This window comes from Hylobates moloch, unplaced genomic scaffold (genome assembly GCF_009828535.3).
Source record: "Hylobates moloch isolate HMO894 unplaced genomic scaffold, HMol_V3 SCAFFOLD_6, whole genome shotgun sequence".
Lineage (NCBI taxonomy): Eukaryota > Metazoa > Chordata > Mammalia > Primates > Hylobatidae > Hylobates > Hylobates moloch.
Window position 1 is genome coordinate 117,218,929 of NW_026652281.1, and position 288,358 is coordinate 117,507,286.

At 44.0% G+C, this 288,358-nt stretch overlaps 5 protein-coding genes, 1 long non-coding RNA gene and 1 pseudogene across 29 annotated transcripts in view; 3 read left to right on the plus strand and 4 right to left on the minus strand.

Moving 5' to 3' along the window:
* Positions 1–368: 368 nt before the first annotated feature.
* CYSTM1 (cysteine rich transmembrane module containing 1) lies at positions 369–86,029 on the plus strand. 5 transcript variants are annotated; one of them, XR_009213815.1, is made up of 6 exons: positions 369–1,686; positions 6,624–6,688; positions 9,352–9,468; positions 14,714–14,936; positions 36,214–36,420; positions 70,903–71,083. XR_009213815.1 is itself a non-coding variant. In XM_058439904.1 (3 exons), the coding sequence occupies exons 1-3, from the start codon at positions 26,867–26,869 to the stop codon at positions 85,658–85,660; spliced, it is 363 nt and encodes a 120-aa protein (XP_058295887.1). In that variant the 5' UTR covers positions 26,834–26,866; the 3' UTR covers positions 85,661–86,029. The 5 variants fall into 5 exon arrangements, 2 of the variants coding, with proteins under 2 accessions (XP_058295887.1, XP_058295886.1); XR_009213814.1 differs by lacking the exons at positions 369–1,686; positions 6,624–6,688 and having other exon boundaries at positions 9,256–9,468; XR_009213816.1 differs by lacking the exons at positions 369–1,686; positions 6,624–6,688; positions 9,352–9,468; positions 14,714–14,936 and adding an exon at positions 17,684–17,967.
* A 1,236-nt stretch (positions 86,030–87,265) lies between these two features.
* On the minus strand, positions 87,266–146,554 carry PFDN1 (prefoldin subunit 1). Of its 2 annotated transcripts, XM_058439906.1 has the most exons (5): positions 146,466–146,554; positions 143,832–143,998; positions 124,252–124,336; positions 121,334–121,406; positions 88,177–88,259 (listed from the first exon to the last, which is right to left on the minus strand). In XM_058439906.1, exons 1-5 carry the CDS (start codon positions 146,496–146,498, stop codon positions 88,228–88,230), a joined length of 390 nt encoding a protein of 129 aa, XP_058295889.1. In that variant the 5' UTR covers positions 146,499–146,554; the 3' UTR covers positions 88,177–88,227. The 2 variants fall into 2 exon arrangements, with proteins under 2 accessions (XP_032013957.1, XP_058295889.1); XM_032158066.2 differs by lacking the exon at positions 121,334–121,406 and having other exon boundaries at positions 87,266–88,259.
* A 28,883-nt stretch (positions 146,555–175,437) lies between these two features.
* Positions 175,438–189,766, minus strand: HBEGF (heparin binding EGF like growth factor). Its single transcript, XM_032158072.2, has 6 exons — positions 189,449–189,766; positions 189,077–189,250; positions 185,492–185,669; positions 178,473–178,628; positions 177,260–177,350; positions 175,438–176,882 (listed from the first exon to the last, which is right to left on the minus strand). The coding sequence occupies exons 1-5, from the start codon at positions 189,492–189,494 to the stop codon at positions 177,278–177,280; spliced, it is 627 nt and encodes a 208-aa protein (XP_032013963.1). The 5' UTR covers positions 189,495–189,766; the 3' UTR covers positions 175,438–176,882; positions 177,260–177,277.
* A 13,543-nt stretch (positions 189,767–203,309) lies between these two features.
* On the plus strand, positions 203,310–218,320 carry SLC4A9 (solute carrier family 4 member 9). Of its 4 annotated transcripts, none has more exons than XM_032158073.2 (22): positions 203,310–203,582; positions 203,858–204,090; positions 204,372–204,485; positions 204,924–204,979; positions 205,133–205,290; positions 205,561–205,648; positions 206,021–206,175; positions 206,546–206,662; positions 206,835–207,009; positions 207,163–207,296; positions 207,468–207,730; positions 208,625–208,683; positions 208,939–209,127; positions 209,257–209,370; positions 210,521–210,682; positions 210,820–210,998; positions 211,687–211,759; positions 214,174–214,242; positions 214,530–214,703; positions 215,322–215,477; positions 215,842–215,940; positions 217,847–218,320. In XM_032158073.2, the coding sequence occupies exons 1-21, from the start codon at positions 203,353–203,355 to the stop codon at positions 215,893–215,895; spliced, it is 2,952 nt and encodes a 983-aa protein (XP_032013964.1). In that variant the 5' UTR covers positions 203,310–203,352; the 3' UTR covers positions 215,896–215,940; positions 217,847–218,320. The 4 variants fall into 4 exon arrangements, with proteins under 4 accessions (XP_032013964.1, XP_032013965.1, XP_032013966.1 ...); XM_032158074.2 differs by having other exon boundaries at positions 203,930–204,090; positions 217,904–218,320; XM_032158075.2 differs by having other exon boundaries at positions 203,930–204,090; positions 206,868–207,009; positions 208,625–208,674; positions 217,904–218,320.
* On the minus strand, positions 213,974–246,648 carry LOC131383648 (uncharacterized). Its single transcript, XR_009213824.1, has 2 exons — positions 245,903–246,648; positions 213,974–214,834 (listed from the first exon to the last, which is right to left on the minus strand). It is a non-coding gene; the product is annotated as an uncharacterized LOC131383648 (long non-coding RNA).
* LOC116472152 (U4 spliceosomal RNA) lies at positions 241,804–241,925 on the minus strand (annotated as a pseudogene).
* Positions 246,462–288,358, plus strand: part of ANKHD1 (ankyrin repeat and KH domain containing 1) — a 140,987-nt gene continuing 99,090 nt past the window's right edge. For 10 of the 16 annotated variants that reach the window (XM_032158080.2, XM_032158082.2, XM_032158084.2 and 7 more), the window contains exons 1-5: positions 246,636–247,042; positions 279,219–279,372; positions 281,628–281,784; positions 283,284–283,431; positions 284,157–284,304. In XM_032158080.2, coding sequence (XP_032013971.1) covers positions 246,758–247,042; positions 279,219–279,372; positions 281,628–281,784; positions 283,284–283,431; positions 284,157–284,304 — 892 coding nt within the window. In that variant the 5' untranslated portion in view covers positions 246,636–246,757. The other 6 variants (XM_032158077.2, XM_032158087.1, XM_058439907.1 and 3 more) reach the window with 5 other exon arrangements.

Genomic DNA, 288,358 nt, shown 5'->3' on the forward strand with positions numbered 1-288,358 from the left:
GGGTGTGGTGGCTCATGCCTGTAATCCCAGCTACTCGGGAGGCTGAGGCAGGAGAAGCGCTTGAACCCGGGAGGTGGAGGCTGCAGTGAGCTGGGACAGCGCTGCTGCACTCCAGCTTGGGCGACAGAGTGAGACTCCGTCTCAAAAAAAAAAAAAAAAAAAAAAGCCAGGCGCAGTGGCTCACGCCTGTAATCCCAGCACTTTGGGAGGCTGAGGTGGGTGGATCACGAGGTCAGGAGATGAAGATCATCCTGGCTAACACGGTGAAACCCTGTCTCTACTAAAAATACAAAAAATTAGCCGGGCGAGGTGGCGGGCGCCTGTAGTCCCAGCTACTAGGGAGGCTGAGGCGGGAGAATGGCGTGAACCCAGGAGGCGGAGCTTGCAGTGAGCCGATAACGCGCCACTGCACTCCAGCCTGGGCAACAGTGCAAGACTCCGTCTCAAAAAAAAAAAAAGTGAGGCAGGCACAGGTCTTCCTTTGAAAGGCTGTGCAGCCTCGTGGTCAAGGCCTGGGATCTGCAGTGTGTGAGGTGTGGCCCCAAATTAGTTCTGGGATCCTTGGACACAGTCTTCAGCATCACCCACTTTTTAAAAGAAATGTCACAGGCATGGTTACACATTCCCACTGTAAAAAAAAATTGCACAATACAATGAAAAGCTGAAGCTCCCCACCTTGACCACACTCACCCTTCCTCAGGTACCTACTGTTGTTAGTTTGTGTTGTTGTGTAGTTAGTGTCAATGTGTACACTGACCTCGTTCAATTGTATTTATATTCGAGTGTGTACATATGAAAATGTATAAGCTCACGCCTATAATCCCAGCACTTTGGGAGCCTGAGGCTGGCAGATCACCTGAGGTCGGGAGTTCAAGACCAGCCTGACCAACATGGAGAAACCCCATCTCTACTAAAAATACAATATTAGCCGGGCGTGGTGGCGCATGCCTGTAATACCAGCTACTCGGGAGGCTGAGGCAGGAGAATCACTTGAACCCGGGAGGTGGAGGTTACGATGAGCTGAGATTGTGCCATTGCACTCCAGCCTGGGCAACAAGAGTGCAACTCTGTCTCAAAAAAAGGAAAAGAAAATGTATAATTTGGTGTTACTTTGTGGGCCTCAGTTTTCTAATCTGAAAATTGGGATGACAAAAATAGTAAACTGTAGAGTTCCTGAGAAGGTTGCCTGAGATAATTAGTGTGCTGTGTTTAGCACTGCACTTGGCACACAGTGTCTATTACTGTTGTCATCATTACCATCTTTATTGTCATTATCACTGGGCCCCAGACCTAATTCTGACGTCTGAATAGACGTCCTTCACAACGTCTACTCCCCCTTCTCCCTCCTTCCTCCTAACGGACTGATAAAAACCTGTGTTCCCTAATGCCTTTGTTTTTTGAAGAAGCTATAAAGAGCATCTGGTGTTTTCTGCATGTTCTCCCCCTTCCTTCCAGGTCCCTCACTCCATCCCCTTCTCTTCCCTCCCATATTTGACCTAGATGCAACCACTCACCCCACTGCAGAGAAAGAGAACCTTCCCATTCTCAGCCAGAGAAAGACGTCTGTGGCCTGAATGGTGCTGCTGGACCCACAGTGTCTCTACACAAAGGCTGTCCCTAGGTAGGGGTAGAGCTAGTGGCTGAAGGGGATGAGGAGAACTCTGAAAGAGGCCTCCTGTGGAGCAGGTAAGCATCAGAGCACCCTAGGGTGCAGCCAAGGGCAAGTCATCCCACCTTTCTGAGCCTCAGCTTCCTCACCTGTACAATGTGGCTACTAAAAATAGCTACTGCATTCAATTGCTATAAGGATGGCATAGTGCCTGAAAAGGGACCTGGCATTGAGAAAGCCCCTAACAAATAGTAGTTATTATTATATTGTAAAACAAAATGTCATGTTTATTTAGCATTTTAAGTTTGCAAAGGAAATTACCAACATCTTTCCTTTTTCAAAAAGAAACAAAAGGAGCTAGTCTTTCCACCATGGGGAAGAAAGTTTGGTTTTGATTTATAAGTCTCAGAAGAAAGGTAGATGACTTTACCTGGGCCTCTGTGGAAGCATCCAGATGCCACTTCCTGGAGCTGTTGCTGGTCCCTCTGTATTACCTGTGTTTTGCCATATTTTAAAATTATGTATATACATAGGCATATATTTGCTGAACAATTTGCAGATAAGTTGTAGACACTTTGACACTTTACCTCTAAAACTTTAACATATACCACCTAAGAATGTATGGACATGTGATAAGCATATATCATCACACCTAAGAAAGTTGACAATAATTCCCAAATGTCATCTAATGCTCATCCATTTGCAAACTATCCCAGTTAAAAAAAAAAAGCCTTTTATAGTTTTTTTTATCCATTAGTTGTATTTCTAAACTTTTGATTTTGAAATAATTATAGATTCATAGGAAGTTGCAAAAATAATAGTCTCCTGTACCCTTCTTCCAGTGTCCCCCAGTGGTGACATCTTATTACTTAAAAGTAATTTTAGTTTTTGCCGTTGAAGGTAATGGTAAAAACCGCAATTACTTTTGCACCAACCTAATACATAGCTTCAGTACAGTATCAAAACCAGGAAATTGACATTGTTGGTACATTACTATCAACTACAGACATTATTTCATTTTCACCTGCATTCATTTACGTGTGTGTGTGTGTGTATATATATATCTGTGCTTTTATCCCATGTGTAGATTCATGTAACTACCACCACAACCAAGATAGATAACTGTTACATCACCACAGAAGAACTCACTAGTGACACTTCTTTGCATTCACATCCACTCCCACTTCATTCCTCCTTGTCCCTCTTTCTATCCCCTGGCAACCATGAATGTGTTCTCCCATCTCTGTCATTTTGTCATTTTGAGATCGTTATATACAGGAAATCACATAGTTATCTAACATTTTTTCTTCTTTTTTCCTTTTTTTTTTTTTTTGAGACGGAGTCTTGCTCTGTCGCCAGGCTGGAGTGCAGTGGTGCAATCTTGGCTCACTGCAACCCCCGCCTCCCGGGTTCAAGCAATTCTCCTGCCTCAGCCTCCCGAGTAGCTGGGATTACAGGTGCGCACCACCATGCCCAGCTATTTTTTGTATTTGTAGTAGAGATGGGGTTTCACTATGTTGGCCAGGATGGTCTCAATCTCTTGACCTTGTGATCCGCCTGCCTCGGTCTGTATCTAACATTTTTATATTGAATTTTTCCACCGAGAATAACACCCTCAAGGTCCCTTGAAGTTGTTGCACACATTACCAATAGTTCCTTCTTTTTATATGGCTGTACCACAGTTTATACATTTACCAGTTGAAACACATTTGAATTGTTTCCAGTTGTTGGACAATTATAAAGTCACCATAAACATTTGTGTACAGGTTTTTGTGTGAACAGAAGTATCATTTCACTGTGGGAAAATACCTACAAGTGGGATTGCTGGGTTGTATGGTAAGGGCATATTTATGAGAAATAGCCAAACTCTTGCAAATTGACTGTACAAATTTTGCATTCCCACCAGCAGTGTGAAAGCTGCAGTTTCTCTGCATCTCTGCCAGCACTGGATATTACCGCTTTTGTTTTTGTGTTTAGGATTTTAGCCCTGCCCCCCTATAGGTGTGTAATGGTACCCCACATAATTTTTTTTTTTTTGGCAGCATTTCACTCTGTCGCACAGGCTGGAGTGCAGTGGCACAATCTTGGCTCACTGCAACCTCCACCTCCTGGGTTCAGGCGATTCTCCTGCCTCAGCCTCTTAAATAGCTGGGACTACAGGTGTGTGCCACCATGCCTGGCTAATTTTTGTATTTTTAGTAGACTGGGTTTTACCATGTTGGCCAGGCCGGTCTCACCCACATGACTTTTAAAACATAAATAAGACCAAGTCATAACCCTCTTTTTTTTTTTTTTTTTTTTTTTTTTTGAGACAAGGTTTTGCTCTGTTGCCCAGGCTGGAGTGCAGTGGTGTGATCATAGCTCACTGCAGCCTCAACCTCCTGGGCTCAAGTAATCCTCCCGCCTCAGCCTCTCAGCCTCACAAGTAGCTGGGACTACAGGTGCACACTGCCACACCCAGCTAATTTTGGGGTTTTGGGCTTGTATTTTTTTAAAGATGGGGTTTCACCATGCTGCCCAGGTGTGTCTCAATCTCCTGAGCTCAAGCAATTTGCCCACCTCAGCCTCTCAAAGTGCTGGGACTACAGGCATGAGCCACTGTGCCCAGCCTATAACCTTTCCTAAATACTTTGAGTGGCTTTCCATCACACTCAGAATAAAATTCAAACTCAGAGGGCCTGCCAGGCTGCCTCTCCCGATCTCTTATGCCTCTGCCCCTCACTCTGCTCCAGCCACAGTGACTTCCTTGTTTCTCTAATGCCCTAAGCTTGTTCCTCCCTCAAGCCTTTCACCTGTGGTTCCCTCCACCTGGAATGTTCTTGCCCTGGGTATACACATGGCTCATTTCCTCATTTGGTTCTGTCTAATGTCAGCTCCTCAGAGGCCTTCCCTGGTGGTCAAAATGAGCCCCATCCCTGCGCTCACCCTCGGTTCCCTTATCCTGTTTTATTTTCTTCATAGCACTTATCTCTCCTTGATATAATATTATATCAATTGTTGACTTGCGTCCTGTCTGTCTCCCTATAAGGACAGGGCTTGGTTTTTGGATGACTATCTCCAGTGCTTAACACAGTGCTTGGCATACAGGAGGCAATAATATTTGTGGAACGAATGTGTATGGGAAACCTCTTGTAACCCTCCTGTCATCCTTTGGCCACCTTTTACTCGGCCATCACTGTGGCAACCAGCTTGGAGCAGGTAAACGCACCAAGGCTCAGCTGCTCCACACGGCTCTGCTCTTGGCTTCTGCTGGGGCTTTTCTCTGGACTCCAGTACTGCAAACTGGACGTCTGAGGACGTTAACCGCTTGGGAGTAACCCTAGGCCCTTGACGGCTGGGGTTGGTGGCTATGTGCTTTCTTCTTTGACATTCAGTGGACAACTAGGAGGTGCACTCTACACTGCTCCTCATTACATCCCAGCTGGGTCAAGCCCCAGCTGCCCACAGTGGTGACCAGCTCTATAACACACCATGGCACTGGCTTTCCCTTGTTCCTACTTCATTCTCCCCAGTCCCCTATTCCTGCTCCCTGGGATCATGTCCTGAATTAACTTGCAAGCATGCTCTTTCTCTGCTTTCTCTACCTGTAAGGAGGTAGCAGGGATAGAGAAGAGCCCAGGTTACATTAGAACAATATATGAAACTTACAGACTAGTAGGAGAGACCAATACAACAAAATTTAAATAACTACAGGTAAAGAGATGGACTTTTCAACAGATGGTGTTGGAATAACTGAATATCCATATGGAATGCAATGCATCTCAATCCTTACTTCATACCATACTCAAAATAAATCAAAGAACTATTAAAAAAAAAAAACTATAAAACTTCTGGAAGAAAGAAATTCTGCCAGGCGCCGTGGCTCACGCCTGTAATCCCAGCACTTTGGGAGGCTGACGTAGGTGGATCACGAGGTCAGCAGTTCGAGACCAGCATGACCAACGTGGTGGAACCCCGTCTCTACTAAAAATACAAAAACAATTAGCTGGGCATGGTGGCGGGCGCCTGTAATCCCAGTGACCTGGGAGGCTGAGGCAGCAGAATTGCTTGAAACTGGAAGGCGGAGGTTGCAGTGAGCCGAGATTGTGCCACTGCACTCTAGCCTGGCAATAAGAGCAAAACTCCATCTCAAAAAAGAAAAAAAAAAAAGAAAGAAAGAAGAAATTCTTCATGACCGTGGGGTAGGCAGAGATCATAGAAAGAACTTACTATAAAAGGAGGAAAAAGACAGAATTAAAAAGATAAATAGGTAAGTCATACACTAGGAGAAGGTTTTGTAATACATATTTTTGACAAAAGATTTCTATCTGGAACATATAAAGAAGTCTTATAACTCAATAATAAGACCTCAACCAAAATAAAATATGGGCAAAAAAAATTTGACAAATACCTCAAAAAGAAGATATACAAACATCCAATAAACACACATGAAAAGTTGCTCAACATTATTAGCCATTAGGGAAATGTAAATTAAAATCACAATGAGATAACATCACACACTCATTGGAATGGCTAAACTTTAAGAGAATTGGTAATAACGTGTTGGTGATGATGTGGAACAACTGGAACTCTCATATATTGCTGGCAGGAGTGTGAACTGGAACAATCACTTGGAAAAAAGTTTGGTGGTGTCTTATAAAGTTAAACATATACTTACCAATGCCCAGCAATCTCCATTATAGGTATGGTTTGGATGTGATTTGTCTGTGTCAAAACTCATGTTGAAGTTTGCTTGCCAGTTCTGTCCACTGGGGAGGTAGGGCCTAGTGGGAGGTGCTTGGATCATAGGGGTGAATCCCTTATGAATAGGTTGGTGCTGTTGTCCTAGTAGAGTGTTTTGTTGTTGTTGTTGTTGTTGTTGTTGTTGTTGTTCTCAAGAGACTGGATCAATTCTCAAGGAATGTATTAGTTCCTGAGCAAGGGGTTGTAATAAAGCAAGGTTTCTCCTCCTGTTTGATCTCTCTTTGCATACGTCTGCTTCCCCTTTAACCTTTTCTGCCATGTTTTGACCCAGCACAAAAGCCCTCGCCAGAAGCCGAGTGGATGCCACGCCACTTGAACTTCCCAGTCTGCAGAACTGTGAGCTACACCTTTTTATAAATTACCCATCTCACGTATTCTGTTACAACACCACCAAATGGACTAAGACAAGTATTTATCCAAAGGAAATAAAAATGTATGTCTGCACAAAGATTAGTACATGAAAAATGTCAGAGCAGCTTTATTCATAATAGCCGAAAACTGGAAATAGCCCAAGTATCCATCAACAGGTGAACAGATAAATTGTGGTATATTCGTACAACGGCTTACTACTCAGTAATAAAAAGGAACAAAGTAGTGATAAGTGCTACAACATGAATAAAACTCGAAAACTTTATACTGAGTGAAGGACGCCAGATAGAAGCATACATAGCATATTATTACATTTAAATGAAGTTCTAGAACAAACAAAACTATTTTGATTGGCTGGCCTTGAAAAGGTGGCATTTGAGCAAGATCTGGATGTCAAGAGGGAGCCAGCTATGGCAAGATTGAGGGGGAGCATTCCAGGCAAACAGCACTACAGGAACAGGATCAGGAAAGAGCTTGTTGAGCTTGGGAACAGTGAGCAGGCCACCGTGACTGGGTGAAGTAGGTGGGGCAGAGAATGGTGGGGGACAGGGTGGAGAAGTGGATGGGAGCCAGATCATGCCGAGCCTTATCAGCCCTGATAAAGTTTTGGAATTTGATATGAATAAAATGCAAATCCCTCACAGTTTCCTGGGGCGGAAACACATAAGCAAATAAAGGTAATTCAGGGTCATGGGTGATATACTTGGGGAGTGTACAGGGAAAGAGGAGTAGTAGGCAGTTTTACCTAGGGACATCTGAGAAGGCTTCCCAGAGGAGGTGACATTTCGGCTGAGACTGGAAGAGTAGTAGAAGAGGGGAAAGGGCATTCTGGTGGAGGGTACTGTGCCTACAGAAGCTCAGAGACATGTAGCCTCAGGGAACATTCAGAGACCTCAGTATAATATAAGCCTAGTTGGAGTGTTCCCAACTAGGAGAGGGAGTGGCAGGAGATCTGAGGCTGAAGATAGAGGCTTTGAATGCTTTGTCAGACTTGATCCTGCAGGGAATGGGAAACCCCTGCAGAATTTATAGTCAGGAAGTATCAGGGCCAGGTTGACACTTCAGATGAAGACCTCCAGATTGGCAGGCAGAGAGCAAGGCCACTGGTTCTAGTGTGAGATAATGGGGGACTGGGCCTGGGACTGAGCAGGGGTAGGCAGGGCAGGGAGTGGAGCCAAACTCTGCTAAGCAGTGACTGGGACTCTCCCGATTGAGGCAAAGCTCTCCAGAGCGTGAGGCCCCAGAGGGCCATAAATACTAACTTTCATGTGCATCCGCTCCCTTGGAGGGCTTGTCACACCTGAAGTCTCCTAGACCCTGGCTCCCAGGGATTCAGAAGCGATAGGTCTAGGATGAAGCCCAGGAATCTGCAGACATAAAAAGTGACACTCTCCACTCTGATGTGGGTGGACTCCATACCTTCCAGGCTGGGGAGGAGAGAGGGCAGGACAAGCACAATCTCATCTGGACTGTGGCTGAAGCAGCTCAGAGAATCGAAGGTAGCATCTAAAATAAGGACCTAGATGCACTGGGAGCAAAGGTAGTGTGTGTCTCCATTGCTGCAGCTAAAGAATTGCAGTAGACTGGCCCTGGTCATCATACAGAAAAATGACTCCTGACCACCAGTCCAAGGAGCCACAGAAATAAGCCATGGGGCCATGATTGGAACATAGATCTGCCTTTTAACCTGTACCTTCTCCTAGGGTGCAGACAGGGAGGCGGGAAGGGGATTACTGGAGGCTGCAGTAAACTAGAGAACAAGCTCTGTGCAAAGGAAGCCTCTCTTACCATTCAGCATCTCAATGAATTAACCCTCACAACAGCTCTATGTGGTTGATCCTATTATTATTCCCGTTTTATAGATGGGGAAACTGAGACTCAAAAAGGTTGAGTAAGTAGTGCTGGGTCCCAAGGTGAGGACACAGGGGAACCATGGCTGGAACACAGGCCTCTGGACACTCTGAATCATAGCGTTGCCCTGTGTCCCCTTCAGTGGGAAAAGTCACTTCATCTCTTAATCTTAAACGATCTTCCAAGCAAGAGGAGGGGAGAGGAGGAGTATAAGCTTTCTTTGTCCCATCTTTTTCAGAAGTTATCTAAGTCCTTCCTGTGTCTTCCAAAGATACAGTACCAGGACCTAGAAAGACTGAGATTTAGAGCCTCATGGTGCAAACTCAATTGTAGGGTCCTAGCCAGGAGTACTTGACTGGATCTTCTAAGAATCTCACAACAGTGCCACATGCCTCAGCTTTATCCAAGCAACAGAAGGAGGTGGTGGAGGTGGTGGTGGCAGCAGCAGCAGCAGCAGCAGCAGCAGTGGCAGCAAATCTGTCCCCAGTGCACTACAGTACTGTTTTGCTATGATGAAATACACATAGCATATGGCTATAAAGTTACTATCTTGAGAGTGGATAGAAATGGGATTTTTCATGTGCCAGATTTCACTTCCCTTTCTGAAACAATTCTTGTAGTAAACAGAGGTTTTCTGATCTTGCTAAGATCAAGAGGATGGGAATTCCTTTACACTTTTAAAGTAAGACCATTGTCTTGTAGAGTTTCAGTCTGTTGATAGTGCAAATGTTTTTTAAACATGGATGCTATTCTGTGTTCCTCCCTCTTTCCTCCCAAAGGCTACGACACGAAGAGGAGCTGCCAACACCAGATGACCAACTCCTTTCCAGTTACGGACCATCCCGGTGACGAGACCTCCATATGTTGTCTGATGGCCGCAGTTCCTTGGCAAACGGGTAGGGAAAAGGAAAGTTTTGTTGAGTGTGGGAGGCCATAGGGTGGAGGAGGCCAGGAAGGACCAGAAAGCACACAGAATGTGACTTTAAGGAGGAGAATTATTTTGAACCATGTCTTGTGTGCTGACAGCATAATGATCATTATTAGGGCCTCAGATGTAACATGAAGCCCGCCCTGAAGTTAAATTTTCCTTTTCAGAGAAGCGTGGCCTGTCAGCCCAGCATCAGATGGTTCCATGCCGACCTCCTCCATGGCTGGGGGTTGGAGTGCCCCAGCTGCTGCCTCCCTGGTAGCTTTCATTAAAGGACTTTGCTTTTTTGGTAAATAAGGGCCCCATTTTTCTACCTTAGTCTTTGAAAATTAACCTGAGAAACACTTATTGTAAGTACCACAGATGTATTTGCAGTTTTCTACACACATTTAGTTTCTGGAGTTTTTTGGGTTTTTTTTGTTTGTTTGTTTGTTTTTTGAGATAGAGTTGCCCAGGCTGGAGTGCAGTGGCATGATCTTGGCTTGAATCACTTGAATCTTGGCAGCCTCCACCTCCCAGTTTCAAGTGATTCTCCTGCCTCAGTCTCCCGAGTAGCTGGCATTACAGTTGTGTACCACCACGTCCAGCTAATTTTTTGTATTTTCAGTAGAGATGGGGTTTCACCATGGTGGCCAGGCTGGTCTTGAACTCCTGACCTCAAATGATCGACTGCCTTGAACTCCCAAAGTGCTGGGATTACAGGCATGAGCCACTGTGCTCGGCTGGCCAACTAGTTTCAAGGTTGCTATCTGGAATCCTACCTCCTCAGTCACCCTCCTGGTCACAGCACGACCTCTAACAGAGGGGCAGATCTGTGGCCTTAGTTGTGCCCAGACAAATTTGGTTTGGCTTTCATGGTATTTTGAAATTGGTTTTCAAGTCAAAATCCTGTTTGCTGGCTTCTCTTGAAAAATCAGAAAACTTGGCCACACTGAGTTATATTCCTGAGTGTCAAGTGGCTGGATCTGAATGAGTAGTGCTCCCTTTGCACACAGCATGTTATCTGATATGCCTCAGTCCCTCCCACTTCCCACCATCCCCCGCATCCACACCCCAAGAGAAAATATGAGCTAAAAGGCAGATATAGATATAGGTGTTCCGGTCTTGACCCTACCACTCATTTCCTGTGGCTCCTTGAACAAGTGTCTACATCTCTTAAGAAGAAGAGAATAATGAGATGATGTATGCAGAGCACTGGCAGAAAGCCTAGCATAGAGGAATCTGAGGATTCGCCATGCATGCTTCCTGGTATACAGTACTAGTTCTTGTCAATGGCACAGAGACTTGAAGACTGTATATAAATGGACACATCTACTATCATGTAAGCTTCATATACACAAGGACTTTAAAAAATCTGTTTTGCTTATTTCTACATCCCTAGGGCCTAGTGCAGTCCCTGGCACATGGTAGGCCGTAGGCCCTCAGTAAATGTGTTGAATGAATATGTGGATTTATTATTTCCCTGACTTATTTTCTTATGTCATGTGATAAGTCATCAGTCCATTTTAAAAATATAAATGCAAATAGACTTAGAGGCTGATTATTTCTAATTTATATGTGTTGAATTTATTTTCTTAATTACTGAAAAGATTAAAAAGCAGGAGGATGCTTCATAGTTGACAGAACTTCATTGCCATAGTCATTTGACTCACAGCCTGGGAGAAAAATGTATTCTTCTTCTAGGTTGATTTTCTAAGATCACTATCAGAAGGCCAGGCTACTTCAGGAATCAGTGCTTCAAGTCAAAATTAAAAACACATGCATTTATGTGCTACCTCTTGAGAACGCAAGTTGCTGTACAAACACATTTAAAGCATGAAGTGCTCCCTGATGCCCTTTCCTCAGAAGTAGTACTTCCAGAAAGAAGAGTGCATTTAGGTAAAACCAATGGCAGGTTCTATGCGATGATGTCAACACGGCTCAACCTCTGAGTGCCAGAATTTGCTTCTCATTAGATACAACTTTTCTGAAAACACAAGAGAAGGTAAGTTGATTTCCAAGTGAATTCAAGCCTAGTGGAGTATTATATTACAGAAGCTTTCAATAGGAGGAGCTTTCAGGAGGCTTGTGGTTTCAGTATTGGTAGCCTGTAGGGGTCAGTTGTGTTTTTTGTTTGCTCAGCATCCATTCCTCCTACTTCTGCTAACTGAACTTGAATTTTCCTTGGGAAGCCATTCTTCCACACTTTCAACTGTGGGATTTGGGGGAGGCTGAGTTCACCCCCAGCTCCAGAAGAGAACATGGAACCATGGCTGGTTACATCCCCTGGCCACGGCCACACATTCAAGAGAAAAGCAAGTTACCAACTAAGCTCCTGACCGGGCGCGGTAACTCACGCCTGTAATCCCACCACTTTGGGAGGCCGAGACAGGTGGATCACTTGAGGTTGGGAGTTCAAGTCTAGCCTGGCTAACATGGTGAAACCCTGTCTTTACTAAAAATACAAAAAAATTAGCCGGGCGTGGTGGGGTACACCTGTAATCCCAGCTACTTGGGAGGCTGAGGCAGGAGAATTGCTTGAACCCAGGAGGCAGAAGTTGTAGTGAGCCAATATCATGCCACTGCACTCCAGCCTGCATTACAGAACGAGACTCTGCCTCAAATAAATAAACAAATAAATAAATAAAAACTTAAAAAATAAAAACTAAGCTCCATTCTAGAGCTTTTCTTAGTATTATTAGGAAAGAGAAAGCCTTTTGTCTGCTGAGACTTTTCACTGTGAGAATGAAATTCTGACACCATCAGAGGGATTATCTGAGAATGAAGACATGCAAAGAAAAGAGCTGAGAAAGAGAGAAAGAGGGGAGAATCCTGTGACAGTATTTGAATGCCTGGATCCAGCTATACCTGAAAATCAGATTCATCCCTGGATTTTTGGCTTCATGAGCCAATACATTATCTCTCCCTCTTTCTTTAAGCTGATTTGAATAGTGCTTCAGCACTTGCAGTGGAGAAATTCCTGACAAGCAAATTGGAATTTGAAAACATAGATCAGAAAAAGAAGAGCCAGAAGGGCTGGGTGCAGTGGCTCATGCCTGTAATCCCAGCACTTTGAGAGGTTGAGGTGGGTAGATCACTTGAGCTCAGGAGTTCAAGACCAGCCTGGGCAACATGGCGAAACCTGTCTCTACAAAAAAACAAAACAAAACAAAACAAAAAACACACACACACACAAATTAGCTGGGTGCGGTGGTGTGCACCTGTAGTCCCAGCTACTCGGGGGAGGAGAAATTGAAATGAACCAGAGGCCAAGTCTCAGTGAACTTCTCCAGTGCTTTAAACCTCTCTATACTTGACTGAGGGAGAATTCTGATAGTATTTGCGATTGAGCCTGGGAGCTCCACAGTTATATTGTTCAATTGGTGCAGACTTTCATTCAATAGAGTTACTGAGGGCCTGTGCATGCCATGTGCCAGCAAGTGGACAGGCTTTCTCATTTTCAGGAGGAGTTGCTTCTAGTCCCTGGTCAGCCCTTCTTTACCCTTTGGGACTACACCATTGCCTTGTGGCCCAGCCTGAATACTGCTGCCAAGTGATTCTTCCCAAACACTGCATTCCATTCTCATTTCCCACTTCAAGGAACTTCAGTGGTTCCCTAAGTTTTCATATTGAATCTATTCTCATCTGCTCAGTCCTTAATAAAACTAATAATAATAATAAAAACTGAGTTTAAGGCACTTACAATGGGCCAGGCATCATGCTTACATTTCATAGGTTGCTCAGTTCATCTTCAAAATGACACTATAAAGCGGATATCAATCTTATTCCTATATTTTTTGGACGAGGAAACCAATGCACAGAAAGATTAATTAACTCACTTAAAGTCACATGGTCAATATGTGGTGATGGAGTCCAAATGCAATCCTGTCCCTCTAGATCCAGACTCCATGCTCCTCCCAGAAGATTGTACTGTCTCAAAAGCTCTCCCACAGTCTGCTCCATCTCTATCTTATTTCCCACAACTCCCCAGTTTCCACAGCTCAGTTAGGCTGGTCTTACAGCTATGCCCACCATTATCTAATTTCATTGTCTTTGCTTTTTTTGTTTAATCATGCATCCATTCATTCAACAAAGCATGGCTAATCTTACACTATGCTGATAATTTCATTATTATCTTTGCTCATTCATTCATTCATTCATTCATTCATTCATCTAGCCAGTAAATATTTACTGAGCCCCTGCCCCAGGTGCTCAGATCACTGCCCTGACCCAGAATGCTCTCTTCACCTACCACCTCTCTAAATCTTATCTTTTTTTTGTTTTTGTTTTTCTGTGACAGAGTCTCACTCTGTTGCCCAGGCTGGAGTGCAGTGGCACAATCTTGGCTCACGGCAACCTCTGCCTCCTGGGTTCAGGCGATTCTTCTGCCTCAGCCTCCTGAGCAGCTGGGATTACAGGCATGCGCCATGACGCCTGGCTACTTTTTGTACTTTTAGTAGAGATGGGGTTTCACCATGTTGGCTAGGCTGGTCTCGAACTCCTGACCTCAAGTGATCCACCTGCCTCGGCCTCCCAAAGTGCTGGGATTACAGGCGTGAGCCACCGTGCCTGGCCAATCCTATCTTTCAAGGCTCTGCTCCAGACCCTTCCTTCCATGTATCCCACCTTAGCCAATGCAGCTGGCATGGCCCCTCTTTCCGTGAACGCTGCAGGCATGGAAGGACATGACATAGTTTAGCATTCAATTTCACAGCAGCCTGGCAAGGTCTCACACTGTCTTATCTTCCCATCAGAAATCGGATGCCTGACCAAGCCAGGGCACATGCTCCTTCTGTATCCATCAGTCTTGAGTGTACATTAGGCATCCAAGAAACATTCTTTCATCCAATTGTTCAGAGAACAAATGTGGTCTAATAAAAATACAATGGTTTAAAAATGGCCCTTTAAAAAATATTATGAATCTAGGTTCTCTTTCTTTGCCCTGGAATTCACCTAAAGTTTATGATAGTCTTGTGAGGTAGGTATTATTATCTCTATTTTACAGATAAGGCAGAGACTCAAAGAAGGTGAGTAACTTGGCCAAGTTCACAAAATGGATAAATCTCAGAACACATGCTGCCAACGACTGCACCACGTTGCCTCCACAGTCCTTGGACAGTTCTCCCGAATGAACAAATATTGAAAATTTATTGTAACTTCTGTGACTAATGGACTTTCACAGCAAATATGCTTGGCCAGGACCTTGTACCCTGACATTTTTCTTTTATTTCCAGGAATGGAAACCCACACTGCTGTTGTGAAGAAACCTGATGAAACTCTAGCAACTTCTACATCTGGCCTGCTGCTTAATCCTGAGACCTGAGGTCAAAATCATAGAAAAGAGCCACGTGAGATGCATTCCCTGGCCTCATCTCTGTTCTTGGATGCTGTCAGCAACACTCCCTGAGTTTTTACCCACATAATAACACTTTCCTCAGCATGGATGTGGAGGTGGGGGTGAGGAATGTTCTATTTTTCCTTCAATGGTTACGCCCTCACCCTACCAACTCAGTAAAAGTGGAGTGGTCAGGGACCTTACTGAGAATGTGTCCTAGCATCTTTTCTTCCCCAGCACAGCCTCCATATGACCCAGCTGCCATGAGAAGCTTGCCTGCCTTCTAAGGGAATTACTCCTGCCTTCCACTCCATCCTCACCTTGCCCTGCCCAGATTAGAGGCACAGAGGCATGTACCACAGGCCTGAAAAACCGTCCAGCCAAAAAGCCTGACTGTCTTGATGAGTCCTATCAGGGTGTAGTTATGGACGTGCCTGTTTCTGCTCTTCCCTCTGCATTAGTGCTCTGCAAAGGGTGGCTCTTACCCTCAGATGGTCCAAAGATAGTTTGGGGTGTGCATGGATGACCTTCACTCTTCAGAGGCGAACAGACAATGGTGCTCTTCTCCAACAGCCTCTGAAGGACACCACCTACTACCTGGTTCTGAGATGTTTGCTGCCCCAGAGTCTCCCACCTGCTTCTTCCTCCCCCTCAGTCCTCCCTTTTATAGCCTCTCAGCCTCCCTTCTCTTAATGCTCTTAGCACCCTTTCCTGGGTCTCTATTTACCCTGCCCTCCCTTCCAGCAACCCCTACCCAAACCACTGCGTACTTCTACTCTCTTTCCAATCCCTCCTCCCTTCCCAGCACTTTCGCCCTCCATTGAATCCCTCAAGCCTCATTCTAGCCCAACTCCTCCCCTCACCCTCTATCCCTGCCCTCCTCAGATCTGCCAAACACCTCAGGCCTGGCTGCCTCTGTCCTGTTCCTACCAACCTCCTGACCATGCTTCTGTGCTCCTTGGGACCTGGGCTCACATTTTCAATCTCTTCTCTCCTATTAGTACAGCTCTGTCTAGAGCCATGATTCTTCTCTACCTTTCACAGCTGTCTTCTTTCCCACTTACATGAGTTTCTTTTTTTAAGTATGAAAATAAAAAAGTGCCACTTAAACACAATGATTAAGTCATAATAAACAGTACAAGTTGTACTTGAATGTGAGACATATCACCCATACACGTTTGATCTTCAAGGACCACATCTCAATCTGCCCATGGCCCACTGCCTGACACTAAAAGATGCTCACGAGAAGTTGACTATAAACTAACTTCTTGGTCTAAGATCCTACACTCTGAGAGGGAAGGTTTCAATACATATGAAACCTTCTTGGCAGTGCAGGGATGAAGACAGTAAAACTGAAATGAAAGTCAGCAAGTAGTGAAGGTGTGAAATAGGCAGTGACTCTCACACTGAGACCTCCAGGGGATGTTAAATTGTCATTTCGAAGCTGATGGTCTATCTGGGAAGCCTAGAGAATAACAAAAGTTGTAGGCATATATTAGAGTGGTGCAAAAGTAATTGCTGTTTTTGCCATTTTAAAAAAAATGGCCATAAAAAAAAAAGAGGCTATAATTAAAAAACCACAATTACTTTTGCACCAACCTAATAGCAAGCAAGGGGAGGAATCTGGAGAGAAAATCAATTTCTAAAATGAAAAATAAAAATTTTTTTGCAAGTAGGACTTGCAAGCTCGTTCTAGACCTTGCTCTGGGAGCTTTTCGGTAACGTCTCTTCCTGTTGGAATAGAAGAAGAAAACCTTCAGGACAGAAGGTTCTGTCCCCCTTCCCCCTCCTGATGTGAATGAAGTCTCATTACACTCTATAAAGTACTGGCGGGACTACTTGTTGCAAGGTTTATGGGGAAAAGTAGCCAGAGAGCAATCCAGTTATCAGCCTCAGCCCCATTCCTCTCGGGTACAGCTCGGGAAGTAAGCCCCCAAACCTAGTTGGGTCTGGACCAACAAGACACGAGGAGGTAGCAGCTCACAGCCGACCCCTCATGCCACGCACTGAGCAGGGTCCCGCATGGACGCTGATCTTGCCTCCCAAGGCGCCTGAACTAGTGGAGTTGGGGTATCAGGTGGAGTCTCGGAGAACCAATCCAACCTGAGGGGGACGCCTGTGGGAGTTCCAAGTATCCAGCGCAGCTGGGAGGCCCACGTTGGGAAGTCAGAGGCCGATCTCGCGTCCCTACGGCGCCGACTGCAACAGAGCGCTTCCGGCGGCGCTTGGAGGCCGAGCAGTTGGGGGCGGGGCTCGTGCTGTGACGCCAGCCTCGCCTCGCCCCGCCCCGCGCGCGTTGCCAGGGTGATCAGGTGACTCCCGGTGCGCGGCGCTGGGGGCGGTCGTGACGTCAGACGCCCGGCTGCTCCTTACTTGCTCTGACAGGTGCGGCAAGTCTACTGCGGGCTGGTCCGGGCTCCTTAGGTCCAGACCCGATCGTTATCCAGTCGGTTCGTGGAGAGGAGAGGTGAGGTGCGGCAGACCTGGCCCGACCCAGCTGGGACCAGGGCGGGGATCAGGCGCGGATAGGGCGCGTCCCGGGATGTGCGCGTCCCCGGGCTCCCCGGGGAGCGCCCTGAGACCTGCCGGGCACCCGGGCTGGCCGGGCTCAGGCAGGGGTTCGCGCAGCCCCTGGGGAGGGGCAGGGAGGCAGGGAAGCGGCTGCCGCCAGCTGGATCCCTCCCGGCGCCCCGCGGCTACTCTGGGGCTTCTGGTCGCCGCGCCAGGCGTCCCGGCGGTGGACTCACAGAGTCTCCGCGTCGCTGCGGTTCTCGTCTCACAAGGAGTCGGCGGGCTCGGAGCGGGGCTCGCCACACCCCGTCCCGGGGGACGTCCGCGGGAGGCTTCTGGATTTCCTCGCCTTGGGCTGCGATTTCTGAGGCGCTGCTCTGCGTATTCCGAGCTGGGCCAGCCGGGGGCAGGGGGCAGGGGGCAGGTCGCGAGTCCCGCGGGTGGGAGCGGAGTGGAAGTAACTAGTGACTGGAAGTAACTAGGGAACGCGAAGCTGGCGCTCGGAGGCCGGGGTGTTCAGAGAAGGCGTTGCGGGGGAAAGGAATCCGGCTGCTGTTGAGAGCCGTGGATTGGGATCTGAGCGGACCTGTTGGAGGAAGTGAAATCTGAGCGGGATTCTGACGGGTGGAAACTAATCTCCCGGTAGCAGTGGAGGTTGCAGCGGGGAGAGAAGGAGGGGAGGACCCCTGGGGAAGGAGACCATGAGGAAAAACGATTTGGGGACTGACTGGACCGTCTGCTGGGCTGTTTTTGGGGAAAAAAAGTTAGGAGAATTAGGTTAGGAAGGATTAGGAAAGAACCCTTGAGTGCCCACCTGAGAGGCACTGTGTGCTGTGGGGAGCCATTGAAACGTTGGCTAGATGGGGGTAGGGGGAACACTGAGGAAGTTGGTGTGAGGGGAACACTGAGGAAACTGGTGTGACATTCCGGCAAAAAGGTGACAACACTCTTCTCCGATGGGATTCCTCAAACCCTGCTTATGAAATACTTGTAACTGACAAGGGTAGGGGCTCAGGCAGCCAGGTGCCTTTTCCAGCCGTTGTTGGCAAATTTTTAGAAATTTAACAAAAAATAATTGTACATATTTATAGATTTATACAGTATGATACATGTAAACTTTGTGGAGTAACCATGTTAGCAGATTTTTTTTTAATTCCTTTTTATGAAAGAAAGGACCCACCCAAGGGCAGCTCATTTTCGAGTATCTCATTTGACTGGATTTAATGACTGGTTGAGAGCTATGCCCCCCTCAGTATGCAGCAAGATTATAGCGTCCACACTTTGCCCTTCAGAGTTTTCAGTGTCTTGCAAACACCTCGTATCCCCCTAGGGTGAAATCCAAACCCCAAATGACTGGTAAGAGATTTAATAGGGGGAAGTTATTAAAGGAAAACCAGCATCCAAAACATTCATATGGGGCACTGGGTTAGCTGAAAGGAGTCCCATACTATTTGTTGATTGTAGATCAAAGATCTCTAGTCCTGGCCTGGCGCGGTGGCTCACGCCTGTAATCCCAGCACTTTGGGAGGCCGAGGTGGGCGGATCACGAGGTCAGGAGATCGAGACCATCCTGACTAACACGGTGAAACCCCGTCTCTACTAAAAATACAAAAAATAAGCCGGGCGTGGTGGCGGGCGCCTGTAGTCCCAGCTACGCGGGAGGCTGAGGCAGGAGAATGGCGTGAACCCGGGAGGTGGAGCTTGCAGTGAGCGGAGGCTGAGCCACTGCACTCCAGCCTGGGCGACAGAGCGAGACTCCATCTCAAAAAAAAAAAAAAAAAAAAAAAAAAAAAAAAAAAAAAACTCTAGTCCTTTCCTACCAGCTTTGAGTTTCTCAGTTTAAGGCTGCGTAAGTGTTAGTTGGCTATTTTGTCTTAATTTCCTGAGCAACAGGAAAAATATATTTTGGTTATATGAAGAGGAATGCTTTGGTAATTTATGATTTTTCCCAGCCCTGAAATTTATTGGTGCTATGACCAAAAAATACACAGCTGTCTATTTTATTTTATTTATTTGTTTATTTTTGAGACAGAGTCTTGCTCTGTTGCCCAGGCTGGAGTGCAATGTCGAGATCTTGGCTCACTGCAACCTTTGCCTCCTGGGTTCAAGAGCTGTCTATTTTATATTGAAACTTACCAACATCTGTTTTCTAGGAGGTAGTGAAATTTATTTTGTATTTCTTTGACTCCAGAAAACAGAATTGGACCTCCAGGGGTCCTGTACAGTGAAAGGCAGGTTTGGGAATTGTGAAGGAAGGTGGCCGCAGCTGGTTTGTGCGTAAATATAGAAACCAGTGCAACACTCAAAGCAGGGCAAATCCAGGGTGAGACCTGGGGAAATGGGACTTCCAGTCAAATCAGTGAAGTCATTCTCTGTAAAAGAAGCCCCAAAATGTGTAAAAGGCCAGAGTAGTTTTTTCCCCGTGTTCCTGTTGAGTGGTAGAGATTATGATAGTGATTTTTAAGGGGCTTTGCAGGAGCCTGTTAATATTAAGAATCGCTGGAAATCAGATGTCTTGGCCTCATTAAAAAATTTAGAAAAGTAACTATTTTCCAGATCTCTTTGATACTATTTGAAGTGGCCAACTAATTATGGTTCCTTTGGAAAGAAACAGTCCACCCCCTCCTTTCCCAAACAAAATAACTATGTGCTGTCAGGGCAGTTAAGTAGGCCAAAAGTTTTTGGAAATTTTCTGCTTTCATTCACCCCAGCCACCCCCACAAGTTTTCTCATTGATAGAGAACTTAAGACTTTACTGTCAGGAAAAAAATGTTAGTGTGTTTCCCTAAATACAAGCTATAATAAACAACAGGGCTGGCCTTTAATAGAAATGCTCTTTCTTAAGGGGAACTGGGCTGAGGTGAAAGGCAAGGCTGGGGTATGGGCTGGAGCATTTTGAGCTCACCTTTTGTCAACTAAGGCCTTGAGCAGGGCACTCCTTTCTTGGCATGGAAACTTTCTTTGACCTTGAATGCTGGTCAGTACCTCCTCACAGAGGTACCGAGGAGAATTAATGAGAGGCTTATATGAAATTTGAGCTCCTCCAAAGCAGAATATTTTAATTCTTGGATGAATGGTATATTTTGATATGTGATAAAAGTTTTTTAAAAGAGTTTGACGTTCTAAATTTTTGGAAAAGCCTTATTCAAGGCCTTCTTCTTCTTCTTCTTCTTCTTCTTCTTCTTTTTTTTTCCCAGAAACAGGGCTTGCTATGTTGCCCAGGTTGGTCTCTAACTCCTGGGTTCAAGTGATCCTCCCACCTCAACGCTGTGAGTAGCTGGGACTACAGGCAACCATGCCTGGCTATCTAAGGCCTTTTTGCTGATTTGGTTTTTAAAATTTTTTTGAGACAGGGTCTGGCTCTGTTGCCTGGGCTGGAGTGCAGTGGTGTGATCTCAGCTTACTGCAACCTCTGCCTCCTGGGCTCAAGCCATCCTCCCGACTCAGTCTCCTGAGTAGCTGGGACTACAGGCCTGCACCACCACACCTAGCTAATTTTTTGTGTTTTTTGTAGAGATGGAGTTTTGCCATGTTGCCCAGGCTCCGCTCAAACTCCTAGGCTCAAGCGATCTGCCTGCCTCAGCCTCCCAAAGTGCTGAGATTACAGGCATGAGCCACCATGCCTGGACTTTTTGCTGGTTTTTTGTTTGGTTTGGTTTGTTTTTTTCCTGGTGCTTTATGGGCTTGGTTACTAATCAGCCTGTAATCGAGATCTGAGGCCTGGTGCTGTAATCCTAGCACTTTGGGAGGCTGAGGCAAGAGGATCGCTTGAGCCCAGGAGTTCAAGACCAGCCTGAGCAATACAGGGAGACCCCATTGCTACAAAAAATTTTTAAAAATTAGCTGGGCATGTGGTATGTGCCTGTAATCCTAGCTACTCAGGAGGCTGAGGTGGGAGGATCGCTGGAGCCCAGGAGTTTGAGGCTGCGATGAACTATGATCATGCCACCACACTCCAGCCTGGAAGACAGAATGAGACCTTGTTGCTTAAAAAAAAAAAAATGGCTGGGCACGGTCGCCCACACCTGTAATCTCAGCACTTTGGGAGGCCGAGGTGGGTGGATTGCTTGAGGCCAGGAGTTCGAGACCAGCCTGGCCAACATGGTGAAACCCTGTCTCTACTAAAATTACAAAAACTAGCTGAACATGGTGGCATACGCCTGTAATCCCAGCTAAGTCGGGAGGCTGAGGCACAAGAATTGCTTGAACCCAGGAGGCAGAGGTTGCAATGAGCCAAGATCGTACCACTGCACTCCAGCCTGGGAGACAGAGGGAGACTCTGTCTCAAAAATAAAAATCTGGAAGCCTGAGGCTAACTAAATTCCTGCTTTTATTTCATATATCAATAGTAAAGCTCGGATTGTTCACTCTCTTTTTTTTTCTTTCTTTTCTTTTTCTTTTGAGACAGAGTCTTGCTCTGTCTCCTCTGTCTCCCAGGCCAGAGTGCAAAGGCACGATCTCAGCTCACTGCAACCTCTGCCTCCCAGGTTCAAACGATTCTCCTGCCTCGGTCTCCTGAGTAGGTGGGACTATAGGTATGCACTACCACGCCCGGCTAACTTTTTGTATTTTTAGTAGAGACGGGGGTTTCACCACATTGGCCAGGCTGGTCTCGAACTCCTGACCTCAGGTGATCCACCCACCTCAGCCTCCCAAAGTGCTGGGATTACAGACGTGAGTCATCGTGCCCAGCCTCACTCTCTTTTTTCTTTTATCCTCTGTTAACCTGGTCTTGGCTTTTTTTGGAGTGCCTGGAGTAAACCGGTAACAGAAGGCTATGGGACTGGCAGCCTATGACCCTGGAGTAAACCAGTAACAGAAGACTATGGGACTGGCAGCCTATGACCCAGCATCTTTTTTAACAGCAAGAGTATTATCAGAAAGTGTGACAGCCCTCAAAGGAGTTAGCTATTAAGCTGGTCAGAGACAAAAGGGAATAAGATTCCTCGCTAAATTGGATGAGGAGTGAAATGGTCATCTTTTAAAATTTCCCTCACCTGTGTCAGACCACCAGTCCTGTCACTCAATCTAGTAGGATTCAAGTGCTTGCTGATGTGCCCAGGGACACTACGTACTGAACTACAACATCCATCTTTTAGACTTCTGACATTTGTTGGCCAGGTCAAGCTCTCTGTCATGAGGGAAATTCTGACAGAAAAGGCTTTCTGTTTTCTGTAGGCTTAGCCGAGTGCCATGTTTCAGGCTTCCAAGCTCCTCATGCTTGGCCAAGGCTACTAATTGGCTTGGCTATAAAATGGAAGTCAGCAATTAAACAGCAGTAGTATAAAGCAAGGGAATTGAACATAAGCTGACCCTCCCACTTTACAACCAAAAAGGTTCACACCATTTTGGGCACTACACAAAGGAATCTTCAAAAGGAAGTGAGCTTGGAATGATTCCTTTATAGCTTTTAGAAGATGTATGTGGAATATTATTATTGATTTAGTCCTCAAAGCCAGATCTTGGAAACTGGGTAGGTCCTCACATCTAAAGCAAAGGAGACAAATGGTTTGAATCCAGTCTCCGTGGGCAGCAAGCTTGTGGTATGACTTTGCCAAAACAACAGATGATTTATATTTTTCTAAACTCTTTTCATTAAATGGTTTAAGGGAGAATATTGATGGTCATGGTGTGAGAAGGGTTTGATCTACCTGAATTTACTCACTGAAGAGTAAATGCCTTATTCAGAGGTGCCTATCACTAGTTTCCTGATTATTTGTACTAAAGAATCATTAGCCAGTCTCAAGAGCACTGGCTCAGAAAACATCATAACTGAAAACTAGCTAGGCATGCTTCTTATTCAGAGAAAAGTAGGGATGGGAAACAGTTGAACTACAAAGACATTTAGGGAGAGGAAGACCTGGGAAATGGTGCTAGACTTCTGCCACGTTAAACATTTAATGCTGCACGCAGTACTTTACCGGTCAGCTTTCAGTTGCAGAATCTTAGGCAGAATCAGTTGGGGAGAAAGTGTGTGAAGAGGGGGACATTTGTAAGAATGTGGCTATTCTGTGAGCCCTTATTGCTAAGTCGAATACTTAGTGCTTTCCTGCTGCCACTAGCTTCCTGGACACTCCAGACTTTGCCCTTCCGCCTCTTCCCTACTAACAGCCTTTCCTCCCCAACACCACCCTCTCTAAAGCCAATCTAATCTTTGATCACAGTTTCTGCACCCTTCTGGCTCTGCTAACTTTGTTGAACTAATTTTTGGTGGCCTTTAATGTCTGGTGGTGGCTGTGTGAGAAACTAGTGAGGGATAATTGTATTTATTTACTGATTATTATTTTGCTTTAGGGACAATCTGCCAGACTGGAGTGCATGGCATGATCATAGCTCAGTGCAGGCTCAAACTCCTGGGCTCAAATGATCTTCCCACCTCAGTCTCCTGAGTAGCTAGGACTACAGGCACATGCCACTGTGCCTGGTTAATTTTTTATTTATATTTCGTAGAGATGGGGGTCTCACTATGTTGCCCAGGCTGGTCTCAAACTCCTGAGCTCAAGCAATCCTGCTGCATGAGCCACTGCACCTGCAAGAGCCACGGGGGCCACTGCCACTGCAAGATAGCAGGACCCCCGTCTGTATTTTTTGCTATGTTGACTAGGCCATTCTTAAAGTCCTAGCCTCAAGGGATCCTCCTGCCTTAGCTTCCGAAAGTGCTGGGATCACAGGCGTGTGACACCACCTTCAGCCGGGTAGTTTTATTTAAAGGGAGGGTCTTGAAAGTGGAAACCCTAGTGTTTTCCACACTTCATTTGTGTTCCCCTGCATGATTTTTGTCTTATCTTTATGTCATCTGTACTGTTGTTTAACATTTTTCTTAAAGTCAACCCATTTTTTAAAACCCTAAAATTTGTTTAAAAGGGAAACGATATCATTGCCTTAAACTGATAACTACTATATCACCTGTCACAAATAGAAGGTATAAATTATTGAAGTTGTTTGTCCATGTTCCCCAAGTTCCACATATCCCACCTGGGGCAATACGCCTTTACCCAAAGATATGACTCACTAATAGTGAGTTTTTCAGGCAGCAGTAGATGGGTGGTAGGATGGTTTGGAGTAGGCAGGCCTTCAGAGAGGGCCCCTTGAAGCCTATCTTTTCCTAAAACTTGTGTGGCTCTACGATACTAGGAAGGCCACAGAATGAAGAATCTAGGAGGTAACAAGAGGTAAATGCAATGTGAAACCACTGATGTTTTGATCTGAAGTTTGCCAAAAAGAGGCCTGAGTGGTGGTGAGGCTGTATACTATATTAAATTCTAGGCCCTCTGCCAGGGGTGTGGCTTCATTGATGCTGTGTTACATTGTTCTTTCTGTGCCAGTGTGCTCTTAGAAAACTCAGATGCTCCTGGGAAACGCAGATCTTTCTTGGGGGGCAGGAGGGATGCTATTTTTTTTTTTAACTCATCAATAACCCAAACTACTTTGAGTTCCTTTCACATATAGAGAACTGTTTGTGGATGTTGCTAATGATAGAAATTGAAGTTAACATCTAGAATTTTTTTCCCCCAATCTTCATTGTCCGTAAAGCCTATTCCTTTAAGAATCCTATGCAAACAGAAGAAAGCGGGAGGGTGAGCTGCCCTGGGTGGTATGGTCTCTTAGGGTGCAGCACATGATAGGCACGAGTGGTACTTCCTGGTTTGATGTGAAATTCACTGTTGTCCATTAAGAGCCACCCCGCAGTGCTGACTGAGCTGCTGCTCCCTCAGAGGGTCAGGAGAGCGTGCTTTCATGATGGAGCAAAGCCAGGCTGGCTTGGTATTCATCAGGAACCAGGAGCGCTTAGTTAAATTGCCAGCACGTTAAGCTGTAGGGGCCTCTTTCTAAACCATCAAGATTTCAACTTTCCCACAAAGCCTAATCTAATACTCTGGGAGGAAGCAGGCAGAGCCTGTCTTTCAGGGGCTGGGCTGGCAGGGGACCTGGCCTGGGAAGTGGCCTTATCAGGCTTGTTGGGAGGGATGGACCTGTCCCTTTCTAGTGTATCCTCTCAACTTGGCAGGGGGCAGAGTTCTTCCCTTTTCTCTCTCTCCATGCCCTAACCTCTCCTTTCAATTCCCCAACTCACTTTCTGTGTTCACAGCTTTCTTCCCTTTTCCTTTCCCTTCTGTTCAATGCTGCCCTCTCTTTTGAGCCTCTCTCTTGCTAGGCCCCATTTTCTCTCCATTCTCACTTTGAGGGTTGACTATTTGAAGTTCCAATTATAATGCTGTCCTATATGTCCCAGTGACTAGATGTAATTCAGAGATCCCTACCCTATTTTTCTGAGGAGAAGCCAATCTTCATTTCTCTACTGGCTTTCAGATAGCAGTGTTGGTGGGGTACTGACCAGAGTCCCTGAACTGAGTGGTTGGGTGAGGCTGGATGTGCTCCTCCCCCATATGGGGGTCCCAGCAGTATGGGGAAGGTATTATAATCAGGGTTTGCTGACAATGCCAGGATCCATTAGACAAGGGGCTGAGGCTCACCTGTGGAGACCCTTCCATAAGCTGAATGCAGAGGGGAGTACTGCATCCAGGCAGTCCTCTGGCTTTTGCAGAGGACCATACATGATGAATGAAGGCTGGAGAAGGAGCCCTTGGGTGAGGTTGGCCTGGAACCCACAGGACTATTTGCAACTGTGGATCCTGCCCTGAAGCTGGGTTTTCCCAGGTGGCAACTGGACCAAATTGTCTTCCCATGTGGTTAGATGGATTGTTGGAAGCATCTAGGAGCATGGCTTTCCTGCTCAATGAGTTAAAAAATTGATTATTTTCTTGTAAAAGCCATGTGGCTACTTTACCTAAAGATGATTAGCAAGGGTTTTAACTTTCATTGTTAAATATAACATATGTATAAAAAAGTATGTATAATATAAATGTACAGTTTAATCAATAATTGTATTCATTAGTGTAACTGTGTGATCTATTCAGGTTTAGAAATAGAAGTTTATTTTTAAACCCAAATGGTGTAATAGAATGCACTGTGTTGCAATTTGCTTTTTTCCCACCATGTTGGTGCTTTTTCATATCAGCACAGGTAGTTCTAACTTATTCTTCTGAAGGATCATATAGCAGCAGTTCCATGGATTGGAAATACCATGGTTTATTTAACCATCCCATATTGATGAACATTATATTTAATATATATGCATGTGTATAAAGTTGGTTTTTTTTTTTTTTGGCATACCGGCTGGCACTAGTATATACCTGTAAGATAAATTCCTAAAGGTAGAATTGCTCGTTCAAAGGATAGGGTGTTTTTATTTATTTATTTGGGGTTTTACTTAAAAATATGTCTTTACTGAAGAGTTTATAAGAAAAAAGGATAGACCCACTGTAAAAAGAAAAGCTGTCCCCTCTAAACATTAGGGAGGAATGGGACACCAATACCTGGTGGCTAAGGATAGGTCATTTTAGTTGTTGATATTTTCAGGTAGTAATGTCTTTTTTCCCAGGAATGTTTATAAATGTTATATCTTACAGAGCACCAAGCCCTGAATCCAACCAGAGGTTCTTTACAGAAAGCTTTAGGGAGAAAGATTTTAGCAGATGATATGTTATCCTCTGTTGAAGGGAACTTCTCTGGATTCCCTCAGAAAGTCTGTAAGTCTGGAAGAATGCTAAAATGTACCTACGAAGTTTAATATTGGAGGGAGACAAGATTGACTATAGTCACATTTTCAAATAATTCTGAACTGTGGATAATTAATGTAGGTATGGTATGACTTTTCAGAATTTGCGGTTCCTAATCTATCAGGACAAGTTGAGAATACTTACATCTTTGTGTTATATTAATGTTGGGGATAGCGGCTTAAAGCAATTATCTGAATGGCATTAGCAAACTACATTACTAAATAGTTTGTAGATTTTTAGCTTCATATGAACGCAGTTATAAAAGCAGTGTGTGGTTTTTATATCAAATATTTTTTGTGAGAAAGGAAAATAAGATAGTCTCTGAACCTCTTCATCACACTAGGCCAGGGCCTTCAGAGATAGATGATCCATTGTTAGTTTTTGCCTTCCATGTGCACTTTGATGCCCTTGTTCAGTGAAAGGTCCCATATCTGAGCCGTGTGTCATTTTGTACTCCACAGAGGGGCTATTCTGAAGCCACAGCCAAAATGTTGATACAAAGGATATGTTCTAATACTTATTCATTCATTGACTATATGAGAATAGCTCAGGGCCTGGTAAAACTCTGTGGCAAACAAGAGATATTGAATGAGGTAGGGGATGGCTAATGATATTTGGGAGGTTGAGGCCAGAATCAGTATTTGGACAATAATGGAGTAATACTGCAGGTTGTCTTCCTCCAGTCTGTCCCTAAAAGAAGAACAATTTAGGAAATGGCAATACCCAGCAATGTGTTTAAAATGCTGAGCAAGTCGTAAAAAGAAATATCTTGTCCATGTCATGCTAACTATCAGAGGTCTCCTGGTGTTGCACTGTTACTGGGAGCACTGCTACCATCTTTAAAAATGTAAATCCCTGCTATTGCTATCCCCCTGGGGCTCCTGTGTTAAAGTTTCCATATCAGGAGCAAGTTCTTCCTAGGAGAAGGCCTACAGTTCTGGAATGCCTATTGTTGTGATTTTGGCCTTGGGTTTAAGATTTGAGACCATCATTTCTTACCTCTGCTCACTGTACATTCACAAGTATGTGTGGTATGGCTCTCCCAATTGGGGAGTCATTTGGGCTTCTACTTGTACTTCAGTTTTAGTAACTTGTGTAACACTTTGAGGTAACTGCCTTCTGGACCTCCCAAAGTAAGTTTTGTCTATTCTGTCAAACTACCTTCACCATATCCTTAAAATTTGGAAAACTTCCAGCATATTCCATCTGATGCAATAGCAGACAAGTGGAAATGATAATTTTATTTGTATTAATAGCAGTACTGAAGGGGAGGAGCAAGCCAGCTATAGTTCTTTACCTCTTATCCCCAGCTCTAGGCCTGATTTGTAGTAGGTACTTAATACATGAGAAATAAGTGAATTATTAAGTTTGTCAATAGTATTCAACAAACATAAAGTTACATGAATCATTTTAAAAGAAATAAAGAATAACGATAGAAAAGGAAGATGCAGCAAACCTAGAAGTCTGCCCTTAGCAAGGCTGTTTATGAGCTGACCCTTTGGCCTCATCCCGTGAAGTGTGCTTCAGCCATTAGAACCTAGTCAGTTCCTCAAATGTGCTCTGCTTTTTCTCTGAAACATCTCACAGATTGTTGCCTCTGCAGAGTATGAAATTTGGAGTAATACGAATTTCTGTTTATGCTTAGTCATGTGATCATCACTTCTCTTAGAATCTTTCTGTGACTTCCCTGAGCAATTAGTTGTCTCTACTTTGAGCTTACAGTACGCTCTGCTTTTTCTATCTTAGCTTGGTTTTGTGATTGCTGATGTTATTGTCTGTCTCTCTCATACCCTGAATAGGAACTGTCTCTTGCTTACCATTATCTCAGCAGCGCCTGGAACCCAGTAGTACTGGGTTATAGTTGATGCTCCTATAAGTATTTATGGATGAACAAATGACTGAGTGAATGGAATAAACTAATATGTCATTGCCAAAATTTGATGAAAACTCTAAACCAGAGATGATACGGCAGCATAAAACTCAGTAATTCTAGGCCAGGTGTGGTGGCTTACACCTGTAATCCCAGCACTTTGGGAGGCTGAGGTGGGCAGATTGCCTGAGGTCAGGAGTTCAAGACCAGCCTGGCCAACATGGTGAAACCCCATCTCTACTAAAAATACAAAAATTAGCCAGGCATGGTGGTGCACGCCTGTAATCCCAGCTGCCCTGGAGGCTGAGGCAGGAGAATTGCTTGAACCTGGAAGGCAGAGGTTGTAGTGAGCCAAGATGGCGCCACTGCCCTCCAGCCTGGGCGACAAAGTGAAACTCTATCTCAAACAAACAAACAAACAAACAAACACCTCAGTAATTCTAAAGCTTTTTTTTTTTTTTACCTGAACAAACCGCACCCAAAATTATAGATGTGAGAGTCAAGACATATTGAGGGACTTAGAATGTAAAGTGGTCTATTTACAAAGGTCTTGTTAAAAAAACAGCTAATGGGGAGTTAAAAAAAAAAAAAGACACTGAGGTCTCTAGGGTAAGATCTGCTCTCATAGTTTTTGTTTGTTTGTTTTGTTTTGTTTTTGAGATAAGGTCTTGCACGGTCTTCCAGGTTTGAGTGCCGTGGTGTGATCACGGCTCACCTCAGCTTCAATCTCCCAGGCTCAAGTGATTCTCCTACCTCAGTCTCCCCCAAGTAGCTGGGACTACAGATGTATGCCACCACACCCAGCTATTTTTCCTATTTTTTATAGAGACAAGGTCTCACTATGTTGTCCACACTGGTCTCAAACTCCTAGGCTCAAGCAATCCACCTGCCTTTGTCTCCCAAAGTGCCGGGATTACAGGTGTGAACCATTGTGCCTGGCCCTGCTCTCATGTTTTTAAACTTTAATTTTATAAGTTACCAAGAAAGATAAATTGAAGGACATAAGGATAAGAATGACTTTAGGCTTTGATAATAAGAAGGGTTCCAAGATAGAGAAGTCTGTATGTAACCAAAAGAATTTGGTTTTTTACCCTAAGTCTGGTACCCAACCAAGTGACTTTTTGGTTTGAAGCAGAAAGAAAACATTTGAAGACCTTAGAGAACCAAAGTGTCTTGTGAAAAAAAAAATTGCAACTACAAAAATCACCTTAAAAAGCAGTGAAGAGCAGATTTTGAGTAGATCGTTAACAAGAGGAAGATAAGTAATGAGAAGGCAAATTGGTATATCAGAAGTGAATAGGAGGTTTAAAGTGGCATTTTAAAAAATATTTGTTAATTTTAATTTTTTTTTTTTTTTTTTTTTTTTTTTAGAGACAGGGTCTTTCTTGTTCTGTTGCCTAGACTAAAGTGTAGTGTCATGATCATAGCTCACTGTAGCTCAAACTCCTGGAGTGAAGTGATCCTCCCACCTCAGCCTCACAAGCAGCTAGGACTATGTATACCACCACAGCTTGTTAATTTTTTTGCAGGGGGAAGGGGAGAGGATAGACACAAGGTTTCACTATGTTACCCTAACCAGGCTGGTCTTGAACTCCTGGCCTCAAGTGATTCCCCTGCCTCAGCCTCCCAAGTCACTGGCATTATAAGCATGAGCCCTGAGCCCAGCTAAAGTGGCATTCTAGCTATTAAAAATGGCAGGCAGCATGGATATATATCTGAAAGCACTAAGAAAACTTAATCTTTTTCTGACTGTATAGGTTCTCTTGAAATTTTCAGAAATGCAGATGAGTATAAATAACAAAAATTGCCCACAATTCCAGCATCCAAGGAAAACCACAATAAATATATTTTTTCTAGCAAAATATCTGCTGTTACTGTACAACTTACAATAAAGTTTGAAAATCTTAATGTACAACTCAATACATTTATATGTATTCATGTAAACATGACTCAGCTCAAGATACAGAACATTTCCATCATTCCTGAAGGTTCCCTTGTATCTTCCCCTCAATATTCATAAATTTGTTTTGGTATCTTTCTTTTCAGTATCCACAGATTTGTTTTGGCTGTTCTTGTACCTCATATAAATGGAATCACAGAATGATATAGTTTGGATATTTGTCCTCTCCAGATCTCATGTTGGGATGTGATCCCCAATTTTGGAGGTGGGTTTGTGGGAGGTGTTTGGGTCATAGGGGTGTATCCTTCATGAATGGCTTGGTGTCCTCTTTATGGTAATGAGTGAGTTCTCTATTACTCAAGTGATATCTGGTTGTTTAAAAGAGTCTGGGACCTCCCCCCACTCTCTTGCCCCCTCTCTCATCATGTGATATGCCTGCTTCACCCTTTGTCTTCCACCATGATTGTAAGCTACCTGAGAGCCTCACCAGACACAGATGCCAGCGCTATGCTTCTTGTACAGTCAGCAGAACCATGAGCCAAAATAAACCTCTTTTATTTATAAATTACCCAGCCTCAGATAGTCCTTTATAGCAACACAAAACAGACTAAGTAAAGTATTATTGAAGTCTGTTGAGTCTGCCTTCTTTTGCTCACACGTTGTGTCTGGGATTCATCCATGTTGTTTCACGTAATAATAGTTCTTTTACTTATTGTTTTGGGGTCATTTTCTACTGTATAAATATATAATAATTTATCTGTTCTGCTGTTGAACATTTGGATAGCTTTCAGTTTGGGACTATTATAAATAAAGCTGCTTTGAACATTCTTGTATAAGTCTTTTGGTGGACTTACACACTTGTTTCACTTCAATATATATATATCTAAGAATAGAGCTTCTGGATCATAACGTAAATACTGCGAAAGTCATGAATATTTGGTATACTTTCTTCTAAAAGCTTGATTGGTTTAGCTTTTGTATAGGTCTATGATATGTTGTGATTTTTTTTCTGTGATATATTGTGGATTTTTTTTTATGTATGAGCATGGAGATCAAGGGTCATTTCTCCTGAAACAAGGATATCCAATTAATCCAGCACTATTTATTGGAAAGACTACCTTTTCTTTTCTGAATTACAGTGGTGCCTGTCTGTTAAATTAGGAGAAATTACTGTATGGATGTGTTTTAGGACTCTTTATTCTGCTCTATTGATCTATTTTTCAGTATTTATTTTAAAGAAAGTTGAGACATGCTGAATACATAACTTTTAAATTTTTCTTACACAGTATTACATCATACTTCAAAAGCATAAATTTAAAACAACTGCAAAAAAAACCTTTGGTTTTTTTCTTGGACATTTTCTTTCCTTGGACATTTAGGTTGTTTTTTTCCTTCCTCTGGTTTTTTTTTTTTATCTGTTTTTTATATTGGAGGCCTTCCTCCAATGTCTGATAATCTTTGTACATTCATTTATGTATGAGGCAGTAAATAGTCCATTAGAAGTTCAGTGTGCGTAGGCTTTACTGTGGAGTGATTGGGTGAGTCATTTCTTTGGTGTCTCCTCAATTATTAGTATCTGTCATTTTTTTTCCATTGGGACTGTTCAGTTTTCCAGAGGAAAATTTTCCACTCTGCTGTCTGCAGAGTCAGTGCCAGTCCATCTAGCAGGTGTCTTGTAATTTAAAAAATAACAACATTGAAAAATATTGTTTTTTTTCCCTCCATCTCTACTTTGATGAGGTCTTATCTCCACTCACCACTTTCCCAAAGAATAGTTTCTGCCCTTCTCATTGTGTGGTTGAATGACTGCTAATACCGTGACTCTGAGTATGTCTTGAATGAGATCGTGGGATAGCAGTGTTCAGTGCAGTCTATTAATGGATCTTGACTGCAGCACTATTTTAGCCGTCCCTTTTAGAGCTCTGATTTGTCTTTAATGCTACAATTTATACTGTTTGCATTTGATCTGTAGTGAAACACTTCACTAGAGTAGGGTTTATATTTTACCTGACCAAATTTATAAGGGAAAGCAGTCATGTTACAAAGTTCAGTATCATGCCTTAAATTTAAAGCTCTTTTGTGTTTTGGTTATGTAAAGTGGTTTGTACTATACTGTGTCAGTGTTAGTTAATCTTTTTTGCTTTGCTTTGCTTCTTTACCAGCTTGGGAACAATGGATTCCCACTGGATGAAGTCCTGGTTTTCAAATGCCAGCTCTAGGATCTCTCATCCAGCAGAGATGCTCTTTCTGTGACTTCTGCTGTTCTCTCACTGGGATTTTTTTCTTGTTTAGAGGAAACTGAAAATAGATCCAGATTTTTATTCCTTCAAGATGACTGTCTATATTGGGAACAAAGCAAAAGAGTGTATGCGTGGAAGGAGGTCATGGTAGCTGGAGCACCTTTGTAGTTTATGCTTTGTATAAATGCCTCTGTGAATAACTCATGGGATTTTTCCCTTCTAGACCTTACATGTTTTTTTCCTCAGGCAGTTGGAGAAAGATACATACCAAAAATGAGAGGGAAACATGATGAGGGGTAAGTGGGGAGGATGCATACACTTGGAAGAGAGCTTTGAGGTTCTCAGGGAGAGAACTGCACAGGATAATGAGGAATAGATGCAAACAAATGGATCAAGAGAAGTCATGAAACATTGAGGTCTGAAGTTGTAGTTCTATACTCTGTTCTTTTTTCTCCTCACTGTCCATTGTTTTTAGATGAACAATGTCTTCAAAGAAATATAGGTCCAGACTTTGCTAGGGTGAGAATGATCTACATGGTCTTGTTGAACTGATCAAGTTAAACTGCAGTTTTAATGAAGTTAGGTTACACACACTGAATTTCAGGACAGAAGTAGTTATGATAACTGTATTGTACTTCTGTGATTTAAAAATAAATAATGGAATGGCCATATGGGGATTAACGAGGCTGATTTCTGTGTTAACCAGGGCTCACTAGGCTTTCTACAGCCTTCCTGGTAGGAGAGAGGAAACAAAATGCATTTGCTTTTGTCCAAATTCATATGATAATTGTAGTGTTAATCACCATGAACCTTTGTATTAGGGTTCCTAGGTCAGGGTGTGTTGCCAGTTGCAGACCAGAGCGCAGAGAAGGGAAAGAACTCTACTTTTTTCCTGAGTCCCTTTCAGGCCCTGGAAAAATAAGATGGTGTCAAAAATGGGAGGCAATACAGATGTGGTTGAAATAGAGACCCTCAAGCCATTTGATCCCATAACATAGAGTTTCAATTTACAATAAACTCCTTCAAATGACACTCTCTCGATCAGCACCTCCTTCTACTAGGTTTAAGCCCCTACTCCTACCCAGCAGTCTGTTTACCACATTTTCTAAAAATCATTTTCCTTATGTTTGTTTCAACCAGTTGCCCAAGGGTAGGGTTTGAGGCATATTGATCTCTATACCCCACTACTTAGCCCAGTGTCAAGAAAGCACTTAATAAATGTATGTTTGTGAATGTCACCCAGAAGGGTTCATTACCTTACCTTACCATTGGTTTCCAGGACTGGAAACTCTATAGAGGTAGTTTAGGTTAGGCCAGGCTTTAGTCTTTGATTTATGAGCTGTTATAAAGTCATCTGGAATCCCATTTCTTTCCTTTTTTCTGCTCTGCCTTTCTGAATGGCCCACTTAATCTTAAAACTGGCTCCTTCTCAGGGCTGCAGATTGGCTGTCAGCAATTTTGTAGGCCATGTCTTCCCTAGACTTTGTGTATACCTTTGTACAGGGGAAGGGAAAGTTCGGTGGGAGTGTGTTAAGAGAGTCCGAGGTTTTTACTGATTGAACCACTTCAGAACCAGTCCCAGTGGCCAGGGAGTGCCATTTGCATCTGGGTAAAGTCCTGAGTTCCTTGAATCATTCATGATGAAAAAGTGGAGAGAGTGACCCTGATTGGCTTAGATAGACTGGGTTCACCCTGGAGCTGGATGGGATGAGATTTCCCTGAAGCACATGAACTACAGGAAGAATGAGCAGAGATCTACCTGGGAACTTGACTACTGTTAGGAGGGGAGAATATGGATGTTGTGTGGGCAACCATCAAAGTCCACTGCTACTGTAATCCAGATTTTCTAGGGAACCTAGACTATTTATAACTATTCTATCCTTCATATAATAAAGTCACTTGGGAATTTATTGATTGCCTGTTATGGAAAAGAATTAATAGTAAAATTATTACATTTTGAATCTGAGACTCTTCCCTACTATTTGGTTGGGGATAGAAGACACTCAAATAGGTAAAAAGTTAACTATCCATGTAAGATATGGGTAACAGTACAAGGCAGCAGTATGACAGATGATATGTTGTTTAAGTGAGTCATCCATAGAGTTTATACTTTGCATTCCCCAGTAATTGTTTGTTTGTTTGTTTTTGAGATGGAGTCTCGCTTTGTTGCCCAGGCTGGAGTGCAGTGGCACGATCTCAGCTCATTGCAACCTCTGCCTCCCAAGTTCAAGCAGTTCTCCTGCCTCAGCCTCCTGAGTAGCTGGGGCTATAAGCACATGCCACCATGCCCGGCTAATTTTTTGTATTTTTAGTAGAGACGGGGTTTCACCATGTTAGCTAGGATGGTCTTAATCTCAACGTGATCCACCTGCCACAGCCTCCCAAAGTGCTGGGATTACAGGCATGAGCCACCACACCTGGCCATTTGTTTTTAATCTGAAAGTCACCGTGCCAGGCACTGTGGAGCTTAAAGAGATAATAGAAACAAGACGCTGGCCCTGAAAACTTCAAGCCCAATCAAGAGAATGATTAACAGGCTTGGGGGCGGGGAAGCGTGGCCTCCCTCACAGAAGCAAACCACAGAGGACAGGGTCCTATAAACACAAATAAGTGTTCCTGGTGAGCCCTCCAGAGTCTCAGGGGCCTGGATGGGCAGAGGAGACGCTTGGCATTCTCTATAGACAGCGCTGTCCAACTGCTCAGAGCAGCGGGTCTGGGGAGAACAACCAGATCACCCCAATCCCCAGAGCAATGGTGATGGTTACAAACTTTGGTTGGTCATTGCTGCTTGTTAGAAGGCCCCACTGTGGCCCAGCCCTGTTGATTGGAGGGTTTCTAGTAGTGGATCAGCGTCCACTGATAAGACTCATAGTGCTGTTAGAACACTTTCTTAAAGCTATCCAATCACATTTATGGACATTTCAGAGGAATTAAAAAACAATATCTTGCTATTCATTTAACACATTTATTTAGGGGACTGCAGTGCTCTAGGGACATGGTGGTGATCCAAAACTTACTTGATGTCTACTGTCACAGCCTACAGTCTAGTGGAGGAAATAGACAAAAGGCAAATAAATATATAACATAATTGCCAATTGTAGTGATGGTGAGAAGGAAACAAAATGGGCAGAGCTAGAGATTTGCACAAGGCTTGATACACCTTGAAGGTATTTTGTAAATGATCTTATGGGTTAGGATTTTATTCCTGATGATTTCCACAGTTAAATATAAATAATTTTCATTCTTTTTGTCTCTTAGGTGCACTTTACAGGTCCCTGATGAATCAAGAGAACCCTCCACCATATCCGGGCCCTGGTCCAACGGCCCCATACCCACCTTATCCACCACAACCAATGGGTCCAGGACCTATTGGGGGACCCTACCCACCTCCTCAAGGGTACCCCTACCAAGGATACCCACAGTACGGCTGGCAGGGTGGACCTCAGGAGCCTCCTAAAACGACAGGTGTGTGTCTTTGAATATATGGGTGTGCAGTCCCGTGTCACCAAAGGAAATGTTTGCATGTTTTCTTTGGCAGAGAAGAAACTCTTTCCAGCCTTTGCAACTTGTGCTTGCTGTCCCCAGAGCTTGATGATGGCTTACGGTGAATTCTCACTCCTGAGAAGAGGCCCAAGTCAGCTCTGCCTACTACATTCACACCTCTTGCCCCTCTGGGGCTGATGACTTCCTGGCCCACATGTTTTCTGAGGGCTACCCTCTAGAGCACTTGGGGGTGGGGAAGGAATTAGCAGTTGGGTCTTTGCTCTGCAGCCAGCTTTGTATTTTAGGTTTAGTAATTAGCCTCTTGAGTTTATCTGTCAGCTTATTGACCCTCAAGTCATCCTCTTGCCCCTGCTACTGGGGTTTTTCTTACTAAATGTTTTCATAATTCTATTTAACCTGCCAGTTGAGTTTTCAGGAGGCTCTTGAGTCCTTCTTGTGTGCTATAGAACAGTGTTACTCAAAGTTCAGTCTGTAGACAAATGCCGGTCAATGAACAGTGAACAGTTATGGCCTATATTATATGTACAGAAGTGAGAGTAAACATTTAGAAACTTTTAGAGCAATTTGGTATTGCTGTGACATCCAAGCACGTAATCTTGCATTTTACAAAAACTATCAGTCTGAAAGATTAAAAATAAAACATCTTGAGGAGCACTGTGCTAGATGTCTTGGTCACTATTTTATAGCCCTTTGGTTGGCACAATAGCTGCTCTCTTATTAGCCCTTTCAGCTTTTTTTTTTTTTTTTTTTTTGAGACGGAGTCTCACTCTGTTGCCCAGGCTGGAGTGCAGTGGCGCGATCTCTGCTCACTGCAAGCTGCGCCTCCTGGGTTCACGCCATTCTCCTGCCTCAGCCTCCCGAGTAACTAGGACTACAGGTGCCCGCCACCATGCCCAGCTAATTTTTTTGTATTTTTAGCAGAAAAATATGTATGGGAAATGAGAGAATACAAACACAAAAGACCTTCTTGCCCTAGAGCAGTGGTTCTCAACTGCAGATTTTGCCCTCCAGAGGACATTCAAGCAACGTCATCTTAAAGACATTTTTATTTGTCACAAATTGTGTGAAGAGGTACCACTGGCATCTATTGGGGTGAGGCTGGGAACACTGCTAAACATCCTACAATGCACAGGACAGTCTCCCATGACAAAGAATTATCTGGGTTAAATGTCAATAGCATCAAAAATATCTCCCTAGAATAATTTACAATCTATGGCAAAACTCTGTACTCCAATGAGGCACCTAAAATTTAAGACGGCCATTCAAAAATTTATTATGGCCAGGCACAGTGGCTCACGCCTGTAATCCCAGCACTTTGGGAGGCCAAGGCGGGCAGATCACCTGAGGTCAGGAGTTCAAGACCAGCCTGGCCAACATGGTGAAACCCCGTCTCTACAAAAAATACAAAAACTAGCCAGGCGTGGTGGTACGTGTCTATAGTCCCAGCTACTCAGGAGGCTGAGGCAGGAGAATGGCTTGAACCTGGGAGGCAGACGTTGCTGTGAGCCGAGGTCACACCATGCACTCTAGCCTGGCGACAGAGTGAGACTCCATCTCAAAAAAAAAAAAAAAAGTGCTTATTGTGTGTCACATGGTCTCCTAAGTGCTTTATATACATTAACATTTAATCCTTGCAAAAATCCTATGAAGTTATTCCCATTTTATAGTGATGTAATAGAGGTACAAAGTTAGAGTAATGACTTGCCCAAGGTCACCTAGCTAGAAGGGGCACTTTCCAGATTAGAATCCTGATAGCTTGGCCTCAAAATCTGTACCTATAATTATTACTGTACTGTTGTTCCTCTCCTGCCTTCTCTGAGCTGACTCACATTCATCTGAATTTAGTGCCTTATGCTTCCTCTTAGAGATTTTCCTGTCATTTAGTTCTTTACTAATCAAAAGTAATAACAGCATTGATGGCTAATTTTATTCTAGGACTTGATGATTCTCTAGAATAAGAATTTTGCATTCATGGAAAAGATTATACTTTTATAGTGGCAAAGCTTTTACTCTGTTAAGATTGAATAGAATATTTGAATACCTTTAAAGAATTTAATTTATCTGGAAGGAAGCTTTTGCAATCCAAGATTGTGTTCTGTTGTAACAGTTTTTATAATGCATGCTCAGAAGAGGGCAGGAAGTATAACCAGTGTAATCAGAGTAGTTGATTCAGGCCTGTGACATCAGAGAAACATTTTCGGAAAATAAACCTCAGCTTCTGGGTTTTCTGCTTCGAAATAAGGTAACCCTATGATGAATAAAAGAAAGCAGAAAAGACTACATATGGTATGATTCCATTTATGTGAAATTCAGAAACAGACAAAAAGTATGTATGATGCCAGAGATCAAAATAATGGTTACTCCTGGCTGTGGAGTTGGGAAACTAGAGTGGGACTGGTTATTCATTGGGTTGGGAACAAAGGAACTTTATGGGGTTTTAGGAATGTTCTGTATCTTAATCTTGATATAAACATTCTTCAAGATAGATAGTTATGACTTGTGTACTTTGCTGTACGTTATATGTCAGCAGAGAAAGATAGCCCAGCATTTGAGTTATCTGGTAGACTCAGCCCAATGCCTGCCTGGTGTTAGGTCTTTTACCTATAGCCCTCATGGTCTTCCTGTCCATTTCTAGGCCAATATTGTTTATAGTGACTCTCTAACTAGCATTTGATGAGTTTAGAACTTTATTGAGTTCGTTTAGAATAAGTGCTTCCTAGGTTCAGTGGACTTTGTCCACTGTTCATGCAGAAAATACAGATTTGGTCATCTTTCTTACCTTTCATATAATTTAAGTATTGATGTCAGCCTTTTTGATGAAAAATAATTTCTTAATTCTTTTTAGAGTTAAAAGGCTCCTTATTTCAGTGTTACCAATCATGATTGATTTCACAAATGCAGTTGAAAGCTGTTTAATATCCTTTCCTATGGATATACCCAGGAATTTCTTTCTCTGTCATTAGCTTGTGAATTATTAACTGCCCAGATCCTTTCTGCACCCAAACATAGCAGGTAGTGCCAAATGGTCAAATTTTGTCACCTGGGGTCCATATTCTGTGAATGGGATTCGGAAGAATGTAGCCTCACTGAGTGATGAACCCTTTAGGGACCCATTTTATTCCTTGCTCTGGTATTGCTTATGGGATTCCCAGTCAGAATTATGTGTTCTCATGCTGTGTGTCTGAGCTCTATACTGAAATTTAAGCTTTTTCTTTCTAGCTGAATGATTTTAGATTTATCTACTACTGTAGATACTCTCTCCACTCAACTTCAAGTGTGTGGCATATTATGTTAATGGATACATAGGTAGAAATGGTTTCTTTTTCAAAGGAGGGAGGATCTCCTTTATCCTTAATTGGTGTCTGGTAATTAGTTAGGGCTTAATAAAGGTGTGATGAACGGATGAGCAGGGTCGTGTAGATGGCTAACCTAAGCAGAACCTTCCTTGGTCATCTGTTTGTGATTTAGAATTCATGTGTCAGAGATTGTAGCAAAAAAACCCACCTTTTGTTTTTTTAAGAAGCCAACCTTTTGGAAGCCATGTGATTGGAAGCAGCAAGTGCTTGTAGGAATTAGGTCTCCCAGAAGAGCATACCTGCAGATTATGTCAAGGATCTCCTGGGTGGTTTTTAAGAATAACAACTAGTATTTGTTGAGCACCATGCTTGGTGTTAGCTTTATATAATCTTCACAACAACCCCATAGTATCAGTCCCATGTTATAGAAGTGGAATCTGAGACTCAGAAAGGTTGTGTTTCAGTTATCTGTTGTATAACATATCACCCCCAACTCACTGGCTTAAAACAATGATTTATTATTTCTCATGATTCTCCGAGTTGGCTGGGAGGCTCTTCTTGCTTTTTGTGATCTTTCGTGGGGTCACTCTTGTTACTTAATTCAGCTGTCAGCCTGGCTGGATGTAGGCTATCCAAGATGACCTCACTGACATGAGTAGGGTCTTGGTTTGCCTCCATGAGGCCTGTCTCAGCACATAGTCTGTCATCATTGGGTGGTCTAGCTTAAGCTGCTTTACATGACAACTAGCTTCCAATAGGGTGAAAGTGGAAGCTGCCAGGATTTTGGGCTAGGCCCAGAACTGGCACAGCATCACTTACCCCTTATTCCAGTATTCAAAACAAGTCTCAAGGCCAGCCACTTTCAACAGGAGGGTGAACAGATGTCACCTCCCTCCTCCCCCTCTTTTTTTGGTATATTTGACATGTAATTCATGTACCATACAATTTACCCATTTAAAGTTGTACAATCCAATGGTTTTCAGTATATCAACAGTTTTTCAACCATCACCACTATCATAATTCCAGAACATTTTCTTTTATTATTATACTTTAAGTTCTAGGATACGTGTGCAGAATGTGCAGGTTTGTTACATAGGTATGCATGTGCCATGGTGGTTTGCTGCACCCGTCATCTACATTAGGTATTTCTCCTAATGCTATCCCTCCCCAGCCCCCCACCCCCGACAGGCCCTAGTGTGTGATGTTCCCCTCCCTGTGTCCATGTGTTCTCTTTGTTCAACTCCCACTTATGAGTAAGAACATGTTCCTGTGTTAGTTTGTTGAGAATGGTGGTTTCCAGCTTCATCCATGTCCCTGCAAAGGACATGAACTCATCCTTTTTTATGGCTGCATAGTATTCCATGGTGTATATGTACCACATTTTCTTTATCCAGTCTATCATTGATGGGCATTTGGGTTGGTTCCAAGTTTTTGCTATTGTGAATAATGCTGCAATAAACATACCTGTGCATGTGTCTTTTTTTTTTTTTTTTTTTTTTTTTGAGACGGAGTCTCACTCTTTCACCCAGGCTGGAGTGCAGTGCGTGATCTCGGCTCACTGCAGGCTCCGCCCCCCGGGGTTCACGCCATTCTCCTGCCGCAGCCTCCCATGTAGCTGGGACTACAGGCGCCCGCCACCTCGCCCGGCTAATTTTTTGTATTTTTAGTAGAGACGGGGTTTCACCGTGTTAGCCAGGATGGTCTCAATCTCCTGACCTCGTGATCTGCCCGCCTCGGCCTCCCAAAGTGCTGGGATTACAGGCGTGAGCCACCGCGCCCGGCCGCATGTGTCTTTATAGCAGAATGATTTATAATCCTTTGGGTATATACCCAGTAATGCGATTGCTGGGTCAAATGGTATTTCTGGTTCTAGATCCTTGAGGAATCGCCACACTGTCTTCCACAATGGTTAAACTAATTTACACTCCCACCAGCAGTGTAAAAGCGTTCCTATTTCTCCACATCCTCTCCGGCATCTGTTGTTTCCTGACTTTTTATTGTTTTTGTTTTGTGTTTTTTGAGATGGAGTCTCGCACTGTCGCCCAGGCTGGAGTGCAGCGGCGCGATCTTGACTCACTGCAACCTCCACCTCCAGGGTTCAAGCGATTCTCCTGCCTCAGCCCCCTGAGTAGCTGGGATTACAGGCATGTGCCACCATGGCTGTAATTTTTGTATTTTTAGTAGAGATGGGGTTTCATCATATTGGTCAGGCTGGTGTTGAATTCCTGACCTAGTGATCTGCCCACCTCGGCCTCCCAAAGTGCTGGGATTACATGCGTGAGCCACGGTGCCCAGCCATTTCCTGACTTTTTAATGATCACCGTTCTAACTGGTGTGAGATGGTATCTCATTGTGGTTTTGATTTGCATTTCTCTAATGACCAGTGATGATGAACTTTTTTTCATATGTTTTTGGCTGCATAAATGTCTTCTTTTGAGAAGTGTCTGTTCATATTCTTTGCCCACTTTTTGATGGGGTTGTTTTTTTCTCATAAATTTGTTTAATTAAGTTCCTTGTAGATTCTGGATATTAGCCCTTTGTCAGATGGATAGATTGCAAAAATTTTCTCCCATTTGTAGGTTGCCTGTTCACTCTGATGATAGTTTCTTTTGCTGTGCAGAAGCTCTTTAGTTTAATTAGATCCCGTTTGTCAATGTTGGCTTTTGTTGCCATTGCTTTTGGTGTTTTAGCCATGAAGTCTTTGCCTATGCCTATGTCCTGAATGGTATTGCCTAGGTTTTCTTCTAGGGTTTTTATGGTTTTAGGTCTTACGTTTAAGTCTTTAATCCATATTGAGTTAATTTTTGTATAAGGTATAAGGAAGGGGTCCAGCTTCAGTTTTCTGCACATGGCTAGCTAGTTTTCCCAACACCATTTATCAAATAGGGAATCCTTTCCCCATTTCTTGTTTTTGTCAGGTTTGTCAAAGATCAGATGGTTATAGATGTGTGGTGTTATTTCTGAGGCCTCTGTTCTGTTCCATTGGTCTATATACAGAACATTTTCATCACCCCAAAAAGAAACCCTTTAGCAATCTCTCCCCATTTCCTTCCACTCTTCCCTACCCACCCCACTTTTTTTTTTTTTTTTTTGAGACGGAGTCTCACTCTGTTGCCCAGGCTGGAGTGCGGTGGCACAATCTCGGCTCACTGCAAGCTCTGCCTCCCGGATTCACGCCATTCTCCTGCCTCAGCTTCCCGAATAGCTGGGACTACAGACGCCTGCCACCATGCTCAGCTAATTTTTTTTATTTTTAGTGGAGACGGGGTTTCACCGTGTTAGCCAGGATGGTCTTGATCCCCTGACCTCATGATCAGCCCACCTCAGCCTCTCAGAGTGCTGGGATTACAGGCGTGAGCCACCGTGCCCGGCCTGTTCCCCACCATTAATCTACTCTGTCTCTATAGATTTGTCTGTTCTAGACATTTTGTATAAATGGAACCATACAATATTTGGTCTTTTGTTACTGGCTTCTTTCACTTAGCTTGATATTTCCAGGGTTCATCTATGTTGTAGCATGTATCAATACTTTATTCCTTCCTATTGCCAAATAATATTCCATTGTGGATATACCACATTTTAGTTATCCTTTCATTGGTCGATGGGCATTTAGGTTGTTTCTACTTTCTGGCTATTAGCAATAATGAATAATGGCTGTTATAAACATTTGTATTAAATAGACTCCATCCTGGAGGAATGGCATGTGAATACAGGGTGAGAGGAATTGGTGACCATCTGTGCAAACAGTCCACCACATTCTGCCCTTTGCTCTCAACAATTCACATCCCCCTCATATGCAAAATATATCCACCCCTTTCCACCACCACTAGATGTCTCATCCAATAATTACATCAGCTTAAAATCCAGAATATTATCATCTAGGTAGTCTATATGTAGGTAAGGCCTCTAACCTGCCATACTGGTCCATATACCCTAACTTTGTTCATGTTGCTTCCTTTACTTCTCACCTCTCATTCCCACTCTGCCACAACCTACCCTACACATCTCTGGAGATCAAAAGAAAATATCTCTTCTTCCTTGAAGCTTTTGCTTACCTATACTATACCTCCAGTAGAATTTACCACTCCTATTTGCTTCAACTGCACCCTATACAGACTTCTTTCAGAGCCCTTCTTCTTGCTCCAGATTCAATAGTGTCTACCTTATGTACAGTCCATTTTAGCTTTTTTATGTCTGAATTCAATCAACCTTGCTCTTAGTGTTTAGGCTCTCACCGTTTGTTTTGGTCAAGACTCTTAAGGCTGCAAGTGATAGAACCCTAGCCTTAGATATTAACCAGCAACGGAGGTTCACCAGACATCTGAGTAAAGAAAGCCTCCAAGATAAAAAATGGTGATCCAAACAGAAAAAAGGGATTCTGAGGGAACAAACATTGCAGGGAGAAGAAAACCCTCCTACCAGAAAGTGGGGGAATCCTCTAATACTCTTTATTTTATTTTATTTTATTTGATGGAGTCTTGCTCTGTCACCCAGGCTGGAGTGCAGTGGTGCAATCTTGGGTCACTGCAACCTCCGCCTCCCAGGTTCAAGTGATTCTCCTGTCTCAGCCTCCCGAGTAGCTGGGATTACAGGCATACGCCACCATGCCCAGCTAATTTTTGTATTTTTAGTAGAGACAGAATTCCACTGTATTGGCCACGCTGGTCTCAAACTCCTGACCTCAGGTGATTCACCCGCCTCGGCCCCCTAAAGTGCAGGGATTACAAGCATGAGTCACTGCGCCTGGCCCACTAATATTCTTAAGATATACTGAAGATAAATCTTATTGAAATAAGAGCAGTGGTGCTGTATAAAATGAACTCTGGAAACAAAAGCACTTAGCCAAGAAGAATGTGAAACTGATCTCACCCTAAGGACTAGATCCAAAAGGTCCATTTGGCAGCCAGATCTTGCCAGAGCAGAATTTAAGGCATTTGCCATAGGTGGAAGGTTGATGTATGTTTTGGTTATCTATTGTTACATCACAAACCACCCCCAATCTTAGAGGTTCCATAATTTGGACAGGGCTTGAGAGGAAAGATTGATTGCTCCTTGTTGGCATCTACTGAGGCTGGAACATAGATAACAATAAGCAATTTGCTGGGTTGGGTTTGTACACTTTCTACTGTCCAATATGATCCATAAACTTTCTTCTTGGCTTTGTATTATGTCCAAAAGGGTACTCTTGGGTTGACTGACACTTGCAAAACAGAGAAAGAAGCCATTTGGTTTGGCCAGTGCTTTAGAAGGGAGAAAGGGGTGGGAGCATGATGGCCAGCTGCTGGGAGGGGTCAGGAGGTACCTACATGCTAGTATTTCTGTGTGCATTCCAAACCAGTGTTGGGTTTCTCCACTTTTACTGGCTTTGTTTGATCTCATTGTCCTTGAAGATTTGATTAACTTCAACCCTATTCTGTCAGCTGTTTCAGTTCCAATGGAACCTTGTAATTCTGGTTCATTATAACAAGAAATTATCTCAAATCCAAAAAGAAAAAAAAATCACGTCTAGCATTTCAGCTGACATGGTTGAAACAGCTTGGGGTTAGTTGTCTCTGTCCCTCTGCGTGGTCTCTCAGTGCTGCTATCACAGCATGAGAGTTTCAGAGTAGGTGGGTTTTTTCCATGTTACAATGCAAGAATGGAATCTGCCAGGCCTTCCTGCACATGTAACCCTGAACATAAAATAAAAGCCTTAAAAAAGAAATGAAACAAAAAACTCTTGATTTAGCTTCTAATTTTGAAACAATTTCAGACTTAGAAAAACATTGCAAAGATAAAACAAATGGTTCTGTATACCTTTCATCCCGATTTCCCCAAACCTTACATAGCCACAATACAATGATCCATCAGGCTTTTTCACCCCCTTGGCTCAGTAGTCACACAGTGTCACATCCATCACACTCTTGGTCAAAGCAACATGAAGTCTATCTAGCCTAGTTTCAAGGGGAGGAAAATAGACTTCATTCCTTGTTGGGAGAGTGGTAAGTCACATTGCAAAAAGGCATATGGGTTGGGAGATTTTTGGAAACATTACCACAAGTTTCAATGGTGACAGGTGAATTCCTGTTCACTGAAACATTCTAAATAACAGAACTATTTCTAGATTCTAATAAATATGCCATAGTATCATAACTGTTTAAAGTGAAAAATTAAACACTATAACTAGGCTTATATCAGAATATAGGTGATCTGTCATTTTAAGGATACTCCTGTGAATTGGTTAGAAAGTCATGGAAGAAGGGGGTTTTTTATTTTATCACCAAGTTGAAATGACTTCCACTCAGATACCTTGAATCATCAGAAGTGGAAGAGTCCTCACATGATCATCTGGGTTAGTTATTACCCTCTGACCTTATAGCAAACATCAGTAGGCAATTACAGCTCCTTTCACTAAGCGTGAATATGGCTTCAGCATACCCCAGCATTCTAGACAGGAACCATGAATAGATTTGAATCGTTAGGTGTAAGACGAACCCATTTACCATTCCTTGCTAGGTTAACCCCCTCTTTTTAGAGACATTTAAACTGAAGCCCAGGGAATGGCTTAGTGACTTCCCAGGGTCAATGAGTTTTAACTAGAATATAAGTTTCCTGCCAGGCGCAGTGGCTCATGCCTGTAGTCCCAGCACTTTGGGAGGCTGAGACAGGAGGATCGCTTGAGGCCAGGAGTTCGACACCAGCCTAGGCACTGTACTAAGACACCACACATCTCCACAAATAATAAAATAAAATTATCCAGGTGTGATAGTGCATGCCTGTAGTCCTAGCTACTCAGGAGGCTGAGGCAGGAGGATCACCTGAGTCCAGGAGTTCCAGGCTACAGTGAACTAGGATTGAGCCACTGCACTCCAGCGTGGGCAACGGAGCAAGACCCTATCTCTCAACAACAACAAAACATCTCCTGATCCCAGGCTAAGTGCATTTCTTCATTATGCCCTGCTGCTGTGATCCAGCACAGATTCCACAGAAATTCTCAAACACCACCAAAGGAAAATATTTCCAGCCTTTTCCCTTCCTTATCTGCACCCCCCACCCCTAAAACACACAAAAACAAAACAAAAAACCACCTAAAAGTTATAGCAGAACACCAGTTTCCTGGTAGACAGAGGTAAAGTGGAGTGCAATAAAGCTGGATTCAAATCTCATTAACACTAGGACCTGAGCAAATTATTTTACCTCCCTGATCTTTGAGTGTGCCCTGCCTCCCCTTGTATGCTTCTCAAAGACAAGAGTTTTTTTCTTCTTTCACCTCTGCTTCCACTGCATCTTCAACAGTGTTGAGCACGTGTGTGTGTGTGTGTGTCTGTATGTGTGTATGTGTATGTGTATATGCTCAGTAAATATGTGTTAGATGAATGCAAATACTACCATTTCAAAGGGTGGTTGTCAGTTCATGTTCAGTGTCTGGTCCCCTTGTCACTTTCCCTTAGAGACCCTTCCCTTGCTATTTAACTTCCATAAGTCCAGATATTGGGGTTTTATTTATGTTCTTCTGGGGTAGGACTGTGATATCTGGCAACATTCAGATTTAAAATGAAATAAGTTCTACTTCAGCACAGTCCATTGGGAAGCCCCCATGGAGCTCAAAAGCCTCATGGGCCTTTGAACAAGATTTCTAAGCCTGTATGTTGAGAACTACCCAGTGACCCTGGTTCTTTGTGATTTGAAGACATGAAAAGGGAGTGCATCTTCAGGGTTACCCTTTTGGGCCCACCGGGCCATTGGCCAGCCAGCAGAATGTTATGAGAGGCCTCTATATTCCACGGTCAGAGATTGTGGGCGAGGTGATAGAATGGCATATTTCTCCTGCACACTCTTCTTGGTGTCTCATGCTGCTTTCATTAGTCAGTGTGAGGAAAGAGGAGGAAGGAAATTTAACGGTCTGGCATCTCTGACTAATTGGCTCTAAGTATGGAATTACTGCCTGGCTTGTTTGAGCCTTTTATACTTTCTTTCATCAGAAACTCCAATCAGGAATTTTCATTGCCCTGGAAAGCCTTTCCAGCATAGACCATTCCAGTGCCTTCTTTCTTTGCCAGGTATCAGACGACAGAATGTCCCAACAAGGACACTGCTTAGTGCCACCAAAAGCCACATTGGCTTAGAATCTAGGTAGAGTTTTTCCAGTTCCCTGAGCTTCTGCTTTCTTGTCTGTAGAGCTGGGATTACAGGATTGTGATAAAGAATAAATAAAGTAATGCATCTTTACAGTTTATGGCACCTTGATGAGCAGTGAGGAAGTTAGTACCCTCCCCTGGCCCACACAAATTTTCTGAATTTTTGCTTAGGGATGGATAGGGGTGGGGAAGACAAAGCTCTCTGGAAAGCAGGGAAAGCCAGTTGCTGAGGGTCACTCCTGATCTATCCCCACTGGCCTGAAGAAACTGGGACAGCTCCAGAGTCATCTCTCATCTGCAATCATGACCATATAATTGATCCCCTCCTCCTGTTCATGCCCTCTGCTGTCTTATTCTCAGAGCCCCCTAATAGCTTTCCATTTCACTGGAGTGAAAGCTAGAATCCTTGCAGCAACTAGCAAGTCCCTTTGTGATGGGGCTGCTGCCATCTCTCTGACTCCTGCCACTTTGCCCCTGTGCCCTCTGCTCCACCTTCCCTCCCTTCCTCACCAGGCACATTCCAACTCTAGGGACTTTGCCCTTGCCGTGCCCTTCCCTCAGACATCCACAGCTTACAGTCTCACGTTCTTTTGAGTCTTGTTCAGCTGCCGCCTAGTCAGAAAGGCCTTCCAATCACCTCCCCCTCCCCCACCCCATATAATTGTAGCGCCCCCACTGGCACTCTCTCTCCCTGTTCTTCTGCCTGTTTTCCTTGCCTGACATACTGTGTTTACTTGTTCATTGGCTGCCTTTCTCTTCCCACTGGAGTATAAGCTCCTTGAAGGCAGAGATTTTTCAATGTTATATTCACTACTGAATTTTAAATATTTCTTGAATAGTTGAATGTCCCCTTCTCCCAATCTCCTCGGGCTGCACAGGGTATCCTGTGAGGGATTTCTCCTTCTGGCCTTACCTTGGGTTCCTTTTCCTCCTCTTCTCATCTGTACAGAATCCTGGGAGTATTGAGCTGCTGCTTCCTGAGTTGCTGACATGTGTCAGGCCTTGTGCTGAGCACTGTTCGTTTGTTTGTTTGTTTTTGAGACAGGATCTTGCTCTGTCACCCAGGCTGGAGAATAGTGGCATAAACAAGGTTCACTGCAGCCTTGACTTCTTGGGCTCAAGTGATTCTCCCATCTCAGCCTCCCAAGTAGCTGGGACCACAGGCATGTGCCATTGTACCTAGCTAATTTAAAAAATTTTTTTTGTAGAGACGGGGTCTCACCAAACACTGCCCTGGTTGGTCTTGAGCTCCTGGACTCAAGTGATCTGCCCGCCTCAGACTCCCTAAGTGCTGGGATTACAGGCGTGTGCCACCACGGCTGTCTCAGTTTATCTTCTAAACTGAGGATAATCCATTTAACTTTCCCCCTTCCTTTCACATCTCTGAGCACATATCCTGGGACATTCATTTGAATCTTCCAATGCCCAAATGGTGTTTTCATGGAATGCCTTGGAAAAGTTTCACATAGACAGGGCCAGCATCTTTTAAGACTTTAGCTGGGTCTGTCAGAGGCTTGAGAAGCTTGTGGTTTCTGACCCAGCAAGTGGGTCTGGACACATGTATACCTTTTGCTATGAGAAGAGAGAGAGAGAGCTCTGGTGGCCACAGAACCGTCTTCTCTGGCCCCTCAACTAGAAGACAGGCTGCTTATGGGGTCCTTCAGAAATTCCTGGCTCTTGAAAAGAGCTCAAACATCAGCTATCTCGAGGGCTTCCCTTTCCCCTACCCCAGAGAGGGCACTGGACTTACAACTTGCTGATCCTCGGTTTGGAGGGAAACTACCCCTCCTTACTTATTGCAGTGTTCTGTTGGCCTACATTTGGCGTAGACGATTTGCCACTGTACTAGGCTTTCCTGTGATAGGTCAAAGGTTTCAGATTACTTGAGGGTAAAGAGGTCCTAGTGGGAGTAATTGCCTTACCTGACCCTTGGATGTGCCAAAGTAGGAACTTAACGTACAACTCAAGGATTTAAATATTTTTTCTCCCCGCTTAATGATTTTCTGTTTTTCTTAAAGACCAGCATTCCAAAAAACTTAGGGGCCTTTCATGGTCTGGCCCTGCTACCAGGTTCAGTTTCAGTTTCTCAGCATCATCAGGCTCCCTCCTTCCACATGGCTTTTGCAAATGCCACTTCCTCTGTATGGCTTGGGAAATTCTTTGCTCCTCTCTTGGCTTAGTATAGGTAACCCCTATTAATCATTCACATCTGAGTGGTACTCCTCACCTCCCAGTCTGGATCAGATTTCTGTCCTTCATAGTACTATCTTGATTTGTAATTTTATAGTCTTGACTCTAGTTAAAGAATTAAGGTCTTCTCCAGGCAATAACAAATGCTGGAGAGGTTGTGGAGAAAAGGGAACCCTTATATACTGTTGGTGGGAATGTAAATTAGTACAACTACTATAGGGAACAATTTGGAGGTTCCTCAAAAAACTAAAAATAGAGGTACTCTGTGATCCAGCAATCTGACTGCTGAGTATTTACCCAAAAGGAAGGAAATCAGTATATCAAAGAGATACCTGCACTCTCATGTTTGTTGCAGCTTTGTTCACAATAGCTAAAATCTGGAAACAACCTACATGCCCATCAGCAGATGACTGGATTTAAAAAAATGTGGTATTCACAGTGGAGTACTATTCAGTCATAAAAAAGAATGAGATCATTTGCAACAACATGGATGGAACTGGAGGACATTATGCTATGTGAAATAAGCCAGGCACAAAGACAAACATTGCATGTTCTCACTTATTTGTGGGATCTAAAAATCAGAACAGTTGAACTCATGGAGATAGACAGTAGGATGGTAACCAGAGGCTGGCAAGGGTAGTAGAGGGAGGTGGGAATGGTTAATGGATACAAAAGAATAGTTAGAAAGAATGAAAGAGTCTGGTATTTGCTAGCACAACAGAGCGACTATAGTCAATAATAATTTTATTGTACATTTAAAAATAACTAAAAGAGTATAATTTGATTGTTTGTACCACAAAGGATAAATACCTGAGGGAAAGGATACCTCATTCGCTATGATGTGATTATTATGCATTACATGCCTGTATCAAAACATCTCATGTACCCCATAAATATATACACCTACTATGTACCCACAAAAATTAAAATAATATTTTTAAAGAATTAAGGTCTTCTTGGTCGGGTGTGGTGGCTCACGCCTGTAATCCCAGCACTTTGGGAGGCCGAGGCAGGCAGATCACTAGGTCAGGAGATTGAGACCATCCTGGCTAACACAGTGAAACCCTGTCTCTACTAAAAATACAAAAAATTAGCCGGGCGTGGTGGCGGGCGCCTGTAGTCCCAGCTACTAGGGAGGCTGAGGCAGGAGAATGATGTGAACCCAGGAGGCGGAGGTTGCAGTGAGCCGAGATCACGCCACTGCACTCCAGCCTGGGTGACAGAGCGAGACTCCATCTCAAAAAAAAAAGAATTAAGGTCTTCTCTACTATCTGAAAGGTCCATGATAGGAAACCTTGTCTAATTTAACCATTCGCCAGTAACTACTTGTCACGTGATTCAAGATGAAGAAGAGTTTAAAGATATGCAGGAGAGAGGACAGAAGGGGACTGGAATAAGCTTTTTTAAGTGGTTAAACTCTGGGCTTGATTTTGTAGAAAAGACTGCTTGTACTTTCTTTTTTTTTTTTTTTTTTTGAGATGGATTCTTGCTCTGTCGCTCAGGCTGGAGTGCAATGGTGTGATCTCAGCTCACTGCAACCTCTGCCTCCTGGGTTCAAGCGATTATCCTGCCTGAGCCTTCCGAGTAGCTGGGATTACAGGCGCACACCATCATGCCTGGCTAATTTTTTTTTTTTGATACGGAGTCTTTCTCTGTTGCCCAGGCTAGAGTGCAGTGGTGTGATCTCGGCTCACTGCAACCTCCGCCTCCCAGGTTCAAGCGATTCTCCTGCCTCAGCCTCCCGAATAGCTGGGACTACAGGTGCCTGTCACCACGCCCAGCTAATTTTTGTATTTTTAGTAAAGGCGGGGTTTCACCATATTGACCAGACTGCTCTCAAACTCCTGACCTTGTGATCCACCTGCCTTGGCCTCCCAAAGTGCTAGGATTACAGGCGTGAGCCACCGCGCCCAGTAACTTTGTATTTTTAGTAGAGACAGGTTTCACCATGTTGGCCAGGCTGGTCTCAAACTCCTGACCTCAGGTGATCTGCCCACCTCGGCCTCCCAAAGTACTGGGATTACAGGCGTGAGCCACCATGCCCGGCTGTTTGCACTTTTTTTTTCCTTTCTTACCTTACTGATTTGTTGGGACCTGAGCAGAATATTCATTATGTAGCAGGGGGTTGGAGCACTGTTATAATACCAGCAGTCACAGGTGTCTGAATAATCAGAATGGAGAGATGTAGTTTTGGGGCATTCTTGCCTCCACTGAGTTCTGGCCTTCACTCTTTTTCTGGTCCTTAAACATAGTAATAATGCTCATAAAAATTTTTTTAATTATCATAATTCACACACCCTACTTTCTCAAATCATTTTCATGGTCTTATTTCCTAGTCAGTTCTTGTTTATACACACATGTCATTTGTACCTGGCTACCACTATAATGTAGATACCATTGCGTATTTTGGTCCTCCACCCCACCCACTTTTGTCATAAGCAACTTTTCTATAGGTTAAAGTTTCTCAGCCTCAGTGCTATTAACACTTGGGCCAGATGATTTTTTGTTGTGGGGGCTGTCCTGTGTATTGTAGGATGCTCAGCAGCATCCCTAGCCTCTACCATTAAATACCAGTAGTAGCAATCACCTCAGTTATAACAACTGAAAATGTCTCTAGACATTACCAAATGTTCCCTAGGGGCCAACATCACCCCTCCTTTGAGAACCACTGCCATAGAGTCTTAATTTAAGAAAATTTATTTTTCTTCTTCTTTTTTTTGAGATAGGGTCTTGCTCTGTTGCCCAGGCTGGAGTGCAGTGGTGCAACTTCGGCTCACTCCAACCTCTGCCTCGCAAGCCTCAAATAATCCCACCTTAGCCACCTGAGTAGCTGGGACCACAGGTATGCACCACGATGCCCAGCTAATTTTTGTATTTTTTATAGAGACAGGGTCTCGCTCTGATACACAGGCTGGTCTTGAGTTCCTGGGCTCAAACCATCTACCCGCCTCGGCCTCCAAAAGTGCTGGGATTACAGGCATGAGCCACTGCGCCTGGCCTTAATTAAAATTTTAAGTGAGCCATTGCTTTTGAACCCAGCGAAGGAAGAGGTCTTCCTAATAAGCTTCATGAGCAGCTGAAAAATACATGACTTTTTCTGGTGGCCTGCTGAGGGAGGTGTTTTTGGGAATTTGGAACTATAAAGAACTCTCTCCTGACTGAACAGGCTGTGTTTCTGAGCCTCTCTGCAGTCTGGGGCTAGAGAATCTGGATGTTTGGTAACAATTTCTAGATTAAAACCATCAGAACCAGAAGAGTTTGGGGCCAGTGGTTTAAGTTTTTAAGTATTAATTATTAAATAATAAATACTAGCCAAATAATAGAACCAGTATTTGTCTAGTAGTTACTATGTGTCAAGCACTTTTGAATATTAGCTCATCTAGTCTTAAGAACAACCCTACAAGGTAGGTCTTCTTATCTCCATCATATAGATGAAGAAACTGAGGCATGGAAAGTCTAACTTGTTCATGGCCACAGAGCTAAGAAGTGATGGAGCTGAGATTCAAACCTAGCAATCTGATTCCAGAGGCTATGCTCCTCAGCAACTACCACTATTTTCTGAGCACCTACTGAAATCCCTGATACTGGGCTGAGAGCATTGTAAACATGGCTTCCAAGTTTTACAACAGCTCTTCAGGGTAGTGGTATCTCAAATTTTACATCTGTGGAACCAGGGTCTTAGAGAAGCTGTAATAACATCTTGTCTATGATCCCCCAGATCTCTGACCCAGAACCTGACATACTTCCATGTATCATGTGGCCTCCCATGCATGAGTAAAAATTGTTTTATAACCTACTCTTGCCTTTTCCCCTGGAACCTCATACAACAAATACCTGTTAAATCCCTTCAGTGGCCAGGTGCAGTGGCTCACGCCTGTAATCTTAGCACTTTGGGAGGCCAAGGTGGGTGGATCACTTGAGGTCAGGAATTCAAGACCAGCCTGGCCAACATAGTGAAACCCTGTCTCTACCAAAAATACAAAAACTAGCCAGGCATGGTGGCACACACCTGTAATCCCAGCTACTGGGGAGACTGAGGCAGGAGAATTGCTTAGACCTGGGAGGTGGAGGTTGCAGTGAGCCAAGATGTCGCCTTGCACTCCAGCCTGTGTGAGAGAGTGATACCCTGCCACACACACACACACACACACACAAAAATAAATCCCTTCAGTAAGTTAGTGCCAGTCACTAAATAAATATTACCATTTCTAATTAGATTTTATTTAGGTGCTTTGTATACATTATCGTATTGAATCCATATAGCAGTCCTAGTGGTATCCCATTTTAGAGATGAGGAGACTGAGATTCAGAGGGATGACATAACTAAGCTCTGTTTAAATAGTAACTAGCTGAGCTATGAATTGAACCCAGGTCTGTCTAGTTTCAAATTTGTATTCTTAACTACAGTCATGCGCCACCGCATAAGGATGTCTTCGTCAACAACAAGCCATGTAAATGACGGTGGTCCCATAAGATTATAATGGAGCTGGAAAATTTCTATCCCTAGTGATGTCTTGGCCATCATGATATCGTCATAAAGTGATGTGTTACTCACATGTTTGTGGTGATGCTGGTGTAAACGAACCTACTGCGCTGCCAGCTGTATAAAAGCATGGCACATACAATTATGTATGGTACATAATACTTGATAATAAATGACTGTGTTACTGGCTTATGTGGTTTGGCGTGCAGTGGCAGGATCACAGCTCACTGCAGCCCTGACTTCCCTGGGCTCAGGTGATCCTCCCGCCTCAGCCTCCTAAGCAGCTAGGACTACAGGTGCATGCCACCACACTCAGCTAATTTTTGTATGAGCCACCATGCCCAGTCAGGAGTACACTCTAAAATATCAATTTAAAGTATAGTAAATATATAAACTAAGGCCAGGCACAATGGCTCACACCTGTAATCCCAGCACTTTGGGAGGCCAAAGTGAGTGGATTGCTTGAGCCCAGGAGTTTGAGACCAGCCTGGGCAATATGGCGAAATTCCATCTCTACAAAAAAATAGAAAAACAGCCAGGCGTGGTGATATATGCCTGTAATCCCAGCTACTAGAGAGGCTGAGGTGAGAGAATCACTTGAGCCCAGGGAGGTCAATTCTGCAGTGAGCCATGATCATGCTACTGCACTCCAGCCTGGACAACAGAGTGAGACTCTGTCTCAAAAACAAAACAAAAGTATACACACATATATAAATAAATATATAAATAAATAAATAAATAAATAAATAAATAAATAAATAAATAAGAGACAGAGAGAGAACTCCTATTTATTTGTTTTAAGTTAACCGTAAAACAGCCTCAGGCAGGTCCTTCAGGAGACATTCCAGAAGAAGTCATTAGAGATGAGAGCTCCACGTATGTTGTTACCCCTGAAGACCTCCAGTGGGACAAGATGTGGAAGTGGAAGACAGTGATGTTAGTGATCCTGACCTTCTGTAGACGTAGGCTAATGTATGGGTTTGTGTCTCAGTTTTTAACAAAAAAGTTTAAAAAGTAAAAAATAAATAAATTTTAAAAATAGAAAAAGCTTATAGAATAAGGGTATAAAGAAAAAACAGTTTTGTATAGCTGTATAATTTATTTATGTTTTAAGCAAAGTGTTGGTAAAGAGTCAAAAAGTTTAAATTTTTTTTCAAAGTTACAGTAAGCTAAGGTTAGTTATTGAAGAAAGAAATGTGTTTTATAAATTTAGTATAGCCTAAGTGTATGGCATATAGTATAAGTGTTCAGTATATATGAAGTCTGCAGTAGGGTATAATAATGTCCTAGGCTTTCACATTCACTCTCACTGACTCATCTAGAGCAACTTCCAGGCCTGTAGGCTCCATTCATGGTAAGTGCTCTATATATGTATACCAGTTTTTATCTTTTGTACCACATTTTTACTGTACCTTTTCTATGTTTAGACACATAGATGCTTACCATTGTTTAAAATTGCCTACAGTATTCAATATAGCAACATGCTGTACACATTTGTAGCCTAGGAGCAATAGGTGATACTGTATATCCTAGGTGTACAGTAGGCTATACCACCTAGGTTTGTGTAAGTACACTATGATGTTCACGCAATGACAAAAATGCCTAACAATGCATTTCTCAGAACATATCTCCATCATTGAGAGATGCATGACTGTATTGTACTGTTTTGTATTCTGTCAGGGAATACCCTTAAAATACTTCCAACTTAACTATGGCACACATTGTTAGCAGTGGTAAAGGAGGAGGAGTCTGTGGGTAAGATGGTTTTTCTCTGGTGGTACTCAGTTGCAACTCTCTTCACAAAAGCAGATGAGAATGGTTTTTAGTGAGTGTACTGGGGACTTAGCACCATCTTAGGCTCTCATTCCTTCTGACTTAGGTCCTTAACTTGACAGACCTACTCGGTCAGGCCCAGCACTTCAATGATGGTCTCCCTAATGACTGCACCAGCACCAGGTCTCATGGATCTGTGTGTCATGTGATGATGACAGTGTGGTCATGACACTAAGGGACTGTAGACTCTTAAAGATGCCCTTGGATTTTTCCATCTTCTTGGAGATAGAGACAATCTGTTTTGGTCAAGTACTTTATGTAGAACATTCTATTTTGCCTTTTTAAAAGCCTCGGTTTGCCTAGCACTCAGAGGTAATGGAGTGAGGAAAGACAACTGCTCTTTGCAGATCCAATTTATTCAGCTGGCTGATGGGATGTGCTCTGTGCTTGAGGGCTGAGAGCAGGCTAGGTTGGCCAGATCTGGCTGGCCTGGGGAAACAAGGTATTTTGAAGTCTGCTGCTTCCAGACCAGATGGCCTTGCTTCATTGTTCTTAGGCCCCTTTCACCCAGGTGCAGCCTGGGTTTTCTGCTTTGATACTACTTTTACCCAGTCTTAAAAACATGACACACATATTCCTATTACCTCTTGCATAGCTTTCTTCAGTTAGGTTATTATAAACAATGAGGACATTGGTTTGGTGGGCAAGGAAAAGAAGACTACTTTGGGTGAAACGCTAGTAAGGGAAATTGGAAGGCACAGGTGGGATAGAGTAGGGCAGTCTTAGAAGGATTGGAGCTAACCAGGCATTGTCGGGACCTCCCTATGTCAGCTGCACTCTGCAGAGCAAGTCCAGTGCTGCAGGTCATTGGTGTGGGGACCATCCGGGGTGACAGGGATCTTCCCCTAGGATATATGCTTCCCAGTAGTAATGAGCCATTCCTGTACAGAAAGAGCCCAGGCTCCAGGGCCTGTGCATAGGGTGGTATGTCTCTTACCACACCAGCTGCCTGTGTGGCACAGTGCCGGTAGGCACCTAGTGCAATCTTCCCAGTGGTCAGTGTGGTTAGCCACAGGGGAAACTTGAGAAGGAACATCTTGAAAACTGACAGCTTTTTTTCATTCTCTAAAGATTCCCATAGATTTTCATGGAAGTCACTCTCAGGAGAACTGTCTATACTAGTAGAATTTGGTGCCTTTTAAAAAATCAATTATAGTCTGCTTATATTGTGGCTCCTCAGAGCCACAGAGTTGAGATGCTCTAAAAATCAGGACATGACATAGAATTATTATAATTAAAATGCTGAAAATGAAGATAGCAAGGATTGGTATCTTTATCACTGGATGAGAACTTAGTACAGCAGACGGTAACACAAGTGTGAGGACCAAGTCCAGAGCGATCAGTGGTCCAGAACAGCTGGTTTCTTCCAAACCCCTACTTAGTTCAGCCCTGATAATAGGCCACAGTTCCTGTTCCTGGGTTATACCCTGGCTCTCACACAGAGAAACCTGGCCACTTTTTAGAAAATCACTGTTTAAATTACAGAAATACTTTTCCTTTGACAAAGTAAATAATATGCATAATTTATTTGCATATTATTTACTTTGCATTATTAATGCATAACTGCTACCCAGAGATAGCAGTTAACATTTTGGTATAAATGTTGTGATATAGCCCTTTTTGAAATTCTTCTGGTGTGTTAGTCTCTGTCCAGAGCATGTATTTGCAGCTAATATAATGCTACATAAAAGTGTTGTTAGTATGTTGGTGTAGGGTGGGAAATAAAAAAAAAATAGTGTTGTTGAGTGTGTTGTTTTGTGTGTGTATATTTTTAACTTTAAAAAGTCTGTATAGGTGGGGCACAATGACTCACACCTGTAATCCCAACACTGTGGGAGGTCAAGGTGGGTGGATCACTTGAGCCCAGGAGCTTGAGACTAGCCTGGGCAATGTAGCAAAACCCTGTCCCTACAAAAAATACAAAAAATTATCTGGGCATGATGGCACATGCCTGTAGTCCCAGCTATTTGGGAGACTGAGGCCAGAGAATCACTTGAGCCCAGGAGGTCAAGGCTGCAGTGAGCTGAGATCACTCCACTGCACTCTAGCTTGGGTAACAAAATGAGACCCTGTCTCAAAAAAAAAAAGTTTGTATAACCTTATATAGTCTGTATATCCTCGGCTGTATCTCAGTCTCTTAGAATATGCAAGTCTTAAGGAGTGATTATCAGCTTTCGCCAAGGTCTCCATTTCAAATGTTAGTATCACACAGTTGACATCATGCTGGGTTTTTTACCCACAGAGAGGTTAAAGGACTTACATTTTACATAAATTGATTAAGCCAGGTATGTTACACATACTCTCTGAATCCAGTGAACCTGTATCTGTAAGAGCTAGACCTTTGGGGTACAGAGCTGAAGAGGACCCAGCTTCTCCCCTGTGAGCTGAACTGGCAGTTTGGTGGGGGATGGGGGTCCATGGAGACAGACCCTTTGAACAGATCATCGCAGTGTTTGAGTAACCTGCCCTGGTCTTCTGCCGTTCTAGGCTTACCCTGGCTCTCTGAGGGAGTGGGTTCCTTCTCCAGGAAATAATTTACTTTCCTATCAACTCCTGTCGAAAATCTTATCAGCTTGTACCAGGAAGCTTGCTGCTTGTATGCTATCAGGGCTGCAATGCTTTTGGTCTCGAGAGGCTAATACTGCTCCCTTCCTTTTCTCTCCCTGCTCAGTGGCCTTTTCCTCATTTGATCAAGGGTGCCTTGTGTAGCCAGGCTGGAATCCTGATTGGAAAAGGTAGCATACTCTTAAGGTTGCCCTGACCCATCCTCAGGGCTTTCTGAAGCAAGGGGAGGAAGTAGAGCCCTCTCCCTCTACCACACACACACACACACACACACACACACACACACACACACACAGCACACGTGTTCTTGTTCTGGGGGTTGTACCTGAGCTTTCTCTTGAGGTTCTAGTCATCAGGCCCTTTCCCCAGGAACACACTTGCTTAAAGACTATAACTTGGGAACAGCTTAGAAAAGATTTTGATGATTTTCAATTGCATTTTCCTTAAGGAAAAAAAAAATCTCCATTAGGCTTTTTTCTTTCTTTTTAAAGTAGTACCTTGGTTTCCTCTGAGCTTTTCCATTTACCCTTGAAATGAGTCCATTTGCTAGCCTGGGATACCTTTTCAGCCTGGAGAATTTGAGAGAGAGAGAGACAGTGCAAGATTATATTGTGAGTTCTTAATGGGTAAAAGTGATTTTTTGCTTTTGGAGAGAATGTATATCATGGGTAGTTTGTTTGTGAAGGATTAATATTCCTCTCTCCTCCTCCTGAGCCTCCAAAAAAGACCTTTCCAAGTACCTCAAGCAGCTAGTGGGTAACCATGAACTCCCCAGGGCTGTGGACAAGATGTCCTAGGGCTGCAGATTTGAAGCCTCTGTGAAAAAGTGTATCCTGTGGCTACTAGGCCCACTCCCCCTGGCCTAGCTGGACTCAGGACCCTAAGCTCCCTTTGCTTGCTTGATTCTCTTCCAAGATCTTCTCTCACGTAGATTATTCCCTTTGGAATAAAGTGATGGCTCTGATATCAAGGACTGCCCTCAGCCCCTTTCTAGAAAATTCAGAGTATGCCAAGATCTCTTCTGAAGGGGTTGACTTGACAGAAGTGGAGTGACTCCCTTTCTTAAGAACTTGAGAGCAATTGGGTCTCATATTTTTCCTTATCAGTGCTTTGCAGTTGCTTCAGAGTGTCTCCAGCTAAGCCCATATCTGTAGTTTCTTTATAAGACAGGCTTTTCCAACTGAGGTTAGAAGTGCAAGACAGGTTATTTGTCCATTCACTCATTCATTTAGTGTCTCCTGTGTGCCAGGTCTACTGAGTGCCCTGTGGTAGGCTGTGAGCATAGAGTGATAAGTCGCATTGCAGTCCTCAACATTTTCATCCAGATAAAATTAGGAGCTGAGGGTCCCCAGGGTTTATCTTGGAGGTCAAAAGGAATTGCTAAATAGGACCATTTCCATTTCCCTGTTCAATCATGGGAGAAAAGTGGTGACGGTGGGAGTTGGTAGAAGGGTTCTTGGTGATAGCCCGCTCCAGCTAGCTGATATGGTCAGTGTGGTAATAAAGATGGCTGTGGTTGTGAATATCATTAGGAGGCAGTACCCCTGGCCCTCCTGGATTATCAATTTAGAGCCTAGCATCCACAGGGAGTTGGACTAAGGCAGTACCTTAGATAAGTAGACACCTCTTTTTTTCCTATTTCCATGTCTCTTGTTCATTTTTCAAAAAGACTCCAATTCATTGTGTAAAATGCAACTGTCTGTAGGGTGTACCAGTTCTATGTAATGCCCATGTTGCTTCCAGGTGTCTTAGCAATTGGGAAGCCCTGACTTCTGTCCTTCAGGTCTCTGTCTTGGGAGCAATAGTAGCAGCTAGAGTATACAGAACACCCGCTGTATACTAGGCACTGGCCTATGTGGATTAACTCACCAAGTTCTTGAAGAACCCAATAAGGGAATAGGTGCTAATCTCATCCCTGTTTTACAGGCAAGGAAACTAAAGCTGGAAGAGGCTGTCACACCCTCAAGGTGGCACTGAGGTTGGACCCTAGGGTGTCCCAACTCTAGCACTGCCTTTCTTTGCTTTTGCCCTGTGTTCCTTGGTGGGCTGCGAGGCCCAAGGGATTTGGTCTGCTTGTGCTGTGATATGGACAGATGGTGACAGCAGCATTGCAAACACACTATCCAGGAGGGTACCCTAAGTCGAGTGTGCTATATACTAGGCTTTTGGAGTTTGCTGAGAGTCCTTCTGCTCTATCTCTTAGTTCTCCAAATTGGTAGTGCTGTAAATAAAACCACCAATTTGGCAGCTGAACTCTACTGCATGGGGTGAAATCAGATGCCCTCTGGCCTTCCTGGCATATTTTTGGAGGGTCCCTACATACCTGCTCCATCTACAAGGCCAACCTTAGTTTTCCACCTTATGGTTTTCTTGGCAAGAGGCTGGTCATGATTGTGGAGACTTTTAAACCTGGCTTCAGTGACAAGCTGGCCAGCCCTGATAGAGTTCACCATGGAAGGGAGTTGTTTCCCTAAACTCTGGCCCTGTCTTCCAGGGCCAGAGTCCTAGTCACAGTCGTACAAGCCAGGCCACCACTTCTGTCTCCTTTTCTCTGCTGGTGAAGTCTCTAGCCTCACATTTGCCAAATAATCACATCTCAGTGGGTAAAGTGGGGATTTTCAGGACCATTTGCCCTTGATTCTGGGTGGATGTCAGCTTGTGTTACAAAACAGCAGGAATTGTGGTGGATAATTTGGCATAGCCCAGGCACCCCGCACAGTTCTTTGCAAATCTACAAGGAATGGCCTTTGTTTCTCTGAAATAGTGGGCAGTGTGCTGCAGGTAGTAGAGGGGAGGGGTGGGGGACAGTCCTTACAAGTGAGGGTTGCCCCCGAATCACCTTCTCACCACATTCATTGAGAATGGTCATCCTGTCCCATCTCTGACCTCGGAACTCACTGTGTACCAGCCTCTAAACTGAGGTGCATTCAGGAGAAAACACTACCATTTTTACTGTCATAAAATTAAGCCTGGCAGTAGAAAAAGAAAACAACCTGGGGTGCTTTGCATAAATATATCTCCTGGAGCTATTAATCAGTAACACAGGAATCTGGTACCTTTAGAAGCCAGTTATGGTCTGTATACCTAAGATAAAACACGTTTTATGTTCAGTAAAAATGATATGGCAGTGTTTACCTTCTTAGAAAATGCAGCAAGTACTATTTGAATGAGACTCCTAGGCCAGCACTCAATGTGAATCAGGCTAACATTGATGATAACAGAGTAGTCTGTGCCTGCCTGTGCCTGGACACTAATTGGAAAAACCCAGCAGCTACCTCCTTGGTGATCTCTGCCCATTTGGGCAAGTTCCAAAGAGCCAGCTCCACTCAAAGTAACCTCTCTATTTTTTTTTCTGTAACCCAGTGCCTGAAAACCAGGAGGAAATAATTTCCCTAATTTCTATTTAGCCTTCTAAAATCATGGCAGTAGTTGTCTTATATTCAAGGGCCACTGACATTGGGGGTTTTTGGTTTCTGAGTCATTTTCTATCTCTGTTTCATTCTTACCTTTTCTCTCCTTGCTTTGTTTCTATGCTTCCCTGGTTTCAAGCATCATTCTTGCTGCTCAGCAGGGTATGAAATAACAGTTCATGCATTAATCACCCTAACCACGGTTCCATCCTGAGGGCAAGGGACTGTCAGGCCATGATGGCCCTATCAGTCAGAAGCCAGGGCTATTAGGGCTGGCTGTGGCAGCCAGGGCCCATCTAAGATGATGCCCATTTCTTGGTGAGCCACTCACTAGCTATCGTTTACTTAATTTTCTTCTAGCAGTGCAAGAAGAGAGAAATGAGGAGAGGGCGGTAATAAGATTAACATTTCTCTCACCTTAACTCATTGAAAGGATCTGTCATGATTTTGTTCCAATTGTGTTTATTATTGGTCTTTCCCAGTTTGGCATGTGGCTGTGAGCTTCCTGAGATGGGTCTTTGTCTTCTTTTCAAGTGGTCTGTGAGCTGCCTGAGTCAGGGATGATGTCTTTTATTTCTGGACTCCTCTGCAGGGTTGGCTGTGTCAGGAAAATGCAAAGTGAGCATGTGAGGTGGGAAGGAGACTGAGCTAAGTGTCAGCAACAGCAGCTTCTTTCTCCTTCAGCACATTTGCTGGATGTGAGATATAGTTGGAGCAGTCCAGAAGAGTCTTCAAGCAGGAGGGCAGGCGGGCACACAGGCAGGCAGAGTGGACTTACTGTTTTCTGACCATGAGGTGTCTCTGGCTGGCTGGAGTCCAGGCTGGCCCCAGGGGCCTGCAGGATTGATTCACGCTACCAAACCAAAGAGAACTGAAGCTGCTGCTGGGACAGAACGTCCTGAGCCACCAACATATAGAGTTTTGCCTACTGCGAAGCTCAGCTCTGGTGTCTTTTTCCCCAAGTGTTGAAGTGTCCTGGAATTCTCATGTATAAACAGAGGATTAAAGAATGCAAGTTTCTTAGCTATCTAGGAGGCTGAAGCAGAAGGATCACTTCAGTCTAGGAGTTCGAGGTTACCATGAGCTATGATTGCACCACTGCACTCCAGCCTGGGTGACACAGCAAGACCCTGTCTCTTAAAAAAAGAAAAAAATAATGCAGGTTTTTATGTGTGTGATAAAATTCTCATAAAATTTGCCATTTTAACCATTTTTAATGTACAATTCATTGGCATTAAGTACATTCACATTGTTGTGCAACCATCACCACCACTCATCTCCAAAACTCTTTTCATCTTCCCAAACTGAAACTGTGTCCCCGTTGAACAACAACTCACCATTTTCTCCTACCTCCAGCCCCTGGCAACGACCTATGAATTTGACTACAATGAGTACCTCATATAAGTGGAATCATACAGTATTTGTCCTTCTGGACTGGCTTATTTCACTTAGCACAATGTCCTCAAGATTCATCCATGCTGTAGCGTGTGTCAGGATTTCCTTCCTTTTTTAGGCTGAATAATATTCATTGTATATTTATACCACATTTCGTTTATCCACTGACACTTGGGTTGCTTCCACCTTTTGACTATGTTTCTAAATACTGCTGCTGCGAACATGGGTGTACAAATATCTGTTCAAGTCCCTACTTTCAATTCATTTGGGTAAGAGTTTAAAGCACAAGGAGCAAGATGTCTTTGAAGATCAGTTTCTGATGAATCACCGTTCTCTGCTGAGCAAAAGTCAGCTTTACTCACCATCTAATTTTAGACTCCAGCATAACTACCACTGGACACTCATAATATCTGACTTCATTTTGATATTTGATAGGCTTTCACAACATTTTATAATTCCAGTTTGATATATCCCCTTTCATTGACCACATTTCAGCTGGCCACTTCCTTATGATTGTGGGGGCACCCTTGTCACTTGTTGGTGGGCACTGGACTAGGCAGTGCGCCTTACTACAGCCAGCTTGCTCTAGTGGCGTGGGCTCTTCATGACTTTGACCCTTCTCTTTCCTGACCCTAGTTGAGCTGGTCTTTTGGCCTTGTCCCCAGACCTGGCTCTTAGGACTTGAAACCATGAGCCTGCTGATGACTAAGACTGTTGAAGCCACTTGTCTTCCCCTCATGGCAGCTTTGTGCAAGCATAGTATTATCCCCCATGTCTTCCAGTTTTTGTAATCTGCTTTTGTTTCATCTAATTCTTATACAACATTTAGAATTATTGGAATTACATATGTGTAACTTCCTAGGAAAGTATATTTCTGAAATGCCTTGGCACAGGACCGGTTTTCCCCATACCAGCTAAGGACACACTTGGGTGATAATTGGCTTCCTTGAGCCAGTGTCCATCTATATTTGCCAGGCCATTTAGGAAGTAGAGATGGCTGATTGTGAAACTCTTGTCTTAATGGGCATGTGATTATTCTCTGTGTTAATTTCTTCCTAGCAATTCTCTAGATTCACAAATGAGCCAACTGAAACTACTGCATAACTAAAAATACTGAGATCAGTCCCAGTGTACTGCTAAACTTTGAACTCATGACGTCTTGAGGACCTAGACTGTGGGCCATGTGGCTTTTGTGAGTGAGGCAGGGACTGCCCACTGTAGCCATCTGCCCCTGCCTAGAAGGATGTTGGTGCTGCTCATAGTTCCCAGCCAGCCTTCCCTCCCTGTGTCTCAGGCCCTGTAGGGGCAGCATGTAGAGAAAGGCTGTACCCTGCACTTTAGGAACTTAGAGTCTAGTTAGGGAATATGGAAACACTGACAATAAGCCAGCCACTTCTGAGACAGTCCTATGTTCTTTGTTCTATTCTAATAACAGAAGTATAAAGGAAAACATCACCGGCATACAAAATAAAAGTCTCCTATTCTTACCCCCAAAACTCTGTTCTTCTGGACACTGTACATGTCCTGGCCTGTAGTCTGCCTTTTTCATCTAAATACTCACCTTGAGCCCATCTCTGCCTCAGTGCTATATTCTTCTTAAGGACTGCTTGATATTTCTAAGGCTGTTTTTGAATGATTGCAGTTACAGTGTGCTGGCAGGAATTCAGAGCCAGAAAGACCCTTAATGGCATAGGTCAGGAAGACCTCTTGGAGGAACCACCTAGAGCTCCCAGGTTCTGGGTAGGATCCAGTGTGATGCTGCAAAGGAGAAGGAGGAGGAGGAGGAGGACATCCTCTGCTACTTTTCTCTCCTGCTCTTCTCAGGGCTGATGGTGCCTTCTCCTGCTCTGGCACATGGCCCCTGGGGCAGGGAGTGGGAAGGATCAAACAATATTTTGTTGTCAAGGCATTTTCATCTTTGGGACCTTACTGTAGACACGACTGTCAACCCTGCTTTTTATAGATGTTGATACTGAGGTTTGGAAAGGTGAAGGGGACATCCCAAGTCATGGGCAAAACCAGGAAGAGGAGGGAATGTCAGCTGGGTCTGAGCTGGGATGAGCTGACAAAAAGGATCAGTACATGCTTAGTACTGTGGCTGCCATTTCATTACCCTGGTGGTTACCTTATTTTCCGGATGCTGGAGGACAAAGGCAGGAGTTTGCCAGACAGCAGATCAGAGGCTTCCCAGAAGAACAGAGATCTATGTGGGGTGTGGATAAGAGCTCTTCACACAGTAACCCAGCTTTCAGCTGGGTCCCTGGCCTACACCCTGAGAGGGGCCGGCTCATGAATCACGTAGCTATTTCTGGAGCTGATATGAGGCAAGGGGGCACTTTGCTGCACTGGGGTAGGCAAGCCATTCTTCTGGCAGGGAGAGAAGAACAAAGAGGTTGTTCAAAGGGTATGCAGCCAGTTCCTGGAGGGTGGCTGGTGTCTATGCTCACTAGTTGTTCCAGGGTGAGCCAGCTATATACAGATTGACCCCCAAAGGCTGAGGGAGCTGAGAGGCTGACACATCCAGTTTCTCAGAAAGAAACATTTAATAGGGACTTAAGAACAGAAGCAATGTCTCAGGTGGAGACAGAGTGGATCCCTGTACATACTCTCCAGAAAGTATTATTTAAATAGCAAGCTTTTAGGGTAAAGACATGTATAGCTGGTCATGCCTCAGAGTTTATTTTTTTGTTTGTTTGTTTTTTTGAGATGGAGTTTCGTTCTTGTTGCCCAGGCTGGAGTGCAGTGGTGAAATCTCGGCTCACCGCAACCTCTGCCTCCTGGGTTCAAGCGATTCTCCTGCCTCAGCCTCCCAAGTAGGTGGGATTACAGGCATGCGCCACCACACCCAGCTAATTTTGTATTTTTAGTAGAGATGGGGTTTCTCCATGTTGGTCAGGCTGGTCTTGAACTCCTGACCTCAGGTGATCCACCTGCCTCGGCCTCCCAAAGTGCTGGGATTACATACGTGAGCCACCATGCCCAGCTGCCACAGACTTTCTTACAAAACTCTGGGAAGATTAGACAAACATCTTCACTAGAGGTTATTTATGCAATAGGCATTGTTTCTTTTTTTCTTTTATTTTTGGAGACAGGGTCTGGCTCTGTTGCTTGGGCTGGAATGTGATGGTGTGATCATGACTCACTGCAGCCTCAAACTCCTGGGCTCAAGCAATCCTCCTGCTTCAGCCTCCTGAATAGCTGGGACTACAGGCATGAGCCACCACACTCAGCTACTTAAAAAATGTTTTGTAGAGATGGAGTCTCACTTTATTGCCCAGGCCAGTCTTGAACTCGTTAATTCAAGGGATCCTCCCGCCTCAGCCTCCCAAAGCACTGGGATTACAGGTGTGAGCCATCATGCCCAGCCTGGCATTGTGTTTTTATAAGGAGTTGTCTATGCTATGGGAATACATCAGTCATCGTGGTTTCACTTCAAGATGATGTCATACTAGGCACAGTGGTTCATGCCTGTAATCCCAGCACTTTGGGAAACCAAGCAGGAGGATGGCTTGAGGCCAGGAGTTGAAGACCAGCATGGGCAACATAGCAAGACCCTGTCTCTACAAAAAATTTTAAAAATTAGCCAGGTGTGGTGACATGCACCTGTTGTCCTAGCTACTTGGGAAGCAGAGGTTAAAGCATTGCTTGAGCCCAGAAGTTTGACGCTGAAGTGAGTTATGATCATGCTACTGCACTTCAGCCTGGGTAATAGAGCAAGACTCTGTCTCTAAAAAATAAAAATAAAAAAGATGGTGTCATTCTTGCCATGCAACAAACTGTTTTCCTACATAGGTGTCACTGCCCATTCAGGATCAGTGGAAGGCTAGGACTGGCAGGTGGTGTAGGCAGATACAGGTGAATCCCACTGTGGGGATTCCTGCTGGGGTGACCACAGTGCCTGAGGTGTTTAGGCCTTCAATCAGTGGGAGGAGGTTGGGGAAAGGGTTGTTACCAGGCATGGGCCTGGGCCTGGCAGTCAGGATACAGGAGGTGTCTGTGGCCCCTGGACTCCAGCCTCTGGCAGCCATCCTGATTGTTCTCATGTTCCATATGTTTCTCTTCTGTCCCAGGCTCAGTATACAAACTCCACATCCTCTGACTTGGAAGCTGCCCAGCCCTGAGCTCTGCCTGGGCTTCCTAGTCATACTTCCCAAAGATGTGACCGGTTTCCCTGACTCTGAACCTTGGCTCTGATGTCATGTAGTTAGTTGAGGCCAAAGGAAAAGTGATGGGGGGGACTGTTCATGTGTGTGTGTGAGCTGGAGTGAAGGAAGGTGTGCCTAGGCAGGGCCTTTGGTTCCTGGCAGTCCCCTCCCCAACATTCTTGTATTTTCCTGCCGTGAATCTACTGAAGATAGAGATCCGGCTCTGTTCTGCTCTTCCTCTTCTCTGAGTGGCTTTGGGCATATCCATCCCTTGCACTGGAACTCCGTTACCTCCTCTCTACAGCGAGGGGCTAAGATCTTGCAGGCCCCTTGCTCTTAGAATAGCCTGTGACTCTGACTCCCAGCCTCCTGTTTATTTCTGAGGCTTCTTCCCAGAGTGGATAAACACCTCCTCTTCTTTCTCCCTGTCTACAAGAGGCTCACTTTTGGTCAGGGGAGGGGTCTGCCTGAAAGGTCATAGGCATTTGAATAATAGTAATAACATCAGTGAGCATTTACTGAATGCTTTCCAATGTGCGAAGCACTGTGCCCAGCACTTTACATGCAAAATCTCTTCATTTTCCCAGCAACCCTATGATGGGGTATAGATTACTAATATTATTCTTGTTTTATAGCAGAAGAAACTGAGGGTTGGAGAGGTTATTACCTGTCCAAGGTTACATGGCCAGTGAGTAGATGACCCTATATTTAAATTCAACTTGATATTTTATTAAAATTCCTATTCTGGGCTGGGCACGTTAGCTCACATCTATAATCCCAGCACTTTGGGAGGCCAAGGTAGGCAGATCACTTGAGGTCAGGAGTTCGAGACCAGCCTGGCAAACATGGTGAAACCCCGTCTCTATAAAAAAAAAATATATATATATATATATATAAATTAGCCAGATGTGGTGGTGCATGCCTGTAATCCCAGCTACTTGGGAGGCTGAGGCAGGATAATCGCTTGAACCTGGGAGGCAGAGGGTGCAGTGAGCCGAGATTGCACCCTTGTACTCCAGCCCAGGCAACAAGAGTGAAACACTGTCTCAAAAAAAAAAATGTGGAGGGGATATTTCCAGGACACAGGAAAGGATGAGCCCAGTGACAGTATTGCTGATGCTGAGAGAAGGCCAAGGGGTGGGGTGGGCACTACCAAGGGTCAGCTGAGTAGACGCTGAAGTTCCTGACAAGGGTCCTGGTGCTGCTGAGGTCACTGACTGGCAGAGGTGGAGAGCAGCAGTGTGGGAGTCAAGAATGGAGGGGCTCTGCTGAGGCAGTGAGAGGAGAAAGCGGAGTATGATGGATGTTCACACTCACTGGGGTGAGGGGAGCCAGGGGGCTGGTTAGAGAACTGGAGGTGGCCCCTGGAGCATCATAGAATCCTCAAGGCTGTGCATAGGCAGAGACCAATGGCGCCTGCTCCCTCGATGCTGTCTTCCCCAGAACCTGGCTCAGGTGGGCTCCTGAGTACCTTCCCGAACTCCAAGAGAAGAGGCTGGGGTTGATTTGCTAAATTCTGAAGTACTACCACCTGGTGTGAAGGGCCAGGGGTTGCAAAAGAAGCCTTAATGAGCTGTTTGGGACCTGGCCTGGCCAGGGGGGAGAGGGTTAAAAGGGGCTCAGCCCCAGGAATTGCAGCAGTGTAGGGGTCCTCTCTGGTTTGAGCTCCTTGGAGGGGGAGTTGTGATTTGATAGCATCCCCTACTTGCCAGGTTTGCCCAGCAGAAGTCCTGGTGCTAGCCTAGAGCTCAGAGGCTGCAGGGCCTGAGAAAAGACAGAATTGGATTTAAGGCATATTCGATAGGTGGAACTATGGGTTAGGAGGTGCCAGGTCAGGCTATAAGAGGACCATGGTTGTGGGGAGTTGGACCATGTGAGGTGTCTAGGTAACAGTGACTTAGGGAGGCAGCCGAGGACTGAGGATGGGGCCACTGGGGCTAGGAGCCCAGATTGGTCAGTGCCCACTGCCCCTAAAGCCCCTGGAACTATCTTAGAGCAGTTGAAATAGATGCTTGAAGAGATCCAAGGCATTCTAAAACTAGCTAGGCCCCACCCTCCTACCATGAGGACCCCCAGGAGCAGCTTTGAGTGTGGCATTGGAATCAGACAAGCCTGGATTTGAGAAAAATGTAAAAGCAAAGTGAAAACCTCCACCTCTGTACACACCCTGACCTTTAAGTTCTTGTATACTTTCAGAAATGTGTGTGTGTGTATTTGTGTGTATATCCTTCTCATTGTACAAATAAAATAGATGCACTGCTCTAGACCTTGCTTTCATCCCTTAAATTATTGGCCATGTGGAAGAACCACCTGGTTCTTTTAGTAGTAGTCTATTATGTGGTGTGCTTTAATTTACCCAGCTGGACTCAGCTGATAGACATTAAGGCTAGTTTGGGGTTATTCTGATGCAGCAACAACCATACTTTACATAGATCCCTGAACGCTGGGACAATTATTTCTGCAGGATAAATTCCAGATACAAATTTTCTGTGTTGCAGTTGTTGTCTCTCCCCTTCTCCCTAAATTCTCCTTCAAAGAGATTCTGTCCATTCCCACTCCTGCTAACAGTGTATGAGAGTTATAAAATGATGATAGTAATACAGAGCTGTTGGGAGGATTAAATGAAATCACATGTAAAGATTTCTGCCGGTGCCTGCCATATCAGGCTGCAGGGGTGGGGCTCAGGGCAAGGGTTGCACTGAGAATTGGATCACTTTGGACAAGCAACAAATAAAGTACTGGGTTGGGTTTCCGGGTCAGCTTGGAGAAAGAGAGGTGGCAGGAACAGTGGTCTGGTAGCTGCTGAGTACCTGATGTGTGCCAGACACCGAAGCAGGGAAAGGGCAGTGAACCGGATCAGCTTGGCCCCTGCCCTGCCCTTGTGGAGCTAACAATCTAGACAGAACCAGTCTCTGCAGAGTGTGGTAAGTTCTACCAGGATGCTGCCACTCCGAGTCCCCTCTGACTGGGTCTCTCTCTCCCCTGCCCGCCCTGCACCCCCTTCAACAGTGTACGTGATAGAACGGGAAAGGAAGATGGACAGCGGGTGTCAGGCAGTCCTGGCTGCTTGTTGGGCTGCTCTCTGCTGCTGCTGTCTCCTGGACAACTTGAACTGAGCAGCTAAGATCCAAGTATTTCCCTACAGCCCTGCTACCTCCTGTTACTGGAATAAACAACTACTGTTGCACAATTTCCATTTTCTTCTTTCTTTGAAAATAACTCACAGATTTTTAAATTTTAGCACCTTTCATAGGTGCGAAATGGTATCTCACTAATTTGCCTTCCCTGATTACTAGTGACCTTGAACATAAACATATAAGTTTTGGGCAGTTTGTACATATCTTGTGAATTGCTTATACATATTCTTAGCCTGTCTTTTCTGTTGGTTTGTCTTACTGATTTGTAGAGAATTTCTGTATATTCTATCCACTAATATTTGTCTGTTTTATAGGTGTGCAAATATCTTCTTCCTATCTGACTCTCTCTTTTTTTTTTTTTTTTTTTTGGGAATGGAGTCTTGCTCTGTTACCCAGGCTGGAATGCAGTGGTGTGATCTCATCTCACTACAACCTTTACCTCCTGGGTTCAAGCAATTCTTGTGCCTCAGCCTCCCAAGTAGCTGGGATTACAGGCACGCGCCACCATACCCTGCTAACTTTTGTATTTTTTTTAATAGAGACAGGGTTTTGCCCTGTTTTCCAGGCTGGTCTTGAACTCCTGAACTCAAGCGATCCACCTGAGATCCAAAGTGCTGGGATTGCAGGTGTGAGCCACCATACCTGACCTCTCTTAATCTTTTTATAGTGTATTTTCTAGTATGAGAAATTTTAGAAGTCATGTTTACCATCTTTCCCTTGTGCTTTGTATGGTTTAGTCTTTGAAAACTCATTTTCTATTCCAAGCTCATAAAAATAAGTCTATATTTTCTTCTAAAAATGTTTCAGATATAGTCGTTAGTCCACCTGATTGATTGATTGATTGATTGATTGATTTTTTTTTTTTTTGAGACCTAGTTTCACTCTTGTTGCCCAGGCTGGAGTGCAATGGCATGATCTTGGCTCACTGCAACCTCCGCCTCCCTGGTTCAAGCGATTCTCCTGCTTCAGCCTCCCAGGTAGCTGGGATTACAGGCATATGCCACCACACCCAGCTAATTTTATATTTTTATTTTATTTTTTGAAATGAGGTATTGCTCTGTCACCCAAGCTGGAGTGCAGTGGCATGGTCTCGGCTCACTGCAGCCTCTGCCTCCTGGGTTCAAGTGATTCTCTTGCCTCAGCCTCCTGAGTAGCTGGAACTACAGGCATGCACCACCATGCCCAGCTAATTTTTGTATTTTTAGTAGAGACAGGGGTTTCACCATGTTGGTCAGGATGGTCTCGAACTCCTGACCTCAGGTGATCCATCCATCTCAGCCTCCCAAAGTGCTGGGATTACAGGCATGAGCCACTGCACCTGGCCCTGAATTTATTTTTTATCATGGTGTAGGATAAGATTCTAGTTTTCTTTTTCCATCTTGGTAGTTCCAGCTCCATGTATTAATTAGATAATCCTGTTACCAAGCAAAAGGGGCTCACTACCTGATGTGCTAGAAGCCAATTCCATGACACTGGGTTTTTGAGAAAATAAATGCTTTTATTGTAAGTTGATTAACAAGGAGACAGGATTCCAGCTCAAATCTGTCTCCCTGTCCTGGCTTTAAGGCAGTAATTTTATTAGAAAAGGTTAGAGGGGTGGATTCCAGGATGAGAGGTGGTTGGTGGAAGGAAAGAAGAGGTTTGGAAAGTCCTGGGGCATGTACAATAATCTCTTCATGCTACCTCTTGGATCCTATGTGCAAATTCAGGGGAGGGGTTAGTATGAAACACGCAGTGAAAATTCAGGCTGTGACATCATCAGCAGGCTCATTCTGTCCAAACGCCAGCTGGCCATATTAGTTCTAACAGATTTCAGCCAGTTCTTTTGCCTCATAAGCAGAGGGGTTTCAGTGTTTCAGCAAGTTGTTTCTTGTCTGCCATCTTGTAAACTCTGTTAAGGATTGGTGTCTTTAATCTTTGGGGCACAGTTTCAATCCTTTCCCTATTAATTTGAGATGAGATTTGTCATATACCACGTTCCCATATACGAATTAGAATATGAGCTAGAATCAGGAATCTGGTGGATGTGTACCCTCCTTCCACCAGCACATGCATAAACACATACCTCTTATTCTTTTTCGTAATTTTCTTGGCTTTCTCGGACTTTTACTGTTTCATCTACATTTTAGAATGTGTGTTAGTTTCTACAGAAAACCATGTTTGGCTTTGATTGGAACAGCATGTGATTTATCAAGTAATTGGTGAAAGAGTTGACATATTTACAATATTGTCTTCCCACCATGAACAAGTAATCGCTCAATTTATTTTTGTCTTCTTTTTATGTCCTTTAAGTGTTAAAATTTTCTTCACATAGTTCTCGCATATTTTTATTGGTTTTTAAAATTAGATTTTTCCCCTAGGTATATTATAATTTTAATGTTACTGTGAATAGATTACTTTTTAAAAATGTTACATTTATTACTTGGTGGAAATAATTTATTCATTCCATTGGGATCACACATTAGAAAACCTTAGCCCATCTTTGTCACATCATTACCTTGGGGGCAGTTCAGCTGTGAGGGGAGCAGTTCTTCAGTCTGTCCTATGCATGCTCCAGGGAAACCACCCGGGTTCTACAGAGACAATCGTGGATTCCGTAAACGTAGCTCCAGAGTGTCAGGTGACAGACCACACAGAACAAACCCCCAATCCCTGCTTTTCCAGGGCTTATACTCTAGGGAGGGAACCAGACATTAAATAAACCCACAGGTAATAATTGACATCATACTTCCCTGTGAAGAGAAGAGACATAATGCCATGAAAACATACAAAAGGGGAACAATCTGGCACAGTCCAAGAAGGCTTCCCCAAGGCAGTGAAGTGAGCTAATATCTGAAAGATGTATAGATGTCAATAGGCAAAAGTGTAGGAATAGCAGGTGCCAAGGCCCAATGGCAGGAAAGATGGTGGCTCATTTGATAAAGTGGAAAAGGAAATTGGTGTCATAGGCAGCAAGGGGACATTAGGAGCAGTTGAGAAACAGACAGGAATAAGATGGGGGTTCATAGCCCAAGTTAAGGATTTTGGTATTTGTCTTGTGAGTAATGGGAAGCTGTTGAAGGATATTAAGCAAAGGGATGATATCACATTTGCATTTTTAAGAGATCCTTTTGGCTTCTGTGTAGAGAGTGGTTTGGAAGGGGGCACAGGTACACATGGTGATTATGGAGAGAAATGAATGCATTTGAGATATTGGGAAGTAAAATCAACAGGACTTGGTGATGGATTGGATATGGACATTGAGGAAGAAGGTAAGAGTCAAGGATGACTTCTGGGTTTCTGACTGGAACTGGGTGCCTGGTGGTGGTGTTTACAGAGGTTGGGAACAAGAGAAAGGAATCATGGCTGGTTGAGAGGGAGAACAAACTGAGTTAGTTTGAGGTTTCAAAGTATCTATGAGACATTCAAGTGGAGATGTCAGGTAAGCAATTGTATATAAACCTGAAGCTTGGAGGAGAGGTTGGGCTAGAGATGTCAATGTGGAGAGCCTTGGCATGTTGATGATCATTGAAACTGTGGCCGTGAGTAAGATCAACTTGGATGGAAATATGGCGGGAAAAGGAAAGATGGCAGTGTAGGGCTGAGCTTTAAGGAATTCTGGATGGATCTGCAAAGGAGTCAGAGAGAGAAAGCTAGAAGAATGGGATGTCCTGAGAGCTGAGTGAAGATGTATTGGGAAGAGAGGAGTGATTAGTAACATCACATGTTGCTGAGAGATTAGGTAAGGTGAGAACACAAAAGTGTCTACACTGTTTTCACTGAGGAGGTGGACTTTTCTCCAGTTCTTGTTCTGCGAAGGAAATCAACAGAAGGAAAGACAAGACTGCTTGGAACTAGAAGACAGGGCTCCTCAGGCCTGGAGAAAGGCAGACATTTGTGTAAGCATGGAACAGGTGAGCTCAAAGGTGCAAAGAACTAGCTGAGGCAGGAAGGCTAGGAACCCCCGCTAAACTGGACAGAAGCATGCTAACAAAACATTAAATTCCAAAAAGGTTAGACACCAAGTAAGGGAGTCAGGCTAATGTCACTCAGCTTTGAGACTGAACAGAGGAGACATTGTTCCTCAAGAAGACTATGTCCTCTGTGGTAGCTGCTGGAGGGTCCAGCACATAGATAACCAAGCAGATGACCATCCATGCCCTGGGGAGGTCCTTCTGAACAGTAGCAACAGTCTAGATCTTTCATGACCACCATTACAGATTTTGCTAATATACATCTTTTGAAAGGAAACTCTACATGCAACTCCAGTCTGGAAAATAGATACTATAGAATTGCTGTGGTTGAGGCAAGGAGGAACCATCCCCTACTTTTTATGAAAGCTCAGGGGCCTGAGGAATACATTTGAAAGGCCCTGGTCTTTGGGATTTTGCAGTGCATTTGGCCACGGGAGATTTGGGATGGTTAGGGTTTGCCCTGGAATGTCATTCTGGGATACTGCCTTGCGAGCAAAATCATCGGTGTGTTAACTGCTGGTGTATTCTATGAGGATCTGTGGACACTTTATTGCTGAGAAGTATTCCATTGCATTAGAGGTACCACAGTTACTCATTCACCTGTTGAAGGACCATTTGGGTTGTTTCTACCTCTGGGTGATTATGAATCCATCTGCTATAAACATTGATGTTCAGGTTTTTGTGTGAACCTAAGTTTTCATTTCTCTAAGCTGAATACCCAAGAGTGGAATTTCTGGATCATATGATAGGCTTAAGAAACTGCTATTCTTTTCCAAAGTGGCTTTGGCATCGTGCATTCCTATCAGTAATGAATGAGAGTTCCGTGGCTCTGCATCTTTGCCAGTACTTGATATTGTCAGCAATTTTTATTTTAGCCATTCTGATTGTATGTAGTGGCATCTCATTGTGGTTTTGTGTTTTCCTAATAGTTAGTGATGAAGTCCTGTGCATATTTGCTCTCCGTATATCCTCTTTGGTGAAGTGTTTTTTCAAGTCTTTTATCCACTTTCAAATTGGGTTGTTTTCTTACTGTGGACTTTTGAGAGTTGTTATATATTTTAGATACAAGTCCTCTGTTGGCTGTGATTTGCACATATTTTCTCTGCATCTGTAGCCTATCTTTTCATCCCCTTAACAGTGTCTTCCATGGAGCAAAAGTTTTCATTGTGATGAAGTCCAGTTTATCAATTTTTTATTTTATTTTATCACGTTTTTGGTGTCAGTCTAAGGACTCTTTGTCTCACCCCAGGTCATGAAGATGCTTTTCTATGTTTTCTTCAAAATATTTTACAGTTTTATGTTTTTCATTGAGATCTATAATCCATTTGGTGTTAGTTTTTGTATAAAATATGAGGTTTAAAATAGCTGAGGGTTTTTATGAGGTGTTTTGCATACCATACCAATATTTTTCAAAATGCTTTCTCCAATGAATTGCCTTTGCTTATGTGTCAAACCAGTTAGCCATGTTCATGTGGGTCTATTATTGTCTTCTTCATTCCATTCCTTTGATCTATGTGTCTGTTTGCCAATACCATTAACCAGTGATCTTGACTACTATAGCTTTATGTTAAATCTTTATTTTAGTCATTTTAGTTCTCCTTCCTTTCCATACATTTTAGAATTTGTTTATCTTTATCTATTAAAAACTCTTGTTGGGATTTTTATTGAAATTACATTAAATCTATAGATCATCATGGGGCTTAATGGGTATTTAAGTGGGATTGGTTGCTCACCCTTACATGCCATAACCTTTAATGATGGCAGGCAGCCTGCCCATTCATTTGCTGGGTTGTAATTATTCCACAGTTAAAGTCCCTAGTGTATGATTACATTGGTGTCTTTGGAAGTTGGCAGTAAATGAGGTATACTATTCATTAACTTGGGTAGGAACAGCCATTACAAGATGGCCAGTATGTTGAGGGACTTGTGGGCCGGGTTATGCTCTGAGTCATATCAGCCACCATCATTCACAACCGTGGTCTTCCTGTGCCTCACTTCTGAGCAGGTCATGAGCAAGATCACACACTGTTTGCCGCCATTGGAAAATCCTCCCTCTCTCGAGGTCTTTACGCCGTCATCACGGGGTCATAGAACTGTCATGTACTAGGCATGATTAGGTTTTTTCTCTAGATTTTCCTTAATTTCTTTTGCCTGGTATATCAGCCTCATTCATATTTTTTTTTTTTTTTTTTTTGAGATGGAGTCTTGCCCTTGCCCAGGCAGGAGTTCAGTGGCGCAATCTCGGCTCACTGCAACCTCCACCTCCTGGGTTCAAGCGATTCTCCTGCCTCAGCCTCCTAAGTAGCTGGGATTACAGGCGCCCGCCACCATGCCTGGCTAATTTTTGTACTTTTTAGTAGAGATGGGGTCTCGACATGTTGGCCAGGCTGTTCTTGATCTCCTGACCTCAGGTGATCCGCCGGCCTCGGCCTCTCAAAGTGCTGGAATTACAGGCTTGAGCCACCATGCCCAGCCAGCCTCATTCATAATTATTCCTCCAAAAGCTGCATTACGGATATGTTCATGATATATGTCATGATATAATGAACTGCTTCCTCCTCCTACTGTAGTAATGTCACCCATGACATTGGGTCTTCAGCACCAGAAAAACTTTTCTTTTTTTTTTTTGAGATGGAGTCTTGCTCTGTCGCCCGGGCTGGAGTGCAGTGGTGCGATCTTGGCTCACTGCAAGCTCCGCCTCCTGGGTTCACGCCATTCTCCTGCCTTAGCCTCCTGAGTAGTTGGGACTACAGGCGCCCGCCACCACGTCCAGCTAATTTTTTGTATTTTCAGTAGAGACGGGATTTCACCATGTTAGCCAGGATGGTCTCGATCTTCTGACCTCATGATCCGCCCACCTCAGCCTCCCAAAGTGCTGGGATTACAGGCGTGAGCCACCGCACCCAGCCCAGAAAAACATTTTGTCCTCTTCTCAAGTGTATTTTGGGGCTTCTCATACTTGTCAGCCCCTTCCTCCCCTTTGATCTTGACAGTGACATCTTCCCCAGCTCACACCGTGGTCCTTTGGTCTATCTGAGGCAGTGGCATTACAAGACTCTAGCAGAAGAGTGGGTGCTGAGGAACTGCTTATGTACTCATCCTGTCCCGAGTACTCTGCCCCATTACTGCCCTTCAGTCCCCCACCAAATCTGGCTGGTGTCAAGATCAAAGTAAAACTGCTGTCTACTCTAAGCCAAATACAAAACAGTTTGTTTCTAAGGCTTGTCTTCCCCTCAGGGTGTGGAAGATTGCTTGCTAAAGTCTTGTGTAACAGAAAAGAGGATATTGCCTCCATAAACTATTTGAGATTCCCTTTTTTATTTCCTTCTCTCACCAGTATGAGAGAGATATAATGAACTGCTTCCTCCTCCTACTGTAGTAACGTCACCCATGATATTGGGTCTTCAGCACCAGAAAAACTTGGTTTTCTCCTCAGGTTTACAAAAAAAAAGTGAATTATTTAAGTCTGACTTAAATTATTATCTGTATGTCTTTCATCTTTTATAAACTCATCTGGATAGAACCCATCCTGTCCACAACAAGCTGTTGAGCCCCAGAGTCACCTTGTGGCATTTCTGTGGATGTGCACATCCCTGCAGTCTTGTGGCTTGGATTGCTCACTGTATGATGTTTTGCAAGACGAAGCTTTGTACATGCAACCTGGACCAGCAAACAGGAATGAACGTGCTGCACCAGCACGGCAGGCACCTCGGTTCTTTAGCAGTGCTGTAAACATAGACAATGGCCTAGAAAATTATGAAAAATAGCATTTGAAACGTACTATATGATCTCACTATTTAAGAAACCCCACGATGAAACTTTCCTCTCTGTAAATTGAGAGCTTGTTATTTTTGACCTGTCTTAATGATATTAACTTTGTTCTCATTACAACATTTCCCTGTGTTATCTAAGGCAGTAGCTGTACAACTCTGTCTTCCTTCCCATCCTGTAGAAGAGGAAGCAGAGGCTCAGAGAGGTCAAGTGTCTTACTTGAAATCATCCAGCTCTGGAAGAACAGAGCCAGGACCTCGGCTCAGGTCTGCCCAACTCCCAAGTTGGTGGCGGGAACATGGGGAAAGTGGGCGCTGGTTTTAACCTCTTCTTTTGTTGGTCATAGTTTTTTAAAAGCTCTTATTTTCTCTATTTTATTTAAATGGGGTGATAACCTTCCTGTAGAGTAACATGGTCTTTACTGGAAAATACCAAGCACTTCTGGATCTCCAGCCACTTGCCTGGGAATTGTCAGCATCCAGCACTGGAATTGAGTTACACTTGAGGGAGGCTGACACGCACCCAGGCGTCCCCTCACACATGCCTTGCTCAGGCTCCTCAGCAGCCACTCCTTTTCCCGCACCCTCATGTGGAAGGTGGAGGTGTGGCGGGTGGAGGCTGAGGGGCATTCACTCGGATGTTGTGACTGTGGACAGAATTCACTCCATATCTCAATTGACTGTTGGACCAGGTCGTTCTGAGGCGATGGGCCCTGACTCTCCTTGGGACACTCTGAACAAGGAGAAATCTAGATCTGGACCTTACACACAGATCTTGGATTTAGAAGGAGAACTGGGGCACAGAGAATAGGGAGGCCTTTCATTCCCTTGATGCATAGCCACATTTCAGGTCACATGCAGCCCAAGATGCTGTCTGATTTGAAGCGAGCCTGATCTTGTGCAGTGAGCACTGGGCCAGAAGGCAGGAAGGTGTGGTGACAGGCCAGGACCTGCCTCTAATTCACTATGTGACCTCAGTCAACTTATTTCCCTTCTTTGAGCTCAGCATCCTCTTCTTACCAAAAAATGACTGGCCGAGGTGGTCCCCAAGGCAGTTCTGACTGTAGTCCTGGCATCTGAGAAGTTCTCAATTGTCTCAGTATCTACAGTCAACCCTGTCCTGGTAGCCTAGCAGCTCTTGCCCAAGGATGAGACCACAAGCAATGCTGGCAGTGCAGCCTTGTCAGGCTGGCCCAGCGTGTCCGGATCTACTAGATAGATTTTGTTTTTATCCAAAAATTGTGTTACTGGGGGCCTACTGTTCACAGGACTGATTGGGGGTGAATGAGATGACTCATTCACCTGGGGTCCCCTAGGCTTCATCAGCTTCTCATAGGGCTTGGTCTTGGCCCTGGGATAGCTGCTTGGTTTTGTCCAGGGGCAGCCTCCCTCCCAGGATGCCACTTCAGGATGGTGGCAAATGCACTTCTGAAGACCTATGAGCAAGGACCCATCCACAGCTCAGCAAGCCCTCACCCTTTCCAGACCAATCCATGTAAACGCTCGCACCTGTCCGGAGAGCAATGGCAGCCTGAATGCTTGATGGGTTGGGCTGCAGTCAGGTGAGACACAGGTTGGTGGGTGAGTTGGTTGGCCAGCTCCTGGTCTACTTCACCTTGGAGTGGGTATCTTGGGACTCAGCTTCACAGAAAAGCTAGGCCAGAGCTGAAGCTGCAGGAAAAGGAGGCAGGAAGAGTAGGGCAGGAAGAGAGCCTCGGGAAGCCCAGGGAAGGCTCTGAGCTTAGTAGGCAAAGGCAGCTGCTGTTGTGGAGCCTGGGCCAAGGCTGTGCTGATTCTGTCAGCTCCATGTCCGCCTCCCTGTAGAAGAAGGGGAAAATGGAAGAGGTTCCTAACTTCTCCTATCTTACCCTTCAAACAGTCTGATGAAAACTACAGACCCTTGATTGCCTCTGCCCAGATATCCCCTGGAAGGACAGAAGCTGGGCTGGTCCCTCTGCTGTTCCTGGTCATCCTTCGCCCTATTACTCTCCCACTCAGCACATGGACCTGGTACTCACTGGCCTTGAACAGAGGCACAGTGGCATTGCCTTTAGGACATTTTGTTCTCATCGGTGTAGCCCCTTTGCACTGGGTAGTAAACGATGCCACTGCAGTTGCACATCCAAGGAAAGCTGAACTGAAACCATAGCAAGTTGAATCTTCTCTCTCTCTCTCTCCGCCCCTGTAGGAGCCGTCTCATGGCTGTCTTGAGGTTTTTACTTATTTGGAAAATGCTTAAAGATTTTCCCCTCCCTTCCTACCTCTGCATCTGGGCAGTAAAAGGGCTATTGTGGATCCTCTGAAACCTCCCGGGAGGCTGGTTGGCCTCCTTCTGTCAGTCTAGATGCCCAACGTGGGGCAAGGGCAGTTGAGCAGACTACAGGTCCTCCTGCCCCTGGCAAAGCCATCATCTCCCCTGGTGGCACTTTTTGGAAGGTGTGGTGACTGACTGTAGTTGTCTTAGCAGTTGAGGGCCAGCCCTGGGTGCCCATCACTGGTCTGGGTGATAAGGGGCCACGGTGCTGCTTTCTCACTCCAGGAGCAAGAAGGCTGCGGGCATCAGAACCCTCTGGGAGGCTCCGGTCTTTCTGTTTGCTTTTCCTGCCTAGCTCTCTTGGGTTGGGACTGGTACAGACACTTGCAAAAACAAGAAGGACCTAATAAGGCTCAATTAACATATCAAGGCACTCGATTAATCATTTACAAAGTCCCAGCCATGCAGGTGAAGGTTCCAGATGCCAGAATAGGGCTGACTGAGAATTGGAGCCTTCACCTGAGAAGGCCTATACTCACATTTCCTGCAGGTCATCCCTGCCCTGACCTCTATGGGAACTGGAGCCCCACTTGCCCATTGCCTACCCGGAACCAGGTTTCTGAGTAGCCCATGTGAATATCACCTCTGGGACTGTACAATACAGTAGTCCTAGATCCTGGGACCAAGGGGACTACTGGTTGGTGTGTCTGGTGGCCAAGGTTGCAGTGGGCACTGGTGGCCCTGGAGAAGACCCCAGGGCTTGTTGGACAGGCCTGGCATCGTCCATCTATCTTTTCTGCTTCCAGCTTGAAGGCAAGAAGGTGGGAGGTGCCCCTGCCAGAAGCTGCTCATCTCTTCCCAAAGCTGCTGTGCACCTGAGACCCAGGGCTTCCTGGGCCTTTCTGACCTAGCCTGGGCTCCTGGGCCACATCTGTGTGCTCACGCACCTCTCCCTGCACGTTCCCCACCCCACACTTGTGTTTGCATCCATGTGGCAAAGCTCTGGGTGCCTGCCCCTCTGCAGGCCCCACATCAGACTGGGGCTGAGAATACTGAGGGTTGGTTCAAACGGCTGACTGCGGGCAAGAGAGGCAAGCCAGTGCGGGGTCCCCTGGACCTGACCCCCACTCCACCTGTAGTCCCCTGGGAATAGTCCCTGCTTCTCTGGGGCCGGTTGAATAGGGTGGTCTGAGACACTAGATAGTGAATGGGGGATGAGCCTTTTGGCGCTGATGCTTATGAAAGGAAGCCAATCCTTAAGACCCTGCCCCCGTCAGGAGCTGGAACCCAGCCCTGGTCCCTAGACTGGCCACAGGGGGGGCACTTGATCTCCAAGAAGCAGCTCAATCTGAGCAGCCACAGCAGGCACCAGAACCTCTTGCCAGGTTGGGCACTGACTGCTACCAACGTGCCTGGAAAGGTGGTGCCTGTTACCATCCCAGCCCCCCCACTGCTCTTTTAACCCCTCTCCCTTTTTTCCTTCTTTTTAAAAAGGTTTATATTTTTAAATAGCATTCTATTTACAGAAGTTGAGAGAAGAGTTGCCGAGATGGTAGTTTCTGTAAACGGTTTAACATCTTACGTAACCATAGTTCTGCCAGCTTTTTGTCTTCTGCTTGGCTGTAGAGGAGGCAGTTGCCAGGATGGGCCATCTCTGGTTGTGGAACACCTGGGTTGGGGCCACCTCTGCCACAGCTCCTGCTGGGTGACTCGCACTGCCAGCTAAGCCTCAGTGCACAGGGGGCCCCGGGCTTCAAGTACTGAGTGGCCCAGGACCTAGGCAGCATGGGTCCTGGATAGTGCACGAGTTCTCAGGCAGAGTCCCCCACTGGGAAGTGGGGAGCGACGGGGATGGTAGCAGAGCAGAATGCCAGGAACGGTGAGGCCCTGGGGTGGGTGGGGATCCTGGGGCTGAGACTAGGCTGTGAAGCTCAGTGCACCCTCTGGAGATGCAGTACCCTGAACCCTGCATCTAGAAGAAGCAGTTGTAAAATTTCTGGGCCCCACCGCAGGTGCTCTGAAGAACTATGAGGCCTGCCTTAGGGGTTTCCCCTGCGCTAGTCATCCCTGCTTTGGGCGACTGAAGCAAGGAAAACGCAGGTCACTCCCACCTCCAGACCCACGCTACTCCCCATTGCCCATCCTCCCGACAGCCCGGGAGCAGAGATTCTGTCCTCAGCTAAAGGTGAAAAGGTCCTAAGGCTTTTGGGAAACTTGGTGCTCCAGGAAATAAGTGACTCGGGTTTCTAAGTTATGTGTGGGCACTCAACGCCCCTGTCATGGCTGTCACAGCCCCCTGGTTTGAAGTCCTCCATTTTGTAGCTGCTGTTTCTAACCTCTGTCAGCACGCCTGGGAGTAACGAGCTCAAAGTCCCTAGTTCCCCACGTTTCCAAGTATGTTATGTGAAAGCACCGGCAAGGACGAACCTGATTAAACTGGAGGAAAAAGGTGGAGCAAGCAAGACTAGGACATTTTTGTTTCCCCAGCTAAGCTGCCGCGGTTCAGGGGCTCTGACAGGTGAGAAAGGCATGGCCACTGCCTCAGCTCTGTCTCTGGAGGCTGGGGAGAAGCGGAAGCAGTGAGGAGACTGACTGATGTCCTGATGCCCACGCCCGACACGGCGGTCATGAAGACTGAGTGGCCCCATGTCCAGAAAGCCTTCAGCAAAGGGCCTGGCACTTGTGAATACCTCAGAGCCTGTGAGGCCCCTCCCACTGCAGCCAGCCTCCAGCTGAGTCTCTGGCCTGAAGCCCAGGGATGGCCTGCACATGAATCAAGCAGGCTATTTCCAGAGCTGGCAGGGGAGGGGGCTTTCTGTCCCAGGGGCAGGCAAGCCAATCCTGTGACAGGGAGAGCACAGGGAAGGGGTTATTCAAGGGGATCTGCATGCGATTGTATTCCGGTTTCCCTGTCCAGAGCTGCCCATGCAGGATCCCGGGGTGGGCAGGCCATCCAGGCAGATGGAAGGGACACTCTGCCTGGGGCTTTCCTGCTGCAGTGACCCCAGGGCCTGGGGTGGCCAGGCTTCAGTGGGTGGGGTAGGCTCTGGCTGGATGTGAGAGACGACTTTGCTGTAGCCCCAGTCACCTCTGTTCTCTTTCTGATCCCTTTTCTATCCCAGTTGGGTCTGAGCAAGCCTGGCTTGCCAGAGGCTTTAGAGCCATAAAGCCCTGGGTTCAGATCCTGCCCTTGCCTCTGCCTCGTCGCATGTGCTTGAACAAGAGACCTAAGCTCTCTAAGCCTCGAATTCCTTGCCTGTGAAGTGGGAATGATGGTAGTATCCACCTCAGGGTTGCTGTGAAGACGAAATCAGGTACTTGACCTTAGGAGGCCTCAGAATAAATGAGCCATTCATCCTCTCCCTCTGAGCAGGCTTTCCTGGTGAAGGGCATCTAGACCCAGACCTGTGCTGCTGAGTGGAGCCAAATGAAAGTGGACTGAGATTAAACCTGTGCCACAGGAGAAGGAAAAGGAACATGTCCGTGCAGTAGAGGGCAGCTGATACAATGGGAGGTCCTGGAAAATCTCCCTACTAACCCACTCGGCGTGCCCTGTAATAGCGATGACACCAGGCTCCAGAGAGAGGCACTGCCAAGAGAGGGGTCTAAGAACAGATACAAAAAACACAAGAAAACTGAAAGAAAACCCCTAAAGGACTGGCTTAATTGATAAGATTCATGCATTCATGAACTTTGGAAAAGTGAAATGCTTACTGCTTATGAGTTTGATGACAGTGGTTGTTCTGAGATTTTAAGTGGCCACAGATTGACTAGCAGCCATTTAAAATATGTCCTTATGGGAAGAGAAGCTAATGCCACAAATCAGCTGACAAGTAGTTGGGGTCCTTCTTGACCTATGGACTTGTTTAGCACTCAGATCTCTTGATAGAGCACTTAGCCATGACAGGGCTCAGGCTTCCAACTCCATTTGGAGGAAAAGTGAGCGTGCTAGGCTCAGGAAGACACCACAGAGGCTCCAGCCACCCCGTCCCACTCAGCCAGGTTTTCATCCCTGCCTTCCTTCATCGTTTAAGTCAAGGTATAGAGGTTGAGGGCACATTGTGAAATTGTGTATTGCCCAGGAATGAAAAACCAGGGCTCTTGATTATTCTTTGAGGGTTTAAAGCCCCCCTTTAAAAGGAGATTTTAATTCCCTTTCCTCTGTTATTCTTGGGTGATGGGTCAGCTGTATCCCAAGAAATGACCCCCAGTTCCCCTGCAGGGGGGACGACATGCTACCTGGTTTACAAACCAAGTAGGGTTGGCCAACTCTGGTTGCCTTGGCATGGGACCATTCTGCGAGTTCTCTAGTACTTGTCCCTGTGAGGGTGAGGGCGTCTTGGGTCTGGAGTGGCAGGAGGGAGAAAGCAGCTGAGCTGAGCCACCCTCCTTCCATTCAGCAGCAGCAATGGCAGGAGCATGGTTTCACCAGTCTGCTCAATAACTTTCCCCTGCTGTAGCCTTCCCGTGGTCCTGGGAGGCTAACTTTGCAGGGCCTGGGGTTTGCACCAGCCCATTCTCACCTTCTTCCCTCTTCTCCCTCCAGTGTATGTGGTAGAAGACCAAAGAAGAGATGAGCTGGGACCATCCACCTGCCTCACAGCCTGCTGGACTGCTCTCTGTTGCTGCTGTCTCTGGGACATGCTCACCTGACCAGCCCAGCCGCCCTGTCCTGCCAGCTCTGCTGCCACTTCTGACAGGTGTGCCTGCCCCCATCTCTTCTGATTGCTGTAACAAATGACTAGCTTTGCACAGACACCTCTACCTTCAGCACTATGGGATTCTAGATTAGTGGGGGTTGCTACTGTTTAATTCAGTGACTTGATCTTTTTAATGTCCAAAATCCATTTCTTATTGATCTTTAAAGATGTGCTAAATGACTTTTTTGGCCAAAGGCTTAGTTGTGAAAAATATTTATAATTTTTAAATTATACATTCAAGATAGTGGCCAAATGTAACACACCATGGAATGATTTCTCTGCTAACAGCCTGTATGTTTCAATAAATTTGTCCAAAGCTCAACTGTCTGTCTGTCTAAATGATTCCAGGTCTAAGCTAAGCTACCTGGAGTCTGTGCTTGTCTCCTGGACTCTGTTACCATGTCTAACTACTCATCTGCTCACTGAGGCTTATAAAATGTAGGTATCTCAGCTAGTGGCCACCATCCAATATATGACCAGCAGCCAATCTTTATATTCTGGTGGTGATGCAAACAGTGAGGGTGCTACAAGGAAGGCCAGTTCTGAGGCCAGGTGTCCTCCAGCTGGGTCATGGGCTCCTGGCCAAGCTACTCGCCCCCTAGTCCCACTCAGAGATAGGCTCAGGGAGGAGCATTTGCCACCACATCTTGCACCTGCCTTTACCCAGAGCCTAGGAAAGGGCCTTTTGGTAACCAGGGGCTGCCCCCTGGAGTGGCTTCCAGGCCTGCTCCCTGGAAACCCAGGAACCTACAATTACATGGGGCCAGACAAGAGGTTTTCCTTTTTTTTTTTTTTTTTTTTTGAGATGGAGTTTCACTCTTGTTGCCCAGGCTGGAGTACAATGGCGCGATCTCAGCTCACCACAACCTCCCCCTCCTGGGTTCAAGCAATTCTGTCTCAGCCTCCCGAGTAGCTGGGATTACAGGCATGTACCACCAGGCCTGGCTAATTTTGTATTTTTAGTAGAGACAGGGTTTCTCCATGTTGGTCAGGCTGGTCGCGAACTCCCAACCTCAGTTGATCTGCCCACCTCAGCCTCCCAAAATGCTGGGATTACAGGCGTGAGCCACCGCTCCCAGCCGAAGTTTTCCCTTCTGGCTGTCCCCTCTCACCCCTCACCCCAGCTAGTCAGCCGTGCCACTCATCTCATATTTGGCCACACGGTGGCGCCAGGCTGCCATAGCAGCAAGTCCGATTTTCCTCCATCAGCTGGCCCGCCCAGCCCAGCCAGCCCAAGAAGCTGCAGCTGACAGCTCCCTGCCTTCCCTCCGAAGCAGTGGATGTGCTGATAAATGTTTGTTTACCAGTGCTCTCTTTAAAAAAAAAAAAAAAAAAAAAAGCCATGTTTTGTAGCATGTCCTATGTCTTATTTCTGTGATGTACGTGTTCCCACCATGCCATGGCTGATTTCAAGTTACCAATGTGATGTCACTGACTGGAGCTGGGAAGGGCAGCACAGGACCTGCCATCATGTGGGATTTCTACCACCCAGACACAACAGAACCAACCTCACAGGTCACAGCCAGTGCGCAGATAGAGCACAGATCGTGGTCAAATGTAGTAATTAGGGATGCATTTTGAATATTTATTGTCCTTGTTTTTAACATAATTTGCAAATTTACATAATTATAATGGCTGTGTTTAACAACTAGCTTGCAACAAAATTCTTGAAAATTGAATAATTGGCCCACCTGGGCTGGGATGAGCCAGCTGGATCACACCGTTGCCCCCTCAGCCTCTAGGAGGCCTCAGGATTACGGCTTCCATCTTACGATATTGGCCAAAAGGAGACAGTGTTGGAGGTGCTGCTGACTGTTGAACTTCCTTTTGGAATGTATGGGAGAAGGCAGGGAAAGGAATCTTTAGGCAGACTGCCATCCAGGGACTGCTATTCTGTTCACTGAGATTCAGCTCTGAACGTCTGTTCTTTTTTCCTCTTCTACTACATGCAGGCCCGGAAGCTGAGGGTTAGTCAAAGGTACAGGAAGGGAAAAGAGAAGAGGGCAAGGCCCATCCCCCAAGAAAGGAAGGGCACTGATGCAGAGGGAGCAGGAGCTGAGGTGGAGACGGCCACTGCCTCTCTCACCCTCTGTTCCATCCCTCTGCTCAAGAAAACCAGGCTTAGCAGAGTGGGACAGATGCTTTTTATTGGTCTGGCTGGCGTGCCTAGTGGAAAGCTCAGGCAGAGCTTCCTATCCTGCCCTGGCTCCCATCTTCCCTCTCCTGGGAGTTCATCACACACCCTGAGAGGGAAGAGTGTCCTGGGCAGAGGTGGCAGGCAAAGCCAGGGTAAAAACTCCAGGGCTGGGAAGCAAATGGGGCTCAGGGTGATGCAGAAAATGTGATGTTGCCAGGCCACCCAAATAAAGCATCCATCGGGGCAGAGGAGAAGCTGTTTCCCTGCAGAGACTCCTCTGCCCCCACCAGGAATGGGAGGGGCAGGAGGAAGAGCTTCCCAGAGAGGCTCCCTACTGGGCCCTTCGTGCCATCAGCATCTCCCGGATGTTGTCCTCAGCTTCCTTAACGCTTCGCTCCAGGTAGGACTTTTTCTGCTGCAATATGAGAGACAAAGGTTAGGACCAGAGTGAATGGGCCGGGCTGGAAGACACAGCTTTGACACCCAATGGTTATGGCTTTTCCTTTGTGACGACGGGTGACTTCCAGGAGTATACTGCGAGCCAGGTAGACACACCTACCCACAGTGCTCCCCCAACCTCCGAACCCTGGGTGATCATGGGCAGGCAGCAGGGAGGAGATAGCTTTGGTAGAAGCAAAAGTGCTCTGTGGAAGACAGGCAGTAGCACTCCTCCCCCAGAAGGAAGCAGACTCTAAAAAACAGGCGTCTCAGTACATGAAGTTATCCCAGACAGACAAAGGCCAGGAAATTCCAGGACAAAGCTCCTGTCCGTAACAGACTATCTCCTCTCAAGGTTTTCCATGGCCTGGGCCAGGCGCCTGTAGCCACTGCAGCTATAAAATGGACAGTGCACGCTCTGCCCTGTCCAGCAGGAATATGGGCTGCTGTGAGGGCTGTGGGGCTGTCTCACATCGCACCAAGTGGGTGAGTCAGGAGGCAATCTGCTTTTCTAATGAGACTGCTGCCTGCCAGGAATCTGGGACACTGACACACTGAGGAAAGCGGACCTTTTGGAGGCTTACCTTCTACCCCATCTGGGTCCTAAATTTAAAATCTCGGCTTAGACAAAGAACTTTCACTACTTTCAGGAGCCAGGATCTCAAAGATTAGTCAAAGGAAACGATGTCTGTACATTATTTGCCCTGTGCTCACCCCAGAAGTATGGTGGTTTTACCAGTGGTCCTTGCCCTGAGGACATAGTTGTGGCTGTATTCCCAGTTAACAGACATGAAATGAAGCCTCCCTTTTTGAGGAATACTATTCATGTCCTGAGGGAATACTCAAAATTATCACCTCCCAAGGCACATGGGACCGAGCCACACTGGAACCAGTAATGCAGTCACCAGGCAGCCCAGGCCCTTCTCTCACCTCAACCCCCTTCACCCAAGCACCTGTTGATTCTGTTCCACCCACTAAAGTGCCTACAGGACTCAGGGAAGCAGGGAGAGGTTAGGGCAGAGGACAAGTGAGCTCTCTGTCCAATTAATTAGTTGTTTGTTTGTATGTTTTATTTATTTTTGAGACAAGGTCTCAGCTCAGAGTGCAATGGTGCAATCACGGCTCACTGTAGCCTCTACCTCCCACCTCAGCCCAAGTAGCTGGGACTCTAGGTGCACTGGGACTATAGGTGTGCACCACCATGCCCAGCTTTTTTTTTTTTTTTTGTAGAAATGAGAAACTTCAATTTTTTATTTTTTGTATTGCCCAGGCTGATCTCAAACTCCTGGACCCAAGCGATCCTCCCTCCTCGGTCTCTCAAAGTGCTGGCATTACAGGCATGAGCCACCATGCTTAGCTATTTATTAAATGATACATATAGAGGCTTTTTCCTACAGAAGCCAAATGTGGCATACACAAATCTTTATCAGTTCTTCCGTGAACCTCTGATTCCTGTCTGTCCTCTCCTTGCTTCAAATTTCCTTAAGGCTAGAAAGAACCCTCTTTACTCATCTCCCATCTGTCTAAGTTGCACAGAATTCCTTGTGATACAACAGGAGCTCCATAAAAACTCATGGTGCCCAGACACAATGGCTCATGCCTATAATCTCAGCACTTTGGGAGGCCAAGGCGGGCAGATCACCTGAGGCCAGGAGTTTAAGACCAGCCTGGCCAACATGGCAAAACCCTGTCTCTACAAAAAATTAGACGGGTGTGGTGGCGGGCACCTGTAATCCCAGCTACTCAGGGGCTGAGGCAGGAGAATCACTTGAACCTGGGAGGCAGAGGCTGCAGTGAGCCAAGACCGTGCCATCACACTCCAGCCTGGGCAACAAGAGCAAAACTCCAACTCATGGTGACCATGATAACCATTCAATCCAATGCCTGCAAATGCATACTGTTGCTAAGGAATTTTAATTACATTGCTAAACCAAATACAGTCCTATCACTGTGATATCAGAGTGGGAACTTAAACTTCCTTTGATAAACAACTCTTTTTTTTTTTTTTTTTTGAGACGGAATCTCGCACTGTTGCCCAGGCTGGAGTGCTATGGCGCCATCTTGGCTCACTGCAACCTCTGCCTCCTGGGTTCACACGATTCTCCTGCCTTAGCCTCCCAAGTAGTTGGGATTACAGGCACACACCACCAAGCCAGCTAATTTTTTGTATTTTTAGTAGAGATGGGGTTTCACTATGTTAGCCAAGCTGGTCTCAAACTCCTGACCTCGTGATCTGCCCGCCTCGGCCTCCCAAAGTGTTGGGATTACAGGTGTGAGCCACCGTGCCAGGCCGATAAACAACTCTTAGACTTTTAACTGTGGTGAGCTGAAAAAAGGCAAATACTAGTAAGCCCTGACACACACTAAAGAATGTATGTCCACTGGGTGTCACACAGAGGGGAGCAATAGCTCGGTGCCATACGCCACGTGGGCACCCTGTGGACCTCATGTGAATGCAGGGGAAAGGCGAGCGGAATAAGCCCGCTTCTCCTCCTACAAAAGTCAGCCAGGGCCCAGGGACTCTGGTCTGTTGCATTCAATCTCTGCCAACTTGCTGCCACAGCTGGCAAAACCATAAACTTGGAACATCAGCAAGAGCTCTTCTGCCCTCCCACCCAGGCTCCCCAGCCAAACTCAGGCTGTACCTCTCAGCTTTAAAAATTCCTTCTTTGTAAAACCTCTGTCTTCTAACGCTTTGATGAATTTTACCACTGCATATCCTAAAGTCTTCAGGTTTCCAAACGATGATGCAAATTAACATATCTATCTATCTATATTTTTGTTTTGTTTCTAGAAATGAGGTCTTGTTATATTGCCCAGGCTGGCCTCAAACTCCTGGGCTCAAGCAATTCTCTTGCCTTAGAGGCATGTGCCACGGTACTGCCTTCATCTTTAAATTTTTAATTAGTTTAAATAAACGTAATAGACATTTCTTAAAAAAAAAAAAAAATTCCAATAGGACAGGACATCCCTAACATAGTGGACCTTTCTAACTGTATTTCAATAATTCCTGTCTCAGTCCCCAAGCATATTTAAGCCCAGAAGACTCTCATCATAATCAAACCCAGAACAAGGCACCTGTTGTGGGTTGAACTGAATTTGACAAAAAGATATGCTGAAGTTCTAATCTCTGGTTGGAAAGAGGATCTTTGCAGATGTAACTAAGTTAAGATGAGATCACATTGCATTAGGGTGGGCCCTGAATCCAATCATTAGTGTCCAAACAAGGCGCTGTGAAGACCAATTCGTGGTGGTTTCAAATACAAGTAGAAAACCAAGTAGAAAACCAACACAATACCTGAAATGAGGGATGCCCCCAGACATCAATTCTACCACAATTATTTGGGGATAAATACGATCCTAGCTTACAAAGTTTTAAGGGCAGTTACCCAGGCCTCTGCAATTCAGTGTGGTCAGAGGCGTGGCAGGATTGGTCCTGTGAGTGCAGAAGAACCTTGGGAGGCCTCTGTCTCCACGGGTGTCTTAGTCTGTTTGTGTTGCTCTAAAGGAATATCTGAGGCTGGGTAATTTATGAAGAAAAGAGGTTTCTTTGGCCCACAGGTCTGCGGGCTATACAAGCATAGTGCAGCATCTGCTTCTGGAGAGTTTCTGGCTGCTTGCACTCGTGGTGGAAGGTGAAGGGGAGCCGCCTGTACAGAAATCATGTGGCCAGAGAGGAAACGAGAGAGAGGAGGTGCCAGGCTCTTTTCAACAGCCAGTCAGTGAAGAAACGAAGCGTGAGAACTCACTCCCATGAGATTGGCACCAAGCCATACACAAGAAACCCGCCCCCACAATCCAAACATCTCCCACCAGGCCCCACCTTCAACACTGGGGATCAAATTTTTTTGTGGGGGTTGGGGGGGTCTGGGGGTACCAAATTTCAACATGAGACCTGCCAGGGGGTCAAAGAAACCCTATGCACACCACAGCAGGGACATCCTTCATTTCCAGTGCGGTGCTGTGCTCTTGGGTAAGGGCACTAACCCCATTTAAAGGGCTCTGCCCTCATGACCTACTCGTCTCCCAAATGGCCACACCTCCTAACACCATCACCTCAGGAGTTAGGATTTCAACGAAGACTTTAGGGAGAAACAACTATTCACACCACAGTACTTTTCAACTTCCAAGAAGCCCTGCATGCATGGTCTTGGTTTCAGCTAAATCTCCGACCTCACCTCCAACAACTCTTCCCCCTCACTCCTTCAGCTCCAGTCACACGGGCCTCCCGTGCTGCTCCTCCAATCCACCAGGTATGTTCCTGCCTGGCCTTTGCCCTTTGCTGTGCTCTCCGTGTAGAAGTTCTCTTCCCCAGATATTCACATTACTCGTCCCCTCACTTCCTTCAGGCCTTTCTCAAATGTTACCTTATCTGCGAGGCGTTCTTGAGTACATGCTGCCCAATACTCCCTATTCTCCTCACCTTGACTCTTCTCCAGAGCTCTTTCCACCACAGGAAGCAGAAACTGTCTGACTTCCCTTATGAGAAGGAAAGGTCCACAAGGGCAGGACTTTGTTCTGTCACCTCATACAGTCCTACTGTCTAGAAGAATGGCTGGCACATAATAGGAATTTGATGTTTGTTGAATAAAGTGCTTTAGTGTGGGAAATGACGCCTTACTGATGTACACACACTTTTTAGTTTTCCCTCCCAACTTGAATAATCAAGAAACGCCCAACAGAAGAAGCAAAGGCAGAAACTGACCATTTTCCTTCATGGTGGTTTTCAGCTTTCAGCATTGCCCTCTTACCCCTGCCCCTGGATATACACAGATTTAAAACTCCAACCTATCACTACAAACAATGTCAAGTATTTGAGGTAATGAATATGTTAACTAGCTTGATTTAATTATTCTACATTTTTTTTTTTTTTTTTTTGAAGCAGGGTCTTGCTCTGTTGTCCAAGGTAGAGTGCAATGGCACGATCTAGGCTCACTGCAAACTCCGCCTCCCGGGTTTAAGCAATTCTCCCATCTCAGCCTCCTGAGTAGCTTAGGATTACAGGTGAGTACCACCACACCCAGCTAATTTTTCTATCTTTAGTAGAGAAGGGGTTTCACCATGTTGGCCAGGCTGGTCTTGAACTCCTGGCCTCAAATGATCCACCTGCCTCAGCCTCCCAAAGTGCTGGGATTACAGGTGTGAACTACTGTACCCAGCCCATATTATATTTATAAATCATAACATCTTTACCCCATAAATTTATACAATTATGAATTATTGATTTATAATAAAATAAATAAATAACAAAACTCAAACGTTACAGATCCCAGTGGGGGCTTTGATCTGGCCTTGCTTCCACAAACAGAACAGGCCCTAACAGGCCTTTATGCTTTATCAGGTCAACTTGCAAAACTAAAAAACAAACCACCCCAATTTCCCATGTCCTGGACTCTGAAATCCTTGAGGAACTGCTCTATCCGATGTCAGCCTCAGGGCTGCTAGGAGCGACATTTGAAATCCACACTTACTACCAGCAATCCTGGGAGGGCATCTGCTGATCTCACTGCAGCATCTTTCTGTCTTGCTTGCTGAGCAACTTCCCTCAGAATGCTTTCACCAGGAAAGTCTCTAGTGGCATCAAACCACAAAGCTCTGGGTGCAGTGACATTCTTGTGGGCCCTCGTTGTGATGACAAACTCTGAGATTTCCTGTGGGGCTCAGCATGGCCAGGGAAATGACATTGTTGGAGTTATTGCTCATCGGCCTGAGGTTCTTTTTTCCAGGAGTCAGACTGAGGGGCTGGTGTTTCATTCTCATCCTCTTACCAAGGAAAGAGGCTCCAGTCCCTAGAACTTTTCTGATATGACACAATCTCTCAAGTAGACTCCTGAGGTAATACATCTTGTGACGCTATCACTACAGACTTTTTTCTTTTCTTAGGAACTTTGTCTCCAGCTCTCCTTCTCTAAATTAGTTTTTTGTTTTTTTTTTTCTTCCTTCCTTCTTTCTTTCTTTCTTTCTTTCTTTCTTTCTTTCTCTTTCTTTCTTTCTTTCTTTCCTGTTTGTCCTGCCTTGGGGTATAGAAAAGAGTTTTCTCCTCTCTGTCCCTCTATTTTCCCATTTGTAAGATGAGGATTTGGGCAATACCAGTGCATCCCTCCACCCCCACCACACTCCCATTTCTACTTTAGCCACACGACACTTTCTTCAAATGAACTCTTGCCTTAAAGACTAAACAAACAAAACAGGTTAAATGGAGCTCAGAGGAGAGGGTAGACATACTATGGATGTGTACAGATATGTACTTTTATCTGCATAAAAATAGCCCTGCTGGCTCATCTCCTGCCCTCCAATCCAGGCTTCAGAGGCAACAGACAAGGCAGACTTAGGTTCCCCTCTGTTCCTGATATTCTGTGAGAGGTGAGTCCTCAGAGACCCTCTGCTGGGAGTCACGGTTTCTGCTGGGAGTGTGACCTGCCTTGGTCACATACTTCTCTCTTGTGTAAAATCCACAGCTTCCAGCTCCTGGAGACCACCACCAACTTCAAGCTCTACTATTAATCAAAAAAACTGAAGGCAATGGCCATCTTTTCGCTGTCTCTACCATGACTTCCACATTAAAAACCCAAAGCCTCACTAATTCTCATGTTCGCTCACTGGCAGATCTGTAAAATGGTCAGAGGGCACCAACTGCCCACAATGGGGATGTTTGGCAAGAGGCCAAGAACTCACTGAGGGCTGAAGAGGCATGTCTTGACGGAGGACAAGGTTGGAAGAAGGCAGGGGAAACAAGACAAAAACAGAAAAAAAGGCAACAAGGGACACAATCAGAGAAGTCAGGATGGAAAATGGGACAGCATGGCCATGGCTGCAGCAGGCAGGGGCGGGGCAGAGCCCTGAGGGCACATGTGCCCTGAGCCGCCAGCCTGGATGGGTGAGGAGCGCCAACAGAGGCAGGCAAAACCCCACACCTGAGAGGCAGGTCTAAGCGGTCCATGGATATGCCCACTTGTAAACTCATCTGGGTGCATCCACTTCACCAGAGGACACAGCTAGGCGATATGGTAACCACTGAGCTACACCGCTGGGAGACAAATCAAAGAAAGATAAAGCAATTTTAGGCATGGAGCAGGAGAATAAAGAGAAATCTCGGAAGGAGTTACTGTCCCTGCATCTTCTAGATACTACTTTAGAAATATCCTTCAGAAAAGAAAGAAAAGAAAAGACCCTTCAGAGGTCTTTCTGCTGAAGGACAGGGACAAAAGACTTGCTTCAGCTAAGCGCTGACCTGTTTTCCTCCCAGGTGTGCTTTTACCTGCCGACAGACTGACACTGCTACTATATGGGGTCAGACTCCCAAACCCCACCTACGATCACATGCTGGCTAGCAACCCCAACTCAGTCTGCCAAGACGAACCCCTACACCACTCAAGCACTTTACAGCAGATATACACAAGGGGAAAAAATTCTTCTTCAAACAACAGTGTTTAACTGCTCGGTCCCCCTGAGGTTTAGCTGAGGTCTACCTACTGCTGCCCTCCCTAACACATCAGCTTCATGTGAGTCCCAGAGAAAGCCCAGCCTACCAGATAACCTGGGAAAGACCAGATAGAAAGCTCAGAGTGAAGCCCAGAGCCAAGAGCAGCAACTGTCTCAATGCAATATGGTGCTGATCAAGCCTCAACCAAAGAATCACTACTATCTGCAGGCACCAGGTGTAAAAGGGATGATGACAAGCCAGCAGATCATGTCAAGCGATGGGCAGCTGAAGTGGGTGGGGACTTTTGGTTTAGAGAAGATTAAGGGAATAAGGAATCTATCACTTCCTTAACTATAGAAAGCAATGGCTCTCCAAGTGCAGTCCTCTCCCAGCAGCATCAGGATCACCTACAAACTTATTAGAAGGGCATATTCTTATGCCCCGACCCAGACCCACTGAATCAGAAACCCTGGGGATGGAGTCCGGCAATCTGTGTTTTCACAAGCCCTCCAGGGTGGCTGTGACCCACACTGAAGTTTGAGACTCAAACTTTTTGTTCTAAATCAGGAGTCAGCAAACTTTTTCTATAAAGGGCCAGATAACAAATATTTCAGGCTTTCACTGTGGGGTTATCTCTTACAACTACTCAGCTCTGCCACTGTAGCACAAAAGTAGTCAGACAATGTGCAAACAAATGGGTGTGGTGCAGATGAATGGGCACGGCTGTGTTTCAAAAGCACAGAAACAGGCAGTGGGCTGGACGGGGCAGGCAGTGGTTTGCCAGTGTCTGTTCCTTAAAAAGATGGAGCTTTAAAAGGTAGGACTGAGTCCAGCAGTTAGAGATTTTTAACTTTCACTGAAAGCTGCCTAATAAAAGCCTACATTTCCATCCGTCCATCCTTCCATCCATTCATTCAGCTCACTGCCAAACCATTTCCCCTCCTTTATCCTTCACAAACCCTGGTCCCTGAAGTTCATGGCATCATGCTTAACCACTGGACTCCCCTCTCCTTGTTGCTTCAATCTTGCAGTATCCTGGGCACTATCCCTCATCATCGGTGGCTCCCTGTCTCCCTCTCCACCACTGCTGTACCATTCAAGGTGACTTCAACAAGAATGTAGATGACCCACCCAATACCACAGCCTCCTCTCTCCTCACAATTTTACGGTTACCCCACCTCAGCCACCCAGTCCATGGTCATGCCCTAGGTCTTGTCAACACTAGAAGCTGCACACCTCTGAAGTGTTCATTTTACCACCACTACCTCATATTCTTCCAGGTCACTTCTGATACTCTCGCTCCAGCATTTCTTCAACCTCGTCACGCAACAAGTTGTTCATTATCCATTATGCTTCCATGGACTTTTCCCTTCCTACCCAGCTTTGCTTATATAGTCCATCATTTATATTTATTCTCCTTATATATACCCTTTCACCTATGTCCCTCTCTCCCTCTGTTGCACTTACCTGGGAAAATGCCAACCCAGATTAAATTCAACCATCTACCCACTCCATGCTTCACCCTGAGTGGCTGAATGTTGCTGGAGGAAAATGCTAAACTGTGCTGAATGGTCTCACCTTAAATTCAGAGCCATGAATCCCAAATGGGCACTATGGAAATTTTATTAAACTTCCTTTGTTTTCATTGTCTGCTCTCCAAAATAACTATTTCATGCTTGGTCTTGTCTCCTCAAATCGCCTATTCTCCCTCCTCTCCTCAGCTGAGAAAATAAATCTGATGAGAACTCTATCCTCCCGCTACCAAATCTACTAATCGGCCTACACCTGTATGTATAGTCTCTTCTTTCTCTACTGTTAAAATTGATAGCATCCCTGTACTGTTTTTTTAAAGGAATCAAAATACAACCCCGCACTTTGGAAGGCCGAGGAGGGACGATCACTTGAGGGAAGGAGTCTGAGACCAGCTGGCCCTTGGGCTGTAATTTACAGAACCCTGGCTGAGAATATCACCCACCTATTAGTGAGACCCTGTATCTATAGCGAGACCCCATCTCTACAAAAATAAAAAAATCAGCTGGGCGTGGTGGTGCATGTCTGTAGCCCCAGCTACTCAGAAGGCTAAGGCAGGAGGATCACTTGAGTCCAGGAGGTTGAGACTGCATGCAGTGAGCCGTGATCATGCCACTGCACTCAAGCCTGGGTGACAGAGCAAGGCCCTGTCTCAAAACAAAACAAAAACACATACACGACCCTTCCACTTAGACAATGATTTCATCCCCACATACCTTCTCAGAAACTTCACTCTTACCGTTAACCTTCCTTTCTTCTTCATCTTCTATTTCTTACTCTGCAAGATCCTTCTTGGTGAGGCAAATCATTAAAAAACCCTTTCTTTACCTCTCAGTCCCCTGTAAGTACTGCCTTTTTTCTGCAAAACTTCTTGAATCAGTTTTCTGAGGCAGCTGCCTCCCCTGTCTTCCCTCCTATCTGCTCCTCAGACCTCTCCAATCACACTTCTACCTCCTCTAATGAATTGGCAATGATTCAAGTCCAATGATCTCTACGGGTGCTTCTCTGTCATCTTACTCAACCTCTCAACAGTGTTCAACACAGTTCTTGGAACACTTTCTCCTTCTAGCTTTCATGACACCACACTTCTATTCTCTTCCGACATAACTGGCTACTCTTTCTAAGTTCTCCTTTGCTGACTACCCCTCCTCTGCTCAGCTTCCGAATGCTGCATTTCCCAAGAAGCTGTCCTGGAACTCCTCCTCTTCTCCCCATCTGCACTCCCTCTTAGAAACTCTCATCTCGGCCAGGTGTGGTGGCTCACGCCTGTAATCCCAGCACTTTGGGAAGCTGAGGTATGAGAATCGCTTGAACCCAGGAGGCAGACGTTGCAGTGAGCTGAGATCAAGCCACTGTACTCCAGCGTGGGTGACAGAGCAAGACTCCGTCTCAAACAACAACAACAAAACCAATACTCTCATCTCACAGCTTTAAACATTATATGACTCCTAATTTGTATCTCCAACCCTATCTCCCCTTAATTCCAGATTTAACATATCCAATTATTTATAAAACATATTTTCTTGGATGTCAAACCCAGACTTTAATATGTTTAAAACAAACACAACTGATTTATAGTCACCTCCACCCCTACCCCTCCCTGACTTCCCCATCTCAATGAATGGCACTCACCCAACTGCTCAATGTAAAAAACAAAAAATGACAAAAAAAAAAAAAAAAGCTATGTTTTTCAAGAATGACCCTACATGGCACATCCCTGATTTTTTTCTTTTCCTCAATCCCCACGCCTTCCATCCAATCCATCGGCAAATCTTATTAGCTTACTTCCAAATACATTCCCAAACTCTACTCTTCTTTCTATCTAGCACCACTGCCCCCGTCCTAGTCCAAGCCTCCATCATCTCTTGCCTGGAGGTGTGTCGTGGACACTCTCACACTGAATCAAGTTAGCCTCTGCTCAAAAAGCCTCTAATGGGCCGGGCGTGGTGGCTCACACCTGTAGTCCCTACACTTTGGGAGGTCGAGGCAGGTGGATCACCTGAGGTCAGGAGTTTGAGACCAGCCTGGACAACATGATGAAACCCCGTCTCTACTAAAAATAAAAAAAATTAGCTAGGCATGGTGGCACGCCTGTAATCCCAGCTACTCAGGAGGCTGAGGCAGGAGAATCACTTGAGCCCGGGAGGTGGAGGTTGCAGTGAGCCGAGATCATGCCACTGCACTCCAGCCTGGGCAACAAGAGCAAAACTCCATCTCAAAAAAAAAAAAAAAAAAAAAAAAAAAGCCTCTAATGGTTTCACCTCACACTTAGAAAACAAACCAGACTCTTTAACCGAGGTAATCAGGCTCCACATGGCCTCATTCCTGCCAACCCCTCCACTTCATTACTACTCTGTCCCCCTTTCACTTGCTTAAACAGCTCCAGCAGACTTATTTCTGTCTTAAGACAAGAATATCTCTCTGTGTAATATTTCTCTGTGACCTCCACCTGGAATGTTCTTCCTTGAGATACTTTTATGTGGCTGTCTGCTTCTTTTCATTCACATTCTAGCTGAAATTTCACTTTTTCAGAAAGCTCTTCCCCAATTATTCAACTAAAGGAGGTCTCCAGTAACTCTCTAAAACATCACCCTTACTACGTGATGGTTTCTTGTTTCTTTATTGTCTGTATCTCAGTGTAAGCTCCAAAGAGTAGGGATCATGTCTGATTTGATTAATGCTATAACCCTAGCACCAAGAACTGGCACATAATTCATCTAACCAACAGGTATTGGGCACTCAGCACTCCAAAGAGCACCAACAGTAGAGCAGCGAACAAAGCACACACTTATCCCTGGAGATTATACTGTTGCAGGCCACACAGACATTTAGCTACCATTGTAATAAGGGATCTGAGGGAAACCATGGTCTTCAATGGGGGAAACATCTGATGGAATCAAGGAACTCACAGAGGGACTTAAGAACTCAGCTCTGAAGGATGAGCAGGAATTAACAACAGGAGAGGTGAGAGTGAGGAGAGAGTAATTCCAGATAAATGGAGCCCGGCAAGTTGGGAGAATTGAATGTCAACCAGGGAGACTGAAGCACAGAGAAAGAAAGGGTGAGAATACAGAGAAGAGGCTGGTGAGGCTGAGTCGGATCATGTGGGGTCTTAAGCCACATTAAAGTTTTGGAATTTGTCTTGAAGGCAATGGAATGCCACTGGGTTTTAAGCAGGAGAGCAAAAGTCAAATTTCCATTAAAAACAATCTCACTCAGCTGAAGCATAGAGCATGAATGAGAACAGAGCTTCCCAAAAATGTCCTATGAATCATGAATGGGTAACAGATGTGCCCAAGATACTGATCCCTCAGTCCCTGGAGTGGCTGGGTGGTCCAGGGCAGCCAAAACCCCCCTGGGCAGTTGCCTCCAGCTCTGAGCACCTTTGTCCGGTTACCCCAGTGAATTGTGCAAATACAATTTTCTGAGAGCTGTACTGTAAAAAAAAAAAAAGCACTGGATTAGAGAATGCACGCGTGAACGTTGCAAACCTATTAGGAGGCCACTGCAATCGTCTTGGAAAGAGATGACAGTATCTTAGTGGTGACAATGGAGATGAAGAAGAGCAGGTAGATTTTTTAAATATTCAGGAGGAAAATCAACAAGAGGACTTCACCACTCCCTTCATCATAACCTTCATTAGATGTCAGAAGCTGGGGAGGAGGATGTCAGGAATGACTCCCAGGATGCCCAGTTGGGGCTTGCACACTGGCTCGAGGGTGCTGCCTTTCACTGCAAGAAGAAATGCAGGAGGAGGACCTGGTTTGGAAGGGAAGATTCTGAGCTTTGTTTTGGACATAGTAGGTTTAAGGTACCTGTGAGACATCCAAATGAGATGTGAAAAACTAGATTGGCTCTGGAGTTCATGGAAGAAATCTGGGCTAGGGATATAATTTTGCATAGAGGTGGTACTTGAAGTCGTGAGAATGGATGAAATTCCTAGGGAAAGAACATACAATAAGAGGACTTAGCCTTGAAGAAATTCAACATTTTAAGACTGGAATGAAAAGGAGGAACCAGTAAATAATACTAAAAAGGAGGGAAATGTGTGTCATAGAAACCAAAAGGAGAGTAGTTCAGGAAAAAGAATGAGGTCACTAAAAATCATTGGATATGTTCAAATAGGAAGAGTGACAACACGTCAGAAATGGTTGGCGGCTAGAAAGGGGAGCGCTACATCAAGTGGCCTGTAGGATATCTTGCAACTTTAAAAAGTTGAGACCTAACCCTAACTCCATGAAGGAAAACTAGCAGACATTTTAACTGTTACAGATGAGCCTCAAGAACATGTAATGCAGTGTCAGGACAAATAATGTTAACTCCTATCTTCAATGAGACATTGGGTTTTGTGTAGGTCCAACACAAGGGTTGTAGAAGCATCACTACAATTATGCCCAAAGAAACGATTACAGTTTCCCAATATACATTACTTTTCTTCTGTTTTGCCAACATCAAAAAGTCAAGTGCTCTTCAATAAGACAGACTAGAGGAACTGTTAAAACTCTACAAGTCTTCCAAATGAGCAAAAACAACAACAAAAAACAGTAAGTCCCAATATTTCAGTTCGTCTTTAGTTTGTCCCAGTCTTACAGGAGCAAGAGGATAAAATCCAGTGTTTACAGTGGAGTTTGGCCTGTAGGCATGGTAAAGGAGTAGGTGAATAAGGGTGTGCCTGCTAAGAGAGGAAGTAAAGGTGACACCTTGCATTCTTGGAAGTGGAGGTGTAATTGACGCAACTGTGGGGGTAAGATTAACATGCAGGTATGTGTGGCTAGAGCCTAAAGTCAATCCTGATCCTGCTCTCTGCTCCAAGCAATTCCTATTTTCTTTCAGCTCCAGAATTCCTATTTTCTTTCAAGTCAACAGCAACAAAGACAACCCAATTTTAAAATGAGCAAAGGATTTGTACAGATATTTCCTCAAAGAAGACATATTACTGGCCAAAAATAACATGAAAAGCTGTTCAACATTATTATCATTACAAAAATGCAAATTTAAAAAATCACAATGATAGACTATACCAACTAGGATGGCTATGACAAAAAACCGGCCAGATGCAGTGTTGCACACCTGTAATCCCAGCACTTTGGAAGCCAACATGGGAGGATCACTTGAGCTCAGGAGTTGGAAACCAGCCTGGGCAACATGGCGAGACCTCCGTCTCTACTAAAAATATAAAAACAAAAAATAAAAGAAAATAAAATAAAAAACAGAAAATAATAAGTGTTGACAAAATGTGGAGAAACTGGAACCCTCATATATTGCTGGTGATTTAAAATGGGGCAGCTGCTACAGAAAAGTTTGGCAGGTACTTCAGTTAAAACATAAAATTACCATATGAGCCAGGTATTCCACTCTGACATACAAACAAAAACTTTTAAATGTTCATAACAACATTATTTACAACAGCCAAAAAGTGGAAACAACCTAAATGTCCATCAACTGATAAATGGATAAACAAAATGTGGTATATCCATACAACGGAATATTATTCAGACATAAAAAGGAGAGAAGTACTGATACATGCTATAACATGAATGAACCTTGAGACATTAAGCTAAGTGAAAGAAGCCAGACACAGAAAGCCACATACTAGATGATCTATTTATAAACATCCAAAACAGGCAAATCTGCAGAGACAGATAGAAAACAGATTCATGGTTGCCAGGTACTGAGGGAATGGGCAGTCTCACTGCTTAATAGGTAAGTTTCTTTTGGGGGCAATAAAAATGTTCTAGAATTAGACAGTGGTGATGATTATACAACATTGTGAATTTTATGTTATGTGAATTTTACCTCACTTTAAAAATATATATATATCTCCTTTTATTCTCAAAATGCTGCACCACAAGGGGAGAAGACAGGACACTGGCCAGGCACAGTGGCTCATGCCTGTAATTCCAGCACTTTGGGAGGCTGAGGCAGGCAGATCACTTGAGGTCAGGAGCTGGAGACCAGCCTGGCCAACATGGTGAAACCCTGTCTCCACTAAAAATACAAAAATTAGCTGGACCTGATGGTGCATGACTGTAATCCCAGCTACTCAGGAGGCTAAGGCAGGTGAATCACTTGAACCCAGGAGATGGAGGTTGCAATGAACCACGATCACACCACTGCACTCCAGCCTGGATGACACAGTAAGACTCCATCTCAAAAAAAAAAAAAAAAAAAAAAAAGAAAGGATATTTTAAAAAAAGACAGGACATTAAATCTGTGTCTGAAAACAGGCATGGCAAGTAATGATTTTCACCAGCACATCAGTCTGTACTCCACCCAAAAATTTACACATACAAACTGGTTGGGGTAAAATAAACTGCCATATTAATTGTTAAAAATTAACTTTAATGCTATAAGCAAAAGCACTAAGCATTTAATGAGTTAATAAGGTACTGTAGTAGAGCCAATGGACAAACAAGAGTAAACTTCTATGTGATCACATCACTACTTTCCAATCGAGTAACATATTTATACAACTAAAAAAATAGAGATACGGCAACCGGAAACCCATAAAAGGACCTGGAGACAGTGAAAACAAGCAAGAGCTCAAAGCCACGGCAGGCACAGCTGCATGACTCATAGGCACCTCCTCGGCTGATTTGTATGGGTCAGCAGAGGGCAGAACTGGAGGACCACAAATATACTCCAATATCAAAGGGCTATTTATAAAGCTTTCCAAAAACCTTGGCTGTCTTTTCACTAAGAAAGAGAAAAGGAAATTCATAGTTACACCTGTCAATATCACCCAAGAAAATGCTGTCCTCCAACTCAAAGTTAAACTTCTAGGTAAGACAAGCAACCCAGGATCTTTGCTCATAGCTCTGGGTGTTCTGAGGGGTATTGAGAGGTCAGGTCCACAACACCCAGTGACACTTCTCCAACCAGGGTGATGCAGGGCTCAGACCATGATGAAATCACTCTACAGAACAAACGTCACAGCCGCCCAGCTGCCACTTGTCCCCAACTCCACACCCACTAAGTTACCATAGAACTGGGGTAAACAGAGAGAATTTAATATGCTAATAGCTCTGATCTAATAGCTGACATAACACCAATTACATTTTTAATGACACTGGAGTAATAAAAGAGCCCTTGGCATACTTCTCTTTGCAAACATGACTCAAAGGGTGGTTTTCCTTTTGCCCTTTCTTCAATTTCCAGATGCCAGGCCACTTAAAACCACTTATCTCTTTACTCAGAGCTGGTATTCAGGGGGTTATCATTTTATAAGAAAAGGACCACAAATTTTAGAAGGCCTACCTACTCAGAGTATCCAACTACAGCATAAGGAATCCCCATTTCTTTCAGAGTAAAAGTGAATGGTAAAGGGTTTGGAGTCCAGAACCTGGAATCCCAGGTTACCACTCTGATGTCCCTCTCTTTCCCTGACTGATTCTGGTTCTGGCTCCATGAAGAACATGTGATCTCCATTTCTAAATCATGGGCAGAAGCCACCAAGTTCATGAGATGGCTTCACACAGAATCCATGGCTATTAGAAAATAAGAGCAGCAGATCGAACTGACCTGCTGGCACTCAACAGTTGAGTCCACTGACCAGCCCTACCAATGGCAATGTTTGTGCTTCATATGGAATGAAAAAAACAAGTTGTTGAAAGATATAAACAACACGGTGTTACCTATTGAATACAGGATGTATATCAAACGTGGAATGAAAAGATACGGACCAAATCCTTGATAGCTGTTGCTTCTGGTGAATGGAAATGAGACTGGGGAAGGTGTGGGAGGAAACACAGACGACCTCAATTTCATTAGCATCATTTGTGTAAAAAAAAAAAAACAAAGGCCGGGTGCGGTGGCTCACGCTTGTAATCCCAGCACTTTGGGAGGCCGAGGCGGGCGGATCACGAGGTCAGGAGATCGAGACCACGGTGAAACCCCGTCTCTACTAAAAAATACAAAAAATTAGCCGGGCGTAGTGGCAGGCGCCTGTAGTCCCAGCTACTCGGAGAGGCTGAGGCAGGAGAATGGCGTGAACCCAGGAGGCGGAGCTTGCAGTGAGCCGAGATTGCACCACTGCACTCCAGCCTGGGCGACAGAGCGAGACTCCATCTCAAAAAAAAAAAAAAAACCAAAAAGGTAAATATTACAAAATGCTACCATTTGTTAATTCTGAATGATAAATGCACAGGTGTTTGTTAATTAGCTTTCATACATTATTTTCCAAATTAAAAAAAAACACCTTTTATCTTATAAGTACTTGGTGGCAATATGCTCAATCAATAAACAGCTGATAAGCATCCACCAGAGGCAAATAATAAAATCCCGCATTAAGTATTTACTGTGTCAGGCACAGTACTAAGTGATCTGTATTATGTTACAAGGCAGGTACTTTTCATAAGGGATAAATGTTTATCCTCACCTCCAGCTTTAATTAGTTATAGTCCTGGCCTCCACCATCTAGTCCAGGGAAGACTAGTGGCTTTTCTGATGGGCTTGTTTGGAAGAAGAAACAAAGGGGCTCAGCCCCTTCTGCTCTGCCAGAAGCTGCTTGCTTGCAGAAGGTTCTTATAAGTTTAACAGACAGGCTCTGCCTGCCTCTGCAGAGAAAGACCTGTGGTTGTCCCACATTTATAGAGATTTGTAGGGTAAGTTCATCTATCTGTATGCCTAAATCTGGATCAATATTAAAAACCCATGACTGCTGCATACCCAAGCCACAAGCTTCAACCTAATCTTTATTAATATTAAAGGTAAAATATATAAAAAGATGGAATTTTTATATCCATTTGTCTTTCAATTGGTTCCACTCTTGGGCCGGAAATAAAAGTTACTTATTGTCTCCCTCCATCCTAACACTTGCTTTTGCCATTTTACTGACGAGTGTATTTAGGCTTAAAAACACTGTATTAGTCCATTTTTGCATTACTATAAAGGAATACCTAATACTGGGTAATTTATAAAGAAAAGAAGTTTAATTGGCTCACGGTTCCACAGGCTGTACAGGCATAGCCCCAACATCTGCTCAGTGTCTGGTGAGGGCCTCAGGAGGCTTACAATTATGGTAGAAGGAGCCGGGCATGGTGGCTCATGCCTGTAATCCCAGCACTTTGGGAGGCTAAGGTGGGCAGATCACGAGGTCAGGAGATCGAGACCATCCTGACTAACACAGTGAAAACCCATCTCTACTAAAAATACAAAAAATTAGCCGGGTGTGGTGGCGGGCGCCTGTAGTCCCAGCTACTCAGGAGGCTGAGGCAGGAGAATGGCGTGAACCCGGGAGGCGGAGCTTGCAGTGAGCCGAGATTGCGCCACTGCACTCCAGCCTCCGGGTCAGAGTGAGACTCTGTCTCAAAGAAAAAAAAAAAAAATCATGGTAGAAGGTGATGGGGAGCCAGCACGTCACATGGTGAAAGCAAGGCAAAAGAGAGTGAGTGGGAGGTTCCAGACATTTAAACAACCAGATTTTGAGTGAACTGAACTGAGAACTCACTCATCACCAAAGGGATTGTGCTATGCCATTCATGAGGGATCTGCCCTCATGATCCAATCACCTCCCACCAGACCCCACCTCCAACACTGGGGATTGATCACATTTCAACAGGAGATTTGGAGGACACAAACATCCAAACCATACCAAACACTAAGTATGTCATTTATCCAAGATGATATTAAGTGGCAGTCAGGGTTCAAATTCATATTCATCTAATTCCAGAGTTCATATTCTTAATTACTATGCCAAGGCATTATGCTATGCATATCAGAGCAAAGACAAGCAGGATCTTTTACTTGCTAACAATCTTAAAGATGAACTTAAAAAATATTCTAAGGGTTGAAGCTTTTTGAGATTTGAATCTCACAGAGGGGACTAGGCATGGTGGGTCATGCCTGTAATCCCAACACTTTGGGAGGCTGAAGTGGGAGGACTGCTCAAGGCCAAGTTTGAGACCAGCCTGGGCAACATAGGGAGACCCTGTCTTTACCAAAAAAAAAAAAAAAATTAATTATCTGAGCATGGTAGCCTGCGCCTATAGTCTCAGCTACTGAGGAGACTGAAGTAAGGAGGAACACCTGAGCCCAGGAGTTCCAGGCTGCACTGGGCTATGATCACGCCACTGCACTCCAGCCTGGGTGACGAAGCAAAAGCTCATCTCCAAAAAATAAAATAAAATTTAAAATTCATTTTAAAGAGGGTAGCAATGTGTGTGTACATAATATGTGAGTATATACAGGGAACAGTAAAGGTGTTAACATAAAATCTTCTTAGGGACTTTTTAACCTTCAAAACTAATTCAAAACTCGCAGGCATCTTTGCTTCTGCCCATGTTAGTACCCACCTCCCTCAAATTTTACTCAAGATTCCACAGATCCATGGCAGACTTTTTACCTGCTATACTTTAAAAGGACTGTGTTCAGGCATCCCCTCCCTGCAGTGTTGTCCACATACAGAGCACTTGCGACTCAGGTCTAACAGAACTGACCACTTCTGCTGCCAGCCTCTGCTTGGACAGCCCATGAAAAAGCAGTTCCCTTATCACTAAGGGAGTTGAGAGCAACCCTTCAGCCTGGCCCCGTATCAGCAGAGGGTTGCCCATGTAGGTATTCACTCGGTTATTTGGACTCAAAATGGACGCTGTCCACACCTCTGTGGTCCTGCTGCAGTGACCCAGGGCTCAGTCCACGAACCCTGTCCCTTCTCCAGCTATACTTTTCCCTTAGTTGACCCAAGCTAGTTCTATGACTTGAAATGCCATCTATAAACTGGCAATTTGTAGACAAGTCTCCATTTTATTTCGCTAGTCCAGAGTTCCAGATTCATATATCCAACTGTCTATTCAACATCTCTACTTGGGTGTCTAATAGTAATCTCAAAGGTAAAGGCTCAAACCAAACTTTCAGTTTGCTTTTAAAATTAGTTTTGGGGGAAAAAAAAAATTTAGTTTCAAAACTTGAAAACTGACTAGGAAACACTGATCTATGAATAAGCAGTAGCACATTTGTTCCTATAAACCTGTGGAATGTCTGCAGCAGGACGATCCCTCTGTGGAGCCCAGGACATACGGAATGCTGAGTGGAAACCACACTGAATAGCACTGGGACTTAGGACAGCTACTTGCACAGAACAAGCAGTACTTAGAAAAAGTGAGTAGAAGCAATGCTAATTTCATTCACTTTAATTCCTTTCCCTTAGATCTTTCCAGCCTCACTTCCCACTCACTCATTTCCCAATGGAGGGTTACTCCACTGCAACCACCACTCCACTTCCAGACTTCTGTCCCCACTATTCCTTGATTTGAAATGCCCTCTCCTCTGCCCTAGCCCGACCTAGCAAACTTCTAGCTGACCTTCAAAGCCCAGGTGAAATGCCTGCCCCCTCTCCCATGAACCCATTCCAGATCTCTCGTGGAGAATGAGTGACATATGAGGAAGGAAGAGGAAGAAGATGGGGAGGATTTGGGCCTTAATCACAGGCCCAAAACTTCAGTTTTTCCAACTCTCTTCTTTCACTCCTATACCCAGTCACCTTGGTTCTACCTTAAAATACATCCAGAGTCTGATCACCTCCACTGTCACCATCCTGGTCCAACCTACCATCATCTCTCACCTGGATAATGCAGCAGCCTATCATTAAACTAGGGAGTAACACTGGTTTGTGACTTGAGAAATATCTAAAAGCAGGCATTTCAAAGCCTGCAATGTCTAACTGCTCAGATCCCAAAGCTATGAGTAAATATGTCGATCTTCACTGATGTATGCTTTCCCAAGACATTTGCATGGCACCTCCCCCAACAAACCCCCAGGATCTCTAATAAAAACAATCCTTTTTTACCTTTGGTATTAAAGTAATCAAGTTTAGACACCCACCCCCTTCCCCAAAATAAGAACTGCAAAGGAAAGGGTTTTGGATGAGATTTCAGAATATGAAAATCAATAAACTTCAGAATACAAAAATCAACAAGCCCTCAGGTGAGTCAACACAGAATGTGGAACACACACACACACACACACACACATACACACCTAAAAATCTGCTACTAGTTTTCACACATTCCGCCACTAGAAAACTGTACATAGCAGGGGATAGGAAAGGCATTTAAATCATTCCTTCAGTGATCATCAACAGCTTTACAAGCAAGTACTAGAACTGCTGTCTCTATAGAGAGCTGCTTCTATTATTATGAAGAAGTTAAGGCACAGAGAGGTCAAGAGTCAAATCAGAGCTTTATGCTGCGGTGTGGGTTACAGTTACATGCAGGTGTAATGGAATCACACATGCTGCAGTGTGGGTTACAGTTACATGCAGGTGTACTGGAATCACACATGCTGCGGTGCGAGTTAGTTACATGCAGGTACACTGGAATCACATATGCTGTGGTACGGGTTACAATTACATGCAGGTTACTAGAATCACACATGCTGCGGTGTGGGTTACAGTTAAATGCAGGTGTACTGCAATCACACATGCTGCAGTGCGGGTTAAAGTTACATGCAGGTGCGCTGGAATCACACATGCGGTTATATTTTATCAAACCACCTGACTCTCTGGACACTGAGTTAGGGGAGACTAGTAAATAGAAAGATTCTTATTCACACACTAACTCCCCCACTTCTAACCACCACACTCACTCTCCCTCTCTTAAAAGCTAAATGCACATTTCCATTGTCAAAAGCCACATTAAAAGATCAGCAGAAGACCACAATTGCCTGGTTAATCTCTAGCACAACCGCTGAATCCGAGCATGCTCTTTGAGCCCCCAGGCTCTGGCTCCACACTAAGTGAATGTGGGTGCATGAGCCCTGTGGGGTTTGAGAAAAGGGAGAGCTCAAACAATGTTCTCATGAGCACTTTAAACAAAAAATCCATTCAATGAGAATGGCACCATGTTCTTTTTGCCCTTTCTCCCCAGGAACTAAATTAAACAGATTACAGACAGTAGCCAGGGCTGGCCTTAGAACCACCTCCCCCTTATTTGTTATTTTTAGCAATTCAGTCCGACAACGCCCGACAACTAAACAGGCCTAGAATAGCTAAAGGGAGGGGGGATTATCAAATACTACCAGCAAAAAAAAACACTAGTCATCACTTCCTCCAACCCTAAGAAAGAATCATTTTCCATGTCTTTATAGCGTCACAGAGTTTGAGCCTTTAGAGTTTCATATAAAAACAGACTACGTATAAAACATCAGTGGAAACCGATAACGTTTCCTGACCTGGGAGTATTGTTCCACCCCTACATGTGTTTTCTTAAAAACAAAAGCAGAATCAAACGAACTAAATTGTTTTACACAAAGGTTAGGAATACAATGCATCTGTGTCCATTCTGGAAAAACTTCTTCACAAGATGACTATGTAACCAAAAGAATAGCTTCGTGAATAGTGATGGAATTCAAATATTTCGATTATGCTGGCGGCAGGTAAGAGACTGAAAGCAAGACAAAGTGAGCTGGGAGAAACTTCAAATTCGACATAATTAGCAACACAGCATTGTCCCTAGTCATTCTATTTATAAATGAAATAATGTAGCAAAAATCATTTGAAAAATGAATAAAATGGTAAGATAAAAATGGTAAAAGCCCTATGAAAATGGTGTTAACTGTTTGCATCAGCAGATAAACTAAAATTCACAAAAAAAAGTTATAAAAATAAATAAGATACAATTCATTAAAAAGTTCATAAATAGGATGGGCACAGTGGCTCACACCTGTAATCCCAGCACTTTGGGAGGCCAAGGTGGACCGCTTGAGGCCAGGAGTTCAAGATCAGCCTGGCCAACGTGGTGAAACCCCATCTCTACTAAAATACAAAAATTAGCCGGTTATGGTGGTGCACCCTGTAATCCCAGCTACTCAGGAGGCTGAGGCAGGAAATCTTTTGAATCTGGGAGGCAGAGGCTGCAGTGAGCCAAGATTGCGCCACTGCACTCCAGCCTAGGTGACAGAGTAAGACTCCAACTCCACAAAAAAAAAAAAAAAAAAAAAAAAAAAGTTCATAAATACTCAAGGAATCTAACACAGGAACATGCATGCTACTATTCTAAGTTTCATATATTGTATAAGACAAGATAAAGCACTATAAATGAATAAAGTGATGTCTTCCTGGGTATGTCAATTACATATGTGGAGTTAAACTATTCAGCTCTATCTGAAAATATATTTCTAAAACAAGGTATGCCTAATGTAGTTTACCTTTAAGCCATTACACGGACATCTCTGATTTAAATGACTGCAAAGATATCAAAGGAGATGCCATCACCTTGAATTACATTTTAGATATAGGTAGACAACTAGCTTCATTTTAGCTTCAAAATAGGATTCCAATTAACTTTTTATTTTTTATATATTTTTTGAGATCAGGGTCTCGCTCTGTCACCCAGGATGGAGTACAGCGGTGCTATCAAGGCTCACTGCAGCCTCGATCACCTGGGCTCAAGCAATCCTCCCACCTCAGCCTCTGCAGTAGCTGGGACCACAGGCATGCACCACCATGCCCAGATATTTTTTTAATTATTTGTAGAAATAAGGTCTCACTTTGTTGCCCAGGCTGGTCTCAAACTCCGGGGCTCAAAAGATCTGCCTGCCTCAGACTTCCAAAGTGCTGGGATTATAGGTATGAGCCACGGCACCCAGCCTTATAACTTTTTTTTTTTTTTTTGAGATGGAGCTTCACTCTTATTGCCCAGGCTGGAGTGCAATGGCACGATCTCAGCTCACTGCAACCTCTGCCTCCCAGGTTCAAACGATTCTCCTGCCTCAGCCTCCTGAGTAGCTGGGATTACAGGCATGTGCCACCACGCGCGGCTAATTTTGTATTTTTTTTTTTTTTTTTTTTTGAGACGGAGTCTCGCTCTGTCGCCCAGGCTGGAGTGCAGTGGCGCAATCTCGGCTCACTGCAAGCTCCGCCTCCCGGGTTCACGCCATTCTCCTGCCTCAGCCTCTCCAAGTAGCTGGGACTACAGGCGCCCGCCACCACGCCCGGCTAATTTTTTGTATTTTTAGTAGAGACGGGGTTTCACCGTGGTCTCGATCTCCTGACCTCGTGATCCGCCCGCCTCGGCCTCCCAAAGTGCTGGGATTACAAGCGTGAGCCACCGCGCCCGGCCATTTTGTATTTTTAGTAGAGATGGGGTGTCTCCATGTTGGTCAGGCTGGTCTCGAACTCCCGACCTCAGATGATCCGCCCGCCTCGGCCTCCCAAAATGCTGGGATTATAGGCGTAAGCCACCGTGACCCACCTTTAACTTTTTAAATTAAGACAATGATCTGGACAAAGGAAATTGTTTCTGTTCTGTTTTGCTTTCTTCCATCTTTTCATTTTAAGGGGGCATTTTTGCTCCTAAAATGGCAACTCAGAAAAAGACCAAGGTTATAACAATAAACTTAATAGAAGTGACCGGAGTGACCCTAGAGATCTTCTAATCCAATATTCTCATTTTACATGAGGAAACTGAGGCTTAGAGTACAGCAAGAGTTAGAATGAAGAACTCCTAAATTAACATAAGGCTTTTAAAATTAGGAATTTAGGGTAATGAACACTCTGTTGTAAATCCAGTAGACTTGGAAATTTCTATTTATGGCTGAAATGTCAACCTTTCTTTGGATCCCTTTCTGAGCTGACGTGTAGCATGCTTATTAATAAAGGTGTGGCATTCCCCACATGAAGTATTGAACTTGCTTTTTATGGCCAGTATCTATTACCTCAGGTTGGAGGACACCTGTGATGTGAGAACAGAGACTGATCAGAGTAAGAATCTAGGATAAGAGAAAGTGCCCTGATTAACTTGGCAAGGAAGTATGTAATGACATGAAAGAAAATCCAAAGTCTAACTCATTAAAACAAATCATTCTCTAGGCAGCCTGAAAATGATTTGAGGAATCCAGGCATGGGAGGGAGGAGACTAAGGACATATGGTTAGACAGAGAAGAGTACAGACCATATAAAGCATGTAACAATGAAGGCTGAGGTCAACAACTCCCTAAAGCATTCAAAGGGATAGTTGGGTGTGGGGACAGATAAGTATTCCAAGGAGAGCAACAAGGCGCCCAATGTATCCAAGAAGAAAAGAATAACTGAAACAAGATGCAAAAAGTTGAACTCTGGGCTAATTGGAATGCAAATCCAATTATCTTAAGTCTCTTATCTTAATCATAAAATGAAGATGGGCCATCAGGAAACAGATCAAATCAAGGGTGTATGGATGTGTGTGTTAAATATCTGTAATATATATTTCAAGATAAATAAGAAAGGCTATCCAGTTAAAAGAACCAATCTATGGGCCAGGCACAATGGCTCATGCCTGTAATCCTAGTACTTTGGGAGGCCGAGGCAGGCGGATCACGGGGTCAGGAGATCAAGACCATCCTGGCTAACATGGTGAAACCCTGCCTCTACTAAAAATACAAAAAAATTAGCCGGGCGTGGTGGCGGGCGCCTATAGTCCCAGCTACTTGGGAGGCTGAGGTAGGAGAATGGCGTGAACCTGGGAGGCAGAGCTTGCAGTGAGCCAAGACTGCGCCACTGCACTGCAGCCTGGGTGACAGAGTGAGACTCTGTCTCAAAAAAAAAAGAACCAATCTATTTGAACTGCTTACATCTGAGTTCTCATAGGATCTACAATACTTCTATGAAGGAAATAAAATGCATCACAGATGCTTTATATTTGGGCAAATTTTAGCACTTGGATCATAACATATACACTGAACAAGGCATTGACAATATTAATAAGAAAAAATGCTCTAACAGAAAAAGAGCATACATGGTGGGCTTTTTAAGACCTATACCAGCTCTTCTCTGAAAGCCACAAAGGAGGATTCTGCAGCTACATTAAGCCCTAAGACATCAGGACATAGAGACTATATATAGTTCATGATAAACTCTGGGGTTTCCAACCAGCAGGCTCTCTTAGACTGAAGTCCTAAATAACCGAAAACTATTTTAAAACAAACATCCATTTTTATAAACGTTAAGAATGCAAATGAGCTCTATAAAGAGATAAGTACTCATGTTTGAAATCCCAATATATGCACAATGAGAGAAATCACTTCACCCAAGACTCTCTAAGTCAAAACAACATAGGAAAGAGATTAATTTTACATCTTGCATTGATTTCTAAGATAAAAATTTTGAAAAGACATCCATAACTGTCTAGCTATCTAGCTACTATGGAAGGTAGGAAATCATCAAGCTAATTTTAATCATTAGGAGTGTAAACGTTTTACACTTCTTTCTAGGATGCAAGCTCTCCTGGAGTGTGGGTGGAGGGTGGTTTCTGAAAATTATCTTAGCAAGATGCTAAGATAAGCTGTAAAAATACTCTATGAGAATACCTTCACTTGTTAAGAATAAAAATGGACTGTCTAGATAGATAAATTGTGGTACTTCTATACGACGGGATACTATGCAGCAATGAAATGAACAATTCACAATCTCAAGAGATAACACGGATGTACTTCACAAACAATGTGAAGAGAAAGAAGTGAGGCAAAAATAATAGTGATTTTGTTCACGTAAAGTTCAGAAACAAGCTAAACTAAATTACATATATACACACACACACATATACATAAAATACATATATACATAATATATATTTTATATACATAAGATATATATATTTATATACATAAAATATATATATTTTTTGTTTTTTGTTGTTGTTGTTGTTGTCTTTTGAGATGGAGTCTCGCTGTGACACCCAGGCCGGAGTGCAATAGTGCGATCTTGGCTCACTGCAACCTCTGCCGCCAGGGTTCAAACGATTCTCCTGCCCCAGCCTCCCGAGTAGCTGGGGCTACAGGTGCGCGCCACCAGGCCCAGCTAATTTTTGTATTTTTAGTAGAGACAGGATTTCACCATATTGGCCAGGCTGGCCTCGAACTCCTGACCTCAGGTGATCTGCCTGCCTCAGCCTCCCAAAGTGCTGGGATTACAGGCGTGAGCCACCACGCCCAGCCTAAATTATATTATTTTAGAGATACATCCATAGGTAGTAAAACCATTTTTTTTTTTTTTTGAGACAGAGTCTCACTCTGTCACCCAGGCTGGAGTGCAGTGGCATGATCTCGGCTCACTGCAACCTCCACCTCCCAGGGTCAAGCAATTCTCCGCCTCACCCTCCTGAGTAGCTGGGATTACAGGCGTCCACCACCACACCCGGCTAATTTTTGTAGTTTTAGTAGAGACGGGGTTTCACCATCTTGGCCAGGCTGGTCTTGAACTCCTGACCTCATGATCCACCCGCCTCAGCCTCCCAAAGTGCTGGGATTACAGGCATGAGCCACCATGCCCAGCTGTAAAACTGTATTTTTGAAAAAGGAAATAATTATCACAAAAGTTAGGGTAGTAGTTACTTGATGGGAGAGGCAGGCAGGGATGGCACATGATTAGGCAGTGATAAACAACAAGGAGGGTTCTGGTTTCCTGACAACATTTGATTTACTGGCCTGGATAACTGACGTGTTTGCTTTATAATGATTAAGCTATATATGCTATTTAACACATTTTTTAAATGTTACATTTCAATAAAAAATTAATGACTAAATTTTTAATGGATTATAAACTTAGAGCTATGCAAGCAGATGAACTTCTAGGCATATTTCTTGTTTAATGTTTTAAAAATATTCTATCATTGGCTCTGCTAACCCCCCCTGCCCTCCTTTCTTCATTGAAAAACAGAGGTAAGACCCAGTCTGGCCAATATGGTGAAACCTCATCTCTACTAATGATACAAAAATTAGCCGGGCATGGTGGCATGCACCTGTAGTCCCAGCTACTCAGGAGGTTGAGGCAGAAGAATCGCTTGAACCCGGGAGGCGGAGGTTGCAGTGAGCTGAGATCGTGCCACTGCACTCCAGCCTGGGCAACAGAGCGAGACTCCATCTCAAAAAAAAAAAAAGAAAGAGAAAAACAGAGGTAAGAATCAGTGCCTATCATAGAGTCCACTCGACAACACCTCCAAATGGGGGCTCCTATTATATACACCAACAGTACCAGCTCAAAAATGCAGTACTTAGGGCAAAACTGGACATCCATCCAAGTGCCTACCAGTCACCATCCATGCGATGGAAAAAATGATCCTCAACAGGCAGAGTAAAATTTCCTCAATCATGGGAATCCCTCCAAAGCATGTTCTCATCAGAGTATCAAACCTAAGCCAACTGCAGAGTGTCACAGGCACCTCCTATCCTGTTCTCTCACCGCCATTCTTCCTATTTATTTCAGGAACCACTGTCTGACCAAAACTGTCATTTTTGTGGAAGAGTTGGGACTTTAAACGTCAAAACTTTAACAGTTTTTTTTTTTTTACATATGATATGGGCTGGGGAGTTATTTCAACAACCCTGGGATTGCAACATTCTGCATCAGAAGTGGCGCTAAGCACGCCAGAATGTCCTGGGTTTCCTTATTCTTATTCTGTTGTTGCTGAGCTAACCAGGGTGGTGGAAGGGGTGGTAACCATGTTGGAGACAGAGGGGAAGGAAGCTGGTTAACCTGTATATGCATGTGCCTAAAATATAACAGACTTTAGGTTGAAGGCTGACTTTAGGTTGAAGCAGTTAACTGGCCTCCACCTGGAACAAAAAAAAAACATTAAGGCAATGGTGGCAAAAATGTGTTCAAATGTATCACTGAAAGTTTACATTTACCTCAAGGATTCCCAATAGTTGAGATTCAGAAGGTCAGGAGCTGATCTCTAGATCATATGAATGCTGACTTAAATTTTCCTAACTGCGAAAAAGGCCCACTAATTATTTCCTGCTTACTTCCAAAAAAGTTAGCAAAACTGGAGGATGAATTTCCCACTCTTTAGAAGATATAGATCTCCTCAATCTATCAATAGTTTTAACTCAACTTTAAAACTGAATTTTGTCAAAAAAGACTTCTGCTTTCTCTTTGTACCAATGTTATACATTACAAAAAGAAAATTATTTTACAAAGACAAATGAGACTCATGTCATAATTCCAAATCACAGCTGTAGTCATGCTATTTTCTAAAATTATGCTTGGGTACTTTTCAAATACCTAATACAAATACTGTATTAGGTATTATGCACTCAGTACCTTCTTTAGAAAGTTATTATCAGTATTTTTTAAAAATAGAAAATTTCCTCAAAAAATGACAAAAATAACATGGTTACTCTATCATACTAAAGCCACCATCTTGTATTTTCTTGTGAATAGGATCAGCATCACTGGTCTACTAATCACGGTTAGGATGTATTCTCTTCCAGAATTTGATCACCTTTATAATGAAAGATTAAATCTACATATATTGTGAGCCTGTTATGAAAATGATTCCCAATTAATCCCATTAAAGTGATGATGGCCTGAAGAACAGTCTAATATAGGGGTATTAAAATGTAAAAAGAGGCAGGGCGCAGTGGCTCACGCTTGTAATCCTAGCACGTTAGGAGGCTGAGGCAGGTGGATCACCCAGGAGTTCAAGACCAGCCTGGCCAACATGGTGAAACAGAGTCTCTACTAAAAATACAAAAATTAGCCCAGGCACCTGTAATCCCAGCTACTTGGGAGGCTAAGGCAGGGGAATCACTTAAACCTGGGACACGGAGATTGCAGTGAGCCGAGATCATGACACTGCACCCCAGCCTGGGTAACAAAGAAAGACTTCGTCTCAAAAAAAAAAAAAAAAATGTAAAAGGAAGTTCTTTTTTTTCTTTATTCTTTGTACAATTCATACAATTCTTTGAACACAAAGAAGTTCTAAGAGAAAAAAAGACAGTAAGACTATCTTCCCACCATTAAGACAGTGCTTGTGCCAGGCGCGGTGGCTCACGCCTGTGATCCCAGCACTTTGGAAGGCCGAGGCGAGCGGATCACGAGGTCAGAAGATCGAGACCATCCTGGCTAACATGGTGAAACCCTGTCTCTACTAAAAATACAAAAAATTAGCCGGGCATGGCAGCATGAGCCTGTAGTCCCAGCTACTCGGGAGGCTGAGGCAGGAAAATGGTGTGAACCTGGGAGGCGGAGCCTGCAGTGAGCCGAGATTGCGCCACTGCACTCCAGCCTGGGAGACAGAGCGAGACTCTGTCTCAAAAAAAAAAAAAAAAAAAAGACAGTGTTTGTGTTTACTCTGCTAATAAGGAATATGACTCCCTATCAAGATTAACACGAGGGCAAGTAGTACCCCCACCCCTGCCTATAAGAGACAAGGGCCAGTAGATGAGGCCAGTTGGCTGGCTGATGACATACGGCACAGCATGACAAAGCTATAAAAAGCTAAACAAATTCTAGGTAAGCTTTGCACTCATAAATAAGACCAGAAAAAAGAAATCAGGAGAGGGCAAGTATAAAGAAATAGAAAGAACAAAGCTGGGTAAAAGGGAACCTAGCAAATACTAATGAAAATGGGCTATCAGATTAGAGAACCTGAATCAGACCAGCACCTATGTCATGGAAAAGGTGTGTCCCTCCTGCCATCTACACAAACTGTGGGTAAAGGGTGGGGAAGCATACTCAGTGGACCAAATCAGTAAAACAAGTTAACAGCTTTTATCAAAAACTGGAACTCTGACCCCAACCAATATGAACCTTACTCTTTCAGAGATGAAAACATGGTAAATAGAAATAGCCTGGCCTTTGTCTACAGAGTTGGGTATAAATTGTGCCTCCCCAACTTAATACAGGGTATCTCAGGAGAGAAACTGATGATGATGATGATAATGATGATAATTATAGAGGATTAAAATGAAGTAGATTAGACTGGCAAGAAACACTAGGTCTAGAAGAAGAGACTGCAGATTTGAAAAGAGGAAGAACACCAAGGACTTGGGGAAAATCATTTAGAGCTCTAAATCTGTATCAAGCTTCCAAAGTTATAGGAAACCATATTTATGATTTACTCAACTGGTGACAGTTTATATTTCCAAATCCCTACAATGTGCTAAGAAACTAACAGAGTAATCAGAGAACACAAGAAAGAGGCAGCTAACTTAAGATTGAGGAATCAGAAAATGGTTCTCAGGAGAAGTAACTCTATACTAAGATCTGAAGGATTAGTAGATGGAGTTGATAAAGGCAGAAGGAGGAAGTTCCCAAGTGCAGATAACTACTTTTCAAAGATCTAGTAGAATGAAAAAAGAGCAAGCTCCAAAGACTGAGAGTATTGGCAAAGTGTGGCGGCTCATGCCTGTAATCCCAGCACTCTGGGAGGCATAGGTGGGTGGACCATCTGAGGTCAGGAGTTCAACACCAGTCTGGCCAACATGCAAAACCCTGTCTCTACTAAAAATACAAAAATTAGCTGGGCGTGGTGGCACACACCTGTAATCCCAGGAGGGATCTCCTGCTGAGGCAGGAGAATTGTTCCAACCCAGGAGGCAGAGGTTGCTCTGAGCCAAGATAGCGCCACTGCACTCCAACCTGGGCGACGGAGTGAGACACCATCTCAAAAAAAAAAAAACAAAAAGACTGAGAGTATTTTTGCATGGCTAAAGCATACAGTATAAGACAAGGCAGAGGAAATGAGAGGGATGAGAGAAATAAACAGAAATCATATCTTTAAAGGCCTTCAAGGTATGTTAAAAAGTTTGAACTGGTCGGGCACGGTGGCTCACTCACGCCTATAATCCTAGCACTTTGGGAGGCCAAGGCAGGCGGATCACCCGAGGACAGGAGTTTGAGACCAGGCTGGCCAAAATGTTGAAACCCCATCACTACTAAAAATACAAAAAAATTAGCTGGGCATAGTAGCACATGCCTGTAGTCCCAGCTACTCAGGAGGCTGAGGCAGGAGAATCGCTTGTATCCAGGAGGCAGAGGTTGCAGTGACCCAAGATCATGCCATTGCACTCCAGCCTGGGCAACAAGATCAAAACTCCGTCTCAAAAAAAAAAAAAAATAGTTTGAACTTAACCCTAAGAACAACTATTGGTTTTACATGGGAGAGTAATACGATCAGATTTAACATTTTAGAAAGGTCATTCTAACTTAAATACGTTATAAAAAGAACTCAACGAGAGAAGGCTGGATATGGTAAAATCAGTTAATATCCTACTGCAGATGGTGGTGGCAGTCAGTTTAAAGGTGCGAAAAAATTCCAAAAGGAAATACCATTAATAAACAAATTAAGAAAGAAGTAATCTTCAGAAATACAAATTTTCCAGAATTTATTAAAAAAAAAAAAAAACACTAATCCTCAGATTCAGGAAACCCAACAAATTCTAACTAAGAAAAAGAAAAAAATATTAGCCACACGTGGTGGCGTGCCTGTGGTCTCAGCTACTTGGGAGGCTGAGGTGGGAGGATTGCTTAAGCCTGGGAGGTAGAGGCTGCAGTGAGCTGAGATCACCCAACTGCAAGCCAACCTGAGTGACAGAGTAAGACCCCATCTCAAATTAAAAAAAAAAAAAAAGAAAGAAAGAAAGAAAAGGAATAAATCGACACCTAAACACATCCCAAAGAAACTACAAAGGATGAAAGACATAGACAAGTAAAAACAGGTAAAGAGAAAAGACAAATTAACAACAATTAGACTAACAAATTAACAACAATTAGACTAACAGATGACTTCTTAACAGCAACAGTGGAAGCCACAAGTCAGTAGAATGCTTATCTTTAAAAGAGCTGAGAGGTCAGGTGCTGTGCCTCACACCTGTAATCCCAGAACTTTGGGAGGCTGCGGTGGGCAGATCACTGGAGGTCAAGAGTTCGAGACCAGCCTGGCTAACATGGTGAAACTCTGTCTTCTACTAAAGATACAAAAAGTAGCCAGGCATGGTGTGGCTGTAATCCCAGCTACTCAGGAGGCTGATGCAGGAGAATCACTTGAACCCAGAAGGCGGAGGCTGCAGTGAGCCAAGATCATGCCACTGCACTCCAGCCTGGACAACAGAGCAAGATGCCATCTCAAACAATAAAAAATAAATAAATATAAACAGAAGAGCTGAGAAATTCCTAATATAAAACAAAATAAAACATACGCCCCGGTTGGGCATGGTGGCTCACACCTGTAATCCCAGCACTTTGGGAGGCCAAGGTGGGCAGATCACGAGGTCAGGAGTTCGAGACCAGCCTGGCCAACATGGTGAAACCCCATCTCTACTAAAAATACAAAAATTAACCGGGCGTGGTAGGCCTGTAGTCCCAGGTACTCAGGAGGCTGAGGCAGAAGAATCACTTGAACCTGTGAGGCAGAGGTTGCGATGAGCCAAGACGCACCACTGGACTCCAGCCTGGGCGACAGAATGAGACTCCGTCTCAAAAAAAAAAAAAAAAAAAAATAAGCTCCAAACTTCGTATACAGTAATAATGAGCACTTGCCCCCCCAACACTGGTATTCTGTAAATATCACTGCCCACTAAACTGACAGATTAAGGAGAAATTGATAAACACTGTCATAGAGGAAGATTCACCACATCTCTCAGTAACTAAATGAATAAGCAGATGATAATTCAGTAAGATACACAGAAAATTTGAACATCACAATTAACAGTGTATATGCGCATAAGTGCACATGTGGGGGTGTGCTGAAGTAATAAAACTATAAAGTTGTAGCAGTGGAAAAGTATAGGATTGTTTCAGAGAAGAGAGGGGAGTATACACTGGGTGATACTGTTAAAAGCACAGGTTAGAGAAGTACTAGAGAACACATTAAATGCTGAAATAAGGCTCATGGTAAGGAGCCCAGGATGATGGGAATCAAAAAAAAGAAATTGTGTATAAACTGGATTTATATTACTAAAGTAGAAAGATAAACTGTCAAATGATGGAAAACAGTATATATAGCATAATTCCTATTTTAAAAAAAGTTGTGTATATGCATGTATGAATGTCTTTATATAAATATAGAAGTTTGGAATGATACAGAAACTGTAGAGGTGACATTTGGATGTACTGAGGGTGGAAAAACAAAGTAATATTTTCATTGTTCAATCATCTGTTATATATTTTATTTATGGCGTACTTCTATTGCTTTTATAATGTAAATAACATGTAAAATGAAAAATTAAAAAAGAAAAAAGAACTTCCTGAAAGATAAAACATTCTACCAGTATTTGAGGCACTCAACAAAAGGAAACTTACAGAAAGTAAATTTCTTAATACTCACCAGAACTCAGCAGTACGGTATTGATAAAATCATTACCTGTGGCAATTTCACCTTGATAATTGGGTTTTTTTTTTTTTGGTTTTTTTTTTTTCCCTAAAGAGACAAGGTCTTGTTATGTTGCCCAGGCTGGAATGCCTCAGGCAATCCTCCCGCTTCAGCCTCCCATAGCTGGGACTACAAGCATTTGCCACTGTGCTGGCTCTGCTAATTTTTTAATCATAAAAGTTAACAACAAAAAAAGTTAATGTATACTTGTTACAATTTATTATTACAGAGATTGTGAGAAAAAAATCAAGGCCAGGCACAGTGGCCTATGATTCCCAGCACTTTGGGAGGCTGAGGTAGGCGGATCATCTGAGGTCGGGAGTTCGAGACCAGCCTGACCAACAAGGAGAAAGCCCATCTCTACTAAAAATACAAAATTAGCAGGGCGTGGTGGCGCATGCCTGTAATCCCAGCTACTTGGGAGGCTGAGACAAGAGAATCACTTGAAGCCAGGAGGCAGAGGTTGCAGTGAGCCGAGATCACACCATTGCACTTCAGCCTGGGCAACAAGAGCGAAACTCTGTCTCAAAAAAAAAAGAAAAGAAAGAAAGAAAAAGAAAAAATCATTTACTCCTACGTCCCATCTAATTTCTTTAGGGTAAACAGTATTAACAATTTAATATATATCCTTACATATCATCTTCAATATTCATACACAAATGTTTGTTTCTTGTTTTCATAAAGAGAATTATATACACATTACCTTGCTACTTATTATTCATTAGGACAATTTTAAATATATTTACCTACAGTTGCAAAAATGCATTTTTTTGTTTTATCTACATGAAATGATTTTGTTTGGGTTTTTAAAGATACTTTTGTTTCTTATGAGTGAAAACACAAGATAACAAATTGAACCTCTTAGAACAGCTGAGCTGATTAAAATGTTAAAATAGGACAAAACAACCTGGTTATCACAGGCTGTTTTTTCTTTACTTGGTTTTTTTGCTTTTTTGTCTTGTTTTTACAATACACTTTTCTAAGCTGCAAATCTATTATCAAACTTGTTTCAACTATCAGTAGTTAAAAATAAGCCCAAGTAACCTAAGATACTGCATACTCCCAGTCCAGGCCAATTCAGTGCCCCTAAGAAATCCTCAGGAAGCTACAAGTTGTGGCTCCCAAATTCAGCAGAGGGCTGAGTTAGATTCTCATCCTCTGCCTCAAATAGTACTCACAGAAATTAGATGAAATGACCTATGAAGTCAATGTATCCACCCACATGTTGGGAAATCTTGGTCCCTAAGAAATAATAACCAGCTTTTTGTCCAGTCTTTTACTATACACAGGATGGGCCTTTCACCAAAGCCCAAGGAGAATATCTCACTAAAGGTCTTACTGTATAAATAAATTATAATAATAAAAATAATAAAGTAATATTTCCAAAGATTTGCTTACTGTTACCTATCATCTTTTTCCCTAGCTAAAAAGAAAAAATTGTTCTCATTGGAGCACTATCCTTCAGATAGTTAATTGGTTACAGCTTGCTACTTTGTCCTCATATAGAACCTAATTTAGGTTAAAGGAATTACAATGTGTAAAAAAGACCCTATACCAAGATCCTCTAAAATTTATCATTATTACCCACTCTCCTGTCCATCCACCACAATCCACTACACGTGTTGTTTAAATATACATTACATTTTGTTTATGGTTTTTTTTTTGAAAGAATAAACACATTCAAGGGCAATGAACAAAATATATTCAGGTTAAAACCATCTCATCAAAATTCTCTACAGTTCCAAAGAGACTATTCTTTTTTTTGTTTGTTTTGGTCTTATATGCGCTATGAATATGAATATGACAGCTTCACGGCTCCAACGTAATTATAAAAAATAAAAATAATATGACATTACTTTGGCAGGCAGGCATACATTTTCATTTAATATGACACAATAAGATTACCACTTTCTCCCAAAAGTTAACTCCTACTGCCAATAAAAACTTACTTCTAGTTCTTTAATTTTTTCTTCTGCTATTTTCTGCTTCTCTAACAGCTGATTGTGAATTGCTTCCTTGGACTGAAGAATAAACCTATGAAACACAAGAAAGTTGAAAATGAAGCCACATGACTATTGTATTCATCGAAATCAATAGCTACATACTACAAATATTAAACTGAGCAAACTAAAAGGACAAATGCATATTAACATAATATGTCAAGCTCAGGAAACCACCACAAGTTTAAACCTTCCTGGCTGAGTAGGAATAAAGGCTTAAAAGTAGATTCTGCTTTCTTATTTAATATAGGAATCAGGCAGGGAACAGTGGTGTGGGCCTACAGTCCCAGATACTCAGGAAGCTGAGGTGGGAGGATTGTTTGAGCCCAGTTGTCTGAGTCTAGTCTGGGCAACATAGCAAAACCCTATCTCATTAAAAAAAAAAAAAGGAGGGGGGTGCGGGAGTTGGGCACAGTGGCTCACACCTGTAATCCCAGCACTCTGAGAGGCCGAGGCAGGAGGATTGCTTGAGCCTGGGAGTTCAAGACTAGCCCAGGCAACATGATGAGACCCCATCTCTACAAAAATTAAATTTAAAACATTAGCCAGGCACAGTGGCACACGCCTGTAGTCCCAGCTACTAGGGAGGCTGAGGTGGGAGGATCAATTGAGACTGGGATATCAAGGCTGCAGTGAGCCATGATTGTGCTACTGCACTCCAGCTTGGGTAACAGAGCAAGATCCTGTCTTAAAAACAAAACAAAACAAAACAAAACAAAACAAAACAAAAAAACAAAAGAAAAGAAAAGCTTCAAGTAGATTCGTATGTAAAAGAAAAAAAAATAAAGGAATAAAAATATATCATAGGCTAAGAGAAAAGTCAACATACAAATACCCTATAAGTTTTGTTTTTTCAGTTATCTAATTTTTATCTAGATATTTTTTAAACAATATTTGTAAAGTGGAGCGCCCCTCCATTTTTTTTTTTTTTTTTTTTGTAACAGCAGTAACTCATGACCTTTTAAAGTCACAATCAAGTACTGTGTTAGGATCAATGCATTAGTGTTTATATGAGTTCCTCAAACAAAAAGCACTGTATAAGCCTTAGTATCTTTTATTATTATTTCCAGAGTGTATAGTACCTCTGAAAAGCTCAAAATGTACAAGTGGAAATTTTCAACTTTTTCCATTTTACAGTCAGGCACATTATTTACCACTGATGAGGGTGGAAATATGGAGAAGTTTTAAAAATTAACACTGAATCTGTTTTATGACTTTATGTTCACAATTCTTGCTTCAGGGAAAGGAAGAACAAACTTTTATAGCCTCAAGTAAGTGAACTGAAATATTTCCCCTCCACTGGAACCAAGGGAAGACCCCAGTTATGCAAATCTCTTTCAGGACTGTCTAAGGAAGCTAAAATAGATTTCAATTTAATATTGCAATTAATTAAGCAAGACTTTTCTTCTCTTTGCACTAACAGAGTTCAGCAACAAAGAACTAAACATCATCTCTTAACAAAAGTCAAACGAGAAAATGTATCAAGGTAGCAACATGCAGTTTCCTCTGCCAACCCCACAAAAACATCATTGTGCCTAAGTGGGTTCTTATCAAGAGGGTCTGTTATTATAGATATAAGACAAGTGAAAACAGACCAAAAGGGCAATTAGCTATGCCCCAACACCTGGAAGGAAACTGCCTTGTCCCCTCTGCTTCATAACTAAGCCTTACCACACATATTAATAAAATCTGATGAACTTCTTTCACTCCACTAATTATTAAGCTTATATCCTAATGTGGCCAGCCCAGATAATTTTTTTTTTTTTTTTTGAGACGGAGTCTCGCTCTGTTGCCCAGGCTGGAGTGCAGTGGCATGATCTTGGCTCACTGCAAGCTCCACCTCCCGGGTTCATGCCATTCTCCTGCCTCAGCCTCCTGAGTAGCTGGGACTACAGACACCCACCACCACGCCTGGCTAATTTTTTCTATTTTTTAGTAGAGACAGGGTTTCACCATGTTAGCCAGGATGGTCTCGATCTCCTGACCTCATGATCTGCCCGTCTCGGCCTCCCAAAGTGCTGGGATTACAGGCGTGAGCCACCACGCCCAGCCCAGCTCAGATAATTTAACTGATGATCTTAGTCTTCAGTAGTAACTTGATTATTTGTAAAAACCTTACTGTATATTTACAGGAAAGATAGCCCACATTCATGCAAAACAAGGATTAATTCTAGGTCTTTTACTACAGAACTCTTCATGTCTAAAATATTCTTACTGGATCCAAGAGATGGGTGCTATTTCAGATAAGATTATGGTTTACAGAATATTTTTCTCAGAACTAACTCATATTTGTATTTGAAAAGAAGAGTTGTTTCGAACAGTATTAAGTCTCAGTAATGCTATGTAAAAACTATTTTAAAACAAGGTCCAAGAGTCACCAAATTATGTCATGACGTGTGATTTACTGAGAAAGTCTTTCAGCCATGGAAATAATTTTTTGAGCAAAATATACATTTTTAAGTAGCACTGATAGCTGGCCAATGAGTACTAACTATTCTCAAATAAAAGGTCATCAGACATCTTCTTTATTAGTGTCTGGGAAAATTTCAAAGCTAAGATTAGAGGTCAAGTCATTACTTATGTGGCCTTTAAAAATAAAGTATCTGAACAGATACTAAATCTCTTGAGCAGAAAATAAAATTACTAGAAAGCGAGAACACTCAACAACAAAAACATGTTTTTCCATGACCACATATCCTTTGAGGTAGCTATACTGGACTGTGCCAACTTCAAAGGCCAGAGAGATTCCACCGAAGCTGGCCAACTTACTACTATAAGCCTAAGGACATCTCAGCCACGCAAGTTTTAAACAAGGATGAATGTTGGGTAAATGCAAATGTCTACCTCGAAGAGTAGTTACACAGTAAAAATTCAAACATAAAAACTTATGGAAAGTTTGGTTTAGTCCTCAATTTAAAAAATGGCAAAGATATATTGTATGAAGACTGGAAAAGGCTCCAAGAAACATCTGATTTCTGAAAAAAAGTCTTTGGAAAACATCTTTCCTATTGTTTAAAAGGGAATTGGATTATCAGATACTATGTGAAGAGAAAGGATTTATCACGATAATGTGAGTCTTATCATAAGCAAATATTATGTACACAGTTTCTCAATGTAGAGAATCTCATAGTCAGTCTGCCTGATTGTTTATGGAAAGCCAAATAGTAAATAAAGAATTCTGGAGTTCAAAATGTACCAATAAGGAAAAATAAACCATGAAGAGGGAAAGTATTCTCTCATGACAAATAATATGCAGATAACATGCTTAAAATACTCAGGATTATATAACCTGAATTCTAGTTGATGCTTTGCAAAAGGCCTCTTCTTTGACCTGGAAATCAGTGCCATGTGCCTCTGCACTGTCCACTCTCAAGGACTTGTAACCTGCTATTTCACTTCCTCATTTATTTGTAATTACGCCATCTGAAAACATAATTCTGAGACTTTAAGTTTTGATTATTTGAGAAATATCAGACTCCATTTTCTAAATCATCCTGCAGTTTGATACAACTTTCACTGTCTTATAACTCAGTATGAATCAAAACCATTGTTCACCTGCCCAAAACACAATCCCAGATCACTTGCACTGCTGCATTTTGGACACACTTTCCAAAGTATGGTCATCTAGACATATGCTATTCAGAAACAACAAAATGCTTATGACAAGTTCACTTTGGGTGGGAAATTTTTAGAGGGTGTCTAAAAACGTATCCTAATAGCATTTAGGTTTCAGGGTATCCACAAATTAAGCAGCATAGAAAAGACATAAGAACGAGCCTATCTTCAGGGGAATGGCGTTAACCCGGGAGGCAGAGTTTGCAGTGAGCCGAGATCGCGCCACTGCACTCCAGTCTGGGCAACAGAGCGAGACTCCATCTCAAAAAAAAAAAAAAAAAAATGCACCTATCTTGCTTCTTTGCCTAACTCCACTGGTGAGGAAAGTTACTGAATTTTTACGTCGTAATTTTTAATGTGGAAGAAAGTAGAAGTAAATTGAATTTCTTTTTTTTAAATTTTTTAAAATTGAATTTATTTCTTACTTTAATCACTTCCTTAGTAAAGAAGTGATTAAAACTTTATGGCACATCCACATTGTGGACTGCTCAGTGAGTTACAGACTTCTGTTATTGGCATAATGAAGAGTAGATACCCTGAACAAAGCATTAAAAACAAAGCAGAAAAAAAAAATTTTTTTTTAAACGTTTTGTTGAACTAACACAAAAGGAAGGATTCCACAAAGGTCCAAAGTGAAGTGAAACTGGGAATTCAGGAATGTAAGACAGCAGTAAATTGGCTTTCATCCTGAGAGTTTATGCTGAATCCTGGAGACCTTAAGCATCCACACTGGCACAGAAATAGGATACAAAACAGGAGATAAAACCAAGGGGGCAGCCAGGCATAATGGCATGCACCTGTAGTCCTAGCTGCTCAGAAAGCTGAGGTGTGAGGATTGCTTAAATCCAAGAGTTCAAGTCCTGCCCAGGCAACATAGCAATGCCCCATCTCTAAAAAATCAATAAAATTTTTTTAAAAAGAATGACTAATTAAATAAAAAACCAAACTGAAATTTAAAAAAAATATATTTTTATTGACATGTAAAGATATCAACATAGTGAGTAAAAACTCAAGTTTAAAAAATTAGCATGTCGGCCAGGTGTGGTGGCTCACACCTGTAATCCCTGCACTTTAGGAGGCCGAGGTGGGTGGGTCACTTGAGGTCAGGAGTTAAAGACCCACCTGGCCAACATGGTGAAACCCCATCTCTACTAAAAATACAAAAAAATTAGCCAGGGTGGTGGCAGGTGCCTGTAATCCCAGCTACTCCAGAGGCTGAGAAAGGAAAATCACTTGAACCCAGGAGACGGAGGTTGCAGTGAGCCAAGATCGTACCATTGCACTCCAGCCTGGATGACAGAGTGAGACTCTGTCTCAAAAAAAAAAAAAAAAAAAAAGAAAAGAAAAATCAGCATGTCATTCCATTTTCAAGATGAAAAAATATGTAAAATAAAAAAGGATTTACACAAAGATGAAATAGGACTGGAAAAGAAAGAGAGCTTTTTAAAATTCATCGCTTGAAAAATGCTTCCTCTTGAATCCTCAATTTTTTTTTTTTTTTTTTTTGGAGGGAGACAGTCTTGCTCTGTTGTTGCCCAGGCTGGAGTGCAGTGATGCCACCTCAGCTCAATGCAAACTCCGCCTCCAGGGTTCAAGCAATTCTTGTGCCTCAGCCTCTGGAGTAGCTAGGATTATGGGTGCCTGCCACCACACCCAGTTAATTTTTGTATTTTAGTAGTGATAGGATTTTACCATGTTGTCCAGGCTTGTCTCGAACTCCTGACCTCAGGCGATCCAACCGCCTCAGCCTCCCAAAGAGTTGGGATTACAGGAGTGAGCCACCATGCCCGGCCAAAGTTTTCTAAGTATGTAAAAAATTACCAAGTACAAAAATAAGACCTAGTCAGGTTAAATACCTTGCCCAGCTTGTATGTATTAGATGAGAATACTTGGTCTTTTTTGTACCATATTATAATGGCTCTAATGTAAGTTATTATTAATATGTGTGTATGTGAATACATGTATACAAATAATCCAATCAACCTTGGATTAACCAGTTGGTTAAATTTGTTTCTCACAGGAGATACAGGCAAACAATTCTGAAATTGTTTTATATGTGTACTGGGATAAATAAATAAGTAAATGGACAATGGATGGTAGGAGCCAGGTTTCTCATATTAGAGAGAAGTTACAGATAAGCAAGAAAGGAAGGCTAAAACGAACCCTGTGGTATCGAAAAGAGTCGGGGATATCAGTATAAACTCACATTCAGCTTAGTATGTGTACAGTGATGAATAGACACAGAAACAATTGTAGATATGTACATACACATTAATTAGTAGCATATATACACATATTATCTATTGCTAGTCACCAGAGGGCCTAGAAACAGTAACACCTCAGTAGTAACAAATAAACCCAGTGACCAGATGTAAGTTTCTAAATAACCATTCTCCAATAAAAGGAATCAGGAACCACAGCTTCTTGGAGAAATGACTAACTATAGGGCTTGGCAGGGAAAATACAAGATGAACCTGGAGCATACTGCAGTATGAGAAGGTCAGGAAGTACTGTAAAAACAAAAAGCTAAAGAAAAGACAAGCCACAGATGGAAGAAAATATTTGCAAAACATATATCTGATAAAGGATTTGCATCTTAATTATGCAAAGAACTCTTAAAATTCAACAATAAGAAAACAAACGACCATATTTAAAACAGGCAAAAGATCTGACAGACACCTCACCAAAGATAACACAGATGGCAAATAAGCATGTGAAAAGATATTCAACATCATATGTTATTAGGGAACTATAAAATAAAATTATGAGATACTGCCACACACCTAGTATAATGGATAAAATCCAAAACACTGAGAACACCATATGCTGGTGAAGCTGTGAAGCAACAGAAACTCTCATTCACTGATGGTGGGAATGCAAAAATGGTACAGCCCACTTTGGAAGACAGTTTGGCAGCTTCTTACAAAGCTTAACAGATGATCAATCAAATGCAGTCCATTATCCAAATGAGTGGAAAACTTCTATGCACATGTGCAAATGTTTACAGCTGCTTCATTTGTAACTGCCAAAACTTGGAACCAACCAAAATATTCTTAAGTGAATGGATAAACTGTCAGTACATCCATACAATAGAATATTATTCGACAACAAAACGAAATGAGGTATCAAGCCACAAAGACACAGAAGAGCCTTAAATACATATTGCTAAGTCAAAGAAACCAGTATAGTATGAAAGGCTATATACTGCATCATTCCAACTATATGAGATTTCGGAAAAGGCAAAACTATATATAGAAACAGTAAAAAGGTCAGTGGTCACCAGGGAAGACAGTGGGGAAGGAAGGGGAAGAAGGGAAGAACAGGTGGAGCACAAGGAATTTGGGGGACAGTAAACTATACTGTATGATAACACAAACAGTGACCCCTAATGTAAACTATGGATCTTAGTTAACAATAATTTATCAATATATTTTCATCAACTGTAACGAATGTACCACACTAATGCCAGATGTTAGTAAGAGAAGAAACAGTGTGGGAGAGAGTCGAAAGGGAGTGAGAGCTTGCTGTTCTTTCTGCTCAATTTTTCTGTAACCTAAAACTAGTCTAAAAATAAAGTTGTTGGCCGTGCACGGTGGCTCATGCCTGTAATCCCAGCACTTGGGGAGGCCGAGGCGGGCAGATCACCTGAGGTCAGTAGTTCGAGACCAGCCTGGACAACATGGCAAAACCCCGTCTCTACTAAAAATAAAAAAAATGAGCCAGACATGGTGGCGGGTACCTGTAGTTCCAGGTACTCGGGAGGCTGAGGCAGAGAATTGCTTGAACTCAGAAGGCGGAGTTTGCAGTGAGCTGAGATCACACCACTGCACTCCAGCCTAGGCGACAGAGGGAGACTCTGTCTCAAAAAATAATAATAATAGTTGCCAGGGGCAGTGGCTCACGCCTGTAATCCCAGCACTTTGGGAGGCTGAGGTGAGGGGATCACTTGAGTCCAGGAGTTCAAGACCAGCATGGGCAACATGACAAAATCCCATCTCTACAAAAAAATTTTTAAATTAGCTGGGTTTGGTGGCACATGCCTGTAATCCCAACTATTTGGGAGGCTGAGGTAGAGAACTGCTTGAGCCCAGGAGGTCAAGGGTGCAGTAAGCCACAATCACACTACTGCATTTCAAGACTGGGAGAAAAAAAAAAGGAGAAAATCTCAAAGAGCTCCCAATGGTCAAAGCAGAATTATTTGAGCAACAAAATAAATAATGTAGTACTAGATTATAACACATAGACATACAGTACCTGGACCCTGCCATACCTAGACAAAAGCAATCTACAGATCACTGTATGCTCAAATCTAACTCTGAGGGATGCTGCTGCTGCATCTCTGTACTAGTGCTATCCATGTTTCCCTCATTAACTACTGTATCCACAAATCCCTCCTTCCTCTTTCTTCTCCAGTGCCCATACTACAAGCACTATGCAAGGCTCTCTGCTAAACAATCTTTACCCAAAGTCCCTAGAAGAACTCATTTATTTTCAAGGCCTCAACTTAGCTAATAACCCTCAAAATAATATCAACCACTATCACCTGCACCATGTCCAGCATCTATGGTCACTTCTACTAGTATGTTCCATATCACCTCAAATTCAACATGGCCCAAATTAAACTCATTTTATCAACCCATACCAACATTCCCTACAAGCAGTTTCACCATCTCGACTTCAGCTTCCATCAATATCACCATATGCAAGTCCCAAAACGGCAGATATCCTCCTTATATTTCCAATTTATCACTTTCTCTCATACTGAACCTTCACCGCACCATTCCACTTCCACCACCTTAATTTATGCTCTTATTACTCACCTCCTGAACAGCTTCCTGCCTGCCTATGCTCCCAGACTAAACTCTGCCTAATTCATCCTAAATATATCAACAGTTTTCATATAGCTAGCCCTCAGTTACTGATCACTATAATGATTGTTGATGACTTTGGCAGACACTATTGTTTAACTATCCCATATCCATTTCCTTTTCTTTGTTGATTGAGCCCCAGTTTTGTTTGGGTACTCTCTATTTTCCCAAGTAAATCAGAGAATTGAGTTCTAAGCTGACTCTTGATTGGCCTTACCCAATCATTGCAGTTGCATCCCCCAAGATTTAAGCCTAAGCATGTGACTCAGTTTCTGTCATGAAATATAAGTGGCAGACCATTAGAAGACTTCTGGAAAGGTGCTCCCACGAAGGTGACACCAGAAAACATGGCACTGTCTCACTCTGGTTGTTGTCATGCCTCAATAAAATCCCTGGAATTCCTATAGCCAAGCTGGTGATGAAGCTAGGAAGCACAGGGAGAAGGGCAGGGCCAGCATACCGAAATAAGTGGAACTGAAGCCCAGCATACGGCCCCTGAGGAGGCCTGACCTATATGACATGAGTAAATCTCAGAAGCATTACACTCAGTGAAAGTACATACTATAATGACTCCATTTATATATTGCATCTATATAAAGTTCTAAAACAGAAAAAATTAATCTACAGTCATAGAAATCAGATTAGCAGCAGCTTGGAGCCAGGATTAAGGAAGGAGAGGATTGAGTTGAAAGAAGCAAGAAAGAAGTTTTTAGAGTGATGAAAATGTTCTTTATTGTGATTGGGGTGGTAGTTACATTTGTCAAAATTCACCCAACTGTACTTCTAAAATGAATGCATTTTATTCTATATAAGTTATAACTCAATAATGCTGATTCTTTAAGAAAGACATCTGATACCCATGGAGGATAGAAGAAGGGAAAAAAAGAAAGACAATTAGTATCATTGTCCCCAGATGGTGAGGTACGACAAAGAAAAATAAAGCCAACAAGGGGCAAATAAGTGTGGGGGCTGGTTAGGTGTATACCTTTAAATAGGATGGTCATGAAAGGCCTCATTGCCTCTTTAGAAACAACCTGAAGGAAGAGAAAGGGTAAGCCATGGAGACACCTGGAAGAAGGCTTCAGGCAGAGAAACTGGCAAGTGCAAAAGACTTTGTCTTTTTCACTGATGAAATGGGAGGCCATCTGACTACAGTGATCTTGACTTAACATTTTAAAAGGATTACTCTGGCTGATCAGTTGAAAACAGACTATAAAGGGTTAAGGACAGAAGCAAGGAGCCTAGTTAGGAAGCAACTGCCATAAACCAATGGTAAATGAGACCAGGGTGGTGGTAAGTAGACGTCTTCAGATTCTCAACAAAATTTAAAGACAGAGTCAATAGTATTTGCTAATGAGCTGAATATAAGATTGAAAGACAGAGGCCAAGCGTGACTCCAAGATTTGGAAGAACTTGAAGGGTGGAAAAGCCACTTAGTAATACTGAGAGAGGAGATGGTTTGTTTGCAAACAGCAAAAATTTTATTTTGGCCAAGCTAATTCTGAGATGCCTATTAGACCATCACATGAAGATGAAAAGTGGGCAGCTGAATATACAAGTCTGGAGTTCAGAGAAGGGGTCTAAGTTAAAGATAAAAAATCTGGGAGTTGTCAGCATATAAAAATGCATTTAGGGCCGGGCGCGGTGGCTCATGCTTGTAATCCCAGCACTTTGGGAGGCCGAGGCGGGCGGATCACGAGGTCAGGAGATCAAGACCACGGTGAAACCCCGTCTCTACTAAAAATACAAAAAATTAGCCGGGCGTGGTGGCGGGCACCTGTAGTCCCAGCTACTCGGAGAGGCTGAGGCAGGAGAATGGCGTGAACCCAGGAGGCGGAGCTTGCAGTGAGCTGAGATTGTGCCACTGCACTCCAGCCTGGGCGACAGAACGAGACTCCGTCTCAAAAAAAAAAAAAAAAAAAAAAAAAATGCATTTAGAGATACTCCTGGATGAGATTATTAAGAGACTGAGTACATACAGACAAAAAAAAAGAAAAAAAAATCCAAGGGCTAAAGACAAAGTCAATTTAATATTTACAAATGCAAAAGAAATGAAGATAGTAAAGGAGGCTGAGAAGGAATGGACAGTGAGGTGGGAGGAATATCAAGAAGTGGTGTCCTGCAAGTCAAGGTAAGAACGTGCTTCAAGGAAGAAAGATCAACAGGACCAAATGGTACTGATAGGTCAAATAAGATGAGGACTGATAACTCACTGGAATTATTGGAGAATCACTGTCCCTTCCAGAACCCAATCCCACACAAGCGTTCCTTGTTCTAGTAGAGTAACACACACTGCTATGTTCAATTTTTACTAATTAAAAATTACTGCCTATTTTTAAATCAAAAATATTACTCCTGAAATGGAAGCAGTAGTATGTTAATCTATTTTAAACGTGATGTTTATTTCGGGTTACTATTTGGTATTCTAAGTATTCTGGTAAGTAAGCACCTCTGATGTTTACCACTTTTACTCTGGCTTCATCAAACCCCAAACATTTCCACATATAGGCAGTGAGTTATTCCACAACTTTTTCCAAGATATGATCTTTATTTTACTAGTAAGTTAAAATATAGCAATAGATAAAATATTATAAAATTACTATCCAATGAGTATTAGAGGACAGATAGAGAGCAGAGTACTCCTTGTACAAAAGCAGAATGTCATAAATATAAATACACTTTGGCACAAATGCCAAAGTCTCAGTCAGACACACACATACAGGATGTATATTGTGATCCAAATCTTTTTACTCTGAGCCAGTGTAAAGGTTGGGCTTAGGGCAGTCACGCTCTTATCTATTTAAAGATACATTTTTGATACTAGACTCCTTTTGCTGTACAAATTTTGGTATCAGAATACTTCAAGTCCTCTTCAAAGCGAAAAGGATAGTGGCTTCCAAGTAATCTAGTTCATTTCAAGACAACTGATCTACTGCAAAACAAGAGTTGGTAATAAGAGTTCCTGGCCAGGACAATGAAATAACATTCTCCCAGACAGGTCCATTTGAACTTAAATTATATAAATGAAATAAGCATACACTCTTCACAAAAGCATGGGCACTAATGGTACATGTAACACACTAGTAATCCTAATTATTTCATCAGAGTAAAGGATATTTGCAGTTAACAGCAATTTCTGATATCATAAATAAAAAAGAATGACAAAAGGCATTACCAAGTATGTGTTCATATATATGAACTGACTCATCTTCTAAGTCAATATTTTTCTGAGCTCCTTCTTGGATATTTCATTAAGCAGATTATGTTCCTTGACATGAACATTTCAGTCCTCTCTCTCAGATTAGATAGTAAGTTATTCCTAACTTTGCACTATGAGATAAGTGGCAGCTAAAATCAGAAAATTCTTGGTATGGCTTAAAATTGACTGTTTTCAGAGAAATTCAGCTAATTAAGTCAGTTACAGCACACAATTCCTCAGTGACAGAGTAACAGTTCAAGACTGCTGCTACCTTAATATTTTTACATAGGAACAGCAAGCAAATGGTACTTTTCACCTTTCGCTCAGTTGCTTATCATCGACTGGAAAACACTGTAGTACGCTGCAAATGACTGCTACTTTTCATACAACAAAGGTTGATTTTGTTTAAACCTTTGTCAGTTAAAAAAAAAAAAAAAAAAAAAGGCCATGTCTTTTGATGTCAGGAAATGCAGAAGCGAGCAAAGTCCACCAAGTAGCTAAATGAATCAATTACATTTATGTTTTTAAAACAGGTCCAAAGCCTAAAATAAGTAACCCCATAGCAAGTTTATTTTAGTATGTTTGTACTCTCCAAGATAACAGACTTCTTTTCCCTTTTTTAACAATAGACATCTAATTAGCATAACATTTTCAAAATTAATTTCCTGTGTTTTGGTGAGAATCTTTAGACTCTGGGGCATATGGCAGGGGAAGCAGGGAAAGAATTATTAAAAAGTACTCATCTGCAGAAGAAACAGGACTATGTAATTCTTACGCAAATGTTTGTTAACTCCCTCTGGCACAAAAACAGTGACGTCATTCTAGACAGCAGTAGAGCAGAGTTATAATGAACATCAAGTTTTTAAATCACTGACAACTTAAGGAAATTAAGAATATGACTTAAAAATCTCCTCTCCCCAGAGTACTAAATCTGTGCAAGAGGAGTGTGTGCCCATCTGGGGTTATATACATATTCAGCGTCAACAAAACTGAAGTCATTTTTCCCTGCACAACAGGAAAAGTTGTTGTTGTTTTCCCTTAGAACTCTGGGCAATGAAAGCCATGACTTTAAATGGCTCTGTATAAAAACACAAGAAGGGTGGGTCATGTTCTATTAGTAAAAGCAGCTGAACACCAAGAACTTCTCTTCCTTTAAGTAAAATCTAAAAAAAATCTCATCTTACTTTTGACAACTATCTTTGCTTCACTTTCTCTAAAATACAGATTAATACCTTTAAAGAGAGTATAAAATGAATTCATAAATTTGCATTTGCAATGTGACTCTCACACCAAAAGTAATCTCACACATTATTTTTCCCCTGTAGTATGCACTAAATAAAATATCCAAATTTGATTCTGCTGAGAGCAACAATATAAACTATTTTTACTGTAGTATTAACAGTAATTATCAACAATATCAATAATATTTACTATAATAAGATTTTTAAAATTTCATTTCCTAATCTCTTAGCAATAAAATATAGTATGACCATTTCTTCAGTTTTAAAATTACCTCAAATTGACTGGAAGACCAACTCTATAGCTACATGAAATTGTAAAAGGGTTGCAAAACTTGAAGCAGTATGAGCATACCCCTTTCTATTAACATTTAACATAACTAAGGGAAGCTGCAAATATTTCATCCCACCTTTACTAAATGCCATGATTCAAATTATAGGTCAACATCCAAACTAAGAAATACAATCACAACAAAACCAACATAATATTTTAAACAAAGGGCAGTTCAGCCAAGCTGTCATAAAGAGTTCAGATTTCTACAACCTAAATGGTTGAAAAACTGCTTAACTATTTAGATTTTTTTTTAATTGTTACCTATCAAGAATACACCTACTGTTTCACTTTCTACTTATGCCACACTTATCTTAAGTTTTACACTTCTGGATCTTTCAACTGTTAGAGATCAACCATTAAATTACTTCAACAAGTAGAAATAGTAACACCGCTCCCAAACAGCAATTTTTGCATTGCTAGACACTTATCTAGTTGGCAGATTTATACCATTGTTCATTCTTAGTTCCTTAAATGTAAAAAATACCCACAGAATGGTAGCATACCTCTAAATTAGTTTAAATATGGTACAAAGTTATTTTTAGTTAGGTTCAAGTTTTAAAAAGGCACTAATTGTTCTTTTTAAAGGCTAATCTACTCAAGTTCCTCATATTAAAAAAAAAAGTTAATTTGTCTCTTTTGGAAAAAAGAAATGTTATTTATGCAATGCTCAAGCAAAAAGAGTGTTCAAATAATAGATCTGACATCAAATCAGGGTTAGGATCATACTTATTGTTCATAAAAATAAGTTTGACATTTATTCTAATGATGGTCCTTTCAAACACTAGTATGGTTAAATGTCATTTATGTGCACTTTCAAATATAATTCTTATTTTAAAAATACTCCTATCCTCTACTATGCAAAGTAGAAAAGGAAGAAAACCCCCACACAAGCAATTATAAACATTTTTATCCATGAAAAAATATATACAAGAAAAATTCACATAACATTTGAGATTTGTCTATTCCCTCCTTGCACGCTAGAAAGATGCAAAGACAAACACTTCCAAATATTCAGACAGATCATTCCCCAGTTGTAACTTTCATCATAGTTCTCAAAGCAGTATGGTGAGGTCAGCTCACAAACAGCTTAAGTAGCAAAACTAGAAATTGGTGGTAGTAGTATCAGGCTACATAACAGCCTCTCTAAAGAATATGAAGTAAGAGAACTAAAATGTGCTGGCAACATGCCAAAAGACTGGATGGAATATAGCTTTGAGCAACAAATACTCAGAGCTTACAGTATATAGCAATTCATCATCTCTTATCCTGTAGCTTGACCTTCCTTGTTTTAAACCAAAAATAGCCATGTATAAGAGGTATTTAACACTACGAATGTGTCCATACTTATGAAATGAAAGATATCTGGGCCTGCAATGATTTGCTTAACTAAACACATACCCTAAAAAAAAAAATCTGACTTACATTCTGTGTGAAGATGAGGAAGGTAAAATGGATAAAAATATATTGATATTATTATGCATAAAATAGCCTTTATTCTCTAAGGATTATACTACCCTCAAGCATAATCTTTAAGGTTTGGGTTTTCTGTATTTTTAGTTCTGAGTATCTCTTCAACTGGCTGGTATTTAGAATTAGACAACTTCTCAATATATTTAATGAAGAATTAATCCTGTCAGATCAGAGGACATGATTTTGGTCAGATATAATTTTTTTGACCTTAGTCAAAATATATGTTACTTTTATAACTTCATCTTACATGGATCATGTATTAAAATAGGATAATAAACTTATTCTTAAGTCTCTAACACTTTCTAAAATACTTTTTTTCTAAGAAACCAAAAGAAAAAAGTTATTTTAGGCCAGAAAAAAGAATCAGATTCAATTCAAATCAATACACATTTAACAGCTATTTTGTGCCAGACATTATACTGAGAATGAGGAAACAAAGATAATATATACATGGTCTCCCAGAGCTGACAATCTGGTTGGGAAGACTGACCCATTTAAACACACCTACACACTCAATGTGCTTTACTAGCTGTAGGAACAAAAGCCCTGCTATCGCCAAGGAAAGAGTGAATGAGTCTGCCCCGGGGGCTGGAAAAATCTTCAGAGGCAAAGTAAGAGTAGAGCTATGTCTTGAAAGATAAGAATTTCACAAGGAAAAGAGGAATATTGTCAGCCAAGGACAATGTTATTCGCCAAAGACTGAGCAAAAGCAAAAAAGCACAAAAACATAACATGGGTGAGGAAACCTATGTGGCAAGGGTAGGATAACAATTTCTGGTACATGTGTTACTACTCTTCTACCCTCACTGCGTAACAGACATCACTAATCAAAGCATGTTTAAAACCCATCTGACATCTCAAAATTCTTCTCAACATATAACACAAACTAGTAGAAAGAGGTAGGTCCATGAGATGAAATATACATGCTATCCTAACCCTGGAAAAAGAAAGTGGTGGGACCTGAGGCAAAAGGTAAATTAAGAAGAGATTATGAATAACCATGAATGCAAGGCCAACAAGTTTAGATTTTATCCTGTGGACAACAGAGGATGAACAAAGGATTTTAGGAAGAATATTGATGTGATTAATTCTGAAAGATATGTGAAGAATGGATTTGGACAGACAGAATGAAGGCAGGAAGAAAGAACAGTTAGGATGCTATCATAGAAGTCCAGGCAAGAAGCAATGAGACCTGAATTTCAGCAATGGGAAAATCTACTGCAGGTTGTAAACGAAAAATGAAGTTTTGGATTTTATTATCTGTGGTTTTAAAATGAAAATTTGGGAAAAAGTAATATTCTAGTCAGAATTCCCAAATAACACTCAAAAGGGAAAAGAAAAAAACAAATTAAGGTAAAGACTAGAATTAAAGAAATGAATCACAATGATACCCAAAATTACTCAAGACTATAAATTCAGAAATAGATATCTCAGGTTTAGCATCAAGAAAGAGAACATCCTCATGACCAGACTAATACTCAGCAAGTCTTTTCTTCCTCTCAGGGCACTAATATGCTAGCCAAACAACAAACGCTATTCACCTTACATGCCCCTACAATGCAGGGTCAAACTCATACTCCCGGTGAGATGCAGACAGCACTAAAGTCAAACTTAAAACAGAAGTCTGAAATCATGTAGAAGCTCAACTTTATTCAAACACTTGAAACTCCACACTTCTTTTAAAAAACATAATTTATAGGAAATAAACCTTCTGGAAATAATACCATTCTACCATTAATTAATTCATAACCTAGCCTTTAAACTCTAAAATTCTTTGTATGGAAAACAACTTATCTGTAGCACTCTGGAAAATATGTACAAAAAAAAACTCTCCTGACACTCTTGCAGAACGTTTAATAAATGAAACAATTCTAATTAAAAATTAAAACTTCACTGTAGCTCAAAAGCCCAAAGGGAGTGAAACGGTTTTTCTATTTTGAAAAAGGAATTCTTTAGCTATTGCAAACAAAGGCTAGTGCAGTGATGTGAAATCCAAGTACAACATGTTAATAAAGCTGGCATTACTGTTTTAAGACCTAAGGATATTCACATTAAGGATAAAATTATCCTGTAGTGAATGCCAACAATGCATTTCATACTACACAGACACATATTCAAGGGTTCTACTTTGTTCCAATTCTTTTGTGTTCCAGTAACAAACTCTCAAATTGGGATCCTTATCCTCTTAAGCTAAAATGAAATATATGAGCTTGGACATAAAATTTACTTGTGCTATATTATTCATTCTGAGAAAGCAAATCAGATGAACAATTTAACATAATCTAATTCTGAACCATAAAGATATGGATTAGTCAGTGATGAGCAGGGTCTACTTCTCATGATGTCATTCCAAAGTCATTATTAAATTTTACACATGTTATTCTTTCTTCAAATCAATCACAAAACATGTCATCCCAAGACTGAGGTCAAATTCCATTCCAACTAAAAGATCTCCAAACCTGAAGTAATGGTCTACTAAGTAATACTCAAAGACCAAATTCCAGAAAAACCCTCCTCCTGTACCTCCCCCCAACTTAAAAAAAAAAAAAAAAAAATCAGTCTTCTCCTTTTAGCTCACTGTAATGGAATGTGACCTGTACTTAAGGGCTTTTCCATTCCTTTTTTTCTGCTTAAAGAATATGAAGCAGGCCTATTCTCTCTCACAAGGGTAATATGCTTTTAAAAGAAAAAAAAAGTGAAATGTATGAAGTTAATCGTGTATTAAATAGAACAAACAAAAGTAAAATAATTTACTAGATTTCTCACACGTGAGTTGTCCTCCTATTAGAACAACGCATGACACTTAGAATGAGTGTATTTTTTTTTTCTTTTTTTTTTTTGAGGCAGAGTTTCACTCTTGTTGCCTAGGTTGGGGTACAATGGCGCAATCTCGGCTCACTGCAACCTCCACCTCCCGGGTTCAAGCGGTTCTCCTGCCTCAGCCTCGTAACTGGAATTACAGATGTGCGCCACCATGCCTCGCTAATTTTTGTATTTTTAGTAGACAGGGCTTCACCATGTTGGCCAGGCTGGTCTCAAACCCTAACCTCAGGGGATCCACCCACCTCGGCCTCCCGCAGTGCTGAGATCACAGGCATGAGCCACAACACCTGGCCAGAATGTGTATTTAAATGACAATTGAATCTTTTTTTTTTTTTTTTTTTTTTTTTTTTTTTTTTTTTTTTTTTTTTTTTTTTTGAGACGGAGTCTCACTCTGTTGCCCAGGCTGGAGTGCAGTGGCGCAATCTCGGCTCACTGCAAGCTCCGCCTCCCGGGTTCACGCCATTCTCCTGCCTCAGCCTCTCCAAGTAGCTGGGACTACAGGCGCCCGCCACCACGCCCGGCCAATTTTTTGTATTTTTAGTAGAGACGGGGTTTCACCGTGGTCTCGATCTCCTGACCTCGTGATCCGCCCGCCTCGGCCTCCCAAAGTGCTGGGACTACAAGCGTGAGCCACCGCGCCCGGCCGACAATTGAATCTTAATTTTTATTTTACAACACTGATCAGACATCTGAAAGATTTATGATTTGTATCACTTCTAATAAATTAAGCAGGGAAGAGGAGGCTGAAACTGCACCTACTTAAATAAATCTTCTTCACATACAATATTGCTATAAACATTTTCCATGACAAATCATTTTTATTACTGAACTTACACTTCAGTACCTAATCATAGACAGAACAGGAAAGTAAGCACTTAAGAAATGTACTTCGAGGCCAGGGGCGGTGGCTCACGCCTGTAATCCCAGCACTGCGGGAGGCCAAGGCGGGAGGATCAAGAGGAGAGATTGAGACCATCCTGGCCCACACGGTAAAACCGCATTTCTACTAAAAATACAAAAATTAGCCGGGTGTGGTAGCACGCGCCTGTAGTCCCAGCTACTCAGGAGGCTGAGGCAGAATTGCTTGAACCCAAGAGGCAGAGGCTGCAGTGAGCCAGGATCACACCACTGCACTCTAGCCTAGCAACAGAGCGAGACTCTGTCTCAGAAAAAAAAAAAAAAAAATGTACTTCAAAGTCTAAACTTAAACACTTCAATTAATCTACCTGAAGTTCAGCTCCTCATTTTAAAAAAAGAAAGCATTTAACTAGATAATCTTTAAAGTTATTTCTAAGATACTTTAACCTGCCAGGTGTGGTGACTCACACCTGTAATCCAGCACTTTGGGAGGCTGAGGTGGGCAGATCAGGAGGTCAGGAGTTCGAGATCATCCTGGCCAAGATGGTAAAACCCCGTCTCTACTAAAAATACAAAAATTAGCAGGGCGTGATGGCATGCGCCTGTAATCCCAGCCACTCTGGAGGCTGAAGCAGGGGAATCGCTTGAACCTGGGAGACAGAGGTTGCAGTGAGCCAAGATCGGGCCATTGCACTCCAGCCTGGGTGATACAGTGAAACTCCATCTCAAAAAAAAAAGATACTTTAAACCAAGGTTTCTTTTGTTTTGAGACAGAGTCTAGCTCTGTTGCCCAGGCTGGAGTGTAGTGGCATGATTTCGGCTCACTGCAACCTCCACCTCCGGGGTTCAAGGGACTCTCCTGCCTCAGCCTCCCAAGTAGCTGAGACTACAGGCAAGTGCCACCACGCTCAGCTAATCTTTGTATTTGTGGTAGACACAGGGTTTCACCATACTGGCCAACAGGCTGCCCTCAAATGATCCACTCACCTCGACCTCCCAAAGTACCAGGATTACAGGCATGAGCCACCACGCCTGGCCTAACCCAAGTTTTAAGACGAACAAATTCTATTTAATTCGGACAAAAGCACTCCCAAAATAACTCCATTAGGACACATTTTACTTACATTCTTCCTACACCTTCATACATGTTAGTCTCATCTACCAAAGTCATGATTTCTGTATCTGTAAGATGTGCATGCTTTTTCGTTCTGTTTAGCTGTTCAATCTGTATGTCTGCGAGCTTCACCTTCTGTTGAGTGTCAATAACTTTGGCTTGAAGCTCTGTGAAGGCCTAATAAAAACAAGTCCACGATTTAGTCGGTAAAACATTTTACAGGAAACATTTACGTCAAATCCAAATATATTAAAACAAAATATGCTAGCCAGAGACAAAGCTGTGAAATATACCAAAGCAAACATCAATAAAAGTCAACATAACTGTAAACAATCAAGTCACCATACTAAATACTGAATTTACAATCATCAGAAGATACAATCAGTGTGAAGCAAATCAAATGCACATTAAATAATAACTATATTAAGTAGCAAGTACTCAAGGAGTAGTAAAAGAAATAAATGCAATAGTCAAGGATGAAACCCAGAGATTCAAAACAAGAACCATAAAAGTAATAACTCACTACATTTGTACTGCACAATTGGGTTTCAAAGCACTTTCTCACATTAGTTTGAAATATTAACATGGAAATATTAATATAAGAATATTAATGAGGAAATATAATAAATATCTCATTTATGCCTCTCAATAATCCCATGAGTTAGCATTGGCAGTTTCATCATCCACAATTTACAAATTAAGTAACTAAATGAGTTAAGAGATAAAAGTAGCTTGCACAAGGTTGAACAACTATTAGGGGGAAAGGCAGGTGTATTTAAATCCATTTCTTCTAACCCCTTAGTTCAGCAATCTTTCCATTCCACTGTCTATAGTAATATTCATAATATGAACATTTTTAAGAGGAAGACCAAAAAAGAGTGAGAAAAAATGCAAAGCACTGGCAAAAGAACTGCATCATGATCTTCATCCACAGATACCAGGCCAAATTTGACCCTTGCGTACACTTACTTAACTAGAAGATAAACAGTTCTTGGATACTTTTGTTGAAGTGCCTGGAATGACTTTCACATGCTGTCAAATTTGTGCCTTAATAATAACATTTGTGACTGCAATGCACAACAAAGGCCACTACATAATTTTTATTGTGACCTTGTTTTCACCTACTAGTAAGGTTTTGAAAGATTTACTTTGGGGAAGGGGAGGGGCCTGAAATTTCCTATTTGTCTCCATCCAAAAAAAGGACCCCGTAAAAACATTAGAAGATAAAACCTTTAAACAAGTTTTTAAATTAATTGGTTATCAAAATTATTCAGTTTAAGTTTGTAATCATTTTCTTAGTTTGCATTCACCACCCACAAGTTTCAAATGTAGCAATAAATTCAAAAGTAGCGGGAGGCAAATCCATTCGCTAAACCCTGATTTAAATCGGTACTTTTAATAGAAAAAAAGGTAAATTTTTAGAATGCACAATTTTGTTTTGAAATGTAAAATTCCAGGTATCATCTGACTGCTCTGTACAGCTTGCTAAGGAAGCTAGTATACTGTTAAAGATGAGCTAGTATACTGTTAAAGATTAGAGACTCCACCTAAGAGCTAAATTCACAAGATTCAAGACAAGAAGAACACAAGCAAGACACAAACACATAATATCCTCAGAACAGTAACAAAAGCTTCATTTGTTAGACCAACAGCTATTTTGGCTGTCCTATTTCTTTTACACAAGTTGACCAGAGGCAGTCTTAACTAAGATGTTGCTCATCTGAAGAACCCAAAATAGTGGTCAAAAAAGTGTGAGATAAGATAGGGAATCCTGGATTCTAGTCCCAACTTCTGATAGACTTTTCTGGCACTGGTTCCTTTTCTAGAAAAGTAGATTTAAAATAGATAAATTCTAAGGTCCTTTCCAATCCACCCCACCGCACAAAGCATACTGGTTTGGGGTCATTAGTGGTGGTAGAATGCTGATCATTCTTAGATAGCAAAAATCTGAGTAACAACACACTTATAAGCACCTGTTTGAGGAAAGCAGGAAACCCAATTCCTTCTGATACTGGTTTTATTTGGAAAACTTTACTGGTTTTGTTTTTGACAATTCCCTCAAAATAAAGAGGTTTGGTTTGATTTTGTTTTGTTTGACAAGTCCTTCAAAAGAAAGGGGGGGGGGCAAAATCCTGAAATGAACATTGCTGCTACAATGCCTGGTTTTCCGAACTGTAGATACTGCAAATTTCAAGGTGCAGAACCGAATAAATGGCCTAAAAACAAAGGTTGGACTTGGGAGTTTTTCAAAGCAAATGAGGCAGAATTACGGATGCCACAGCTCAGGCAAGGGGTCCGAAGGGAACCCCATTTGAAATGCTCTCTTTAGTTCTTACTATGAAAGTGAGTTCCTGAAGCCTCCAAACGCAACGAAATGTCTCTGGAGCTCAGAAAGACCGGACAAGCCCGAGACAGGCCCGCAGACTTACCCCACCCAGACCAACCGGCTCCTACCCAGCAGGAGCCGCTCGCCCCTCACCCCGTTTATGGAGACCCAGTGCGGCCTTAGGACTCTGGGGAACCATTCCCTAGTCCACTGGACCCTCCTTCCTTCTGCAAGGCTCGTGCCTCACTCGATATTCTTGCCTATAGTCCCCTTAGCCTCCAAAGAGAAGATCTCCGCCCGCCAAAGACCCTCTTTTACCTTCTTCAGCTCTAGATCCACGGGGGCGGCCATCTTGGTGCACTGTATGCGCCTGCGCAGTGGGAATTGGCCTGAAATAGGGTGGGGGAAGGGCGCGCCTTACTTTGTGCGTCCGTCTTCTGCGCCTGCGCATGAGTTGGACTAACCGGGCTTATCCTTCTCTGAGAATTGACTCCTGTAATATTTGGGTTTCGGATTCCGTGTCTTCACTATCTGACCGATCAGGTCTGGCTTGCTCCTCCACATCTTCCAGACATAGCCCAACGCGCAGATTTCCCATGTGGCTTTAAGCAGTTTGCCAGCTAGCTTAACATGTGCTGCTAAATTGAGATGTATGTAGATGAGGTCAAACCCTCATCAGTCGATCAGTCCTTCAGCTAGTCGCTGTGTTGTCAGAGATGAGTAAGAGTAAGTCCAGAACCTCAGGCATGACAGTTTGGGAAAGACTATTGGAAAGCTGTCTGGACTGTTCTTTCCAAGACGAACTTATTACTTCCAAAAGCTTCCCAAAGACCTTCTAGGCACAGTGGTTCTCAAGAGAAGCTGAATACGTTGCTTAAAAAAAAAAAATGCAGGTTCTCTGGGTCTCATCTCAAACTTACTCAGAATCTTTGAGAATGGGGTCTGTAAATTTGCACTTTTGCAGACTACCCCAGTGACCTAATGGTGCAACTCCTCCGCGGATCACTTTTTTGAGAATCTCTGCCATAAAAGGACCTGGCATTTGAACCAGAATAGATAATAACTGACTTTTGGAAATGGAAAAAAAATGTTTACCTACTCTAAAAACTGTTATGCCAAGAGAAAGTGCTACATAAATAATTAGGAAATTTATTTTATTTTTTAAAAAAAGAAAGAGAGAAAGAAAACAAACTGTTAGGGAGATGAAAGGGCAGGGAATTTGGAAACAGCCTAATCTAGATTCAAGGCTTGGTCTGCCTTTAGCCTATGTCTGGTTCCATTTACTAACTGTGTAACTTTGAGCAAGTCACTTGGATATTTTGTGGGGTTTTTTTTTGTACATTTGTTTGTTTGTTTTTTGAGACAGGATCTTGCTCTGTCACCCAGGCTAGAGTGCAATGGTGCAATCACGACTCACTCCAGCCTCTACCTTCCGCCCTCAAGTGATCCTCCCACCTCAGCCTCGTGAGTAGCGCTGGGACTACAGGCGCGCGCCACCCACACCCAGCTAATTTTTATATTTTTTGTACAGACAGGTTTTCACCTTGTTGCCCAAGCTGGTCTCAAACTCCTGAGCTCAAACAATCCGCTCGCCTTGGTCGCCCAAAGTGCTGTAGTGCTGTGATTAAAGGCTTGAGCCACCGCGCCCGGCCACTTTTTTTTTTTTTTTTTTTTTTGAGCCAGAGTCTCGCTCTGTCACCCAGGCTGGAATGCAGTGGCACGATCTCGGCTCACTGCAACCTCCGCCTCCCGGGATCAAGTGACCCTCCTGCCTCAGCCTCCCGAGTAGCTGGGATTACAGGCGCCTGCCACCACGCCTGGCTAATTTTTGTAGTTTTGGTGGAGACAGGTTTCGCCGTGTTGCCCAGGCTGGTCTCCAACTCCCAGCCTCAAATGATCCGCCTGCCCTCGGCCTCCCAAAGGGCTGGGATTACAGGCAAGCCACCGCGTCCAGCATCTGCCACCTATTTTTAATGAGCTTCAATCTTCTCGTGTTTGAGAGTGACAATATTGACCTAACAGGGTTATTGTGAGAAATAAACCAGATCAGGATAAAAAGCTCCAAACATAGCTCCATGCACGCAAGTAGATACTCAATAAATCACTGGTGTAGTTAATCGTCGTCCTGTTTGTCTTTCAAAGTCCAGCAAATGGGCACTACATCCCCCATCACACAGAGCAAAGATAATCTCTCCTCTGAACTCCCCTCACAACATCTGTTTCTTTCTCAGGGCATATAACACTGTCTACCTTTTTTTAGAAAACATTTTTATTAGACTGTAAGCTCCTTGAAATCAAGAACTATGGAATAATAGTTCTTCCACCTCTTGTACCTAGAACACCTGTCACAGTGCCTCACAGGGAAAAAAAAATACAAAATGGATAGTGGATGTGAATAAATTATTCTGGAAAAAAAAAACAGAAGACTCTTTTCTCTCTAATTTGAGAAAGAGTAAAAAGGATCTGATTTTTTGATTCTCTGGGACCTTCTTAGATTCTCATTATAGATGATCAATAAATACTGACTGATTAGCCAGGCATGGTGGCATGCTCCTGTAGTGTCAGCTACTCAGGAGGCTGAGGCAGGAGAATTGTGTGAGGCCTGGAGGCCAAGGCTGCAGTGAGTGGAGATCAATTGTGTCATTGCACTCCAGCCTGAAAGACAGAGTGAGACCTTGTCTCAAAAAAAATAAAATAAAATAAAATAAAATAGTGACTGAATATTGAAATTCAAAAAAAGTCTGAAATACTGTCCTGTACATTACCTCATGAGACTTTTGAAACAGTCCTCATAGAGATGTATGGACTGTAAAAGTTAAGAGCCTGGGCTAAGCTGTCAGACAACCTGGGTACAAATACTGATTATACTACTTAAGGGTAGCATGATCTTAGGCAAGAGTCTTCTCTGCATTGTTTATTTGGTCATTGCTTCTCTTTGTATATTTGTATACTACTTCTTCCTCATGAGTTTAATTTCCTTCTTTTTTTTTTTTTTTTTTTTTGAGACATAGTCTCATTCTGTCACCCAGGCTAGAGTGCAGTGGTTCAATCTCAGCTCACTGCAGCCTCCACCTCCTGGGTTCCAGCAATTCTCCTGCCTCAGCCTCCCTAGTAGCTGGGATTACAGGTGCGTGTCACCACCTGGCTACTTTTTGTATTTTTCGTAAAGATGGGGTTTCACCATGTTGGCCAGGCTGGTCTTGAACTCCTGACCCCAGGTGATCCACCTGCCTCAGCCTCCCAAAGTGCTGGGATTACAGGCATGAGCCACTGCACCCAGCCTAATTTCTTTCTTGATAAAGGAAATCCTTCAGTAGGTTCTTCTAGTAAGAGTCTCTGATAAGTAAATTCTCTTCATCTTTGTTTTATAGGTTGAATTGTGCCCCCCACAAAAGATATGTTGAAGTCCTAACTCCCAGTACCTCAGAATGTGACCCTAATTGAAAGTAGGGTTTTGGGCCAGGCGTGGTGGTTCATACCTGTAATCCTAGCAGTTTGGGAGACTGAGGCGGGAGGATTCTTTGAGCCCGTGAGTTTGAGACCAGCCTGGACAATAGGGCGAGACCTCATCTCTATAAAAAATAAAAAAAATTAACCAAGCGTGGTGGCATTTATCTATATTCCCAGTTACTTGGGAGGCTGCAATAGGTACATTGCTTGAGCCCTGGAAGTTGAGACTGCAGTAAGCTATGATCTACCACTGCACTCCATCCTGGGTGACAGAGCAAAGCCATGTCTCAAAAAATGAAAAGGAAGGAAGGAAGGAAGGAAGGAAGGAAGGAAGGAAGGAAGGAAGGAAATGGAGTTTTTACAGAGGTAATCAAGTTAAATGAGGTTATTAGAGTGGGCGCTAATGCAATATGACTGATGTCTTTATAAAAAGGGGAACTTTGGACACATACAAACACACACACAAGGAGGACTATGTGAAGAGACATAAGGAGAAAGCCATGTCAAACCTGGGGCTATCAGGCCGGGCGTGGTGGCTCACGCCTGTAATCCCAGCACTTTGGGAGGCCAAGGCAGGCGGATCACCTGAGGTTGGGAGTTCAAGACCAGCCTGACCAACATGGAGAAGCCCCGTCTCTACTAAAAATACAAAATTAGCGGGGCATGGTGGTGCATGCCTGTAATCCCAGCTACTCAGGAGGCTGAGGCAGGAGAATTGCTTGAACCTGGGCAGTGGAGATTGTGGTGAGCTGAGATCGCGCCATTGCACTCCAGCCTGGGCAACAAGAGCAAAACTCTGTCTCAAAAAAAAACCATCTGGGGCTATCAGAAACTGGAAAAAGCAAGAAAGATTCTTCTCCTTTGGGTTTCAGATAAAACATGGCTTTGCCAACACCTTGATTTTGGACTTCTAGCCCCCAGAACTGAGACAATAAATTTGTGTTGTTTTAAGCCACCCAGTTTGTGGTACTTTGTTGTGGCAGCCCTAGAAAATGCTCTGTGTACATCTAAAAATGTACATCAGGCCAGGTGTGGTGGCTCATGCCTGGAATCCCAGCACTTTAGGAGGCCAAGGCAGAAGGATTGCTTGAGGCCAGGAGTTGAACAAGACCAGCCTGGACAACATAGTAAGACCCCATTGCTACAAAAATTTTTAAAAATTATCCAGGTGTGGTAGAACACCTCTGTAGTCCCAGCTACTTGAGAGGCTGAGGCAGAGAATAGCTGGAGCCCAGGAGTTCAAGGTTGCAGTGAGCTATGATCTGCCACTGCACTCTAGCCTGGGCGACAGAGTGAGACTCCATCTCAAAAATAAAATAAAATAAAATATTAGCCAGGCATGGTGGGATGCACCTAGCTACTCAAGAAGCTGAGGTATGAAAATCACTTGAGCCCAGGAGTTCAAGGTTACATTGAGCTATGATTGCACCACTATACTCTAACCTGGGCAACAGAGCAAGACTCTGTCTCCAAAGTTTAAAAAATAAATAAATAAAAATAAAATGACAGGAAGAGACTGTGTTTGAAAGCTCTGAAGGGTTTGCAGCCCTTGGATACTTGCCCCAAAAATAAACATGATGTGCTTGCTTTATTATTGTGATTAAACAAAAAACTAACTTCACACTCGAGTCTTCACTATTACAAGGAGGTACTCCTGAAGCTCAACCAGTCCACAGTTGTGGACTCTAAAATAGTGATCTCCCATTATCCCTCAGATCTACTTAATAATGCTCAGTACATTTTTGTATTCAGTCAACAAAGATTTATCAAATATCTGCTAGGCACTGTTCTAGGCCCTTGAGATATAGCAATAATAACAAACAAACTCCCTGACCTCATGGAGCATCCATTCCATGGAGGGTAAGGTGAACAATAAACATACAAAATAAGAGCAGATATCAATAAGTATTATTGAGGAAGAAAACAGCAACATGGTTAAAGATTGACTGGGTGGAGACCATTTAGGTGTGCGAAGTTCTCTGGGAGGCCATAACATTTGAGATGAGACCTAAAAAATGAATGAAAATGAACCAAACATGCAAAGAGCTTAGGAAAGAACATTCCAGACAAAGAGAATAAATAGCAAGAGCAAAGGGTTTAAGGTGGTCACAGACTTCGCATATCTGAAGAATGAAAATAAAGAAGCCAGCATGAATTAGTAGGAAGAATGGTAGAAGATGACATTGGAGAGGTGAACCAGGGGCCAAACCGTGAAAGGCCTTGTAAGCCACAGTCAGCATTGGAATGTTATTCTGAGTGTGATTGGAAGCCACTGGAGTGATTTCAAGCAGGAGATTGATATGATCCCATTTGAAAGGGAACATTGTGGGTTCTAGGTGAGAATGGATTGGGGAGAGCAAGGATGGAAGGAGGAGGACCAGTTAGGAGATTACTGCAGTAGTCCAAGAGAGAGACAGTGGTAGTCTGGATGAGGATGATAGCAGTGGAGACAGGGAGAAGTAGATGGATTCAGGTCAAGATTACTGAACTTGATGAAGGGATGGGTATGTGTTGAGGAGAGGAGCAATGAAAGAAAGAAAGGCATCAAAGATGACTTCCAATTTCCAAAAAAGTATGCCGAGCAAAATAGGCCAGACAAAATAGAGTAACATACTATAGTGACATACTACAGGTTATAGGAAATGCAAATAAATCCAAACAGATAAAAAATCAGTGGAAATACAAAAATTAGCCAAGCGTAGTGGTGCACAACTGTGGGGCAAGCTACTTCAGAGGCCAAGGCAGCAGGATCACCTGAGCCTAAGAGGTTGAGGCTGTCATGAGCCGTGATCGTGCCACTGCACTCCAGCCTGAGTGACAGAGCAAGACACTGTCTCAAAAAAAAAAAAAAAAGAAAGAAAAGAAAAGAAAAGATTAGTGGTTGCCTGATAGGAGCAAGCAATGGGATCAGGGACTGGGAAGCAGAAAGAAGGAAGCAATTACAGAAGAGAATGAGGTAACTTTTATGGTGGTGAATGAATTTATTATCTTGATGGCAGAGATGGTTTCCTGGGTGGGAAATTATTAAATTGTACACTTTAGTATATTCAGTTTACTGTATGTACTGTATATTCAGTTTACTGTATGTACTGTATATTACAGTTTACTGTATGTCAGGTATGCCTCAATAAAACTGTTTTTTCAAAAAGACTCCCAGCTTTTTGACCTGAACAAACTAGTTGAATGTTAATGTCTTTTACTGAGACAAGAAAGTTAATGTTTGTAATATAGCCTGTAAGCAGTCTCAAGCCTGCTCCATAGGAATAATAAGAATAATCCTTCCACTTGTGAATAGACTATATAAGTGAGAATGTAGGTTCAGCTGCTATAGCAGAGATCCAAAATAGCAGTGGCTAAAATAAGATAGAAGCTGGTTTCTCTCTACTATACTCAACTAGGCATAAGCAGTCTAGGGCAAGTATGTGAGTCCCACAGTGCCAAAGTTCCCAGGCTCCTTCTATCTTATCCCTAAGATCCAAGATGACTCATCACTACCATGTTCGCAGTCTAGCTGAAAAGGCAGAAAAGGAAGGGGGAGGCTCACACTTTCCCTTTAAAGGCATATCCCAGAAGTTGTGGGCATGGTTCTGTTCACACCCCATTGACCCAAACAGAATCATGGCCACTCCTGGTTGCGAGAGAGACCAGGACATTTATTATTACAGGCAACTATGCACCCATTTAAATACCAACAAATGTCATGAAAGGGGAGTAGAGGACAGATATTCAAGGGAAATTAGCAGTTTTTGACATAAGTTTTCAGCTGACAAAGCTATTTCTCATTCATCATATCATTTCATCTTCACAACTTTGTGACATGGATAGACCCTAAGAGTTCATTCAGTTTGAGGGGAAGTTAAGCAGAGTGGTTAAGGGTATGGGCTTTAGAGTTTCAAATCCCATCTCCACCATTTACTAGCTGTGACATCCAAGGAAAACTGCTTAACTTCTCAGAGCTTCAGTCTCTTCAGTTGTAAAATGGAGGTAATAACAGCACCCATTTCATAGGTTTTTATGAGGAATAAATGTGATAATGAATGCACAGTTCCAGGCATACGGTTGCACCTATGCCTACATTATCTGTTATTACGTATCAAGTATTTGGGACCTACAGATAAATAAAAGAGCAATTCACAGTATAGTGGCAGGGGTAGGAGGGTCACAGATAAATGAACAGAAAGTTACAAAATAATATGACAATTCTGCCACAAGGAAGGCAATACCAGGAGCCGGACAAGCACAGGGGAGGGACCTCTAACCCAGAAATCTTACAAGAAAAATAGGTGTATATGGCAAAGAAGAGAGAAAGGATATTCCTAGAAGAAGCCAAGACACCACAGCAAGTGAAAGCCTGGTGCCTTCAGTGAAACACAAGTTGTCTGGCATTGCTGGAGCAGGGGAGCATGTTAACTAAGAGGAGAGGCAGAGTGGCAGATTAGGGTCAGTGACAGAGGAACCTTTGCAGGTGACACCCTTGCCAAGAAACTCCCAGCTACTCCTTCCTGCTGATCAAGTAAGTTCAGGGCTGGGACCTTACTAGGCAGAAAAGGAGCTTCCACTGTGCCTACCAAATGAAGCAGTCATAGGAAACACTGCAGGGAGAGGAAGTGAGTCGTTAGCAGGAACTGATGGTGGCTTTTCCCAGGCACCTTGCCACGTCTGATTCAATCTGTTTATGCAAAGTCCAAAGAAAGTGAATATTTTTGATCAATCCTGATGATTTAAACCTGCGTAAGAGATGAAGCTGGGTAACAGAGCATAACAAAGACTGGATTATTTATCCTGTTGCTCATCAGAGAAAGTGGGGCCTGCCAGAGGTGAGAGCCAAAAGCAGAGACTCTCCCAAAAATAGGAAAAGAATAAAATTAGGAAACCAAAAGCCTAGGGGAGAATCCATGCCTCTGTCACTCCAGCTCACTAAGCTGAAAAAGTTCATGGTCCTTTAGAACAGGAAGAAGAATACAATGGGGTTGGGTTGAAATCTGGACAAACTCCACATACATTTATAAATAGGCACCAAAAAACACTGGTGCAGAGGAATGTTTTTAGATCTTTAGAGCCATACCTAGGACAAGGTGATTAAGGCTTTTTCCCAGGGCACCTACCTTAGCAGCCCCAGATGTTTTTAAATAAAGGTTTTCAAAATTGTGAGAAACTAAAAAAGTTAATATTGTTCTTTTTATAAATTAGAAGTGTATGAGTAAACATAGCACCTAGTAAGCAAAAAAGTTACTTAAAATAGAAAGCCCCAGATCACCACCTTATTGCTAAATCTCACATGTAGCCACAAGCAACTCCAGGCCTACATTTGACCAGTTCAACCTCCACAGTGGAACGAGACAATGTCTTTTTCATTTAGGGTTTCAGAAAGAGTTCCAGGATTGGATTTCCCTGGCATAGCTTGGGTCACATGCCCGTCTCCGAAATAATCACAAGGCCCAGAGGCCTGGAATGCTCTGATTCGGCAGGTGCAGGTCATATGGCCATTCCAGGAAGGTTAGGGGGTATCATCCTCATCCAAAAAGAACATAGACTGAGGGTAAGCGAAAGGTATCTTCTTGTCAAAAGAGTACAGTATAACTATCAAAGGAAGAGGTACTAGATGTCACAAAGAGAAAAAAAAATAGATGTTCACTTTATATGTTAGCTGCCAAAATTTCAACTTTTTTGAATTTCTCTTCTAATGAATAGGTCAATTCCATTTCATTGAGTACAAGAACTTCATGATGGTGACCCCCTAGGCTTCCCCATGTAGCAGTGGTCAGGGACCTCAAGAAGGCAACCTTGCTTTGCAATGGAGTTCTTGGATCACTGGATGTGGAGTGTCCCATCCAAAAGGGCTGAAACCCAGACCTAATGTTTTTGCCTTTTCTAGATCAGAAACAAATAAGGATTTTCTCTCTGTTTCATTCAAGACAAATTGTAGCAGTCACTGTTGAGAAGAGGTTGAAGTTATCTTTTTTTTTTTTTTTTTGGAGACAGTGTCTCACTTTGTCATCCAGGCTGGAGTGCAGTGGTGTGAACACAGCTCACTGAAGCCTTGACCTCCACGGCCCCAAGTAACCCTCCCCTCTCAGTCCCCCAGGTTGCTGGGACTATAGGCATGCACCACTGTACTCGGCTAATTTTTGTATTTTTTTGTAGAGATAGGGTTGCACCATGTTGCCAAGGCTGGAAAGTTACCACTTCTTTTTGTCCCCTTAGCTAAGGTCAAATGCCTCTGCATGGGTTTGAGAAGATGGCGAAGCTTGGCTGACTGTGGGTAAGTAGTGTCCATGACCTCATAAGTCTTTGTGGGGTTTTTTGTTTGTTTGTTTTGAGACAGAGTCTCACTCTGTCGTCCAGGCTGGAGTGCAGTGGCGTGATCTTGGCTCACTGCAACCTCCGCCCGCTGGGTTCAAACAATTCTCCTGCCTCAGCCTCCTGAGTAGCTAGTACTACAGGCACTCAGGTTTTGCCGTGTTGGCCAGGCTGGTCTTGAACTCCTGACCTCAAGTGATCTGTCCGCCTCAGCCTCCCAAAGTGCTGGGATTACAGGCATGAGCCACTGAGCCCGGCCAAGTCTTTGTGTTTCTAACCACAGTGATTAGTAGAACACATAAGAGGTCACTAGCAAGAATACTTATTCTGGAACATCAGAATCTGAGGGCAGAAGGCCATGAAGAATCAGGGGACAAATTCTTCAAGGAACCCTGTTAGTCCATATATTTGCCACACATCTCCACTGTGTTCTGCCATCTGAAGTATGGGGTCCTGTATAAAAATTCCAGAAAATGGCCGGTCACGGTGGCTCAAGGAGGCTGAGGCAGGAGAATGGCTTGAACCCGGGAGGCGGAGCTTGCAGTGAGCCCAGATCGCACCACTACACTCCAGCCTGGGCAACACAGTGAGACTCCGTCTCAAAAAAAAAAAAAAAATCCAGAAAATAGGCCGGGTGCGGTGGCCCATGCTTTTAATCCCAGCACTTTGGGAGGCCAAGGCGGGTGGATCACGAGGTCAGGAGATCGAGACCATCCTGGCCGACATGGTGAAACCCCGTTTCTACTAAAAATACAAAAAAAATTAGCCGGGTGTGGTGGGCGCGCCTATAATCCCAGCTACTCAGGAGGCTGAGGCAGAGAATCGCTTGAACCAGGGAGTCGGAGGTTGCAGTGAGCCAAGATCACGCCACTGCACTCCAGCCTCGGCGACAGAGCGAGACTCTGTCTCAAAAAAAAAAAAAAAAAAAAAATTCTAGAAAATAATTCCAGACTCAGAGAGCTGGAATGGGTTGTTGGGTTCTTCCAGGCTATCCTCACTTTACAGAGAAAAATGAAGCTTATAAAGGAAGAAGGGCTTTGCCACGGTCACAGCAAATTGGTGTTAAGGCTAAGACTAGAACCCGGAGTCACAGATTCTCTTCCAGAATTCCTTCCATTCTACCCTGTGGCCTCTCTTGGGTGGATTCAGCAAGACCACTGGGTCCCAAAACAGGAGACAAATCTGGAGTCAGGAGGCTCCATTTTTCTTGGGAATATGAGATTCCGTTTTGTAGCCACTTATCGTTGATTGCACTCAAATGCGTGGATCTTGAAAAGGGCTACGGGCCAGGCCCGATGGTTCACGCCTGTAATCCCAGCACTTTGGGAGGCCGAGACCGGCGGATCACCTAAGGTTGGGAGCTTGAGACCAGCTTGACCAACATGGAGAAACCCTGTCTCTACTAAAAATACAAAATGAGCCAGGCATGGTGGCACATGCCTGTAATCCCACCTACTCAGGAGCCTGAGGCAGGAGAATTGCTTGAACTCAGATGGTGGATATTGCAGTGAGCCGAGATCACGCCATTACACTCCAGCCTGGGTAACAAGAACAAAACTCGGTCTCAAAAAAGAAAAGAAAAGAAAAGGGCCTCAACCCCTGAGCACGACGAGAAGATGAGGTAGAAGAAGCCCCAGGACTCTGCTCCCCAGGGGCAAGACAAACTTGGTGTTCCTTCTGACTTGGCCTTTCCATTGGGAATTCTAGGTACTTCATAGATACCCTAGGATGTCTACGATGTCCTTGGCAGTATATCCTAAATGTTGTGTCTGCCAGGTATTTTTCTGGATCAGGATGAACATAATCTCCTCAGCATCTCAAAGGGGCCCCAAACTCTCAATAGGTTAAGAACCACTACTCTAGGCTGGGCACAGAGGCCGAGGTGGGAGGATCACTTGAGTCCAGGAGTTCAAGACCAGCCTGGGCAACATGGCAAAACCCTGCCTCTAAAAAATGTTTTTAAATTAGCCAGGCATAGTGGTGTGGAGCCTGTAGTCCCAGCTATTCAGGAGATTGAGGTGGGAGAATCACCTGAGCCCAGGAGGTTGAGGCCACAGTGAGCCATGATTATGCCACTGCATTCCAGCCTGGGTGACAGAGTAAGACCCTGTCCTCACCCCCCACCAAAAACAAAAACAAAACCAAAAAAACCCCAAGAAATACTACTCTAAAGTGATGCTTCCAAACTTGGCTTATTATTAAAATTACCAGAAGAGCTTTAAAAGCACTGATACCTGGGCCCTTCCTCCTGGAGAGGTGGATTCAGTGGATATATGCTGGGCCCCAGAGAATCTGCGCTTTTTAGAAGCTTGCCAAGCTTAGAAACTGCAGCTCTAGAAGAAAATATTAATGAAATTAATTAATGAAAATATTAATGAAGTTAATATTAATTAATTTTCATTATTATTTTCCCTAGAAGGAAGAAGAAAAAATTACCTCAGCACTTGGCACTTTAAAGCCATTCTGATGTAAACACTTCAGGTGTTTATGGTAAAGATAAAATTAGAATTCCTGGTAAAGAGAGGGTGCTGAAACCCAGCAAGCCATAAAGAAAACAATAGAATTCAGAAGGCCGTGGTTCTGTTATACTGTATTGTGATCACAGCTTATACCCAGGTATATCAGCTCTTTCAGTGACATGTTTAGCCTATACTTGGTTTCTCTGACTCTACCCTCCAGTGATTCTCAGATTCTATAAATCTCCAAGTCTTAGGCAGTAGAGCATTAATGCAAATCCACCACTTGACATTTTTATAGTTTGAATTTGTTCATTTATGCATGCAACAAGAACTTAATTACCTACGGGGTGCTAGGTACTGCTCTAGCAGTGAACAAAATAGATACTCTCCCTGTCCTCATCACCTTTCCAGCCTAACATAGGTGCTGGATTCATTCATAGAATGAATTGGGGTTATAAAAATATATTTTCCTTCATCTGAGTGGTTGCATCACACTGGTTTCCCCGGATTCCTAGAACACACCAAGCATCGCCTCACCTCCAGGATTTATATACACTGGGTCCTCCTCTAGAACACTTCCCTGCACTCTGCCTGGTCACCTACAACTTAAACCTGTGGGTCTTAGCTTCAGTGACCTTTTCATGAAAATGCCTTTAACTGACTCCTCAACTTAAAGCAATTCCTGGTCAGATGCAGTGGCTCGCGCCTGTAATCCCAGCACTTTGGGAGCTTAAGGTGGGCAGATTGCTTGAGCCCAGGAGTTCAAGACCAGATTGGGCAACAAGGCAAAACCCTGTCTTTACAAGAAATACAAAAATTACCTGGGCATGGTGGCACTTGCCTGTAGTCCCTGGGAGGCTGAGGTGGGAGGATCACCTGAGCCCCAGGAGGTCAAGGCTGCAGTGAGCCATGATCAAGCCAGTGCACTCCATCTTGGGCAACAGAGGGAAACCGTATCTCAAAAAATGAATAATAATAATAAAATAAAGCAGTTCCTCCTGTTACCCTCTCAGATACCTTAAACTTTTCCACCATGGCATTTATCACAGTTTTTAATGGTATATTTATTTGTGTGATGATTATTAAATTTCACTTAAAAAAAGTAATTCATAAAATACCCGCATATAAAATACAGACAGTAATAATAGCATACTAGGAAAAGAAAATTAGCTTCTGCTCCTGGCCCTCTGATTCTCAGTTCTCCTTCCCAGAGGCAAATACTCTTATCACTCTTGCATCCCTCCAAAGATCTTCTAGGTATTGTTGAGGGTCTGTGTGATTATTTATTAAGTAGCTGTCTCCTCTATTAGACTGAGGGTGGATACTGTATCTACTCATTTATTGCTTTATCCCTAATACTTGGCACACAATCAGCCATTTATAGGTGTTGGTGGAATAAAGGAAAGGGTGTCAAAAGAACAGAGATTGGGTTAATATCTAAACTACCAGCTCTCGTACATCTGCCATGCTCCCACTCAGCACTGAGCACATAGTAAACTTTTTTTTTTTTTTTTTTTTTTTTTTTTTTTGAGATGGAGTCTCGCTCTGTCGCCCAGGCTGGAGTGCAGTGGTGCAATCTCGGCTCACTGCAAGCTCCGCCTCCCGGGTTCAAGCCATTCTCCTGCCTCAGCCTCTCCGAGTAGCTGGGACTACAGACGCCCGCCACCACGCCCAGCTAATTTTTTGTATTTTTTAGTAGAGACGGGGTTTCACCGTGGTCTCGATCTCCTGACCTCGTGATCCGCCCGCCTCGGCCTCCCAAAGTGCTGGGATTACAAGCGTGAGCCACCGCGCCTGGCCGCACATAGTAAACTTTATAGATGTTCTTGGACTCCCCTAGCATCGGTTCATGAATTGTTCTCTTCGGTGAGAACTTCTTACAGTGTATTGAAACTACCGTGTCTTGTCTGTGTGTCTCTCCTGTGGACTGTTAGCTCCTTGAGGATGGAGACAGGGCTTTGCTCTTCTGGAATGCTGGGCTGGGCATCCGGGAAGTCCTTGATGAGCACTTTCTGATGCTCGACTAACCTGACTCATCTGACTGTTGGCTCCCTTGCAATTCCATTCTCAAACTCTACCAGTCTGAAGCCTGCCAGTGCCATTTCAAGTTGTTACTCTTCCAATAAAGACTAGCATTTTATTCAAAACCTCTAGTCTGGAGAGATGCACTTCATTTGAGCCTTATTGCAGATTCTCATTTCTTTTAGCACTCATCTAAAAAACGGGGATAATAATGCCAAGCTTCCAGGGCTGTTGTGATAATTAAATGAGATCTTCCATAAATGGAGACAGTTGTTCGTTTCCCCACCCCCTTCAGCAAAGAGAGTATCAGTGTCTGTTTTGCTAAAAAAGAAAAGAGGTCTCTGCATGGGGTGTAGGGTCAGACAGATACTGGGTTTTTTTTTTTTAATATTTATTTATTTATTTATTTATTTGTTTGTTTGTTTGTTTGTTTATCTTTGAGGTGGAGTCTGGCCCTGTCGCCTGGGCTGGAGTGCAGCGGCGCAATCTCAGCTCACTGCAACCTCTGCCTCCCGGGTTCAGGCTATTATTGTGCCTCAGCTTCCTGAGTAGCTGGGATTACAGGCATGTGGCACTGTGCCTGGCTAATTTTTGTATTTTTAGTAGAGACAGGGTTTCACCATGTTGGCCAGGATGGTCTCAAATTCCTGACCTCGGGTGATCTGCCCACCTTGGCCTCCTAAAGTGATGGGATTATAGGCGTGAGCCACCACAGCCAGCCAGGCAGATAACTTTCAATTCTGACCCCAGTTCAAACATTATTGAGACAGTGAGGTGAGAATCAATAATAAAGTCAGAAATTGCCCTCTTTGAACAATGACCTGAAATACAATGGCTGCATATCAAAGAAGCTGCTGAGTGACACACCCTCAGGACAAATAGAGGCTTCCGCACAGGCCATATGTATCTGTCCCTGCCTGCCCATCTGTTTCATCTTGCAGTGCTCCCTCCACTCCCTCTAGGCCCCAGCCACACTGAACTTTGTTACTCCACGCACTTTTTTGATGCCAGGCCTTTGCATATGCTCTTCCATCTGCCTGTCACCTACTCATCCATAACTCTAGGCTTAAATATCTCTTCCCAGGATGAGTGCAGTGGCTCATGCCTGTAATTCTGGTGCTTTGGGAGGCCCAGGGGGGAAGACTGCTTGAGGCCAGCAGTTCAAGACCAGCCTGAACCACACAGCAAGACTCTGTCTCTACAAACAAATAAATACATAAAAATTTAAATATCTCTTCCCCAGGAAGACCTCCCTTGACTTCCTGAGCCAGATTAGGTCACTATGCCACAGGCGAACCTAGGTCACCCATGTTCTTCCCCTTTCACTCATTACAGATGTAAACTCCCAAAGGGCCTTCATTCAACCATTCATTTATCTGACAATTCTTTCCAGAGTTCCTACTATGTGCTAGGCATTATTCTGGGTGTTCGGGGTACAGTGGTAGACAAGATAAGACACAGATTCTACCTATGAAACTTACATTCTAGTAGGAAAAGCAGACAATACACAAATAAACTAATACAGGAACTGCAGGTTCATTCACTGCTGCATTTCCAGAATGGGCTCCAACACATAGCAGATACTCAACAAATGCTTATTGAGGAAAGGAAAGTGAGGGTGAATGGCAGCCAATCTGAAGGAAGAGACAGGGGTGGCCAGTGTCAGAGCCAACAAGCTAACTACTGTGGAATCGTTTCACCCTAGAGGTTTGCTCAACTTGCAGGAGGGACTAAAATGGGTTGAGACCTATCCTGTCCTGTTGGTCTCCAATAAGGAAGGGGAGGAAGTGGCTTACCTTCACTTCTGTCTGTCCTATATCTGTGTAAGCACCTACAAACAGGGACAAATGAGTGAGTGCAAGCCCTAGACTCATCAAGTGATCTTATCCACTCCTGTGCCTTCCAGTGTTAGAGACTGGGTAGTTGGTTGCAAAACACATTTCCTCTTTCTCATGGGTGCCCAGCTAGGCTACACTTCCCTACTTCTCTTATAGTTAGATGTGACCACATGATGAGATTTTATTGGTGGAATACGGATGGAAGTGATAGCCTCTCCCATGTGTGGTCCTCCATGACCTTATGCCCTTTCCCCATCACAGTGACCCTGGAAGCTGTGTAATATAGATGGCAGATGTTGGGTGCATTGGCTCATGCCTGTAATCCCAGCATATTGGGAGGCCAAGGTGGGCAGATCACTGGAGGACAGAAGTTCGAGAGCAGCCTGGCCAACATGGCGAAACTCCGTCTCCACTAAAAATATAAAAATTAGCCAAGTATGGTGGCACACACCTGTGATCCCAGCTACTCAGGAGGCTGAGGCACGAGAATCACTTGAACCCGGGAGGCAGAGGTTGCAGTGAGCTATGATCATACCACTGCACTCCAGTTTGGGCAACAGAGCTAGACCCTGTCTCAAAAAAAAAAAAAAATGGCAGAGACAAAAGATAGAAGGACCTGGGTCCTGAACCCTACTTGGAGAAGAGTCTCTCACTTATTAGGAACACCAGTTTGGGATTTTACCTGAGTGAGAAATAACCTACTGTGCTAGGCCATCGAGGCTGGGGATTTTCTGTTAGAGCAGCTAGCATCGTTCTTTTTTTTTTTTTTTTTTTTTAAGACAGGTTCTCTTGGCTGGGGGCAGTGGCTCACGCCTGTAACCCTAACACTTTGGGAAGTCGAGGTGGGCAGATCACCTGAGGTCAGGAATTTGAGACCAGCTTGACCAACATGACAAAACCCCGTCTCTACTAAAAAATATAAAAATTAGCCAGGCGTGGTGGCGTGCACCTGTAATACCAGCTACTTGGGAGGCTGAGGCAGGAGAATCGCTGGAACCCAGGATGCGGAGGTTGCAGTGAGCCAAGATCATGTCACTGTACTCCAGCCTGGGCGACAGAGAGAGACTCTGTCTCAAAAAAATAATAAATAAATAAATAAATTCAGGGACTCACTCTGTTGCCCAGGATGGAGTGCAGTGGTGTGATCATGGTTCATGGCAGCCTTGACCTCCTGTGGCTCAAGCGGTCCTCTCACCTCAGCCAGGACCACAGGCACATGCCATCACACTCAGCTAATTTTTGTATTTTTTGTAGATACAAGGTTTCATTATGCTGCCCAGACTGCTCTCAAACTCCTGGCTTCAAACAATCCACCTGCCTCGGCCTCCCAAAGCGTTGGGATTACAGGAGTGAGTAACCGTGCCTGGCCACCTTGATGATACACTTGCTTATTCTCTCCAGGCCAATGACCTCATTCAAGCCTGAGCCTTCCCCTGGGGTCCAGACTCAGCTCAACACTCATGCACTGGATATCCCTACTGACATGGTGGTCATGCCTTCAGACTTAGTGTGGCCAAACTGGACTTGCTACTTTCACCCGCACCAGCTTCTCCTTCTCCAGTGTGGCCCATCTCAGTAAGATGACACTACTTTCCACCCAGGCGTGCAAGCCTAAAACTCAGAGCCACCTTGGGCCCTTTTCCCTTTCTCTCATCCTCCACATATCTCCTCCATAGATCTTGAATTCATATCTTCTCTTCTTCTCCACTGCTGCTACCATCAGTGCGTAAATACCACAACAGTCTCCAGCTAACCCATCTCCCTGCTTGATGATAGCTACCCCTCAAGCCCATTCTCCAGCCCGAGTCATCCACCCCAAAACAGATCCAAGCATGCCACCCCTACCCACACTCACTTTAACACTCAGGGCTGGCTCCCTACCACCCTGAGGATTCAGTTCAAGCTCCTTGGCACAGTCTCAAAGGCTTTGCATGATCTGGCCTGGCCTCTCTCTGCAGCCTCTTCCACTGACCCCAAGCCAGCTGTGTACACTCTTGTCACACCAGTTAGGTTCCTCATTCACATCATCCTCCCTCTGCACTCTGACTGTTCCCCTGGCCTAGAGTACTTCAACCCCCATTCTTCACTTGCATCACAACTGCTCATCCTTCAGGCCTCAGCTTGATTTTCACTTCCCCAGAGAAGTGACCTCCCTGACCCTTGGACCAGGTCAGCCAACTTGGCACCTCCTATTGCCCAACACAACTCTCTTGACATTTGATTCTTGTGACTTAATTGTCTATCTTTCCTGTTCAAGTGCAAGTTCCCGGAGGGCAGGGCCTCGGTCCTGTTCACCCTTGTGTTCTTAGCCTCCAGAAAAAAGTACGAATCCCTGTATGTTAAATGAGTACGTGTGAGCAGTACACTCACTCAATAATTACCAACTTGGTGATATCAGTGCTATTCAATGATAGCAAACAGGCAATTCTGAGTTTGTCTGCCATATGAGTCAAAGCAATTTGCTCCCATTTTTTTTTTTTTTTTTGAGATGGAGTCTCTCCCTGTCATCCTGGCTGGAGTGCAATGGCGGGATATCAGCTCACTGCAACCTCCGCCCCCCGTGTTCAAGCAATTCTCCTGCCTCAGCCTCCTGAGTAGCTGGAATTACAGGTGTGTGCCACCACGCCCGGGTTAATTTTTTTCGTATCTTTAGTAGAGATGGGGTTTCAACATGTTGGCCAGGCTGGTCTTGAACTCCTGACCTCGTGATCCGCCCACCTTGGCCTCCCAAAGTGCTGGGATTACAGGTGTGAGCCACCAGGCCTGACCTGCCCCCATTTATTAATGAGGAGACAGATCCCCAAGGGAGCAGGTGATCTGCCCCAGGGAGGCAGGAGGTGAAGCAGACACAGGGCTCTGGCTATGACCGCACCACCCCTCTTCTCCCTCTGCTTCCAATTTTTCTTGTTTCTGAGGTCCAGGCGGAAATGTAATGTCATGACACATTGGGGGATTTCTTTCCTCCCCTACATTTTTCTGATGTGACTCCAGCCTGGGGGGTTGGGGGAACACAAGCCCCAGGAGGAGGGAGGCGGGTGGTGGGGAGGTTAGCAGCCGCATTCCTCAGCAGCCTCTGTTTGCATAGCTCAGAGAAAGAAGAAAGAAGTTAGCAAGCTCTGGCAGACACACTGGGCATTCAGCTCCTGTTCTGGCAGCTGCAGGGGCTGGGCTGAGCACGCGCTCCGCCAAGGCCAGGGAGGCAGACACTCTCTCCAAGCTCAGGCTGCCAAGATGAGGTGGAGGGGGTCAGGGCCTCTGTCTAAGATGGGGGTTCACAGAAAGAGACCCCTTCTTTCTGCTTAGGCTGGCAGCCAGTTGGCCATGAGCCATGTGTGGGAGAAGGGGAGCAGAGGGAAGCAGTATCAGGGCCTCAGTGCAAATCCTTCCAGGTTGGAAGGCTGGTGTGGGCATCAGACAGCCCAGGGGGCTATCTCAGCTCCTCCTCCACCCTGGAGATGTTGGGGGGACAGCCTCTAGGCAGATGTCCCCACCCGGCTGCTGGGGCCACTGCCGTCACATTCCAGAGGGGGCTGAGAGCCACAGAGCATGGCTTGAGAACAAGCTCACCATGGAAACCAGGCTTCCTAGGAAAAGGTCACATATTTGATGTGGCTGTCATCCGGGCACCTTAAATGCCACACTGTTCCTGTTTTCTTGAGCACACTGCCAGCAGAGAAGGCCTGAGACAATGGGGGTGGCAGTTGACCTGTTTGCCTGGTTTTAGACAGGCCCCTGTCACAGTTTCCCCTTCTCAGCAAAACCCAGTGCTGTTTCCACTTACGTTGCCTGACCCTAACGTGTACCCACGTGGGCAGCCCTGCAGGCCAACCCTTGAGTCTGGCAAGGACCCACTGTGCCAAAAATCTAGAAAAGGAGGTGCAGACAAGACCCATGATGGTAAAAACTGGCAAAGCTTGTTAAGAAGAGCAAAAGCTTTTGTGTATGAGTACTTACTCTATGCTGCCAGGCACTGTGATAAATGCTTTACGTGCACTGTAGTCTCCACACAAAAAAACCCTAATAAAAGATTGAGGCTTTGAGTGGTTAAATAACATATCTGAGATTATTATTAACCAGAAAATGGCACGACAAGGATTCAAACCCAGGCTTGTCTGATCTAGAGCCTGAAACTTTCACCTCTACTCTATTTCACTCATCCATTTATTCATGCACTCATTCATTTATTCAATTGTCCATCCATCCATGCATGCATCAAACATTTAGGGAGAGCCTCTGGTGTGCTGATACAGTGTGCAAAAGGACACACTCCACAACCTCCAAGAGGTCACAGTGGGAGAAATGGATGAGTAAACAGTGACAATACACGCTGTGATGAAAGCCATGGGAGAGGAGCAGCAAAGCTGCTGTGGGAAGAGGACTCCTTTTCCTTGCATTGTCCAGGGCTCAGAGGTGTGAGAGCACAGGGGAGGAGAGACTAACCCAGCTGGGACTGGGGCGGGCAGCAGACTTTCTCCGGAAGGTGTCCAAACACACACCTGTAAAAGGGGTTGAACTTGGGCCACACTTCTCAGGCCTGGAGTTCCAGGGGTTGGATTTACATCCACGGGCAGGAGAGAACACTTACTCTCAAATGGACCCGATCAGGCCCCCTTACCAAGCACAGTGCTTCCCAGGGACATCCAACTGACCAAGTACCACTGACAAAATAGAAAGAAGTCAGGCTTTCCTAGAGAACCCTGGATGAGTACATGGTTTACACAACTGTCCTTAACCCAGACTCTAGTGGCATGAAGAAAGAATGAGCTAGTTTCTTCCTCCTTTCACACTCCCATTGAAGACTGCCCACTGTCAAAAGCTAGGGGACAGTAGAAATAAAACTACTGCCTTATTATAAGGAAACCAACCCAGTGACTTCTAGGTTGGGCAAGAAAATTAGGGTTGGGGAAAAGGGTGACTTAATTCCTCCGGTCTGTCTGGTTCCTACACCCACATCATATGCCTTTGGGGAAGCCTCCCACACAGGCTGTGATCCACCAACTATAGCACTCCAGCCCTGAAAGGAGCCCTTTTCCTTACATGCCCTGTTGGTTAGTAATAGCCAAGATGCCGGGTGGGAAGAAGGGAGAGAGAGAGGGAGGGAGGAAGGGATATTCTCTGAAGGGCAAGAGGGCAGCTGGCTTCTTTCACAGCTGTGTGGGTGGCAGTGAGCTAAGAGGTCCCTGTTCTCTTCTCCATCAATCAAGGGGGCAATCAAGAAAAAATGTGCAGTTTAAAAAGTTCAAAAAGAAAAATCAAACCACTACAACCTCCAAATTATATTAATTTGGTGATGGCCTGACACTCTGGAAACCAATCATGGGAAGGGGCAACCCTCACTTCCTCTTGCTCTTGGATGACGTTAGCCCTTTTTCTTTTTCTGGGGTGGGTCTCCATGGAGCAACACAGTCTGGCCTTGGCTCCTCACCACAGCAAGGAGGAAAACACAGAACTTTGTTCTCTGCTCTCTGGATAATGGTGGCCAGGATAGAAGTTCATGGGCAATGAGAAGCCTGGGCCCTCCTGCACAAGGTTGGCATCAAGTAAAATTGCATTAGCTAGTAGAATAGTATCCTTGTGCAAGTTATTTCACCCCCCTGAGCCTCAGGGCCCTCCTCATTAAACTGGGAAAATAATACTACACACCTTCCTGATGCCCTTATTTATTCCTGTCTTCAGGTCCTTTTTATTTACCCCTTCTGCCTTTTTTTTTTTTTTTTTTTGAAACAGGGTATCGCTCTGTCACCCAGGCTGGAATGCAGTGGCACAATCACAGCTCACTACAGCCTTGAACTCCTGAGCTCAAGCAATCTTCCCACCTCAGCCTCCCACATAGCTGGGACCATAGGCATGTGCCACCACACCTGGCTAAATTTTTTTCTTTTTAAAAATTATTTGTGGAGATGAGGAGATGAGGTCTCCCCTCGTGCCTCAACCCTGCAAAGTGCTGGGATTACAGGCATGGGTCTCCGTGCTCAGCCTCTTCTACCTCTTTTTTCTCCTCTTTGCATCCCCCTTTCTCGCACTGCCTTCTCGGTAGTCCCCTCCCCACCCCACATGGACTTAAATAATTCTTGATTTTCATGGCACTTGTGAACTTGCTTCTTCCCCAATTCCTTCCCATTTTAATAGTGCCATCGTATACCCAGTTTCTCAGGCTAGAATCCAAGCAGTCATCCTTGATTACCTTCTTCCCCACAACACATACATTTAATCCACTAGCATGTCTTACAGGTGATTTCTCCAAAACATATCCTGAATCTGACCATTTCCCACCCTCTGCTACCACCTTAATTCTGGCCACCATCACCTCTTGCCTAGATAACTACAAAGTTTTCCTAACTGGTCTTGCTATTTATTTAGTTTTTAAAGATAGGGTTTTGCTATGTGGCCCAGGCTGGTCTGAAATTACTGGGCTCAAGCAATCCTCTGGCCTCAGCCTCCCAAATTGCTGAGATTACAGGCATGCGATCATGCCCAGCTCCTTGTCTTGCTTCTTTTACTTTTGCCCCTTAGAACCTGTTCTCTGCATAGAAGAGTCATATTTCTGAAACATAAATTAAATTATATCATTCTTCTACTCAAAACACTGCATGGGCTTCCAAATTGTTTGTCATGTCCTACAAAGCCCCATATGGTCCTTGCCTTCATCTTCAACCTCTGATGACTGTGCTGCAGCTGCAGGGGCTCCTTTCTGTCCCTCACACATGCTTTGCTTTTTTTTTTTTTTTTTTTTTGAGACAGAGTTTTGCTCTTGTTGCCCAGGCTGGAGTGCAATGGCGCGATCTCGGCTCACCGCAACCTCCACCTCCCAGGTTCAAGCAATTCTCCTGCCGCAGCCTTCCCAAGTAGCTGGGATTATAGGCATGTGCCACCAAGCCTGGCTAATTTTGTGTTTTTAGTAGAGATGGGGTTTCTCTGTGTGGGTCAGGCTGGTCTCAAACTCCCGACCTCAGGAAATCCACCCACCTCGGCCTCCCAAAGTGCTGGGATTACAGGCATGAGCCACTGCGCCCAGTGTTTGGCTTATTTTTGTCTCAGAGCCTTCATCTGCATGATCCCTTCCTGTCTCGGTTCAGATGGTACCTTCTCAGAGAGAGCTTCCTCGAGGCACCTACATAAATGAATTCTGTCCCCACCTACTCTTGAGCACACCACTGGCATGTGTGTATGTGCGTGTTACTTATTTCTGAAACTGTTCCGTTTCTTTATCTATGCATGTATTATTGGTCCATGCCATGTGTTGTCCATAGTTCTTCTCCAGTGACAAGAACAGTACTTGGGGCCAGGCGCAGTGGCTCATGACTATAATCCCAGCACTTTGAGAGGCTGAGGCGGGAAGATTGCTTGAGCCCAGGAGTTCAGGACCAGCCTAGGCAACATAGTGAGACCCTGTCTCTACAAAAAAATACAAAAATTAGCCGGGTATAATGGTGTGTGCCTGCAGTTCTAGCTACTCAGGAGGATTGCTTGAGTCCAGGAGGTCGTGGTTACAATGAGCTGTGATCACACCACTGCACTGCACTGCAGCCAGGGTGACAGAGTGAGACCTTGTCTCAGAAAAACAAAACAAAACAAAAAAAGAATAGTTCTTGGCACATTAGCAGTACCCAGTGAATTTTTTGGGTGAATAAATCAATGTCCTTGCTCCAAAATCACTTCTCTTTCTTTTCTCTGTCGAAACGCCCTCTCCTTCAGAGCATGGATCTCATTCGGAAGGTGATAGGGAGACCTCCACAAACGTTTGCTGAATGAATGAAGCTGAAATGAATTACACCATCAAAGAATACCAGCCTCTTAATGCATAGCTATTCCCAGGAGGATTAGCATTCTCAAACAGGAAGCTTGAATTTCAGGCACTGTTGACAAAGGGAAGAATTTCAGGGCAGCCGAGTTGAAGTGATATTTTTGGACAGAGTTGCTGTTCCATGGCTTCTTATATCCAGAGATACTTATTAAGACCCTTTAGGGCTCCTTTGAAACTGAAGTTGACATTAAAATATGAAACAGTGATTGAAAATTATTGTTTGTTTCTAAGGAAAGAATTGTGGACTGGGAATCAGAAGCCTGGGTTTTAATCCTAGATGTGAGACTACAGTAAGTAATTAGCTCCTTGGACAGGTTGCTTAAGATAACCAACAGTAACTGAGTATCTAGCTCATGCCTAGCCCTGAGCTAGGCACTTTACTCACACATATAATTTTTATTTTTCTGAGACAGGATTTCACTCCTTTGTCCAGGCTGGAGTGTAGTGTCGCAATCACGGTTCACTGCAGCCTCGACCTCCCAGGCTCAAGCCATCCTCCCACCTCAGTATCCCAAGTAGCTGGGACTTACAGGCGCTTGCCACCAAGCCTGTCTAGCTTTTGTATTTTTTGTAGAGACGGGGTTTCTCCATGTTGCCCAAGCTGGTCTCGAACTCCTGAGCTCCAGCCATCTGCCTGCCTTGGACTTCCAAAGTGCTGGGATTACAGGCATGAGCTACTGTGCCCAGGCACACATATAATTTTTGCAACTCTTTAAGGTAAATATTTTTAGTGTCTCTATTTTGTAGACAGGGAGACAGGTTCAGAGAGGTTAGGTGTCACGTGTGAGGGCACTTCCCTAATAACAGTGGGAGCTGGATTCAGCCACACATTTAGGTCAGTCTGCATTCCTGTTTTCTTCCACTTCCCCCTGACAAGGCCTCTTGGGCCACCTTTCAGGAATCTGTTAACTGGGGGCAACAGAAGAAACTCTTTTTTTTTTTTTTTTTTGAGACGGAGTCTTGCCCTGTTGCCCAGGCTGGAGTGCAGTGGCGCGATCTCGGCTCACTGCAAGCTCCGCCTCCCGGGTTCACGCCATTCTCCTGCCTCAGCCTCTCCGAGTACCTGGGACTACAGGCGCCCGCCACCACGCCCGGCTAATTTTTTGTATTTTTTAGTAGAGTCGGGGTTTCACCGTGGTCTCGATCTCCTGACCTCGTGATCTGCCCGCCTCGGCCTCCCAAAGTGCTGGGATTACAAGCGTGAGCCACCGCGCCCAGCCCTCTTTTTTTTTTGAGATGGAGTCTTGCTTTGTCACCCAGACTGGATTGCAGTGGTGAGATCTTGGCTCACTGCAATCTCTGCCGCCCAAATTCAAGTGATTCTCCTGCCTCAGCCTCTCAGGTACCTGGGATTACAGGAGTGCAGCACCACACACGGCTAATTTTTGTATTTTTAGTAGAAACGGGGTTTTACCATGTTGGCCAACCTGGTCTCAAACTCCTGACCTCAAATAGTCTGCCCACCTCAGCCTCCCAAAGTGCTGGGATTATAGGCATGACCCACTGTGTCTGGCCCCAGAAACCCTTGAGCTCTAAGGAGTTGCTCTCTAAGATCTTTTTTCTTTTTTTCTTTCTTTCTTTTTTTTTTTTAAGAGATAGGGTCTTGCTCTGTTGCCTAGGCTGGAGTGCAGCGGTGTGATTATAGCTCACTGCAACCTCAAACTCCTGGGCTCAAAGGATCCTCCCACCTCAGCCTCCCAAGTAGCTAGGACTGCAGGTACATGCCACCACATGAGGCTAATGTTTACATTTTTTTTTTTTTTTTTTTTGTAGAGATGAAGGTCTCACTATATTGCCCAGGCTGGCCTCGAACTCCTGGCCTCAAGTGATTATTCTGCCTCAGCCTTCCAAAGTGCTAGGAATCTAGGTGTGAGCAACTGTGTCCAGCCATTAAGTTCCTGTTAATATTATTTCTCTACCATAGTATTTCTGGATATGGGAAAAGAGAAAACAACTCTGGGACAGAGAACTCATTTAGGAATGTAGCTTGGTGGTTATAGTGAAGGTTTGGAAATTAGGCTTCTCGAGTTTACATTCTGCCTTTACCACTTTCCTTAGGCATGCATTTAACTTCTCTCAATTGCTTCTCAATTTTCCTCATCTATAACACGGATACAGTAAGTTGTGTTGAGATGTAAATGAGATAGTGCCTGTAAAGTGTGCAGCCCAGTGTGCGATACATACTGAGCATTCCATGAAATGTTAAATGTTTATTAAGCTGATAATGATTATTATGAACACTATAAAAGAAAGTTTCTCAGAGGAGGCTGAAAGGGGAGCCCAGAGAGAAGAGGTAGATGCTTTTTAGTGCTCGGGGAGGGCCAGATTTCTTCTGACAGCCCGTCTTGAGAAATGGCTGCAGGTTCAGAGGCTCCTAGGGCCACTGTATAAACCAAGAAGATGCCCAGAGGGCTCCAGAGGATCTCTGCTGAGGGGAACTCCCATGAGAAACAGGGGCAGAGGAGAGAGCAGTTGAAAGGCAGGAAGCCCTGAGCCTGCAGGAAACATTAGCTGGAGAAACAAAGTGTGCTTGGAAAAGCCCAGCTCAGGACAAGAGCTTGAGACTGAAAGCTTGGAAGCAGGAAAGGGAGCCCCAGGAGAGTTCAAAGTAACTCACTACTCCAGTTATTTCCGATGTCTTTATTATTCTCTCTGATTACCACAGATAATACATTGGTACTTCATAGAACTTTATGCAATGCAAATAGCAAAAGAGTTCCTATTCAAGTTTTAAAAAATTTTTTTTTTTTTTTTTAGACAGGGCCTCACTCTGTCACCCAGGCTGGAGTGCAGTGGTACAATCACAGCTCACTGCAGCCTCAAGGCTCCTCACTGCAGCCTCACTGCAACCTCCTAGGCTCAAGTGATCCTCCTGCCTCAGCTCCCAAGTAGCTGGGATTACAAGCACACACCATCATGCCTGGCTAATTTTTTTTTTTTTTTTTGAGATGGAATCTTACTCTGTTGCCCAGGCTGAAGTGCAATGGTACGATCTGGGATCACTGCAAACTTCTGTCTTCCGGGTTCAGGAGATTCTCCTGCCTCAGCCTCCCAAGTAGCTGGGATTACAGGCACCTATCACCAAGCCTGGCTAATTTTTGTATTTTTAGTAGAGACGGGGTTTCACTATGTTGGCCAGGCTGGTCTCAAACTCCTGACCTCAGGTGATCCACCTGCCTTGGCCTCCCAAAGTGCTGGGATTACAGGTGTGGGCCACCGCACCCGGCCTGGCTAATTTTTTTATTTTTTGTAGAAACAGGGTTTCACCATGTTGCCCAGGCTGGCCTTGAACTCCTGGGCTCAAGTGATCCTACTGCCTCTGCCATCCAAAGAGCTGAGATTACAGACGTGACCCACCACAGCCGACCCTAAAAATTCATATTTGGTGAATTTCTGAAAGTGAATACGCTCATGTAGCCTGCATCCCAACCATGGCACAACTTATCAGAACACCAGAAGTCCCTCTCTTCCAGTCATTACTGATCACAATGGGAGTCTTTTTCCTGATTTTTTTCACCATAGTTTTGCCTGTTTTTAAATTTTAAGTAAATGGAATCACACAGTATATGCTTTTTTGTGAGTCTGGCTTCTTTCACTGAGCAATATGTTTTACAACTCATTCCTATTGCTATTTAGTACTTCACTGTATCGATATATCCCCAATTTATTCATTTTTATCATCAAATACTGATGGGTATTTGGATGGTTTCCAGTTTTTAGTTGTTGTAAATAATGCTTGGACTACTCTTGTGCATATCTTTTTTTTTTTTTTGAGAAGGAGTCTCACTCTGTCGCCCAGGCTGGAGTGCAATGGCACGATCTCCACTCACTGCAACCTCCACCTGCCAGGTTCAAGCAGTTCTCCTGCCTCAGCCTCCAAAGTAGCTGGGACTACAGGCATCTACCACCATGCCTGGCTAAGTTTTTGTATTTTTAATAGAGACGGGGTTTCACCATGCTGGCCAGGCTGGTCTCGAACTCCTGACCTCATGATCCACCTGTCTCGGCCATCTAAAGTGCTGGGATTAGAGGCGTGAGCCACCGTGCCCAGCCACTTGCGCATATCTTCTGGTGAACATATGCTGTCATCTCTCTTGAATCCCCAGGAGTGGAATTACTCCTGGGGTATGCATATGTTCAGCTTCAATAGTTACTAGTGCCTGAAGTCTTAAAAGGATGTTCCAAGTATATACAAGATCTCTGTGTGGGCTCCTGGCGAAACTTCAGAATATCACAACTCTGCAAGGGAAGAGGATGAGGAAGGGGCAGCCCAGTGGCACTTGTCCAATGCTACTGCACTGCCCCTGTCCACTTGGTGGACTGTCCAGTCCACCAGGACACATGACATGCCCCAAATTCCACTTTCATCTTGTCACTACCATCCACATTCCCCAACAGAGACCCCACTCTAATCCAATCACACTTTCAGGGCAGCATTGGATTGCATGTCTGTCCACTTGCTGGCATTGGACTGAATTGTATTTCCTACATTCATTCATACAGGTAACAAATATTGAGTGCCTACCACTCAATTGCATTGTCTTAGAATCTGGGAGAGGAGCAATGTACACACCCCTACCCTCATGGAGCTAACATTTTCATGGGAGGAGATGGACTATAAACAAATAGGAATACGTTAGTGGTGATAAAGGCTATGGAGAAATATAAAGCAATGTAAGAAGAATAAGAGTAGGATGGGAGAAGGAATCTGCTGTTGTTTAATAGGGTGGTCAGGGAAGGCCTACAGAGCAGACAAGATCTGAAAGACACGATCACTCTGGCTATTATGCTGAAAATATGTTATACGGAAGCAAGACGGAACTAGAAAGGCAGAGGCCATCACAAAAGTGCAGGCATGAGATGATGCTAAATTGGACTGGGTGATGGTAGTGGCAGTGATGAGAAGTGGTTGCATACAGCATATATTCTAAAGGTAGGGCTGAGAAGATTTGCTGATGGATTGGCTGTGGAGCAAGACAGGGGAGTCAAAGACAGCTTGTTCTTGCCAGGAGCAATGCCTGCTCATATGTGTAGCATAGGAGTAGATCCTGAGTCCAGGGCCTGTTGACTGAATGGGTGGATATCTTCCCTGATTATAGCAGCTAAACATGCTGTGTGAAAGATCTGTTCTTTCTTATCTCAGAGATAGCATGGTATAAGTACTAAGACAAAATAATTGGAGCCAGACTACTAGTCCCAGCTCTGTCATTTACTAGCTGTGTATCCTCAGGCAAGTTACACAACCACTTTGAGCCTCAGTTTCCCCTTCTGGAAAAATGGGACAGTAATAGTACCTGCATCACAGAATTGTTGTGGTATACATAAATAGGCCTGGTATAGAGCCTACCACCAAGTCAGGGCTTAGGAAATAACTGAGTTAAACCAGTTCCCAGTTAAAACAAACAGACAAAAGCCTATGGAATAAGGGTTATCTTTATTTGGATTGCAAAGTATAAATATGAACCAGGTTTGGAAATACAAGTTGTAACAGTTCAGAAATGGCACCAGAAACTTCCAGAAAGGACCATGACAGCATACCTTCATCGTTTTGGTGAGGTGGGTGGGATTATACAAAGCCTTCCCCACCTCCAACCTTCTCAGTAGCAATTGGCAGGTAATCAGTTACCAAGAACAGTCAGCTCCAATGTTCCCTGTTCATTCTCAGCCTTTTGCTTTGCTAATACCTTCTCCAGACTGTCCTCTGCTGCACTGACCCCTGCATGGAGTAGCACCAGAAGAATGGCAGGAGTTAGAGAAATGTCTTGACACAAGGGAAAGTGAGTTCCCACGCTGTGGGCCTGGGGCCATGGGGGTGACGGACTAGGAAAGCTACAGGCACGGAAGCCCAACCTCTTCTGAGACTTGGCAGGGAGAGGACACAGGGAGACACTGATATCTGTTACACTTTGACATCAGCACCTTGGGCTTTCAAAACACAAATGGTAGACAAAATCGCCTAGGCAAGACTGCAGTCCAACTCATAGAGTGGCTCTGACCAAGTTAACCCCTACATCCTGACCATACAGAGCTCCCGCAGTGGCACTCTGACCACGGAAGATCTGCAGAAATGTAGACAGACAATAAATTACTACAGATGGGTCACAGAACCATCCCAGCTTTGTGGCAAGGGTGGGTGGCACTGAGCCAGATTGTGGGGATGAGGAGTGGAGGGCCAGGAAATTGCCAAAGTAACAGTCTAGGCACTTGAAATATTATTGTTAGATTGTTAAAAACTAAATAAATTAACATACATAGAATAAAATAAATATATAATTTAAGAGGCATTTACAAACAACAACAACAAAAATAGTTGTTATTTTTCCATCTGGGTAGAAGTCCCAAAATTCAGTTCTCAGGCTTGTGGTATTTCACAGTTAACTCATCAACTCCAGCGCTGGAGGGTCCCAATGGCAGATCCCTTGGTGGTACTTGAGTACATGGCTTCTCAATCTTTGTTACTTTCTTCCAGTTCACAAATCTTTCCTTCTTGCTCTTTCTTCTTCTTCTTCTTCCTTTTTTTTTTTTTTCAGTCAAAGATCCTGGAGCATATGGAATTTAACCGGCACTCTAATCCAGAAGATAAGTGTTTAAACAAACTTATGAGGGGAAGTGGGGTTTGGTGGAGGGGAATCAGAAGGGCATGAAGGTCCCTTGCTTTTGCTTTCTTCTTACCCAGATACCATCGGACATACTCTGTTTGGCACTTGAAGGCTCTGGTATTTTGGCAAAGCAATTATGGGAGGCCCAATCCTAGACGGCGACTGGGGACGAAGGAGTCTTTGTGGCTAGATGTGAAGTCTTCCCCCTCTGCAGTCTGAAATCACCTTGTGTCTTCTCAGAGGTAGCAGTCCCCAGCCGATTCCTAAAGCACAAAAGGAAGGCCTTTAAAGCCAGGTTCAGTCTAAAGAAGTCTTACGATTTTCCTGGTCCAGTCTTTTTTATTTTTAAACTTTTTGAGACAGGGTTTCACTCTGTCTCCCTGGGGAGGGGAGGGGAAGGGAAGGGAGGAGATGAGGGTGGGAGAAGCTGTCCTCTCAGGCATCTCTCTTAGGTGTCTCTCTAGCAACTTTTACCTTAAGTGAAGCACTGAGTCTTTTTGAAAATAATTCTGCAATGGGATATTAATGTCACAGTAGCCTGGCCCCCAATCCCTAGATGAAGAATTCAGCACCCACTGAAGCAGAGTCAGGAAAGGGGACAAAGGATAATCATGTCATGGGGCAAAGGATGGACCATTACCTTGAGCGCAAGTCTCTCTCAGTGGGAATTAGTCATGCCCAACTTCACTTTCTCTTCATTTTCCACATCATAACCTCCTCTCCTATGGTACCTGAGGAAGATAAGTTTTGTGAATAAGCCCTGCCTGCTATGACAAAGTGCAGGTCCAGGGCAGGTCCTTCCAAAGAACTCTGCCATGGTGGTTTCCTCTACTACTTGGAAAAGCCCAGACAGTAGGGCAGCCCAACCTCTGGTCAAAGGCCCAACTGCCCCGAGGAACTCTTGTCTCTAACAGCAGGATGCAATTTACAAAGAGCTTTCACCTCATTTATGTGATCCTCACAACATCCTTATGAGGTAGATGGACAAAGATTACAATCACTATAAGGTTACAATCCTCAGAAAGACAGTAACTTGTTCCAGGTCTCATGACAGATGAGTTACACTGTTTGAAAACAGGTATAGAGCCGGGCGCAGTGGCTCACACCTGTAATCCCAGCACTTTGGGTGGCCGAGGCGGGTGGATCACGAGGTCAGGAGATCAAGACCATCCTGGCTAACATGGTGAAACCCCGTCTCTACTAAAAAATAGAAAAAATTAGCTGGGCATGGTGGCGGGCGCCTGTAGTCACAACTACTCGGGAGGCTGAGGCAGGAGAAAGGCGTGAACCCGGGAGGCGGAATTTGCAGTGAGCCGAGATCACGCCACTGCACTCCAGCCTGGGCAACAGAGTAAGACTCTGTCTCAAGAAAAAGAAAAAAAAAAAAAAAAGAGAACAGGCATAGAGTGCTTGGTGGGTCTGCCCCAAGCTAGAGCATACCTGGATTAGAAGCAGGGCCTGAGGTCCAGATGCCTCGGAAGTGGAAGGATATACCACTAGCACCACCCACACCTTGACTACCAAACCACATACTAATGCCATCAAAGAACAGCCAGGAGAAACAAATGTGTGACAAAGTGACTCCATGAGTGGGGAGCTGGGTCACAGAGGCAGGAAAAGAACTCCTGTGAGGAGCAGAGCCTGCTATGGCCTCGCAAATTTGACCCTGGGCTCTAGACACAGGACTCATGTCATGACAGAAATACCAGGTTTTTGGAGAATCCACACCCTGGAGCTAGCCCATGATTTGGAAAGATTGAGGTAAGTGCATGTGATCATCAAGGAGAGGGCCCAGGAGGAGGAAGAATGGGAGTGATTTGCAGAAACAGCCTTCAGGGGACTCCAACACTCACCTAAACATGAGAAGCCCCACGATGACCAGCAGACAGACAGATGACAGCACCACAGCCACCACGGCCAGGATGGTTGTGTGGTCATAGGTATATAAGCGATTTTCCACTGGGAGGCTCAGCCCATGACACCTCTCTCCATGGTAACCCGGGTGGCAGCTAGTTCAAGACAGAACAAGGAGGAGACAGAGTTAGTGTTTTGGCCTCTCTTGGCAATGGCCCACCTGCATAAGCCAAACCCCATCCCTCATACCCTCAGCCTGTCAATCCCTGACCATGATCCCTGCCCATCCTCCATCCTTCTTCTCTAGTAGAAAACTCTTTAAAGCCCCTCTGAAGGCTCTGTAGCATTCCTCCCCCACTTGACACCCTCCCCTTTTCCATTTCCTCTGGTTCTCTGGGCTGAGAATCCTGTTCTAGGCATGGAAAAAGCAAGGGAGGACTTGAAGGCCTCAGCTAGATATGTTCCACGTGTGGCTGATTTATGACATGTGTGTTCAGGCGTTCTGTTTAAGCCACTTATGACGGCTTGGGCACAAGAGCTGGTAGGCTGAATTGAGGGAATTCGTATCACTCCCTCCAGTGAGGCCCCTCAACATTCTGACCCAGAAATAAACCCAGCCTTCCCCATCGTGCTTCCAGCGTCCAGTCCCTCTCCACTGCTGTCCAGCCTATTAATAGGCCCTGTGCCTCTGCCAGGAGTCGTTTTTCTCAAGTTTCCTTCATTTAACTCCAGCTCCCCCTGGGTGCAGGGCCCAACTTGGGAGCTTAACTCTGGCCTTTGGCCTCTGAACGCTGAGCTACCAGGCCTCTTTCATCACAGGACAAACCATACAAATCAAGGAACTTCTTTCTGCCCAGCTGCCCTGCCAGAGCATGGAAGAATGTCAGAAACAATCCCTTGGCTCTTCTCACTCAAGAAATAAATCACATGGCAACTGCCTTTTCTTTTTCTTTTCTTTTTTTTTTTTTTTTGAGACAGAGTCTTGCTCTGTCTCCCAGGCTGGAGTACAGTAGCGCAATCTTGGCTCACTGAAACCTCTACCTCCCGGATTCAAGTGATTCTCCTGCCTCAGCCTCCCAAGTAGCTGGGACTACAGGTGCCCGCCACCACGCCTAGCTAATTTTTGTAATTTTTTAGTAGAGACGGAGTTTCACCATGTTAGCTAGGCTGGTCTCCAACTCCCGACCTCAGGTGATCCACCCGCCTCTGCCTCCCAGTGAGCAAGGATTACAGGCATGAGCCACCGCACCTGGCTGGCAACTGCCTTTTCTAACACAAAGCATTTCCTTGAAGCTCTTAGAAAGACTTGGACGTTGGCCGGGCGCAGTGGCTCATGCCTGTAATCCCAGCACTTTGGGAGGCCGAGGCGGGTGGATCACAAGGTCAGGAGATCGAGACCACGGTGAAACCCTGTCTCCACTAAAAATATAAAAAATTAGCCGGGCATGGTGGCGGGCACCCGTAGTCCCAGCTACTCGGGAGGCTGAGGCAGGAGAATGGCGTGAACCCGGGAGGCGGAGCTTGCAGTGAGCAGAGATCGCGCCACTGCACTCCAGCCTGGGTGACAGAGCAAGACTCCGTCTCAAAAAAAAAAAAAAAAAAAAAGACTCGGACGTGCTTACAGTTGAAGAAGCACATTCACATCCTTTCCTTTATCTGAGCATCCCAGAGATCCTTTGATGTAAGTAGGAGCCCCATTTTACAGAAAGGTGGAGTGGTTTTCCCAAGGTCACACAGCAAGACAGAAACGAAGATGTAGATGTAGACTGTCTGACTCTGAGCTCAGTGTGCTGCCCACTCACACCTGACAACTGCCTACCATCCAGCCAGGGGGCACAGTGGTACTGTCTGCCTGCAGACTTTAGACCACCAGCTGCTGAAGGAAGCACCAAGAACCTGGTGGCCCTCTTTTCTGAGCTGTGCTTTCTCTGGTGCCTCAGAACAAGGAATCCCTTCTTCCTACGGACAGAGCACCAGGGAAGCTCCAAGAGACAGACTTGTCCACAACCAGCAGTGGTGGAGGGGCCAGGCTGGGTGGTACTGCATTCTGGCCTTCCTGCCCTGCGCCTCCCCCTGCCCTAGTTCCTCCTGGGTACTTTGAGAAACCACCTCACAGCAGGATAAATGTAGGTCAGGCCCACTATACACACAGCACAGTCCACAGTTCCTTGCTCAGCCTCTCCATGTATCTGTCCCATCAGCCCATGTAGACCTAAAAGCAACCCCTATCCTGCCAGGACATGGAGGACACTTGCACGAGCACCCCTGGAAAATCACTTGCGCACAGCAGTTTACCATTCACAAGCCACTAGCGTTATCTACTAGCTCAACTGAGCCTCCTAACATTCTGGTAGGCAGGTACAACCCCATATTACAGATGGAAAAGCTAAGATTAAGGGTCAGAGAAATTAAGTGATTCACCAAAATTTGCACAACTAGGAAGCAGCAGGGCTAAGACTAGGAACAAGTCTTGGCAGATTCCAAATTCATCATTCCTTCCACTGTGAACAATGCAGAACAGTGCAGGTAACTCCAAGGAAGCATATCTGATAGGCTCCTGGGGGGCAGTCTGACCCTTCTCTCTGACTATGTTATTATTATTTATTACTCATAACTTGAATAATAAAGAATGATAATTAGCAATCATTGAAGGCTTACCATGAGCCAAGTACTTTGTGCTAACTGCTTTACAAGAATTATTTCATTTAAAGCCAGCTCTGTGAAGGAGGAGTTACTAGCCCCATTTTAAAGATGGACCGAGGCTTAGCTTTTGTTAAATACCTCGCCCAAGGTTACAAAGCCAGTGAGTGGTAGAGCCAGGATTCAACAGCAGTCTGGATGACTTCAGAGACTTTGCTTTCCTGGGAGGAGGGAAGCTGAAGTTGAGTCTGTTTTTCACTTCCAGTCCATCATTCAAACTCCACAGGTAGTTACTCAGAAGATAGAAATAAAGTTTGGCCTCAGAGTCCCGCAATTCAGTTACATAATCCCTCCACCCCCACCCTGAGTCAAAAGGATAATAATGTAAACATCCTAATATTACCTACCTCCCCCTCCCTTTGCAGACAACTCCTGGCTTCCCCAGAGAAGGAGGGGGGATGGGTACATTCCAAGCATCCCAGGGTAGGGGCAAAATTTTGTGTCTTGTCCAGAGCCAGCCACCCACCAGACTAGGACACATTCTTCCCACCCATGTCTGTGACCCATTTCAGAACTTGTATTACAACAGATGCAAGAACCCTCTAGGGTCCAGAGACATCTTCCAAACTGGATTTCTCTACCTTTACCCCAGGAGGTGGAGGGGACACGTCTGGATGGAGGAGACTCAGAGTACATGAGTTCCAGACTGGTTCTGCTGCTATTTCTAGCCAGGTAATTTTGGGCAAGTCACGTTACCTTTCTAAACGTTGGTTTCCTGATGTAAAACACAGGGATAAGAAATACCTACTTCACTAGAGTATCGTGAAAAGATAAAATGAGGTAATACAAATGAAAGGGTTTAATAAAGGCCAAGTCCCACATTGTGTGAGTTATTACATAATCAGACTCCAGAGGTTACTGCCCATGGCCTGAGGAATGGGGCACCCAAGTCAGATGGAGCCAAGAGAAGCGGGATCGCCATTCCTTCTCAGCACCTGGGCAGTGAGGCCAAGTAGAGCCCCCCAGCCTGTCTCTCCTCCAGCTCTGAGTCCTCCTCAGCCCAAGTGTCCCCAGGTTTCCTCCAGCCACAGGAAATTCTGCAGCCAATTTCTGGGTCAGCAACTAGTCAAGAATCCCAGGAAACTACCCCTTATTTTTTTTTTGAGACGGAGTTTTGCTCTTGTTGCCCAGGCTGGAGTGCAATGGCACGATCTTGGCTCACTGCAACTTCCGCCTCCTGGGTTCGAGAGATTCTCCTGCCTCAGCTTCCCTAGTAGCTGAGATTACAGGCGCCCGCCATGACGCCCAGCTAATTTTTGTATTTTTAGTAGAGATGGGGTTTCTGTATGTTGGCCAGGCTGGTCTCGAACTCCTGACCTCAGGCGATCCACCTGCCTCGGCCTCCCAAAGTGCTGGGAATACAGGTGTGAGCCACTGCGCCCAGCAGAAACTACTCTTTGAGGGCAACTTTTGGCTGGTGACACAGAAAGGGTTTTCCTGTTCATGGTGGCTGCAGAGGGCTAGTTTAGGATGCCAGCTAGCCTCAGGCTCACCACAGCAGCCTGGACACACTCTGGCTAGTAGTTCCTGGGTCTGGAGTCAAACAAGAGCCACAAAGATCCCCAGATGAAGGTGCACAGATGTCACATTCCCCCAAACCAGGATTTCTGTCTTCTTGCTGCTTTCTGCCCTGAGTAGCAAGGGCAGGAGGCAGTAGGGGGCCAGTCCAGACATGCAATCAACCCCCTGAAAATCTGCCCAGGAAGCGGTGGCTCACGCCTGTAATCCCAGCACTTTGGGAGGCCAAGGCAGGCTGATTACTTGAGGTTAGGAGTTCAAGATCAGCCTGGCCAACATGGTGAAACCCCATCTCCACAAAAATTTAAAAATTAGCCAGATGTGGGGGCGTTTGCCTGTAATACCAGCTGCTCCGGAGGCTGAAGCAGGAAAATCACTTTAATCTGGGAGGCGGAGGCTGCAGAGAGCTGAGATTGTGCCACTGCACTCCAGCCTGGGTGACAGAGCGAGATTCCATCTCAAAAAAAAAAACAAAAAACAGGCTAGGTATGGTGGCTCATGCCTGTAATCCCAGCACTTTGGGAGGCTGAGGTAGGCGGATCCCCTGAGGTCAGGAGTTCAAGACCAGCCTGGCCAACACAGTAAAACTACGTCTCTACTAAAAATATAAAAATTATTAATTGGGCATGGTGGCAGGTGCCTGTAGTCCCAGCCACTTAGGAGGCTGAGGCAGGAGAATTGCTTGAACCCAGGAGGCAGAGGTTGCAGTGAGCCGAGATCGCACCACTGCACCCCAGCATGGGAGACAGAGTGAGTCTCAAAAAAAAAAAAAAAAAGAAAGAAAGAAAGAAAAGAAAAAAGAAAAAGAAAATTCTGCCCAGGAAGTTAATGTAAAGTTTTCAAATCAGATTGCTGTGCTCTTAGACTAGTAAAAGAATAAGAGACCTCTAGGACAACAGCTGCCCTCTGCCCTCTATAAAATGCTGCTCCAACTCTGTAAGGACAGATACAGGAAAGAAAGATGAAAGCCAACACCCAGTGCAGCCTGAGGGCATGAAAAGCATGCTGGACTAGGAGTCAGGTACTGAGACTCTGTCTTATTTCCATCTACTTATTTAGCTATTGACCTCAGGCAAATTACTTCCTATTTTCTGGCTCCAGTTTCACCACCTTTCAAGTAGAGGTACCAAGTCCTGCCTACTCAGCAGAGGGCTTTTGAAAAATCCCAGGAAACTATATCTCTCCAGCTCCTAAAGTAGTGTCTGCCACCAAATAGGAGCTCAACATACTTGGGCTCAGCTTATATTATATATAAACACTGAAACTCTGGGACAAAGGAGAGATGACATCATTATAGTTATCACTATCCCTAGGGACCACTGGGAAGGTGGCCTGGGCACCCATATCAGGCTCTCTGGGTTTAGGTGGTCATCCGAGTCCAGCTCTCCAGAAAGGCAGCCTTATAAGGCCTCTCAACCATACAGTGCAAGCCCCACATCCATCCACTAAAATGCCCAGGACCGATCTGGTATAGACAGATTCCTGACCTCAATCCACCTTGACTACTTGAGTCACCTTCTTTACCCTGTACCAATGATGCCATTTTACAAATTTAAGATGAACATTTCCCGCCCTGTCCCAAGACCTTGGGAAGGATAATATGGGGGCTTTCTATGCCACTCTTAAACAACTCCCTCTAATACCAAGCTCCTGACAAGGATGTTATAGGAAAGGATGCACAAGTGACTGTGGACATGGTGGGGAGTGATGGGTCTGTCTGCCAACTGCCAAATACAGAGCAGCTCTGCTATGTGTGATCAGACAAAACAAGGAAGCTTTAAAAAGCCAAGGGATCTGCACCAATCACCAGTAGAAGGGATGCCAGGCACGCCGCCTTCTTGACAGGCTGGAGGCAGTGTGCACACAACAGTCTCTTGGCCCTGTCCAGAGTCTCCCTGTAAGGCCCCCAGAGCCTGCCTCCCCACAGGGAAGGGAACGGATGTTTGCAGCCTGATGCACTGGCCTCAGGCACAGTGGCAACATTATGCCTGCCAGAGAGCATGGCAGTGCTGTCATCCCTCAGGGGTTGCCAAGGCAGCCGTTTGCTGGGTTTGGCTTAGGAGAGAGGCTAAGGAACCCACAGCCCCTCCGCCCACACACCTACCCAGGGAAGGGGTGATGTTGCCTGACTGGGGGCTGATGCCTACTGGGTCAGGTTCCATTTCCTGTGAACCCTGCACAAAGGAATTGTTCTCCCACACCGTGGCCAAAGGCCAGTACTCTCCATGTCTCCCACCTCCTGGCCCTTGCTGGGGTAAGGAAGAAGAAAGAGAAGCCTCCACCTGCCGCCATGATGATCCCTCTCTGTACAGTCCTGCCATGCCTTACAGTCAATCCACATTTGCACACTTACATGCACATAAACCCAAATACAGACATACCTATACAACATGCATCCAAATGCACCTCCCACCTTCCCGCAGGAGCTCTACTCTGCCCAGGAGGCCCACTCTGCCATGTTTCCTACTGGCTTCTCCCTCCCAGAGTAGGGCATCAGGCAAGAATGAAGGGTCTGCCTTCAGGTGCCAGCTGTCCTAGCCACATGCTCATTTCTGGGCAAGCAGGAAATGTCCCCAAGGATTAAAGCACGTCACAAAACCATACCACAGGAAATTGCATCCTATAGGGGGGAGGGGGCTTCCGCTGACTAAAAATATATTTCCCCTCCTCCCAACTTCCGCCCAGAGGTTGAGAAGAAACTGGGTGAAATTATGAATTCAAGGAACAGTGACAACGAGGAACAGCCACGTGGCTGACAAAGTGTGCTGGTGAGATTCAGCCCTGGGGAAGGGGCACTTACATGCAGGAGGGAGCCCGGAGCTCCTTCACATATTTGCATTCTCCATGGATGCAGAAGTCCTTGTATTTCCGAAGACATGGGTCCCTCTTCTTCCCTAGCCCCTTGCCTTTCTTCTTTCTTTTCCCATGCTCCTCCTTGCTTGGTGTGGCCAGTGCCTGTGGCTTGGAGGATAAAGTGACTGTAGGAGAAAAGCACCCTGTTAAAGTCTGACTCTTTGGGAAGAAAATCAGAAGAGCATAGTGCTTGAAAGGAGTATATATTCTTTGATCCCACCTGAAGTCAGAGATCTGGGAAGGCCCCTTAGCTCAGTGCCTCCCAAGAGGCAGAAGGAAGAGCAGGAAGATTGGGCAGAACCACCAGAAAGAGGGAACGTCAGTAGGAAGTAGAAGCTAGGGTGGGTCCCAAGGAAGGCATTTCACAGTCTCAGTGTAAGAGCCTCATTCTCAGAATGCTTTTGTTGAGTAACTGGGCAATTCTACCAACCTCACCTCCACCCCACTGTCCACCTTACACCCCCATCTCCTACTCCCCCACACCCACTTGGTTCTATTTTGGCCTTCAATCAGCCTCATTTCCTGATGCTGTACTCAGTGACCCACTTACAGAAAGACAGTGTCACACACAAAAATTGCTTCTAGAGAAGGTACTTGGAGGTTTTGGGGTTGGAGGGCTCCTAAAATAAGAACAGTGTCCATGTGTTCAGGTGGTCTCTTCTGGGGCACCCCTTAGTACTATGAGCCCAGGGCAGAGCCTGGCTCAGGAACAGCAAGCAGGCCAGCCCTGGTCACGGCCTTGCTTTTTCAACTTCAAGCAAAATATTTAACTTGTACACCCTTTACAGCTCACCCACTTTCTCAAAGATTCATTCATATTTAACCCCCAATGTCCTGTTTATACTCTCTGGGTTGGGGGGTACAGGGTGTACAAGGGATAGAAAAATGGAAAGTAAGGAACTGTCCAGAAGGAACTGGAACAATGATGACTCCCTGCTTCTTTCCTTTTTTTTTTTTTTTGAGACGGAGTCTTTCTGTGTCCCCCAGGCTGGAGTGCAGTGGTGCGATCTCGGCTCACTGCAAGCTCCGCCTCCCAGGTTCACGCCATTCTCCTGCCTCAGCCTCCCGAGTAGCTGGGACTACAGGCACCCGCCAACACGCCCGGCTAATTTTTTGTATTTTTAGTAGAGACGGGGTTTCACCGTGTTAGCCAGGATGGTCTCGATCTCCTGACCTCGTGATCTGCCCGCCTCGGCCTCCCAAAGTGCTGGGATTACAGGCTTGAGCCACCGTGCCCGGACTTCCCCCCTTCTTTCAATGCTTCAGAGAGACTGGGGGAAAAACAACCTCACCCAGATATCTAGCTGGGATTGACCATGGACTATGCCTATCAGCCCAATCCCACCCTTTTATCCCCCATCAGGAAAAAGGTGCCCATATCCATGGCTACAGCCATGTGTCTTGCAGAAGGGTGAGCATGATACATTAGACTAGAGACTTAGAGTCTCAAGCTAGAGGGACTTCAAAGAATACCATGTGGCCAGGCACGGTGGCTCATGCCTGTAATCCCAACACTTTGGGAGGCTGAGGCAGGTGGATCACCTGAGGTCAGGAGTTCGAGACCAGCCTTGCCAACATGGCAAAAATCTCATCATCTCTACAAAAAATACAAAAATTAGCCAGGCGTGGTGGTGTGTGCCTGTAATTGCAGCTACTCGTGAGGCTGAGGCAGGAGAATCACGTGAACCTGGGAGGCAGAGATTGCAGTGAGCTGAGATCGTGCCATTGCATTCCAGCCTGGGTGACAGAGTGAGACTATGTTTAAAAAAAAGAAAAGAAAAAATAAAAAACTCATGGCAGGCAGAGTGACTTACTCAAGGTCATGCAGGATTGGGATTAGAACTGTGGTCTCTGGACTTCACTCCAATGTCCTTCCTCACCACACCAAGCTGCCTCACACACCCCCATCTCCTCCCTCTCACAAGTCTGGAGCACCTGAGATGCCAATCCAGGCATGAATGGGCTCTGAAGTCCATAGACCCGTGCTCCAACTTCACTATATACCGTGGGCAGTCACTTAACTTCTCTGAACCTCAGGTTTTCAGTAAAATGTGGATAGCAAAAGTAACTATCTCAAAAGGTTGCTATAAGTGTTACATTAGCCAGGATAACATATCAAGTGCCTAGAACACAGTAGGAATTGAATAAATGGTAGCAGTCATTTATTTTAGGTGGTAGGATCCCCAGACCTGAAAAATAGTCCTTGCCCAGCAAAGCCAAGAGAAGGGAAGAGAAGTAGGTGCCAGCAGCCCCACAGTCTTTCATTCCCTCTCATCCAGTCCCAGGCCCCCTCAGAGCTCAGAAGGTGATACAGGTGGTCAGAGGAACCCAGTGACCAGAGCTTCGGGGAGAGCAAGGCAGGGGGGCCAAGCCAATCAGAAAGGGGAGGGAGAAGGTGGAGGGTGACAGCCAGGCTCCTGCCATGGACAGGGAGCAGTGAGTCAGGTCTGCAGAGGTATGAGGAGCAGCCGAGTGGGTGGGGGGTGGGGATGGGGTGAGTCACAGCCCAGCCCTGCCCGGCCTAGGAGGAGAGGGCTAGGAGAATCCAGGCTGTTCAGACCATGGGTAACCCCAGACGGCCACTGGGAGAGGATGAAGTATGGGAGCCCAGGCTCAGTTTTGGAGCATGTGCTTGATTTATACAAAGTAGAGAGAGTATCCAAGGAAAGCTCCTGGGAATGAGGGAGAAGGGCAGCTGAGGAGCAGGTGGAACTAGAACAGGTGGGCATCTGTCCAACCAAATATAGTCATTCCAGGGTACAGTGCTGAGTCCTTGCTCTACCCCAGATAATCTCCTCAGGTCTGGAGGCAGGAGAGCTGGCACACTCTGGACTCTGCCCTGTACCTGTACTTGGCCACAGCCAAAGAGGCTGGTTGGAGGATCCTACATAGCCCTCCCCATATAGAGTCTCCTCAGGAATGCAAGGTGCTCAGTAAGCTGCAGGTTTCCGGTAGCATTCATAGATATCCAGCATTTTAATACAGCCCCCTAGGGGCTCAGTGCTCACCATTCACAGCCTCATCTAGGGCGGCCAACGGCTCCTCATTCCCCTCTGTTTCCCCAATCTGGAGACAGGTGGATGGAGGAGGCTAACACTGCACACTTTTCTAGAGATGTGCCTGGGCATCTCCCCATCTGTTACCTCTATTTTATATATAATAGTCATTTTATATGGGAATTAGAACTGGTACCCATTTTTACATCGTAGCTCTAGGGAAAGCACCTAAACAATTCCTTGTTCCTATCATCCAGCTTACCTAAGAAGAACGTAACAACCCCAGACAACAAGTCTGTTTCAATTTGCCCCAAAGTACCCAGAAGGGCAGCAACCCAGCAGGTGAGGCAATGACGAGAGAGAGAGTGGGACCTATATTCCAGGATCCCCCAGTGCCCTTCAGGCCGATCAGCTTTTACCCGAGGTTCTCCATGAAAACCCTCAACCCACAGTATTGCCCAAACAGCAAGAATCTTGGATCTGCTTATTCTTCAACAGCCCACCGAGGTCCAAGGATGGGGGGCCTCCACACCCACCTCTCAAAAGGTCCAGATCTGCCTCTTGCAAGTCACGGACTTTCCGGTCCCGGCCGCCTCCTAGGGGTAGCAGCTGGTCCGTGGATCCAGTGGGAGGGTCCGGGTTGCTGGTTCCAGCAGCTAGCCCTCTCCGAAGCCGCTCCAGGCTCTCGCCAGTCACCAGTGCCGAGAGAACTGCGGGCGAGGGGCCAGGCCGCATCAGACACCCGCCCAGACCCCCGACCAACACGCACCGATGCCGACGCCCGTCCGCCAGAGCGCAAGGGCCCCACCAAGTGGCCCGTGCCGGGTGCGCTGCGGCGACCTTCCCCCATGCCCCCAGCACAGCGCCCCCATCCCCCAGATCTCCGGGGGCGTCAGCAGCCCTCTTACCTGCAGCCAGAAAGAGCTTCAGCACCACCGACGGCAGCAGCTTCATGGTCCCGCACCGAGAAGAGGCGGCGAGGCACCAATCACTTTCGAAGCGGCGGCCACTGGGCGCTGGCACCGGAGCTGGGCGGCGGAGCTCAGGAGATTCCGCCGGGCGCCGTCTGCCGCCCGCCTCTGCGTGCAAGCCTGGCCGGGACCCGGGCGCAGCTCGCTCTTGTTGTGTCTGTCTTGCTCACTCAGCCCGCCCGCGCCGCCGCCCGACCCCGCGCGCCTAGGTCAGGCCAGCCAACAGCGTGGCCCACGTAGCTCCTTCGGCCGAATGAGCGCTGCCCGGCTCGCGGCCGGGAATAAGGCTCCGGGAGGCGCCGAAGCTCCGCCCCCTCCCCGGCGCCGCCCCCTCCCTCCTACCGTGCTGGGAAGCTCGCCTGGCTCGCGGCGCCGGCAGCGCAGCCCCCGACCCCGCGGGCGCGACGGAGGACTGAGCAGGAGGAGGGGGCGGCGCTCACATTTTTTGGGACCAGGCCGAGGCAGCCGCGGCCTGATTGTGGGTAGGGCTGCTGACCGGCAGGTGGCGGAGAGCGGTTCCTACCTTTCCCCAAACGCCTGTCGCTCTGCAGCCTTGTGACTGACTGCTGAGCCGAGTTCTGTTCCGGGCCTGGCCTCTTTCTTCATCTCAGCCCCATACCAGGGGTCTCCATCCCTGTCACCCTCTAAGTTCAGAAGCCCACCTTTTGGCCTACCAACACGGCAAGTATCAAATAATAATTAATTCATTTATCATTTAAAAATTAGACACATGAATGCCAGCCGTTCTCATAAACCCCAGATAACCAGAGTTGAAGTTGCAGGCAGTTAGTATCAATCCAGCAAAAGCAAAGGAAGTTAGTCTCTGGAGTGGCTTCCTCCCATCTTCCCTCAGGGGACATTAGGATTTTTGAACTATGGGTTGTAATTCCCAGGCTTCTGAGATCGGAGAGACACAGGTTGTGAAACAAGCCTCATTCTTTTCCTTGCCTTTGACTGCCACCTTTTTCCTCAATATAAAAAATGAGCCACCCTCCCATAGGACCCAGCTGGTTAACCTAGATTGCTGTTTCACAGGCACTAGGTGTTTCTCTTCCAACCCATGTGCTTTTACAGGGGTCTTCTGGAGTCACTGTCCTGACCCAAAGAAATGAGTGTCTCAGTAGGTATTTCAGTTTCCAGGGACGTGCTGGGGAGAGAGTTGTTTGACACAGGGCTGGGTTGGCTTTCAGAGCCCTGAAATTGTGCCAGATAGAGCACTTGCCTGATTCTGCCTGTGTGTAGGGATAAAAACAGGCCTGCTATTTATACACAGTCTATCCCACTGTCCCTCCCTATCCCCACCTTTGCAGGGGTCAATCTGGCCCTGCTCTCTTAACTTGCTCCAGTAACCCAGGCCTCGGTTTCCATAGTGCACTGGAATCACTACAGACATGAGTTTGAATCCTGCCTTTGCTACTTACTGTGTGACCTTGGACAAGAAACTTAATTTCACTGAGCCTCAGTTTTGACGTCTCTCAAATGGAAAAAATAATAACAGTAATAATAATGACTACTTTGTAGGGAGCTTTTTGAGAAATAAATGCGAGAACACATAAAAGTAGTATAGTGCTCGGCACACTATAAGCTCTCAATAAATGTGACCCATTATTATTGTTGCTGTTAATAATAATCACTAAGCACTTGACCACTCTATTTCCTTAGAGGCCTCTTTTCTCTCCCTTCCCTAGATCGTTTGCCTTCCCCTAGGCCATATCTGAGGCTTTATGGTATAGTTGGGCTGGTTTCAGATGGAAGCTCACCTGCCACCTATTTGGCTAAGAGCCACTGTTAGATTATCCTTTTGGGTGATCAGTATCGGGCCTAGGACCTCAGTGCATGGTCACCGCCCAAGCCATGCCTTTGCCCTCCCTCAGCAGCTGCCTGGCCACCTGCTTCCCCAAAACAAAGCCACCTTGGGGTCAAGGCTCTCCCCAGGGGAGGGTGGAGAGAAGCACTTCCTGACACATGGTCAAATCACCCCCTTTCCCCCACCCTCGCCAGAGTCACACCCTGCTCTCTTGCCCCAGCCTGCCTTTCTCCCTTCACATGCTCTGTCCTTCCGCCTTCTCACCCCCACATCAGCCTCAGTCCCATTCATGGGGCAACTCCAAACTTTCATCACACCTGGAGCCTCACCCCAGCTAGGTTTGCGTGTCAGCCAGGTTTTACAGGAAGGGCCTGAAAAAAGAAGATAAAAAAAGCTTGAATTGGATTTGGGACAGTCACTTCCCCTCTCAGAATCTTGGATGTCTCTGAGCAAAGAAAAGGAATCACAATTCATGCTGAGGCAACCTCATTAACTCAATTATATCATAAACATTAACTGAACATTTTTGGGGGGCACTGGGGACATAGAAATAAATAAGACAGCCCAGGACCTGCTTTCACAAAGCTTATATTCTATAGTAGACAGGCAGCACATTAAGGAAATAAACAAGGAAAAACATATCCTATAGTGATAACTGCTAAGATGAAAGTTAAAATACAATGATGTGCTGTAGGATAATATGTTCCAGTGCCCAGGATGACACTTTAGACTGATTAGCAAAGCCTTCTCTGAGCAGGTGACATGTAAGCTGAGCCCCGAATGAGAAGAAGAAATCAGACTTGGGATCATCTATGACAAAAGCATTCCAAGATGTGCAAATAGTGCAAAGACTCTGAAGTGGAAAAAAGCTGGGAGCATTCAAGGAAAAGCAAGAGGGCGAAAAAAGGAGAGATATGGGATGATATTGGAACAAAGGCTAGCAACAGATAAAAGAGGACGTTATAAGCCAAGGTAGACACTAGATTTTATGCCCCATTATTGTGAGAATCATATGAGATGTCAATGAGACAGCACTGTCACGCAGGATTCCTCCATATCATCCCCTCCTCCTGCTTAGGTCTCCCCCATCTGCTCTCTGGATGTCAGGTTGTCAAATGCCAGGAACATAGTCCTAAGGAAGTAGAGTTCAGACGAACAAGCCTGCTTTTATTGACTGTCTATTGACCATGAGCAAACTGAGGCTTGGAGACTGATTAGCCCTGGGCCACCAGTGAGTCAGAAGGGGGCAAGTGCAGAGCAGAAACCCCAGCATCCTGCTTCCCAGCCCATGCGAGTTTCCTGGGCCTCTGGAAAGGCAGGCTCCATGGGACTCTGAGTGCTGCTGACTCACTGCTAGGCCAGAGTTCTTGATTTGGAGAGAGCACTTGCTCACCAGTGGGGAGGACCTGGAAGAAAGCGGTGCTAGTGGTGACAATTCCCCTGTAATCAACACTGCACATGCATTATCTTGCTTGATCCTCACAACATCCCCCAAACTAGACACTGTTATCATCATCTGCATTTTAAAGGATTGAAGCTTTAAAAGGTAATATCCCAAGGTCACCCAGCTAGTGAGTGTCTCAGCCTCAATTTGAAACCCCCTCGTTCACTTGGGCTTGTGCTCTCCTAAGCTCAACACTCAAATGGATGAGATGACAGCCGCCATCTCTATGCTTCTGTGGAGGGTAACATTATCAGTTTTACTGAGTTTCAGTCCTTCATCTGTCCTGAGGGATAATGATAAGAAACTCTGGCTCACTAGTCTGGAAGGATGATTAGGTAAGCACTGCAGGGCAGCTAATGAAATGGATACAGTCTTGGGAGTCAGATACTTGGGGGTTCAAATTTTGTTTTTTTTTTTTTTCTTTCTAACTTTGAACATGTTATTCAATTTCTCTTACCTACAGTTTGCTCATCTGAAAAGTGGGGGCAATAATAGTAGTTATTGTTATAGGGCTTTTGTGATGATTCAGTCAGATCATGTGTATAAAGTGGAATATGATGCCTGGCACACAGTAGGTACTTAATGACAGCGGTTATTATGGCCAAATTTTTTTCTTGCTTTCTTTTCTTTTTCTTTTTAAGTGGGAATTCGAATAAAATGTTGGTTTATCATGAGCTAGCCATCCTCAGAGATGAAGTGTTCCCTTCTGGGAGATGGCCATGCTTATCAAAGAGATGCTAGATCTGCAAGGCCACCCAGAGTTTTGGAAACCTCAACCCAAAAAAGCAGCTCAGGCTCAGATGTTAGAGGGAAGCTGCGCCCCCTGGGGGAGAGGATTCAGCTGCCTTCTCATTCCCCTCTGACCAGAAGTGAGTCCTGCACAGCCCTTGAGCTCTGCTGCGTTGGGGAGAGGGGTAAAGAAAGGCACCCGCATTGAGGGTAGATCTGACCATGAGCCCAGAGTTACCCAAACTTGGAAAGTCAGGATGAGGGGTCATTGCTCCTTGGCCCAGGCTGGCTTCTCTCACCCCATCTGAGACAGTTAATCAAACAGTTTGGGCATACAGCTGGGTTAGATTAGAATTCAGGCCTGCCCTTTGGAGTCCCCATGTACCTTCTTATGCTGGCTGGGCACTTGGAAGTAGCATGCTTCATGCATATTCAGGGATGAACAAGCTCTGCTGTCTGATTGTTTGGGGCTAGGATCTATTTGAATAAGATGAAGGATAGGAATGGATGAGATAGGGAGAGGCTTTTGGAGGTGAGGGGGTTTCAGGAATCCCTGTCATCTCCAGAAGATGTTGAGGAAGGAATATTTATAATGTGCTGGATCCCAAACCATCCTTCTCTAATTCTGGGCCCATTTTTGTGACTTTGAATGATTAACATCTCCAGACCAAGGACTTTGCCCCTACAGCCATCCCCTCTGTGTTGGCCAGCACAGAGAGGAAGTGTTTCCTCCCTCATTACACATCCATCTCTCTCTTCAAGCCTCAGATTCCTCAAGTGAAAAATGAGAACTTGTAACAATTACCCTGCATTCAGGCACCGGCCAGTATGTCCATCATGAATTATTTGCTGTCATGTTGCTGTCAAAAGACTTGAGGAGGCTGGGAACGGTGGCTCACGCCTGTAATCCCAGCCCTTTGGGAGGCTGAGGTGGGCAGATCACCTGAGGTCAGGAGTTCGAGACCAGCCTGGCCAACATGGCGAAACCCTGTCTCTATTTATTAGTATAAAAATTAGCCAAGCGTGGTGGCAGGCACCTGTTATCCCAGCTACTCAGGAGGCCGAGGCAGGAGAATCACTTGAACCTGGGAGGTGCAGGTTGCGGTGAGCTGTGATGGCACCACTGCACTCTAGACTGGGTGACAAAGCAAGACTCTGTCTCAAAAAAAAAAAAAAAAACTTGAGGAGACACTTCTATAACAATTGACAGTGCCTGATTTACAGGGTGTGATAACCTTTCTCTCTGTGTCTCAGCTTCTTCGTCTATAAGTGGGGAGAATAACAATCTACTTAGGAGGTTCTTGTGACAACTGAAGGAGATAGCATCTCTGAAGTGCTTGGCAAAATGAAAAGCCCTATATAAATATGTCAGAGCTCCTGTTAACGTTTCCAGTGCTTAACCTTGGAATGTGGTGACATCACATTCTGTACCAGGAATGTACAAGTTCGGTTACTCTTAGAAATGTTGTTGCAGGTCTGCAATTTAACAATTTCACATTATCCATTTGCTCGTTTTTTGTAACTAAGGGTTGGTCTAAGACAATGGTTTGCAAAGAAAGAGATACTGCCCCCTAGGGGACATTTCAGGAATTTAGTTGTCACTGATTGGGGAGTCCTCAGGCTTTTGGGAGAAAAAGGGGTCAGGAAATTACCTGACTGCTTTTGAGTGTCCTACCAGACACATATCGGTAAAAAGCTTGGTTGTAATAACCTGAGCCTAGAATCATCTCTAATTTACACAAAAATATAACAAGAGTTTTTGCAATGACTTCCAGGAATGAAATTAGCATGAGTTGTTCATTTTGGTGATATCTGAGCTACCAATACAACGCACCTGTTACCAGGCAGTATTTATAGCTGTGACATTCAAGGTAAATCTGTGTGATTGTAATCAATAGGCTACTTCATTGAGATTTCTGAGTAGTTGTGAGCAGGCATTTGCCAATTGAAATAATGTTATTTTAAAAATCATTTTATCTTTTATATTAATTAGGGTTTTTTAAATTATTTTGTAGAGAGAGGGTCTTGCTCTCTTGCCCAGACTGGGATGCAGTAGCACCATCAGGGCTCACTGCAGCCTCAACCTCCTGGGTTCAAGCGATCCTCCTGCCTCAGCCTTCTAAGTAGCTAGGACTAAAGGCATGCACCGTCACACTCAGCTAATTTTTAATTTTTTGTAGAGATGGGGTCTCACTATGTTGCCTAGGCTGGTCTGAAACTCCTGGGTTCAAGCAATCCTCCCGCCTTGGCCTCCCAAATTGTTGGGATTAAAGGTGTGAGCCACTATACCCAGCCAGTATTAATTCCTTTAGAGTAAACGTACAGATAGAATATTATCTTTAAACTTCATTTCAGGATAGTAAAGGGGTGTTAACATTATTTGTCGTAAAAAAATGAAATATTGATTATGAAAGGATTGAGAACCACCGACACAAGAGGTACTCACATGAAAAGCCTTTCTATGGCTGGGTGTGGTGGCTCATGTCTATAATCTCAATACTTTGGGAGGCCGAGGTGGGAGGATCACTTGAACCCAGGAGTTCAAGACCAGCCTAAGCAACATAGTGGGACCCTCCCTCTACAAAAAAGACAAAAATTAGCTGGGCATGGTGGCATGCACCTGTAGTCCCAACTACGCTGAGGTAGGAGGATTGCTTAAGCTCAGGAGGTGGAAGTTGAGGCTGCTGTGAGCCATGATCGTGTCACTGTACTTCCAGCCTGGGCTACAGAGCAAGACTGTGTCTAAAAGAACAACAACAACAAAAAAAAAGCTTTTCTATATATCCTTTGTAAAAGTGCTCTTCCAGATACTATTCCATATAAGATCCCATGTAATAAATTCCTCTGGTAATGTAGTCTTGACCGTCATGGCTATCTGGTATAGGTACTTCCTTTTATTATTAGATAATAACAGGTATGGAACTCATATGTTCTTTTTTTGTCTCAACTGCCAGGAAGCTCACAGTTAAGTTTTGAGACTCAGTTGCAGTCGTTATCCTTAGCCCAGCATTTTGAGGATAACTTTTTTTTTTAGACAGGATCTTGCTCTGTCACCCAGGCTGGGGTGCAGTGGTGCGACCACAGCCTACTGCAGCCTCGACCTCCCAGGCTCAAGTGATCGTCCCACCTCAGCTTCCCGAGTAGCTGGGACTACAGGTGCACCACCATGCCCAGTTAATTTTTTTATTTTTAGTAGAGATGACACATCACTATGTTGTCTGGGCTGGTCTCCAACTCCTGAACTCAAGTGATCCTCCTTCCTCAGCCTCCCAAAGTGCTGGGATTACAGGTGTGAGCCACGACACCCAGTTAGACAATTTCTTTCCCTTCCAATTTGATTTAATTATGGGGCTCTTTAGTCATTCTTTATTTTCATTTTATTTCGGAGTTGAGGTTTCACTCCATTGCCTAGGCTGGAGTACAGTGGTGTGATGACAGCTCATTGCAGTCTTGAACTCCTGGGCTCAAGCAACTCTCTTGCCTTAGCCTCCTGAGTAGCTGGGACTACAGGCACATGCCACCATGCCTAATTAAAAAAAAAAATTTTTTTTTTTTGTAGAGGTGGGGTCTGGCTATGTTGCCCAGGCTGGTCTCAAACTCCTGGCCACGAGTGATTCTCCTGCCTCGGCCCTACAAAGTGCTAGAATTATAGGCATAAGCCATCTCACCCAGCCCATTCTTTAAATATTTACTTGTTATCTATGTATTTTACTGTAAGCCGCCTTTAAATCTTTTCTGGAAGTAGGGGGAGCATAAATAATGAATGTGAAACTCAAATATCATGCACCTGCAGTCTCCTTCCTAGTACTTTCTGAGTCTGGAAGTCTAGGTGGGAGGGGCCTGGAAAGCCTGAGTCAGAGCAGTTGATGGTGGGCTCAGGTGGTCTCATCCTGAGACTCGATGTCTCTGACACCTCATCCTCTTTTCCCTCAATGGTCTTCACCTTTGTGAAGGAGTGTGGGCACTGTGAGGAGTCAAAGCAGATTCCAGCTATCAGAGCCCACTCCAAGTCTTGGTTGGATCTTGGTGGCCTGGGTTAAGAGGGTGTCAGGGAAGGGCACCTAGCTCTGGGGTCACAGAAGTCCAAAGCTACAAGTGGAGAGACTCCTTCCACACAACACACACTCCCCTAGCATGCTGTCTGCATCCCTCAGAGGAGAGGCTGTGAAGCTCAGGCTGAGGCATCAGACTGACCCTGTTTTGAACCCTGGGTGTACTCGCTCCTAGCTCTGCTTTGGGCAGGTTACCTCTCTGAGCCTCAGTTTCCTCGTTCAGAAGTAGGAATGATACCTACCTCAGAGGGCTTCACTATTAGGATTATCTCACTGAGATAATCTGTGCAGTGCCAAGGCAGCACCTAGAACACAGCAAGTGCCAGTACCTAGCAGCAGCTGGGCATCCCAGTCTACCTTGGATTGGTAATTCTCATGCGCCTGTTTGCTTCCCCCAGCGGTGAGCTCCTCCAGGCAAGAGTGTGCATTAAACCTCGGCTCCTGGCTCACAGGCTCAGGGACCATGGCAAGCTGCTTAATGTTTCTGGGGCTCAGTGTTCTTACTAGTAAAATGGGGATAATGAAGTATACTTCAAATTTTGGGTGTGAGTAAAATTATTAACAGTGGTCATTTTGGGGTAAGGGTATGATGAAAAAATTTATGTTTTGTAAGCATTTTTCTCCTATGGGCATTTTCTGTTTTTTTCTTCTGTAACAAACATGAAATATTTGTGTATTTTAAGTCACTTTTCAAAACATGCTTCTTAAGAAAGCCACTGGGTGTGGTGGCTCACACTTGTAATCCTAGCACTTTGGGAGGCGGAGGTGGAAAGAGCTCTTGAGCCCAAGTGGTAGAGACTGCAGTGAGCTATGTTTGCACCACCATACCCTAGCCTGAGCAACAACGCAAGACCCAGTCTCCAAAAAAAAAAAAAAGCTTAAATGTATTGAGTGCTTACTATATTTTAGGCATTGCTCTAAGCACCTTTTTTTGTTTGTTTGTTTTTTTGTTTTGTTTTTGAGTCTCACTCTTGTTGCCTAGGCTGGAGTGCAGTGACATGATCTCGGCTCACTGCAACCTCCACCTCTCAGGTTCAAGTGATTCTCCTGCCTAGCTGAGACTACAGGCATGTGCCACTGCGCCCAGCTAATTTTTGTATTTTTAGTAGAGACGGGGTTTCACCATGTTGGCTAGGCTGGTCTCAAACTCCTGACCTCAGGTGATCCGCCGCTTCGGCCTCCCAAAGTGCTGGGATTACAGGCGTGAACCACCGTGCCCAGCCTCTACGCACTTTATACACATTATCTCTAATTCTCACAACACTCCTCTGAGGAAGTTAGTATTTACACCCTAGTTTTATAAATTGGGCTTAAGGAAATTGCACAATGTGCCCAGCTCATTGTAAGTAAACCTATAAATGTGATAAAATTTCATAAAACTACACACATACACGAATGAGTGCATATAGAAATTGGTGAAATCTGATTAAGGCCTATAGTCTATTTAACAATATAGTACCTATGTCATTTTTCTGGTTTTGATAGTGTACTACTGTCATGAAAGAAGTTACCACCAGAAGAAGCTGGATGAAAGCTGGAGATTTGCAATTTCTTGTGAATCTATAATTAGACTCACATTAATAAATATTTTAATTTATATTTATTTATATATTTATTTTTTAATGAGTTAAACAATGCTTTTGTTTTGTTTTGTTTTGAGACAAGGTCTCACTCTGTTGCTCAGGCTGGAGTACAGTGGCACGATCTGGGCTCACTGCAGCCGCAACCTCTCTTGGGCTCAAGTGATCCTCCCACCACAACCTCCTGAGTAGCTGGCAGCACATGCGTGTGCCACCATGCCCTGCTAGTTTTCTGTATTTTTTGTAGAGATGGGGTTTCACCATGTTGCTCAGGGTGGTCTCGACCTCCTGAGCTCAAGTGATCCACCTGCATCAGCCTCCCGAAGTGCTGGGATTACAGGTGTGAGCCACCGTGCCCAGCCAATAAGATTTTTTTGTTTTGTTTTTTTAAAGTGTTAAAAACCTTGTAAGGGGCTGGGCATGGAGGCTCATGCCTGTGATCCTAGCACTATGGGAAGCCATTGCTTGCTCCCAGGAGTTCGAGACCAGCCTGGGCAACATATGAGCCCCTCTCTACAAAATATTTAAAAGTTAGCCAGACTTGGTGGCATGTGCCTGTAGTCCCAGCTACTTAGGAGGCTGAGGCAGGAGGGTCACTTGAGCCCAGGAGTTTGAGGTTGCAGTGAGCTATGATTGCTACTGCACTCCAGCCTGGATGGCAGAGTAAGACCTTGTGTCAAAAAAAGAAAGGAAGAAAGAAAGAAAGAAAATTTAGATTCAGCAAAGATAAACCTCTTCTCCACTTGCCGAAAGTCAGCAAGCCAAGCATCCTTTTCCTGAGGCCACTTCCTCTCCCTTAAGGTCCAGTGTACTGCATGAAAGTATGATTTGAACCTTGGAAATAATCTACCCCAACTGTCTCCACTTACATGTAAGAAAATGGAGCCTTGGAGAAGGGAAGGGTCTTACTTAAAGACATCCAATAAGTCTGTGACTAAGCCAGGATGAGAACCCGGTCTTTGAACTCCTAGGTCAGGGTTTTCTCCAGCGCCCACATACAGGGCTGCTCACCCACACAGCACACCTTCCCTGGGCCCTGTCTGGGAGACCACTGGTGCCCACAGGCCAACCCTCACCAGCCTACCCAGCTCAGGGCACTCAGGCCCAGAGGTGGAAGTGAGACCTGGGGAGGGTGGAGGCATGGTGGCCCACTACTCCAGGCAGCACTGTGAGCCAGGGTAGTTGGGGCCACAGAAACGGCAAGGATAGACACTCTGAACTTTGGCAGGAGTTAGGTGTGAAGGGAACATGTTTGTATGTGCATGTGGGGGAGGTACTCACGCCAAATCCTTGCTCCCATCCCCCTCAGGCTCCTTTGAGTCACTTGTCCTTAAGGTTGGGGCACATTCTTGAAGGGAGTGATCACAGGGGTTCAAGGCCCATTCAGGCCCTAGGCCAGTTTCTATTCCTCCTGGCACTGAAACCACCTCCTCACTCAGACTCAGCACCCCTCCCCAACTGGAAATATAGTGACATGCTCTTCTAATTCCTGCCCTGGGACCTCCTTGGACCAGACGCGAGGCTTGGGGGGAGGGCCGGCCTGGGTGCCCTTTCTCAGGGGATGGATTCTTGGTATTCAATTTGTGGGGTGTGGCTGATCTACATTCAGATGAGCCTGATTGGCCCTCCCTTCCCCATCCTGTTGTTCTTCCCCAACCCCGCATCTCTCCGGGCCATTCTGCGGTGGGCCAGGGCAAGGCTGAGGATTTAGGATCTCTCCCTGCCATCTGGGCATCTCCATCTCGGCGCCCCGGCAGGTCCGCAGCCACTGGGCCTAAGGGAGCGGCCCTAGCAATCCGGTCTGTGGGGAGCAGTGCCCTCGTGTGGCCTCCAGGAGAAGCGCGGCTCTTTTCTCAGCCCGGTCCTTTGTATGCTCTCATTGAACAAATACTTACTGAGAGCCACTGCGTGCCAGGCGCCGCTCTAGGCGCCGCGGCCAAGACAGATACCTGCTCCACGGATTGTGCATTTCAGCGTGTGCGTGCGTGGACAGTCAGGCAATAAATGATAAACAAATACATAAATGAGGCAGTTACTAGTAGTGGTAACTGCTAGGAAGAAAATAAAACAGAGAAATGTGACGGAGAGTGACCCAAGAGAGAAACTTAGGGTAGGATGGGCCGGGCACGGTGGCTCACGCCTGTAATCCCTGCACTTTGGGAGGCCGAGGCGGGCGGATCACGAGGTCAGGAGATCGAGACCATACTGGCTAACATGGTGAAACTCCGTCTCTACCAAAAATACAAAAAAAGAAATTAGCCGGGCGTGGTGGCGGGCGCCTGTAGTCCCAGCTACTCGGGAGGCTGAGGCAGGAGAATGGCGTGAACATGGGAGGCGGAGCTTGCAGTGAGCCGAGATCGCGCCACGGCACTCCAGCCTGGGCAACAGAGCGAGACTCCATCTCAAAAAAAAAAAAAAAAAGAAAAGAAACATGATAGGATGGAAAAGGAAGATTTCCGTGAGTAGCTGACGTCTGAGATGAGACCTAGGTCACAGATTGTCATGTAAGGATATGGGGGAAAGGCTTTCCTTACAGAGAAAATAGATCCAGCAAAGATCCTCAGGCAGGAACAGGTTTTGCAGAACAGGCGAAGGCCAGTGTGGTTAGAAATGAGTGAGCGAGGGGGAGGCTGGTGTAAGATGCCGTCAGAGAGGTGGGCTGGGGCCAGGGTGTGAATCTTGTAGGCCACGACAAGGAGCTTGATTTTTTTTTCTTCTTCTTCTAGGAGTAATGGGAATGTGTTGAGTGAGTATTGAACCGAAGAGTAATGTGGCTCAACTGCCTTTTGAAAGGACATGTATGGTGTGGAGGATGGACTTTGGGCAAGGGAGGAAGAGTGGAAGCAGGGGGGTTATTGCAAGACACCAGGAAGCTACTGAAATAATTCAGGTGAGAAATGATGGTTGTTTGAATCAGGGTAGCAGTGCTGGAGGTGGGGAGATGTGGTTGGATTATGGGTATATTTTGAAGATAGAGTCAACAGGATTTGCTAATAATGGACCACATTTTCCTTTGCTCATTTAGCTCCAGGAACTCCTTCACTCACACCCCCTAGTGGGCTCCAACATCCTCACTGGAAGGCTGAGTTACAAGGGCAGATCCCAGGGACACAGCTAAATTGGGGAATTCCTAGGTGTTGTTGGACAAAAGAATTTAAGACTCATTAGCCAGGCAGCCGGGCACAGTGGCTTATGCTTGTAATCCTAGCACTTCGGGAGGCTGAGGCGGGTGGATCACCTGAGGTCAGGAGTTTTTGAGACCAGCCTGGCCAACATGGTGAAACCCTGCCTCTACTAAAAATATAAAAATCAGCCAGGCGTGGTGGCACATGTCTGTAATCCCAGCTACTTGGGAGGCTGAGGCAGGAGAATCACTTGAACCCAAGAGGTGAAGGTTGCAGTGAGCTGAGATCACACCACTGCACTCCAGCCTGGGCGACAGAGCGAGACTCCATTTCAAAAATAAAATAAAATAAAAGACTTATTAGCTGGGCATGGTGGCGTGCACCTGTAGTCCCAACTGCCTTGGAGGCTGAGGTGGGAGGATCACTTCAGCCTAGGAGGTCAAAGGTGCAGTGAGCTGTAATTGTGCCACTACACTCCAGACTGGGTGAGAGGTGAGACCCTGTCTCAAAAAAAGGAAAAGAAAAGAATTTAAGACTCAGGCACTAGGTCTTCCATCATTATCCCATTTAATGGGCAGGGCCTCTGCCTGCTATCTCCTTACCCTGTCTGGCTTCCATGGACTCAATTATTTATTAGGTCCCTGTTTGTCCAAATGGGTGTGTCTGTGGCCCCAGGGGTGTGTTGGCGACACCCAAAACAGTCCTGGGTGTTTGGTATTTGTATATGATACAAGTGAGGGGGCAGCAAAACCTGGGGGTACCAAGTCCTCAGACCCAGGCCAATCATTTATTCCTGTTTCTTTACACAAAACACAGTGGGATCAGACCTGATACCACAGGAAATGCACATACACATTTTGGCCCGAGGTTGGGCATTTCTGGAGAGCCTGGGAAAGGCCAGGCTAGTCTTACAAATACTCTTATGCCAGCAGGGGGTGGGGGAAGCAAGTAGGGGAGTAGGTGACCGGTAGGGTCTGGAGTCAGCAGGCCTTGTTCTGTTTGTGTTGTGCTGCAGTGGGGGATGCATTATAAATGCAACCAGCCAGAGGGCCCCTGGCTTCAGAACCTAGGACTGTACTGCTTCTGAGATTCTGTTCAAGCCTCATGGAAATGAAGCTGCCAGGCCAGGAGGGGTTTGAAGCCTCCAGTGCTCCTAGAAATATTCCTTCCGGGGAGCTGGACAGCAACCCTGACCCTGGCACCGGCCCCAGCCCTGATGGCCCCTCAGACACAGACAGCAAGGAACTGGGAGTACCCAAAGACCCTCTGCTCTTCATTCAGCTGAATGAGCTGCTGGGCTGGCCCCAGGCGCTGGAGTGGAGAGAGACAGGCAGGTAAGTTGGATGTAGGCCAGTTCTGTGGGATCCTTCCCCTTCCCCAGCTGGAGCCTCCTATATGCCCCCGAGCGCTTCTTGTGGGGCTGCCCAAAATTAGAGTTTTCCCAGCTGTGTTCCCTTATTTCAGGGTCTTACCTTCCATGATGCCCAGCCTCTTCTGCAGTCTAGTTTTGAGATCCCCAAGACCCAAGATGAAGGGTGACTGCCAGGGTGGGGAGGACGCTTCACACCACTGGGCCCAGGATGCCCTCACTGCCTTGCCTTCCCTATAGCTACTCTGCATCTCTGCTCCCGGACATGGGAGAAATGCCCCCAATAACACTGTCTGCCCACCTTCATCATAGGTGGGTACTGTTTGAGGAGAAGTTGGAGGTGGCTGCAGGCCGGTGGAGTGCCCCCCATGTGCCCACCCTGGCACTGCCCAGCCTCCAGAAGCTCCGCAGCCTGCTGGCCGAGGGCCTTGTACTGCTGGACTGCCCAGCTCAGAGCCTCCTGGAGCTCGTGGGTAGGCTGGGAGCCTTTGCAGGAAGGGCCTGGGTAGCCATGCCTTTTCCCCAGGATTTCCCCGCCAAAGTCTTGGAATCTTCCAGAGCCCATCCCTACCCCTCCTAGGATTGTCTACCCTTGTCACAGGGTGGACATGGAAAAGCAGGGTGGAGGAGCAAGTCCATTGGCCCTGGCATTCTCAGACTGCCAGAAGGGAAAGGGGTCTGGGCAGAGGGAGAAGGGGAGGAGCGTGGGGCAGGGAACTCTCAGGAAGGAGATGACCCCCAATCCGTTCTCCAGAGCAGGTGACCAGGGTGGAGTCACTGAGCCCAGAGCTGAGAGGGCAGTTGCAGGCCTTGCTGCTGCAGAGACCCCAGCATTACAACCAGACCACAGGCACCAGGCCCTGCTGGGGTAAGAGCCCCTCCCTGGGCCCAGGACCAAGATCCTGGTGTGGCAGGGTCTCAGATCTCCCCTGCACCTTCCAGGGCTAGGAGTAGCCCAGGCTTAGTTCAGGCTCCAACCCAGAACTCATGAGCAAGAGGAAACTGGTGGTAATGTTGTGGGGAGAAGATTCAGGGGGCTAGAATCGTAAGAGAGCTCTGTGAAGAGATGTACTTGGTAGGCACTATGCCAAGAACTTTACACGCAGTGTCTCATTTGATCTTCACAACCACCCTGTAAATAGTACCACAATTATCCCCATTTTAGTGGTGAGAAAACTGAGGCTCAGAGTGGAGAAGGGTATACTCTAATTCTTACAGCTTGTCAGTGGCAAAAGTGATTAGGGAATCCTGGTGGATCCACCCCCAAAGCCTGTGGTCTTAATCACTGCATAATCCTGTTTTGTAGGCTCTACTCATCCAAGAAAGGCTTCTAACAATGAGGAAGCCCCCATGAGGGAACAGGTCTGTGGCCCTTCCTTGGGGTCCCTTTCCAGTGGCTGGGGGAGGGGTTAGGAATTAACAAAAGTCTACTCTCCACTGGATTTCTCATCGTTTGAGATCTTATCCTCCCCAAATAACCTTTCATACTCTGTGTCTCCTTGAACTCCCATCCAGTGTCAGAACCCCCTGAGACAGAAGCTGCCTCCAGGAGCTGAGGCAGGGACTGTGCTGGCAGGGGAGCTGGGCTTCCTGGCACAGCCACTGGGAGCCTTTGTTCGACTGCGGGACCCTGTGGTACTGGGGTCCCTTACTGAGGTGTCCCTCCCAAGCAGGTGAGGCTACTGAGTGAGTGGGAGTCAGGGATCCCAGAGCCTAGAAGGGTCTTTACTGAGGAGGGGAAGGAGGGTCTTAGTCAGATTTTCTGAGGCTGTGGGGAGGATGGTGCTTAGGGGTCTGGGGAGAGACTAGTGGTCAGGACTGCATGGTAGGTGTGCAAATGAGTGTGTTTAGGGGAGCTGATAGGTCAGAGCTGAGCATCAGAGGCCAGGGCTGCCCTGTGGGAAAGCAGCCTGTGAATCTCTGGGGCCTGGTTTCTTCCTCAGGTTTTTCTGCCTTCTCCTGGGCCCCCGTATGCTGGGAAAGGGCTACCATGAGATGGGACGGGCAGCAGCTGTCCTCCTCAGTGACCCGGTGAGCTGAGCAGGTGTGTGTGTGTGTGTGCACGCACGCGCGTGCATGCCTGTGTGTGTGTGCACACATGCATACATGCATGGGCTCATGTGAGTGTGTGTGTGTGGACTCTGTATGTGTCCCTAAATACAGCAATGAGGCACAGTGAGCACTGAGACTGAATATTCCTCATCTCCTAGTACAGCCCCATTACTGGATGAGTGCTGGCACACTGTAGGCACTCAATATATACCCACTGAATGAATGAATTAATGCATGCATAAAGGAATGTGTGAATGACTTGTGTGAGTGACTTGTGTCTAGTTTTGAGACTATGAAAATGCATGTTGACCAGGTTTGCACTTACCACCCATTCTGTGCCCCCATCCCCAGCAATTCCAGTGGTCAGTTCGTCGGGCCAGCAACCTTCATGACCTTCTGTCAGCCCTGGATGCATTCCTAGAGGAGGTGACAGTGCTTCCCCCAGGTCGGTGGGACCCAACAGCCCGGATTCCCCCACCCAAATGTCTGCCATCTCAGCACAAAAGGTACCTGGGAGCCATCATCCCATACAGATTCCTGCCCATAGGCCCAGGGTCTAATTCCATTGTTGAGGAGGGGTGGGGTCCCAGGAAAGAGATAGGGACCTATCTTTGGATTTGGAGTCAGGCAGACCTAACTCTGAGTTCTGCTGGACTACTCTCTCGCTAAGAGACCTGAACAAAGACCTTCCCTGCCCGAGCCTGGCTTTCACAGGTCGCAATATGACCTGGACCTTCTAGAGGCCCACGTGTCGCCGTGGTTCCCTCGCCGGCAGAGACAAGAGCAGCCGCTAGGGGGCAGGGCGCCACGAGCTCTGGACCGAGTCGCTGACTGGTTGGAGATCCTCAGCCAACCTGGGGTTCCCCTCCTCCTCAGGCTACCCTCGCAACAGCGGGAGATCAGAGGTCACGCCGTCCCGCGCCTGACCTCGGCTGAGGACAGACACCGCCATGGGCCACACGCACCCAGCCCGGAGTTGCAGCGGACTGGCAGGTGAGGCGAGCTGGGAGGAAACAAGGGTAGGTGACCTGGGGGAGGGGAGGAGTCACAGGGAAACTGAGGTGTGTGCTCACTGTGGGAGAGGCTCACCCGGCCACAGGGAAAGTAGCGGGGATGCGGGTGTGGAGTGTGAAAACCTGGATCACTGACGACTCTCGGGCGGGAGGCTGTTTGGGGGCCTTATCCAGGACGTGCGCAGGAAGGTCCCGTGGTACCCCAGCGATTTCTTCGACGCCCTGCATCTCCAGTGCTTCTCGGCCGTACTCTACATTTACCTGGCCACTGTCACTAATGCCATCACTTTTGGGGGTCTGCTGGGAGATGCCACTGATGGTGCCCAGGTGCGTAGGGCCCAGGGGGCAGGCATAAGCATTGGTGTCCCCTAGTCCATCCCTTCCCCTGGGACTATGGGTAAGTTAAGGAGGCTCTCCCAAAGCTTGGGCTCCTGTCCTGAGGACTTCAGGGTCCTGTGCTGAGCCCCTGTTGGCTTCCAGGGAGTGCTGGAAAGTTTCCTGGGCACAGCAGTGGCTGGAGCTGCCTTCTGCCTGATGGCAGGCCAGCCCCTCACCATCCTGAGCAGCACCGGGCCAGTGCTGGTCTTTGAGCGCCTGCTCTTCTCTTTCAGCAGGTAGGAGAGCTCCCTCCATCACCGGACCCTCACTAGTGCCATGGTCAGCCTGCTCCTGGCTGGGTGAATAGAAGAGAGTGGGAGCTATCTGTTTGGGTTGAGGGACACCTGACCTGGGTTTGGTGGGAAGCAGACAGCCCTGCTAAGCCTTCCTGTCTCTCATCCCCACAGAGATTACAGCCTGGACTACCTGCCCTTCCGCCTATGGGTGGGCATCTGGGTGGCTACCTTTTGCCTGGTGCTGGTGGCCACAGAGGCCAGTGTGCTGGTGCGCTACTTCACCCGCTTCACTGAGGAAGGTTTCTGTGCCCTCATCAGCCTCATCTTCATCTACGATGCTGTAGGCAAAATGCTGAACTTGACCCATACCTATCCTATCCAGAAGCCTGGGTCCTCTGCCTATGGGTGCCTCTGCCAATACCCAGGCCCAGGAGGTGGGTAAGGGAAACAGGGACCTTGGTCAGGTGAAGAAGGATGTAGGGAAGGGGAGGGGTTGCACCCTTACTATCCCCCCTGGTTAAGTTCAGCAAAATGCTGCATACTTACCCAATAACTGGCAGTACTATTTCCACTCTGGTTCTGAATCAATTGAGAAATAAGACAACAGAAGGCCCGATATCATCTACCTTTCTGACAACACTGATAGAGGAACATGGGTTATATCTATGGGTGAATGGGCTTCCTAATGATGAAGCCAAAATTGAATAGACTAACCCACCTGTTGTGGAAGCACTGGTTTGAGACTATCTTACCCCAGGGGAGCAGAGCTAAACACATACATCAAACAGGCAGCTTATACTCGAGAGAGGGGAGAGAAAGGGGCAGGGCCAGGTATGCCCAGCTTCATTTCCTGAAATCACCAATCAAATATATCACTGCTCTTCTGGGTGAGAGTGGCCGGCCAGGTGGAGAGAGGCTTGGAGTATTACACTTGCATATATCCCTCCACATGGAAGGCAACCCCAGGACTGGGAAGAAGTGCCCTCTCTATATGTTCTCCTATCAGTGCTAAGCATGAACAAGACCAGTTCTAGCCCTGGTGGAAACACACAGATTTGTATACTCCTCTATTCAGCCAACATTTGCTGAGCATCTGCTATGGCCAGGTCCAGTGCTTGGTACCAGGGATGCAGATGGGTAGAGACTTTGAGAGGATGAGGGCATGAGACAATGTCCTTCTCGCACACTTGGTAGTGATACAGTCAGCAGACAGATGAGTCACAATTAAGAACTCTGGTTCAGCTGGACCCATCAGATAAGAATTTTATGGGGCTGGAGAAGGTTCCCAGGGGAGGGAACATACATCTGAATTATTCTCTGCTTCCCAGGAAATGAGTCTCAATGGATAAGGACAAGGCCAAAAGACAGAGATGACATCGTAAGCATGGTGAGGGACTGCTCCTGGGAGGTTCTAGGAAGGAAAGGGTGGAGACCAAGGCAGTCGGTGGTTCCTAGCTCTTCCTACCCATAGGTTAAGGAAACCTTCATAGGTGAGTGAAGCTTAGCCATTTCCTACAGCCGGGAACTTCCCCTCCTGGGCCCCTGGTGTCTCTGTGGGTCCCTCCTCCCTTGAAGTGGGTCCAGGAGAGCAGGACATTTACTCCATTGCCTGTAACTCCACTCCTGACCCTCCTGTGCACAGGACTTAGGCCTGATCAATGCATCCTTGCTGCCGCCACCTGAGTGCACCCGGCAGGGAGGCCACCCTCGTGGCCCTGGCTGTCATACAGTCCCAGACATTGCCTTCTTCTCCCTTCTCCTCTTCCTTACTTCTTTCTTCTTTGCTATGGCCCTCAAGTGTGTAAAGACCAGCCGCTTCTTCCCCTCTGTGGTGAGTTTCACCTTTCTTTCTGTGGGAGAGGCCTGACTCTAAGCTTTGGGTCCTATCTGTGAATGGGAAGTGGTGTGGAAAAAGAGGGATGGCAGGCCTGGACCTGACTGAGTGTCCACTGTGTGCCAGGTGCGCAAAGGGCTCAGCGACTTCTCCTCAGTCCTGGCCATCCTGCTGGGCTGTGGCCTTGATGCTTTCCTGGGCCTAGCCACACCAAAGCTCATGGTGCCCAGAGAGTTCAAGGTGAGAGCCAGGGAAGAGGGTTGGGGGACCAGAGAGGAAAGCAGGGCCAGCACGGGGAAGGAAAATGCATAAATCCCACATTTCTCTAAGCTTCTTTCTTCACTAATAAGCTAGAGATAGTTATAATAACGGCTTCACAGGGTTGTCATGAGGATTAAATGAAGTACTGCAGCAGACATGTGAGTACAGAGAATACACGGTAGCTATTATTACAGGGTATGGGTTAAGAGAATGAGTTCTGATCACCCAGCCCTGGGTTTGAGTTCCAGTTCTTCCACTTCCCAGCTATGCATTAGGCAAGTTAATGCACATTTCTAAGCCTCAATTTCTTCATCTATGAAATGGAAATAATAAAATGACAATAGTTCCTACCCCGTAGATTGTTTTGAGGTTTACAGAAGATCACAGTGGAAAGCATTTACCACATGCCTGGCACATACCAAGTCCTCAATAAATGTTAGCTATTATTGTTACGGGATCTCCCCATCCTTGGCGTGGCCCTGCCCACTCCACTACTCCTCACTCTCTTCTTCACACCCCGTATTGCCTACCCTGATCCAGGAAAGCTGGAACTCCCTTTCCAGGGCATGACAGTGTGCAGGACAAGGCTTAGCACTGATTTCTAGACTTTGCCTGTGCATTTGAAGACCTCCTCTCCGAATTCCCCCAAGACAGGAGAGCAGGGAGGACTCCAACTGGGGCAGCAACTGGGGCCCCCTCCCCGACACATACACTTGTAATCAGAGCGGACACAGACAAACCCAGCCCTGTCCCTGCCTCAGATCAAGGCAGGTCTGAGCCTGAGTTGCCCCACCCAGGATAGGGGGAGAGGGATCTCTAGGGAGCAGGGCTCTGTACATCAAGAAGTGTGTGCAGGCCACATGTGCCACCTCCTTCTCTTCCAGGGAGGGAGGGACCCTGAACCAAAGTCCAGACCCCCTGGTTCCAGCCTGACCTCAGGGCTGGTGTCCTTCCATCTGCTGTCTTTTAAGGCTCTGGGATGCTTTGAACCAGCTATGCATACACAGCCCACTAGCATCTAGTGTCTTGGGGTGGAGGCAGGTTGTGGAAGAATGCCAAGGTTGAGATGTGTAGGTGAGATACTCTTGGGAGACCCTCTCCAACCTGTCCATGAAATGCCCTCCTCCAGCCCACACTCTCTGGGCGTGGCTGGCTGGTGTCACCTTTTGGAGCCAACCCATGGTGGTGGAGTGTGGCAGCTGCCCTGCCTGCCCTGCTGCTGTCTATCCTCATCTTCATGGACCAACAGATCACAGCGGTCATCCTCAACCGCGTGGAATACAGACTGCAGGTAAGGCCTGCGGGTAAGGCCGAAGACCAAGGGACAGAAGCTCCAGGGGAGTCTACGCTCCCCCTCTCCTACCTCAGAGGACAGAGGGCTGGGGCTTGGGCTAGCTTCATCCTCATTGCCCCCACCACTACCTGCAGAAGGGAGCTGGCTTCCACCTGGACCTCTTCTGTGTGGCTGTGCTGATGCTACTCACATCAGCGCTTGGACTGCCTTGGTATGTCTCAGCCACTGTCATCTCCCTGGCTCACATGGACAGTCTTCGGAGAGAGAGCAGAGCCTGTGCCCCTGGGGAGCGCCCCAACTTCCTGGGTATCAGGTGAGGGCAGTATTTAGGAAGTGAAGTAAGAGGTGGGCAGCAAGGTAGGGCAAAGGGAAACATGGCAGAGTTATTTGGGCAGCTTAAATTCTAAGCTGGTGTCCCACAAGCATTGCAGTGGCAGAATGAGTGAGTTCTGGGCGCTGAGATGGGTGAGTCAGATCTTCCCCTCTCTTCCCTCAGCCATGGGGACTGGGAGGGGCCTCAAGAGGAGCATCATCCATGCAAAGGTAGAGGCAGCCAAGGCTGAAGTGGAGGGTCAGGTACCACCTAATAATCCTCACTCAATGTAGAAGTTACAAAGGAATCCATCATAAAAGCAATTTTGGAACTGTTGGAAGCACAGTCTAAGTATCTAAAGCATATGAAATCAACTGTATAAATTGTGAAATGTAAGTCTTTATGGCAGTGTAAACATTACTAATTTTCCATCAAAATAAAAATGAGGAGCAACTATGAACTTGAATTGATGGAGAGGTCTGGGACTCTCACCTTGAAGTGCTCTGCCCCTTCCTCTCCACCAATTTTTCACATCAAGCTAAGGGCTCATCCCTCTGGGTGACCGACTGGGGTATTCCTCTAGTTTCCTCTTGCTGCCAGGGTCTGTACTGGTGTTCAGCCAGGATCTCCAGTCTGGATATCCCAGGGACTCTCCCAGACCTCAGCTAACTCCTCCCTCTCCCCACAGGGAACAGAGGCTGACAGGCCTGGTGGTGTTCATTCTTACAGGAGCCTCCATCTTCCTGGCACCTGTGCTCAAGGTACCTTTGTTATACAAGCCAGGATCAGGGTCAGTGTAGTAATAATAGGAGCACAGCAAGAACTGACATTAGTTGAACACTTACAGTGTGCCAGGTGCTCTGTTAAGTTTTCTCCATACATGGTCTCATTTAATCCTCACATTAACCCTGAAAGGAATATGTACCTTACAAATGAGGCAGCTGAAGGTTAAAGAGGCAAAGTAACTTGCAAGAGCCCATCAAAAGAGCCAGTTTTTCAGATCTGTCTGAGAACTCAAACTCTTATCCAATGGGCTTTTTACCCAGTGGAGCAAGGTGTGGGTGTGCCACCACCATCCCCTAGGGTCTAAGTGCTACCCTTGCTCTAGCCTCCCAACAAACCTGAGACTAGTAGTATGATCAGCCCAGGTGCGGTGGCTCATGCCTGTAATCCCAGCACTTTGGGAGGCTGAGGTGGGAGGATCACTTGAGCGCAGAAGTTTGAGACCTACCTGGGCAACATAAGGAGACCCTGTCTCTACAAAAAATAAAAAAGGTAGCTGGGCATGGTGGTGTCTGCCTGAGGTGGAAGGATCGCTTGAGCCCAGGAGTTTGAGAGTACAGTGGGTGGTGATCACTGGATGACAAGAGCAAGACTGTCTCAAAAAAAAAAAACCCAGAAAAACTTTGAGGCAAAAAGTCTTCACTTCTCCTTCACCAGAGGTATATGGAATATTTGCTATATGCAAGACTGCTAGGCACTTGGTAGAAGTAGGGGTCAGTGGAATAGTGAAAAGAAATATGGAACTAAGCCCCTACCAGCAACACACACAATGAGCAAAAATTAAGTAACAAGTAATAGCAGAAAGGTTGAACAAGCCAAGACAGCAAAGCAGTCAAGGAGGGTGTGGAGAATGTCAGACAAGAGTCACTGGCAGGACGACAAGAGGTTAGGGAAGGGAAAGGTCATGGAAGCTGGCTGAGAGTGGAGTAGGGAAAGAGCCAGATGGACCGGATCAGCCACTTACTAACTGGGTGACTCTCATTTACAGACATTTACAAAGCATAAACCATATGCTAGGCCGGGTGTGGTGGCTCACACCTGTAATCCCAGCACTTTGGGAGGCCCAGGTGGGTGGATTGCTTGAGCTCAGGAGTTTGAGACCAGCCTGTGCAACATGGTGAAACCCTGTCTCTACAAAAAATACAAAAGTTATCTGGGCATGGTGGTATGCACCTGTAGTCCCAGCTACTTGGGAGGCTAAGGTGGGAGTATCACTTGAGCCCAGGAGGTCTAGGCTGCAATGAGCCAGGTTTGTGACACTGGACTCCAGCCTGGACAACAGAGTGAGATCTTGTCTCAAAAAACAAAACAAAACGAAACAAAACAAAACAAAACAAAATCCCCCAAAACAGAAAACCCTAAACAAAAAACAAACAAAAACCCATATGCCAAGCACTGTTCTAGGTACTGGGGATATAATGGTGCTCAAAAGAAATCATTTTTCCAACCTTACAACCTGGTGAGAGGAGAAAGATTTTTAAAAATTAAAACAAGAGGCCAGGCACGGTGGCTCACGCCTGTAATCCCAGCACTTTGGGAGGCTGAGGCGGGTGGATCATCTGAGGTCAAGAGTTCGAGACTAGCCTGGCCAACATGGCGAAACCCCGTCTCCACTAAAAATATAAAAGTTAGCCGGGTGTGGTGACGGGTGTCTATAATCCCAGCTACTTGGGAGGCTGAGGTATGAGAATCGCTTGAGCCTGAGGGGTGGAGGTTGTGGTGAGCCGAGATCAAGCCACTTCACTCCAGTCTGGGTAAAAGAGCGAAACTCCATCTCAAAAAAAACAAAAAATTAAAACAAGAAAATAGGATAACTTTAGATAGTGATAACTTCTGTGAAAAATAAAAGAAGATAAGACGATTAAGAGTGCCAGGGGCTACTTTAGATGGGGCCTGAAGTTAAAAAGTCATTAAAGACCTTTCAGGGTGTCATGAGATGAGGCATGAGTAATAAGAATAAACTGGTCATGAGAAAGTCTGGGGGAAGAGCATTTTAGGTGGAGGGAATAGCAAAGCAAAAGGCTTTGCAAGGGGTAGGAACAAACTTGGGCATGTTGAGGGAAGGAAAGGAGGTTAGTATAGTGGGAGCATAAAGAACAGAGGGAAATGTGATAGATAAGATTGGAGTGGTAGGCCAGGTAATGGACAAAGTTACTTAGTCCCTCTGAAATTCAATTTCCCAATCTGTAAAATGAAGGCAATAATAACATTTACTTCATCTAATTGATTTGAGGATTCAATAAGATCAGGCATGAAAAGTGTGAAAGGAAAGGCAAGGCCTGGGCAGACCTGGATGCTAGATGCTAGAGGGATCTAGGGCATCTAGGCATCCTGGGGCATCTGGGAGGTTGGCAGAAGTAAACTTTGCTAACTCTCTGCTTCTTTCTACCAGTTCATTCCAATGCCTGTGCTCTATGGCATCTTCCTGTATATGGGGGTGGCAGCACTTAGCAGCATTCAGGTGAGCCCATTAAAATCACCTAACAAAAGAAAAAAAAAGAATAAAAAGAGAAACAAAAAAGAACAAAATTACCTAGCAACCCTACTCCTTTTTTCTTTTCTGCTGGCATCTCCTGCTTACACTTGCCAATTCCCCTCTTACTCTCTTTTTCCTGTCTCTCCTGGGCTCAGGGACTCGGCTGCCATGCTCCCCGCCTGATACCAGTGCTGGGCTACGATAGCTATCAGTGACACCCTCCTGTCAGGCTACCTGAGTGCCCTGCTTTCCTCTTCCTCTTGTTCCCCTAGTTCACTAAGAGAGTGAAGCTGCTCTTGATGCCAGCAAAACACCAGCCAGACCTGCTACTCTTGCGGCATGTGCCTCTGACCAGGGTCCACCTCTTCACAGCCATCCAGCTTGCCTGTCTGGGGCTGCTTTGGATAATCAAGTCTACCCCTGCAGCCATCGTCTTCCCCCTCATGGTAACCTGAGGCAGAGTTGGGCTGTGTCCTGGAGGGTCTTGGGAGACTCTGAGCCCAGAAGGGTGGCCAAGGCCTCCACGAGAGGAAGAATCTCCCCTCTCACTTGCTGTGGCTCTCCCTGGTTGGGAATCCTAAGACAAAGAAAAAGATGGCAGAATGATACCTATGTATGGGCTAGTCCTGGGATACCTGATTCACCTCTGTTCCCAAACTCTTTAGAGTGATCAGCCACAGGTAAGAATATAAAACCCAGAAGAAATCTGAGGTCTTGGTAGAGGAAATGGTGACACTTTTATTACTCAGTGAGGTGATAACATAGGTGACTTCTGGCCTTGTTGTTATTGAGGAAGTTAAGAGTCATAGGCTTTGCAGTAGAATCAATCTGCTTACTATATCCTAGATGTGTGACTTCTGGGAAGTAACTAATCACTTGGGGGTCTCAGTTTCCTTCCCTGTATAATGGGAATAATTATTCTATCTACCTCATAGGAATGTGCTAGCATTCAGTGAAACTGATATACAATGCCTAGCACATAGGAAGTGCTCAATAAGTGTTACTACTGTTAATGTTCCTACTATTGTTGCTGACAGGCCTGGGCCGTGTTTCTATTCCTGCAGTTGTTGGGCCTTGTGGGAGTCCGAAAGGCCCTGGAGAGAGTCTTCTCACCACAGGAACTCTTCTGGCTGGATGAGCTGATGCCAGAGGAGGAGAGAAGCATCCCTGAGAAGGGGCTGGAGTCAGAACACTCGTTCAGTGGAAGTGACAGTGAAGATGTGAGCTCCAGGCTGGGTCCTCTCGGGAGAATGTGTCAGGGTTTGGGAGAGCGTTCTTGTCCAGGAGCTGTCCCTAAATAATATCTCCAGTAAGCAGATCTGATCAACAGTCACTTCCCTTACCTGCGTATGGACATAGGCAGACTGAAGGGGTGAAGGAAATCTTTCTTCATAGGACAGGGGCCCTCGATGTGGGTGGAAAGGGCTGATGCTTCAGCTCAAGTGGGCTGTCTTTCTCAACTCTGATCTTTGTTTTGTCTCACTGTGGGTTTACATCTAGTCAGTGGGTCCCTTCCTCTATGTTATCGTTCACTATCTGTCTTTCTATCTATTCTCAACCCATCTTGGGATCTGTCTTCCACAGTCAGAGCTGATGTATCAGCCAAAGGCTCCAGAAATCAACATTTCTGTGAATTAGCTGGAGTAGGAGTCTGGGAGTGGAGACCCCAGGAAACAGCATGAGGTGAGGGTGTGAGGGAAGTGCTCCTGATGTTGAGGATGGGAGGTGTGGGCTCAGACCTTGGAGCTCTCCAGTGTGTTGGCCAGCCATGTTTTCTCCTTATTTCAGTCCCTTAGGAATCCTAGATTGGGGTGCTGGGGTGTAGAAGGGTCTCTTCCTAGCGAAGAATAACCGGCAAGGGTGCCTAGGCTTGGCTCCCTGTGGTTCTGAAGTTTGGTCAGTAGAGGGAGCTCAAACTCACACCAAATGAGAAGTGGACATGGGTGTTGTGGGGGGCGGTGCCCTGGCAAAAGAATGGGAAGGAGTGGGAAGGAGAGGAAGGGAGGAGAAAGCCTGGTGCTCCTTTCCCTTGCTTGGAAGGCTCCTCCCTTAGGCTGCTGAGAACCACACTCTAGACTTGTGGAGGAAATCTCTATCACTTGTCCTCTCTGCCATTCCTTCATTTTATTCATCCATATATCAAGCATTTTCTGAGTACCTATCACGCAGTATCTTGATACTAGAGATACAGTAGTGAGTAAGACAGTAATGGTCCCTGACCTCAGGAAACTTAAATCCCAGTGGGAGAGTAGACAAATAAACAGACAACTGTTAGAGTGGGATAGTGCTGATAAGGGAAGAACAGGGGCCATGGGAGCAGGGCTTCTAACCTCTTCTTGGAGAACAGTAAGGTGGAGTGGTGAGAGTTGGTGAAGGTGGGGTGGTGGTGGTTGGATGAAGGTGTTCCATTTCTAAGAGGAAATGGTCCATAATTTGAAATCCAAATAATGAATAGAAGCTAGCCAGGTAGCTGGGCACAGCAGCACACAATTGTAGTGCCAGCTACTAGGGAGGCTGAGGCAAGAGGATTCTTTGAGCCCAGGACTTCAAGATGTAGTGTGCAATAATCACGACTGTGAATAGCCAGTGCACTCCAGCCTGGGCAACATAGTGAGATCCTGTCTCTAAAAAAAATTTTTTTAAAGGAGCAAGCCAGGACAAGATGGAGGGAAAATATTCTAAGCAAGGCCACAGCATGTACAAAAGCCTGGAACTGGTTGCCTTTAAAAAGCTGAACTCTCTTTTGGGGTTGGGTACAGTGGTTCACACCTGTAATCCCAGCACTTTGGGAGGCAGAGGTGGGTGGATCACCTGAGTTCAGGAGTTTGAGACCAGCCTGGCCAACATAGTGAAACTCCATCTCTACTAAAAAATACTAAAATTAGCCAGGTGTGGTGGTGCATGCCCGTAAGAGGCTGAGGCAGGAGAATCACTTGAACCTGGGAGGTGGAGGTTCGGAGGTTGCAGTGAGCTGAGATTGTGCCACTGCACTCCAGCCTGGGCGATGGAGCGAGACTCCGTCTCAAAAAAAAATCAAAAACAAGAATCTCTCTTTTAGGCCATAGAACACCCTCATCTTCATGCTTCTCCAAGCTCAGGAGCCTAAGAGCCAGGCTGGGCACCGTGGCTCACGCCTGTAATCCCAGCACTTTGGGAGGCCGAGGCGGGTGGATTACTTGAGGTCAGGAGTTTGAGATCAGCCTGGCCAACATGGTGAAACCCTGTCTCTACTACAAATACAAAAATTGGCCGGGCGTGGTGGCAGACACCTGTAATCCCAGCTACCGGAGAGGAGAATTGCCTGAACCCGGGAGGCGGAGGTTGCAGTGAGCCGAGATTGCACCATTGCACTCCAGCCTGGGTGACAAGAGTGAAACTCTGTCTCAAAAAAAAAAGCACCTAAGAGCCTCTGACACTTGCAGTGGGAAATTTGGGGGACTGGAGACTGGAGAGAGAAAGGGGAATTCACTGGCTGGCCCAGAACAAGATCTCCTGGGTGCTCCTTATCTCTTATCACTCTTTTTGCTCTGTTCTTTGTAGTAGTATGTCCCCTGAGCACTTGCTTTGGCCTCATCATGTCTTCTATTAGTTCACAGGTGCTTACTCAGGAATTCAGGACATTTTTGGCCTTTGGCTTAACTTCCAGATGCTCAGTCGGCTTGGGGAAGGACTGAAGGGCAGCTACCAAGACCTCAGTTACCTCCTGACCTGAGGGTGGAGAGTGGCAGGAAGCAAGCATGTTTGCTGTGCACTTAGGAAAGGCTGGTGAGCCAGAGAGACTGATGAGGCTCCATTCACTCTCTACTCATTAAAACGTCCTGAGCCACAAAGCGCTTCCCATTTTGAACTTTCTGTCCTCACAGATTCTCTTTGATAGAATCTAAGGGCCATCAGGGAATGCTTTTCAGCTTGCCAAAAGAAAAAGCCAGTCTTTCCAGAATAAGTATTCATCTGTTTGAAATAGTTTTTTACACATATAAAAATAATCTTTGGCTGGGTGTGGTGGCACATGCCTGTAGTCCTAGCACTTTGGGAGGCTGAGGTGGGTCCAGAGCAGCCTGAACAACAGAGTGAAACCTTGTTTACACACACACACACACACACACACACACACAAATTAGCTAGGTGTGGTGGTGCACGCCTGTTGTCCCAGCTACTCAGGAAGCTGAGGCAGGAGGATTGATCGCTTGAGCCTGGAGGATCACTTGAGTCCAGGAGGTCGAGGCTACGGTGAGCCATGATCATGCCACTGCACTGCAGACTCAGGAACAGAGCAAGAACCGTCTCAAAAATTTTTTTAAGAAAAGAAGCAGGAAAAGCCGGGCGCAGTGGCTCATGCCTGTAATCCCAGCACTTTGGGAGGCCGAGGTGGTTGGATCATGAGATCAGGAGTTCGAGACCAGCCTAACCAACACGGTGAAACCCCATCTCTACTAAAAATACAAAAATTAGCCAGGTGTGGTGGCGCGCACTTGTAATCCCAGCTACTGAGGAGGCTGAGGCAGAAGAATCACTTGAACTGAGGAGGCGGAGGTTGCAGTGAGCCAAGATTGTGCCGTTGCATTCCAGCCTGGGCAACAGAGTGAGACTTTGTCTCAAAAAAACAAACAAAAAAAGAAACAAGAAAAAAAAAATCTTGGTCTGGGCATGGTGGCTCACGCCTGTAATCCCAGCACTTTGGGAGGCTGAGGTGGGTGGATCACTTGAGGTCAGGAGTTTGAGACCAGCCTGGCCAACATGGCAAAACCTCGTCTCTACTAAAAATATAAAAAGTAGCCTGGCATGGTGGCATGTGCCTGTAATCCCAGCTACTTGGGAGGCTGAGGGAGGAGAATCGCTTGAACCGGGAGACAGAGGTTGCAGTGAGCCAAGATCACGCTACTGCACTCTAGCCTGGGCAACAGAGCAAGACTATGTCTCAAAAACAAACAAACAAACAAAAATCATGTTGATGCATGTGGTTGTAGTTTGTTTTCATTGCTAGGTAGCACTCCATTGTATAACTCTACCACAATTCAATTATCCAGTTTTCTATTGACTCACAGAATTCACTGGTGAAGCCACTGGGGCCTGGAGGTTGCTCTGTGGAAAGTTTAAGTTGATTCAAATTCTTTAATTTTCAGGTTCTTTATTTCTTCTTCAGCTATTTTTGGTGAATTGTATTTTTCTGGGAATCTATTGATTTCATCTAATTTTTCATATTTATTGACATAAAGTTATTATAACTCTTACCTGCTTAATATCTGTAGCACATTTAGTTATGGTTTTATTTCTCTTTGTTTTTGATTCTTGGTTACTCTTGCAAGTTATGCTATTTTATTAGTCTTTTTAAATAACTAACTTTTGGCTTTGTTGATCTTCTCTACTGAATGTTTCTCTACTCTACTTCATTAATTTCTGCTCTTTATTTTCTTCTTCCTGTTTTCTTTATGTTTATTGCTGTTTTTTAATTTCTTATCTCCTTTTTTTCAGCCTTATTTGTTTCCTAATGTAAACACTACTGCTATGAATTTCCTCCTAAGTACTACTTGTATCTTACAGGTTTTGATATATAATCTTCTCATTACCATTTATTTCTTCTAAGTATTTTCTAATTTCTACTGATTTATCCTTTGATCCACAAGTTGTTGAAAAGTGCATTTAAAAATTTTCCAAACTTTTTTTTCCTTTATCTTTTTGTAACTGATTTCTAACTTAACTTCATGTAGATACTTATGAAGAGGCCAGGCGCAGTGGCTCACGCCTGTAATCCCAGCACTTTGGGAGGCTGAGGCAGGTGGATCACAAGGTCGGGAGATCGAAACCATCCCGGCTAACATGGTGAAACCCCATCTCTACTAAAAATACAAAAAATTATCTGGGCATGGTGATGGTGCCTGTAGTCCCAGCTACTTGGAAGGCTGAGGCAGGAGAATGGCATGAACCCAGGAGATGGAGCTTGCAGTGAGCCGAGATCATGCCACTACACTCCAGCCTGGGGGGCAGAGCAAGACTCTGTCTAAAAAAAAAAAAAAAAAAAAAAACCTATCAGTTAGATACTTATGAGGCTAAATTTATGGCCTGGAATGTTGTTAATTTTTATAAATGTTCCATGTATACTTGAAAATAATGCTTATTCTCCAATTTTCTCTTTTTTTTTTTGAGATGAAGTTTCGCTCTTGTCCCTCAGGCTGGAGTGCAATGGAGCGATCTCAGCTCACTGCAACCTCTGCCTCCTGGGTTCAAGCGATTCTCCTGCCTCAGCCTCCGGAGTAGCTGGGATTACAGGTGCCTGCCACGACGCCTGGCTAATTTTTGTATTTTTACTAGAGACGGGATTTCACCATGTTGGCCAGGCTGGTCTTGAACTCCTGACCTCAGGTGATCCGCTTGCCCTGGCCTCCCAAAGTGCTGGGATTGCAGGCATGAGCCACTGCGCCCGGCCCTCCAATTTTCTATTTCTATTAGGCCAGCCTACTAATTGTGCTGTTCCAGATATTCTATATATGGCATGACTTTCTTTGGCCTGTTTGAACTAGCAAGTACTAGGGAAGGTATTTTAATAAACCTATTATGATAATGAATTTGTCACTATCTCTTTGAAGAATTTGTCAATTTTTGCTTTTATGTATTTTTAAATGCTGTGTTTTGAGTGCTTTCTAGTTTAGAATTGTTATATCTTACTGGTTCGTTGATCCTTTTATTATTTTGTAATGATTTTATTTTGTAGTGATTAGTAATTCTTTCTGCTTAAAAGTTATTTTGTCTGCTAGAAATATAGTTAAGTTAGCTTTCTTGTGATTAGAATTTACCTGTATTATATATTTCCATTTTTTGAATTTTAGTCTTTCTGTATTCTTATATTTTACCTCTATCTTTTGTAATCATCATGTGGTCAGATTTAGTTTGTTTTTTTTTTTTTTTTTTTTTTTTGAGATGGAGTCTCGCTCTGTCGCCCAGGCTGGAGTGCAGTGGTGCAATCTCGGCTCACTGCAAGCTCCACCTCCCGGGTTCACGCCGTTCTCCTGCCTCAGCCTCCCAAGTAGCTGGGACTACAGGCGCCCGCCACCACGCCTGGCTAATTTTTTGTATTTTTAGTAGAGACGGGGTTTCACCGTGGTCTCAATCTCCTGACCTCGTGATCCACCCGCCTCGGCCTCCCAAAGTGCTGGGATTACAAGCGTGAGCCACCGCGCCCAGCCAGATTTAGTTTTTTTTGTATTTATTTTTATTTTATTTTACATAAAAAATTTTTTAGAGGCAAGGTCTCACTCTCACCCAGGCTGGAGCATAGTGGCATGATCTTGGCTCACTGCAGCCTCAACCTCCTGGGCTGAAGAGATCCCCCTGCCTCAGCCTCCTGAGTAGCTTGGACTACAAGCACACACCTCCATGCCCTGCTTATTTATTTATTTATTTATTTATTTATTTATTTATTTATCTATTTATTTATTTGAGATGGAGTCTCACTCTGTTGCCCAAGCTGGAGTGCAGTGGTGCGTTCTTGGCTCACTGCAACCTCCACTTCCCGGGCTCAAGCGATTCTCCCTCCTCAGCCTCCTGAGTAGCTGGGATTACAGGTGCATACCGCCATGCCCATCTAATTTTTTTGTATTTTAGTAGAGACGGGGTTTCACCATGTTGCCCAGAGTGGTTTCAAACTCCTGAGCTCAGGCAATCCAGCCGCCTCGGCCTCCCACAGTGCTGAGATTACAGGCGTGAGCCATCGTGCCTGGCCACTCAGCTTATTTATTTATTTTTTCTTAATTTTTGTAGAGACAGGGTCTTAGTATGTTGCCCATTCTGGTCTCAAACTCCTGGCCTCAAGTGATCCTCCTGCCTTGGCCTCCCAAAGTGCTGGGATTATGGGTGTGAACCACTGTACTGGCCCAGGATTTTGTTTTTGTTTTTAATTAATTAATTAATTAATTAATTATTTTGAGACAAAGTTTCGCTCTTGTTGTCCAGGCTGGAGTGCAATGGTGCAATCTTGGCTCACTGTAACCTCCGCCTCCTGGGTTCAAGAGATTCTTCTGCTTCAGCCTCCCAAATAGCTGGTATTACAAGCATGCACCACCATGCCCAGCTAATTTTTTTTTTTTTTTTGAGATAGGGTCTCACCTGTCATGCAGCCTGAAGTGCAGTAGCACAAATATGGCTCACTGCAGCCTCAAACTCCTCAGCTCAAGTGATCCTCCCACCTTAGCCTCCTGAGTAGCTGGGAGCACAGGTGCGTGCCACCATGCTTGACTACTTTTTAAAATTTTTTGTAGAGATGGGGTCTCACTATGTTGCCCAGGCTGGTCACAAACTCCTGGGCTCAAGCAATCCTCCTGCCTTGGCCTATAAAAGTGCTGGGATTACAGGTGCCAGCCACTAGGTCTGGCCAGGTTTTTTGTTTTTAAATCCAATTTGACAATCCATCTTTTAGCTAGAAAATTTAGTACATTTACATTTAGAGTAATTTCTAATATATTTGATTTTGTTTTATTTGCTTTTTATTTCCTATTTTTCTGTTCCTCTTTTCTCCTTTTCTTACCTTATTTTAGATGGATCGAGCTATTTTTGTACTTTTTCTTTTCCACTTTCCTCCCTTTACTTGCTTGGGATATAAGAAAAGGGAGGTCAAAGATGACTCCAGTGTTTTGGGTCTCAGCAACAGGAAGAATGGAATTGCCATTGACTTGAGTTCATATTTGGGCATTATGATGCCATTTATTTATTTATTTATTTACTTATTTATTTATTTATTTTTTTGAGATGGAGTCTGGCTCTGTGTCCCAGGCTAGAGTGCAGTGGTGCCATCTCAGCTCACTGCAAGCTCTGCCTCTCAGGTTCATGCCATTCTCCTGCCTCAGCCTCGCAAGTAGCTGGGACTACAGGCGTCCGCCACCATGCCCAGCTAATTTTTTTGTATTTTTAGTGGAGACGGGGTTTCACCGTGTTAGCCAGGATGGTCTCGATCTCATGACCTCGTGATCCACCCGCCTCGGCCTCCCAAAGTGCTGGGATTACAGGCGTGAGCCACCATGCCCGGCCCATTTATTTATTTATTTAGTAGAGACGGGTTTCACCATGTTGGCCAGGCTGGTCTCGAACTCCTGACCTCAAAGCAATCCACTCGCCTCAGCCTAAAGTGTTGGGATTACAGGCGTGAGCTACTGTGCCTGGCCGTATGATGCCTTTTAGACAATCAAGTAAAGACGTCAAATAGGCAGCTGGACATGCAAATCTGAAGTACAGGAGGAAATCTGAGTCAGAGATAAAATTTATAATTTTATTAGAGTACAAATTATATTGAAAACACAGACTATATAAGATTGCCAAGGAAGTACAATCAGAGAAGAGATCCAAGGACCAAGTCTCAGAACTCTTGACTGTTAAAAGGTTAAGAGGTAGAGGAGCAACCAGGAAAGAAGACTGAGGAGTGGCCAGTGATATGGAATCAAAACTAGGAGTTAAGAAAATGTTTCAAGGAGAATTGATTTTGGTTAGTTTGTCTTGGGGTCATTCTAACTCTTTACTTTTGTGTCATCTCACTGTGAATTTTAAAGTTAAAAATTATATTTAACCTATCATTTTAGTTGTTTTTTGGGGAAGATTGTTCAGAAATTATAATCCATACAATATCAGAAATGGAAATTGTACCAACCCTTTTTTCAATATTATAAAGAAAAACCCTGGCTGGACGCAGTGCCTCATGCCTATAATCCCAGGATTTTGGGTAGCTGAGTGGGGAGGATCGCTTGAGGCCTCAGGAGTTCAAGGCCAGCCTGGGCAACATAGTGAGACCCTGTCTCTACAAAAAAAAAAAAACATAAAAAATTAGCTGGACGTGGTGGCACGTCCTGTCGTCCCAGCTACTTGGGGCGGGGGTGGGGATGGGGCAAGGGGTGCTCTAAGGTGGGAGGATCACTTGAGCACAGGAGTTTGAAGCTATAGTGAGCTGTGATTGCACCACTGCACTCCAGCCTGAGTGACACAGAAAGATCCTGTCTCAAAATAAAGTCTAAATTTAAATTATACTTTAAAAAAAATTACTGGAGTTTCACTCTTGTTGCCCAGGCTGGAGTGCAGTGGCATGATCTCAGCTCACTGCAACCTCCACCTCTCGGATTCAAGTGATTATCCTGCCTCAGCCTCCCGAGTAGCTGGGACTATAGGCACCATGCCCATCTAATTTGTTTTGTAGTTTTAGTAGAGACGGGGTTTCTCCATGTTAGCCAGGCTGGTCTCCAACTCCTGACCTCAGGTGATCCACCTGCCTCAGCCTCCCAAAGTGCTGGGATTACAGGCGTGAGCCACCGTGCCCAGTCAAGAATTTTTTTTTTTTTTAGAGATAGGTTCTCGCTATGTTGCCCAGACTGGTCTCAAGCTCCTGGGCTCAAGCAATCCCCCTGCCTTGGCCTCCTAAAGTGCCGGGATTAAGGCATGAGCTACTGCACCCAGCCAAGTGATACTTTAGGCACATATTTCTCTCAATCAACAGATACTTAGACTATCATGTCAGGGTTTTTCTTTTTATTTATTTAATTTATTTTTGAGACAAGGTCTTGCTCTGTTGCCCAGACTGGAGTGCAGTGGTGCAAGCATAGCTCACTGCAGCCTTGATCTCACAGGCTCTAGCAATCCTCTTGCCTCAGCCTGCCTAGGCTGAGGGGCTACAGGACTACAGGGACCGAGGGGCTACAGTGCAGCTGGGACTACAGGTGCACACCACCACACCTGGTTAATTTTTAAAATTATTTGTAGAGATGGTGTCTTGCTATATTTCCCAGGCTGGTCTCGAACTCCTGAACTCAAGCAATCCTCCCTCATTGGCCTTTCAAATTGATGGGATTATAGGCATGAGCCATTGTGCCCAGCCTAAATTTAGACTTTAAAAATAAATGTATATTTTACTCATTTCAACAGCATCTACATATTATTGAAAACATCTTCATTTAGACTTGCTTATTTAAGCATTCAACAAACACTTATTGAACATCAACAATGTACTGTCAGAAAGATTTCTGATTTCATGGAGTTTACCTTGTAGTGAAGGAGGGGCAAAGAAAAGGTAAGATAATCTCAGATAATGACAAGTACTCTGAAGAAATTAAAATAGGATATGATAGAAAACATTACTTAAAATGGGTGTTCAGGGAAGACCTCTCTGAGGGGATTGCCTTTAAGCTGAGACTTGAGTGACAAGGAGTAAGTGAAAGTATCATCTGCCTACAGTCAAGGAGCGACACATATACACATCAATTTAAGTCCCCAGATTAAGAACCACTGTCAGCCAGGAGCAGTGACTCATGCCTGTAGTCTCAGCACTTTGGGAGGCTAAGGTGGGAGGATTGCTTGAACTCAAGAGTTTGAGACCAGTCTGCATAAGATGGTGAGACTCCATCTCTACAAAAATAATAAAAAAGATAAGCTAGGCATGGTGATGCGTATCTGTATCCCCTTAGCTTGTTCAGTTCCGGTCATGTGAGCCAAGATATTCCTTTCTTGGCTCTAAACCATAGGTTTGAGTTTTTGTCAGTAAAATAGGACCAAGAGCCTGGATTTTCAGTCTAGGGTGCTGGAAAGGTTAATTGATGCCTGTAACATTCTTTAAGATCTTTAGATGAAAGACTCAGGGCTGTATATAGAATTACCAAGGGCTTGGAAGCTCTTCCCTTCCAAGCCCCAGGGAAAATCCCTTCATATCAGTAACCTAGGCCTTTCCTCTCCAGTCTGTAGCTGTGGGACAATGGTTCTCAAACTTTTGCAGGCATTAGAATCAAAGGTTGTGATGTGAATTCCTAGGCTCTCTGCCTGAGATTCTGATTCTCGCTGAGGTTCTGAATTCTTAACTTCTTAGTTCTGTATTCTTCTGTACCCTTGTCTGGTGTCTCATGCTTCCCAATACTCTAGATTTTTGTCTCTGCAAATGGATCTGAGGGTGTACTTGTCCATATAAACCATTGTCAGAGACATCTTTAGCTTTTTTTTTCCCTGAAGGCAATTCAGATCAGAGATTGGGGAAGGCAGGAATGTGTCTGTATCTACTTCTCAAATGTACATAGACACTCATTAGGAGGAGAGTTTGGGATAATTATTTGAATGAAAGGAGGGAGGAATTGCTGACTGGCACAAAATGAGGGAAGGTGAGTACAAGGAAAGCAACCCTGGTTTGAGGGCCAAGTTCATTGCCTCTTTCCTCTTTTCCTGGTGCTGAATCCTACTAAAGGGCTGTCCAGGGATTGATTGGTCTTTCATTCATTCATCCATTCAACAAATGCATATTAAATAACTATTATATGCCAGACAGTAGGAATTCAGTGTTAACTAAGACAGGATCTCTCCTCTCCTGTATTTTTCTGTCTCCCCTACTAGAATGGAGACATTCTAGTAGAAAAATACATATAAGCTGTGCAGTGGTACATGCCTGTAGTCCCAGCTATGAGGGAGGGTGAGATGGAAGGATTGCTCAAGCCCAGGAATGTGAGGCTGCAGTGAGCCATGATTAGATTGCTGTACTGTCCTCCAGCCTGGGCAACAGAGTGAAGACTCTGTCTCAAGAAAAAAAAAAAATTCAGCCGGGCGCGGTGGCTCAAGCCTGTAATCCCAGCACTTTGGGAGGCTGAGGCGGGCGGATCACGAGGTCAGGAGATCGAGACCATCCTGGCTAACATGGTGAAACCCTGTCTCTACTAAAAACACAAAAAATTAGCCGGGCGTGTTGGTGGGCGCCTGTATTCCCAGCTACTCGGGAGGCTGAGGCAGGAGAATGGCGTGAACCCAGGAGGTGGAGGTTGCGGTGAGCCAAGATCGCGCCACTGCACTCCAGCCTGGGGGACAGAGAAAGACTCCGTCTCAAAAAAAAAAAAAATTCAGCCTTGATAAAAGGAAGGAGGAAGTGGAGGGTGGAGGGAAACATTCTTGGCAAAGGAAACATGAGTTCAAAGGCCATCAGGCAGGAAAAACTTTGAAATGTTTGAGAAACTGAAAGAAGGACTATCTCGCTAGAATGGAGGAGTGAGAGAGAGAATATTGCAGGATGAGGTTGGAGAGGGTGAGGATTAGGGTTTATAGGTCACCATAATTAATGCCTTGGAAAAAGTAGTGTGGGCAAGGGAGCCTTGCCACTTGGGGTAAGAATAGTAGGGGCCAACCTAGAATAGCCAAAACTTGAAAATGAAGAACCAAGTTGGAGGACTCGCATTTTCTGATTTCAGAACTTACTACAAAGCTATAATAATCAAGAAAGTATTATTATAATAATCAAGAAAGTACCACAGTGTGTGGTACTGTCATAAGGATAGACATACAGATAAGTAGAATTCATAGTCCAGAAACAAACCCTCACACTTATGGTCAATTAATTTTTGATAAGGTTGCCAAGACAATTCAATGGTGAAAAAATAGTCTTTTTTCTTTTTCTTTTTCTTTTCCTGTTTCTTTTTCTTTTTCTTTTTCTTCTTTTGAGATGGAGACTGATTCTGTTGCCCAGGCTGGAGTGCAGTAGCATGATCTCGGCTCACTGCAACCTCTGCCTCCCAGGTTCAAGCAATCCTCCCACCTCAGCCTCGAAGTAGCTGGGACTACAGGCGTGCACCATCACACCCGGCTAATTTTTATATTTTTAGTAGAGTCAGGGTTTCACCATGTTGGCCAGGCTAGTCTTGAACTCCTCACCTCAGGTGATCCACCCACCTCAGCCTCCCAAAGTGTGGGATTACAGGCATGAGCCAATGTGCCTGACTGAAAGGATCATCTTTTTGATACATGGTGCTGAGAAAACTAGATATCCACATGCAAAAGAATGAAGCTGAACACCTACTTCACATCATATGTAAAAATTAACTCAAAATGGATCAATAACCTAAATGTAAGAGCTAAAATATTTCTTAGAAGAAAACATAGGTATAAATCTTTATGACCTTGGATTTGGCAATGGTTTCTTAGATATGATACCAAAAGCACAAGGAACAAAAGAAAAAAAAAAACAAATTGGACATCATCAAAATAAAAAACTTCTGTGCACCAAATGACACTGCCTAGAAAGTGAAAAGACAACCCACAGAATGGGATAAAATATTTGCAAATGTAAAACTGATAAGGGACCCAAGAGAATTTAAAACTTATGTCCACATAAAGACGTACACAAATGTTCATAGCAGCGTTATTTATGATAGCCAAAAAGTGGAAATAACCCAAATGAGTCACCAACCCAAACTGATGAATGGATAAGTAAAATGTGTTATATCCATACAGTGAAATATTATTTGGCCATAAAATGGAATGAAGCACCCATACATGCTACAACAAGAATAAACCTTGAAAAACATCATTCTAAGTGAATGAAGCCAGTTACAAGGGATCATATATTATATTATTCCATTTATATGAAATATCTGTAATAGGCAAATCCATAAAGTCATAAAGTGAACTAGTGGTCGCCTAGGGCTGGGGGCCTAGGGATAATGGCTATGGGGTGCAGGAATTCTTTTTAGGAGTGATGAAAATGTTCTAAAATAGATGTGATAAGCACGGCATGGTGGCACACACCTGTAGTTCCTGCTACTCAGGAGGCTGAGGCCAGGAGTTAGAGGCCACAGTGTGCTATGATCTTGTATGTGAACAGCCACTGCACTCCAGCCTGGGCAACATAGCAAGATCTCATCTCTAAAAGTTAAAAAAAAAAAAACAGATGTGATGGTTGCACAGCTCTGCATATAATAAAAGTTATTGACTTGAACACTTTGAGTGAATTGTGTGATATGTGAGTTATATTTTAAGAAAGCTATTAAGGTGGGTTGCAGTAGCTCATGCTGGTGATCCCAGCACTTTGGGAGGCCAAGGTAGGAGGATTGCTTGAGTCCAGGAGTTTCAGGTTGCAGTGAGCTATGGTTGCACCATTGCACTCCATCCTGGGCAACAGAGCAAGACTCTGTCTCTAAAAAAAATAGATAAAAAAAAAAAGCTGTTAAAAAATAAAAAGAATGGTAGGGGCCAGAACCTAACAGCAAGGTCAAAATGGGGAGGTTGAAAACCTCTAGGGCCTCCAAGACCAAAGGAATTACCACTTCTGGACAAGAACTGGTGAATTTTTCAGTACCAATTCCAGGAACCTACTAGCTAAGTGAACCCAAGGGAAGAATCATGGCCTTGGGAGGTTTCTCCAGGTTGTTTTCAGAGACATGTTTGTTCACCTTCCATTAATATATCCACTTACAAAGGGGATTATAATGTGCAGTGATGCAAACTAGACCATGTTCCTTCACTAGATCCTCTGCTATTTTCCCTATATATTTTTGAGACAGAGTCTTGCTGTGTCACCCAGGCTGGAGTGCAGTGGTGGGATGTCAGCTCACTGCAACCTCTGCTTCTTGGGTTCAAGCGATCCTCCCACCTTAGCCTCCCAAGTAGCTGAGACTACAGGCGCCTGCCACCATGCTCGTTTTTGTATCTTTTGTAGAGATGGAGTTTCACCATGTTGGCTAGGCTGGTCTCAAACTCCTGAGCTCAAGTAATCTGCCCGCCTCAGCCTCCCAAAGTGCTGGGATTACAGGTGTGAGCCACTATGCCCGGTTTCCTCTGCCATTTTCTTTCTTTTTTTTTTTTTCGAGACAGGTTTCCGCTCTTGTTGCCCAGGCCGGAGGGCAATGATGCGATCTTGGCTCACTGCAACCTCGGCTGCTGGGGTTCAAGCAATTCTCCTGCCTCAGCTTCCCAAGTAGTTGGGATTACAGGTGCACGCCACCACGCCCGGCTAATTTTTGTATTTTTAGTAGAGACCGAGTTTCACCATGTTGACCAGGCTGGTCTCAGACTCCTGACCTCAGGTGAATCTGCCTGCCTCGGCTTCCCAAAGTGCTGGGATTACAGGCATGAGCCACCACACTCGGCCAAAAAAATTTTTTCAAAACAAAAAAATGTAATGAGAAGAGTGGCATCTTTAATGTCTGGCTTTAAAAAGCTTGATTCTTATATCTGCTTCTGTATTCAGTCAAATGCACGAGTGTTTCGGTTGAAGAATATGAAGAAAATCTGGCTCAACACAGCTATGTAGTTGGAAAAGGAAGAAATACTTCAATAGATTTTTCAGATAACTGGATATTCCCTTCAATACACCAAAATCCAACAACTGTTAGTTTCTTAAAGGTTGAGACCATAGCTATAAAATGTCCATACTCTGTTATATTAAAATCCACTGGTCTATCACATACTTTCATTTTGTGTTGTTGTTTTGAGACAGGGTCTTGCTCAGCTACCCAGGGTGGAGTGCAGTGTCTGCAATCACTGCTCATTTCAGCCTTGACTTCCTGGGCTCAGGCGATCCTCCCACCTCAGACTACAGGCATGTGCCACCACACCCAGCTAATTTTTTATATGTTTAGTAGAGACAGGGTTTTGCCATGTTGCCTAGGCTGATCTTGAACTTCTGGGCTCAAGTGATCCTCCGGCTTTGGCCTCCCAAAGTGCTGGGATTATAGGCATGAGCCACGGTGCCCAGCCCTAATTAAAAAAAATTATTTGTAGAGACAGGGTCTCCCTATGTTGCCCAGGCTGGTCTGGAACTCGTGGGCTCAAGCAATCCTCCTCCTGCCTCAGTCTCCCAAAGTGCTGGGATTACAGGCGTGGGCTACCGCACCCGGCCTATTATGTACTTTCTTTTTTTTCTTTTTTTTCTTTTTTTTTTTTTTTTAGATGGAGTCTCGCTCTGTTGCCCAGGCTGGAGTGCAGTGGAGCCATCTCGGCTCACTGTAACCTCTGCCTCCTGGGTTCAAGCAATTCTCATGCCTCAGCCTCCCGAGTAGCTGGGACTACAGGTGCTCACCACCATGCCCAGCTAATTTTTGTATTGTTAATAGAGACGGGGTTTCACCATGTTGGCCAGTCTGGTCTCGAACTCCTGACCTCAAGTGATCCACCTGCCTTGGCCTCCCAAAATGTTGGGATTACAGGCATGAGCCACTGTGCCTGGCCTAATATACTTTCAATGGATCTTTTACACATATATGATTTTGTAACATCATGATTGGTCATTTGGAAAACATTGGTTCACTGAACTGTGCAGATCTTTCAAATATTGACACATTTTAATTATATAATATAAAAACACATTTATTAATACCATGATTTATCTCATCAAAAAAGTCTTTGAAACTTTTAGAAAACTGTCAACCAGGAATATATACAATTTTCCAAAATTCTAATTTTTGCTCAAAGGTTTTGAATTTTATCATTGGAAATAAATATTGTCAGGTGTTTTCCTTCAAGTGACAGGCTCCAGAGAATGTCTGCCAAATATCCACATCTGAATTACCAACATTTGCCTGTCAGTGCTATTTTCAAGTAAAAATGGTGTTCTATGAAAACAAAAGGCCGGGCGCGGTGGCTCACGCTTCTAATCCCAGCACTTTGGGAGGCCGAGGCGGGCGGATCACGAGGTCAGGAGATCGAGACCACAGTGAAACCCCGTCTCTACTAAAAATACAAAAAAATTAGCCGGGCGTGGTGGCGGGCGCCTGTAGTCCCAGCTACTCGGAGAGGCTGAGGCAGGAGAATGGCGTGAACCCGGGAGGCGGAGCTTGCAGTGAGCCGAGATCGCGCCACTGCACTCCAGCCTGGGTAACAGAGCGAGACTCCGTCTCAAAAAAAAAAAAAAAAAAAAAAAGAAAACAAAAAAGGCCAATGCAGCTTGCAACCAAAATAGCTGTGCTCCTTGAGATAACTAATGTACTTTGATATATAGCAGAAGTGCTCTGTGTATCCTTCTCACTTCCTCACAGACTATTAAAAACACTTGTACTCAAGGGTCAAGTTTTAATAAAATTAATTTTTACTGCTTCATCAAGGATTCTTAATAAAATCGGCCTTTTCCTGCTTTGAGTGCCCAATGGGGAAGAATACATTTACTGCTAGTACAGTTTGATACCATTGCCTAATACTGTGCTGAGGTAGCAGCTATCTTTGTTTGTTTTTTAGAAACAGGAGCTCACTCTGTTGCCCAGGCTGGATTGCAGTGGTGAGACCATAGCTCACCGTAGCCTTAAACTCCTGGGCTCAAGCAATCCTCCTGCCTCGGCCTCTTGAGTAGCAGGAACTACAGGCATGCACCACCACACCCAGCAGTACCAGCAAGTTTTTACCCCCCATTGCTTTTGTACCATCAGTGCAAAAGTCAATATAGTGAAAAATAATATATTAGAATTATAATGAAAATAGTTTTGACTTCATGGATTCCCCTGAAAAGGTCTTGAGGGCTGCAGGAATCTATAGAGCATACTCTGAGAATTGTGGCAATATGGCCAGGCACAGTGGCTCCTGCCTGTAATCCCAGCACTTCGGGAGGCAAAGGCGGGTGGATCATCTGAGGTCAGGAGCTCAGGACCAGACTGGCCAACATGGTGAAACCCCGTCTCTACTAAAAATACAAAATGAGCTGGGCGTGGTGGTGGGCTCCTGTAGTCCCAGCTACTTGGGAGGTTGAAGCAGAATTGCTTGAACCTGGGAGGTGGAGGTTGCAGTGAGCCGAGATCAAGCCACTGCACTCCAGGCTGGGTGACAGAGCGAGACTCCGTCTTAAAATAAAATAAAATAAAATAAAAAGCCGGGTGTGGTAGCGCATGCCTGTAATCCCAGCTACTTGAGAAGCTGAGGCACAAGAATCACTTGAACCTGGGAGGCAGAGGTTGCAGTGAGCTGAGACCGCGCCACTGCACTCCAGCCTGGGTAATAAAGTGAGACTCGTCTAGCCGGGTGGGGGTAAGAATTGGCCAGGTGTGGTGGCTCACGCCTGTAATCCCAGCACTTTGGGAAGCCAGGGCGGGTGGATTACTTGAGGCCGGGAATTCAAGACCAGCCTGGCCAATATGGAGAAACCCCATCTCTACTAAACACACACACACACACACACACACACACACACACACACACACACACACACACACACACACACACACACACACACACACACACACACACACACACTAGCCAGGCGTGGTGGTGCATGCCTGTAATCCCAGCTACTCTGGAGGCTGAGGCAGGAGAATCGCTTGAACCCGGGAATCGGAGGTTGCAGTGAGCTGAGATTGTGCCACTGCACTCCAGCCTGGGCGTCGCAGCAAGACTTTGTCTCAAAAACAATAACAAAATTGTGGTAATATACCCGTATATGTGTGTGTATGTCAAAGTATAAGTGAAATATTTCTTCCCTAAGTTCACATTTCTCTGAGTTAAATGTAACTCCCTAGATTTTGCCCAAAAAGGTACATTCTAACTTTTTTAAATTTTATTTTTCTTTTTAATTTGTTGAATAAACACATTAATAATAACAATAAAGATTTTTAAAAACAAAAAAATCTACTAACTATCTAAAGTTTGGTTTTAAGGTAATAACTGGGGTGGTTTTGGAAAATAGTTGTTTGTTACAAAGGCGTTACATACTCATTGTAAACAAATTCAAACAATATATGCACAAATAAAATGATATATTTCTAGTAAAAAACAAATAATTTCACTTTTTCCCTCACTTGGCAGTGTACCATGCACAATCAGCCTTCTGATTTTCTTCATTCTTTTTTTTTTTTTTTTTTTTTTTTGAGATAGAGTCTTGCTCTGTCACCAGGCTGGAGTGCAGTGGCGTGATTTTGGCTCATTGCATCCTCCGCCTCCTGGGTTCAAGCTATTCCCCTGCCTCAGCCTCCCAAGTAATTGGGACTACAGGCGCGAGCTACCTTGGACGGTTAATTTTTTGTGTTTTAGTAGAGACAGGGTTTCACTATGTTGGTCAGGATGGTCTCAATCTCCTGACCCCGTGATCTGCTCACCGCCGGGCGTGGTGGCGGGCGGTTACAGGCGTGAGCCACTGTGCCTGGCCTCTTCACTCTTTTTAACGTATATTGTAGGTCATGTTATAACTGTACCGCAGCTTACTTAGCCACTTATTGATGGACAGACAAGTAAGGTTTGTTTGTTTTGAGACGGAGTCTCACTCTTTTGTCCATGCTGGAGTGCAGTGGCATGATCTTGCACACTGCAACCTCCATTTCCCAGCTTCAAGTGATTCTCATGCTTCAGTCTCCTGAGAAGCTGGGACTACAGGTGTGCACCACCATCCCTGGCTAATTTTTTTTTTGAGACAGAGTCTCACTCTGTCACCGAGGTTGGAGTGCAGTGGTGCGATCTCGGCTCACTGCAACCTTTGATCCAAGGTTCAAGCGATTCTCCTGCCTCAGCCTCCCACATAGCTGGGATTACAGGCATCTGCCACCATTCCTGGCTAATTTTTGTATTTTTTAGTAGAGACGAAGTTTTGCCATGTTGGTCAGGCTGGTCTCAAACTCCTGACCTCAAGTGATCCACCCGCCTTGGCCTCCCAAAGTGCCAGGATTACAGGTGTGAGCCACCCTGTCTGGCTTTTTTTTTTTTTTTCTTTAAGTAGAGATAGGGTTTCACCATGTTGGCCAGGCTGGTCTTGAACTCCTGACCTCAAGTGATCTGTCGGCTTTAGTCTCCCAAAGTGCTGGGATTATAGGAGTGAGCCACTGTGCCTAGCCCTCACAAGTAAGGTTTTAATTAATGTCCTTGCACACTTTTTTTTTTTTTTAGTTAATGTGTGAGGGTTTCTGTGCCACCTTTCCTCCAGAGTTGGAAATGGATTTGCTAAATCAAAGGGTAGTTGCACTTTAAAAAAAAAAAAAAGAAGAAGAAGGACCGGGCACAGTGGCTCATGCCTGTAATCCCAGAACTTTGGGAGGCCGAAGTGGGTGGATCACTTGAGGTCAGAAGTTCCAGGCCAGACTGGCAAACATGGTGAAACCCCATCTCTACTAAAAATACAAAAATTAGCTAAGCGTGGTGGCATATGTCTGTAATCCCAGCTACTTGGGAGGCTGAGGCAGAAGAATTGCTTGAACCCAGAAGACGGAGGTTACAGTGAGTTGAGATCATGCCACTGTACTCCAGCCTGGGCGACAGAGACTCTGTTTCAAAAAAATAAAATGAAGGCACCTCCAAACTTATTTCCCTAAAGATTGTATCAATTACACTACTGCTAATGGTATACAGAGAGTGCAACAGGGAACTTGTGAGAGTAATTGTTGGGCATGAGGATTACCAGGCTCTGAATAGTGGTCAACCAGTGCTTTGAAGGGTTTTTAAATATTTCTGAGCCCTTCAGTCACCCTCCAGGAATTCTAACATTCATTTGAAATCCCTGGTATAGGCTGGGCGCAGTGGCTCACGCTTGTAATCCCAGCACTTTGGGAGGCCGAGGCGGACGAATCACGAGGTCAGGAGATCGAGACCACGGTGAAACCCCGTCTCTATTAAAAATACAAAAAATTAGCCGGGCGTGGTGGCGGGCGCCTGTAGTCCCAGCTACTCGGAGAGGCTGAGGCAGGAGAATGGCGTGAACCCGGGAGGCAGAGCTTACAGTGAGCCGAGATTGCACCACTGCACTCCAGCCTGGGTGACAGAGCAAGACTCCGTCTCAAAAAAAAAAGAAAAAGAAATCCCTGGTATACAGAAAAGTATTGCTGTTTTCTTTGGACTCTCTAGTATGGCTCAATCTTGGTTTAAAATGTTGCCAGCTTATGGGTGGAGCCATTGGGACAGTTTAGGGCTTTAACCAAACTCCAGAGGCCAGGACAGGCCTGCCCATGTGTCCTGCAAAACTCTATAACGGTGATGCAATTCTTTTCAACTGATTAACCTTTTGCATTGACTAAATCTCTGCTGGAGAAGCCCAACTTTGGCTGTTTTTCTTTTCTTTTCTTTTTTCCTTGACACCAGAGGTGTAAATGCCAGGGTCTAAGAAGGGCTTCTACGTGAAAAGTTTAAGAGTAGAGTCATGACCACTGTATTTCTTAATAGCTTCTGTGAGTTTATATCAGACTCATTTCTGGCCTAGACTTTCTACAAGTGTCCTTTCGGGGCCATAGCCACTTCCTTGGGAAAGAACACTTGGTAGGTGGCACTGTTACCTGCCCTGCAGGTGAACGCCATGCTGTGTCTCCTGATTTATGGGACTGCCTTGATGAAAAAGGGGTGTGGCAAACTGAGTTGAGTTCAGACACTCCACAAGAGTCTCCAAGATCAGCCTTCAGAGTGACTCAGTCCTCACTTATAAGCCCAAATTGCTCTTTGAGTTGGAGTCCTGGGTCTGCTCCTTTCTCATTGTGGTAAGCAAGTATGTACTTCAGGTTCTCACAGGAAATATCAGAGGGTAATGGATGGGTCATGTAAAATCACTTCAGAGATTTTATTGGGAGATACTGATCCTAATGCTCACTCCTCGTTACTCCTCTATTTAAAAAAAATTGTAAGGCTGGGCATGGTGGCTCACACCTGTAATCCCAGCACTTCAGGAGGCCGAGGCGGGCAGATCACCTGAGGTCAGGAGTTGAAGACCAGCCTGGCCAACATGGTGAAACCCCGTCTCTACTAAAAATACAAAATTAGCTGGGCATGGTGACACATGCCTGTAATCCCAGCTACTTGGGAGGCTGAGGCAGGAGAATCGCTTGAACTTGGGAGGTGGAGGTTGCAGTGAGTCGAGATCATCCCATTGGACTCCAGCCTGGGCAAGAAGAGCGAAACTCCATCTCAAAAAAAAAAAAAAAAAAAAAAAAAAAGGTCGGGGGGATTGTGAAAAACTAAAACACCCCTCAAGAGTTCTTCTCACTCAAAAGTGCTGATTCACTAAATGCCAGGCCACCATAACCTGTAAAATAAGAGGATTCTTGCTGCTGGGGTTGCTATCTAGCTGTTCTCTCATCAGAAAAAGTGCTCAGACCATAACATTCAAAATTTTCACCAATTCTGGGATCTTCTAAAGTCTGTGGCAGAAGGACATGGTACCAGCCAAGGAGAGCTGCTACAAAAGGTGGGTGTGGCTGCCTAAGTTGCAGTGGTAAGAGGACACGTGAAAAAGGATGTTTGGGGTCACTAGCTTCAGGTTTACCAAGTGTGAGACAGAAGAAGCAGAGGGTTCACTGTAATGCACAAGGTAGGGTTCTGGATTTCTCCAAGTAACTTACTGATTGTCAGTTCTTAGAACCCTCTTCTTGTCAAAGAGCTTGTACAACTGTAGACCAGAACATCTGGGCTGAACTACACACTTACTGGTACTTATTTCTCAATGTGACTCTTGGTTTTTCCTTTTTTTAAGATGCAGTCTCACTCTGCCACTCAGGCTGGAGTGCACTGGCGTGATCTCGGCTCACTGCAACCTCTGCCTCCCAGGTTCAAGCGATTCTTCTGCCTCAGCCTCCTGAGTAGCTGGGACTATGGGCACCTGCCATCACGCCCGGCTAATTTTTGTATTTTTAGTAGAGACGGGGTTTCTCCATCTTGGCCAGGCTGGTCTTGAACTCCTCACCTTGTGATCCGCCTGCCTCAGCCTCCCAAAGTGTTGGGATTATGGGCGTAAGCCACTTTGCTGGGTGGCTTTTCCTTTTAATTAGTGCTGAAGTGAGAAAGCTCATAGAATTACTGCTGGCACTCATATTTTCAGTACAATCCTTCCAATGGAAGCAATACACAAAAATATTCACCAAGGACTCACCTGGGGGAAGAGTGGATTAATATTCATTGTCAACCAATATGACCCTTCTGCAGAGAGATGTTTAACTTTTGCAAAAAGCAAAGCTAAACTTGATGTCTTTTAAAAATCTGGGCCAGGTGTGGTGGCTCACACCTATAATCCCAGCACTTTGGGAGACTGAGGCAGGTGGATCCCTTGAGCCCAGGAGTTTGAGAGCAGCCTGGGTAACATGGCAAAAACCTTGTCTCTACCAAAATACAAAAAAAACACAACAAAACAAAACAAAACTAGCTGGGCATGGTGGTGTGTGCCTGTAGTTCCAGCTACTTGGAAGGTTGAGGTGGGAGGGTGGCTTAATCCTGGGAGGTTGAGGCTGTAGTGAGACTGCACCACTGCACTACTCCAGCCTAGGTAACAAGAGCAAGACCCTGTCAAAAAAAAAAAAAAAGTTTTCAGTTACAGAGTTACAGTAAATCTATCTAACTGTGTTTCTGTCCAGTTGAAGGTTTGGAGGTTTCTGGCTGACTCAGCAAGTAATGTTCTACCTAGGCTAAGTTCTTCTCATTGCTGTCTGAAACCAAACACATAAGGTAAATCCATCATGTTTAGCTTTGTTTTTTTTTTTTTTTTTTTTTTTTTTTTTTTTTTTTGAGACGGAGTCTCGCTCTGTCGCGCAGGCTGGAGTGCAGTGGCGCGATCTCAGCTCACTGCAAGCTCCGCCTCCCGGGTTCACGCCATTCTCTTGCCTCAGCCTCTCCGAGTAGCTGGGACTACAGGTGCCCGCCACCACGCCCGGCTAATTTTTTTTGTATTTTTAGTAGAGACGGGATTTCACCATGGTCTTGATCTCCTGACCTCGTGATCCACCCGCCTCGGCCTCCCAAAGTGCTGGGATTACAAGTGTGAGCCATCGCGCCCGGCCTGTTTGTTTGTTTGTTTGTTTGTTTTTTGAGATGGAGTCTCGCTCTGTCACCCAGGCTGCAGTGCAGTGGTGTGATCTCGGCTCACTGCAATCTCTTGCCTCCCAGGTTCAAGCAATTCTCCTGCCTCAGCCTCCCAAGTAGCTGGGATTATAGCACCCACCACCATGCCTGGCTAGGTTTTGTATTATTATTATTAGTAGTAGTAGTAGTAGTAGTAGTAGTAGTAGTAGTAGTAGAGATGGGGTTTCACCATGTTGGCCAGGCTGGTTTTGAACTCCTGACCTCAAGTGATCCACCTGCCTCAGCCTCGCAAAGTGCTGGGATTACAGGTATGAGCCACTGTGCCTGGCCTAAGGCAAGTTTAGCTTTGAAGAAACTTTCAAACTCTCTTCCAAAGTGGCTGTACTGTTTTGCATTCTTACCAGAATGAGAATTCTTGCTGCTCTGCCTTCTTGCCAGTAATTGGTATTGCCACTTATTTGGATTTTAGCCATTCTAATAGGTGGAAATAAAATGTTAAAGAAAGGATCTTGATGCATAATGCCACATTTATTTTCAGAAAGTTTGTATAGATCTGGAGTAACTTTTGTTCCTATACTCTTTTGTTTCCCACATTTCATCAGGTGCAAAGGTTACACTGATTCTTTTTTTGTTGTTGTTGAGACAAGGTCTCACTCTGTCACCCAGGCTGGCCAGTAGTGGTGTGATCATAGCTCACTGTAGCCTTGACCTCCTGGGCTCAAGCAATCCTCCCATCTCAGCCTCCCAAGTAGCTGGGGTTACAGGTACACACCTCCACACTTGGCTTCCCTTTTTTTTTTTTTTTTTTGTAGAGATAGGGAGTCTTGCTTTGTTGCCCAGGCTGGTCTCAAACTCCTGAGCTCAAGTGATCCTCCTGCCTTGGCCTTCCAAAGTGCTGGGATTGCAGGCATGAGCAACTGTGCCTGGCCTTCATGCTGATTACACTTATTGACAGTTTCTTTTTCTCCATTCTGAAAGCCACTTCCCTAATCCAGTGTTCTTTATCTTATACTTGGGCAAAAAGCTGCAGCCAGATTGCTTGTTTCCTACACTCCAGTATTTCCTTGTTCTAACCCAGTTTACTCAATTCAGCTAAAACAAAAAAAAATTGTAATCTTCCTTTAACAATTTTTATCTTAGTAACTTTGCTTTTCGAAAACTATGGTGGGTGGCCTATTGAACCAAATTTATGTATTTATTTTTAGTTTTGTAGAGATGGGGGTCTTGTTATTTTGCCCAGGCTGGTCTCAAACTTCTGGGCTCAAGCAATCCTCCTATGTTGGCCTCCCAATATGCTGGGATTACAAGTGTGAGCCACTGCTCCTGGCCTGAGAAGGATATCTAAAAACCTAATAACATGGTTTGTGTATGAGAGGAGGTCTAGGTATTTAGTGGGGAAAGTAAAAATACTCTTTTCCTCATTTTATATTCATTTTATTCTTTTTTTTTTTTTTTTTTTTTTTTTTTTTTTAGTAGAAACAGGGTTTCACCGTGTTAGCCAGGATGGTCTCAATCTCCTGACCTCGTGATCCGCCCACCTTGGCCTCCCAAGGTGCTGGGATTACAGGCATGAGCCACCATGCCCGGCCCATTTTATTTTTTTCCACATGCCTGCTGTGTCAAATTGTTTTGTTCTTTTTGAAATTTGAACCATGTGAATGTATTAACTATCAGATTTTTTTTTTTTCTTGAGACAGAGTCTCACTCTGTTGCCCAGGCTGGAGTGCAGTGGCACGATCTCGGCTCACTGCAATCTCTGCCTCCTGGGCTCAAGCAATTCTCCTGCCTCAGCCTCCCGAGTAGCTGGGATTACAGGGGCCCACCACCACACCTGGCTAATTTGTGTAAACCATTAGATTTTTTAGTGTGAAATTCCATGGTCTAAGAAACTAACAATATAGTTGGAGAAACCAGAAGATAAGTTTTAAATGTTTCCAACTATTACAAGGGAGGAAGATATATTTGATAGTAGTCAGGGATAACTTCACCTAGGGTGCTGATTAGCAGATTTATAAGAAGGATATAATGATTGAAGCATGTTTACCTGATTGATGAATTTCCTCTGCTTTTGAGGTTGCCATGGAATCAATGTAATATTGTGGGAAGAGCATGGGTTTTGGGATCAAGCAGAAATAAATTCAAATCCCAGCTTTTCTATATACTGGCCTTATAACCTTGGGCAAGTTATTTAACAATTTTGAAGTTTCAACTTCCTCATCTATAAAGTGGGTAAAATCTGAACAGGATCATTATAAAGGTTAAATGACCTCCAAGTGCAACAAATATGTTGGTTTACTTCTTACATAGATGGGCTGAACTGAGATGGATTGGCATATAGGAATAAAATGTCTGGAGAAAATGCAGGTTGCATGTGAAAGAACTTCATGTAGCTAAAGTCCCTGCATCTATAATTTAGTTTGTCAATCTCATATTATGGGATTTGAAGCCTCTTATTATCTCAGAAGTTTTAGAAACTCTTGGGCTAGCTGGGCACAGTGGCTCACACCTATAATCTCAGCACTTCGGAGGCTGAGGCAGGAGGACTGCTTGAGCCCAGGGGTTAGAGGCCAGCATCCTGAGCAACATAGGGAGACCCCCGTCTCCACAAATAATTAAAAAAAAATAGCTGGGCATGGTGGTCCACTCCTGTGGTCCCAGCTATTTGGGAAGCTAAGGTGGAAGAATCGCTTGAGTCAAAACAAAACCTTTAACCATTAATTTTTGTTTATTTTTATGTTTTTTTGAGACTTATCGTCCCCACCGTGTAGGTCGATCTGCCTCCCAGGTTCATGCCATTCTCCTGCCTCAGCCTCCCAAGTAGCTGGGACTACAGGTGCCCGCCACCATGCCCAGCTAATTTTTTTTGTATTTTTAGTAGAGACAAGGTTTCACTGTGTTAGCCAGGATGGCCTCGATCTCCTGACCTCGTGATCCGCCCGCCTGGGCCTCCCAAAGTGCTGGGATTACAGGCGTGAGCCACCGTGCCTGGCCATGTGTTTTTTACCCTTCTTGATCTGAAAGATGGTCAAAACACAGTGCTTTGAAACACATTATAAGTAGACTCTAAATATTCCCACTGTCTTTTTCTTTTCTTCTTTATTCCATAGAGACTCAAAATTGCCAATGCTGACTATATTTCAAGTCCATGGTAGGTTATTGGGAAAAGTTTTCAATTAGCAATAATCATACCTTTGGCTATGATACTGCCAGTGAGCAAATCTCCACTCCATTTTTTTTTTCTTGAGAAAGAGTCTCGCTTTGTCACTGAGGCTGGAGTGCAATGGCGTGATCTCAGCTCACTGCAACCTCTGCCTCCTGGATTCAAGCAATTCTCCTGCCTCAGCCTCCTGAGTAGCTAGGATTACAGGTGCACGCCACCACACCCAGCTAATTTTTGTATTTTTAGTAGAAGCAGGGTTTCACCATGTTGATCAGGCTGGTCTCGAACTCCTGACCTTGTGATCCACCCGCCTCACCTCCCAAAGTGCTGGGATTACAGGCATGAGCCCCTGCACCCAGCCTAATTTTTGTATTTTTAGTAGAGACAGAGTTTCACCATGTTGGCCAGGCTGGTCTTGAACTCCTGACCTCAAGTGATCTACCCGCCTCAGCCTCCCAAAGTGCTGGGATTACAGGCATGAGCCACCATACCTGGCCTGAGTGTGATTTTATTTATTTATCAAATGTATCACTTGATATTGTGATGATTTATCAATGAGTTTTCAAATTTTAAAACCATAGGAATGTAGTATATATGGAACTATTGAATCACATTTTCTTTTTTTTTTTTTTTTATTTGAGACAAAGTTTCACTCTTTGTTGCCCAGGCTGAAGTGCCGTGGTGTGATCTTGGTTCACTGCAACCTCTGCCTCCCAGGTGCAAGCAATTCTCCCGCCTCAGCCTCCTGAGTAGCTGGGATTATAGATGCCCACCACCACGCCTGGCTAATTTTTTGTATTTTTAGTAGAGACAGGGTTTCATCGTGTTGGCCAGGCTGGTCTTGAACTCCTGACCTCAGGTGATCCGCCCGCCTTGGCCTCCCAAAGGACTGGGATTACAGGCATGAGCCACCGTGCCCAGCCATTAAATCACATTTAATAGAGACTCTATATAGCAGTCACCAAAATATAGGAGACTGGGAGTTCCTAATTCCCATACTGATTGTCAAACTGCTGACAAGTATCTCAAGTAAAGGTCCTGGTAAAACAAAGATTATTGCTCAGCCTGGCGCGGTGGCTCAAGCCTGTAATCCCAGCACTTTGGGAGGCTGAGGCGGGCGGATCACGAGGTCAGGAGATCGAGACCATCCTGGCTAACACGGTGAAACCCCGTCTCTACTAAAAACACAAAAAATTAGCCGGGCGTGTTGCGGGCGCCTGTATTCCCAGCTACTCGGGAGGCTGAGGCAGGAGACTGGCGTGAACCCAGGAGGTGGAGGTTGCGGTGAGCCGAGATCGCGCCACTGCACTCCAGCCTGGGGGACAGAGAAAGACTCCGTCAAAAAAAAAAAAAAAAAAAAGATTATTGCTCAATCACATTTCTTTAGCTATACTCTGGGTTAGTTGCTAGGCATTGAGTAAAGAGAGTGTTTTCTTCCCTCTCAAATAAATTGAGAAAAATGTATATATATCCAGATTTCCTTTCCCTGTGTCCTTGGGAGTCATTGTATTTGTTTAAAGAATTTAATGAGTTTGTTCAGGGAGTTGCATCAGAAATTATTTTTGTATCAGTAGTAAGCATGACAAGCAGTTCCTTTGTAATGCTGTACCAGTCAATACCTGTTTTTGCCTAAGGATGTATCCATACCAATTCTGGATAATCCAGCTTTGAAGTGGGTTGGGCAGTGCTAGGTTTCTTTTGTTGGTGTTATTAGTTTGGGTTGTGACTTAGTCACACATGCCTTGAAAACTTAACAGCACTGAGGATATAGGCTAATTAAATTCCACAAATGCTAACTAAAGCCAGTGTACATAGCATTTACATTAAAATAGTTCTCTAGAATAGGTAGAAGACTTTTTTTTTTACATTTTCTACAACTTATTTATTATCTGGAAAGAACATTTAACAAACATGTTCTGCTCATAGAAAATACTATCCTTTACATGTGAAATGTCAAAATGAGCAATTACTAAGCCAAAGAAATGTTTATGATCTTCAAAATGTTTTTTAAATAAATGTTTGGCAGAATCAACTTTTAAAGTCATTTTAAAAATCGTTATATTCTTATAAAATTTTAAGATCCCAGTTTAAGGATGACGAAATATTAAATATTGCACAGTTGAGATATATAAAGCCCTTTGTTAAAGTTGTAAAAGAGGAGAAAATGACTTTTTTTTGTTTTTTTGAGACTTGAGTCTTGCTCTGTCGCCAGGCTGGAGTGCAGTGGTGCGATCTCGGCTCACTGCAACCTCCGCCTCCCGGGTTCAAGCGATTCTCGTGCCTCAGCCACCTGAGTAGCTGGGATTACAGGCACGCGCTGCCACACTTGGCTAATTTTTGTATTTTTAGTAGAGACGGGGTTTCACCATGTTGGCCAGGATGGTCTCCATCTCCTGACCTCGTGATCCGCTCACCTCTGCCTCCCAAAGTTCTGGGATTACAGGTGTGAGCCATTGCGCCCGGCCATTTTTTTTTTTTTTTCAGCCAAATTCTGTTATCATATGGACGTTCTCTGGGTCAAAGGATATTTTCCATACAAACCACCAGACTCCTTTTTTGGTCATCTCTGATTAAAGGATTAGATGGAAACAGTTTTTTTTTTTTTTTTTTTTTTTGAGACGACGTCTTGCTCTGACGCCTAACCTGGAGTGCAGTGGCACGATCTTGGCTCACTGCAACCTTCGCCTCCTGGGTTCAAGTGATTCTCCTGCCTAAGCCTCCCGAGTAGCTGGGATTACAGGCACGCACCACCACATCTGGCTAATTTTTGTATTTTTAGTATAGACGGGGTTTCACCATGTTGGCCAGGCTGGTCTCGAACTCCTGACCTCAAATGATCCGCCCACCTAGGCCTCCCAAAGTGCTGGGATTACAGGTGTGAGTCACCGCGCCCAGCCCAATTTTTGTATTTTTGGTAGAGTCGGGGTTTCACCATGCTGCCTAGGCTGGTCTCGAACTCCTGGGCTCAAATGCTCCGCCCGCCTCAACATCCCATAGTGTGGAGATTACAGGCGTGACCCACGGCGACCGCTATAGAATCTGAGCATTTTTAAACCCCCTCTTTATTGACAAGATAAAGACAGAGATAGGGAGATGGATATAGGGAGGAAGAGATCTCCTTAGAGGAGGGAAGACCACCACAGCTAGCCTTGTTTTGCACCACACAGATCTGATGAGAACTAGAATTAGTTGGGCTGGCAGGACCCAGGGGCGAGCAGAGAGTTCGTGAAGGAAGAGGAGACAATAACTAGCAAAAATGAGTCTTTCCTGTAAGTTTGGGACTTTGCTAAGCGCTGTGTTATCATCTAATTTATTCATAACAACAACCCAATGAGGAAGGTACTAATATTACTCCCATTTCATAGAGGAGCGAGTTCAAAGTCAAAAATGAAACAGCAAACGCGCCGAAGTCAGGCAGCAAATAAGTGGCGGCACCAGAACTCGGCCGAGTAGCTGGGACTACAGGCGCCCGCCACCACGCCCGGCTAATTTTTTGTATTTTTAGTAGAGACGGGGTTTCACCGTGGTCTCGATCTCCTGACCTCGTGATCCGCCCGCCTCGGCCTCCCAAGGTGCTGGGATTACAAGCGTGAGCCACCGCGCCCGGCCAGAACTCGAAACTGCCTCGGAGCATGCACTCTTCACCACCCCTTTCCACCTTGAGGTTGGATTCCGCAGGCCGTTCGCGGCATTCCCACCTTCCTACGTGGGACAGTTCCCGGTACTGAGGCATGGCGCTGTCCAGCCCTCAGGCCCGCAGCCGTCCGCAAGCAGGAGAACACGGCCCCGCCGGGTGGTCCTGCCCGAAGGCTGTAGAACTGCGGCGCGCGGCCGGGTCCTGGCTGGCGGGTCGAGTCCCCTCAAGGCGGCTATCCCAAGCAGCTCCCCGGGTGTCCCTCAGACCCGCGCGCTGGGCTCAACTCAGAAAGGCGGGAGGCGCGAAGCGAGATCGGCCTTGCCCCTCGACTGTCCCCTCAGCGCTCCCCAACCTCTATTCCCTCCCAAATAGCCCCCGGCAAATAGGTTACGCATCTTCACCTGTCCCAGAGGTGGTGACTGTTCTAGTGACTGACGCTACGCTCCTCCAACCAGGCAATGGCAGGAAGGTGGAGCCTCCCTAAGACTGATGGCTTCCTTTCTCCAATCCCGGTGCAGCTATTCTCCGGCCATAGTCTCGGCGCCCAGCGGAGAGCGACAGGTGGGAGCTGCGTTACTTCGGCGCCTCTTGCATCCTTGACGTACAAGTTTCACCAAGTGCAGGGTGAAGCCTACTCCAAATTTGACCAATTCTTGCGGGTCATCACTTCAGCAGTCATTTTATTCAGAAGTGGAAATTTCCCGGCCCTTTCCCGTCACCTCAGATGAGGGTGGGATGAATGGTACTCTCACAGGCCAATTGTACCACGCGACGTCCCGCGACAGTGACCGACACTTTATGGCGCCAATGAATTCTCCCATTGTTCGGGGTCACTATGACTGACCACAAGGCCAACTAATCCACTTTAAGGTCGTGACGCGATAGTCAGACGGGTTGGCCAATAGACATAGGAAAAGACCGGAAGTCAGCTGGTGAAGGGTGGGAGGCGGGTGTTCGCAACCGCCTAGGCCTGCGCGGGTCAACGCAGCTTGGCGGCTGCGAGCCAGCGAGCGGCGCGTGACGAAGAGCCTGAGCGACGGGTCACTTTGGCCAATGATCTGCAGCCGCCAGGGTGTTGCAGCCATTGGCGAGTCGAGGGGGCGGGAGGCAGCAGGTTAGGCAGTGAGAAGTTAGTGGCGCTGCTGGGACGGGGGAAAGGAGACGCTTCTTCCTCTTGCTGCTCCTCTCGTTCCCGAGATCAGCGGCGGCGGTGACCGCGAGTGGGTCGGCACCGTCTCCGGCTCCGCGTGCGAACAATGCTGACTGATGGCGGAGGCGGCGGCACCTCCTTTGAGGAGGACCTGGACTCTGTGGCTCCGCGATCCGCCCCAGCTGGGGCCTCGGAGCCGCCTCCGCCAGGAGGGGTCGGTCTGGGGATCCGTACCGTGAGGCTCTTTGGGGAGGCCGGGCCAGCGTCGGGAGTCGGTGGCAGCGGCGCGGGCGGAGGGGACGCGGCGCTGGATTTCAAGTTGGCGGCTGCCGTGCTGAGGACCGGGGGTGGAGGTGGTGCCTCTGGCAGTGACGAGGACGAAGTGTCCGAGGTAAGGCTCCGGGACCCTCGCCTCCCACACAGTGTGAGGCGTGAATTCTCTTTGGATCGGCTCTGGGCCGGGGCCATCCTCCCGCTTCCCTGGTGGAGTCCTTCTGTGACAGCGGTCGGCTCCATGGCGGCGGTGGCCGCGGTGAGGGCCTAGTGAGCCCTCGGCTTTCTCTTTAGCTCGAGCGGGACAGGTTCCCGTCACCATTCGTAGACCCACAATAGGGAGTCCTTTGGTCTCTGAGCTTCGCGCGGGAACAGGGACTCCTCAGGCTGCCTCCCGCCCACCCTGCTTTGGAGTCGGGGGTGGGGGGCGGGGTCTTGCCAGAGTCCCTGCCCTTGGTACTGAGAGAGACAAACAGAGACAGAGACAGAGCTGGTGCAAAGATCGTTTCTCTTCTTTGCCCCTCCTCAGAGTTGAGGGATACGTTTATTTGCCTTCTGCCTTGTGTGTGTCTTACCTGTGTGCTTAAGGACGGTTCTTATTTTCCCTCTTCAGTTTGAGACAGGTTTGAGTGTTAGGGATCTCTCGGCTTTTACCCTGAAAAATCACGTGACTCCTCCTTCTGGGACCTTTTGTGAAGTTAGACAGGAAAAGGAAGTTCCAGGGCATCCTTGAGCTTCGGAATAGCTGGGTAGCTGAACTCGGAGGTTTCAGGCTTGGAGAAAGTGGGGCAACCTGTGGAAACTTCTTCTTCTTCTTTTTTTTTTTTTTTTTTGAGATGAAGTTTCGCTCTTGTTGTCCACGCTGGAGTACAATGGCGTGATCTCAGCTCACTGCAACCTCCGCCTCCCGGGTTCAAGCGATTCTTCTGCCTCAGCCTCCCGAGTAGCTGGGATTACAGGCGTGCGCCACCACGCCCGACTAATTTTGTATTTTTATTAGATACGGGGTTTCACCATGTTGGTCAGGCTGGTCTCGAACTCCTGACCTGAGGTGATCCACCCGCTTCGGCCTCCCAAAGTGCTGGGATTACAGGCATGAGCCACCGTGCCCAGCTGGACACCTTCACTCTGCCTTTGCGGTGAAGTCCTTCATTTCTTTAACTCTTCTGTGTGTACTCTTATGTGTACACATTTTTAGGTCTGAGCAACCTAGGATGGTAGGCATTAACTTCTTTTGGGCTCTGGGGAAAAAGGGGCGGGTTTTTTTTTGTTTTTTTTGAGATGGAGTCTTGCTCTGTCGCCAGGCTGGAGTGCAGTGGCGCGATCTCAGCACACTGCAACCTCCGCCTCCCGGGTTCAAGCGATTCCCCTGCCTTAGCCTCCCGAGTAGCTGGGACTACAGGCGCGTGCCACCACTCCCGGCTAATACTTTGTATTTTTTAGTAAAGGCAGGGTTTCACTATGTTGTCCAGGATGGTCTCGACCTCCTGACCTTGTGATCTCAAGGGGCGGTATTTTATGTGTATACTTTTTTCTGTTGACTATGGCATGCGTAGAGTACTATACCGTGATTGTTTTAAGTGCTCAGAGTATTTCTTCTATTTTGGTTCTGAGGTGCCTGATTTGTCTGTGACCAGTTATTTTAACCTCTGGTCTTGGTGTTAAAGTACAGGAATTTCTCTGTGTGTACTAACAATCCTGGCTCTTGGATTTGAGAGGAATAAGGAGAAATTATTTGTGGGTTACAGACTGCAGTTAGTATACTGTCTTATCATTCTAGGTCTGAACAGGGTTTTATTTAATATTGAAAACCTTAGTACATTCTGACCCTAACATTTTGCTTTGGAAAAAAAAGTGTGTGAGTTATAAGGCGGGTAGTCCCTTGAATGTCTACGTCTTTGAATTTCACAGTAAGGGAAATAACTTCTAAGCCAAGGTGAGAAAAATGTTTTATTTGAGTAGGCAGTTATGGGGAGAGACTCTGGAGTATCCCTACTCTTGGTCTTGTGGAAGGCTTCATTTTATCCTTTCAGTGAAACGTGAGAGATTAAGCTAGAACACAGTACTTTTTAGCTAGGAAATGAAGTATGGGGGATATCCTTAGACTAAAGATTAGAGCTTATTTTCTTTGAAACTTGTAAATGAGAATCTGAAAGAGTTTGCTTTGGTCTAAATGTGATAGAAAAAGGGGACCTTGATTTTCTTGACCATTTTTACATATTTGTCATGGGTGAGATGAAAGGTCACTCATTTGCCTTTTTTAATTTTAATTTTTTTTTTTTTTGAGACTATGTCTTGCTCTTGTCACCCAGGCTGGAGTGCAGTGGCTCGATCTCGGCTCACTGCAACCCCCGTCTCCCAGGTTCAAGCTATTCTCCTGCCTCAGCCTCCTTAGTAACTGGGATTCCAGGCACCTGCTACCACGACTGGCTAATTTTTGTGTATTTTTAGTAGAGATGAGGTTTTACTATGTTGGCCAGGTTGGTCTCAAACTCCTGACCTCAGGTGATCACCCTCCCAGAGTGCTGGGATTACAGGCATGAGCCACCACGCCCGGCCTTAATTTATTTATTTATTTATTTATTTTGAGACAGGTTTTGCTATGTTGTCCAGACTAGCCTCAAACTCCTGGGCTCGGGTGGTCCTCCTACCTCGGCCTCCTAAGTAGCTGGGACTATAGGCACACACCACTGTGCCTGGCAACCATTTGCTTTTTTATAAGTAATAGTCTTAAATTTCTTCACAGGTAGAGCACTAGCGTGCCCCCAAAGTCATAAATTTCTCTCTCTCTTTCTGACTGTGCGTGTGCGTGTGTGCGTGTGTGTGTGTGTGTGTGTGTGTGTGTGTGTGTGTATAAAATGGTCTTTGGAGTTTCCATACCATGTAATTAAAGCTATGGGCAGAATCCATGCCTTTTGTATTTTTGAAGCTTATTGTAGAAGTCATGTGTTGGTGATTCCTACACCCACTTAGTGGTGGCTAATGTTAGAAGAACCCCATGTTTTCCTGTTTACTTATGTTTTCTGTGCCTAAAAGAATTTAGAGGTTAAGAGTACATGTAGACCTCATTTTTGGAATGGAAGTTTCTAGGATACCCACTTTAGCCTAATCTAAGATGATGCTTAGTGGGTGTATAGATGCTTTCTTAATCTGTGTAAGCAGGAAATTTTTTTGGGTCCTGTTTCTCCCATATCACATAGAGAGGAAATTCTTGGAGTATGTAGTCTTTATAGTATGTGTGGTAGAGTATAGTCTGTGCCTTTGTGAATAAAGTGACCTGTTTTGGCCAAGCAAAAATTTTCCATTTTCTGTCTGACAAGATGAGCTGTCTTCCTTTATTATTATTGCCTTTGAATTTTCAGTGTGAAAAGGTAACAGTGTTCTTCAAAAAATACTCATGTAATTGGCATTTGATGAATAATACTAAAATCCTCAGTCTCATCTTTCCTAAATATTTTGTTTATTTTTATTTATTTTTTTGAGACAGGGTCTCATTCTGTCACCCAGGCTGGAGTGCAGTGGCACGATCTCTGCTCACTGCAACCTCCGCCTCCTGGGTTCAAGCGATTCTTCTGTCTCACCCTCCTGAGTAGCTGGGATTACAGACATCCACCACCACTCCCAGGTAATTTTTATATTTTTGGTAGAGACAGCGTTTTGTCACGTTGGCCAGGCTGGTCTCAAACTTCTGGCCTCAAGTGATTCTCCCACCTTGGTATCCCAAAGTGTTGGGATTACAGGCGTGAGCCACCATGCCTGGCCTTCATTTTTCCTAAATATTTATAACCACCGGGCATGGTGGCTCACGTCTGTAATCACAGCACTTTGGGAGGCCAAGGCAGGTGGATCAGCTGAGGTCAGGAGTTGGAGACCAGCCTGGCCAACATGGCAAAATTCTGTCTCTGTTAAAACAAAAAATTAGCCAGGCTTGGTGGAGGGCGCCTGTAATCTGAGTTACTCAGGAGGCTGAGGGAGGAGAATCACTTGAACCCAGGAGGCAGAGGTTGCAGTGAGCCGAGATCGTGCCACTGCCCTCCAGCTAGGGTGACAGAGAGAGACTCTGTCTCAAAAAAAAAAAAAAAAATTAAAATATTTTAGAAACAAGTACCTAGACATCCAGAAAGATGATGAATTGGTGTGTAGTTTGGGAGTGAAGTTTGTTTTGTTCCTCAAATGCGGCAGGATTAGGTGAGAAATAAGAAATGTAGAGCCCTAGTATTTTTGCTCTAGAATTAGTTGGTCTTCTACATTTTGTGTACAGAGGAGTAGACACTCTAAGGACCTCTTTATATTTAATATCAGAGCCAAGAGCTGAGAAAAAAACAAGCTACTCTTTCTTGCTGGCCAAGCAAAAGACTTTTTGGTTAGAAGAATGGACTCACATCTTTCAGTACCTTTTTTTTTTTTTTTTTTTGAGATGGTGTCTTGTCGTCCAGGCTGGCACGATCTCAGCTCACTGCAACCTCTGCTTCCTGGGTTCAAGCGATTCTCCTGCCTCAGTAGTGAGATTACAAGTGCGTGCCACCATGCCTGGCTAATTTTTCTATCTTTAGTAGAGACAGGGGTTTCACCATATTGGCCAGGCTGGTCTCGAACTCCTGACCTCAGGTGATCTGCTCGCCTAGGTCTCCCAAAGTGCTGGGATTACAGGCGTGAGCCACCTGCCTGGTGCTTTTGTTATTTTAAACATTGGGGTAAATACCTGTTTCGTATTTCTTCAGCCATTCTTGGCATGTTTCTTAGCTATCTAAGGCCTTGATTAGAAGAGCTAGCACTGCATTGAATCCTACTGAGAAATATATCCATGTTCAGAATAGAGGTCAGGTTAAAAATTTCTTAAAAACCACTTTAGGCCTGGTGCAGTGGCTAACGCCTGTAATCCCTGCACTTTGGGAGGCTGAGGTGGGTGGATCACGAGATCAGGAGTTCAAGACCAGCCTGACCAACATGGTGAAACCCCATCTCTACTAAAAAACAAAAATTAGGTGGGCGTGGTGGCACGCACCTGCAATCTCAGCCTACTCAGGAGGCTGAGGCAGGAGAATTGCTTGAACCTGGGAGGCGGAAGTTGCAGTGAGCTGAGATCGCGTCACTGCACACCAGCCTGGGCGACAGAGTGAGACTCTGTCTCAAAAAAAAAAAAAAAAACCACTTTAAAAAATGGTTTTTATTTTAAATATTTATTTATTTATTTATTTATTTTGAGATTAGGATTACAGGTGTGAGCCACCACACCCAGCCTATTTTTATTTATTTATTTATTTTTAGAGATGGGCTTTCACTCTGTCACCCAGGCTGGAATGCAGTGGCGTGATCATAGTTCACTGCAACCTCGAATTCCTGGGCTCAAGCAGTCCTACTGCCTCAGCTTCCCAAAGAGCTAGGTCTAACTAGAGGTGTACTCCACCACTCCACCTGATTTAAAAAAAAAAAGTGTTGCCCAGGCTAGTCTTGAACTCCTGGCCTCAAGAGATCCTCCTGCCTTGGCCTCCGAAAATGCAGAGATTACAAGTCGTAAGCCACTGTGCCAGACCGAAAAACCAATTTTTAAATTTTAATTTTAGAATTGTGGTCTTTTAATTTTTTTAGCAAATCGAAATAAAAATACAATTTCTAAAGAAAAGATTGTGTGAGACATGGTTTTTAATTTTTGTCGTAAGAATGAATGTGTGTGTATATGTGTGTGTATGTGTGTATGTGTGTGTGTGACAGCCTCCTTTTAAAATTACTACAAAAGTGGCTGGGCACGGTGGCTCATGCCTGTAATCCCACCACTTTGGGAGGCCAAGGCGAATGGATCATCTGAGGTCAGGAGTTTGAGACCAGCCTGACCAACATGGTGAAAGCCTGTCTCTACTAAAAATACTAAAATTAGCCGGGCGTGGTGGCAGGCACCTATAATCCCAGCCACTCGGGAGGCTGAGGCAGGAGAATCGCTTGAACCCGGGAGACAGAGGCTGCAGTCAGCCAAGATCATACTGCTGCATTCCAGTCTGGGTAACAGAGCAAGACTCCATCTCAAAAAATTAGAAAATAATAAAATTATTACAAAATAGTCACTTGTTGAAAAACTCAACAATATAGATAGTAGGTATAAGGGGAAAAGTAAAAGTGCTTCTTCCCACCCCCATTAATTCTTCAAATTCTACCCTTCAAGGTAACCAATATTAAAATTTTTCGTTCAGTAAATTTTCTAGGCCTATCTTTCTATGTATATGTGTATATATGTTAATATACACATACTTTAAAGGCATATCAAATTTAAAAATGTAGCTTTATATCACATTGAGGTTTTTTTCTTGAAGCAGGTGCTGTATTTACAATTATATAAAAGTATGCAGAAACTGTATTTAGCTCTGAAAATATAGCACAAGCCTTGTAGGGATTCCTTTTTCCCTGAAAATTACTTTTAACGTCAAAGGCAAAAGCCATACGGAAATCCCATCCTGATTTTCTCCAGTAGGTAAGGAGTTGGGTCATATCCTTTAAGATTGCTTATGATCTATATATAATCTATTTTTAAATTTTTAATTAATTTTTTTTTTACTGTTATGTTTTTTGAGAGATGGAGGTCTCGCTTTTTTGTCCAGGCTGGCTGTTGCCCTGGCTACACAGTGCAGTGGCATGGTCATAACTCTCTGTGGTCTCCAACTCCTGGGCTCAAGCAATCCTTTGCTTCAGCCTCCCAAGTAGTCAGGACTACAGGGGACTATAGGTGTGCACCACCATACTTGGCTAATATGATCTATAATCTAGAGCAGAGTTTCTCAAGAGCAACATATAGACATTTTGGGACAGAGAATTCTTTGTTGTGAGGGGCTCTCCTGTGTATTAGAAGCATCCCTGACCTCTACCCACTAGATGCCAGTAGAACCCAATTATGATAGCCAGAAATTTTTCAGACATTGCCAAATGTCTCCTGGGGACAAAATCACTCCTGGTTGAGAGCCACCGGTCTAGAGGCCACTCTTGTCAGGAATGGTAGTTTTGTTATACTCTGTGTTCAAACTTAAGGTAAACAAGGTGAGTCACTGCTTTTAATAGCATCTCAGGGCTTACACTTATAACCTGAACAAGGGAGAAATAGAAGGTACTGAAAGGTTTAATATAAACCTAGCATGAACTGCTGTAAATTTTCTATGGTAAATGTATCATTTTGGGGAACTTTCACTTAAAATATATTATTTTTCAAAAAGTTCAGTTGTCCATGAAAATGAATTTTTAAAAAACTTTTATGGGGACTTCCAGTTTGTTCAAGGTAGAAATGCTTTATTCCATAAATTATCATTTGTAGTGATGACATAGGAAATATAACTTTATATTCTAGTGGGCTAATTTTGGAGACTTTGGAAATGTTTATTGAATAAAAAGAGTTATATGTTATTACTGTAACAATTTTTTTTTTTCTTTGAGTTAGAGGAGCCTTGCTCTGTCACCCAGGCTGGAGTGCAGTGGCACGATCTTGGCTCACTGCAACTTCCACCTCCCGGGTTCAAGTGATTCTCCTGCCTCACCCTCCCGAGTAGTTGGGACTACAGGCGCATGCCACCACGCTTGGCTAATTTTTTGTATTTTTAGTAAAGACGGTGTTTCACCGTGTTAGCCAGGATGGTCTCGATCTCCTGACCTTGTGATCTGCCCCCCTCAGCCTCCCAAATTGCTGGGATTACAGGTGTGAGCCACCGCCCCTGGCCACAATTTTTTGTATATTGCACAAATACCAACCTTTCACAAGCTTCATGATGTAAAGCCTTAAGACTTTACATACAAAATGACGCATTGATAAGTATATTTATGTGAATGGTGGGGTTGATGCAGAGTTGATTAGTATGGGTGGAGGAAAACTTTTTGGGAAACTTTAAGTATGAGAAGTTTTTGTTGTTATTATTTAGTATACTTTCAATAGATAATTACATTCATATAGTTCATAAGTCAAAGTAATATAAGGGCAGATACAGTGAAGTCTCAATCTCACCCTGCTCCCACATATCTTGCTCTTTATACTTTTAATAAAAGTACTATACAGCCTTTCAGAATTTATGAAAATACAACTGTGTATTTTCCCTATTGTTACACAGATGGTAATATGCTACTCGTGAAATTTTTAAATGGTAAATTTGAGAGGGATTTAGACTTTTTTTAAAAATTAAAGTGATAAATTATGTTATCAATGAAGGATGGAGGTGAGTTTAAGCACATTCCTTTCTGAGTGTATTTGTTAGTAGAGTGCTGATTGACTAGATGAACTCAAAATCATTTCTGGCCTTCTGATTCGGTGATCACTAACATAAATAAAATATGTTACTTTAAAGAAAAGCAAAACAGTTTTAAAAAGTTTTAGCCTTGAATTGGCAAGTAAACAAAATAAATGACAAGTTTACCAAATTTTTTTTTGGCCAAATTTACTTTCTGAGAACCAAAGTTGTAATAAATAAAATCAATTCTTTTTTTTAAACCCACTATAAAGGAACTGTTTCAATGTATCTGTCTTCACAGACCTTATTGATCACATTTCCCTCTCCTATTGCTTGTCTATAGAGTCATAGAATCTTGGTGATAATCCTATCTCATCTCATTTTTAGGTAACTGCTACCATTTATTGAATGCTTATTATATGCCAGTACCGTACTAGATACTTTCGTTATTTTATTTAATCGTTTCATCACCCCTTTGAGGTAGGTATTATCTACATTTTTATAGATGAATAAGTGTAGGCTCAGAGAGTTTTTAGAGTAATGAATCTAAAAAACAAAAAAATGGTTAAAATGTTATATGGCTAGTGACTGGTAAAGGTGGGATTTGAATGTGATACTGAATTCAGAGCCCATACTATTGTTATTTTGCTTCAAATTAAGAAATATGTAGTTTTTGGTTACCAAATGCTGTTTTTTAAATAAATCATTGTTTAGTTTCTATGGAAGTTTTCAGAGATGTAAAGTAAAATGGAGAAAATCAGCAGGATGTAGTGAATTTCTAGTGAAGCTATTTTTTTCCACTTTTTTCTCTTTTTTTTTTTTTCTTATTTTTATTTTTTTTTTGGCTTTTCATTCAAATTTTATTCCTTGCCACAGTGGAAGCATTAGGTGAAAAATTAATGTTTCTTGAGTGCTTCCTTGTTTTCTTTTTCTTTCTTTCTTTTTTTATTTTAAAAATACATTTTATTTTCTTTTTAATTTATGATATGTGATTGCTTATTTACATCTACCTATTTTTATTTCTGCCTCTTTTTTAATTAATTTTTTTGCACACAAAACAATAAACATTTTCTAAAAATACATACAAACAAAAAGATGCATATCAAACATATTAAGAAGGTTACACATGGGAAGACGGGGAATAGAAATGGGGGGTGGGAATTAAAGAAAATACATGAGAGAGGGACTTTGTATGGATCAATGATAATAACTCAATCCTCTATTTGACAAAGAAGAAGGAGAAGGAAGAGGAAAAAAAAGAAAGTGGGATAAAGGATCAGAAAGGGAGGAAAATAGAAAAAATTAGAGTATGACTCCAGGGTAGACCCGTTTTGTTGTTGCTGGGTTGGTTAGTTGGTTTGTCTGTTGTATTTTTCATACGTTTCACCATGTTGGCCAGGCTGGTCTCAAACTCCCAGCCTCAAGTGATCAACCCGCCTCGGCCTCCCAGAGTGCTGGGACTACAGGCGTGAGCCACCACGTGCAGCCCCCACATTGCGTCTGGCCTCCGTGGTAGACCTCCGAGAGGGGGCGGCCAGGCAAAGGCGCTCCCCACATCCCAGACGGGGCGGCCGGGCAGAGGTGCTCCTCACTTCCCAGACGGGGCGGCCGGGCAGAAGCACCCCCCACTTCCCAGACGGGGCGGCCGGGCAGAGGCGCCCCCCACTTCCCAGACGGGGCGGCCGGGCAGAGGCGCTCCTCACTTCCCAGACGGGGTCCACTTTTTTCTATTTTGACAAATACTCTTCCTACTTTTACAAAATGAATTTTTAAAACTATCTGCACTTGACAGAGTATCAACTGAAAACTTCAGCTGGGACCCTGGATAAAAGCCTCAGAAGTCTGGGAACTGTTGAGCTGAATGACTTGCCCAGATCACACAGTTAATGTGTAGCAGTCAAGACTGAAAAATAGGCCATCTGATTCCCATTCTAGTTATCCTACCTTCTAGATTCTCCTAACTTTCTTTTGATGCATTATATTAATGAGTTTAATTAGTTGCTTATAAATGCCTCTTTCAAACTAGTATAGTTTATAATCCATAGTTGATCTTGTTGGAAAAGTTTTTTTTTTTTTTGGGCTGTTTTTTTTGGTTTGTTTGAGATGGAGTCTGACTCTATTGCCCAGGCTGGAGTGCAATGGTGCAATCTCGGCTCACTGCAACCTCTGCCTCCCGGGTTCAAGCAATTCTCCTGCCTCAGCCTCCTGAGTAGCTGGGATTATAGGTGCCCACCACCATACCCAGCTAATTTTTTTTTTTTGTATTTTTAGTAGAGATGGAGTTTCACCATGTTGGCCAGGCTGGTCTCGAACTCCTGACCTCAGACTATCTGCCCACCTCAGCCTCCCAAAGTGATGGCATTATAGGCTTGAGCCACTGTGCCTGGCCTTTTTTTTTTTTTTTTTTGAGACAGGGTCCCGTTATGTCACCCAAGCTGGAGTGCGGTGGAGCGGGAGTGCAGTGGCGCACGATCGCATGGCGCAATCACGGCTCAGGCAGCCTTGACCTTCTGGGCTCAAGCGATTCTCCCCCTTCAGCCTCCCAAGCGTCTGGGACCACAGGTGCACACCACCGTATCCTGCTAATTTTTAAATTAAATTAAATTAATTAATTTTTTTCCCGACACACAGTCTTAGTTGCCCAGGCTGGAGTGCAGTGGCGGATCTCGGCTCACTGCAACCTCTGCCTCCTGGGTTCAGGCAATTCTCCTGCCTTAGCCTCCCAAGTAGCTGGGATTACAGGTGCATACCACCATGCCCCACTAATTTTTTGTATTTTTAGTAGAGATGGGGTTTCACCATGTTGACCAGGCTGGTCTCAAACTCCTGACCTTGTGATCTGCCCACCTCCCAAAGTGCTGCGATTACAGGTGTGAGCCACTGTGCCCGGCTATTTTTTTTGTAGTTACGAGGTCTCATTATGTTGTCTAGGCTGCTCTCAAACTCCTGGGCTCAAGGGATCTTCCTACAGTGGCCTCCCAGAGGGCCAAGATTACAGGCATGAGCTACCATGCCCGGCCGGAAAAGTTTTATATTTTTTAATGAAATTACTGTCATGTAGATCAGCATAAGAGAGTATACCACTAGAGTATAGGAGGAGCACTATTCTAAAGAAATTTTGTACTGAACATAATTGGAAAGTTCAGGTCTTTCATTATTCATTTAAAAAGGATTAAGAAATAATTAAAACCACTGAAATAGAAAGGCATATGCTCAACTTTGCAGCTTTGCCAATATGGGAAATATTTGTTTTACAATATTGTTATATTCTAATTATTTTGTAAAAATTGTAATCTGCTTTTCTATTGATAGTTACAGACAGTGCATGATTCCTGTGAGTAAAGATCAATTGACTTATGATGATTGACTAGTTTACCTTTCTTCCTGCCAAGTTTACCTAAACCAGGAAGAAAGTAAGATTGTATATAAAAAATTTGCTGGACTGAAATTTAGCAACTATTTGTGAAAGAGCACATTTTGCTCTTCCTCTGCTACATAGACTTCTGTTCTCACAAAGTTTTCCGCTTACTGAATAGATACTGTTTTCGGTAGTAGAAAGGATGTTTTTTAAAAAAATGTAGATATCCCACTGTATCCTAGTGATTGATTCATCTGTATTAGTATGCAATTTTGAAAAGAGAAAGGCAAGTATACCCCTAAAGGTTACACCTAAAAACCAACTAAGAACCAAAGAGTTAAACAAGAGAACAGTTTATTAAGTTGCCAAGGTAAGTTTGATGTGTTTAAAAGTTTACAATGAGGACAATTAGATTGAGAACGAGTTTGTTTTTTAGATTTTGGTAAAATATTCATAACATAAGATCTATCATCTTAACCATTTTTTTGTTTTTGTTTTAAAATTGTGGTAGAATATGTATATATAACATAAACCTTACCATTTTAATCACATTTATACTTTAACCACTGTACATGTATATTAAATGTACAGTTCAGTGGCATTGAGTGTATTTACATTGTTGTGCAACCTTCACCATCAACCATCTCCAGAACTTTTTTATCTTCCAAACTGAAATTCTGTACTTGTTAAACAATAATTCTCCCATTCTCCCTTCCCCCAACCCCTAGCAACTACCATTCTACGTTTTCTCTCTATGAATTTTACTACTCATATAATTGGAATCATGCAGTATTTGTCCTTCTGTGACTGGCTTTGTTCACTTAGCATAATGTCTTCAGGGTTAATCCAGTTGTTGCTTGTGTCAAAATTTTATTCTTTTAAAGTTAAATAAATTGAATTGTGTGTGTATATGTATGTGTGTGTATATGTACACACACACACACACTCCTCATATTTTATTTATCTGTTCATCTGGGATTTTTGTTTGTTTTATTTTTTTTGGAGATGGAGTCTTGCTCTGTCACCCAGGCTGGAGTGCAGTGGCACAATCTCCAGCTCACTGCAACCTCCACCTCCCGGGTTCAAGCGATTCTCCTGCTTCAGCCTCCCAAGTAGCTGAGACTACAGGAGTGCGCCACCATGCCTGGCTAATGTTTGTATTTTTAGTAGAGATGGGGTTTTGCTATGTAGGCCAGGCTTGTCTCAAACTCCTGACCTCATGTGATCCACCCACGTCGACCTCCTAAAGTGCTGGGATTACATGTGTGAGCCACTGTGCCTGGTCCGTCTGTTCATCTGTTGATGGACACTTGGATTGCTTCCACCATTGGGCTATTATGAATAATGCTGTTATGAACATAGATATGCAAATATCTCTTTGAGGCCTGCATTCAATTCTTTTAGGTATATACCCAGAAATGGAATTGCTGGATCATATGGTAATTCTATTTTTAATTTTTTGAGGAACTGCAATACTGTGTTCTATAGCAGCTATATCATTTGACATTCCTAACAGCAAAGCACAAGGAAGGGTTCTAATTTCTCCATATTCTAGCCAACAGTTATTTATGTTTGTTTTTTGATAATAGCCATTCTAATGGGTATGAAGTGGTATTTCATTGTGGTTTTGATTTGTATTTCCCTAATGATTAGTAGTGTTAAGCATCTTTTCATATGCTTATTGGCCATTTCTGTATCTTTGGTGAAATGTCTATTCAAATCCGTTGTACATTTAAAAAGAAATTGTATTGCTGATTAGGCACAGTGGCTCACGCCTGTAATCCCAGCACTTTGGGAGGCTGAGGCAGGAGGATCATCTGAGCCCAGCAGTTCAGAACCAGCCTGGGCAATATAGGGAACCCTGTCTCTACAGAAAGTAAAAAAAAATTAGCCAGGCGTGGTGGCACATGCCTGTAGTCCCAGCTACTCAAGAGGCTGAGGTGGGAGGATTGCTTGGGCCTGGGTGGTCGAGGCTGCAATAAGCTGTGACTGCCACTGCCACTGCACTCCAGCCTGGGTGACAAGAGTGAGACCTTGTCTCAAAAAAAAAAAAATTGTATTGTTTGTTTTTTATCGTTTAGTTGTAGGAATTCTTTATATATTCTGGATATTAATCCCTTATCAGATACATAATTAACAAATATTTGCCATCATTCTGTGGCTTGTCATTTCATTCTGTTGCCGTAGTGTCCTTTCATGAACAAAAGTTTCTAATTTTGATGAACCTAATTTATCTATTTTTTATTTTGTCATATGCTTATGATGTCATGAAATTATTGCCATCTCCAACGTCATGAAGATTTTCAGGCATGGTGGCTCACGCCTGTAATCCCAGCGCTTTGGGAGGCTGAGGCGGGCAGATCACAAGGTCAGGAGTTTGAGACCAGCCTGATCAACATGGTGAAATCCCGTCTCTACTAAAAAATACAAAATTAGCCGGGCATGGTGGCGCCTGCCTGTAATCCCAGCTACTCAGGAGGCTGAGGCAGGAGAATTGCTTGAACCTGGGAGGCGGAGGTTGCAGTGAGCTGAGATCTCGCCACTGCACTCCAGCCTGGGTGACAGAGCGAGACTTCGTCTCAAGAAAAAAAAAAGAGTTTTATAGTCTAAGCTTTTAAATTTACGCCATTGATATCTTTTTTGTTTGTTTGTTTTTTGAGATGGAGTCTTGCTCTGTCGCCCAGGCTGAAGTGCAGTGCTGCAATCTCAGCTCACTATAACCTCCACCTCCTGGGTTCAAGCAATTCTCCTGCCTCAACCTCCCAAGTAACTGGGATTACAGGTGCACACCACCACGCCCAGCTAATTTTTGTATTTTTGGTAGATGGGGTTTTGCCATGTTGGCCAGGCTGGTCTTGAACTCCTGACCTCAAGTGATCCGCCTGCCTCTGCCTCCCAAAGTGCTGGGATTACAGGCCTCAGCCACCGCACCCAGCCGCCTTTGATACATTTTGAGTTAATTTTTTAAAATTTATTTTTATTTATTTATTTATTTTATTATACTTTAAGTTCTAGGGTACATGTGCACAACGTGCAGGTTTGTTACATATGTATACATGTGCCATGTTGGTGTGCTGCACCCATTAACTTGTCATTTACATTAGGTATATTTCCTAATGCTATCCCTTCCCACCCCTCAACCCCATGACAGGCCCTAGTGTGTGATGTTCCCCACCCTGTGTCCAAGTGTTCTCATTGTTCAATTCCCACCCATGAGTGAGAATGTGCGGTGTCTGGTTTTCTGTCCTTGCAATAGTTTGCTCAGAATGATGGTTTCCAGCTTCATCCATGTCCCTACAAAGGATACAATCTCATCCTTTCTTATGGCTGCATAGTATTCCATGGTATACATGTGGTACATTTTCTTAATCCAGTCTATCATTGATGGACATTTGGGTTGGTTCCAAGTCTTTGCCATTGTGAATAGTGCCGCAGTAAACATACGTGCATGTGCCTTTATAGCAGTATGATTTATAATCCTTTGGGTATATACCCAGTGATGGGATGGCTGGGTCAAATGGTATTTCTAGTTCTAGATCCTTGAGGAATCGCCAAGTTAATTTTTGTATATGGTATAAGGTAGGGTCCAATTTCATGCTTTTGCTTGTGGATATCCAGTTTTTTAGCACCATTTGTTAAAGACCATTATTTTCATGTTGAATGGCCTTGGCATCCTTGTCAAAAATCAATTGACCATATATAAGTGGGTTTATTTTCTTGACTCTCTGATCTATTCCATTCATCTATATGTCTGTCTCTTTGCCACCATCCTCTTTTGATTACTGTAGCTTTGTAGTAAGTTGAAATTAGGAAGCATTAGTCTTTCAAATTTGTTCTTTTTTTTTAAATTTTATTTTTTATAGAGATGAGGTCTTACTGTGTTGTCCAGGCTGGTCTAAAACTCCTGGCCTTAAGTGATCCTCCCACCTTGGCCTCCTAAAATGCTGGGATTACAAGTGTGAGGCACCATGCCTAACCTGTTGTTCTTTTTCAAGATTATTTTGACTGTTCTGGGTCTCTTGAGATCCCATATTAATTTTAGGATGGGTTTTTGTTTTTAATTTTTGCAAAAAGTGCCATTCAGATTCAATAGGGATTGCATTGAATCTATAGATTGTTTTGGATGAGAAAAACTTTTAATACAAATTTTATGTAATTGTTTTATTATAATAATTATTAGCAAATCAAAGGACTTGATCTTGACAAAATATTAAAAAGCATCTATGATGGAGAGGCTGCCAGAGTAGTCAACTGATGTTCTCCCTGAAGCCATTGAACCCAAAATAACATGGGATGTTTACTTTGAGTATATGTTTTTGAAATATAATCCTTATTTTTTCCTGATTTATCCTCATGTTGACTAATTTGTGAGTGATCAGGATATGTCGTATATTGATTAAATGCTAGAAAGAATATTCTTTATCCTTTATATGATTAGATATGAGCTCAGTCTTGGAAAAATTATCTCAATATGGTATTAAACTTAGATAAATGAACCTGTAGTTATCATTATGATAAAGGAGCAAATCCCAAAAGGGACAGTAGCGGATACATTCTCTTTTTTTGGTTATTATTTATGTATTTATTTATTTAATTAAAAAAGTTTTTAATTACTAAATTTTTAAAAATTTTTACATTAATTTTTTAAATTAAATTTAAATTTAATTAATAATTAATTAATTAAAGACAGCGTCTCTGTCACTCAGGCTTGAGTGTAGTGGCACGATCTTGGCTTACTGCACCCTCCACCTCCTGAGCTCAAGCCATCCTCCCACCTTGGTCTCCTAAGTGTAGCTGGGACTGTAGGTGCATGCCACCATGTCTGGCTAATTTTTGTATTTTTTGTAGAGATGGGCTTTGCCATGTTGCCCAGGCTGGTCCTGAACCTCCTGAGCTCAAGCAGTCTGCCTGCGTCTGCCTCCCAAAGTGCTGGGATTACAGGCATGTGCCACTGCACCCAACCCAGTTACTTTTTATTTTGATATAATTTCAAACTTACTGGAAAGTTGTAAGAATAGTACAAGGAACTTTTCCCATATATTCTTTTTTTTTTTTTGAGACGGAGTCTCGCTCTGTCGCTCAGGCTGGAGTGGAGTGGCACAGTCTTGGCTCACTGCAACCTCCGCCTCCTGGGTTCAAGCAATTCTCCTGCCTTAGCCCCCCGAGTAGCTGGGATTACAGGCGCCTGCCACCACGCCCAGCTAGTTTTTTTGTATTTTTAGTAGAGATGGGGTTTCACCATGTTGTCCAGGCCAGTCTCAAACTCCTGACCTCAGGCGATCTGCCCTTCTTGGCCTCCCAAAATGCTGGGATTACTGGCGTGAGCCACCAGGTCCGGCCTTCTTCTTCTTCTTCTTTCTTTTTTTTTTTTTTTTGAGATAGGATCTCACTGTCATCTAAGCTTGAGTTAAGTGGCACAGTCACGGTTCACTGCAGCCTCAACTTCCCCAGACTCAGGTGATCCACTTCAGCCTCCTTAGTAGCTGGGACTACAGATGTGCACCACTACACTGGCTAATTTGTTTTTTGTATTTTTTGTAGAGTCAGGATTTTGTCATGTTGCCCAGGCTGGTCTCAAATTCCTGAGCTCGAGCAGTCCTCCTGCCTTGGCCTCCCAAAGTGTTGGGATTACTGGTGCGAGCCACTACTCCTGGCCCATTGGTTTTTAATATATTCACAAAGTTGTATGACCATCAACTAACTATTCTAAAACATTTTAATCACTCCCAAAAGAAGCCGTGTACTCCTTAGCATCTTTTCCCATTCTCACCTTCCCCCAGCCCCTCATAATCACTGATCCACTTTCTGTCTGTATGTATTTGCCTAATCTGGGCATTTTGTATAAACAGAATCATATAATATGTGGTTATTTGTGCCTGATTTCTTTCACTTGACATATTGTTTTCCAGATTTTTACAATATTGTAGCAGGTATCAGTACTTTTTGTTTTGTTTTTGAGTCCAAGTCTTGCTCTGTCACCCAGGCTGCAGTGCAGTGGGGCAGTCATATCTCACTGCAGCCTCCAGTTCCCGGGCTCAAGTGATTCTCATGCCTCAGCCTCGTGAATAGCTGGGATTACAGGCATGTGCCAACACTCCTGGCTAATTTTTATATTTTTAGTAGAGACAGGGTTTCACCATGTTGCCCAGGCTGGTCTTGAACTCCTGGCCTCTAGTGATCCACCTGCCTTGGCCTCCCACAGTGCTGGAGTTATAGGCATGAGCCATCATACCCGTCCTACTGCCAATTCTCTGCAACTGTGCTATTTAACATTCCTACCAGCAATGTACAAGAGTTCCATTCTTCTCATCTTCACTAACATTTATTTTTCTTTCTTTTCTTTCTTTTTTTTTATTACAGCCATTCTAGTGAGTGTGAGGTGGTATCTAATTGTGGTTTTGATTTGCATTTCCCTAATGATTAATGATGTTGAGCATCTTTTCATGTGCTTATTGGTCATATGTATATCTTTGAAGAAATATCTATTCAAATATTTTTCCTATTGATTGGGTTTTTTTTATAGCTATGTGTTCGTTTTTCCTTTTCTTTTTTTTATTTGTTTTAGGAAAAAAATTCTGGATGCTAGTTCCTTAACAGATCCATGATTTGCAAATATTTTCTCCCATTCTGTGAGTTGTCTTCATCATTTTCTTTCTTTTTTTTTTTTTTTTTTTTTTTGAGACGGTCTCACTCTGTCACCCAGGCTGGAATGTAGTTGCCCAATCATAGCTCACTGAAGCCTCAAACTCCTGGGCTCAAGTGATCCTCCGACCTCAGCTTCCAGAATAGTTGGAACTATCAGCACGTGCTACTGTGCCTGGCTGATTTTTAATTTTTTTGTGGAGATGGAGTATCAGTATATTGCCCAGACTGGTCTTGAGGTCTTGAACTCCTAAGCTCAAGTGATTCTCCTGCCTGTCTTTCTTTCTCTCTTTCTTTTCTTTTCTTTTCTTTTTTCTTTTCTTCCTTCCTTCCTTCCTTCTTTCTGTCCTTCCATCCTTCCTTCCTTCTTTCTTTCCTTCTATCTTCAGGTCAAATGTTTCCCTCAGCCTCTAAGTAGTGGATAGGTCACACCACCATGCCCAGCTAATTTTACTGTTTGTACAGACGAGGTCTCACCAAACTCCTGGCCTCAGGCAGTCCTCCCGCCTTGGCCTCTCGAAGTGCTGGGATTATACGCATGAGCCACCATACCCAGTCTTGTCTTCACTTTCTTGTGTCACTTGAAGTTTAAAAATTTTGATGACGCCCAATTTATATATTTATCTTTTTGATTGTGCTCTTATTGTCATGTCTAAGAAACCATTGTGTAATCCAAGATGACAAAGATTTATGATTTATGCCTGTTTTCTTCTGAGACTTGTATAGTTTTAGCTCTTACATTTAGGTCTTTGATCCAATTTGAGTTAATTTTTATATATAAGGTGTGAGGTAGAGGTCTAACTTGATTCTTTTGAATGTGTATACCCTGTTTTTTCAGCATAAATTGTTGAAAAGACTATTTCTATCCCCCTTGAATTGTCTTGGCACCCTTTTCAAAAATCAGTTGACTACATGTGAGGGTTTATTTCTGGACTGTTTATTCTATTCATTGATTTATATGTCTCCCTATGCCAGTTCCACACTGTCTTGATTACTATAGCTTTTTGCATTAAGTTTTGAAATGAGAAAGTGTAAGTCTTCTGACTTTGTTATTTTTCATGGTTGTTTTGGTTATTCTGGGTTATTGGTTATATTCTTGTTCTCTTGATGTGGTCTTTAGGAGAGGTATAGTAGGAGGTGTTTAATATGATGCAGAATTTGTGGTAATAAACAAATAATTCAACGCCCTCCTTCCCACTTCCATAACATTCTAGCCCTTGAAATTTCTGTACCTCTCTATATGCTATAGGTGGGGAGAAATTCATGTAATTTAAACCATGTAATTTAAATTTGCCAGACTGCTAGGAGAGCAAGTTGTAGTATCGGTGTTTGTTTTCCTTTTTTTAACCCGTTTACCCTGTGCATCCCCTCTCTCACAAAGCTTGAGTATATGTTTTAGAAGAGATAAGACCGAAGAGGAAGGATATGGTTGGTTTGGGTAGTTGTCTTCTGAGTGGACTAGTCTCCAAGAAGAATATGGACAGAATTTCTTTATCCTGGGCAATAAACAAATGGATAATTGGAATAAACTATAAAACATGGTAATTAGAGTTTTTACTTTTTTTTTTTTTTTTTTTTGAGACACAGTTTCACTCTTGTCGCCCAGGCTGGCGTGCAGTGGCGTGATCTCGGCTCACTGCAACCTCTGCCTCCTGGGTTCAAGCGATTATCCTGCCTTAGTCTCCTGAGTAGCTGAGATTACAGGGGCCGGCCACCACGCCCAGCTAATTTTTGTATTTTTAGTAGAGACGAGGTTTCACCATGTTAGCCAGACTGTTCTCAAACTCCTGACCTCAAGTGATCCACCCACCTTGGCCTCCCAAAGTGTTGGGATTACAGGCTTGAGCCACTGTGCCGGGCTGAGTTTTTGCGTCTTGTAACACTTGCTTAAGAAGGTATAAATTCAATGTTTAAGTAACATACAATTTGACTCCCAAGCCAGTATTGTCACAGTCTTATCACTTGCTCTAATGCTTCTAGTTTTGTTAGGTTACTAATTATTTCAGCTCAATGAACAATAAGAGTCTGTACTATATTTTGGTACCTGTCTTACTTGGGACTTCACTGATAGGTTAGCAATGAAAAGTTTATTTTCTTTTAGTTTGAAGAGACCATTATTTGAGGCTATACTTAAAATCATGGATTTGACCTATTACCAACCCCTCAACAGAATTCAGAATTATATGATGATATAGTATCACAAGTATTATTGTATATTATCTCCTTGTTGCTGATCTATTGAAATTATTCACTCATTCTCTGCAGAAGAAAATCTTGGTTAATTTGGGGTAGGACTTCTTCATGAACTCACATTTTGCAAAACAGAATTATGTCGTTTAAAGGTTAGAGTCCTTGGTAGTTTAAGAATTCTGATTGGTATTTTAGAGTGGATTGATTGATTGAGATGGAGTTTCACTCTTGTCGCCCAGGCTGGAGTGCAGTGGCACAATCTTGGCTCATTGCAACTTCCGCCTCCCGGGTTCAAGCAATTTTCCTACCTCACCCTCCCGAGTAGCTGGGATTACAGGTGCCCACCACCACGCCCGGCTAATTTTTTGTATTTTTTAGCAGAGATGGGGTTTCATCATGTTGGGCAGGCTGGTCTCGAACTCCTGACCTCAGGTGATCTGCCTGCCTCTGTGTCCCAAGGTGCTGGGATTATAGGCATCAGCCACCACACCTGGCCTAGAGTGGATTTATTTATTCACAATTATTTATTTAGAGCCTACTATTTGTTAAGCTTTGTGCTAGGCTTTGGACTACAAAGATGAAAAAATGTTCCCTGCCCTTAAAGACATCAGTCTTCCAGCACTTTAGGGGGCTGAGGCACTTTATATTCTGGGCGGATCATGAGGTCAGGAGTTCGAGACCAGCCTGATCAACATGGTGAAACCCTGTCTCTACTAAAAATACAAAAAGATTAGCAGGGTGTAGTGGTGCGCACCTGTAATCCCAGCTACTCAGGAGGCTGAGGCAAGAGAATCGCTTGAACGTGGGAGGTGGAGGTTGCAGTGAGCCAAGATCGCACCATTGCACTCCAGCCTGGGTGATGGAGCAAGACTCTGTCTTGGGGGGGGAAAAAAGACATCAGTCTTTTCAGGAATATTAATATTCCTGGTAATGAAAAAAGAAGGTAAATTATTGTTTATTTTTTGAGACAGAGTCTCGCTCTTTCGCCCAGGCTGGAGTGCAGTGGTGCGATCATGGCTCACTGCAAACTGTACCTCCTGGGTTCAAGCAATCCTCCCACCTCAAACCTCCCCTTCCACACCCCACCCCTGCAGCTGTTACTACAGGCATCCTCAGCCACACTCCACACTCGGCTAATTTTAAAATATTTTTTGGTGGAGGTGAGGTCTCGATACCTAGGGTGGTTTGGAACTTGTGGCCTTAAGTGATCGTCCTGCCTTGGCCTTCCAAACTGCTGGGATTACAGCCATGAGCCCCCATGCTCAGCCTATTTATTCAAATTATATTTGTCCTTCTAAACTCTTTTTAGATATTAATAAATTGTATTTGAGTGTTCTAGGCATTGTGCACTTTAATTGCATCACCTCATTTAATTTTCTCATGGTTCTGTGACAGTCTAAGATACCAAATTCAATATGTGGATCATTGCCCTGTGATAGTTGGATGATCATGCTAAAGATTGATATTTGAGTGTCTTGCTTCAGGAGATTGATGGGCTCTAAGTGGCAGGTTTAAAGGGGCAGTAATTTAAAATGGAAGGATGCATAGTCCATCAGCATAAGATTGTCTTGTGCTTATTTTTGAGCAAAACCACAACTGCTCCTTATCATGTTCTATAAACTCGCCAAGCCTGTGATGCTTCAGGGCCTTTGGCACTTCTAGTTCCCTCTGTCAGGTACATTCTCCTCTTAGATATCCATGTGGCTTCCCTTTCACTTCTATTATGTTTCATTTAAGAGACCTTCCAACAATTAATACCTACTGTGTGTATATTGCATAAACATCTCAGGCTCATTAATTCTAAAACTAAACTCATACTTTCCCCTTGCACTCCACTATGATGAATGTGTCCCCCAAAGTTCATGTGTTATAAACTTGGTTCCTAGTTCAACAGTGTTAGGAGGTTGCGCCTAATAAGAGGTGACTGAGTCATTAGGACTTCTCACGGGAGCTAGTTAACTATCCTGAGTGGCTTTATTATAAAGCACATTGGGCCGCCTCTTTAATTAGCTCTCTCTCCCATGCTGTCTTGTCATTCTGTCACTCTTTTGGCGAAAATCCTTCCCATTTCTTAGATAAAGGATCCAAATTCCTTGGTATGGCAGACATAGTTATTTAGGATTTGGCATTGTCTATCTTTCCAACTATATCCTTATACTCTCTTTGCTTTTTATATTCTAGCCATACTAAATTGCTGTGGTTCTTTGAACATATCAAGCTCTTATATACCCTGGTATATATACTTCCACTGCTTTGGCATCAAGAATAATAATACTAGCTACTATGTATATATATATATAGAGAGAGAGAGAGAGAGAGAGAGAGAGAGATTGATGTATCACACACACATCTATATACACACACACACGCACTCATCTAGACAAGATCTTGTTCTGTCATCCAGGCTGGAATACAGTGGCTTGATCACGGTTCAGTGTAGCCTTGAACTCCTGGGTTCAAGTCATCTTCCCGCCTCAGCCTCCCAAGTAGCTCTGACTCCACCGGTACATGCTAGTATGTCTGGCTATTTTTAATTTTTAATTTTGTTCTTTGTAGAGATGATATGTTCAAAGAACTACAGCAGTTTGGTATGGCTAGAATATAAAAAGCAAATAGAATACAACAAGGATATAGTTGGAAAGATAGTCAAAGCCAAATCCTAAATAACTATATATGCCATACAAAGAAATTTGGATCCTTTACCTAAGAAATGGGAAGGATTTTGGCCAAAGGAGTGATATGATTGAACTGGCATTAGAGTTAGTGGGCTTGATAATCTGTTACATTTAATTTAAATTCCAAAGTTATTTTCTGACCATATGATTGTTAGGACAGCTGTAGATTTTCTGTTCACTACACTGGTTAGTATTTGTTTTAGTTATATTCTGTTGTTTAGAAGATTCACTTCATCCACTTTGGTGTACTGAAAAGGGTGTAAACTTTGTTGTCTGAAACACATAGCTTCAGATCCTCACATGGTTATGTGATCTTGGGCCAGTCACTTAACATTAAGTAGTTAAGATGGTTGAATAAAATAATATATGGAAAAGGCTGATACATATGAGACATTTTATTAATGGTAGCCTATTATGTTTTTAAAGGTACTTAATAGTAGATTTTTAAAAAGATTTTTCCTTCTCCTGTTTTCAGTTAGAGACTTCAAAAGATAATAGATTCTGTGTTAAAGCTATAGTTTAAAAATGAAGTTTTTGTGTTCGAGCAAAGTGGGGATAATTTTCTTCAGCTTTAACTTAGATTTAGGAAAAGCATGATGGTTCTTTCTTGTGTTATGTGAAGCTAACCAATTTCAGAAAACCCAAGATATGATTTCTGTTTTTTATTACTATTTTTTATTAAGACAGGGTCTTGCACTTTTGCCCAGGCTGGAGTGCAGTGGTGTGATCATGGCTCATGCAGCCTCCACCTTCTCCAGCTCAAATGATCCTGCCGCCTCAGCCTCCCAAGTAGCTGGGACTATAGATATGCACCACCATGCCCAGCTAATTTTTGTTTTTTGTAGAGACAGGGTTTCATCCTGTTGCCCAGGCTGGTTTCTAACTCCTGAGCTCAAGCAATCTGCCCACCTTAGCCTCGCTAAGTGCTGGGATTACAGGCATGACCCACTGCCCCAGGCTTCTTTTCTGTTTTTTGAGAAGGGGGGATTGTGAGTCTGAGATTGGGTGGGAATAAAGTTTTCATTGTAGAAAGAACCTTGAAAAGCTTTTATGTTAATGAATATAGACTTTTTATTCCAGTATTTTAAGATGTCGTTGCTGAGTATATTAGGCCTTTTTGTAACAACAAAACTCACTCCTAAGTTTGTCATTATTTGGTGCTAAATTACAACAGTATTACTTTTTGCCTTTGAGTGGATCTTAGGGCATGATTATGGTGGTTGCTACTGCTGGAATTTTGGAGTACTGTGTGTTTTGCAAAAAGGAATTGTTATGTCCTTCAGTAATTACTTCTTGGAACACTGGCACATCCTTTTTGCTGTTCTGAGTAGAGATCAACAATAGGCATTCCAAAATGGTGCTGATCCTGACTTAAAGTGGAGGGCTCACATTGGGTAGGGGAAGGATAAGACATGTTGGCCTGTTCAAATATACATAAGAAAAAGAGGACTAGCGAATACATGTTTTAAAAGAGGTATATTTTGGATGTTTAAAATACCTTCCCATTTTAAATGATCAAATCTGAATTTCTTAAGGGAGCTTCTTTTTTCGAGACAGAGTCTCGCTCTGTAGCCCAGGCTGGAGTACGGTGGCATGATCTTGGCTCACTGCAACTTCTGCCTCCTAGACTCAAGCAATCCTCCTGCCTCAGGCCCCCTAGTAGCTGGGACTACAGGCACACACCACCACGCCTGGCTAATTTGTGTATTTTTGGTAGAGACAGGATTTTGCCATGTTGCCCAGGCTGGTCTCGAACTCCTAACCTCAGGTGATCTGCCTGCCTCAGCCTTCCAAAGTGCTGGGGTTACAAGGTGTGAGCCACTGCGCCCAGCTGGGAGCTTCATTTTTGAAGGTTGATGAGGAGAGGTAGAATGAGATAAAGGTTTGGTCTTTCCTTGAACTTTTTCATAGCTCCAGTTGAAATTCATGAGAGTGATGATGACTCTTTGTTTTGTTTTTTTTAATTAACCAGACTAGAATATTATTTTTATTTTTATTGAGATGGAGTCTTGCTCTGTTGCCCAGGTTGGAGTGCAGTGGCGTGGTCTTGGCTCACTGCAACCTCTGCTGCCTGGGTTCGAGTGATTCTCGTGCGTCAGCCTCTCGAGTAGCTGTGACTACAGGCATGCACCATGAGGTCTGGCAAAATTTTTTTGTATTTTTAGTAGAGACAGAGTTTCACCATGTTGGCCAGTCTGGTCTCGAACTCCTGACCTCAGGTGATTCCACTAGCCTCGGCCTCCCAAAGCACTGGGATTACAGGCATGAGCTACCATGCCCGGCCTAGAATTTTTTTTTTTTTTTTTTTGAGACGGAGTCTTGCCCTGTTGCCCAGGCTGAAGTGCCGTGGCACGATCTCGGTTCACTGTAACCTCCACCTCCCGGGTTCAAGCAATTCTCCTGCCTCAGCTTCCCGAGTAGCTGGGACTACAGGCGCCCGCCACCACGCCCGGCTAATTTTTGTATTTTTAGTAGAGACGGGGTTTCACCATATTGGCCAGGCTGGTGTTGATTTCCTGACCTGGTGATCCACCCACCTCGGCCTCCCAAAGTGCTGGGATTACAGGCATGAGCCACCGCGCCCGGCCTGGCCTAGAATATTCTTAAAGGATACCAGAAATGAAATTTGTGGCTACTGATATTTGACTCTGTAACTCAAAATATAAATTTATTTAACATGTTAAAAGTAAAAATTTCATAATCCAATTCCAAGGACTCTGTAGAAAACAATCTATTTTTCATTTATATTTAAGAGCCTGACTGGTGTTCTTTTTTTGTTCCCTGCATTGTATGACCACAGGACTAGAGAATACATAAACAAATATGTGTAATGTACATGTTTTATGATAGAATATTATTTTTTACTATTAATAACATTTTCTCTGTTAGCTAGCAATTACTATTTCTAGAAATACAGTCTGAGAGAAGTTAACAATTAGTTATTGACCAATGTAATATGAGATTTTATTATTTTATTATTACAGTATAAGACTTAAAGCATATTACTATTATTGGAAGTTTTAATTATAGTGCTACATAGAAACTGTTTTAAAGTGGAAGTGAGTTTTGGTTAAATCATAGCTAGATTAATAAATGATTTTTCAAACTAGACTTTGGCCAGAGTGACTGACTGTTCTTTTAGGTGATAATAGCTGAGTCTGTGGTAATCTCCCTTGGTAACTGTTGCATCCAGTGGTTCATTTCTGAAATGTCAAAATGGAATAAAAATGGGACAAAATGTTTGTTCCCCTTCTCCCTATTCCTCCCTTTTGTTTGTTTTAGTTGAAGCTAAAAACCACACTCCCACACTTCTTGTTATATATATTTTTTTTAGGCAAGAAGGAAAAATAACCTTTTGAGGAGGAAGACAAAGGATTTTGTCTTTAGTATTTCAGGAGATATAAGGGAAAAACAGATAGTTTTTGATGGGCCATATTCCTTTACCACTCTTTTTCCTCCACCCTTTATTCTTGTACCTAGTCAGAGGTAGGAAAACAGATTCTTCGGTGTTTAGAACTTGCCTTTGGCAAAAAATAATACTGCTTTAAGTGGATGTATTTATTTGCTGCTGAATGTAGCTACTGAATAGAGATGAGCTATGTAACAGTATCATCAGGCAATAAGAACATTGCTGTGATGTTATAGCTATATGTAAGAAAGTATAAGGCTTTTATATTCATTTGCTTGATGAAGACTAATTTCATTAGACATACTATTATTTTGGGCTTATCTGTTATATATAGACATGGTTTCTGTACTCTGTCACCAAGGCTTTTATATTAAGTATACAGAATTTGTCATATTTCACATATCTCCACATAGCTATAAATGGTTTCCATCTTTTTTTTTTTTTTGACAGAGTCTCACTCTGTTGCCCAGGGTCCAGGTTGAAGTGGAATGGCATGATCATGGCATGTAGCAGCCCCAACCTCCTGGGCTCAGGTGAGCCTCCCACCTCAGTTTCCTGAGTAGCTGGAACCACAGGCACACGGCCACCATGCCTGGCTAATTTTTAAAAATTATTTTTTGTAGAGACAAGGGCTCACTAATGTTGCCCAGGCTGGTCTTGAACTCCTGGGCTCAAGCAGTCCTCTTCCCTCAGTCTCCCAAAGTGTTGGGATTACAGGCATCGGCCACATGTATTCAGCCAGCTGTATTTTGAAGTAATGCTAATGCAATCTGAATTGTAAGAGTATGTTTCAGCAGATTTATTAGGTAAGATATTTGTGAACCGCCAAAAGTAATCTCTCAAATATTTCCAAAATACTAAGCATAATGGGATATTTTGTCCTTTTATTGATTCCACATTGAGACAGACATTTTTAAAGTTATAAAGAGGGTAGGACAAGGGAAACAGTAGTGCTTTTTGGGAAATCTGATTGATACAAATGTATTCATATCATTTATCTGTATGGTTTTGTATTAACTATAACTCATTCTGGGTTTTTTTCCCACAAGTATTGTGGATATTTAAAATTTTATCATATGGGTCAGATCTTAGATGTAAAATGCATAAAACCACACTCAAAAGTTCAAGTGAGTGCTGATAAAATGCATCATGTTAGATTCTCAGTACGATTCTTCCACTTTGAAAAGGTAGAGAAAATAGACACTATGGTGAGGGACAGGACAAAAGAATTGTAATTATACAGAATCATGTTCTAAAAATTATATTTATATGGTGGTTTATTGTTTCAAAACGCTTTTACCTTCATTACCTCATTTCAGGATTTCAATAGCACCGTAAGGTAGGTGGGGCAGATAGTGTCTTTGTTTATTGAGGGAGAAATGGAATGTCAGAAAGTTTGAGTATTATGTCTGAATTTACACACAATGCCTGATAGAACTGGTACTTGAACCTTATTCTTTGATCTCCAGTATATTATTCTCTCCATTATTTCTTACTGCCTAATTGAAACTTGAGTTTACATCCACTGTAAGACATAGAATTAACTCAATAAATTGTCTTATGCATTATATTTTCAGAGAAGTTATAAGCCTCTGAAGCAAGGGACACATCACCATTTTGTATTTTTCTTCTGAAATTGATTCTTCCCAAGCACTTAGGAATGTGCCATCTTATTTACCTGACACCCAGGAAGTCATTGCTACTGGTTCTTTCTCTCTCTAATGGTGGTAATCAGGCAGGCAATGAACAATCTGTCACCTTTTGTATGGTCTACTGAAATCTATTCCTAGTTGTTCTTTCTAGCCTAATGCCATAGTTGTATTCTAGGTACCTTATATCTTTTAAAAATTGAGATATAATTCATATGCCATAAGATATAGCATTTTAAAGTCTACATTTCAGTGATTTTTAGTATATTTATAAGGTTGTATAGCAATCACTACTATCGAATGTCAGAATATTTTCATCAATCCAAAAAGAAACTTCAGACTCATTTACAGTCACTCCTATTCTTCCCTTCTCCACTCCCCAGGCAACCTATTGTCTTTTTCTATGGATTTGCCTATGCTGGACATTTCATATAAATGGCATCATATAATGGGACCTTTTGTGTCTCCCTTCTTTCACTAAACATAATGTTTTTGAGGTCCATCTATGTCATGTATTTATTCCTTTTGATTGCTGCATAATATTCAGTTGCATGGATATATATCATATTTTGTTTATTCATCTACTGATGGACATTTGGGTTGTTTCTACTTTTTGGCTGTTATAAAGAATGCAGGTATGAACATTTGTGTTTAAGTTTTTGTATGAACATGTATATTTTTAATTCTCCTAGGTATATACCTAAGAAGTAGAATTATTGGGTCATATGGTAATTCTATGTTTAACTTTTGAAGAACTGTCAAACTGTTTCCACAGTGACTACACCACTATGTTTCCACCAGCAATGCAGAAAGACCTTATATTAATTGTTTTTTTAAGAGACAGTGTCTTGCTCTGTCATCCACATGGAATGCAGTCGTACAGTCATAGCTCAGTGTAACTTTGAACTTCTGGGCTCAAATGATCCACCTCAGCCTCATGAGTAGCTGGGACTACAGTTTTATGCCATGACACTAGGTTAATTTTAAAATTTTTTGTAGAGACAAAGTCTCACTAGGTTCCCAGACTGGTCTTAAACTCCTGACCTCAAATGATACCCCCACCCTGGCTTCCCAAAGTGCTGGGTTTATAGACGTGAGCCACTGTGCTCGGCTCGCACCTTACATTTTTTGAGTGGACAATTCATCTCCAAGCCCCCTCCCCCCGCCCCCCCCCCAAAAAAACGGGTTTCTTTTGGAGATAGTCTTGCCATGTTGCCCAGGCTGGAGTGCAGTACCACAGTCTCAGCTCACTGCAACCTCTGCCTCCTGGGTTCAAGTGATTCTTGTGTCTTAGCCTCCCAAATAGCTGATTACAATCATGTGCCACCACACCCAGCTAATTTTGTATTTTTAGTACAGATAGGGGTTCACCATGTTGACCAGGCTAGTCTCGAACTCTTGGCCTCAAGTGATCTGTCTGCCTTGGCTTCCCAAAGTGTGGAATTACAGGCATGAGCCACCACACCCAGCCTCCAAGCCTATTTTTTATTTCATTTTCTGCCTCTATCTGAAATATACTTCCTCTTCTGCCCACCTCTACCCCTATGTCTAACTACCTATTGAAATTCTGTGCATCCTTCAAAGCCTAGTTCAAATGCTGCTTCTTGTGCAAAGTCTTCACAGGTTACTAGGGCTGGAAGTGATTTCTCCCTCATTAGTGCATATAGTTGTATCATTTATTTCTCTTTGAGGCCTTTTGTAATAGTTGTTGGAGTCTTTCTTATTTCTTCTACCACATTTTTGTGTTATCATAGTGAGAGAGACATATATATATATATCTAAAATGGGCCTTTAGTAAATATTGAGAGAATGAGAGGCTACTGGAAGTCCTTAACTTGGCTTTTTAAAATGTTACATGAGACATATAATATTTATAAAATAGGAATATTAATATCTAAATACCATTTTAATAAATAATTTTATAATTTTTCCACTGGAATGATGTTTTTACCTGTCCTCCCAACTGGCAGGTATGTATATCTGCAAATATCTCCTAATGTCTTGGCCTTGCATTAAGCTGTTGTATGAGCAGTTGCTTTTCAAGGTCATTTGACAACTGGTTGCCTGCATTTATCTATTGGATCTGGCATCTTTGTCTGTAGTTACATGTTAAAGAAGCTGTGTTACAGTATAGCTCAATGTTTTTAGGTCTGAAGTTAAAGATTCATTTTGTAAAATTATAGTACATCATTAGATAATAAAATAAATTATTTTAACTTTACTGTCTTTATTAGGCTATATTTATTTGGTGTCCATTGTGAAAATTGATGACCAACTAGCCAGATATGCCAAATAATATAGTCCAGATACTGTGGGCCTTTGTTTATAAATGTGTGATATCCTAGTGGTTAAAAGCATGGACTCTGTAGGTATGTGGCCTGAGTTTGAAACCTTATTTTTTTTATTTGTTAGCTGTGTGACCTTGAAGAAGTACGTAATCTTTCTGTTCCTGATGTTTTTCTCTATCTACAAATATGTTAACTTTTCCTGGCTATAGATATTTGCATATTACAGTAATATATATAGTATATATATTATCCATATATTATACAAATTACATGTATGCCATACATGTTATACGTACATACGTATATATGTATATTATATACATTATATATTATGTAAATAATATACATATTACATATTACTCGAGTACTCATGTTCATATTTACATATATACACGTATACATTTAGCAAAATAAGAATCATACTGTTTTGAATCTTGTGCATTTTACTTAATTTTATGAATATTCTCATATGCTATTAAATATGCTTCAAAAACTTTTTAAAAAATTTTTTATTTCTTCTCACAGCTTTTGTTTTTAATGACTGCATAGTAGTCCATCATGTAAATGTACAGCACGTATTTCCCAAATTCTGTATTATAATTTTTCCTCATTTTTGGAATTTCAGTTAATGCTGCAGTGAACATCCTTGCACATTAATTTTTGTCTGGCTTTCAGATAATTTTTTAGTGAGCTTTTTAAGGTATTTTGATACACATTTCCAAATTGCTTCCCAGAAGGGTTGTATATATTTTATTTAAGAAAATTCATTTTGAATTAATTTTATTTGAAATTGGAGGGTTACATGTTTATTTTTGTAAGTTGATTTTTGCTTATACCATTCATTCATTTCAACAAGTATGTATTAAATTCATACTATGTGCCAGGTATTTGTAGGCCCAAAGTATAGCACTGTAAACAAAGTACAGTTTTTAACTTCATGGAGTGTTCGTGTCTAAAGGACTCCAGGTATCAGTGGGTTAGTTTTTATTTTCCCTTATTTCAGAGTCAGAATTGAATAAATTATTTAGAAAAGAGGAAAACTTTTCTCTTAATGACCTATCTATGCTATCAAGTTTTTTGTTGTTGTTGTTATTGTTGTTTTTCTATTCTATCTAGTCTATATAGATTTTCTCAGGGTTATGTTCATGTACTTGTTTCAATAAAAAGTAAATGCTTTTATTTATTTTTTGCTGTGTTGCCCAGGCTGAAGTGCAATGGCACGATCTCGGCTCACAGCAACCTGCATCTTCTCCTGGGTTCAAGCGATTCTCCTGCCTCGGCCTCCTGAGTAGCTGGGATTACAGGCACCCCCCCACCATGCCCAGCTAATTTTTATATTTTTAGTAGAGATGAGGTTTCACCATGTTGGCCAGGATGGTCTCAAACTCTTGACCCCAGGTAATCCCCCTGCCTCAGCCTTCCAAAGTGCTAGGATTACAGGTGTGAGCCACTGCGCCCAGCCCCTCCTTTTCTTTTTTTAGTATTAATTTTTTTTTTTAAATAGATACAGGGTTTCACCTTGTTGCCCAGGCTGGTCTCAAACCCCTGAGCTCAAGCGGTCTGCCCATCTGGCCCTCCCAAACTGCTAGGATCACAGGCGTGGGCCACTGTGACTGGCCTTAGTATTGCTTTTCATGCTCTGTATTAGTCACAGAAGATACAATGCTCTTGAGGAAACTTTAGTGTATGTGTGTTATACCTGTAGTCATGTCTGAAGGTAAACAGTCACAATGTCCTTCAAAGTCCATTCCCATAATCCCTTGTTTCTATAATAATTTTTCTGCTTATATTTAAGTTCTAATTAAGAAGTCATATTACCTTAAATTGTAGTTATTCTAATCATATTGATATCAGTTTCATAGATATTGCATCTTTATTTCATTAACAGGTTGAATCATTTATTTTGGACCAAGAAGATCTGGATAACCCAGTGCTTAAAACAACATCAGAGATATTCTTATCAAGTACTGCAGAAGGAGCAGACTTACGCACTGTGGATCCAGAGACACAGGCACGACTAGAAGCATTGCTAGAAGCAGCAGGTACTTTATTTTTTGTTTTATCTTTTTCATATCTTTAAAAGTCTAGATAGATCTCTTTACAGTTACATGAGATTATCCCAAAATTCTATAACATTATACAAAATTTAAAATCTCTAAGATTTATTTTACTTTTTATCTCCTAAAGAAAATGTTCACATTTTGTATTTCTGGGCTCAACTCATATATTTTTAAGGTATTAAGATAATCAGGGCTGGGCGCGGTGGCTCATGCCTGTAATCCCAGCACTTTGGGAGGCCGAGGCAGGCGGATTGCCGGAGCTCGGAGTTCAAGACCAACGTGGGCAACATGGTGAAACCCTATCTCTACTAAAATAGAAAAAAATTAGCCGGGTGTGGCGGTGTGCGCCTGTAGTCCCAGCTACTCGGGCAACTGAGGCAGGAGAATTGCTTGAACCCTAGAGGGGGAGGTTGCAGTGAGCCAAGATCACGCCATAGCACTCCATCCTGGGCAACAGAGCGAGACTCCGTCTGAAAAAAAAAAAAAAAGATAATCAGCTAGTTATCAAGGAAAACTTACCTGTTAGCCATTATAAAATAAAAATGTGGGAGATAAATTTAGTTAATCAGTTTATGATTTCTTTATCTGTACTGATTTAGGGAGCTGCATGTTGATTACTTGTGTATTCACTTTAATCTATGTTTAACTTGATTTTAAATAGCTAATTTTTTTTATATGTAATACATATTATAAAATAGCTAAAGCAATGTGAAATAAGTAGATAACGAAGCCTTCCCATTTTCTGTCAAGGTTTACATATACTTCTAGACTTTTCTCCTTATGATAATATAAATACATGTATATGTTTGAACATACATGATTGTTAAAAATGAAGTAGGAATAATACACAAAATACAACTTTTTTTCCCCATATAATTTATTGTGGGTATCCTTCCATGACAGTTTATGTTGATCTTTCTCCTTTTATTGAAGGGTACCATAATATTCTGTTGCTTGGATGAACCATAATTAATTTTACCAATTTTAGCTTATATACAGTTTTTCAATATCACAAATAATGCTATAGTTTATAGCCTTATATATCTGTAACTTTTCTTACTTGTGCAAGTATCTCTTTAGGACAGATTTTTAGAAAGTGTTATCAATGGGTAAGAATACATTTGCATTTAAAATTTTGACAACTGGCTGGGCGCCATGGCTCATGCCTGTAATCCCAGCACTTCGGGAGGCCGAGGCAGATGGATCACTTGAGGTCAGGAGTTCGAGACCAGCCTGGCCAACATGGTGAAACCTCGTCTTTACTAAAAAAAAGTACGAAAATTAACTGGGTGTGGTGGTGCACACCTGTAATCCCAGCTACTTGAGAGGCTGAGGCAGGAGAATCGCTTGAATCCAGGAGGCGGAGGTTGCGGTGAGTCAGGATCATGCCACTGCACTTCAGTCTGGGTGACAGAGCAAGACTCCGTCTCAAAAAATAAGTAAAATAAAATTTTGACAACTATTATTAAATTAGTTCCTCAAGTTTGTGTCTGTATTTATTTCTTTGTTCACTCAAAAATCAACAATTTTTGAGAGGGCCTCACACCTCAGACATTGTTTTGTCAGTTTCATAAATGAAAAATACCTCACCATTTTAGTTTGCATTCATGTTATATCATTAGTAGATTGTGTGGTAGCTGTTTATAAATGATGATATAAATTCATTGGGTGTTGTGTATATAATTTTTTAATTTTAATTTTATTTGTAAGAATGAATTTAAAATGTTGCCCCAGAAGATGGTTGTGACCAATGGAAGAAACAATTGAATTGTTTGTTATAATATTACAGACTGTCTCCCCTCTGAAGATACTACTGAAAATAGTAAAGACAGATATCCTGTACTAGAGATCTTATGGTGTGACTATGTATTTTGAAAGAAATCTCATTTGTTTGATAGACAGCATCATATGAAGTTACATGTGGATTAGGTAGAGGACAAATTAATATTATGTGCATTGTAAAGGTAGAAAGACTAAAACATAGGTGGTTATGCCATGGCCTTTTGACATTAGTGGCAGAATTGAAATGATGAACCTATCTTCTGTCAACCTATGCCATGGCCTTTTGACATTAGTGGCAGAATTGAAATGATGAACCTATCTTCTGTCAACCTAACCCGTGGATTCTATACCATTTCTTTTTCCTAGGTAATAGTGTTTAGAAATATAATTACAATTTGCACTTTTATACTTTTTTTTTTGTTCTGCACTACCTGATTGATTGATGCACACTGAAGGAATTGGCAAATTGTCAACTGCTGATGGTAAAGCTTTTGCAGATCCCGAGGTACTCCGGAGACTGACATCCTCAGTTAGTTGTGCACTGGATGAAGCTGCTGCTGCACTGACACGGATGAAAGCAGAAAACAGCCACAATGCAGGACAAGTGGACACGTATGTGTTTAATGACTTTTGGATATTAGACATTTTCTTGAATAGATTTTGGGGAAGTAGCCAATTTTGGTAAAATATATTTTTTGGTGGAGCTTATAAACTTTAGCTAAATGGATATTACATTTTAAGTGGCTATATAAATGTATATGTATTATGTAGCTATACAAATGGATATTTTTGTTTCTTCATTCAGCTCTTATTCGTTGAGCATTCTTGTGGAATGTATTACACTAGAGTCTCTGAGAAATCCAAACTGAATAAGATCTGTTTTCCAGTTATAAGGAAGTTACTTATTCTAAAAGTTATTATAGTAAATGCTAAACTGATTGCTTGAGTACTAATACATGAAACGAGTTACCAATGCAGTAGTCTAGTTGCTTGCTACTCAAATATGGTCCATGGACTAGCAGTATCAGCATCACCTCAGAGCTTGTGAGAAGTGCAGAATCCCGGGCACTACTCCATATCTACTGAAACAGAATCTGCATTTTAACAAGAAATATGAGTAAGTCGTACACATTAAAGTTTGAGACTCGGTGGTCTAGTTAGTCATTCTGTGGTAAAATAGTTTTTTTAGGTTTTCGCCTTCACTGTTACAAGTAAAAATTTCAGCCATAGGATTATATCCCAAAATATCTTTGGGAATCATTATACAAGTAGAGTTTAAAAACTTGTGCATCTAATACAGGGGTGTCCAAATTTTGGGTTCCCTGGGCTACACTGGAAGAAGAATTGTCTTGGGCCACACATAAAATACAAACACTAGAGGCCAGGCATGGTGGCTTATGTCTGTAACCAAGCACTTTGGGAGGCCAAGGTGGGTGGATCACTTGAGGCCAGGAGTTCAAGACCAGCCTGGACAACATGGTGAAAACTCATCTCTCCTAAAAATTCAAAAATTAGCCAGGTGTGGTGGCACACATCTGTAATCCCAGCTACTTGAGAGGCTAAGACACAAGAATTACTTGAACCTGGGAGGTGGAGGTTGCAGTGAGCCAAGATTGTGCCACTGCATTCCAGCCTGGGCAACAGAGTGAGACTCTGTCTCAAAAACAAAACAAAACAAAATACAAACACTAATGATAGCTGATGAGTGAAAAGAAAAAAAAAAAATTGCAAAAAAAATTTCATAATGTTTTAAGAAAGTTTACAAAAATTTGTGTTGGGCTGCTTTCAAAGCTGTCCTGGGCCACGGGTTGGACATGCTTGGTCTAATGCTTTAAAAAACTTTATTTAAAATTTGTTGTAATATGTTAGGAGATTTTAAAAGATAAAAATGACAGCTGGTTTCAAATTCACTCACTGGCTTTCTGGCTTGGTTGATAAACATGAATAATTGAAGTTGCAGACAAAATGCTCAGCAAGTAATATGTTCGTATAATTTTTTCTCTTACTGCATTAACATTTTTCTTTGTGTGACTATTTATATTTAATATAATTTATCATAGGACCCCTGAGTCTTTTTGTTTTGGTTAATTGTTGAATGGTTTTGTTTCCAGTCGCAGTCTAGCAGAAGCTTGTTCAGATGGGGATGTTAATGCTGTTCGTAAATTGCTAGATGAAGGCAGAAGTGTAAATGAACATACAGAAGAAGGAGAAAGCCTGCTGTGTTTGGCTTGTTCAGCAGGGTATTATGAATTAGCACAAGTAAGCAGAAATAATCTTTAGTGATTAAAATTGTGGAAGGGTTTTGATGTTTTATTTATTTTTGTCACTTATAAGATAGATTATAATTAGAGGCCAGAGTCTTCTCTTCCCCCATCCCCCTTCCCTTTTTGGTAGTAGGTAAAGTAGAAACAGATACACAGTTTATTTTGTTGCCTGTACATGCAACTGAGAATGATCCATTTTTCTGCCACTTACTCAAAGCTAATCCTAATGAATAAGAAACAAATAGATATAATAATTTTAAATTTGTCCTTTGAAATAATATACAATTATAATTGAAAGTAGTCATTATTTTCATCACATTCAGGTTACCCCAATTCTTTTAATTTTTTTTCCTTCTATGTTAGAACAGTACTGGGAATTAACCATGTTTTTACCAGTTTCTGTCTTGTGAGTATATTTTTGCTATTCTTTAGCTAGATAACCTCAAGCATAACATTCTTTGACAAGAGCCATCACATTTTATAATAGGATGGCTAATATGATTGCGTACTTTATTTAAATATTAATATGTAATGATATTGTAAAATATGTAACTTGGCATGTTAAGCAGTGAGTATTGGCATAATTTTTTCAAAAGGTCATTATTGATTTTTCCCCACCTCTATTCTAGAAGAATATCTTCAGAGATTCAGTATATTCTCTAGAAATACTATTGAATAGTAAGAATTAACAATTTCTCTGTGCGTATATGTGTTTTAAAGGTATTGCTTGCTATGCATGCTAATGTTGAAGATCGAGGGAATAAAGGAGACATAACTCCCTTGATGGCAGCTTCCAGTGGAGGTTACTTAGATATTGTGAAATTATTACTTCTTCATGATGCTGATGTCAACTCCCAGTCTGCAACAGGTATGTAGAAAATGATGTATTAATTGGGAGAAAAAATTGACATAATTGTTACCTGAGAGACAGAAAAATTAGATTTCTGAGGAAAACCAGTATAAACCTACAGAAAAATCTTAGCCCTTGTGTAGAATCTTTGAGTAAAATACAAATTAATTTAACATCCTCAAAAGTCTTTAAAACACACTTAGATTCTCCTCTAGTCAAGATTGAGTTTTTGTGGTATGAACATAATGGAATATTATTCAGACTTAAAAAAAGGAGGAGATCCTGCCATTTGCCACAACATGGATGGACCTGAAGGACATTATGCTAAGTGGAATAAGCCAGACACAGAAAGAAAAGTATTGCATCATCTCACTTTTTTTTTTCCCCACAGTCTTATGGACATATGTATGCATGATCTCACTTACATGTGGAATATTGAAAATTTACAAAAAGGGTTAAATATATAGAGATAAGACATTGGTTACAGGGTCAGGAGTGGGGAGAAGAAATGGGAGAAGTAGGTAAAAGGATACAAAGTAGCAAATATGTAGAATGAACAAGTCAAAAAGTGATGTACAACATGAGGACTATAATTAATAATAGTGTATTCAGGATTTTTTGCTAAATGAGTAGATTATGCTGCTCTTGCCACAGGGGGCAAAATTGGGTAACTATGTGAGAAAAATATGTTAATTTGTTCTATAGTAACCATTTTACTATATGTGTCTATTTTATAGACATATATATAGACAAAATGGTGTCTATAGTAACCATTTTACCATATATATGTATAAGGTATATAACAACATGTCATATACCTTATGTATGTAATATATATGGAGGCAAAATTATAAACTGTATTTCTTATAATTCTTTATCTTCAATACAATACTCTTTAGATTATAGATAAACCTGAGTGTTTACCCTGTAGGGTTTTACATGTTGAGTTTGCTGAATACATTTACTAATAAGATATTCTTTTTTTCTTTTTTTTTTTTTTTTTTTGAGATGGAGTCTCACTCTGTCACCCAGGCTGGAGTGCAGTGGCACAATCTTGGCTCACTGCAACCTCCACCTCCCAGGTTCAAGAGATTCTCCTGCCTCAGTTTCCCAAGTAGCTGGGATTACAGACGAGTACCACCACTCCCGGCTAATTTTTTGTACTTTTTTAGTAGAGATGGGGTTTCACCATGTTGGCCAGGCTGGTCTTGAACTCCTGATCTCATGTGGTCTGCCCGCCTCAGCCTCCCAAAGTGCTGGGATTACAGACGTGAGCCACCAAGCCTGGCTGAGATATTCTTGTATAGCAACAGTCCCCAACCTTTTTGACATCAGAGACAATTGGAAGACAATTTTTCCACACATGGGGGAGGGAGGAGGGGATGTTTTCGGGATGAAACTGTTTCACCTCAGATAGTCAGTTGTCTCATAGGAGTGTGCAACCTAAATCCCTCTCCCATCATTTATTTGAACTGAGCAGCTTTGTGCATACTATAGTTGGAACCCTTGAAAGTGGCTCCCTGTATTAATTAAATACAGAAAATATCTCTTACATTTACATAAAAGAAAACAGTTAATGGTAGAGGATGTTGGTGAACCACCAGATTGATTTACTTAATTTTTTATCTGATTATGAAAATAATATATGCTCATTGTAAGAACATTTGAGAAATGCAGAGAAGTAGGAAGAATAAAAGATTACTCTCCCATAAACTCTGGGGCACAGAAGTCACTGCTATTACTGTGTTAGTTCAGTTCCTTCCAGTATTTTTGATGTATAAAATTATGTAGTTGAAATTATACCCAATGTGCAATTTTGTTTGACTTCACTTATTTTCTATTTTATTAACTTTTTTTTTTTTTTTTTTTTGAGATGGAGTCTCGCACCGTTGCCCAGACTGGAGTGCAATGGCGCAATCTTGGCTCACTGCAAGCTCCGCCTTCTGGGTTCACGCCATTTTCTGCCTCAGCCTCCCTAGTAGCTGGGACTACAGGTGCCCGCCACCATGCCCGGCTAATTTTTTGTATTTTTAGTAGAGACAGGGTTTCACTGTGTTAGCCAGGATGGTCTCGATCTCCTGACCTCGTGATCCTCCCACCTCAGCCTCCCAAAGTGCTGGGATTACAGGCGTGAGCAATCGCTCCAGGCCTATTTTATTAATTTCTTAACAAACTTTTTTAAAGGTTGCATAATATTTCCTTGAATTGATATACCACATATTTTAGGGGCAGAGGGCATTAATTGGTTGTGAACTATAGCAAAAGTTGTTAAATTAAGATGATAAAATCAATTGCTTTGTTCTGGTTAGCAGCATTATGCTATATACACACTCCTTTGAAAAATACTCAAAAAAAAGGCCGGGCGTGGTGGCTCACGCCTGTAATCCCAGCACTTTGGGAGGCTGAGGTGGGAAGATCACGAGGTCAGGAGATCGAGACTATCCTGGCTAACATGGTGAAACCCCGTCTCTACTAAAAATACAAAAAAATTAGCTAGGTGTGGTGGCACGTGACTGTAGTCCCAGCTACTCAGAAGGCTGAGGCAGAGGCGGACTTGCATGACTGAGATTGTGTCACTGCCTCACCTGGCGAAAATGAGACCTGTCTCAAAAAAAAAAGAAAAGAAAAATACTCAAAATTAAGAGGATGCTGCCATCAAGGAAGTTTTAAATTTCTCCTTAAGGATTCTTAGTGATCATCAAATTCAGTGGTTTTTAAGGTTGTTTTCTGTCAAATAACTCTAACTTTAAGCCAAAGAGTATATGGAAGCACAGATATAATATTACACAGATAAAAGAGGAGTTGATCTAAAGTAGAGATAGTTGGGGGCTTTAATTTCTGGAACCTAGGTCTCCCCATCTTCTTCTATGCTGAGGAACTTCTTGGAAGGGGGGATTCTAAAGTTCTTGGAAGACAGTTTGAAAACCACCATATTGTTCTCAGTACGTTTATTTTTAAAAAGTAGGTGAACATTTTGAGAGAGAAAAGGGCTTGGCTGAGATGAAGTCCCCCCTTCTTCTTCTTTTTTTTTTTTTAGGTGAAATAGATACACTATGTAGAAGGAAGGGATTATTATATACCATGCAGTAAGCACATGCTCTTAGATGGGCTCCTCCGTACACTCTCCATGTGGCCATTTCAGACATTCTTCTCAAACCCCACAGATACCCCTCCTCGCTTCCACTGATTTCCTTAACTCATACTTCATTGGGAAGATAGAGGTTTCCAGAAGGAAATTGCATCATCTTCTCACCAATAATTTCTAGTCAAGTTCATATTTTAATTAATTCATTCATTTTGTTCAGTAAGTTGCACCTACTGCCTGCATGTCAGAATCACTTGAGAGCTTGTTAAAAATACAGGTTCCCAGAAGTCTTCCTTCTGTACTCCAAAGCAGTCAGTCTCAGGAGAGACCAGGGATGATAAACCATAGCTCTGTATTGCAGCTCTGTGAGGGGATATGGTCACTATTCTAGTCACCTGCTTTTACTTAATGCATTTTGTTTGATGCCAGATGTCCGTTTCTGCCTTTAGAAATCCTGCTTAAATTTTGAGGCCCAGTCCAAATGTAGCTACTGCTGCTTTTTAAAAAACAAACAAAAAATCCCAGTTTTATTGAGATATAATTCATATACCATAAAATTCACTTGATTTAAGTATACAATAATGATTTTTAGTAAATTTATAGAGTTGTACAATCATCAGTACAATCTAATTGTAGAATATTCCCATCACCACAGAAAGATCTCTATGCCTATTTGGAGTCACCTCAGTTTCTCAGACAATTATTAATCTACTTTCTGTCTCTATAGATTTGCTTTTCTGGCCTTTTTATATTGTTCAGATCTTTATAACATATAGTCTTTTGTATTGGGCTTTCCAGAAAGTCTTTTGTATTGAGCTCAAGTGATCCTCCCACCTCCTGCCTCTAGAGGAGCAGGGACTACAGGGGTATGCCACCATGCCTGGCTCAGTTTTTTTTTTAGTAGAGATACTGTGTTGTTCAGGCTGGTCTCAAACTCCCTGGGTTCAAGCAATCCTCCCACCTTGGCCTCCCAAAGTGCTGGGATTA

What these genes read in the sequence shown, in the direction of transcription:
- CYSTM1 (XM_058439904.1), top strand. Translation starts at nt 26,867, where the DNA reads ATGTTATCCTCTGTTGAAGGGAACTTCTCTGGATTCCCTCAGAAAGTC. An exon ending in TGGATTCCCTCAGAAAGTCT is followed by an intron (nt 26,916 to 36,213) that starts GTAAGTCTGGAA and finishes TTTGTCTCTTAG; the next exon opens with GTGCACTTTACAGGTCCCTG. An exon ending in GGAGCCTCCTAAAACGACAG is followed by an intron (nt 36,421 to 85,553) that starts GTGTGTGTCTTT and finishes TTCTCCCTCCAG; the next exon opens with TGTATGTGGTAGAAGACCAA.
- PFDN1 (XM_058439906.1), bottom strand. Translation starts at nt 146,498, where the DNA reads ATGGCCGCCCCCGTGGATCTAGAGCTGAAGAAG. An exon ending in TATGAAGGTGTAGGAAGAAT is followed by an intron (nt 124,337 to 143,831) that starts GTAAGTAAAATG and finishes TGTGTTTCATAG; the next exon opens with GTTTATTCTTCAGTCCAAGG. An exon ending in AAAAAATTAAAGAACTAGAA is followed by an intron (nt 121,407 to 124,251) that starts GTAAGTTTTTAT and finishes TTTTTTTTTGAG; the next exon opens with ACGGAGTCTCATTCTGTCGC.
- HBEGF (XM_032158072.2), bottom strand. Translation starts at nt 189,494, where the DNA reads ATGAAGCTGCTGCCGTCGGTGGTGCTGAAGCTCTTTCTGGCTGCAG. An exon ending in GAAGCTCTTTCTGGCTGCAG is followed by an intron (nt 189,251 to 189,448) that starts GTAAGAGGGCTG and finishes CCTCGCCCGCAG; the next exon opens with TTCTCTCGGCACTGGTGACT. An exon ending in GTGGGGCTTCTCATGTTTAG is followed by an intron (nt 177,351 to 178,472) that starts GTGAGTGTTGGA and finishes TATCTTCCTCAG; the next exon opens with GTACCATAGGAGAGGAGGTT.
- SLC4A9 (XM_032158073.2), top strand. Translation starts at nt 203,353, where the DNA reads ATGGAAATGAAGCTGCCAGGCCAGGAGGGGTTTGAAGCCTCCAGTGCT. An exon ending in CTGCTCTTCTCTTTCAGCAG is followed by an intron (nt 207,297 to 207,467) that starts GTAGGAGAGCTC and finishes TCATCCCCACAG; the next exon opens with AGATTACAGCCTGGACTACC. An exon ending in GCCGCTTCTTCCCCTCTGTG is followed by an intron (nt 209,128 to 209,256) that starts GTGAGTTTCACC and finishes ACTGTGTGCCAG; the next exon opens with GTGCGCAAAGGGCTCAGCGA.